The 288358-nt window shown below is 36.4% G+C and overlaps 1 protein-coding gene and 1 non-coding gene across 3 annotated transcripts; one reads left to right on the plus strand and one right to left on the minus strand.

The window, feature by feature from the left end:
• The first annotated feature begins 1405 nt into the window (after window positions 1-1405).
• Window positions 1406-144214, plus strand: SLC26A7 (solute carrier family 26 member 7). Of its 2 annotated transcripts, none has more exons than XM_063643423.1 (18): window positions 1406-1598; window positions 40890-41000; window positions 47277-47449; window positions 68916-69080; window positions 85101-85253; window positions 88951-89033; window positions 91181-91328; window positions 93747-93860; window positions 102176-102253; window positions 103258-103353; window positions 111821-111927; window positions 112934-113000; window positions 116050-116187; window positions 119293-119341; window positions 138727-138827; window positions 142634-142688; window positions 142773-142876; window positions 143897-144214. In XM_063643423.1, the coding sequence occupies exons 1-18, from the start codon at window positions 1406-1408 to the stop codon at window positions 143930-143932; spliced, it is 1971 nt and encodes a 656-aa protein (XP_063499493.1). In that variant the 3' UTR covers window positions 143933-144214. The 2 variants fall into 2 exon arrangements, with proteins under 2 accessions (XP_063499493.1, XP_055142707.1); XM_055286732.2 differs by lacking the exon at window positions 143897-144214 and adding an exon at window positions 143056-143500.
• Window positions 144215-214665: 70451 nt separating this feature from the next.
• Window positions 214666-214770, minus strand: LOC129487106 (small nucleolar RNA U13). Its single transcript, XR_008659228.1, has one exon. It is a non-coding gene; the product is annotated as a small nucleolar RNA U13 (small nucleolar RNA).
• Window positions 214771-288358: the final 73588 nt, after the last annotated feature.

A 288358-nucleotide genomic window follows, 5' to 3' on the forward strand; every position in this document is an offset into this window, starting at 1 on the left:
TTAAAAAGAAAGGTATTTTTGCACAGACACAAAGCTAGAGATGTCATCTTTAGAAGATGGAGAGCAACTCTTCACTTTAATTTAAAAACAATGGGAAAAAGTGCAGCAGGTGACCTTAGAAGTAGCTAAGGGATCCAAGTAGTTTGTTATTATAAAGGCTTCCAGAAATCAGATTTCTGTTCTCCAAACAAATGGGCATTAAAAAGGACTCAGCAAACTATATACATGGTATTCTTTTCCTTGGCTACACAATTTTAGTTAGTATATTGCCTTTTTGGTTTAATTCCAATGGCACAGTTCATAGATTTAAGTTTTTTTTTTTCTTTTGGAGGCTAAGCAAAATGATCATAAAATAAAAATCTTTGACAGTCTGTTCTATTATAAAATGTAACACCCCTTCTTAAAAAGAGAACACCTACCCCCAAAAGTTATACAAAAAGAAGGCAACACCATAAAAAAAGCTAAGGATACTTCAGACAATAGTTTGAATCATATGACATTCCTCAGTAAATTTCAGTTACAATAGAATGAATTATAGGACTTAGAGAAACCATCAGAGAAAACTGAATGAACAGTTTCAGAGACAGGGAAGATCTCCTGTCACAAATATGTGCTCATTGTGATACTTACTTTCTTAGCCTATGAGATGAAATTTCAGTTTGTTTATGAGAACTAGTTACTCCTTTCCCAGACTGGGCAGTAGCTATCCGAATGTTTCTGTATGAATGAAAACCTCATCTGCCAGAGAATAAAAATGGTAAGGACCTTTAGCAATGCCCTGTTATGTTTCTGAATTTTGTAGAACTGGCAGTCATCTGATAATGTTGAAAATATATAGCTCTCAAAGAAATAGGGCTGGATTCTCTGAATATATTTTGCACAACAGATCCCTCTGGCAGCTTTATGATTTTGCACAGCTTGTAGAGAGAGACTGGACTAGCTGGGTATTTCCTGGTTTCATTAGCATAGCCCAGCCCACTTCCAACACACGCCCAGAACTACCTCATTAACCATTGGGATTGCAGCCAAAAACATAAGACTACAGTGAATATAAGGGGAATTACTGGCGAGAGAGCTGTAGACCGACTTAACACTGAACCCATTACTTTTCCAAGACCAGAAAAAAATATTACATGAACAGGAACTACTTCTCCTTCAGATAAGAATTCAAGGTTTTAATCTATAGTTTTTAAATCTAGAATAATTAGCTGTATCATAAAAAGACAGCTGCATATATTGAAGTGCTTCTGTTAATCTCTCTCTCTCTCTTTTATTTACTTATTTTCTGGGCAGCTTTGACATTGTAAACCACAGACGAATTGGAGCTTGGCATTGAAAGGAGGTGTCTGCAATGATTTTTTTTCTTGTTTAGAGAAGTTTACTTCTACAAGAAGAAATCTGAAAAATGACAGGAGCAAAGAGGAAAAAGAAAAGCATGCTTTGGAGCAAGATGCATACCCCCCAGTGTGAAGACATTATACAGTGGTGTAGAAGGCGACTGCCCATTTTGGATTGGGCACCACATTACAATCTGAAAGAAAACTTGCTTCCAGATACTGTGTCTGGGATAATGTTGGCAGTTCAACAGGTGACCCAAGGTAATGTATTGCATTTGAGTTTCCTGTATTATGCAGAGTAGATGTCACTTTGCTTCCTTGGAATAATAGTATGACCTAGAATAAACAATTTAGCTAAATAAATGTATATTAGCTGTGGGGAAACAAGCATATTGGATATCTTTGGAGAAGAGTTTTCCTAATTGTCTTTTTTCCTCTGTATTTTGATAGCTATTAAGCATTGAATAAACTTTTGAATGACATTACATTTTTTCACTGTTAAAATTCACACTGTTTTAGAGTGAAAGATTAGTAATTATGGAGAATGAGTTTTTATAACATGATCTTATTGATACAGTTTCCTACTTTCACTGAATCAAGCTATAAAATACTCCTGGCTTGAACACATCATTTTGGAACCTAATTAGCAGCACACAATTACTTGTTGTAGCCTTGAGAGTTGCTATAAACAAGGAACAAAGCTTTCTGTACATAAAGAAGGCTCTTTGCCAAGATTGGTATTTGCAAAGAGAATCCTGTGTGTCCTGAGAGCTTATGTTTTACTGTGTATGCTGATTTACTTCTGTATCACATTACCTACTACTCTATTTCTCAGTAAGAAATTTAAACTGGTGAGAAGTCTGATTTTAACTTTCCCCAAAACAGACTAAATGATATTCTGGATTTAGATAGGTGTTTCTATTGGCAAAAGCTACCGACCTAGTGTGCATGTGTGTGTATTTGTTTGCCTTAAAGATATATCCATTGCAGTTCTTGGCTAATTCAAATAATTTTCTACCTGTAGCAAGGGAAGGAACTAATTTCTGAACCTTGAGAATTTAGAACAGTTTCCCTGGCATAGACACTGCAGGCTTATATTTCCTTGCAGTTTCACTACCTCCTTGGCTTTAACTATTATTTACACTGTTAAATTATAAGCGCTCTTTTAATTAAATTATTCTGTAGCTGGAACAAACTGGTTTGTGTATTTGTGTTTTTAGCATGATTAGGAACATCTGCACTAGTGACTTTAAGATCCATAATACTGTCATATTTTATGGGATTCCATTTTACTGAATAGTCATATTTTTAATGACCATTTTGCCAATAGAAATGCATAGTATTCTTTCAGAAAAATGCAAAGTAAATAACAGCTTTGGGCATTTTTGGACTTGTGTTTATTCAGTTTTAAATTCCAAATGAAACACTACCAATGTACTTTGAAAACTTAGGTGATGAATTTCTTTTTAACCAGATAGTTTCAGCATGTTATAAATTTATTTTGCTTTAATTTAATGTAAAATGAAAGAGAATTATGTTTTTAATAATAATTTCATTTTTTTACCTTTGGAAAATATCGAGTTAATAAGACAATTTGAGGATAAGATAAAGTTATCTATGGTGTAACATTAGCGATATTATTTATGTATAAGTTTCAGTAATTAATTATATAGCTTTTATTTGGGTATAGATTTTGAGGGATTTTGTTTTATGAGTCATGTATTTCACTGGTTATGAAGGGACACATTGGCCAGCCCCAAGACTGATGAGAAGCAGAACACATACTCAGCCCTTGTGTCTTGGGAAGTTATGAATCTGGCTGCTGGTTCTCTTGGAAGGCTACCAGTGATGGATAAGGCTACACTACAAAAACTTAAATGTTTTTGTTTGTGAAATTTAAGACTAACTATTTTTAACATGTCTATTCTTTTAAAAACAATTTTCTCAAACTTTTTCATGCTCATCTACTACGTATAGAGAGTTAAAAAGTGAAATGCCATAAGCATTTGTTGTAAGAGGCAATGCCCTAAACCTTACATACATTATCTCCCCCTATCCTAACAGAATCCCAAGACACAGCAGTCTCCTCTCCATTTTCCACAGGAGAAAATGGAGGCTTAGAAGAGTTAGAAATTTTCCCTGGACGTCATACCTGATAAGTAGTAGAGTCAGGACTTGATTCCAAAGCCAACACTCTTAACGTTTTCACTTTATAGTCTACACTGCCAAAATAACAAGACTTTTCCTAACACCAATGTTATTAGTAATAGAAGACATTTCTTTGGAAAGGTGTGACTATCCTTCCCTTCAAATTACTTTTGCATTCAGGTTTCATCCCTGCAGTTTTTAGATTCAAAGGCAAAGTGACAAGAAAAATAACTAGACTGGGATACAGAGTAAGGAAGGCATTTAGATATCATTACCTCTTGTTTGTCTGAGTACAATATTGGCAATTATTATCAGCTCGATTTTGTAAGGAAAATTAGAAGAGGGATAATTTTTGTTCTTGCATCATAACACAAACAATAGGATCAAGCACCTTTTTTTAGCTTTACCCATTTTTGAAGCAGCTTTTCAGTTACTCAGCATAGTTGAATTATATAAAATTGTCCAATTTAATGTTTCTTTACCTACAAAGATAGAATGTTTATGTTCCAATCTAGTAGTTGTTTTTCATTCTTCTTTCTCAAGGAGTGCATTTAAATTAAGGATAATGGAAATTCATTTGAGTGTTTTCTATATGTCAAATACCAAGAAGTTATTTTAAATTATTTTAATAAAGTAAATCTTTACTTTATTAAAGATTTCCTAATTGTTAAATACAGATACTTTTCTATTATCAGTAGCGTTTTCTGTGTTGACTACAGTCTTTCTGAAATCCCTTATTCTCTTGGTTTTTAGACACCACTCTTGTTTTTCTCCTGCTACCTGTCTGTGCTTCTCTTCTTATGATTCTCTGCAGATTTTTTGCCTCCCACCAAAGATTGGTGTCCTGGAGATTCAAACCCTGGCCTTCTCTAAAAGCATAAAAGATGCTAATCACCCCCTCCAATGCTAATGAAACTTTCTTCTCAACTTGAGATCGACATATTTATTTATTAATTTTTAAAAACCAGCCAGATTATCATTAAAATGTGATGTATACACTGCAAGACTACATTTTCCAGCTTTCTTTGAGGTTAGGTGTTGCCCTGTGATTATATTTTGGCCAAGGGAAAATGAGCAGAAGTATACTTCTTCCAGTCCTAGCCCGTAAAAGTCATGTATGATCCTCGTGTCCCCTATATGCTGGCAGGTATTAATGCCCAAGGCAAATTTAGAAGCTATGTATTGGAGGTAGCATTGACTCTATCAGCAGCCTTGGTTCCTGAGTGACCTTGGAGTTCTACATATTTAAGTATGCTAGCCTAGAATGTTCTAAATGTACTTCAAATGCAGTGTCTTCTAAAACAAACTGAATGAAACCTCCATTCGAACCAGAACTATAATAATAACAACAGTAATTTTTAGGCACAGATGCAAGCAGTATTGTAAGAACACTTGACATATATACAAAACTGAAGTTGGGAGAGGACAAACAACTTGCCTAAAGTCACACAGCAAATGAATGGAAGAGGTAGGATTTGAACTCAGGTAATCTGGCCCCTGAGACTATGCCCTCGCCTTTATACCAGACTTCTTCTCTTAGAAAGTCCTGCACATCATTCTCAACTCTTTCCTCTCTTTTGCCACACTGCCCACTAGCATACGATCAGCTGCCAGGTTCTTTTGTTTCTATCCCCTATCATTTTAACCAAGTAGTCTTGTTTCATGGGCCCTGCAGCCGCTGTAATTCTGTCTGAACTATTGAAATCATCATCTTGTGGGTCTTCATTCCTTACTCTGTCTCCGCCTGTAGGCCATATTCCATACTGCAGCCAGAATAATCACAAAAATTTGAATGTATCGATCCTGTTCAGAATTGTTTAATGAACCTATATTTTCTCTAGAGTAAAAGTCCATTTCTTCAGCATGTCCTATTAGATCATTAATAATCTGGGCCTCTTTATAGAAAGCTCTACTCAAAGAGATCTCTCCTCTAAGAATCCCTCCCAATCTCCTGGGAAGATGTTTTCTTCCCTCTTACTCCCTTTGTACTTTTTACATATGTCTTTGATAGGCCTTAACATATTGTATTATAATATCTTGCTACAACTCTTTCCACACTAGTCTGTAAGCTCTGGAAACAAGACAATGTCTTAATCTATATATTCTTACCAGCTTGTGTATTGCTTGGCACATAAATGTTTGTTGGAAGAATTAAAACATTCTAGAAGCCACCAATTGTTCCATTGCAGCATGCTATCACTCTAGAGAGGAAACTGAATTTAAACTAATTCTTATGTTTTGTTATATAAATAAATGTAATAAAGATACTGATAGTAAAGAAATACATTAAAATACAAGTAATTGATATTTTCCAACTTCTCTTACTTTCTTGAAGTTACAAATTTGCAGGCCTCCTGACACATCTGGTAAAAGATATGTTTTCTTTGTCCCAATGTTAATTTTTTCTTCAGCCAACAGTAACAAATATGAATAGTTTATATAAAAGTCCAGATGCCCAGCTTCTCTTGAAAAATCTAGGGAGACATGGCCATGCAGGGCCCACATCTCCATGTGGCAAAATCTGCAGGCCCTTAAGAGAGGCTCCTCGCTTTTGCCACAGCCCCCAACATTCACAGGTTCACTGCCACCCTTCCTGCTGGTATGCCCATTACCTACCTAGCTCTATGAATGGCTAAATTTGTTTCCCGTGCCAAGACACTTTCTAACATATTTTGTTGAAATGCCTCAAATTTGCCCTTGAATAAAACCTTTATAGGGAGATGACATAATATTAGCTTCTTCACCTAGAACCACAGAACCTTCAGGTCTGTGAACCTGGACTCATATGTTTCAATATACTTCACTTCTTTATAATCATATGCATTGTCTGTTACTGATTTTTACAATGTGTTCTGGGAAGGAGTCCAGCAACTTTACTAGACTGCCAAAGGGGTGGTTACCCCTCTTCAGAGTAAATAGATATAATATAGAGATGTATAAAATAACATGTAGAAGTATTAATTTCAAAGAAAGAAAGATAAAAGAAACTTCAGGTCCTTCTTTCACTAAGTTCAAATATTTCCTAGAAACTACTTGTATTTTTTAAAAATATTTTTAACATTTGGCAGTTCTCATTAGTAACATCAGGTAAGAGCCTTTATATTTAGTATCTGCCATGATGTTCTTGAACTGATATCTTGAAGACCTTCACTGTCAAATATGTTTTATAGATAACCAAACATTTGTAGAGAATGTCATTGACTTAAAACATGTTACCAACATGGATGGCAAGCTAAGCAGTATAAGACTGGTTTCTAAAGCATTTAGTGCACATTACAGCCTGAATGACCATTTGGGGGAAAGAGTTTCTCTGTTTCCAACATGAAAACTCAAGCATTGAGACAGAGTGGAGACCTGAAATGCATGACTTGCCATATAAGAACCTAATCCACTGGGGTGGAATATGAGAATGTTTGGCCTTGCATTCCAAGGTCTCACCTAGACTTTTTCTTCCCAAACCATGCAACTTTTAGCTGCCATTGGGTTGCCTGATGTTCAAACCACAAGGTTTTGGGCTGCAGACAAAAGATGGATGTTCCTTATAATTATGCAGAATGTGTGGCATTACTGGCAACAAAACTTGTGTGTGGAAGCTAAGCTTCATTGCACTCCTGAGGGCAGCTTAGTGACATGCAGAACAGTAAGTGGAAATTCCTGACGCATACTGCATTGCACAGATTAAAGACTTGTCTGGGAATGTTTCCCTGCATGGTCTCAGCTTTGGCGATATAGAATCCTAGCATTAGCCACCTATCTCTAACTTAGCTCCCTTAATCACTGTATCTTCCTGCTAGTAACTTTTCTCCAGGAGCAATGGCATCCAAATATTCCTAAATGAGTCTAAAGTATATTTTCCTTACCCCATGAAAATATAGAAGAGCTGTGACACATTCCTGTCTTTTCCTTCTCCATTTCCCCTCATCCCATGACCCAATTCCTCACTGTAGCTCCAAGCTTCATTCAGTACTTTTGACTCTCTTTTCATTTTTATTTAATGCAAAACAATGATGGTTTAGATATTAAAGGACCCTGGATTTATTTATGTGCTTAGCATAATGCTCCCTATAACATTTAGAGCTGTCCATATGGAAGAACCATGACCTTTAATTTTAGAGTGTTGAAAACCCGGCAAGGTTTGCAACAAAATACATTGGCAGTGAGTGTCAGGATGAGATATGTGGTCTATCTTCTGTTTTTACCTGCTATGAACCATCCCTGCTCTTTTCAGTAACTGTATCTCAGATTAGTTTGGGCAAACAACCCCTCTTCCATCTTTAGTACAAGTGATTTAGGTGAGTTTCTATTCCTGGCACAGCGGATGTTGTACAGGCTGATCAGGGGACTGAATGCCTCTAGACCAGGATTCTCAAACTGGAGGCCTATTGGAACCACCTTGGGGATTAAAAGAATGCCAATACAAGGGTTCCACATCTAGCAAGAAACCAGATTTTCTGGAAATTGTGCCCAGGCATTGAGGCATTGTCTCTCTTCTATTCTTTTAAAAAAATGTTGCGGTTTCTAATGTGAAACAGGTGAGAGCAGGATCTAGCCATAGTTATTGGACCAGGTGAAGGTTTGTGGGCCAAGATGTGATAATTAGCATAGTTCCATACACCTGGCCAGTGACTGATTCAAGAATAAGGTCTGACCTCTAGGCATAAGGATATGAGTTTACTATACAAGGGGCCAGCTATTTATTATTAAAATGGTAATGGCAATGTAAGTGATCTGAGTGGTCAGTCTGGGTCTCAGTACATGTATGAGACCTTTTAGGAAGCCAAAACTTCCTTTGTGCTGAAACTGATGACAGTAGAGATAATGTGCCTGTACAGTTTCCCAGGACCTCCACAGCCTGAAAATGAAGCCAATCCAGCAAAATGCATAGCAGAGAGAAACTGAGTCCTGATGACAACTACTATAGCCCTGACTCTTCATTTGCATGTGCAAACACTTTTTTGCTTTGTTTATGTAGATTTAAGTTGGGTTTCTTCTAGTCACCCTAATGACACATTTGAGTGCTATTATAGTGTAAATGTTTTACATAAATAATTTCGAATATTATGAAACCCAGAAAGATTGATATTATTCTACTGAAGGGCATCTCATGAAAGTATGAGCTCTGAACATTAGGTGAATTGGCCCACTTCTAGGACTGCTAAGACCTAAAACTGCCCTGCTCCATTCCTCATTCTTCACCAGTATCTGTTGCCCAGCTTGCTTCTAGCATGACAGACATAGCCTGGGTGGGACCGGGGCTGACTCTGAGCCTCCCTTCACATCTACCCCTCAGGCTGCCCCTTCCCATGATGACATGTTACCTGCCTTGATAAAATAAAACACTGGATTTCCCACCAGAAGAGAGCTTTGCTGGTGAGAAGCAATACAATGAGCTATTGCTCTTTTCCCTGAGGTTCTCTCACTGCCCCCTGCTACATAGAGTAGCTTAGGAGAGAGGGAGGGGAGACATGCTTTAATACTAGCCTGAGCATCCATGAATAATAGATTTTACCATGTAGCAGAGGTGACACACAGATGAAATGTTTGAATGAAATTTTACTAAAGGCTAGAGAGCAATGAAAAGTGAAAATAACCAGGCTTACTGCTGTCCACTTGGTTTGATCCCTCTTGTCTCAGCTCTGTTTCCTCTATCAGGACAGATGCCATGTCTAACACTTACCACCCCCCAGCTCAGAGCACCACTGTGGACATTTAACCTCTCCCATTCTGAGTCCAAGAGGAAGGACTGCTATGGGGTCTCCTAACCATTTTAACATTGGAGATATCTGCACAAAGGCAAGACTTGACTCCTATTTGTAGCCATGAGCCTCAGACAGCATAGTTTCTTCTCATTTAACACCATTTCTCAAAATAAAAAAATTAAAAAAAACACATTTTTTCCCCTTCATTCTTTGTGCTTGACTGTCTTTTCCTTCTATACAGTTTTTTTTTCGTGAGCTAATCTATTTTATTTTTTACTTTAGGTTTGGAGGTACATGTGAAGTTTTGTTCCATAGATAAACACATGTCATGGGGGTTTGTTGTACATATTACATCACCCAGTGTATTAGTCCATTCTCACGCTGCTGTGAAGAAATACCTGAGACTGGGTAATTTATTTAGAAAAGAGGTTTGATTGACTCAACAGTTCCACATGGCTGGGAGGCCTCAGGAAACTTACAATCATGGTGGAAGGTGCCTCTTCACAGGGTGGCAGGAGAGAGAATGAGTGCAAGCAGGGGGAATGCCAGACACTTATAAAACCATAAGATCTCATGAGACTCACTCATTATCATGAGAACAGCATGGGGGAACTGCCCCCATTATTTAATTACCTCCACTTGGTCCCCACTCCATATGGGGATTATGGGGATTACAATTAAGGTGAGATTTTGGGGGGTCCCAGAGCCAAGCCATATTACCCAGGTATTAAGCTAATCCATTTTCCTGGCTTTACTTGCCACTGTTCTATTGGTTAATTGTAGTAATATATTTCCATCTTAACTCTTCCTTCCTAGCTCTAGATATAAATCGCCAGCTGCCTATTGAGCACAATCTCAATGTCTCCCAGGGACAAATTTTATAACTGAACACATCATTTTTCCTACCAAAAGTAGTCCTTATCCTCCATTCTTTATTATAATGCAAGTCACCCCCCCATCTACACAGTTGTTCATGCCAGAAACCTGGGAGTGATCCTTCTTCCCCTGTCCCCTCAACAACTATATTCAATTAACCAAGTTCTGTAAATTCTTCCCTCTTAATGTCTGTCTAATACACCTGATGCCCATTGTCCTCATGGCCACTTCCCTGATAATAGTAGATATAACCAACAATTGCTAAATGTTTAAAGTGTGCCATAAACTGTGCTAAGGATTCATTGTCTATTATATCAATTAATCTTCATAACGACCCTAAGAGTTTGATACTGTTATCTGTATTTAACAGATGAAGGAAAGTAGATTAATTTGCTAAGGTAATTCCAGTTAGCATAAGGCAGAAGGAGTGTTTAAATGCAGATCTTTCTGACTCCTGAGCCTGTGCTTCTATCTTAAGAGCCACCAAAATTTACCCTGCTAGTTAGGATGTCTCTCACATACAGTTTTGTCCCTCTATTATCTATCTTAAACTGCAACAAAACTAAATTTTGAGTTAGGTAGTGAAAACCTTGTTCTTAAAATTCCTTCAGCAACACTGCAAATAACTTTTTACCTGCTCTTTCACTCTGAGGTGTTCCCTTGCTTCACATGATCTCCTTGGCCTCTCTCACTTTCCTTACTGTCTTTTTTTCTCATCCCTTTCTATTTCTAGCTCCTTCCTGAAACTCCAAATACTACCCCTGGGACTGAAACCACAGGCGTGCATTGATTGGCTTCTACAGCATTGGGAATCAATGTTTAAATACCAGAAGACTTAATTTTAAAATTGAAGGCTTTCCCTCCTTTCATTCAAATATAGTCATCTAACCACACAGGTTCCATATTCCCAAATGGCAACAATAGGCTGAAGTTGACTTTTGCCTGCACCCTTTATATGGACATGGACTTTCTAATTTGTCATACCCTTCCACACTCCTGTTCTTTTGTACATCATCACTACTTAACACCTGCTGTTTTATTCTGCTCAGCTCTAGAACAGATGTTCTCAAACTCAGCTCAAGGACAACGTGACTGGCCAAGGTCATCAAAGCATTTAGAATAACAAGGTATTTAATATAAAAGTAAACAACATCTAGAAGGCAGTTATGGCTATACATTGCCAACTTTACTCTCATTGCACAGGATTAGACTTCTGAAAATGCTTTGCAAGGCCCTTCAATATCTGAATCTCACCTTTCCAGCCACACCTTTTTTATGTTCCCTTCAGCATCATATGCTCTGCCTATATTGGACTGCACTTAGTATTCTAAAGGATCATGCTTCTTTGCCTCAGGACATTTGCACATGGTATTTCCTCTAAAATGAATAATATTCCCCTGCCTTGTCCCTTTCACCTGATTATAACCTACCATATTTCAGGAATGGGTTTAGTTCAGTAATTCTCAACCATGGCTACATATTAGGGTCTCTTGTGGCACTGAAAAAATACTCATGTCCAATCTCCACCTTAGATTAATTAAATCAGAATCTCTGGATAATTTAGGGCAAATAATTTTATGTTCTGTGCCTTGGCTTACTCAACTAACGAAAAAATAAATAAAAATGAGCAGCCAGGGTTGAGAACCATAGGCTTTCAGAAAGCACTGTTGATACCTCTATTTTGTTTTTCCATGGTACTTATATCCTTAACTAACTTTATAGCATTTATTTTTGATTTATATTTGATTGAGCACTGTATTAGTCCATTTTAACACTGCTGTAAAGAAATACCTGAGACTGGGTAATTTATAAAGGAAAGAGGTTTAATTGACTCAGAGTTCCATATGGCTGGGCAGGCCTCAGAAAAGTTATAGTCATGGCAGAAGGAAAAACAAGCACCTTCTTCACAAGGCAGCAGGAGAGAGAAGAGAGCAGGGGAAACTGCTATTTATAAAACCATCAGATCTTGTGAGAACTCACTCACTATCACAAGAACATCATGGGACAAACCACCACCATGATCTAATCACCTCCCACCATATCCCTCCTTTGACACATGGCGATTATGGAAGTTACAATTCGAGATGAGATTTAAGTGGGGACACAGAGCCAAACCATATCAATTGCCTAAGCCATATGTTCCTCGAGGGCAGAGATTATTTACAGTCTAGGAAAACCAATCACTTTGGCTTTAGCACTGAAAGTCCTGAGTTCCAGGAAACGCTTTCAGCTCCTATCCCCAGTATTTGGCACGGTGTAAGTACCAGAATATTTGTTGACAGTGAACAATCATAATTGAGATAGATGGATGGGGTTTTCCTAGGCCCATGCTCCTTCTGGTGGCTCCTCTCTTCATGGGAACTTTGTCTCTTTCTGTTTCTATTATTTAAGCTCTTAGGTCTGTTGGACTTGGGGTTTCTTAATCATAGTGATTCTTTGTGTTCATGCTTGTGAGACCTCACCTGTGTAGCAAGTCACAGGAGGAAGGTATGATGTGATTGGCCTCAACCTCTCTAATGATTAGAAATACTGACCTTGGAGTAATAATGGTTGTCTGTGGACCAAAAGAATGTGTGTTTATAGAAATTTGTCTTCACACAATTATGGTTGTTGAATATATGTAAATTTACCACAGGAGACTCACTTGTAATAACACTTAACCCTAATCCCGCTGATATTGTAAACTAGACAGATGGTTATACTGTGCTTTGCTAATAACTATTCTAAGACCACCACAAACCAGTTACCACAGGGAAATAACTTTCATCATTGCCCGCACAATTTGGGTTGGATTTTTTATGTGTAATTCTTGGAAGTGCTTACCACCACCTAATTATTTTGTTTTTGAGAATACTAATCCATCTTGCTAGGATTCTGTATTCATTTCTATTCAAAAAATATTTGAAAGAATACAGCCTTTTGCTATGTTCTTGGAAAGCAATAGAGGAGTATAAGACAACAATCCAGCCCACAAGAGGCTTATTATTTTTTCCGTCTTCAGAAATGCGTACAAAAGTATATGAGAATGTGATCTTGTTATTTTAACCTTGAATATATCATTCTGGTGTGGGTATTTAAGGGCGGGAACATTTTCTTAATGAAAGTTTGTAGAGTATTGGTTTCAGCCACTTTTTGCCTTGAGTAAATTGTATAACCCAGGGAGTCGCCAAAGAATTCTGTGTTTTTATTTAGGAACATGAAGATTAGTACAGTCCCATCTATATAACATAACATGAAATGACTATTTGGTGGTAAAAATTGGATCAACAAACTGGCAGTCTTAAAAAGCTATCAAAGTTTGATTCGCTACAGATCTATATTATATGATGTAGAATTTTAAGAAATCAGGTTCTGCTCATCACTCCTTCCCTGGAAAGGATCTCAAGGGAACTGTACACACAGGTAACATCTAGGGAAGGGCAACCATTGTCCCACTTAATCAGCTGAGTTAGTGTGCAAAGCATAGCTCTAGCAAAACTGGAGTGGAACAAAGCAGTTTCGACCTGATATCCAAGAGGAGTTTCTTTCTTTTAAAGCTAAGGTTTGGATGCACTTGTGGAGAAAAGAAAGAGAAACTTAGAGCTTACCTTGAGGCAGGCCCTGGTCCTTTTATTAGCCAGTAGCATGGATTAGGAAATAGTAGAAGAGAGTAAAACATACCACTGGACATGAACTCCTCCTACCAGGAAATGTATCCTCTTCAGAGTGTTCAGCTTTGACCCCTCCACTTAGCAGCATTCCTCTTGGAGGAGGTGGTAGACAGAAGAGGTCTGAGAATTTCTGCTCTACAGCTTGAGCTAAGGTTGTGGCCCTGTGCCTGGAGATGGCTGGATAGAATCAAGACATTGCCAAAGGTAGGATTTAGGTCTGGTTTGGGGAGTTTAGCTAAGACATATAAACTCAGCCTGGTGAGGGTAAAGTTTAGCACTTGAATGTCAACCAGTAGGACTGGTTGACGCAAAAAGTAAAACTGGGGAATCAAGTATCTGACGCTTAGGCAAAATGGAGAAACTAGTCAGGATTAGAACCTGGAGCCAAAGTTCTGGGTAGAAAGGAGTCTGAATTACAGTCTAGGAAGCCAACAGCAATGATAGATCTGTGTTTTCTAATTTTCTACCCAGTGTCTGAGCAGTCTTCAGATTTTGGTGGGTAAACCCGAGCCCATGGAAGACAGTGAGAAGATGCACCTGTCTGACAAGAGAAGTAAGGGAAGAAGGCATCAGCCAGCATCATGGAAGGTCATGTGTCGGTGTCCTCCGTCCTCGCATTAGAATATCAGGTTGGCCTCTTGGCCTCTTGTGGACTATTGTAGGCCCATAAGAATAGGAGTTATTTGACTTTTTTTTTTTTCTCCTGAATATGGAGGGTCAAGCAATTACCACAATCTCAGCTTTTTATGCTCTTTAGTTTTGAAGAGGGAGTTTTATTGATATTGACTCTCAGAATTACCTCATTATTAAAAATTTATGGACTATACAATGTTTAATATTTTGATAATGCACCCATAAATCTTGAAGGTTGTTGAATAAAGTGCTTAATTTCATAAATATTTTAACAATTATTAATATAAAACCAATATTTCAGCATTTAATAAGTAAACAAACCATTATCTAGGATAATTCTAAATAATTGTCAATAATGTAACCATGTACCACTATGCATAAATCTTACCTTGTGTGCTGTGAATCTCTTCAACTTACAAACATTATCTGTATTCAAACCAATTCTATCTCAAGTTTTTTCAATTGCAACAAAGTGATCGATAGTAATTTTAGGACTACAATTTAGAGAAAGGAAATTGGCTCTGAAAGGTAATTCTCTGGTCCCAATTAGATTCATAATATATGCATCTCAGCTAAAAGTTATTTCAGTTCTGCTAGTCTCTGAAGTAAAAACTGAACTATAAAGGGACAACCATCAGGCACATATGGATGATATTGGAAGGCAGATATTGGAAATCTGTTATAATGGTTTATTTTTTGTACTCATCATTTTTGCTGCTGTTTATGACCATGCTGCCTTGACTTTATAGCCTTGGTTCTTTATATTTATCATAGATACAAGCACTTGCAACATTGTATCATTTAATTTTAAAAAACTGAATAGGGGATTTCAGTTTATCTCTTATTTTAAAAGAAAATCCTTCTTGACTGAAAGCAACTGTAAGTGCAAATTTCTCCCTTTACTATGGCATTTAAATCTTGAAGATGCCATCTTAAGAGGATGATAATTATATCTAAACCTATACAAATGCTGACATTTATTTAACTCTTTCTTTGTGTCTGCCCTGTGTTGGGCCATAAGCTCCCTTTCTTCTGGGCTTTGCCTGGAATATTCTCTTAGTTCCCTTCTTTCCTTCCTATCACCTTTGCAAGGTTCCTCCTGTAAGACTTAAACAACACTACCCTAATCCTTCTGAAATGGGTTAAGTCTCTTATGTGATCCTGTAACTTTCAATACTTCTTTCTTTCTAAAAACTTCACATGTAAATATTTATTTATTCTGGGTTTTTCCTGTTAAACTCTGAGATCTGTAGGTGCAGGGATAATATCGTGTCTACTTCATTTATCACTTAATTTCTTGTAACTGGTTAAGTGATTAGTACAAAGGAGTTGTTCAATAAATATTAGTTGAATAAAAGAATCATATTGATAGGGATTATCATTCCATTTTTTTTAACAGTAGAAGACTGAAATTCAGAGAGCTTAAATAACTTGTATAAGGTCTCAGCCAAAAAGAGATGAAATTGAGATCCAAATCCATGTTGCTCTGCTTTCCTAAATGTTACTATCTCTAGGGCTGGTCCAGAGGACAGCTAGTTAGTGCCAGATGCATTGGGCTTTGCACTGCAAGACCAAGTAAAATAACATATGGGAATCCACATCACAGGAAATGTTCCTGCCTGCTGAGACTCATGCATCTACAGCTTTCCCTGGAATTGAAACACATGTCTCCAACAAGCTCAAGCAAACTAATTCTAACATTGTCCCCCAGAAACATTGGGAGAAAAATCAGAATCATTTAATTGAAGCACTCTTAAATGCTACATACAAGGAGGGAGGCTATGGTGTCAGCACAGATGTATGCCTAAATAGACGATGGCCTTGCCAGCCTGACACTTGAAAACAAAATAGGAACTTCATGGGAACATGCAGAATAGAAGCTAGGGAAAAAGAATAAACCTGGAAAACCAAAATGCTACTCAACCCACTCCTTATACCTGAGCCTCCTGGAAGGTCACCACACTAGATTTGCCTCCAATCTCTCCACAGTCCTCCCCATGATGTTGTTTCTATTGTTGATAGCTCTGTATTACAGGTCACTTAATCTCCCAGACTAGCCCACTCTTGGATTCAGACACTTCGAAATTGCTTCTTTGAGAGTGTTTACTTTCATGGTTTCCCAAACCTCATTAAGTACTGTATATCTGTTCAGGACGTTACTTGCCAAAAATTTTTTTTTGTTTATAACTGACACATAATTGTACATGTTTATGCAGTACAGTGTGATGTTTTAATATATATAAACATTGAATAATGATCAAATCAAGGTAGTTGTCATGTCTATCACTTCAGATCTTCATCATTTCTTTGTGGTAATAACTTTCAGAATCTTCTTTTCTAGCTATCTTGAAATATACAATACATTTTATTAGCTGCATGCTACTATGTAATTGAACACCAAAATTTATTCTCCTATCTAACTGTAACTTTGTGCCCATTGACTAATTTCTCCCCACTCCCTCTCCCCCATCCCCTTCACAGCCTCTACTAACCACTATTTTACTCTCTACTTCTATGCGATAAACCTTTTTAGATTCCGCATGTAAGTGAGATTATGTGGTATTTGTCTTTCTGTGTCTGGCTTATTTTACTTAACGTAATGTCCTCCAGGTTCATCCATGTTTGTACAAATGACAGGATTTTATTCTATTTTTATAGCTGAATAGAATTCCATGGTTTATACTGCAGTTTCTTTATTCATTTGTCTGTTGATAAATACTTAGATTGATTTCATCTCTTGGCTATTGTGGATAGTGCTACAATAAACATGGGAATGCAGAGCTCTCTTCAACATACTGCTTTCAATTCCTTTGGATGTATACCCAGTAGTGGAATTGGTGGATCATATGGTAGTTCTATTTTTAATTTTCTGAGGAAGCTCCATACAATTTTCCATAATGGCTATGCTAATTTACTTTCCCACCAACAGTATATAAGAATTCCGCTCTTTCTGCATCCCCACTGGCATTTGTTATTGATTTATTTTTTGTCATTTTGATGATAGACATTCTAATTCAGGTGAGGTGCATCATTGTGGTTTTGATTTACATTTCCCTGAAAATCGTTGATGTTGAGCATTTTGTCATATACCTGCTGGCCATTTGTATGTCTTTGAAAAAATGTTTATTTAGGCTTTTTGCCTATTTCTTGATTGGATTATTTGGATTTTCTTTGTGGGGTGTGTGTGTGTGTGCACCTTTCTAGTTTTTTTGGTTTTTGCTATTGTTTGAGTTCCTTTTATATTCCGAATATTAACTTCTAGTTAGATGCATACTTTGCAAATTCTCCCATTCTGTAAGTTGTCTCTTCACTCTGTTGGTTGTTTCCTTTGCTATGCAGAAGCTTTTTAGTTTGATATAATTCCACTAATCTATTTTTGCTCTTGTTGCCTGTGCTTTTGAGATCCTATCCAAAAAATCCTTGCTCAGACCAATGTCCTGAAGCATTTTATTTATGATTTTTTTTAGTGGTTACATAGTTTTGGGTATTACATTTAAGTCGTTAATTCATTTTGAGTTGTTTTTTGTATATCATGTTGTTTTGGTTAGTATGGCTCTGTAGTATATTTTGAAGTTAGGTAGTGTGATGCCTCCGGCTTTGTTCCTTTTGCTCAAGATTGCTTTGGCTATTCAAGGTCTTTTATGATTCCATCACATTTTAGGCTTTTTTTTCTATTTATGTGAAGAATGTCATTGATATTTTGATAGGGATTGCATTTAATCTGTAGATTTCTTTGGATAGTATGGACATTTTAATCATATTAATTATTCTAATTTATGAACATGGGATGCCTTTTATTTGGGTCTTCTTCAATTTATTTAATCTATGTTTTATAGTTTTTATTGTAGAGATCTTTGCCATCCTTGGTTATATTTATTCCTAGGTATTTTATTTTATTTTTGTAGCTATTGTAAATGAAATTGCCGTCTTGAATTCTTTTTTGTATAATTCATTTGTAGCATATAAAATGCTTTTGATTTTTTCGATTGATGTATATTGATTTTGTATTCTGAAACTTCACTGAATTCATTTATTAGTTCTAACAATTTTGTGTGGAGACTAGGATTTTCTAGATATATGATCATGTCATGTGCAAATAGGGGCAATTTGACTCCCTCCTTTCCAATTTGAATGCCCTTTATTTCTTTCTCTTGCCTCATTGCTCTAGGTAGGACTATCAGTACTGTGTTGAATAAAAGTGAAAATGGGCATCCTTGTCTTGTTCCAGATTTTTGAGGAAAAGTTTTCAACTTTTGCCCATTCAGTATGATGTTAGTTGTGGGCCTGTGCTATATGGCCTTCATTGTGTTGAGGTATATTTCTTCCATACCTAAATTGTTGAGAGTTTTTATCATGAAGCGACATTGAATTTTATCAAACACTTTTTCTGCATCTATTGAAATGATCACATGGATATTTTTCTTGATTCTCTTAATGTGATGTATTATGTCTACTGGTTGGTGTATCCTCAACCTTCCTTGCATCTCTGGGATGAATCCTAACTGATCATGGTGAATGATTTTTCTTTTTTTAGTGTGTTGTTGAATTCAGTTTGCTAATATTTTGTTGAGGATTTTTCGTACTTAACTCCATTAGGCATATTGGCATTATCCCCACCTCTTTTTGTTGTTGCTGTTGTGTCTTCATCTTATTTTGGTATCAGGGTAATGCTAGCCTCATAGAATGAGTTTGGCAGTATTCTCTCTCTTCAACTGTTTTGGAAGACTTTGAGAAGAATTGACATTAGTTTTTCTTTAAATGTTTGCTAGAATTCAGCAGTGAAGCCATCAGATTCTTGGCTTTTCTTTGATGAGAAGAGTCTTTATTATTGCTTTAATTCCATTACTAATTATTGGTCTGTTCAGGTTTTCTATTTCTTCATGATTCAATCTTGGTAGGTCCTATGTGTTTGAACATTTATCCATTTCTTCCAGATTTCCCAATTCATTGGTCAATAGTTGTTCACAACAGTCTTTTATGACCTTTTGTATTTCTGTGGTATCAATTGTAATATCTCCTTTTTAATATCTGATTTTATTTGAGTTGTTTCTCTTTTCTGCTTGGTTAGTCTCGTTAAACGTTTGTTAATTTTGTCCATCTTTAAGAAATACCCAATAATTTGTGTTCTTCATCTTTCATATTTTAAAAAATCTATTTTTAAAAAATATTTCTGTTCTGATCTTTGTTATTTCCTTTTACTAATTAGTGGGTTAGCTGTTTTTCTAGTTTGCTGAGGTAAAACATTAGGTTGTTTACTAGAGATCTTTTTACTTCTTGAATGTAGGGATTTATTGCTATAAACTTCTCTCTTAGAACTGCTTTTGCTGTATCCTATAGGTTTTGGTATATTGTGCTTCCATTTTCATTTGTGTCAAGGAATTTTTAATTACCTTTTAAATTTCTTCATTGATGCATTTTTATTCAGGAGAATATTGTTTAATTTCCATGTATTTCCACAGTTTCCAATATTCCTTCTGACACTGACTTCTGTTTTTATTTCATTTAGGTCAGAAAAGATACTTGATATGATTTCATTTTTAAAATTTTATGAAGACTTGTTTTCTGACCTAATATATGGTCTTTCCTGGAGAATGTTCCATTTTCTGTTGAGAAGATATGTCCATTGCTGAAAGTGAGGTGTTAAAGTCCCCTACTATTACTGTATTGCAACTCATCTCTCCCTTTAGATTTATTAATATTTGATTCATATATTTGGGTGCTCCAATATTGGGTGTATATATATTTGAAATGGTTATATCCTCTTGGTATATTGACCCATTTATCATTGTATAATGTCCTTATTTGTCTTTTTTAAACCATTCTTGACATAATGCCTATTTTATTTAAAATAAGTATAGCTACTCCTGCTTGGTTTTGGTTTCCATTTGCATAGAATCTTTTTCTATCTCTTCACTTTCAATCTATGTGTGCCTTTAGAGATGAAGTGAGTTTTTTGTAGGCAGGATATAGTTGGACCTTATTTTATTTTAATTCATTCAGCCATATTCAAAGTGTCACTGATAGTGCCACACTGTCTGTGTGTCTTTTCATTGAATAATTTAATCCATTTGCATTTAATGTTATTATTGATAGGTAAGGATTTACTACTGTCATTTTGTTTCTTGTTTCTGGTTGTTTTGTAATTTCTTTTTTCCCTTTTTCCTCTCTTACTGTCTTCATTTGTGGTTAAGTGACTTTCTCTAGTAATATGTTCTGCTTCTGTGCGATTTATTTTTAGTGTATCCATTACAGATTTTTTTTGTGGTTATTATGAGGCTTACAAAAATTTTTATAGTTATAACAGGCTATTTTAAACTGATACCAACTTAATCTTGATCACAAAACAAAACAAAAAAACTAACAGAAACAAACTTTGTACTTTTATACCAACTCCTCCCATTTTGACTTTTTGATGTTTCAGTTTACATATTTTATGTTGCCCATTTCTTAACCCATTGTTGTAGTCATTATTGTCTTTAATAGTTTTGTTTTTTAGTTTTCATACTAAAGATATAAGTGGTTTATACACCACAATTACAGTATTAGAGTATTCTAAAATTTTTTGCATGCTCACTTTTACCAGTGAGTTCTATACTTTTTGATGTTATTTTGTTACTTGTCAGCATACTTTTCTTTTAGCTTAAAGAACTTTCTTTAGCATTTTATGTAAGGCAGGTTTGGTACGGATGAATTTCCTCAGATCTTGTTTGTGTGGTAGTCTTGATCTCTCCTTCACATTGGAAGGTTAACTTTGCTTAGTACATATATTGATGTGGTATTCTTGGACGTAGTATTCTTGGATAACAGTTTTTTTGTTGTTATTGTTTTACCTTAGCACTTTGAATATACCATTCTACTGTCTCCTGCCTTGTAGGGTTTCTCCTAATAAATCTTTTGAAAGCCATATTGAGACTTTGTTCAATGTGATATATTTCTTTTGCTGCTCTGAGTATTCTTTATTTGTCTTTGGTTTTTGCTAATTTGACCATAATTCGCCTTGGGAATTTTCTCTTTGGGTTGAATTTTATTGGTTACTTCCGAGGTTCCCGTTCCTGGATGCTGCCATCTTTCTCCTGATTTGAGAAATTTTCAGCCATTAATTTCCTAAATATGCCTTCCAGTCCTTTTTCTCTCTTTTTTAAGTGTTCCTAGTAAGTGGAGATTAGTTCACTTAATGGTGTCCCATTTTTCTTTTTCTCTTTTGATTGGGTAATTTCATATGTTCTATGTTTGAGCTCGCTTATTCTTTCCTCTGTTTCATCAAATCTACTGTGGAAGCTTTGTACTGAGATTTTCAGCTTAGTTATTGTATTTTTTATTCCAGTGATTTCTTTTTTAATTGTTTACATTTATTTGTCAAATTTCTCATTTTCTTCCTGGATTGTTTTCTAAATTTAATTTTTTATACTTTTTTTGTGATTTTCTAAATTTTTAAAAAGTATTATTTTGAATTCTTTGTCAGCCATTTCATAGATTGTCAATTCTTCTTGGTCCATTATTGGAGCTCTGTTGGTTTCTTTTTGTGGTCTCATATTTCTGTGAATTTTCACAATCCTTGTATCTTTACATTGATTCCTGCACATTTGAGAAGATAACCACTCCTTCCAGCTTTTGGAGATACTCTTTGGTAGTACTAGACCTTTACTACTTAATATTGGAACTTAATCGCAGGCCTGCTATTCCTTTCCATTCTGGGGAGAACTTGTAGTGAGCACCAGAACTTAAATGCTGCACCCAAACTAAACCACTGCTTGCCATTGTTTCCTGGTCTGGGGAAAATTTACTGTGATCATTGGAACTTAAATACTGCACTAGAACCAAAACACAGAGCTGCAGTGCTTTCCAGGCCTGGGAAAGACTTAAATGAGCACGAGCACTTAATTGCCAAGGTTTTAATTGTTTCCAGGACAGGGGACAGCTTCACTTGAGCACCAGGGATTTGTGATAAATCTGGCCAGGGTTTCAGGCCTCAGGTGGTTATTTTTTAAAGCTCTCAATGAACACATACTCTTGCCACCCACCAATCTCTGGCAGCCATTGACCATGTGAAATAGGTAAACTGAGTGCTTCAGGTGTCTCTCTAAGGGATATCTCTTACAGAGGAAGTTACTAGGAACATTCTGAGAAATTCAAATTTCTATGAATTGAGTTCTTTTCCTTGGTCAAATAATTGTTCTTTTCGCTAGTTTTTAGGGCTTTTATGCTTAAGACCCCCCTGAATTTGCCAGCATCATCTTAACTTGGTAGTAGGTTAAAATAGGACTGTATTACTGGTTATCCAAGAGGTTTCCAAAGTACCAAGGATCTTGGTAAGGTTTCTGCTAACCAGCACCACTGTCTGCAAATACCATCAAGAAGCAAATCTGATAATGGCTCTTCTCTGTCAAGATCTGAACCACTCAAATCTGCTGTAGTCATAATGACTGTTTCCCCGGTCCACTATAACTAAGGTATTATAATTTCTCTTGCTTTGTACTACTAGCTTTACCTGTTCTTGCATGTGTACTTCTCATCTTTAAGATAATGCCCAAATATTATTTTCTCACTGGAGCTTACCCCAACCATTCCATTTCACATTTCCTCCCTTCCATGCTCTCCAAACTTTCCTCATGTCTTTTATTCTGCTCTGATTTTTCTTTTTTATAGCACTAAATAATTTATATATTTTATGTCGATTGTTTATTGTTGTATGCTGTATATTCTCTTGTATACACCATGAAAGCGGGATTGTAGCCTACTTTTTAAAAAAGATTTATCGTAAGTGGCTAGAGCAGTGCTGGAAAATAGTAGATAATTCTACTAATGCTTGTTAAATGAATAAATATTATTTTAGCTGCTTCTTACTAAGCTCAGACAACGTGGAGACCACCATTTTCTTACATACTTTCTTCATCTGAATGCAAAGTTAGAGATAAAGAACCGAAGTAAATGGGGAGGAAAATTCTTGTCCTCTGCTGCTTCCAGGCTCGGGAGTGGTCTAGAGAAATCTTTTTTTTTTTTTTTTTTTGAGACGGAGTCTCGCTCTGTTGCCCAGGCTGGAATGTGTGATCTCACCTCCCGGGTTCACCCCATTCTCCTTCCTCAGCCTCCCAAGTAGCTGGGACTACAGGTGCACGCCGCCACGCCCAGCTAATTTTTTGTATTTTTAGTAGAGATGGGGTTTCACCATATTAGCCAGGATGGTCTCGATCTCCTGACCTTGTGATCCGCCTGCCTCGGCCTCTCAAAGTGTAGGGATTACAGGAGTGAGCCACACACCCTGCCGAGAAATCTTATAGAAAGTTAGTCCTTCACAAAAACACTGAAACATGCCAGGGGATAATTCCTGTTTACCTTTACCTAGTTATAGGTGTTCATGGGGAAAGAGTGTCAGGATCTACGAGAAGCTTTTGTGCTTAGTATTTCCTAAAAAAACTAGCCTTTAACACTGTTGGGTTGTTACTGGCCTTTGTAATGAACTTCTTAGTTTCATTCTATGTCTCGTTCACAGTCCTCTTGATGATGACTGCTTGGCCTGATAGTCAGGACCTTCCTTTTGTCTTTGATCCTTTGCTTCTCTCTTCATATTATCTGTTACTCTAGGTGAATATATAATTTTCAGAATCCTTTCTGTGTTCACCTGGGCTTCATGGAAGAGACCCTGGTACTTTGCTTGATATACAATAGTTTACTGATAAATGGAAGTAATTCTGAGTATAATATTCCTTCATAATAGATGTTTGCAATCTAAATGGACCCCTGGACACAAAAGCAACCAATTAAAATCATTTTGGTAGATACTGAAAATGAAGAACATATAGCATGAGCTAACATCATTAAAAGCACAATCAACTCTTCCTGGAATGGGGATGAAGTCATTAGTCAGCAAAAGTTTCAAAAGAAAATTATGTTTTTACCTGATCTTGAAGGCTACATAAAAGTTTACTAGATACCACTGACGAAGGGCACTATAGACAAAGGAAAAACGTATGCAATGACAAGAAGAATGAACGTTTGTTTAAATACTTTCTAATAATATAACTTGATGAGAATTGAAACTGGAGAATTTAACATAGTCTAGGTCATAAAAGGCTTGTATGACACAGAAAAAGTGTTTGGGTTGATTTTAGAAGGCAATGGAGAGCCATTGGTGGATCTTAAGGAGGGCTAAGGAGGGACATGTCTTTTACAATAATTTCTGTGGCAGCAGCTTACATTACATGCCTGGAAGAGGCAAGAGGCTAGTTAGGAGAGACTAGTTAGGAAAAATTATCTCTGGAAAATAAAGCATTGCTATCTGAACAGAAAAAGACAGAAATAGTGGCAGTAGGAATAGAAAAGAGGGACAAATTCCATCCATATTAAGTGGAATAGATAAGTTTAGATCAGTGTTTTATGTAATATAAGGGTGAGAAAAAGAGACTATTTTGATGACTTCCAGGTTTCTTAATTGGGTGACTGCATGGGTGGTGATGCCATTTTCTGAGATAGAGTATAAATAAACAAAGCAACCAGTGTTTGTTTTTGTTTTGTTTTTAATGCATATTGTTTTGTTGTTATGGAGGGGTTGGTGGTGAGAGGGACCAAAATAAACAATTTCCATTTTGTATTTGTTATGTAAGTGCCTACAGGACCTCTTGTTATCCATTTGGGTCTAGACCTTAGGAAGGATATCATAAAGATGTATATATTGTGGTCATGGTATGGGATTGGATCAGATAATTAATGGATAGTTTGCAGAATAGAAAGAGAAATTAGGATGGAAGCAACCTTGGGAATGCTGACATTTAAGAGTGGTAAGAGCTAGAAGAGCGAGGTGAGAAGATATGGTCTATGAATATCAGGGTGCTCTGGGAGCCAAGTGCTGAAATAGTTTAAACAAAGGTATTGACAGGGCCAAATGTAGCAAACTTATAATGTATATATGAGACATACAGTTCTCAGGACAGAAAAAGTTAATGATTAGAAACTCAAAGAGCAAAATTTAATAAGAATATAAACTGGAAAATATGCTTAGTGACAAAATCAGATACAACCAAATAACTTTGTGACTTTTCAGGAAGGTAGGCAACTTGGAAAGGCCATTCATTTGTGAAAGTTTGTTCATCCTTCAACCCCCACTTCAAGTCTTATCTTCCGATAACACTTTTTTGTGATTATGTTTCTCATAATTTTTCTACTTTCTCTGAATTTTGGTTACATTAACTATCCTATAAATTGCACATATAATTGTTGAATGTTGGATGAAACTTTGTGTCAGTTGAGGACCTTGTAATTCATATCTTATGTCCGTTTGTATCTCTCATGGAATTTAATATGGATTTGGAGACACCGTAAGAGCTTTATAAGTAATTAAGAACTGTCAGGAAGACCTCAGTTTTGAACTTTGGATGCATCACTTGCACAACTTCTTCAGCTGCTCTAAGATTTAGTATTCCAGTGTGTAAAATAGGGACAATAACACCTAGTACACAGAGTTGCTTTGAAAAACAAATGAGAGAATATAAGGTGCTCAGGGCAGAATCTAGTACAAAGGAAATGTTCAATAAATGCTATTATTGTAACCTTATTATTATCATCTATTCCCCACTAGAACATAAACTAGGATATGACATTTATAAACATCAACTCCACAAAGACAAAGATTTTTATTTGGATTTGTCTTAATCTATTTTGTGCTGCTATAATAAAATGCTAAGACTGGATGAATTGTAATGGACAGAATTTTATTGGCTCATAGCTCTGGAGGCTGGGAAGTCCAAGTCTGAACAGCTGTCATCTGGCAAGGGCCTTCTTTCTGTCTTATAACATAGTGGTAGACAGAGAGAGAGAGCAAGAGAATGAGAAAGAGAGAGAGGAAGAAAGAGAGATAGAGAGCACCAAGGAATGCAAGAGTGTGTGCAAGAGAGGGTGACCTCACTCCCTCAATAATGGCATTAGTCCATTCACAAGAGTGGAGGCCTCATAACTTAATTCTTAAAGGTCTCCCCTCTTAATACTGTTATACTGACAACTAAATTTCAACATGAATTTGGAAGAAGCAAACTTTCAAGCCATAGCAGAGTTGTTAATTGATATATCTCCAGTGCCTGGCACATAGATAGGTGAATTAAGCATACAAAGTGCTTAATTCTAGACACTTCTAGAATTTTTTATACCTCTAGATTTTAGCTTTGCTACCTGAAGGTAAGAAGATAAGGAGGTGGAGAACATTAGCTTTGCAAGAAATCTTTCAAAAACAATTAGGTTAGACAAATTCTAGACATCTTTTTCAAGGGCAGTCTCTTACCTCATATTTGCCAAGGATGGGTACTTTGAAACTTACTTCCATATATCACTTATATCAATTATTGGATAGATACCATTTAACATCGGCACGTACTCTATGCATAAATGCGCATATATTCTGTCTCTCTTCCACTTCTCTTATCTCCCTCACCCTCATCTATCTGGTTAAAAAACAGAAACAAAAAAAGAAAACAAACAAATCCAAAACAGCATAGGAAAAGATACCATATAGCATAATTAACATTTTAGACTCACTGTCTATATGTATAATATATAGAGAATATATAATTGTAATATATAACAACATAGAATATAGAATTTTGGGCCTCTGGGCATGTAGCCAGCACTTACACGATAACTGTGTAAAAGATTATTATTTTTTTTTTTTTGAGACAGTGTCTTGCTTTGTTGCCCAGGTTGGAGTGCAGAGGCATGTTCATAGTTCACTGCAGCCTTGACCTCCTAGTCTCAAATGATCCTCCCACTTCTGTCTCCTGCATAGCTGGGACTACAGGCATGCATCTTTCACTGATTCTTTTCTTTAAAATTTTTTGTGGAGACAGGGTCTCATTGTATTGCTCAGGCTGGTCTTGAAACCCTGGGCTCAAGTGATCCACCCTCCTTGGTGTCTCAAGAGCTGGGACTATGGTTGTGAGCCACCATGCCTGGCCTAAAAGAATATTTTAATGACATTTTGTATCCTTACGTGATACATGTGGATCCATGATCATTCTCTTTTAGCTTATTGTGCATAAACTTTGGAGGAATTGCTGGGGAATGGCACTGTGCAAAGAGAAACATCATTACTGCTTTGGTATGATATCAGAGGTCCAAGCCACTTCCTCCTCTATGGGTAAATTGTGTGAGAAGGGAGTGCTGGCCTGCACCATGACTGTATGCACTGGTCTGACCAGACAATCGCCTCTCAGTCTTGCTTACAGTCAGGGATTAGTGTTGTGTGCCTTTTCCTTTGCTTGGTATTTCCTCATTTTCATGTGGGCCTTAATGTTTGCTATTGCACACTTATCCTCTTGAAGCCGGTGAGCTAACTAATCCTCTCTGAAAATAACTGGATTATCTTTAAGTAGTAAATTAACCCTTTCAGAGCATGATGGCCATATATAATCAATTTTTGAATTAATTAAACAATCACAATCTGAAAAGTGATATCATCCCACATGCATGGTGTGATGTTTACTTACATAATTCTGTCACTTTATGGCCAAGGGATTACTTCTTTTTTTTTCTAAAATTTTGAATATAGCTAAGTAACATCTCTTCTACTAAAATATCAAAAGATAGAAATCATAAAAAGAAAGACATGCCATTTTTTATTAGTGATCTTGAAAAAATAATTCATAGAATTTGAAAATCTAGTTTAAGAAAACAAATTCACTACTAACTTGCATTTGTATATTATTTTATTATTAGTATTATCTTGCATTCATTTGACATTTTTTTACTTTTCAAAGAAGTCATTGATTTTTAGTGTGGTGCTACGAGCCTCATTTTTGTTTATAAATCCTGGATTCCGTTAAATATAACTACAATGAAAATTCTAGCAGATACTAGGAGTAGGAGATGGTGTTCATCAAAATTCTTCTCTAAATCAAGCCCCCTTGTAGCCAAGATTATTTCTTCCTTCTGTGCTGAACTGGACCTGAACTGACCATTCTCATTTCCTTCCTCTAATAATTGGGCTTTATGGGGGTTAGAAGCTATGTTGGGACTCTCATCAGGATTCACACTTGACTGTCCCTCTTTCTACTTGGGTTAAAATTTGCTGAAGCAGAAAAAATTCCTTGGCCAATAATCTCAGACAAAGCCATAAATTGATGATTTTTAAAAATGCACTTCATCTTATCATCTGCTTCCTTCCATATCACAGAAACTTTTGGTTTTCTTCCATTTAACATTGAGACCCAGAAAACCAGAAACCACTGTTGCTGTCACTTTCTCTTCCTAACCTGGGGGTCTCAGAGTCTGAAGTAAAAATGGTAAGAAGAAACAAAGAAATGTATATTTCATGTATATTTGCGTTTCAACACACATGCATGCCTCTGGTTCCTGTCATCCTTAGATTTCTTGACATGGAATCAAGTCCTTTCTCAATGAGCCCTCTTTTCCCTTGCTTTCCTCCGAATATTGAGATGTGTGTCCTTCTCCCTGGCTTGAACTTCCAGTGATTTCTTCATTGACAGCCTTTACTAATGCACCCTCAGGAACCCCTCTTTCTTTGCGAATAAACTGCCCACTTTCAAAATGTTCACAAAATATTCTCTCTACCTGTTTGCCTTTCTTAAAACCTGTATATACATACAGGTATTATGTATGTATATATTATGTATGCCTCTCATACAAAGGCATTATCTCCTGAACATCTCTCTCAAGTGGAGGCTAATCATTCTCCCACTGCCTTTGGTAATTCATGCATAAAACTGCTATTTGCTTACTCATTATCTGCCCTGTTCAATACTGCATCCCCATTTGCATATGCTCCTTTCAAAGTCAATATTTTTTCATGCTCATATATTTTTGTAAAATTTTAAAAGTAAGATATTTTAACATAAATTGAGAACAATGTCTCTTCCCAACTCAACCTCATTTGGGTCACACATCTTACGTCCAGTGGCATCAAAGTGGCTGCAATATGTTTACAATCTGGGTAAGAAAAAGTTGCCACAAAATACATTGATGGACATAAAATAGAACTTATAATATGGCCCTATAACCAGAACATTGTCAATAAACTTGTTAATGTCTGCAACTCAAATATTTATGTTTCTGTATAAGAAAACTTAAAATTCCCTAAAACTTTACAGCTATCAAGAATTTTAATGGAGGCTTTTTCAATTTTATAGTTTAAACTTCGCATATTATTATTAACTTGGTACAAAGCTAAAATAAAATATTTTAATGTATCAATATTAAAAAACAAACTTAAATAAACAATGCTATCTTAGGCTTATTCCCCCCTAAATTAGTGACTGAGTCAGGATTTATGTGCTACTACCATGTATCATTAGGGAGTGTAAACCAAGAGGGCAGGAGCTAGAGACTAGAAGGGAGAGATGAGAGGATGCTTGTTATAGAGCTGACTACCTTCAAGAGTGTCTGACTGCCATATCACTGGGACCATGCCCCCTGCAAAGCTATCAATGTCACTTCTAGACCATCTTTCAGTGGCAAGAGGAGGGGGGAAGTGGAAACATTTATTCTCTAGCTCACTCTCTTATTGGTCAAAGTTTTATTCTTTGGGTGCTCCTCTGAGTTGGCATGTATGAGTCTGGGCATTAACAGAATCCCAGAGCAGGTGTCAACAGGGAAGCCCCACAGCTCTAGAAAAAAAAAAAACAAACCTGTCAGATTGCATCACAGGAAGTCAGACAGCTCTTGCAGAGCTACAAGAGACAGGTGAGGCCAAGAACATCTGAATTGATGCATAAGAGATGTCCGACATACAAGAGGAAAGCCAAAATTATCTTTCTATTCTCTCTATAGAAAATATTATACAAATCATTGTCATATGTAGCAGTGTTCAAAGACTATACAGCCTAAAATCATAATATATAGAAGTATATACTATATATGTATACAGAGGTATCATAGAGTAAAAGTATTATAGAAGTATATCATGAAATTAATGCAAAGATGTTATTTTTTTCTGGATGATGGAATTTGTCAGCTTCTTACAGTTTATAATTTGGTGTGATTTCTCATTCTAAATAAATATTTGCCTTTTTTAATTAACAAAAATTGTATATGCTTATGAAGTACAACATGATGTTTTGATATATGTATGCATTATGAAATGGCTAAATCAAGCTAATTAACATATGCATTACCTCACACTTTTTTTGTTGTAAGAACACTTAAAATCTATTCTCTTAGCAGTTTTCAAGTATGCAATATACTGTTATTACCTATAGTCACCATAGTGTACAATAGGCCTTTTGAACTTATTTCTCCTAACTGAAAATTTTTGCCTTTTGACCGACATGTTTCCAATTCTCCTCCAAATTTTGACCCCCTCCTCAGCTTCTGGTAACTACCATTTCACTCTTTCTATTAGTTAAGCTTCTTTAGATTCCCTATGTAAGTAAGATTAGGTAGTAATTATCTTTCTGTGCCTTGCTTATCTCATTTAATATGTCCTTCAAATTCATCTACAATGTCACAAATGATAGGATCCCCTTATTTTAAGGCTGAACAGTATTTCATAGTGTGTGTGTGTGTGTGTGTGTATATATATATATATATATATATATATATATATATATAAAATCACATTTAAAAAATCCAGTTATCCTTTGATGGACACTTAGGTTGATTTGCTATCTTGGCTATTGTGAATAGTGCTGCAATGAATGTGGGAGTGCAGGTATCTTTTCGATATACTGATTTCATTTTCTTTGGATATATGCCCAGCAGTGGAATTGCTGAATCATATGGAAGTTCTATTTTTAATTTTTTGAGGAACCTCCGTACTGTTTTCCATAATAACTATACTAATTTACATTACCACCAACAGTATACATGGCTTTCCTTTTCTTCATATCCTCATCAACACTTATCTTTTGTCTTTTTGGTAATAGTCATTCTAACTGAGGTGAGGATATATCACATTGTGGTTTTAATTTGTATTTCCCTAATGATTAGTGTTGTTGTGTATTTTATTTTATTTTTTTTGAGACGGAGTCTCACTGTTGCCCAGGCTGGACTGCAGTGGCGTGGTCTTGTCTCACTGCAAGCTCCGCCTCCCGGGTTCATGCCATTCTCTTTCTTCAGCCTCCCCAGTAGCTGGGACCATAGGCGTCCACCACCATACTCAGCTAATTTTTTGTATTTTTAGTAGAGATGGGGTTTCACCGTGTTAGCCAGGATGGTCTCAATCTCCTGACCTCGTGTCCACCCGCCTCGGCCTCCCAAGGTGCTGGAATCATAGGCGTGAGCCACCACACCCTATTGGTCCTTTGTATGTCTTCTTCTGAGAAACTTCTATTCATGTCCTTTGCCGATTTAAAAAAATCAGGTTACTTATTTTCTTGCTCTTGAGTTGTTTGAGTTCCTTACATATTTTGGATATTAACCTCTCATTGGATGTATGGTTGGCAAATATTTTATCCCCATTCTGTAGGTTGTCTCTTCACTCTTTTCCTTTGCTGTGCAGAAGCTTTTTAGTTTGATGTAATCCCATTAGTCTATTTTTTCTTTTGTTGCTTATGATTTTTGGCATCATATAAAAAATAAATCAGTGCCCAGACCAACGTCATAGAGCTTTTCCACAATATTTTCTTCCAGTTGTTTTATAGTTTCACCTTTTATGTGGAAGGTAACTAATTCTATGTGCAATTTTATCTTTCCTGTGGGAAGCCTCCCAACATATGTAAGATTTAGGACTTACAAAACCTGGATCTGCCCCTTGGCTTAAGTTTCTCGTACCTCAAAACTTGTAAGAAAACAAACTCAGCTTTTCTTGATCTCATGTCCCCATTTAGAACCAAGCCTTTCTCTCCTCTTCTGAACGGTACTTTTCAAAGATGAATTCATACTGTCTGCCTCTTCTTCCACCAAGATCCATTTGCTCCTCCTTGTTCCCCACATCATCTATTCCCCAGGAAGCACTCTTTCCAAGGCCACCAGTGGTCTCTCTCTTGTCAAAGTCAAAAGGACATTTCTATTATTTGCCAGGAGTGCCATTTCAGTGGAATTACCACAGATTGTTGGCCATGGCTTCCTTTATGCTCTTTTCCCCTACTTTTTTTTCTCTGCATCTGGCAATTCCCATTGGTTTATTTTTCCTTCTTTTCATCTGATCAGTCTCTTCACATGACTAATTCAGTACTTTGGATCCAGTCAGCCACCTTTGGCCCTGTGGTGTATTCCAAAAGAAAGTGTTCTGTGCTCAAGCCTCAGGCAGTGAAGCTGATTAGTTTTTAAAATATGTGTGTGTAACACCCGTTTATATATGATGAGCTATATTTCTTTGGGAAATGCTGTCCCTTTCTTCACTGCCACAACCTGGATATCTGTGGTAGTTTCCTAACTGCTCTTTCTGTCAATCTTGTTTTTCTTCTGTATAACTTCTGTGGTTATCACCTAAAAGTAAACCTCATCACAATTTCTCCCATTAGAAAAAAATTTCCTAATGGCTTCCTTAAAATTCAGGATAATGTTCAGATTGCTTTAAAAAGTCTTAATCAAAAATGTTTAAATTGCATAGGTTTTATGAACTCATGGTACAAAGTGATAAAGATTCAAAGATATATAAAAAAAACACCAGTAGCCCTCTTTTTGGATTTTTACATAAGAGTATCATACAAAACATAAGTCTTAGACTTGTTTTTCGTGTGTAATCACGTATAATGGACATGTCTCCCAGTTAATGGGTATAGTTCTTAGCCTCTTAAAGAGCTGTATAATATTCCATAGTACAATTGTGCAGAAGTGTGTCTAATGATCTTTATATTGATACAGGCATTGAAATTACAGTCGGCCCTCCGTATCCATAAGCATCGAAACCCTAGAATATGGAGGGCTGGCTATACTATGCCATTTTCTATAAATGACTTGAAAATCTGCAGATTTTGGTATCCTGGGGTGTCCTGGAACCAATTGCTGGCAAATACAAAAGTCTGCCTCTATTTTCATGTTCAACCAGTACATAAACTATTTTAAATTCACAATATTAGGTATGCATTCTTATAGGATGTGAAACAGATTCCCAAGCCACTGGATCAAGGTATGAATGTATGTGGAGGTGTTTCTTACCCACATCTTTTCTTTTTTCTTCTGGTACCTTGGAGAATCATCTCCCTCCCACTCTCGGGTCATTGGTTCCTATAAGCCAACATTATCTGCCATGAGGGATAGGAAGTGACTCTGGCCTAATTAGAGACTGCATCTCTCTGGCCACAATGATAGTATTTTGCTTTTCAGAATATTAAGCATACCTTTTCAGCTGTTTATTGATGTTTTACATTGGAAAGTTGTACATCTTTTGTTGGTATTCGCTAGCTGATATCTCTTTGGGAGTTCTTATTTTTTTAGTCACACTTACTGAGGTAAAATTTGCACATGATTACTTTTTTCAGCTTCTCAGCTATCTGAGGCCATCATTTTTCATTCAGGTGTACTCACTGTTAGATTCAGTTTGATCTCCTCCCTTTGGTTATTCTGAGACCCAAAATAGAACTAATCACTTAAGTTAGCTCTAATCAGGGTATGTGTTCTCTCAGCACCTACATCAACCTGGCCATTAGGCTCTCTCAAGCAGGAATGAACAAGAAGCTGTTCAAGGGAAGGCAGATTCTGTCTTTGTGGGCAGAGGCCAATCAGCTGAGGTTTGAGAAGACATTTCTAGGATTGAGTAGAAGGCTTCTCTGACTACAGAATTTCTACGTGTTGCTGCAGTTCTTCTCTAGAGCCACAGGATGGAACGACCCCTCCCAGGCGACAGCAGGCCGATGAGACAGCAGTTCTCTGAGGAAACTTCTATGCTTCTGCTGGCCAAAATCCTCCTCCTTTCTCCCTAATCAATGGCAAAATCCTAGTTTTTGCTCAGCTCTTGAGGAGGTGCAAGCTCTTTCCTCTGTCATTAGGTCTGTTGGATTTCCTCTGGCACCAAAGAGAATGCAGCTAAGCACTTGTGATTGTGGCATCAACTTTGACTTCAGATGCTCCTTCCTGGCCCTGCCAACTCTAACCTGATTGTTGTATTACAACACAGAGGAGGTTGAGGGAAACAAAAGGTCTCGTAGGTTCCAGGTCCTATCACCCTGAATCTCAGGTAAGTTCTTACCACTTAATCCTGAAGGCTCTTTACCATCTAATTTCATCACCTGGCACTTTGTCACATGCGTCCCTTTTGCTAAGCATACCAAATGGCTTTACATCCCAAGTGAGCTAAGCAAACATTTTCAGAACGCTGTGCCTTTGAACACATTTCTTCTACCTAAATTTGTCTCCTCCTCAGGCATCTACTCTTCATGCTTTTTTGTTCATCTGTTACTCCCCATTCAGCACTCAGTGTAAGCATTGCTCCTTTTCGTAAGACTAATTGGGATCCAGTCATTCATTCCCCCTTTATTGTTTAGTTATTTTTAGTAGCAAAAATTTAAAAAAACATTCATGCTTCCATGAAACCATAAATATGAGCTAAAAACATTCTAGAACTTTCGTGTAAGGAAAACTCAACTTTTAGAAGAAGGGTATCTGACTCAAGATTTTTATCTTTCCACTCTCCTAGTGTTAAGGAATTCAAGATATTTACACCACCTTTTTCAGAGCCAGAGAATATATGAGATAAACTTAAAAATACAGAAAGAGAAGGAGAGAAGTCCAGGAGGGGAGAGAGGGAGGAAGCGAAAGATGGGGAAGGGAGAGAGGGATAGGGAGAGGGAGAACAGAATTTGTACGACACCTTCACATTTCCTGAGGTAGCTATTCCTATTTTCTAATTGTTACCTAGAAAAGTGCCTCAGGTTCACCTTCTTTTCCATTCCTCTTGTTCATAAAAGATGCCCTTTCATTTTAATTGAAAAGGCTACTCATCAGGACCTTAACTGGGTGATCAAAGAATGTAGCACAGGATTGAATCTTTCATTTCTTTTCTTTCGGTCTTCTTGTTGGTATTTTCTCCAAATTCAAAACTCTTTCTCTTATGGAAATTATTGGTACTTAGCCTTTATTCTTTGGGATGAGAACTTTAAAGTGCTTCTCTCCTTAGCCATTCTAGGCTTAAGTTTTTAAATGCAAGCAAAAATAACTCTGAAGCTCAATATTCACGACATCACTCTGCCATCTCCACTCCCAACTCTCAGGTATTTATAAGAAATACTTAAGCTTTTGTCATTGGCTGGCTTTTATTCATGTGAAATATCTTTACTAAAGGTATTATTTGGATAGTACTATGAATTATCGAGTGGTAAGACTTATTAGGACAAGAATTTTGGCTTTGCTTTTAAAATAAATTTCTCAAATCCTAGAGTTCCTTTTCTACCATCGCCAAATGCAGTAATCCATCAGTGAACCCAATATTTAGAACTAACTGAAAAGCATTGCTTGGTTTTGGTTTGGCAACTTAAAAAAAATGAATACAGTACTTTAACATAATTTTGAGAAATATATGTATATATGTATATAGATAGATACATATAGATAGAAACTAGCCAAACTAAAAATTTTCCATTTTTGTAGAAGATATTTAGTTTTCTATTTTTGTAGAAGATAGTGGAAATTTATAATTGTTTTTCTGAGTGGTAGTTTCTCTGTCATTGGTCACAAATAAGGTGGGTTAGATCATCTGGGAAGAGGCACTGTGTTCTTATTCCCCAAAAATGTGGTGAATACCCTAACAGCAACTCTGGTTAGAAGCAGGCTGGGAGTAGAGGCCAGGAGCCTTTAGGGTTTTACATGAGCTAATCAGCCTAGTCAGTCATCTTGATATTTTGCAATTATTTTCTTTCTTGTGCACCAGAAATTGGAGAGACGAATGAGACAATTAAATTGTGTTTCTTTTTGTGGAAACTTAATTCTATAAAGCTTTAAAAGACTAACCACAGTTCCAAATATGATTGGCCTATCTTTATTCACATTTGTTTTTAGACATTAAACAGGCTTCATCTCCTTAAAGTTATAGATATTGAGTCCTGAGAATATTGCCTTGAGAACCCTGTGAACACAATTTCTAGTGTTGGTACCGTGTATAGCAGAGATTGGATGAAACTTTAACTCTTACATCTGAGTATTAAGCAAGCAGTTCCTTAAAAGACTATCTTTACATTTAGCAACATAACCTCATAACCTTCTTTAGAAACTAAATTTCATTGGTGCTACTTTTATGATTCCCAATACAAAATTTAAATGATATTATAGAGATTCAGGGATTATGAATTAGAAGTACAAAGGTTGTAATATTATTTAATATTTCTTAAGCACAAGTGATTCGATCCTGTGCAGAAAGTGAGATTGAACTCTCCAGCATCGAATGACCTCTTACTTTCTGTCTCCCTCTAAAAATCGTCACCTGAATTAGTTGTGTAGGGTGACCGTAATAAAGTACCACAAGCAGGGTGGCTTACACCACAGGAACTTATTCTTGAGGCTAGAAGCCCAAAATTAAGGTGTTGACAGGTTTGGTTTCTTCCGAAGGCCAGGAGGGGAAAATCTGTTCCATGCCTCTTCTCTAGCTTCTGGTGGTTTGCTGGCAAGCTTTGACATTCTTTTGCATCTGGAAACAGTACCTCAATCTTCACACGATGTTCACACACCTTCATTTTCACGTGGCATTCACACGACCTCCTTGTCATGTGGTGTTCACGTGCCTTCATCTTCATGTGGCATTCACACGCCTTCATCTTCACATGGCATTCACACGACTTCATTGTCACATGGTGCTCACATGCCTTCATCATCATGTGGCATTCACATGCCTTCATCATCACATGTGTTTTCACAGGACTTCATCTTCACATGGTGTTCACATGCCTTCATTGTCACATGATGTTCTTCCTGTGTGCTTGCATGTCTCTTCACATGGTCTTCTTTTATAAGGACACCAGTCATATTGCATTAGGGTCCTACCCTATTCCATGATGAGCTCATCTTAACTAATTATGTAAGATATGACCTTTTTCCAAATAAGATCACATGCTCAGGTACTGAGGGTAAGGGGTTCGACACATAAATTTTAGGGGAACACAATTCAACCCATAACATCACTCAGAAGTGCTTTATGAAGATGATAGACATTTCTGGGGCAGTAAATTCTACTGTAATAGCTGCTCCTTTGAGTTGTGTTAGCTCCAGTTTTCTGGGTCATATTTGAAGCTCCATAACCAATGGCTATAGTCTATAAAATATTGTTGGTCTTGTATTCATATCTGAGGGGAACAAAACTAGTGCTTCTAAGTCCTAGTTGTCTGATCTTACAATAAAAAGGTAAGACTGCTAGGCCAACAAAACATAGAGTATCTAACAGAGGGGTTTTCTATATGTAATTGTAGCACCAATTTCTAACTTCGGATACATTGCTCAATTTCTAAACTCCATATGTGTTTCTTTGGTTTTCTGAATACTTGCTATAAGGTCATGTAAATCTAAATAAACTAGTCTGAAACTGAAATAAAAATCTGAATCTTAATATATAAATCTTCTCTGTGATAAATAGTTCACTTTCTCATTACTAGTGATTGAGTCACTTTCTAGTGATCTCAGCCAAAAGATTATAATAGGAGCAGAGCCAGAGATTGAGCTACTTACCTCTTTCATGGCCCTTCTTGGTCTGGGGTCAGGCACTGTGCCTAGGGAGGCCAATCTCAGCACAGCGTGGGTTGGAGGGACAAGGCATACTGGTGGCAAATGTTCAGTTTCACACTAAGGGCTTCTCGAAAGGTTGGTAGTGTTCACAAACCCTGAGACTACTGGTGATTTTGATATGGGAATCTAGAATCTCTTCTCCTATAACCATTATCATATCTACAAAGCATGTTTTCTTAAAAATTACATCTTTCAAAGTCTTCTCGTGACCATTCTTTTGTGGCTGTATCAGCCTTACATTACCATTAAATAATTGTCCCTCTAAAAATAATCAGCCATCTAAAGATTTCATCCATCCCCTCAGCCATCCTCTTTTGAGACCCATTAGCCTAACACTGTGTCTATTCCTTGATACTTTTGTTTTTGTTGCTTTTGCTCTTATCTAAATTAGATTAAGTTACATAAGTATCTGTCAGCATTTGCAATATTTTTCCCCAAAATAATAGCATTAGAGAGTTGTAATTTTGCTCTTATTTGAATTGAAAGCCATGTTTTATTACAGAGAAAGTAGAGATAATTCTGCTAATTTGTTAGCGACTTATTAAGATATTCACCATTTTGGGGGGACTTGTCATATTTTAGCTTGTGTGAATGTGTGTGTATGTGTGTGCACATACGCATGTATGACAGAGACTATGTAACCAGTTTATATTATGAACCAGTATAATAAATGAATCAGAAAAAGGAAACTTTATCGAGCTGTCTCTCCTTTTTTTTGAGGTACGTGTGTGGGGGCTGGTCTTGGGCCTTGTAGTTCTTATTTGTGGAAAGGATACTTGATGTTTTACAGTACTGTATATCTGAATTAGTTCATTCCTCCTGTGTTTTGGCCATTGTTCATTGCCACATTAACAGAGAAATGGGTTTCCATTGAGGGCGAATGATATTGTTGTTTAAAGTAAAAGTTCAATATCAGTGTAATATGAGATAAAGGAAATGTCTACATGATTTCTGGTCTTGGAGGTTGTTCTAGTAGAATCTCCTAACATGATATTTTGTATTTAATTTACAGGTCTAGAGACTGTTGAAAAATTAAATATATTTTACTTGATTATTCCCACTTTAATTTGATAGGAACATGAAATCTGGGAAAATCCAGTTTTTAAACTAAGTTTGTTATAGATTTTATTTGGGATAAACACAGAGAGAGATGATTGTTATTGTAATAAGGCAGACAGATAAGCAGGAGGTAGCTATTCACGCTATTCACATGGTAAGATAAGAGGATACAGCTGCTTCCAGCTTTATGTTACATTTGCCTGTTGCAAGCAGAGCAGCCAAATGGGTCTACCTCTCAACAATTTTGATCCTGTCAGTATTGTCTGTATTTATCAGAATGTTGTGTCCATATGATTAATCCAGGAGCTTTTGCTAAATATGCCTTTCTTCCCCACTACTGATTTAGTCAATCTGTGTGATCTTATAAAGTGTGGGCTACATTTTTTTCTTACTCAGGAACACTCTGCATTTCTGTCTCTTGATAGATAACTTTTATCAGGTAACTTATTCGGAAAAGTGGATGAGAAAAAGTTGTTTTCTAGCTTTTCATATGGCTGATGTAAACAGTATATTTTACAAAGTTGCTTACACTAAAAATGCCAAAAGGCGCTTCTTGGTAGAGGTGGGGAAATATTTAGCCTGCCAATACTAACAAAGCTTCAAGACCTGCCCCTTAACACCATCCTTTCTACCTCTCACCATGCCTTTATGAAATTCTGGAACAGCCTCTGCCACTGACTCTTCTATAATCACTTTTATCGTATTTTCACTAGACTGTAGGGATACATTACCAGCAAACAAGCAACCCAGATGGTTTTTAAAAAGAAGAAAGGAGTGGTCATTGGTTAACTTTTCATGTATTTTAAATGCAGCAAAAGTGGCTTCTACTGCTTGAAAAATATCTGAAAGATAACTATGGAGCTTATTAAGAAGTGAATTTCATTTAATTTAAAAATGGTAAAAGCTCAACAGTAAAAATTATTGATATTAGAATCAGACAGCCAGGCTTTATAGTGTGACTAATTAATTACCTGGCCTCATATTCAGAGACTCCAGAATCTAATGCCTCCTCCATTCTCAAGTCTCTTTGTAACATGTAAAGTCCTTTATGTCCTATTTAATTGAAACATTTGAATGAATTTGTCGTTCCAAGGACCAGCCACAGTCAAGATAATTTTATGAACCCTTACTCGTAGATATTTTGGTCACGTTTAAACCACCAGTGGTCATTTAGACATGTCTAAGAAAATTTTCTATGTGCATGTATCATACCAACTATGTAGGCAATAGTCTTTACAAGGAATAAAAATTAACAGTCATGAATTATTTGTTACTCCTTGAAAAAGAAAAGTTGATTTCTTTTTCCAGTCTAAGACACTGTACCTGAAATATAAGCCAAGGTCCAGTTAGTTGGGAAGCACATGGGTTTATTCATCGGCCCTACCACTGTGACACACAGTCTCAGGCTGGCTGTGCAGCTGGCCAACCAGCCAATGTTAAGTATGCGTCCTTTTTGTCCAGCCCTAGTTCCCATTCCATTTTAGGCTTCTCATCTGTCAGGGGTAAAGCTTCTAGTCTCACCTATCTTACAGATGCTATTGTGCACATAAAATATACATGTGAAATACTTCTAAAATTTTAGTGTGCCTGGAGATATTTTATAATGTTACTGTCCAACCTACCATTCAACAGGAAGACTCTCTGAACAACTGTTTTTTTGTAGACATCTCTGCAATCAAAGGAAAAAGCATTAGTCCAAAAATAATGGTTTTTGGAATTATAAAAATGAACTAAAGAGAGAATTTTCTTTTATTTAGGGCAATAATGCTAGACTCTTGTTGAGAAAGTAGAATAAAGTATGATTCATTTTGTCTATGAGTAAACCAATACCTATTCTATTGTGTAACAGACTGTGTCTTGGGGTTATAAGGTGGTTTTAATTACCCTAGTCTTCTTCACAGGATTGGCTTTTGCTGTTCTCTCATCTGTGCACCCAGTGTTTGGTTTATATGGGTCTCTGTTTCCTGCCATAATTTACGCCATATTTGGAATGGGACGTCATGTTGCCACAGGTAATAATTCCTATGTTTATGCTTCTAATGTTACGCTCAAAAGAGGCTTAGTGATTATTACTGATTACATCTCCTTAGCAGTGTTAATGTCATTGCCGAAAACCACAGCAAATATTAGAGGAAGATATTTACTCTCCATGCATCAGATAGTCAATATACACTGTGGTTTATTGCTATATTACTGTATAGCCAAGGTAATTGCTAAGGATTCTTTGCATTTTTGAGTTGCAAAGATTCCACAAAAGAAGGGAAATGGGGCATGGTAGTACACGCCTGTAGTCCCAGCTACTCGGGAGGCTGAGGCAGGAGAATCGCTTGAACCCGGGAGGCGGAGGTTGCAGTGAGCTGAGATTGTGCCACTGCACTCCAGCCTGAGTGACAAAGCAAGACTCTGTCTGAAGAAAAAAAGAAAAAAAAGAAGGGAAATGTTCTGAATTTACAATGAAATTAGAGAAAGTAAGCACTTGGGAGATAAGACTACATAAAATATAGCCACTCAAAAAACAGTGAAAAATATTTTACATGTATTTGATATGTGGACTAAATGATGATCTTTTAGGTTTATTCTAGGCTAGTTTATACAATGCTCTTCACTTGGTGTAACTCTTACCTTACCTACCTCTATATTACCAAAGAAAATATGAGGGGTGATTTGGTATTAGATAAACCTGGGTACATACCTTATTTGTTGTTTGCTATTTACATGGTCTTAGGCAAAATTTTAAGCTCCATTGCTGCTTTCTTGATAGCAAAATTACCTTCCAAATTCTAATGATTATAGTGAGAACTAGATAATCGATATACAGTGCCTAATTTAGTACTTGCTACATAATAAGATTTAATGAAGTTAGCTATTATTATTACAAAAATGGTATCTTAGTCTTAATTATTAAGGAAATAATAAAATAATTTTAACTAAAAATATCTATAGAGACATTTCTATTTATTTGGGGATTATATGATCTCAGCCTCTAAGTAATAATATTTTGTGACTATTTCTTCAATGGCCACTTTGCATTATTGATTGTATCAGTTTTCTGTTGCCGCTGTAACAAATTACCATACGTTTGGTGCTTAAAACAAGATAAAGGTATTATTCTACAGTTCTGGAGCTCAGAAGTCTGAAATGATATTCACAGGGCTAAAACTAAGGTGTCAGCAGGGCTATGTTTCTTTCTTGGGGGCTCTAGAGGCAATCCATTTTCTTGACTTTTCTAGTTTCTAGAGGCTTCCTGCATTCTTTGGCTCATGGACCTTTCAACCATGCAATATGTAAACATGCAGTATCACATCTTCAAATTCTCTTTGACTCTGATCTTTTGCCTCCATTTTCCATGTTTAAAGGACACTTGTGATTACATTGGGCACACCTGGATAATCCAGGCTGCTCTTCTTAAGATCAGCTGCTTAGCAACTTTAATTTCATCTGCAATGTTAATTCTCTCTTACCATACAGCATAACATACTCACAGGTTCTGGGGATTAGGATGTGAACGTATTTGAGAGGTCATAATTCTGCCTACCACATTGATACATATATTTTCTGTTAACATAACATTTTATTTATGTAGATTTGGCTTTTTAAATCAATTAATTTTGTTATGAGGGAAGGAACAACACCTATCAATCACTTACAACGTTTCTGCCTAAAGTTTGGCTCATGAACCAGCAGGTTCAGCATTATGTAGGGGCTTGTTAAAAGTGCAAAGTCTTTATTTCCATCTCAGGCCTACTGAATTAGAGTCAGCATTTTCATAAGATCTCTGTTTTTATTTAATCTGTAGGTAATATAGTATATATATGTATTTATATATTTCTGCATATTTGTGTATTATATATATTTAAGTTTGAGAATCATGGATGTTCTATTTATTAGGTACTTTATTAAGAGCTTTACATACGTTATTTTATTTTGTTCTAGCATAAGCCTTTTAAATAGAAATTATTACCTATACATTGCAGGTGAAAAGAAAACACTAAAATTCAGAAAGTTTCTGTGAGATCACAGATTAAAAGTCACAGGTGCATGGATTGCAACCCAGGTGCAACCAAATCTAAAGCACAAGCTTTTAACTTTACAACTCACTGTTCAAGAATAAGCTTTTCTTTTGCATTGATGCAAAAAAGAGAAAAGCACAATAATTAATTATAAATTATTAAAGCCTATTTTTTCAGTTATCTTGCTTCCTAATTTCCTAACGATTTCTTTTCATTTTTCAAAACATTTAAATATATTCTTAGCAATAAAATGTTTTTTAATACTAACCTCTAAAAACATTTTCTCTGTTAAACCCAAGATAAAAGAAAAAGGCAAAACAAGTTTGTCCAATACACCGTAATTGCTTTAAGAAAACAAAAATACACAATTTGAACATGCTTAAATACATACTTACACAAAATGTTTGATGTCCTAAGGAATCACTGTAAACATTTTACGGATATTTAACTGAATTACTTTGAAATTACCATTTACATAAGACTCTATATTTAACAAATTATTAACAGCTATCAGAATCTTATAGTCTACTTGATAAATAATAGGCATTTCAAAATACACATAATTTACAGCCTTAACTGTAGTCATTCAACATTAAAGCCGGAGACTAATTCTGATTTCCCTTCTGTTAAGTCCAGTGGGCTACCACACAGTAAATGCTAGAGACATTTTATTTCTGCATTTGTACTTCACCAAAGGCAGCCAGCTGGGCCTTCCTATTTGTTTTTTATCTCAGTATTTAGGATTCTTTGGGTCAGTAAAAAATAAATGATAGGCTGGGTGTGGTGGCTTACACCTGTAATCCCAGCACTTTGGGAGGCCAAGGCAGATGGATCACAAGGTCAGGAGATCAAGACCATCCTGGCTAACACGGTGAAACCCCGTCTCTACTAAAAGTACAAAAAATTAGCTGGGCATGGTGGCGGGCGCCTGTAGTCCCAGCTACTCGGAGAGGCTGAGGCAGGAGAATGGCGTGAACCCGGGAGGCGGAGCTTGCAGTGAGCCGAGATCGCGCCACAGCACTCCAGCCTGGGCGACACAGCGAGACTCCGTCTCAAAAAAAAAAAAAAAAAAGATAATTTTCCCTTATTTTGCAACATATATATGTCAGGGAAAATAGACTAATTATGTTTTGACTTTGCTTTAATCTTGGACATAGGGACTGAGTGTCACCAATAAGTTCCTGCAAATTAATATACAGAACATACTTCTCTTTTAAATGATTCAATTTTGATGCATATGCATCCCACTTCCATAGTATTATTAAGATATTGATGTTACTTTCATGAAGAAAAATTATTTGGGATTTTGCCTTCAATTTAGGTGGCTGGAATGCAATGCTGACTTACTAAATACAATAATAAATTATGTTAGAGGCATCTTTAAAAGTAAACAATTCATAAAATCAGAGTATAAAGACATGAAACATGCTGTTTTGCTCAACAATGTAAACTTTCTTATTTTAATTTAAAATAGGTTTTTTTTTTTAAAAAAGGAATAAATCAGTTGATTACTTTTTGTGGCTGGCAAAGAACATATATTGGAATAAATACACAACAGTAAAAAACCTGGGTATTAATCCAATGGAAACAGCATTGTTGTAGAGAACCAATATGAGACAATTGGTCAGATAATCTTAATTTTTCTCAAAATTAGGGAAATTTCTTTAAAAAGCAAAGTTTCACAATTTAGAGAGGATATTGTGAAGACTATACAAGGCACTTTTCAGAAGAAAAAATAAATAATTATTTACTGATGGATTATAATATGATAGGACTTGAGATAGTGTTTTTTTAAAATATGAAATCTCATTTATTCTCTATCAAAATTTTGTAATAGATATTTTATCATCATTTTACAAATAAGGAAGCTGAGAGAGGTTAGGTAACTTGAGCAAGATCGGAGGTTCATATTAAGTAGAACTGGGATTCGAACTTGGGTCTATTTAACTCTAGGGCTCATATTCACTTCCTATGAGACCCTGTGACCCACAGTACTGTTGAGCTATCAGGTAGAAGTAGTGGTATATAAGGGTACCACTAATAGGCTGAAAGCCTAACCAGGCTAAAGCATTGAGCAAATGAGGCAAAGATAGAGAGTTAGTAGGGAGGAGACAAAGACAAAGAAGAGACCTATAAATAGATAATATAGAATGTCATCCACAACAGCCACACATATTCACGGGCAGTCCCACTTCCCTTGATTGGCCTTCACTATCTCAGAAACAGCAAAGCATTATCCTTACTAAAGGGGCAGTACTCCCATGTCCACATTGGTGTGGTGGATATGCCTGTACCCATTGCTGGCAAGTCCTCTCTCTGGAGGTGTTCTTGAAATATGACTCACACGCAGGTGAAGCTTCCTTTTGTTCCCCTAACAAAGCCTTTTAGATGGCTTTCTCTTTTACTGTTCGATTGCCTCCCATCTTCCTCCAAATCCCAGGAAAAACAGGCCTAAAATAAAAAATTAACTAGTCTATATGTTTTTAAAAAATTCTGTAGTCAATTTGTTCAGTGGCTTTTGTACAAAACATTTTGCTCTGTACTCTAAGAGATTTAAACACCAAAAGACAAACTCCTTTACTCTCAGAAGTATCTGATTTGATCTCCCGAGCATCGTGCTGTAATATACCCTCGGAAATATGTCCTATCAAGACCAGATTCTATGGTGAATATTCTCTACTTGGTATTTCCCATCCTGGGTGCTAGAATCTCATTTCTAATAATCAGTTATATTACATTAGTTTCTTGATGTACTCTTAATTTAGTACTTTATGATAAGGACAGTGGTCATGATTTATTGATGATTTATTGAGAATGACTTATCTCACTAAAAGAATGTTATTCAATCTGCTGTCTGTATTTATGTACCACCAACTCTATGGAACAGAGAAAAGCATACAATGATAGGCCGTAACAGAGCATTATAACTTTAGTCTTATTAATAATTATATGAATAGCTACCATTTATCAGGTGTTAACTACATGTCGTCTTCTATCATATGTGCTATATTACATTATTTAAGCCTCATAACAATCCCATTGGGTGAGGAATGCTGTTTATAGACAAAAATATTGAGGAGACAGTTCTGGGATTTTAGGCCAGGTTTTTTGGAGGCTATAATCGTCATGTTTTTCTGAATCCACAGCATGTACCGCCTCTCTTATCTAGTAAGACCAAGGATTGGCTGTGTTGAATTTCCACTGAGACCTGTTTCTGTTTGACTCATGTCTCTCTTGCCTTATGCTGCTTTGTGCATGGTTTGTGCTGGGTTGTCTACATGCTGAAAAGCCCCTTTTCGTGAAGTCTCATTTATCACCAGAAGCAAAGTAAGATCTTCAAGTAATGAGAGTAAATGTTTGCACAATGCTGCAGTTTGTTTCTATAACCCAAATTTGCCAACCCCTCTTTGAGAGAATCAGCATTTCCATGTTCACCAGGCTGCATTCTCAGGCACACTGTGCCAAGATGAGAGGCTTCAGAACTCTTGACAGGAAGAGGGGAAGACACTGAAAATGGTCCCACAAATGTGCAAGGCCATGGCAATTCTTGAAAAATAACAACGAGCCTTATCTAACAACCGCAGACAGAAATGGTATGTTTAATTATTTTATGGGCCACAATATGTTGTTACACAATAATAAAAATATACTCTGCTATGAGACCACAGAGGGTGGAAAGATTAAGCCTAGTTGGGAGGATCTGGGATGGATCCTTATTAGATATGGGATTTGAGCCAGACCTTGAAAAACAAATAGGATTTGCACATGTAGAATGAAGAAGCAAGCATTTCAGGGAAAAAGCTGTATTTACTGAGGTCTTCATACCTATCATCTCATTTATACTCCCCTTAAATCCTGAAATGTAGGCATTATTACTCCCATTTTATGGATAAGACCATTTATATCCAGTGTAATCTGCTTTAGGTCACATTATTGGTAAATTGAGTGGTTGAATATAAATCCAGGCCGTAATCTTATTTCCTGTACCAGGACATTCTTTATGCCAATCTGCAGAGAGGTGGGAAAATGTCTGACCCAGGAGGGAATAGCAAATAGATGAGTGGCTGTACGTTGAATGAATAAGCATATATGGAGGTAAGTTTCCATTTCATCCATGGAGCGAGATGAAGAGTGGAGAAGCAAGGGCACAGAGGAGGGGACAGTATGTCTAACAGATCTGTTTGGTTTCACAATGTAGTTTCGACAGAATCCCACAATTTTTATTGAGCCTTTAAATCGAATTACTAATAGAAGATTCCCCACACCACTTGGTTTCAGGCACCTTTGCCTTGACATCCTTAATATCAGCCAACGCCGTGGAACGGATTGTCCCTCAGAACATGCAGAACCTCACCACACAGAGTAACACAAGCGTGCTGGGCTTATCCGACTTTGAAATGCAAAGGATCCGCGTTGCTGCAGCAGTTTCCTTCTTGGGAGGTGTGATTCAGGTAAGTGATACTGACACTTGAGCACAAAGAGAGGGACACAGCAGCACAGGGAAGGCAGCTGGTGTTTTATTATTATTCTTGTTCATGAATTTGTCTTTACAGGTGGATAAAGGCCTGATGTGTTTTATCATTACGGAAATGCTGTTTAGAGTCATTACTCTATAAATGCTGGTTGAATGAATGAATAGAATCAATAAATTGAAGTTATACAGAAACAGTTTTTAGTCTTTAAAGAATGAACTTCCTAAAAAATGTTTCAGAAAATGGAATGAGCTTCCTTGTAAGGTAATGAGGCAATCCCTGTGTCCACACAGTGACTAGGTCGTCACTGTAAGGGAATGTTATAGGAAAAATTCCTGCAATCGGAAGGAGATGTGACCAGATCTCTAGTGTCCTTCCCAGTTTTCAGATTTTATGATGTTATTGCCTGCATCAGTAACAAATAGTGCTTGGTTTATGCCATAGGTTTGCTGATCTGAGGTCACTGGACTCAGATCAGTACCATTAGCATCGTGTTGCTGCCAAGATTGCTACAGTCTATTTCTTCAAAATACCAGAATATGTAATTTGATGTTTCTAATCAGTCATCAGAATTAGAAAGCTCAGAGGTGACTATAAAATAAATGTAGACAGACACTGAATATTAGACATGGAATTGCCTTTTTGATAGCCATTTTCGCTTACTCTCTCATGGTGAACTGAATTATGTGTGCATAAACTTCTTGGGTGGCTGTGTTTTGGGTTGGGAGGCTCTATTTTACACTGTAACATTATTTACAAGGTCAAAGATCTTGTAAACACCAGGAAGGGCGAAAAATAGTTGATGATTGGCTGGAATTAGATGGTAAGAGAAAACAGGTGACCTAAAAGAAAGGAAGCATTAAAATTCTTAGAGTTACATTGCCCTCTAGCTATGTGAAAAGGCTGAAAGAATTAAGGATGTAAAATGAAATGAGAGTAAGAACTCATGTCTTCATAGTGCTTGAGAGAAATAGACCATTTGAGTGGCAGCTCATTTGCTTAGGAGACTGACCAGACTGGTGGACCAATCAGTATTTTCTATGGCTTGTATCTGAGCTATCATAAAATAAAAATTAGTTGCCTGGGTACCCTGTAACTTTCGGTTGATTTTTCCAACCATGGATGATGTCAGCCTATTCTGAGGCTTGCACAGGTAGGCTTAGTGGCTTTTCCTCCTTGCCTGGCCTGTGTGAGGCTCTCTCAGATCTGTCATCTATCTCCATCTCAGAAATAATCAGCCCTGTGAACTGGTAGATCAAACATGGATATGTTGCCTTGGATTTGGCACAAGTTTTCCTTAATTTCTATTCATTTAAAATAAAAAATCTTTGTATTAACATTGCAAAGATAATATTGTGTCTGTTTTCTGTCCCATTATTTTCTCATTCATATTTCTTTTTGAATTTATGGTTTTTACTAGAGTTGGATATTCTCTTACTCTACAAAGCATGAAACAAGTAGTTTTAGGTTATTTAACAGTGTAGTATTAGTTTTAGGTACATATTAATATAGTAAAAATCTAAGAGTATACATAATTAGCAGTAAGACCCGGCAACCTTCTGCTTAGTCTCATTTTAACCATCTTCTGAAAGTTTGAAACAATCATCAGGTATTCTGTTATTATCTAGTATATTTGGATTATGACTTAAAATGATAACATATAAAAGTCAAAGCCAGGATTCTAACAACATTAAAAATATATGTCTCATTTCCCCGAATGAAACTCCCTAGAATTATAAGAGCAAAGCAGAATGTTATTAAAGATAATAAAAATAATTTTGTTTTCATGGCCTTTTATTACATGTAAAATCTGATTCAGAGAGTTGCATATTTTCTCTTATAACTTCATCAAACATCTGCTTTTCTTCCTCTTTAGTTCTGATCTTGGATATGTGACTTACGTTTTAGCCAATTTTTAAGCAGATGACTGGACTTTATTTGACCTCCAAACTCTTCTTTCCATTGTCAACTAGAAACTTCAAGAGTTCTGCACCTTTGGGATTTAGCTGCTCAGTCATTTTTCCTTTTATTCCTTTAGATTTGAAATCCACTGAATCAAAGTATCCAGTTTCTACAAACACATGAAGTATGTGTTTGGCTTGTTTTATTTATTTATTTGTGTATTGTTTTGCTCTGGCTTGCATATTATTTAGTTTTGGGTTGATTTTTTTCCCTCTGAAGATCCAGCTGACAGAATTATTTAGGTTAATAAGATTGTATTGTTAAAGTGTCTGAAACAATCGTGTCTGATCTGATTCACAGTTAGAAATGCTCTCACCTGCAAGGAACAGAGAACCCTCCTATTGGAGACTTACACCATAAAGATATTTATTGCTTCTTGTGTTACAGGAAGTTATAGAAGTAAGTTCTGAAGGGGCTTTGGTGTTTGGCAACACATTCAATTGATGAACTAATCAGCTTTCTGTTATTACATAATAAGGGCTCCATGACTTTTTCTTTTTGCCTTCTCTTCTTGTAACTGATAAGTAAGTTTCTCCCACTAAAGTGTAGCTTGTATTTGTCTAAATGTTCCCTACACACAACTCTTTCTCCACTTCTTTACTTGACTTATATTTTTAACATTATTTTAATGATTCTAGTATGTCTATCTCTTCAATTTTAACTTAATGCATTTTTTAGAAGAAAGTATAGCATAGAACAATAAATTTCTGATTTTAGTTTGCTCTTTGCCTTTTTTTGCTTTTCCTCCAATATTTTGTATGTCTATAATATTTTAGTTTGTTTGCTATGTAAGACATTACTTAGAGAACAAAGTTCTTGTGGGTATTAATACAACCTTAAAGCATGTTAAAGTCATCATTGTACCTAGCAAAGAACTCTACATGGTAGATTCTCAGAAAACTTGTTGAATTAAAAAATGAATTATCTATTCAGGAATTTGAAAACCAAGAAACATAATGCTAGGTAATAATGATTTTAAAATATACACCGAGTCTGATGTTTGTTAATTTTAATTATTGTTATAGCAAGATGGGACTGTAAAAAAAAGGCACACTCAGAACTGTCACTTCCCTTCCCTAATGCTGGTATGTATGTATATATCTGGATTTTCATTTTGTTAGGAACATCTCTTCAAGATGAATTCCTAGAATGAGGTTACTGGGTCAAAAGGTAAATTCAAAACAAAAACAAATGTAGTTTTGTTAGACATTGTTAAATTCCCTTCCGAAGGGGTTGTGTCAGTTTACATTCCCACAGCAGTGTATGAGAGTGCCTCAGCCTTACCAACAGAATGTGTTCTCAGCCTTTTGAACTTTGGCCAAGCAGGTGAAAAGTAGTATTCAATGTAATTTGAGTTTCTTTAATTACGAGTGAGGTTCAACATCTTTTCATATGTTTAAGATCATTTTGTGCTAATTTTTTGAATTGTCTATTTATATTTGTCTCATTTTTCCATCAGAGTTGTAGATTTTTTTCTCTTCAAATTTTAAGAGTTCTTTATATATTATGGATATTAGCCCTTTTTCTGTGATAGATGTTGCAAGTACTTCCTTCTAATTTGGCAGTTGTACTTTGACTTTATTTTACTATGCAAATTAAAAAAATTATGTTGTCAAGTTTATCAGTCGTTTCTTTTACTGCCCATTATTTTGAGTGAGTGTTAGCTTTTTTCAACACTGAGTTTATGGAGGAAATCATCCATATATTTTTTTCTAGACTTCCATGATTTAAGTTCTTGTTTTTCTTTTTATATCTAGATTCCTGATCATTGTGGAGTTTATGCTTGTGAATGGTGTGTGATACGGATGTAATTTTATTTTTTTCTAAGTTGCTGCCTACTTGTGCCAACAACATTTATTAAAACGCCCATCTTTACCTCTATAACTTAAGATGCCAGCATTATCATTTCCATATGTACTTATATTAATTTTGGGACTTTCTTTACCATTCTACTGCCTTTAACTCTATTCTTGTGAAAGTAGCACCCTGTTTTACGGAGACTTTATAGAATGGTTTAATGTAGGGTAGGACTAGTCAACCTTTGTATTTTTAATTTTTGTGTGTCTTCTTGGCTATTCTTGCATGTTTGTTTTCCTTATGAATTTCAGCACCAACTTGCATTGGAGGAAAAGCAAAAAAAGGCAAATAGCAAACTAAAATCAGAAATTTATTGTTCTATGCTATACTTTCTTCTAAAAAATGCGTAAGTTAAAATTAAAGAGATAGACATAACAGAATCATTAAAATAATGGTAAAAATATAAGTCAAGTAAAGAAGTGGAGAAAGAGTTGTGTGTGGGGAACATTAGACAAATACAAGCTACACTTTAGGGGGAAAAACTTACTTGTATAAAAAGAAACTTGCTGATACTTTTATTGGGATTGTGTTAAACTGACGTCTTTATGATGTTGATTTGTCCTATCCAAGAACAGAGGATGCCTTTCATTTTGTTCAAATCTAATTTTGTGTTTTTCAGAGTGTTTTAAAATTTTCCTCCTACAAGTTTTGCACATTTTTGTCAAGTTTATTCCCAAGGATTTAATCTTCTTTGTTGCTATTATAAGTGGAGTTTTCTTTACCATTATGTCCTCTGGCTGGCTATTGTTTGTGTCTTTGAAAGCTATTGATTTTTATATGTTAATTTTGTATCCTGATGTCTTACTGAATTCTTTTAGTATTTGAATTAGTTTTATTGTTCATTAATTTGCTAGAATTTTTAAGAGATATTTTTACTTCTTTACAAAATCATATGACTGGTGAGTTCTCTAATCAAATTGCTTTGAGTTTTGCAACCTCTATTATAACATTAGGTAATTGTGAAAATAGTGGGCATTCTTGCCCTTTCATGAGCTTACTTATAATGCCATTAACATCTCCACAAATTACAATGCAGTCCTCACAAATAAAGTTTATATGTTTTGTCATGTTAAGAAATTATAAATTGTGTCCTATTTTTGTGTTTTTAATAGAAACTAGAAAAAATGTTGAATATTGCTGAAGCTTTTTCAGCATCTATAGAAATAATCTTACTTTTATTCTCTCAAAACTATCATTTATCATGTTAATAGATTCCCTAATATTGAATCAACTTTAAATTGCAAGAATAAATTCCAGTTGGTCACGGTCTATTTTATTCTTAATGTGGTGCTGGATTCTGTTGATTACTTTTCTTCTTTAGTATTTTGCATCATTTTTCTTTAGTGGTACTGGACTGTAGTTTTCTTTCTTGCGCTGTCTTTATCAGGTCTAAGTCTCAATGTTATACTTTCTTCTTAACGTCCTTTCTCAATGCTTTTCAGCATGTATAGCACTTTTGGAGCATCTAGTACTGGAGGTTTTGTAGAATCCCTCTTTAAAATAATGTTACCTGGTGCTCTTTTGTAAGATAATTTCTTGATGATCCTCTCCAGTTTCTTCTACAAAAATTGGTCAGTTTAAGCAGCCTAGCTCTAAAACCACCAGAATTGGAAATCTTTATTTTCTTGGAAAATTATATTTTTATCTATCTTTTCAAACGTATTTACATGTAGGTCTTTAAAGTAGTCTGTTGTAATTTTAAAAAAATTTATTGTTTCAATGTTTTACCCTTTGATATTTTCTATTTTTATATTTGTGCTTTTTCCTTTGTTCTTGATCCAGGCAGCTAGTGGTTTTTCTATTTTGTTACTTTTTTAAGAAAACCAAAATTTTGAAAAATAGGTCTACTTTTTTCCTATTTCTATCTCTGCTTTTATCTTTATTATTTCCTTCAATTTACCATTATTTTATTGTTTGGTTGTTGCTCTTCTTCTATTTTTTCCATCTAGGAATTCAATTTACTTGTTTTTTTTCATTTTTATTGATAAAAACACTTAGTGCTGTGAATTTTCCTATGCTAATTGTTTGAAATGTATTCTGTTGATTTTTATATATACTGTATTTTGCTTCAATATTTTTTAGGAATAAAAATTCTGTGATTTCAGTTTGTATTTCCTCCTTTACCCGAAAATTAAGACAAGAGTTTTTTATTTTAGTTGGGTGAGTCTTTTTGCTTTTCAGTTTTGTCAATAATTTCTAGTGTTATTTCATTGCAGTCAGGGAGTATTGTTTATAATAGTTTATGTTACCTAATTTACTAACATTTTCCTTCTAACCTAATCTATAATCATTTTTTTGTGAGTGTTTCATGAGCACTTGAGAAAAAATATATAGCCCTGATTATCAGAGTGTAAAGATCAGTATATAGCTATTAGGTTCTTCCTTGTTGATTATGATTATTCACTTTTTTACCTTTTTGATTTTTCTTGCACTGACTGAGAAAGGTGTGTTCATTACTGTAGGCTGCCTTAACTAGAATAATGGTATTGCAGTGGTTTAATTATCTTTTAGGTAAGCTATATATGTTTGTGTCATAAACATAAGACCATCCAATGTCTCTCACTCATTGGCCTTCAGACAAAATGAATAATTTCTGTCTGTCTTCTCTGTTGCCATTTGATTTATATTGCTAGTATAAACAAAGTGCACTTATACAACCACAATAATGTAATGTGATAGTTTCTGTGTTGTACATTAGAATATAGGCCTTTTAAAAACAGCATTATTGAGATATAATTGCCATGCAGTAAATTCTACATATTTAGAATGTACAATTTGATCTTTTGACAGATGTATATGTCATGAACCCATCATCAAGACAATAAAAATATCTATAATTTCACAAAATTTTTTCTTGACCATTGTAATCCCACTCCGTTAGCTCCCCTCCTCACCCACTGATCTGCTTTTTGTCACTGTGAGTTAGTTTGCATTTTCTAGAATTTTATAAAAATGAATGTACTGTCCCTTCCCTTTCTGTCTTTTTATTTTTTTTTTGGTCTGATTTCTTTCACTCAGCAAAACTTTATTGCTGTTTATATTGTAGATTTATTGCCATGGTTTTATAACAGTAGGAACTCTTGTGATTAGAACTCATGCAATTTCTGACAGTTGATAATGCAGTGACTAAATTGACTGGTGTGATAATCTTATTGTCTCCAGTTCTACTATCTATTTCTAAGGCACGTCGTCTCATAAGAAAGTCTTTTAGTGGAATTGATGCAGTTTTGTACTATTAGTATTACTTGACACAAAGAAAAGAAATTTTTTCTAGCTAAAAACAGTAAAAACAGTAGCAGCTGAGAAAGGAGTTGCTTGCACACTCACAGTAATGAAATGTTAATTTCAAGGCAATGTGGAAACTTTTAAAATGCCAGTATCAATAAGCATTTCTACTGGGGACACAAACACATAATAAAAGCCAATGCACTTTAAAAACCATTGTTATCTTCTCCCTGTAGCTTTTATTATTCCCTGTCATGGACAATTTGCGTATTTGTTTTTCCAAGAGCTGAGAGGGGTCTGGGATTGTCCCTTGCCCATTCACCTTTGGAAATTTTCCCAAGCTCTACTTTTCTGAAGGAGCCATAGGACAAGATTTCTGCCATGGGGAAATCTAGTTTGTCTTTTTGATCTTTCTTGCACTGAGAAAGGTGTGTTCATTACTGTAGGCTGCCTTCACTAGAATAATGCCATTGTAGTAGTTTGAGTGCCTTTTAGTTAAGTTATATATGTTTGTGTCATAAACATATATTCAACAATTATAAAAGTGTGGGGTGACACAAGGTGTGGTGTTTAGTGACAAAGCCTTGTATTATGATACTAGTGCATTCTGGAGACACGTGGTCTTATGTCTTCAAGGATGATAAAAAGACAACTGTAACCTAAATAGGAGATTCTTCAATTACTTTTGGTGTTGTGCTAAACATTTTCTTGCATGTTTTAAATAAGAGGATCAGGAGTATAGAAGGGACACAAGATATAAAACTAGTTTATACTGCCTATTCAACACATCGTACTTAACTCTTCTCAGGAACATCATCAACTTCATATTGATGATGTAATTGTCATCAGAATTGTAATGTAATGTTTCTCAAAAACATTACAACTTCTTTTGTGATTCAGGAGGAGGACAATCTGAAATCTCTTTTGATAATGTTTCACTGTTTTACAACCATTACAGCAGAAAGTCATTACTCTGTTTAATCTAAATCTTTCCATCTGTGTTTGTACCTGGCGAAGCTAAGAAGTAATAAACTTAATCAAGTTAGAATTATAACACTCTTAAAATTATAAAAAACTTTCCTCACGTACAAAAATAATTATATTTATTAGCCTAGTATTTGACAAGCTCTGTTCTAAGCTTACTACATGTATTCATATATTCAATCCTCATTGACATTTTAGGAAAAATTATTTAGGAATAATTCCGTATTATACAGATAAAGATACTGAAGATAAACTGACTGATATAGTTTGGCTCTGTGTTGCCACCCAAATCTCATGTTGGATTATTATAATCTCCAATGTTAGGAGAGGAACCTGGTGGGAAGTGATTGGGTCACGGGGGTGGATTATTCCCTTGCTATTCCTGTGATAGTGAGTTCCCATGAGATTTGGTTGTTTAAAAGTGTGTGGCACTTCCTCCTTCTTTCTCTCTCTCTCCTGCCACCATGTGAAGACATGCTTGCTTCCCCTTTGCCCTTTTGCCATGATTGTCAGTTTCCTGAGGCATCCTCAGCCATACTACCTATACAGACTAATAGAGTGACTTATTTAGAATCTTTTTTTTTTTTTTTTTTTTTTTTGAGACACAGTCTCGCGCTCTCACCCAGGCTGTGCAGTGGCGCTATCTCGGCTCCCTGCAAGCTCTGCCTCCCGGGCTCACGCCATTCTCCTGCCTCAGCCTCTCCGAGTAGCTGGGACTACAGGCGCCCGCCACCACGCCCGGCTAATTTTTTGTATTTTTAGTAGAGACGGGGTTTCACCGTGGTCTTGATCTCCTGACCTCGTGATCCGCCCGCCTCTGCCTCCCAAAGTGCTGGGATTACAAGCGTGAGCCACCGCGCCCACAGTAGGAGTCAGACTCCAGTATCCACTTTCTTAACTGCTGCTATGCAGCTTTCTAAACTAGTGTTGACAAAGGAAGCAAGGAAACTTAATCCATCTACTTCTAGGGCCAGGCATTGTTCTAGCTCTTTCCCATATTTTACCTCATTAATAATAGTGGCAGTCTGTGTACCGGGCATGTGTCATGTGGCAGGACAATGTTCTTGGCTCCACAACAGTGTGCCTGTCATTCTCTAGGCATGCCAGGCCCTTTCTCATGCCTCTTGTATGGCTCCTCTGTGTCTTTCAAGGTTCAGCTCAAATATGATCATCTCAGAGAAGCCTTCCCTGGATCTCTGGACATGCTTATATGTGATTCCTCTTAGTGTTCCTGTAAGACATTGCTCATGTCCTACCTCATAGGGCTTCTCAATCTACCAGGAAATATTTTTTACACATTTGCCTCCTTTTCTAGACTGTGAGTCTCTATAGAACAGAGACTATTTGTCTCTATAATTCCAACAGCTGGTACTTAATAAATGTGAGTTGATTAAATTGAAGAGGAAAAAGGTCAGTTAAATGTTAGTGGCATCACTATGTTAAATAACCAAAATTAAATTGAGTTTTTTTTTCATCCTTCACCAGAAGATAGGGAATGTGTCTGTATCTGTTTAAATTGTAAAACAGTTCTTGATAAACAAATAGTAATAAACTTATACTTCTCTAATTTGCTTATGGTTATTTTGTTAGATCCATCTAGCTTAAGTGTGGAGACCTAGTCAATAAAATCTCCCATCTTTTCTTACGAATACTCCCACACCTGATGAAAAACAAAAACACAACTACTCTACAACTCCTTACACTTGTGTCTTTTAATAATATCATGCTTCCAATCATCCGAATTTATGACTATTGTTTTATTGAGCTCATATTTCTTAGACAAATATGAAATCGGAGGAGTCAAATTGTCCATCCCTAGCAGTTCTGACTTTCGTAATATCTAGCATCAGAGGCTAGTTTTTTCTTGAAGTGTCTGAGAACTGAAAAGATTATGGTGCCCCCTTCAACCATGTAATTCCAAATACAGATGATTCTAAATTCCAGTGAATTTCTGATATATTACACAAAATTTAGATAGACATTTCCTGAACATATGATTAGTTTGTCTGTGGAGTAATGTGTACTTGGCTCATCTCTCTGCTCTCCATTCTTGCTCTGTCTAGTTTAGGTGACTTTTTCCTTTTTCCTTTACTATTCCCGTTATACCAACACTTTAAATGGCCATTCTATCATGAGATCAATCCTACCAAAGCACAGCTCTCATGTTTGAGCCAGTGTGCAGCATAGTCCTTGGCAAGATCAGATGTTTAATGAATGTATGGAAAAGTGATGTCACTCACTCCTGCAAAACTCCCTTTTCACTACTTTTACTGTGGACTATATTCTGACTTCAAAATGTCTTGCTTTATTTTCTGTTACTCACTTGTGGCTAGTTTTGTTACTTCCAGACTTGCTCTGAACATATCCCATGCTGTCCTGTTTGATCCTCATACTCTTCCCTCTTTTTTGAATGCTTTCTAATGGTTTTCCTCCTTCAGTGTCAAGTTAACAATTTTAACCCTATCCAGCAATACTCCCCTCTCCCTCTGAAATCCAGTGACACGTGTTCTATTTCTCTCCTTTATATGTGTGGTTTATATCTCTGTCTTGGTGTGGTTATTTGCACACATGCCATACTTCTAAAACCCAGCTGTTTGGTGCTTTTCTTAGAGTCCTTCTTTTTCCCTGTGCTGATGTATGCAGGATTCGGGAACTCTTCATGAATAGCACACACTTTGGAGAGAAATTTAGACTTACCTGAAGATTCTGTGGAACAGGTGGAGGGGATTTTCTTTTCTTTTTTGCATTTTTAATAACTTTCACTTTAGGATGATTTTAGATTTGCAGAAAAGCACAAAAATAGTACCCAGAGTTGACATGTATGCCACACAGTTTCCCCTGTTACTAATATCTTACATTAGGATGGTATATTTGTCACAATTAATGAGCCAGATTGATATTTTGTTATTAAGTAAAGTCTATATGTTGTATCCAGATTTCCTTGTTTTTTTTTTTTTTTTTGAGACAGAGTCTCACTTTGTTGCTCAGGCTGGAGTATAGTGATGCAATCATAACTCACAGTAACCTGAACTCCAGGGCTCAAGTTATCCTTTCACCTCAGCCTCATGAGCAGCTAAGACTATAGGTACCTGCCACGCTAATTTTTAAAGTGCTAGGCCAATTTTTAATTTTTTTTTTTTTTTGTAGAAATGGGGTCTCACTATGTTGCCTAGGCTGTTCTCAAACTCCTGACCTCAAGCCATCCTTTCATCTTGGCCTTCTAAAGCACTGGGATTATAAGCATGAGCCACCATGCCTGGCTGTTAATTATTACCTAATGTCCTTTTTTTGTGTTCCAGGATCCCATCCAGGATACCACATTACATTTAGTTGTCCTGTCTTTCTTCAGTTTCCTAATTACTGAACATTGCCGAGACTTTTTAAATTTTTAATGATCTTGACACTTTTGAGGAGTACTGGTCAGGTAGTTTGAAGAATGCCCCTCAATCGGGATATGTTTGATGTTTTTACCATGATTAGATTGGCGTTATGTGTTTTTAGGAGGAAGAGGTGTGTGTGTGTGTGTGTGTGTGTCTACATATAATTGTGATAAAACACACATAACATAAAATTTACCATCTTAACCATTTTTAAGTGTGTAGTTCGGTAGCATTGAATACATTCATAATGCTGAGCAGCCATCACCATCATCCATCTATACAACTCTTTTCATCTTGTAAAACTGAAACTCTATACTCATTAAACCAGTGACAGTCTCACCACATCATAAACTATAACAACACTTATCATCGTTGATGTTAACTTGATCACCTGGCTGAGGTAGTACTTGTCAGTTATTCTATTTTCTCCCTTTCCATACTGTATTCTGTGGAAATAAGTCATTATGAATAGCCCACACTTAAGGAGTGGAGGTTATGTCAAGTGGGGAGTTAATGAGTGGATATTGTCTGCATAAATTACTGGAATTCTGAACATATTTGCCTATTCTTCCCTATTTATTTATTTAGTCAATCATTTATATTAGTCTGGACTCTAAGATATTTGTTCTATTCTTTGGTTATAATCCAATACTACTTTATTTATTTTGCTCTTCAAATTGTCCTGGCTTTGGACATCGGGAGCTCTTTCAGTTGGCTCTGTGTCTGTGTTTGACACGCTTATTTGTTTATTTACTTGTTTAACACTTCCTTCCTTTCTGGCACTACAAGGTAATCGAGGTTCATATTATATATGCCCTGCTCAGTCCTAGAATCAGCCATTTCTCTAAGGATCTCTGATTTGTTTTATTAGAGAAAGTTGTTAGACTTTAGGATTTAGATGGTAGGTATGCTTATTGCTACTGGGGTGTTGTTGCTTCTAAGGCTTTTTATCTGACGGAGCAAGGGAATATTTTTATGTATGTTAAACATAATATAATTATGTTTAATTATACAGCAAATCTTATAAGGCAAATCTGTGCAGAATTCCAGAATTTTGCCTCTTAATACACATGCTTGAGCCCACTCGCCCAACTTTTGAGATCACAATAAAATATACGTTATGTATATTAATTATATTATGTATAATTTATATGTATGTAATGATATCTATATGTATTTATATATCCATCTATGCCTATATTAAGTTAAACATGAGCATATACTTGGGTCTTCAACCCTAATGCATTACCACAATGATCATTCTAGCTTTCTGGCCTGTTTGTCTGAAACCTCCCCCTCTGGCAGTGAGAACCTGGCTCCTACCACTCACCATCCATTTGCTTAAGTTAGCAATTCCAGTATATATAATATATAATAATATATTGCAATATAATATATATTGCAATTCCAGTATATTTGCCAGCGGTGGATCTGTGTGGGTACAGGTCTGCAGCAACCTCAATTCTTGCCTTCTCAGAAGAAGGAATTCAACTGAGGTGCATAAGGCAGAAGGAGAGACCAAGGCAAGTTTTAGAGCACGAACAAAAAGAAAATTAAGTACACTTGGGAGGGGGTCAAGCAGGCCAGTTGAGAGACCAAGTGCACTATTTGACCTTTTAACTTGGGGTTTTATAAGTTGGCATGCTTCTGGGGTCTTGCGTTCCCTCTCCCCTGATTTTTCCCTTGAGGTGGGCTGTCTGCATGCACGGTGGCCTGCTAGCACTTGGTTAGGAGGGGAGCATGTGCAGTGTGTTTACTGGAGTCATATGCATGCTCACTCGAGGTGTTTTTCCCTACCCACTTGAATGTCCCTGGGAGGTCATAAGCCGGTTAAACTTTGCCATTTTGCCTCTGAATATGCATGGTTCGGCCCACTTGCCCAACTCTTAAGATATTAGCGAGAAGCTGCTGATCACCAGTGTCAGGTGCTTCTATCTATTGGGAGACTTCCTTTCCCTGGTTCTGGCTAGGACCAATTATTATTTTAGAGAAACAGTTTAACAACTGCCTGACCATCACTTGATGGTCACCTGACATTCTAGGTTGGGGCGGAGGATGGCCCTCTACTGCCCTGCTCATGTCTGACTAGCTACCTACTATAACATTTCCCCCAACAAATGTCAAAGACTCAATTTTTTTGGAGAAAATGGAGAAAAGTCCGGTGGTTCTGTGGGTCGTGGCCTTTTGCTAGCTGTCAAGACAGGGTTGGCTCCATTGGTTGGTAAAAGTGGTATCCTGCCAAGTCCAAGGGGGACAGGGACAGGACTTTTCCTCTGTTGTGTCCCACTGATGGGCAGTTTATGGGTCCCCTGCAGAAGGGTGATTTGGCAGGATGGTATCCCTCACTGAGGATCTGGAGCTTGATGGCCTGAAAGCAAGAGGAGACAAATCAGGTTACTAGATTTAGAAGAATGTTAAAACGAAATAAGGGGGTGAGGACAGCTTCCCAATAAGATCTCAAGAGTTGAGCGAGTGGGCTCAAGAACACGTATTAAGGGGCAAAATGGCAGAGTTTTACTGGTATATGACCTTCCAGGGAAATTCAACTGGGAAGGGAAGAACGCCTCAAGTGAGCATGCATATGACTCCAGTAAACACACTGCACATGCTCCCCTCCCAAGTGCTAGCAGGCCAGCGTGCATGCAGACAGCCCACTCCAAGGGAAGAATCATGGGAGGGGGAACACAAGACCCCAGAAGCATGCCGACATATGAAACCCCAAGTCAAAAGGTCAAACAGTGCACTTGGTCTCTCAAGTTGCCTGCTTGGCCCCTTCTAAGTGTACTTTACTTTTTTTTTTCCATTCCTGCTCTAAAGCTTTCTAATAAACTTTCAATCCTGCTCTAAAACTTGTCTCAGTCTCTCCTTCTGCCTTATGCCCCTCAGCTGAATTCTTTCTTCTGACGAGGCAAGAGTTGAGGTTGCTGCAGAGCTATACCCGTATGGATTTGCTGCAACAGTGGTTTCAGAATTATTAACCCCATCCCCATGGGAAACAACCTCAGCAGTTAGAGTCTAGTGTTTCTTTTTGCCTTTAGTCTTCCAGACTCTAGTCATTTTCAAAATTATTTATGTTAGCACATTCTTTTGCCACCCACTTCAGTGAGGTTGTTGCATCCATTTAGCCCGTCTGAAAAGACTACATATTATATGATTCCATTTAAATAACCTTCTGTAAAAGGCAGAACTTATAAAGTCTATAGAGACAGTAAAAAGCACAATCATTGCCAATTAGATTCTTTATCATATTCTGCATTCCATTCTGAGAACTCCTGACCTCCTAAATGATTAGTTATATATATATTTATATATATATATATACACACACACATATATGTATAATGTGGAAAAATAAACAGGCACACAATTTACCATCTTAGCCATTTTTAAGTATATAATTCAGCAGTATTAAATACATTTACAATGTTGTGTAACCACCAACCACCTCCACCATTTGTAAACCAAGTAGTATCTAAGACAGTTCTCAATCAATTTAGAAGTTTATTTTGCCAAGGTTAAGGACATGCCAAGCGGAAACGAACATAGCATCACAAAAAAATTGTCTATGGTCTGTGCTTTTCTCCAAAGGATTCTGTGGGCTTCAATATTTAAAGGGGAAAAGCAGGCTGGAGGAGGAGGAGGGAGGATGTGGTAATCCACATGTAGCAAGGGAATAGGAGCAGGTAGGGGAATTATTAACTATGTTTTCCTCTTGCCCTCAGTATATCAGCACTTTACATAAGATAAGGTAAACATAGAGTGGCTACCTGTGGAGATATTTCACCTTTATCTGTGGCTGTCTACTTAGTAACCAAAGGCAAGGCAGTTTCTTGCATGACTCAGTTTTCAGCTTATTTCTTTTCCTTTTGGCTTATTGTATTGAGGTCCCAAGTTTTTATTTTTCTTTCACACATATGTCTCCATAACTTTTTTCAACTTGTAAAACTGAAACTCTATACTCATTAGATAATAACTCCCGTTCCTCACTTCCTGTAGCCCTTGGAAACCATCATTCTACTTTATGTCTCTGTGATTTTGATTACTCTAAGTATTTCATGTCAGTGGAATCATACAGTATTTGCCATTTTGAGACTGGCTTATTTCATTTAGCATAATGTCCTCAAGGTTCATTCATGTTGTTACATTTTTGGAATTTCCTTCCTTTATAAGGTTCAATAATATTTTATTGTATTTATATACTACATTTTGTTTATCCGTTCATCCATTGATGGACACTTGGGTATCCATTGTAGCTACTCTGAATAATGCTGCTATAAATATCAGTGTAAACATATGTCTTTGAGATCTTGTTTTCAACGTTTATTTGCATGTATACCCCAAAATGGAATTGTTGGACCATATGGTAATTCTATTTTTAATATTTTGAGGAAACATCATACTGCTTTTTGTAGTGGCTATACCATTTTACATTCCCAGCAACAGAGCACAAGTGTTGCAATTCCTACATATGCTTGCCAAAACTTACTTTCTGTGTGTGTGTGTGTGTGTCTGTGTGTGTGTGTGTGATAGTAGACATCCTAACGGATGTGAGGTGCTCTCTCATTGTAGTTTTGATTTGCATTTTCTTAATGATAAGTGATGTTGAACATCTTGTCATGTGCTTATTGGACATTTGTATACCTTCTTTGGAGAGATGTCTATACACATCCTTTGCCCGTTGTTGAATCAGATATTTGTTTTTGTTGAGTTTTAGGAGTTCTCTATATATTCTGGATATTAACACTTATCAGATATATGATTTGCAAATGTTTTCTCCCATTTTGTGGGTTTCTTTTTTATTCTGTTGATAGTGTCTTTAGATGCACAGATTTTTAAAGTTTTCATGAAGCCCAAATTTGTTTAGTTTTTGGTGCCCATGCTTTTCGTGTCATATTAAAAATAGCGCTGCCTAATCCAATGTTATGATGCTTTTGCTCCAGATTTTCTTCTAAGAGTTTTATAGTTTCAGGTCTCATATGTAGATCTCTGAACCATTTTGATTAACTTTTGTATATGGTGTTAGGTAAGGGTCCAACTTCGTTCATTTGCATGTGGATATACAATTTTCCCTGCACCATTCATTGAAAAGACTGTCCTTTCCTTCATTGAATGGTCTTGTACACTTGTCAAAAATCATGTGACCATGTATGCATGGGTTTATTTCTGGGCTATTTTATCTATTGGTCTATATATCTTTTTATGCCAGTACCACACTGCTTTGATTACTATAGCTTTTTAATAAGTTTTGAAATCAGGAAGTCTGAATCCTTCTGCTTTGTTCTTCTCAAGACCTCTGGTCACACAGAGGTTTTTTTCTCCCATATCTCTGAACAGCACTAAATTGTTTTCCTAATGTTATTAGCAGTTTCACTCTTTCCCCCAAATCTGAATATATTACTCAGCATACAACACAGGGCTCTTTAACATTTCAGGCCCCACCCAAACAGCTTTTCAGACTTTACCATCCGGTCACCTATATCATTCTTCTTCATGGTCCTGGTTAACAGTCCCCTTTCCCAACATCATCATTTCACATCTCTTTACACAGTCTTTTAGGGTGTGAACTGTATCTTTAGCTGCATAATCTGCAACAGTGTTGTGCCTAACTCTTAGTAGATATTCAATAAATATTAATTGAATGGACCAATAAGTGATTTGGTATAATGTAAAAGCCAGATAGCAGACTAACCAACATAACCTAAAATATGTTCTATATTCTATCCACCGGGCTAATATAATTGTTTCCTATGTACTATTTGTTATTTTAAAATATTTGAAGGCTACTTGCAAAAAAAAAAAAGGCCTGAAATCTAGATACATTCAATTAATGTGGAACACATGGTGTTTATAGAAGCATTATCAAATAATATCATGCTAGTGAATCTTGATCATGTATGTCAGAGGATTTCAGTATTAGCCCAGAACATCAGCATTACTACAAACAGCTGAACTATATTGTATGAAATTGATTTCCTCATGAAATACTGCATGGACAGGATTTTGGGAGTTGGCCTTCTAGATTAGAAATATTATCATCCATATTATTGGTAAAAGGAGATGATGTGGCTGTTTATTAAGTAATTAGCTTTAAAAATCCTTGACATTGATATCAAATTTAAATACTGGGTCTCCAAGCACAATATTCTAGGAGAGCCCCATTTCACATACTTCAGTTTGAAGATAAACATGGTTCAATCTGTGGGCCCCTCTTGCAAAGCCTGTGTTGCTTGTGTACTACCTTTGAGCTGTGTACACCAGCATCTGTATGCCAGATTCCTAATGTCAGTGTGAATTAGCTACTAAAATTTGAGTGGTGGGAAAAGAGGGGGTTCTTAAATCTCCCCTCCCCATCCTCCACTAGTTCCCCTTCCTTTCCTACTTCTCTTCTTCCTCTTCCCTCTTAACACGTCTGCCATTGTGTTGGGTTTTGAAGAAGTTTGTCATTCAGAAGACAGAAATTTTTCCTCGGTTAAACCTCATATGTTTTTAATCATCCTTCATATGCCCAGTGGTTTGTATCAGAAATTAGGTCTTTAAGGAACTTGACCTTTCAGAGTCGAGAACTCTCCATGTTAAAGATTTATCTTTTGGTAGGAGGATTTTTTAAAAAAGTATAATAATGTATACAAGTAGAATGTTACAATAATATTTTGAGTCTTTAGATATTTTAAAAGAGGATAATTCATCTTTTCTCATTTGTGTTGCAAGGTAGGTTCCCATGTTTTTTAATACTTGAAATGGTTGAATTCTTTTTATGTCTTGAACTTCTTCTGGACTCTTTTGTTTGTAACTTTTAAATTGTGGAAATGACAAAGAAGCTGCTACTAGAAGTTGGTGGTTTAGCTTGAAGTGGTATGGTAGGTGACCACTTAAGGTTAGGTAGCCTTTCTTTCCCAGGCAGGGCAAATCATTTAACCCTCTCAGCAGGCACTGGAATTTAGGAAACAAGTGGAAAACAGAAGGTAAAATGATGATGGTCTATACAAGGCCTCAAGATTACTTGGCATACTGATGCAAACTTTCCAACATTCCAAGTATGCATAAATTTCATGTGTGCACACTGGTTTTGCCACTTCAAAGATTTGGATTACTTGTATTCTACATTTAGCCGAAATGAAAATTCAACTCTGGTTTTCATCGTACCTCAGTAATATGCTAATTTCATCCTCATGGCCTGTAAGAGTTAATGTCATAAGTTGGAACTAACTTACTAGTAGAGAAATACATGGGAATAATTGTTTCAATGTTTTTCATAGCTGATTGTGTTTTCAGAATGAAAACCAACTGACCACAAATCAAGAGCTGCCCCCCACAAAAAAAATCACCATGTTCCACTTGTGCCCACACAATTGATTGCTTGGGTATTTCTCTCAGAACATCTCTCTTTGACAAATATAGTCACTAAAAAATGTTAGTAGCAGAAGCTGCTGCTTTGGCATCCTGAGTTGGCTGTAACAGATTGCCTGATTTCCACATTGGCACCCCATATTCTTTTCTTTATTATGTATTGAATAAAAAGTGGCTGCTAAACTGCAAACAATTTAAATACATTTCCTTCTTCATTACATTCTTTTAAGTTTTACAGAGTTAGAAAATGTAGTGTGGCCCTTTCTACATTTTCGAAACTGGTGACTGTTTTTCCATACTAGGTAGATATGTATGACACCCCCTGTTGTTCCTGCTACATCATAGGTTAAACATTTTACAGGTTTCGAAGCCCTTGCATGTATTATTTCACACTCATCTTACACAACTCAACAAAATAAGGCAAATATCACTTTAATAATTTATAGATGATAATGAGGCTTGGAGAATTTCAGTAGGTTTTCTATCATCACAAACCTAGGATGTGGTAGAACCTGGGTCAGAATATAGGTTCAAATTTTCACATTTGAGCCCATGAAAATCCACTGTAATTCAGGCTCAGAGCATTATTGCTTTTGGCCAAGGGGTTATTGTATTATGATCAGAATAAAGAAATAATATATTTTGCAATTTTTGCTCTAGTGGTACCAGATATCACTTTATATTTCTCATTTTCATCACTGTGACCTCTTGATAAAGGAGATCTTGTTGTTATCCTTCCCTCTGATTTCTTTAAGAGTTAATCTCATTTGCCAACAAGAATTTTTTATTTATTTATTTTTTGAGACAGGGTCTCACTCTGTTGCCCAGGCTGGCATGCAGTAGCATGACCACAACTTACTGCAACTTCTACTTCCTGGGTTCAGGCCATCTTTCCACCTCAGCCTCCTGAGTAACTGGGACTATAGGAACTCGCTGCCACACTCAATACTATTTTTTTTTTTTTAGGAGACATGGTTTCACATGTTGCCTAGGCTTCTCTCAAATTCCTGGCCTCAAGTGATCCTCCTGCCTAGACCTCCCAAAGTGCTGGGATTACAGAAATGAGCCACTGTGCTTGGCTTGCCAACAAGAATTTTAAGACTTGGCCTACATATTATAATTAACACATTAAGAAGTCATATCAGCATGACCTCTTTTGTTTCCATTTTCTAGTGCTTATACTTTTGAATGTAATTTAGCATTACTTTCAAAATAGCAAATTTTACTTTTTGCAGTTTCTGCGACTGAGTTTACACAGTTGCATTATGCCAAAGTGTGGGCCATCTTCTGAAAGCTCTCTTGCAAAGGAAGAACACTAGTCATTGAGGTATCAGGAGTTAGAAGAGGCCAGGTGTGGTGGCTCACGCCTGTAATCCCAGCACTTTGGGAAGCCAGAGCAGGAGGATTGTTTGAGCCCAAGATTTTGAAACTAGCTTGGGCAACACAGTGAGACCCTGTCTCTAAAAAAAAAAAAAAAAAAAAAAAAAAAAAAAAAAAAAAAAGCCAGGCATTTGTCTGTAGTCACAGCTATTTAGGAGGCTAAAATGGGAGGATCACTTGAGCCTGGGGAGTGGAGGTTGCAGTGAGACATGGTCATGCCACTGTACTCCAGCCTGGGTGACAGAGTGAGACCTTATCTAAAAAAAAAAGAAAAAAAAAGAAAAAGGAAAAAAGAGAAGAGTTTTGTTGCTTCCTGTCATTCCTGTCACCTTTTGCCCAGTGGAGTTCAATGCACAGCTTCTACATAGAGGTGATGATTCTGCCTGGTCATGAAATGGTTTTGAGATGGAGGATGATGCTATGAAAAGTAAGGAATGTTGAAGGACAATGATTTTTATACTGATTTATGGGCTTCTCAAGACATATGTCTTTACCCTATCTGTCTTTTGCAGTGCCACATATACAAATAAGTCCTAATGTATTCTTATTAAATATTAGCCCTTAATAATTATGCCTAGTGTTCCACTATTGGAATGCTAAGCTTGTGGGAATTATTTATATCCTACTGCTGAAGGTCATCGCCAAGGTCTGATTTTTCACAAAATAAATTTACAACCTCTGGCATAAATGGGTTACTACTTGACCGAGTATCTGGTCAAAGAGTATGTTCCCATTTCTCAGAACCTGGGAGAATCTTGAGGAATGGCTTTCTTTCTTCAATGGTTTTGAGGTTTTATACCTACTGGGTATAAAGTAGTGAATCATGTCTTTTCCTTTTTAAAATTTTAAATTACAGATATAGCAATGCAAATTCAATTTTTCTTCCATGTAGACCCATATATTAAACTGATTTGAGTGTATTTCCCTTTTTTGAAACATGTAGGATTAGGAAAAGAGAAAAGTCTAAATTTAGAAAAAATATTGTGTTAATTTTAGTTGAGATACTCATGTTGTACCTAATAATGTTTTCTAGAACTTTAAGTGTAATAAAAATATATATATAAAATAAAAATAAAAAAATAAAGTTAAATTAAATTAAAAAAAAAAAGAAACCTTTGAAACCTCTTAGAACCTAACAATGTGCTCAGGGAAACCCAAGATATTGTATATATACAATGTAAGAAGCTTGTTACACGTCAGTTCTCTATAATTCTATCAAATGAAAATGAGAATATGTCAAATATTAACCCCTCTGGGAACTTTGGGGAGTTTCATCTGAAGTTCATCTCACTTCTCCCTTCTCCTCTTAGGTGGCCATGTTTGTGCTGCAACTGGGCAGTGCCACATTTGTGGTCACAGAGCCTGTGATCAGTGCAATGACAACTGGGGCTGCCACCCATGTGGTGACTTCACAAGTCAAATATCTCTTGGGAATGAAAATGCCATATATATCCGGACCACTTGGATTCTTTTATGTGAGTTTTTCATATGCTTTCATACATATCTTTTGAATGTGCAAGTTTCACAAAGTAGAATTTGATTAATTACAGTACTGAGATTTTTCTGTATTAAAGCAACTTGGGTTTAAATAAAATCTTATAGGATTTTTGAGTGTGACTTAAGGTATGAAACTAATTTAGTGAGTAATTTCTACTAATTTTGGAAATGATTCCTTGTAATGAACAATGGAATATGAGCTAATTTGGGAGCATAATTAGAAAAAAAAAAAACCTGAATTTTTTGTGAGCCAGGTATTGTTGCCAGCTTCTAATGGGAATCATCCACTGGGATTATGGCCCAGTTTAACAACAGTGCACTCCCCCACATTCTTTCAGTATTGCAAATCCCGGTATGGATTAAATCAGAGACCTGGTGGAAATTGGTGGCTGAAGCCTCAGTAGCAGACAATCAGCTATTAAAAACCACCTGAACCCGAGAAAGGAGCAGCACTGGCCATTTGCAACATATTTTTCTAACAACACTCCTTTGTTCTTGGGTTTGTTTTTGAAGTGGACCTAAAATCTGTAATTGCTCAAGAACTCACATCCTATTAGAGGTTTATTTTTTAAAAAGCCTTGTTAATGAATTTGCTGACAACCAAACTTTGTTTTGTTTAACTTTATGCATTGCTGTATGCTAAATAACATTAATTTTTTGTTCCATAATGAGAGTATTGTCATTCTTAATTTTCTTAAATATTAATGGCTGGAAGTAGCTCAATGAATGGAGTATTGTAATTTATCTATCTGTTATTGAGGTGGTTTCTGGCATTTCTGTATTATACATGGCCCCGTGAGGATCCTCTTTATTTGCATATTATTCTCTGCACCAAACAAACATTGATTGTTTCAGAAGGATAAATTCCTATAATAGAATTATTAGATCAAAGGGGTATAAATTTCAATCTGAAAAGATGTATCCATTAATATTTTGCTCTGACCTTATCATTGTCAACTCTGGTTATGGCTATTTTTTAAATGACCATTTGATATGTGAAAAAAATGGTATCACTTGTCTAAGTGTGTTTCTCTGATTAGTTGGCAAAGTAGTTAATAAAAAGCAATTGGCAACACGGAGCTGGAAGCTGGATCTGAATTTCTATTTCTTAGATAATTTCCTGCTCAATGATTCATTCATTGTAAGAATGATTAACACTAAAGCAAGAACACTGGAACTGGGCCTGGAAGCAACATAATTCCAAGCTCCAGCTCAAACAAAGCAGACCAAAGTAGCTGTAAGCTGTCAGGTGACTAGTTGAAAGTTTAAGACTTTCAGTGACAGCAGATCTACACAACAGAACCAAAGCAGTGATAGTTTCTGTCTTGACCTCTCACCTGGAAATGTCCTGGCCTGCTTGTCCGCACATGTGCAGTTTAAGGAAATGACTGTCCATTACCACTTGGCCTCTTGAATTATATCTGCATACACAAATGATCATCTTTCTTTTTTCTAGTTGTGTTAAAGAAGCAGGGTAGCCTGCTGTGAGAATGACATTGGTCTTTCAGCTTGTTTCTCTGGTGGCAATGTGAATAAACTTCTATTAAACACTTCTGTTAAAGGGTTTTGTGTGTGATTTTGTTTTTCATTTTGTTTTTTTTGAGGGAAACTGCAAGCTACTTTACCCTAGTCTTGTAGATCAACACTGTGGGACTTTTTGGAGGTGTTTCTTTTTTTTCTTGAGACAGAGTCTCACTTGTCACCAGTCTGGAGTGCAGTGGCACGATCTTGGCTCACTGCAACCACCGCCTCCTGGGTTCAAGCGATTCTCCTGCCTCAGCCTCCTGAGTAGCTGGGACTACCGGTGCGTGCCACCATGCCCAGCTAATTTTTGTATTTTTAGTAGAGATGAGGTTTCACCAAGTTGGCCAGGTGGAAGTCTTTCTTAAAAACTTTACACTGAAACGGAATCAGATTTGGGAATGTTTTTAGACTGCTGGCTTTAATTTCACATTACTCAGTTGATGGAAATTGCTATGCTTTGTGTTGATGGAAAATGAAAAAAAAAGTTGCTCTTGATTTTCAATTATCACAGAGTCCTGTACTGTGAGGCTGTTAGGTGGGAATGGTGCTTTGGTTCTTTGCCATGGTTTCAAATGGATGTTGATATTGCAATGCCAAAAATTCTGGTGATCTGAGTGTTAGATTAAGAAATAAATCTTACATCATGCACAAGTTGCAGTGGGATATTGGGAAGTGTGCTTTGGGGTACTTAGGCTGAGAGAATCTGATGATGGATTTAAGTGTTACATAAAGAAGCAGAGCTGAACTCAGCAAGGATGTAGAGAAGAAGACATCATACAGGCCTTGGCTAGCATGTCAAAGAACCTACAGCAGAATGAATTGACACATTTGAGGGACTTTTCACTCTTTGACATGCATCCTGCCTCTGAGTTTTCACAACTGTTATATCATTTTAGAAAGCAATTCAGGCTGATGAGAGATAAAGCACATGTTACTGATATTCTTGGAACATAAATTGGATATCTAGAATATTTAAGACTCTTGCACAATGAGCCAGTCATGATTCCTAACAGTCTCAGGTGGGCTACTCATTTTTGTCAAAAGAATCCAGTTTTAGCCAATCAAAATGTCCATTGATTAATTAATTATTCTTAGGTTGAGGTCTGTAGATTGGGGTCTCTTTATTCTGCCACTGTGTGGTTTTTACGGTGTCTTCCTTGCAGGGGATGTCCGATTCTGTGCTATTCAGAGAATCTCATTCCCTAGTTGAGTTGGATGAGTATGAACAGCTAATATTTCCATCTCTTTGGTTGCTCTGGGGTGGCAGGTGTCCTTGCCACAATGAAATATTTTTAGGGAGCAATTTGAATCAGATACACATAGGGGTCTGTGCTCAGTTCTGCCCTCTTAGATGATAGATAACAGACTTCTCATAGGCTTGAAGGATAGACATGGCATAATGCCTTCCCCTTATCTACATCTGGCATGAGGAAAACACGCCCCGACTCCAGCGAAGCTCAGGTGGTTGGGCCGCTCTTTCTCTTCTAGCTGAAAGTTGTTAAAGAGTTTCCTCAGGGGAGGAGTTCTTCCCGAGTGTGACACATGACTAAGGCTTTCCCCTTTGAATGCCCTTCGAGAACTTCTAGGGTCCACATATTCAAAGGGAGCCTCCAGAATAACTGTCATGACCCTACTATATTGCTAAGAAGAGTGGGTATAATTAGGCCTAACTTATCCTTTTATTTAGCCTTCCTAAATTCCTTCACAGATAACTCTTTACATTTTAAATTTGTTCTTAAAGTTTTATATCTAGATTCATATACTTCTGATTAAACTATCTTTCTTTTAGTATTACGGCTAGTTCTTAGTAAACTTTAAAGATTACATCAACGTGTTCTTTTTCAGATACATATTGGGAAAAAATTATTATTTTTTCTCTGAAGTAACTTTCAGCTCTTGTTAGTTACCATAACTTGAGCTAATGACCTAGTGTCTTTGATTTCCAATTGTATTGTCTGTTTTGTGCACTGATGATAATTATACTTTTTGGAATTCATTTCCAAAATGAAAAGCATCGAACATAGGTGTTCATTAAGTGGAAGCCATTATCTTTCTTACTAGTTGTGAATAGTTCAATGTAACAAATTATGGGTTTTTTAAAGTGTCACTTAACTAATAGATACTAATGCTTTTCCTCTATAGAGGACTCTTACTCAGATTTTAAAGAAGACTAAATAACAAAACAAACTTATGTGTATTTTAATGACTTAAAAATGGCTTGAAAATTTATAAAACCTTTACAAACAAATATATCTTCTGTTAGTGGGGGTTGATCATTACAATTAAAAAAACTATGTTTTTTAGTTTATTTTTATTTATAAATGTTTTCAACAGTTCAGCTCAAATCTCCCTCGGCAGTTATAAACGCATTTAATAAATTATAAACAGTGTTGCAATATATTTTAAAATAAGCAGAAACAATAATGTTATAAGGGTCACTTCTGTCTTGGGATCCTGGCTCAGAAGTTAAATTGTTCTATTCTTGGCTTCCTTTAAATTCAAATATTTGACCAGTAAGTTGGTTCCTTGCACAGATAAGAAGAAAAAGTTTAATTGTTATTTACAAAAAATTTTTTAAATTGAGGAATGATGAAGTATCTTTTTATCAGAAAGGATGTTTTCCCCCAAAAGGCACAATAAAAATTACAAAAATTCCTAGTTTGTATTAGCACATGTGGGTTTCTTTGAGATGGTGCCAGTGTCTCAGCCTGCAGCAGCCTATGATAAATTTGGCAAGGATACTTTCATTGGCATGGCTTTATATGAGCACTGCTCTAAATAATTATGTACAGTTATATATATTAAACCCAAGAGCAAAAGGTGAGCTTGGCAATATATTCAACCATCCTTCTTGGAAGTTTTTATTTTCTGCCCTAAAAATGGGTAGTTTCAGAACTGGAAAACAGTTTAATTCCCACCCCCCACTCCTGAAGTACAAGCAAAGTACTTTTCTAGTTTGGACTGCAAAGACTGCAAAAGGGAACCAAGAATGTTAATAAAATGGGATAGAAATGTCAGAAGGAAGTCAGAGCCAATGAAACATTTTCTTTTATAGAGAGTGAGATCACAATTAAATATGTATAAATGGGGTTTATACGTGGAGAACAAATCTACTTTGTAGACCTAGGCCCTGTGGGATTTCTGAATCAAGAACATGCTTTGATGGTTTATGAAAGCTCACAGTTTCTCTGCAGATATTTTGACATCTCTATTGTGAATTGCAGGAACGTTCAGTATACCCTGAAAAATGGACAGAATAAATTAAAGGGGAGAGAAAAAGAATGTTCATCTGTAACTTGATTCAATCAGTGATGCAGGGGATAGAAGATGTGGGAGGTTTAATTTGGATATGAAACAAGTATATGGAAATTTGTAGCCAAGGTTACTTTAGGATTCTAAATCAGAGAGCAAATATTTTTGCAGCTCAACCATCGTAGGCCAAACTCTCTCCATCCCTCACAATTCACTGAAAAATGCATCAACACAAAATCCAGTGCTCAAGTAATTCAAATTAAACTAATTTACCAAACAAGAGATGGCTGGATGCCACCTGGACCTTGGAATGCTTGGTTGTATGCTTGCTCCAAGTGAGTTTTGTATACTCATGATGTCTTTAGCTATTTAACATACCATACTTCCCTTAGACCACATTTGTTCTGAGACTTATTTTATCCCTTGAAGTAATAGCAAATGGATTTATTCCAAGTGTATCATATAGTTATTGATTAGAAATTGGGGTATAATGATGTAAAAAACTACCAGAATGTTGGTTTTCCTTCTTTCTTTTGGGATTTTGTTTGTACTGATAAAAGTACAGCCTGTGGTTAATATCCAACTTAATCTTTCTCTTTCTCTTTTTTCTTTTCTTTCTTCTTTTTTTTTTTTTTTTGAGACATAGTCTCACTCTGCCACTGAGGCTGGAGTGCAGTGGTGCCATCTTGGCTCACTGCAACCTCCACCTCCCAGGTTTAAGGGTTCAAGCAATTCTCGTGCCTCAGCCTCTGGAATAGCTGGGATTGCAGAAGTGCACAAACACTCCTGGGTAATTTTTGTATTTTTAGTAGAGCTGGTGTTTTGCTTTATCAACCAGGCTGGCCTTGAACTCCTGTCATCATGTGATCTGCCCGCCTTGGCCTCCCAAAGTGATGGGATTACAGGCATGAGCCACTGCACCCAGCCTATATTTTTCTTGCTTTTGTATTTATGTTCACTACTTTAGAGGGAGGTGGGATTTGAGGGGCTTGATCTTATCAATACCTATTCTAAAATGTTTAATGATGTATAATGATATAGGCAAAGTTGACAATAGACATCAAATTCTTATGAATAGAGAGAACTTGTGCTGACATCAAGTTCTAAAGGATCAGAGTCGGCTTTAGTTATCCCTGAGCAGGAATTTAGATCTGCTTGGAGTCAGGATTCAAATGTAATGAGCTTGAAAGCAAGTTGGGGTGGGGAGAGGGCATGCCTCGACAATCATGACTCATGTTTAAAGGTTCCAAGGATGTGAAAGCTGCCTTAATTGTCCAACAGAATAATCAGAATAATCTGGGGGGATTTTACAAGCTACACATGAGTAGGAAGAGATCAACATGCATCCTTGATTAAAGAACCACTAGAACAGATTTACTGAATAAATTGACCACCTCACAGGCATTGAGGATACAGTTGAACAATAACATTTTTGTTCCCATGGAATTTTATTGAAACACTGAGGAGGGATGCAAAATATGGAGAGAGGAGACAAACAAATTGGCAAATAAAGTAATCTCAGATAGTGTTAATGAAGGAAACAAGGCGGTGTGATTGAAGGTGGGTAACGTGGTCAAGTGACAGGGGTGGGTCTGCTTAGATAAGATGGCCTGGGAAACCTTTTCTGAGGACATGGCTTTTGAATGGAGGCTAGAAAGATGAGAGAGACCCAGCCATAGAATGGTTTGAGTTAAGAGTATTCTATGAAGAAAGAGAAGAAAGAGCAGCAAATGCTAATTCCCTAAGGTAGATACAAGCTTGGCATGTTGGAAAGACAGAATGAGTTTGCTTCTAAGATTCTTTTCAGTGGAATTTCAGAAATTTTGTGATTCTATTTCATTAATTCCTGAGGTTTGGCTATAAGACCAGACCCTACTCTTGTTTTATATGTGTAGCTGGCAGAATATACGTTTAATAGGGAGACAAGAACAAGAACTACATGCCAGCTCCATTGTTCAATTTCTGTGTGGCCTTAAGCAATTTAGCTAACCTCTCCAAGTCTTATTTTCCTCATGTGTTAAATGGAAATAATAATGCTCACCTTGAATTAATTAAGACATTAAATGAATCACTGTGTATAAGATGGCCAGCATAGAGCCTGAAAGTGTTAATTCCCCTACTCTTCTAGGAAGTGACTAAGTTTAAACAGTTTCCCCATTCTTTCTTCTTGAGTCCCCCCTGCACCACCCCCCATCTGCCTGTGATAGGGAAAATATGAAAATGCCTCTCCCTTCAGGAACGGAGGGTGAAGGCACTGTATAGATACAGGTAGGCTTTCACCAAATATGTTTATGTTAAGAAAAGGCCATGATCTGTGTACTAACAGCTTTCAGAATCAAGTTGGAAGGCTTTTTGCTTCCCTTGTACTAAAGTGACTCTGCTGCTGATGTTGAAGGTGCAAGACTGGAGGGTGAGAAGAGCTCGTATGCCCGAGAAGCAGCCAGGTGCCATTGAATACCACCACTAAAACTCCAAATCTAAGACTTCATGCTCCATAATAGTCTCCTCTTCAAAGAGGTAGCATCTTCCCTCCATAACCCAAGGGAAAAGGAACCAGCAGGGAGATTTGGAAAAATTCTTTGCTGGACTGAAAAAATCATGAGAGAGTCATTGGTAAAATGTGCACGTGTTTGTCTAGGGTTGAGGGGACCTGTGTCAAAATCCTGATTTTGTCATTCACAAGCCAAGTCACCTGGGGCAGGACACTAGTCTTTGGAACCTTGGTTTCTATTTCTACAGAATAAGTGTGTGGAACTGGTTGATTCCTAAGGTTTTTTTCTGGTGCTGACAAGTGTCTTCTGAACATTTCCTTTGATAGGCACTTTAGTTGTAATCCTCACTGCAGATATTAACTATGCCTGATTGATCTTTGGTAGATGCTCATTCAGTTGGCCGTCTCTCTTAATTGTACTGATCACTTGGTAGTTATTATTGAAAACTTTGTTCGGTTTCTTTTTGTGTTTTAGAATACTTCTATCTCAGCTAACATGACAAGAGGGGAATTTACTAGGGTCTATCTGTGATTCTGAGAACAAAAGCTTGGCATCCCCTCTGCCCTCTCTATTAGCTTCCTACGGCTGCCACAATAAACTATCACAGACGAGGTGGCTTAAACAACATAAATTTAATTTCTCCCAGTTCTGGAGGCTGGAGATTCACAATCCATGTGCTGACAGGACTCCCCGCTTGGCTTGCAATCGGCCTCCCTCTTGCTGCTTCCTCACTTGGTGGAACCTCTGTGCATGCACAGCCCCTGTATCTCTGTGTCCTGATTCTTAGGAGGACGCTAATCATATTGGATTAGGGCCCACCCTAATGGCTTCCTTTTAACTTAATTACTTCTTTAGAGACCCTGTCTCCAAATACAGTCACATTCTGAAGTTCTGGGGGTTAGGATTTGAACATATGAATATTGAGGGAGCACAAGTCATCCCATAATACTTTCTCTGAGTTGTCTCAGAAGTGAGCAGCATTAGATTTGGTGCTGGCATCTTGTGGCTCCTGTAACTTGTTACCACAAATCTGGTGGTTTAACAAAACAAATTTATTCCCCCATTTCTGGAAGACAGTTCAAAATCAAAGTCTCTTCTGGTCCATGCTCCCGCTGCAGGTTCTAGGGGAGAAACCATCCTTGCCTTTTCAGGTTCTGCTGGCTCCTGGCATTCTTTGGCTTGTGGCTGCGTCATGCCAACTTCTGCCTCTGTCTTCACATGGCCTTCCCCGCTGTTTGTTCTTCTCTCCTGTCTCTTACAAGAATACTGATCATGGGATTTAGGTGATCTCATTTTGTGATCGATCCTTTACTTAATTACATCTGCAAAGACCTTATTTTTCCATATAAGGTCACAGTCACAGGCACTGGAGTTTAGAATGTAGACTTTTTTTGGTGGGGGGGAGCGGTAGGGGACTACAATTCACTCACTACAGTAACCCAACCATGTATGGTGAGGAGGTTTTATGTTTTTGCTTGTTTTTTGTTTGTTTGTTTGTTTTAAAATTAGAATGTGACTGAAGTTATCCATGTGATGCTATCAGTAAATATAATTAACATAGTTTCAAAGCTATTTCAGGGCCGTGACTACCACTGAGTGCTCTGTGTTGTGAGATGAGACTTCTGATAGAAGTACCATCTAAATGGATAGATTATTAATAAATTTTATTCAACATAGGACTTTACAGTAGATACAATGAGTAAAATAGTTTATTCAGTGGTGCTACTGTTGTCTTATTTTAATATATACTCTTTGAGACATAGAAAACAGTCCATATTTTTAGACACCTATCTTTATACTGATTATGCCAAATGCACTTTCAAACCAAAGTTTGCACATGTGGTAGCTGGCATATATGGATGTTACCATTGTTTCTGGAGATAGTTCTGGTTTTGTGGTTGATGACTGACTCAAAATAATATATTGGGAATTAAGAATTGTAGATTGCAGATTAGTAGTTTATACCTACTATTAAAATAGTGTGCTGATAGATTTATTACAGTGTGCTAATTTTACTAATGCTCTGTTGTTTCTCTAGTCAAACACTAACTTATTTATCACAGATCTTTAGTGCTAAGATAGTGCCGGAATGATAATGCTACTAAAGGGTTATGTGTTGTTTTTAGCATAGAAATATTTATTCAAATAATCTTTGTGGTCCTTTTATGGATAATTCAAAAATGTATTCATCATTACTAGTGAAGAATTATTATCAATAATATCATTATGCTCTAAAAATGTTTAAAACATTTTTTCTCATGTATATTTTATTACAGCAAAACCTAAACCAACCAGAATGCAGAGGAAAGTAATGTTTTGATTAATAGAATTTTCTGGTTAATAAAGTATTGAGCAGAAAGTTTATTTAATTTTTAATACTTGTTAATATTTTCTAAACATATAAGATCTATTTGTATTATGAAATTTAACAGAGTGGATAAACTTTGTATTTTTCTTCCTGCATAGGTATTTCTTTACAGTGCCTTGTTTAGAAATTCATGACAGTTGTGCAATGAGAATTCAATAGCTATGGTCCCAGGGAGACCTTTGTTTATCTTTTCTTAACTAAATGCTAAATATAAACTTTTTCAGCCTTGATGTTGCTTCATTTTTCTAAAATTAAAATTTGACTATATCAAAGATGGATTACTTAAAATTATTGCAATGGTAGTTTAATATTTGGCTCAATACCTTGCACGTAATATAACCTCAATAAACAAGTTGAATAAACGAATACTTGATAACTGCAAATCCCCCTAATATAATATAGCCCAAGTATTGGTAGTGAGAAGAGTCTGGATCCTTTCTCTTCTTGTTATTCTACTTATTCAAGGTAAAATCTATGCCTACTTACAGACTTATTGTTACTAGTACTATGCTAGACCCAAGTACTCATTCATTCAACAAAATTTGAGTATCTACATTTTTCCCAGACACCATTCTAGAAGTTGAGAATCCATCAGTGAAAATAAAAGCTTATAAAGAAAGGCAAATTAGACAAAAACACTTTATATAAATATATTGTATATGTGTGTGTATGTGTGTGTGTAAATGTCTATGAAGTGCTTTAGAAAAAAGCCTCACCTCTAAAGAAAATAATGAGAAGCAATACATGTGCTGTGGATAGGTGATTTACCTCAAGATGGATTGTTTATGCATATTGATATTTTTCATTTTATATCATTATAATAAATGGTAAATTTAAACAACCAATATTACAGTCTCAAAATTAGCTGAACTCTCAATATGTAATGAACTAATATTACAGTTTTATTAAACTGACTAGGCAGTTCTGGTTAGATAGCTTACTTATTTATCCATACAGATATAAATATTATCTTTGCTTCTCTGAGATCTGGGGAGAAAATGCTGATCCTCAGTAGGAATTTTTATCTACTGGAGCTTAACACATGATAGTGTATTCAGATGACTGGATTTATACCAGAAATTAGAAATTTAATGTGTGCTTAGGATGCCTGGAACTCTATTAAATGAGCATATGTAAATATGTGTGTGTGAGTGTGTGCATGTCTATCCTTAGCCCCATTCCTATCTCTTTTTCCATATGCCACCCATCTATCATGAGCCTGTTTTAGCTTGTGATTCTGTCTGTGGGTCCACATGACAGTCATTAGAATGACACTCCTCACCAGCCTCCTTTCCTATTGTGTTCTTCATGCTGGTTGTAATGAGCTATCCACCCCCGTGTTCTTCTGGAGCATCTTGTGAGATGTGCTTTGCTCGATGAGCTGTAGTTTAATCCAGACAGACAATAAAAACCCTGGGAGTTTTCTCATTCCATTCATTCTGGGGTGGTCATTTTTATTACTGCAAACACATGTTCTCAAAATGCACACTACAGCAAATTTGGTATGGCTTGGAAGTTTTGCATATTTCCACTCTTTCTTATACAGACATTGTCATGGCATACTTTTAATACCATATAAAACAGCAGAAAAGATATTCTCTAAATGCTTTAAAATATTTGGATGTTTGTCTTCTTCCTGAAAAATCATCTAAATAATATTCTCAATTTTATCCTCAGATCATGAAAAATCATCAGAAAGCATTTGGACAATTTGTTTTTTTACATCATCTCTATCCCCATTCCCTATAGACTATTTCTCCCTGAGTATCATTTTGGATTTTTATCCTGGGATTGATTGAATAGTGGGCAACTTTAAGAAATGAACCCTGTTCCTTCTGTAGAAACCCTGTGAACAGTTATCATCCACAACATAGAGACAGAGAGGAAAAATGTCATCTGCATCTAACATAATGATGACATTGTAGTACCTACTTTTCAAGTAGCATGGAATAAAATAGAATTATGTGAAAAAGATAGTAAGTAAAGCTACCTGACCCCTAATATGTTTATTAATGTATCTGATTACATAACTAGTGGGTTTTTTGTTATTGTCATTTTAACTGTATGGATAAAAGGGGGTCTGGATAGCCTACATTATGCTAATTCTTTTCACCCAGTGAGGCTCCACTTAATTGAGTACATTTGCTTTATCCTAATTCTATTATCCGAATTATTTTCACTCAGTGAGGCTCCACTTAATTGAGTACATTTTCTTCGCTCAAAAGATTTAACATGTTAATGATAAAATTCAATATGCAGAATTCAGGCTTAACCTGATGCACTGCTTTTATACCAGGTGCATTTGATCCCTGGGCCAGATGGGCTGAGTCCTTTGATGAGGAAACCTACTAAGCAGAATTTTATGACATTCTAAGAAATATAGTCCATATAAATTCTTTTGATCCATTGTCTATATAATGTTTTGACTCAATATTTTGAGTTGTGGTCAAATTATATTTAAGATGCTAAATAGAAAAGACAAAGAACACAAGAAGTTAGGCTACTATAAGAATAGCCTGTGTGCCAGAATAAAACTAATCTTTATCACCTGAAACTAGACTTGAGCAATCTGCTGTGGACAAATAGAAATGAAGTTATAAAAACTGGATTCAGCATGTTCAAGAGAAGGAGAAGTTAAGAGACATTTTGGAAATAAACATATAAGGACAATTCAAAACCCTAAAGTTATCAAAGTGATATATTTTCATAAGAGAAAACATGGAAGATACAAATAAGCTCTTATGCAGAGCTGTTAACTTTCCAGATACATTCATACATATTTAGAAGCATGAAATTTTATTTCATCAAAAGTAATATCTATATTAGCTTTCTAGGGCTTTCAAAACAAATATCACAGACTGGGTGGTTTAAACAACAGAACTTCATTTCTTACAGTCCTGGAGACTGTGATCAAGAAGTCTAGATCAAGGTGATGGCAGTTTTGATCTTTTTTTTTTTTTTTTTGAGACGTAGTCTTCGCTCTGTCACCCAGGCTGGAGTGCAGTGGCGCAATCTCGGCTCACTGCAAGCTCCGCCTTCCGGGTTCTCGCCATTCTCCTGCCTCAGCCTCTCCGAGTAGCTGGGACTACAGGCGTCCGCCATCACGCCCGGCTAATTTTTTGTATTTTTAGTAGAGACGGGGTTTCATCGTGGTCTCGATCTCCTGACCTCGTGATCCGCCCGCCTCGGCCTCCCAAAGTGCTGGGATTACAAGCGTGAGCCACCGCGCCCGGCCTTGATCTCTTTTTAAGGCCTCTCTCCTTGGCTTGCAGATGGTGGCCTTCTCCTTGTGTGCTGACATGGTATTTCTTCTGTACAAGGTGCATGTCTGTGTTCTAACCTCTTTTCAGTCATTTTGGATTAGGGCCCACCCATATGACCTCATTTTATCTTAATCACCTCTTTAAAGGCCCTATCTCCAGTATAGTGACATTCTGAGGCACTGGGGGTTACGACTTCAACATATGAACTCGGAGGGGGGCCACACAACTGAGCCCATAACAATGTCAAACCATACACATTTATTTGCAACTTTTCTTTTCAGACTTAGCATTATAACAGGAAGGTCTTTCCATGTCAATAAATATACATTTTGTCTAAAATAATGAATTTAATGGATGTAGACTATTGTATGTATACATGTAACCTAGAGAATTCAACCAGTTCTCTTTTATTTTACTCTTTAAATGGATTCCATTTTCAATGCTGTTTTAAACAATGTTTCAGTGAATATCTTTGTAACAAGGTCTTTTCACACGAGCTTATGTTCTAGCTTAATGTTTTGAAGTAGAATTGCTAAGGCAAACAATAGAGCAGTTCAAAAGTGTTTATTTTATTTTTTCAGCTTTACTGAGATATAATTGCCACATAAAATTGTGTATATTCAAAATGTACAATGTGATGTTTTGATATATATATACATTGTGAAATGATTTCCAAACTCAAGCTAATTAACATATCTATTGCCTTCAAAGGTTTTCCATACATTTTATCAGATCACCAAAGGATTGCAACAATTTATACTCACAAGGGCATGTGAAAGAGTTCCCATTTCTTCCCCCAGATTACACTATTTAAATTATTATTTAAGCATCATTAATAATTTGATAAAAGAAAGAATGCTTTCTTATAGTTTGAATTTACATTTCTTTGATTACTAGTGTGGTTGAGCTCTTTGTTCACACGTTTATTGACCATTTGTTTTCTTTTGTTATCTGTTTATGTCCTCTGCTAATTTTAAAATATTTATTTTCTATGACTTCAGGTTTTATATTTAACCTCATTTAATCTAGAATTTATTTTATTCTGCTTAGTTTTTGTTCAAATATGATATGTTGGATAATCTTTAATATTGGATAATGCAACTGTTATGTTTCTGGGTTTTTACTGTTTTAAAATTTTTCATATATCTATATATACACACACACATATATATATATATTATATGTTTTTAAGTTAGAGACCCTATCTCTTTCTATATATATTTAATATATATTTAATTAATATATATTTTATATATATTTAATACATATTTAAGTAATATATGTTTTATATATATATTTAATACACACACACACACACACACACACACACATGCACACACATATTTAAGCTAGAGACAGGATCTCCTTCCGCTGCCCAGGCTGGAGTGCAGTGGTGCAATCATAGCTCACTGTAACCTAGAACTCCTGGGCTTAAGGGATTCCCCCCCGCCCGCAGTCTCTTGGGTAGCTAGGACTACAGGTGCATGCCACCATACCCAGCTAATTTTTAAAATTTTTCATAGGGAAAGAGTCTTGCTATATTGCCCAGGCTGGTTTCAAACTGCTGGCTTCAAGCGATCCTTCTGCCCCAGCTTCCCACAGTTCTGGCTGGTGAGCCACCGCAGCCCGCTTTTTCTTGTATATTTTTAGTATCATGTTTTGACTTATTATAAATATACTTTTATGTTTGTTAGTATAAACCCATAAATATTTTCTTTCAACATTTTCTAATATATTCTGTGCATTTAATATTCTGTATGAATTTGAGAACCACTGTGTTAAATTTCCAGACAACAAAATTCCAGGTGAGTTTCCTTATATCAAACATTCATGTAGAGGATGGATTGCATTTGGCTGGTTATTATTTTTCAGCACCTAATTTAGGGTTCTTTAAAATCTCACCCTATCTTTTTGTGCTAGTAGATTTAGATGCTTACGTATCTATCAACAACATTCTAAGTTGTTGAACAAAGTGTTATTGGCACTTGATTGAAACATAGCCTTTGATTTTAAAAAGGGCTTTAATGTTGTTCTTTTGGTTGACTTTACTCTTACATTGATCCTACCTTTTCTGCCACATCAGATTATCCCAAATTACCAAGATTGAGTGTCTGATATTAATGTATTATACTTTCTTCCTAGTTTCAGGCAAATTCTTTGATGTAGATATAACTTCAAGCAGGGCTGCACACTTTTAAAGACAAATGGTTGTATTGATTTCTTGACCATACTTTTCAGGAAGTCATGCACCCCTCCCCTCCCATTTTACGCTCTAAGTTTTACAAATATGCCCTTTAGGCAGAATATTTTCCATCAGGTTTCTTCCTCTTACCCCCTCTATCATCTATAACCTGGCCAATTCCCATTTATCTTCTTTGAGAAGGACCCATCCCACCACCACTCAAAACTCTAAGTCATATACTTCAGGTGCCCTTTCCATGTCCATAGCACTGTATGCATTAATTTATTGTTTTACTTAGCAATTCCTACACTAGACCATGAGCTCTGTGAATACTGAAGCAACGTCTAAATTTTTTACTATGTAGACCTCGCAATGGGCATGGTGCTTGGTATAAAGTAAGTGACAATAAACAAGTAAGTTAATGCTGAATGACTGAGAACACGTTAATATTTTACATGAAGCCAAATATCTGATGTCAGTTAAATGTCAGCTCTTAACTCTTTTGTGTGTGATCTGTGTGCTTGTTTGCTTCTGGGGTTTGAGGAGGGCCCTGAAGTTGGGGAACCCATGGTCCCCTGACTGCTGTTGATGATGAATCTGCATATAAATAATGAGTTAAGCATCTCTGCCCCTCAGAGTGTCAGGGATGAAGCCAGAAGAGTCATTCTCTTTAGCAGTGTTCTTATGTAGGAAGGTTCAAACCCTGAGTTTGATGAAAGAATCAAGGGTACAGAAATTTTGTAGATGCAAATAAATACATAGCATTAGCACTGACTACCTTCCTACCTATATCTTTCCTCTCCCTAGCCATTAAGATAGTTTTATAAAACATCATTGAGTTTATTGGGGCCATATTTTCATATTGGTATATTATAGGTGACCCTGAATTTTGTTTGTATTTTTTCTCATTACTGTAGATTTATGCACATGTTTTTGAAAACATCAAGTCTGTGCGACTGGAAGCATTGCTTTTATCCTTGCTGAGCATTGTGGTCCTTGTTCTTGTTAAAGAGCTGAATGAACAGTTTAAAAGGAAAATTAAAGTTGTTCTTCCTGTCGATTTGGTTTTGGTAAGTATAAAATCAACATTTAGCTTTTTGCCATGCAAAGCTTTCCAGTTCTTGGGGAGATCTGCAGATGCCTACTATATTGTCTGTAGTAACCTCAGCTACTCCTGTCTCTCATTAAAGCAGGGCTAATTTGCGTGGCTATACATTAATGTAAGAACAGGAAACATTTTGAGTCAATAATTTAAAAAAGAAGGCACACATGTTTTCAATTTATACAACAGTTCTCATATGCTTATAATTGTTTATATAAATAAGAGAACACATAGCTTAAGATCTTAAATAAGGAGGTACTTATAAGGGTGAGACTCAAAATGTCTCTGGCATGATCTTCTGTAAATTAATAAAATATGGTATCATTTCCTATTCATATGGCACCTATAAGATATATATAGAAATTTTATCAATTGATAAATGTTCATTCATGATTGAAAGGTTTTGTTACTTACCTAATTTTGCTTCATTGAAAGGATGCTCATGATTTTCATTGACCAAAGTTGATTCTCTAAAATATTTTTTTGTTGTACCTGGAAAAGCAATACATTACATTTTGCTCCTAAGGCTTGTGGCATTAGAAAATATGTTTTGAAATTTCAAGAACCTCTAATGGGAACTCTTAACTATACAAAGCATTAAGTTGAAAATAAAATCTTAACATATAACCACAGTCTACTAATTTACTATCAATTGGCTTTAGTCTTTCAATGATCTTTGAGTTATACATGTATATGACAAATGTTGTCTAAATAACTCCATCTATTAAAATATTCCTTCTAATTGTTGAAATTATGTAGGTTTATGTACAATTATAAGGCTAGCACATTGGAAATTGACTATGAAGGCTATGACTCATTTCTATGCAACTAATACGAAAGGCTTCTCTCCATAACTAGGCCATGTATGATCCTATACTCTTGATAATTTGAGATCTATATAACATATGTGATTTATATAATATATATGTGTGTATATTTCAAATAAGCCATAAAAATACAGAGTACTATGATTATTAGATTTCACAGCAACAACCGTGAAACATACCATCTTATCTCGAAGTCCTGTAGATATTAAGAAATGCTTATTATATCTTGGGAAGCTATATTGCATGTTTCATAAAACCAAAAATTGAAAATAGCCTTAGGGATGAAGGCTGTTGAGCTGGTAGTAAACCAGTTTCTTATGCTCTGCAAAACCAGTTACGATTATTCTTACAATAAGATTAAAAGTATTCTTTATACGTGTTATCCCTAACATTTCTAAGACCCAAGGCAAAAGTACCAATGCAAGCCCCAATACTTATAAGTTATAGATCAAAATGTTAAATATAACAGATTCTGTTTTCTTATGTTGACAAATATCCCTTAGTGTTGACTTTGAAAGCCGGGTTAGAACAGAGAATTTTCCTAGTCGTTTATGTTCTGCCAGTATGGGGCAGCGTGGGGAGACCTAGCCTCTTGCTCTGCTCCCTCTCTTCACTTTCCAGCTCTATCCTACCTGCCAGGGGATTCATATGTATATGTGTGGACACCTCTGTTCTCACGTCCAGGCTCCAAACACATCTCCACTCCATCACCGCTATGACTGTCTCTTTGCCAACTTTCTTGAGCCACCCTGGGAGGATGGACTTCCAGAAGATGCCCTGCAAGCAGGCAGAAGGACATTTGGGCAGGAAATGATAGATTCTTAAGTATCCAGAGTGTGGTTCAGAAAGAAGGGTACAGGTTTGAGTTGGGCACAAAACCCCTACTCCCACAGAGCTCCCTTCTCGTGGGGAAGTCTACAGTTGGAAGAAGCCAGATTAGAACTCTCTGAAGCAGGAGTCCTCAACCTCTGGGCCATGGACTGGTACCAGTTCATGGTCTGTTAGGAAACTGGCCACACAGCAGAAGGTGAGCATTATTGCCTGAGCTCTGCCTCCTGTCAGATCAGTGGCAGCATTAGATTCTCATAGGAACACGAACACTGTTGTGAACTGCGCATGTGAGAAATCTAGGTTGCGTGCTCCTTATGATAATCTAGTGCCTGATAGTCTGAGGTGGAACAGCTTCATCATCCCCAAACCATCTCACCCCTCCTCCCCCAACCCTGTTCGTGAAAAAATTGTCTTCCACAAAACCGGATCCCTGGTGCCAAAAAGGTTGGGGACTGCTGCTTTAAAGCACTAGTCACACCTGGGGTGCAATCCCCTCTTGCCCAGGTCTAAGGGCAGTACTGGCCTTAAACACGCATATTGAATTAATATTGAAGAAGGACCAATTACTCAACTGATAAGGAAAGTTTAATTTTGGTAAAGAAATACAGCGAGGAGGTACAACACTGAAAGGCTAATTCAGTGAGTTAGAGCACTTATTTTAATATTAACTGTGTATCAAATACCCTGTATACTTCCATTTTCAATAAGAATCCAGTATCTAGTAACTATGGCATATTTTCTTTATAGCTCTCAATATTTTCTGACCTAGTATAGATGTTTCATGATGATTATGAACAATTATAATTTATTAATTGGTGTAGGAATTTTTAAGTATGTTAGTATGTCTGATTCTAACTTAATAGCCTGAATCTTTAGCTACTACTAGCTTCTTTAGAAAATGCTACTATCGTATTACAATATTTATAAATGTTAACAATATCACCTTTATGGTTTTGTTCCTTTTTATCTTTTTCTTCAAGTCTTCAGGTGTTTTGCTTTTTAAGCCTATTTGATGTTTTAAAAAACCTCTGCAAATTCAGCTAAATATCATCACAGAGAACAGAACAACAGGAATAGGGGAAAAAACCTACAAAATTATATTATTGGGCATTGATTATTAGATATTCCTTATTTTGCTAGTGTGAATTTGTTATACTTTTGTTCTGGCCATGTATATTGTAAATTTGTACTTTAAGTGGATAACTGATGTGTCTCTTTTACAAGACGAATTACTCCAAACTGATCCCATAATCATGTGAAATTTTTAATATCTATTAAAATTATCAGAAAAATGAAAATCGATGGAAAACAGTAGAATGCAGTGGCTGGTGAACTGGGCTCTTATATGCATGTTAAAGATGATTATGGGTATAGGCAGGGAACATGTAACCTTGTTTAACATATGTCAGTAACAGAAGGATGGGGTATCTGAAACTCCATAGGGGTCATTTTAAAAGCATTGAGCCCAGCAGGCTGTGAAGCAGCATGTTTCACTACAAGAAATAGTAAAAGCTGAAAATTTAAAAATATTCAAGGAGACTGTAAATCATCATTGATTACTAACATGGATTAGGAATGTTGATGCAATATCTTAAACTTGTGAAAGGCTGCTGTCATGGAGAGAAAATGTGCTGTCTTATGAAGCATCCCTTCGTATCATGGGAGGCAAGTATTTAGGTTGGATTGTGCTGTCTTCATGCACACACACACTCCTGTATCCTGTAGTTTTTCCCCTTCAAAATTGGACATAATTGGGTTGACAACGGTAGGATATTAGAAAAGCCATATGATTGGGATGTCATCTAATCTGGAGACTGTCAGTGCTCTCAAAACTGAGTGACTTTTTGACTTTTAATATTTTATTTATTTTTGAAAATCTGTGCAACTGCTATATTATTCTTGATGTTTATGGGACATGAGAACAATGTTTACTTTTAAAAATTGTTTTAAGGTGTTTGAGAGGTCGGTAATGTATATTTTTTTCTTTTTTCAAATGGAACCACACAGATTATTGCTGCATCATTTGCTTGTTATTGCACCAATATGGAAAACACATATGGATTAGAAGTAGTTGGTCATATTCCACAAGGGTAATGTAGTCCTTTTTAACAAAATATTATTTGTTTGTTTATTTTTGATGGAGAAAGGGACAGGGAGTGAGTGGGTATGGATATTTCATTTCTTAATTCTAATTAATTTCTATTGCAAAATGATAGAAGTACACACTTCATGTGTAGAGAAAGAGTAACTTCCTAGACTTCACCTTTTACTAAGGATGTTGTAATTGCTTTATACAGCATTGCTTCAGGTAAAAGGTTTGGGAAATATTTGCAAATATATTATTAACAAAATAGAGGGCATTGACTTTGCAAATGAGAGTTACGGTCTGGGATTTAGTCAGCCCTATGTCTTCCCCACCACACATATTCTATAACTATTTTCATTTCACTTAAATCATAGTAAAAGTAGACAAGCATAATCTGAAATAGCAAGCCCTAGGCCTGGGTAGTATATAATAATGAGAGAGTGGAAGTGGAGAAGAAGGCATGGTTCCCTAACTGGCCTGTAGCCTTCCTCTAGCCACCAAGAAGGAGTTTAACAAAAGAGATGTTCATCCTAAAATGAGCAAAAGGTCGTACCACATATGGGCTGAAAGAAAATAAAAATATATGAGGGAAAGAGGACAATGTCTTAGGGGTTATTCACTTTGAATGGGCTGCATTACATGTACACTGATAATTATAAATTTGGGGCAAAGTTACAATTGTTGAATCCTATAAATTTTTATCTTCCAATCCCAAATTTTTGTTTCTAATTACATGAAAATGGAGAAACAGTAGAAGAATTCTCAGGAATTAAAAAGGGAATGTTAAAAATCCTATCTCTAGCACATATAGATATAGGCTAATGCTGATTATATGAATCAAATTGAATTTTCTCAAAGATTCCTGCTTTTCTACCTTTGAAAGTCAGCTTATTATTCCTTTTATGCCAATTTGTTGTTATTAGTAATTAGGCTCACTCAGCCTTCATGAAACAAAGTTCTTTTACTTTGAAATGGTTTTGTATAGCATAATAACCTGTAATGATACAAATCAATTTGTCTTAATGGTAAACTTAAGTAGGTGGGTTAAAAAAAAAAAAGTCATGCCTCTCCTCTATCACCTCTAATTCTCCTTTATTTTGAGTGACCTTTCCAGACCCATCCACTAAAGGAATTATAACAAGAACATGGCTTTGAACAGAAGTGGAGCTGAGATTGCATTCCAGCTCTGCCATTCACCTTGTGATGTTAGACAAATTACCTAACCTTTCTCAAAATGTTTTCTCCTCTATACAGTGGGTATAATGATGCTTAGTTTGGAGGTTGTTGGGAGAATTAAATAAAATAGCTATTATGAAAGGGCGAAGCATTCTACTTACATACTGGGTTTTAAAAATCAACATGAATTCTCTTCCCATTTTCTTCTACTGCCTGAGGGATTTATTTATTTATTTTTTAATTTTTTGTGTAAGTCTCCCAAATAATAATCAGGGATAAATAAATAATGATACTTTGGCTCAAGTGGTTTTCAAAAGACAATTAGACAAAGGCTGGGTATTATTTGAGAGAAATATTTTGAACAGTTCTTTGAGATGGAAAAACAACTATGGTCCTGTATTTTGAAGCAGAGGGTTAGTTAGATGGAGCCGTTATACATATTTTTCTTAATGGATGTAAGGCACAGTTAAGTGTACTGTGAAAGGATTGAGTTAAAAACATAATTAAGATAATGAACTCAATGGCAAATTTAGGGATTAACTCAAGAATTGTAGCTCAGAGTAAACCAGTGTTTGCATACAGCACTATAGTATTCAAAGGAGGAAATACAGTCTTCAACACCAGCCTAATAAATATTTGGAAAGGTTCGAATGAAAGAATGCTCCAGATTTGCTTTTGTTATGATACAGGAAATTTCTCTTGAGTCAGACTTTCTGTGGTATAATCTGAATTCCCTGGGCGTAAATGCCAGTTAAATGCATGGAGCTGTCCCTGTGGTGTTCCTTGTAATTTTGCTTTTCTGCTAAATAATGTTGAAAATGAAGGGCTTCTAAGGGCAAGGCTGCTTGGTTTTCTCATGGGTATTTCACTTAGTCTATGTAAACTTCAGAGTCATTGCCACAGTTAAATTCATTGCAAGTTGTTACAGTAATTACATGAAGTTTGATGACTTCAATATGGTCCTTCTTTCCACAGAATTCCCTCACCTAGAGCTCCCCCGATGAACATCCTCTCTGCGGTAATCACTGAAGCTTTCGGAGTGGCACTTGTAGGCTATGTGGCCTCACTGGCTCTTGCTCAAGGATCTGCCAAAAAATTCAAATATTCAATTGAGGACAACCAGGTGGAGTGTGCCCCCAGTCCCTCTCCACTCCAGTTGTATCATTGCACTGTGCACTCCCAGATCCTAAAAATGTTGAACTTATGAAAAATAAAACTTTCCTAACTGTATAGCAAGAGTGGGTTGAACAAAACAAAAGAAAAATATTGAAATCATTCATAGGAAGCTAAAAACCTGACATTGATGGTTCATAATACCTTTTATTTTGGTTAAAATAAAAGGCATCATGATGTTCTTTTTGATTTGTTTTTAGGAGAGAATCCAAACAGATTTATTACTGCATGCTAATGTTTAATAATTATGGATTTCTAAGTACAAATAACACTAGTATTACTCTTAGTAAAAAAAACTAAAGAATGTGAGGGTCTATTCTTAGAATACCAAGGGATGTAGATTACACTGATCATATTTCTGAAAATACTTTTGCATATGTCCTGCTTCAAGTCCTGTCATGGTCCTACAGAGCTGTGCTGTTCTGCAGAGAAGTTGCAGTGTGGTGGTTTATGAATGTTGAACTACCTGTGTGCAAATCTCATTCTCACACTATGTGACCTTAATCTTCTCTGTGCACCAATTTTGTCATCTTCACAAAAGTAGATTTATTCATCCCACAGATATATGTTGAACTCTAATACATAGCAGGCACTGGTCTAGGTACAAGGGATACAATGGTGAGCAATGCAGACCATGTCTTTCTTTTACTCGAAACTTCCCAGTTGCTTCTGGTCACACTCAGAGTAAGAGCCTCTCTCATGGCTTACAAGGCTCTACATAACCTGCTAATACCCTTTTCCTCTTTGGTCTCATACCCTTTTACACTCTGTGCTAACACCACCACCTTGCTTCTTCTTGAACCCATTAGTCATGCCTCTGGCTACGGATATTTGCACTTGCTGTTCCCTTTTCTGGGAATTCTGTTCCCTCCAATACCTGCTTAGCTCCTCCATTTATTTATTTATTTATTTATTTATTTATTTATTTATTTATTTATTTTAATTTTTGTTTTCTAGAGACAAGGCTCACTCTGTTGACCAGGCTGGAGTGAGTAGCATGATCATGGCTCACTGAGGCCTCAACCTCCTGGGCTCAAGCCATCTTCCTGCCCTAGCCTCCCCAGTAGCTGAGACTTCAGGCATGCACCACCATGCCTGGCTACTTTTTTTTTTTTCATTTTTTAAAAGTAGGGGTCTTGCTGTGTTGCTCAGGCTGGTCTCAAACTCCTGGCTTCAAGAGATCCCCTGCCTCGGCCTCCCAAAGTGCTGGGATTGCAGGCATGAGCCACCGTGCTCAGCCAGCTTCTTTATTCAAATGCTCCTTTCTCAGGGAGGCCTTCTTTGGTAATCTAAAATCTTAAACTCAAGATTTGCCCATGCTTTCCTCTGTTTTGCTTTCTGTATTTATCTTGTTTCTTGCCAGCATTCGCTTTCCACCACCACAGCTCTATAAGGGCAGGGATATTTGTTGTGCTTACTAGCAACAGCAGATGCAAAAATACTGTTAAGGGGAATTAGCAATAATCCAAGTGAGATTTGATGACTTGGACCATGATGTAGTGATGGATGAGATGGAAGTATATGGATTCTGGATTGAATATGGGTGCCATTTGGGAAAAGAAGGAGCAGAAAAATCAAGAATAACCCTAAAGCTTTCAATCTAAGCAATTGGAACTTCGAATAGGGAAGAACATGGGAGAACCAGGTTGGGTGGTAGACAGCCGTAGCCCAATTTAGGAAGTTGGAGATATCCGTTAGCCATCCAAAGGGAGATGCTTAGTAGCAGATTGGGTATACAGTCTGACATTCAGAAGAATGGTCCAAGTCGCAGATAAAAATTTTAGAGTTGTCAATGTGTATTTGAGTAGCTTATATGTAGATAGAGAAGAGAAGCAGTCCTCCAATATTTGCAATTCGTTAGATGGGAAGGAACCACAAAAGGCATTAAAATGTGATGGCCAGGGAGGTAGGAGGAAATCAGGGACATCCTAGAAGCCAAGTGAAGGAGACTTTAGGGAGGAAGAAATGAGCAACTATGCCAAATGCCTCTTTTAGGCAAGGGAAGCCAAGAATGAATCATTGGTTTAGCATTGTGAAGGTCATTTGTGTAGTGATGAGAAGAAAAACCTGACTGAGGTGACTTAAAGATGGTGGAGAAATTGATGACAGAGAGCATTAAAAAAATATAGTATTTCCCTATAAGGTTGTTCTGAGGATTAAATGAGTAAAGTGCTTGAGAACAATTTCTTGCTCATTGTAAGCACCCAATAAATGTTAGCTATTTGTATTGTAATTGTTAAATCCCAACTGGTGGGGAGAACAAAATCTGAATACAAACAAGCCTCATTATGTGACAAATTGTACCTGCAGTCTCTAAAAGTCGATTGTGATTAAGATATTATATATTCTCTCATTATGAATCTTGCAGGAATTTTTGGCCCATGGCCTCAGCAATATAGTTTCTTCATTTTTCTTCTGCATACCAAGTGCTGCTGCCATGGGAAGGACGGCCGGCCTGTACAGCACAGGAGCGAAAACACAGGTAACTGAATTGTTTCTCAGGGACAAAGCACTGCTGGGCCTTCACTCCCCTTCTAGGAGAGTGGGAAGAGCTAGCTTCTCTTTAAAGCCCTGAAACTATTTTCACTTATTTAATTTTTTTTCTAAGTTGTTTTAAGAAAGTCTTTCTCTCTCTCATCTCTTTCCTATAAATGACACTTCCGAAAGCTAAGGATTCAACAAGGAAACTAAAAAATTCTGTACAAATTGAAGCTTTATGGTTAGCAACCTTTGAGGCCAAAGCTCCCTCTAGTGGTGCCTCTCTCCTTCTTTCTTTCTAATCTAAATGGTCAACATGACGTTTTCCCATTTTTGTTAACTGTCTTTAAATAAATAAAATCGATTATATGAAAAAGAAATCAATCTTTGACACTGAAATTTCTATCTATAGATATGTACAAGTATATAAATGTATAATAAGATATCTGCACGTATTTTAGGTTAAACAATTATTATAATTTTTAGGAACTCAAATCAATTTGACATGTATTGAGGGTCTGTGATATACCAGGCATTCTGCTGGGTACTGGTAAGATGATGATGATGATCATGATGTTGATGATGACAATCACAGTGATGAAGATGTTGCTATTGATGATGATGGTGGTTGAGATATTGAGTTGTGTGCCAGGCATTGGCTGTCATACTTTTGTTATAAATGAACTTGTTTAATCCTATGAAAAATTAAACCTTTGATGGTCTAGGCAACCTTAAGAAGGAGGTGTAATTATTATCCTCAGTTTCTACATGAGAAAGTTGAGGAAAAGAAGGTTAAAGTAACTTACCCAGGTCATAGAGGTAGTAAAGGGCAGAGCTGGGATTGGAACCCAGATAGATCTACTTCAAAACTTGGATACACAAGAAAAATCATGTGTATCTTAGCATAAAAAATTAACATGAACAGGTAACCATTATTAAAACAATTTATGTTTAAGATAGGAATCAAATGAGAACTTTTAAAACATTCATTGGGACTCTTCCTTATTAAATACTATTTTAGGTTGTAGAATAATTAAGTTTGAAAAGTATGTGGTTCTTGACCTTGTGGGCAAGTGATCAATAGATATTAAAATTTAACATAAAACTAACTAATCAAATTCATATCAATGTATCATAGAGTACATGAAAACAAGCAGTAACCAATTCTGAATGTATTGTAATTTGACAAATAATTGCCACAGCTCATCAGCTAAGAAGTAAAATCCTCATCCAACCTTGGTTTATATGACACAAGCAATCTGATGGATTTTTAAACAGCTTGGATTTTCAAGTGTAGGGTCATCTTCTGTGGTGGTGTAAATATTTTTGCAAACTGTACTCTCAAATCTTTGTGATCTAAATTTGAAGGTTTAATATGCGGTGAACTTAAATATTATTCCCTACTCTGATGACTCTTCTATCTGTAAAATCCTAGGATCCTATAGCAGTTTTTTTTTTTTTTTTGGCAGAGTCTTACTCTGTTGCCCAGGCTGGAGTGCAGTGGCACCACCATAGCTCACTGTAGCCTCAAACTTGTGGGCTGAAGTATCCTTTCACCTCAGTATACAGAGGAGCTGGAATAACAGGCATGCACCACCACACCTGGCTTTTTTTTTTTTTTTTTTTCAAATTTTGTACAGATAAGGGTCTTGCTTTGTTGACCAGGTTTATTTTGAACTCCTGGCTTTGAGAAATCCTCCAACCTCTGACTCCCAGTGTTGGGATTACAGGTGTGAGCTATTGTGCCAGCTGGATTCTATAGTAGTTTCTTCCTGGTTTCTTACCAGAGTGAATGTATTAGGTTTCTCTCTTCATTGTCAGGCTCAATAAACATAGTGAGTGGTTCGGCGTTGGGCTCCAGAGCCTGGGCTTGTACCCTGGCTTCACCACTAGTGAAGTGGCTTTGCACAAGTAACTTGACCTCTCTGGCGTAAGTAGACTTGCCTATTAAAGTAGAATTATTACAACAACTAAAGGAGTTAATAATGCTTATTTAGCACAGTGCTTGAGCACTAAATGTCCTTAAAATGTTAACAATGATCATCGATTTTATTATTACTATTGTTATTTAGAAAATAATTAAATATGTTTAGAACCTTTTTTTAACATTTAATGTTAAAACATCCTGGTATGGTCAAGATGCAATGAGGCAGTTTTCTAGTCCAAGTTGCCCACTGTGCGGCAGGATCTTGAGCAAGTTAACATACTCATTTATCACATGGGCAGAAAATGTTGAAATAGAATCTTTGAAGTGTTTCCACTTTCAATGTGTTCCATAACTGGGGTTTCCTTAGGCATTTCCCTGCTTTTCTAATTACTATTTTAGTAATAATCATTCTATCTGATTCATCTTTGTAACCTTTAATACTGAGTGTCTGAAAGAGAATAATTTGTGAAAGCTTATACTTATTTTAAATTTGGGATTTTTTTTCACTTGAGTTGGGTATACAGATGTTTGATTAATATGGTTGGGATAAATCAGCGCCCCTTCTCTTCTCTGTTCTGGAGGCCACACATTTGAATGACTAGAACAGCAGAACGTTTCTAAGGACTTTTTATTTAATAGGAATTTTTTTTTCTGCATGGTATTCTATTCATCAGCCTTCAAAAGAAATGAAAGAAATCTGTCAAAACACTATTCCAGGAAAACAAAGCTCAGTGGTAGGATATTTTCATGCTCCTCTGCTTGTTGAGATGATCACTAATCTTTTCAACAACTCCCATTAAATTGCACAGGGAAAGAATCTGATTTAATGTGCATACTCAAATTGAGGATGCTTTCCCATGGTAGTCATTTCAGACCTTTAGCATTGCAAGTGTTTATGTGGGTAAAACTGATAACTGACATGGTTCCGAGAAAGCACTACGTAAGCCAGGCCTTAAAAATTTTGCTCTAAATAGGCTATTTGTGAAAGCAACTTCCTATGTGACATGACTTCACAAAACAACCCCTTAAATGGCTCTGATTCTCTTAGGGACTAGATTCATATCCCATAAATTGATGTAGATGACAAACAATCTTCATTTTTTAGGCTAATGACAACCAATCAAAGGATCAGTGATAATCATCTTACACTTGTTAATGAATTCACCAACTGACTTTTATTCAGAAACATTTCTGGTATTTCTGTAGAAATGGTATTTCTGTGGAAAGCTATCTTTACAAAATGCAAATGTGGTCATGTTGTTTTTGCTTAAAGCCCTTAAAAGGCTTTGCATGGGTCTTAGAATTCAAACATTTCTGCTGTCTACCAGGCGCTGAGTGCCTCCTGGCACAGCCTCCTCTTGGCCTGTTCTCCACCTCATTCTCAGACCTAGTCCTTCTCCAGCCCTTGTGGGTTCCAGTGTCTGTTCCCTTTGTCTTTGAGGCTGCCTTTCCCTTCCTCTCTATGTGAATTCCTCCCATCCTTGGTATCTCACTGCCATTTCTGGGTCTGTCATGTTCCTCTTTGTCAGCGTCCTTAGTGTTATTTGACATTAAATGTTCATTAGTGTGATTATATGATTGATATCACCCTTCTATCCTTGACTTAAAGCTACCGGAGAACACAAAACCTTGTCTGGTTTTGCTCACTGTATCCTCAGTGGCTAGCCCAGGACCTGGCATGTGGTAGGTGTTAGGTAACTACTACAGAAAATAATGAATGAGAAATGAGAGCTTCCAATAACTATAAAAGAAAACTACCAGTTTTGCTGACATTAGAAGAGACTGGTTAGGCTGGACAGTTTTTTTTTTAATTACTGCTTAATATCGCACATTTACAGAAAATCCCATTTAAAACCAGGCTTAGGATCATGCACTTTAGAGAAGCACAATTGAACAGAAACATAATATGAGCTACACAGATAATTTAAATTTTCTGGTAGCCACATTTTTAGAAGTAGAAGAAATTGATAATTTTAATTTTATATTTTAATTTACCTAATGGAGTCAAAATGTTATCATTTTAACATTAATATTTCAAAGTTAATAATTTAAAAGTTATTAATGATATTTTAACATTATTTTCTTCTTGGTACAAGGCTTCAAAATCTGGTATTTTAGATTTCAGCATACCTTAATATGAACTAGCCACATTTCAAGTCCTCAAGAGCCATATGTGGCTGTTATGACAGTGAATTTGGGACAATTTTATATAGAAGTGAGTTGATGGTAAAGACTTTCGGTGCTTTAGAAAATGAAACCAAATGTTTGGATTGGAACAACAAGAGTTACTGATCATTTAACACCAAGTGCCATGGTCATCAGACACATTTCTATCTTCCATATGAAGAAACCCTTTTTACAGTGACTCCCTTTAGATGTGACACCCAAAGCATGCATATCTAAGAAAGGCCTTCAGGAGAATAAGAAATTTGTGGCACAGCTTAGACAAATAGCACAAAAAAATTACATTTCTTCCTTTTCTCCTTCCCTGTAAAGAACGGTAACTATGGAAGGGAGGCTCAGTGTCCCCTGGCTTTCTTCCCTGCATGCTTCTCTTCACTTCCAACAGAGGAGATCTGCTGGTGCTCTGCAGGGAGCTCGGGAGGTATAACCAGGAGGGATGAGAGACTGAGTCTGCTGCACAGGCAGCTCAGCCACAACTGAAAACAACAGCTGGCATGTTTTTCTGCAACACTGAGATTGTCTCTGCATTCTAATTTGCCAAACTGTATTCCTTTATTCTTTCAAAATTTGGCTAATTGCTTTCATCTCCTTTAAAACCTTCTTAATCTAGCTTTAGGTATCCAATGTCATCTCTCTCTTTTTTTCTTTCTGCTCTTGCCCATCTCTTTTGCCATTTCACTACTTTCCACAAGACTGCGCATGCAGTGAGTTCAAGAACTACTTATGCCTTCTTTGACAACTACTTAGGAAGTAAATGACTGGTTTCTCCCTCTACTCCCAACCAAATATATAGGTATGGATAATAAAAATGCATGCATGGTCATCTTTGTAACTAACATACAGCATATAAAATAATTGAGAACATAACAAGAATAAAATATAGATTATTTCATTATCTTTTATGCAGAATTAACTCTTAAATATCAGTAGTTATGATTTTGAAGCAAAAATATATTTGGACATTTAGTTAGTATGATATGGAAAGAAGGAGTTAAAGAGTAAAATCCTAGCCAGTGTTTGCCCAGTGGGTAATTGTGTGAACGCTTTACTAATTGCAATAGAAGCCAACCTGAAACTTATTAAGAAGGAGCTAGTTTTGTTTTGTTTTCTGAGATTAAAAAAGGAGCAAGCTCATCTCTTTTGTTCTGGTTTTAACTTGTTTTTCAAATTTTTCTCAAGGTAGGTCAGAGAAAGGCAAGAAAATAATACCTCATATGCAAAGTAAAATATACGAAGAAAGTAGATGACACTTGAAATATAGCTTAAGTGGGTTATTACAGAATCCTGAAGTTAGAGAATTCTATTTTATACGCTGCAAATATTTTATCTTAATTTGAGCTCTTTTTGAATTTACTGAGTTGGTCAATTATGGAATGATGGCTTTCATTGCATAATCGCAAAGACTTTTTACAAATCCAAATTTCAGTGTCCTGGCTTCTTCTTTATGAAGAGAATGAATAGCAGTATTTTGAGAGCTTTGAGGGCAGACACTATAATATTATTAATTTCCATGACTGGGGAGTATATACACTGGACAGAGCTGCTAAGAGTTTCTTGTCTGATTAGATGAACTTATCTTTTGACCAAGGGCATCAACAATGATGAGGCAAGTGCATTAAGGGAGCTAACATAACCCATTTACTTATGGTCTATTTCATTACATGACTTACCATTTAAGGTAAAAAAATAGTCTTTTTCACCCATAGTTTGTCACCCTTTACCAAATGAGATCCATTTAACTCTTGACTTATTTTGACTACAAGACTGAAATTGTAGTTCAGTTGTTGTTGATGAATATACAAAGCACCATGTAAATAAAAGATAAATTTAATATTATTTAGAGAAAAGCCCAAATGTAGTTGTGATTTACTGTTTTTAAATAGAATTATTTAGTTAGGCTGTAATTTCTATAACAGCTTTAGTGTACTATAATAAATTTGGGAACCTTAAAATATATTTGGCGTTTTTGGATCCCAACTCAGTACATATTTTGTATTACCTTCATGCTTTCTACTCCCTGGCTCTATGACCTTGGCATAGTCACTTTGCCTCTCTGTGTCTCAGATCCTTCCAAGTAATTGCAACTGCATGTGTCCAAAGTTCATTCCAGCTCCTAAGATTTAGGGTTTTGGTTTCAGGTACATTGTAAAGATATGAGTGAAGAGTCCCACAAAAAGGGTACATGCCATTGTCTTTTGTCTTAAAATAAACTTTAGCTGTTGGTATTTTTTTCTTTTCATGTAAACATGGATTTACTGAATCACTGACTGAGCTCTCTGACTGGATCCTGTGAGCTGCACTCTGACACCTACCTCTTTGCAGTCTAGTAGAATGTCAGGCATCATATTTTATTGTTTAAAAATTCTTATGTAAAATCACCAATTACTCCAAAATGATCAGGGTAGTGACAATTTGGTGTACTATAACTTTTTTTATGGGCAATTATTAGTTCTCCTACTGATTTAATTCCCAAGTAAGAATTGTTTTTCCCCTTTGTATGCTGAAGACTGTTTGTGATGAGTTACACAAACTATGGAGGGGAGAACAGACTCCCTCAGCCTCTGCCAACAGGGAAAGGCCTTGAATGACTGCTTGCTTAGCAGAATAATTATAGCTACTGCCACTCCACTCTCCCTCTTCCCATATACACACCTTTTAATAGTACAAAGTTAGGACAAGCGCTGTTGCTGGACTTACCTGGGTGTGGACATATGCATGTAAGCAATTGTTAGAGATCTCCTCCCAGGTTTCTTTTTTTTTAATTAAAAATAAGGTTTATGGAGGTATAATTTAGATATAGTACAATTTATTCTTTTAAGGTATACAGTTCACTTTTTTTGAAAAAAAATTGTTGTATAACAAGTAAAATCAAAATATAGAATATTTCTATCACCCTAAAAAGTTTTCTCATACTCTTTTGTAGTCAATTCTTTGCCTCCACCTCCAGCCTCTAGCATCCTATAATTTATCTTTTTTTCGGAAAGTCATAAATATGAAATCTTATAGTATGTAGCCTTTTGTGTTTAGGTTCTCTCATTAGTTTAATGATTTTGAATTTCATCCATTTTTTTAAATTGCTGAGTTGTATTTTATTGTATGGATGTACCACAATTTATTCACCAATTGTTTGATATTTTAGTTATTTATGATTTTGGTGTTTATGAATAAAGTTCTATAAATACATATTTAGGTTTCACGTGGACATACGTTTCATTTCTCTTAGCCAGTCCTGAGTCATAAGGTAAGTGTATGTGTAACTTTGTAAGACACTGCCAAACTGTTTCAGAGTAGCTGTACCATATTGCATTCCCACCATCAATGCCTGAGAATTCCAGTTGCTCTGAGTTTTTGCCAGCCTTTGATATTGATTGTTTGTTCATATATTTATTTTTAATTTAAGCCATTCTACTATGTCCAAATTCCCTTTGATATCTCCATAATGATGTTCTAGGCATCTTCATGACCCTGTGAAAGCCTTCTTTTCTCTTGTTAGGAAGGCAGCTGGCCAAATGTTTTATTAGGTCCTGAACATTTGCTTCTGTGAAATCAAGTTCTCCATCAAGTGGAACACGGCTATAGGAGTCAGGTGAATTGAACTGCCTTTTGTCAGCAGGCTGGTTGGTTAGAACATGATACTAATGGCTTTTCAGGTTTAGTAAAATTAAGTCTGTTCCACTGCCAGAGATCACTCCCATATCCCATATAACTACTTCACAACTTGAGCATTTACTAACAAAGAAATCCAAAGGAGAAGGTAAATGCTTCAGTGGAAGTTATCGGCAGAGAAAAATCCTAAGCCACATATTCAGTTATTGCTCGAACAACCTCCTACAAAATAAGGAGGGGAGTCAGGCTAAACAACAACAGGCTAAAGAACTTTTAATTGAAATGTCACTTTCACTATTAAACAAAAAAGCCATCACTGTGATGTGTGATAAAAGTTGATGGTGTCCTATTTCTTTGTGTGAAATTGCTTTTCTCTCATCACTGACTTAATTTGATTGCACCAGTTTGTCAGCTGTCACATTTGGCTTCCCTCAGTTGCAAAATATAGATAATGACAGTCTAAGCAATTTAACAGTTATGTGTCAACATTTTGTTTCTTCTAATCAAGATAAACTAAGAATTATCCCCCCACCCCATAACTTTGACATAATAAAAAAGTTCAAGGCTTTCTTTTTCCTTTTTGTCTGTCTTGTATTTTACAGGTGGCTTGTCTAATATCTTGCATTTTCGTCCTTATAGTCATCTATGCAATAGGACCTTTGCTTTACTGGCTGCCCATGGTATGGTAGTGCTTTTTCACTATCTACTTTTTAATTTAACTTTTCATGAGAATCATTGTTTATAAAATTTCTTGGAAGTATAACCTCAACAATCCTAAATCTAGAAACCATGTTACAGAAGTAAAGTTTGAATGGAGGAGGTGTGGAAAACTACCACATTTGAGGCAGGTGTGGGAGGGGGTACCGAGGCTGTTTTTTTACGTTTTTGGCTCTCACATAAGAATAGTATTGTAGAACTAGATTTATTCTGTGCTCATCTGGAGGGTGGAACTAGGCATATTCTGTTATAAGAAGTATAAATTTTACTAAAACTTTGACTGTTAGAGAAACATATGTGCTGGGGCAAGGAATTAGGAAACAAAATACAGCTTCCCGCTTGTTGATATATCTGTTACACAAAGTGATTCAGAACATTAGTGCCAGTGCTTCACCTTCTTCTTCATAAGCCTGAGGCATCAAAGGAATGCAAAACACTGGGCTTATGAGAGCCAGTCTCCATCCTTTGTTATTCTAATTTTTCATCTGTATAGTGAGAATAAACCATTTCCATGGTAGGATCTTCCAATAATCAAGTTTGCTTTTCAAGAGAGTTATAAATATCTTCAGGTGAAATCAGATAATTGACATTTAAGGCAGTTATAAGAAAATATATGATATACATATTTAATTTCATGCAACAAATACATTTCAAACAAATGACCGTGAATACGTATAAAGAGGGCATTTAGCTTCATGATGTTCACCCTTACCATTTACTTATTTTCTTTTTGCTCTTCTTGTTTAGAATTGTACAAATATTACCTTATGAATTTCTAGAATATATATGATATTCCTGAAGTACAATAATAGGTTAGTTTTAAACAAAATTGCTTTTGTCTTCTAATTGGTTATTGCTTTTCTCTATTAAGTACTTTAAAAACAAAACAATAAAAATACCTTAGCCCTTTTAAATTTAAGTTAAAATTTTTACGTTGCTTCTTCTTCAACTTACGTTTTATTTCTAGTGTGTCCTTGCAAGCATTATTGTTGTGGGACTGAAGGGAATGCTAATACAGTTCCGAGATTTAAAAAAATATTGGAATGTGGATAAAATCGATTGGGTAAGTAGAAATTTGACCTAAAACAATCCCTTTTTAGCTTAAGCTTATGTTACCAAATATGCACTAATACTTTTATTTGCAGAAAATAGATATAGTCATTTGAGACTTGTACACTTTACAAACTACCATTTATTTTTTCCAAAATCTTAATAAAAGCATTAAAATATAAATTGTCTTCATATGAAACAGAAATAGAGTTTGGTCAAATTTTGATGAATGTGTAGTTTGAGAACTTTTAAAGAAATGCTAATAATTTCAGTGGATTTGGGATGCCTAATTTACAATATAATTTTGGAAGTAAGACTTACCAGGGAAATAGACACTAATAGAAATATGACAATTTATAACCTATATGAAAAACTATCCTTAATCACTAAGAATGCATGCTGCGTGCATATAGGGTGAACCTCTTAATGGTGACCACTGTCATTCTAAATACAAAAGGTCTCATGAATTGCGTTTTAAATGGGTTACATTAAGAGGACCATGCTTGAAAGAGATTAAAATATACTGAACCATGATAAAGTGTGATTTCTACTAACATAAATAGCACACTGATTCTAGAGAAACCTATCTATGCAAGAGCAATCCAGAAATCGCTCCCTCTCCAATATGGGAGAAGTACTTCATGAGTACCCTCTGTTTAGCTCTGTCATGACAGTCACCATATTGGAATATAATTATTGATATGAAATACACATTTTCTCTTCTTCAGATCATTTTCTCTGAGAGGTTTTGGGGTATTATTTATTTTAGGAGTCAGGTGAATTGAACTGCCTTTTCTCAGCAGGCTGGTTGGTTAGAACATGATACTAATGGCTTTTCAGGTTTAGTAAAATTGAGTCTGTTCCACTGCCAGAGATCACTCCCATATCCCATATAACTACTTCACAACTTGAGCCTTTACTAACAAAGAAATCCAAAGAAGAAGGTAATATTCCTCCTGGGGCTCAATATTACTGAGCTCCTACCAAAGTATAATGCTGGGCACCATGAGGAATGTGCAGATGAAAAAAGAACTATCCATCTCTCCAGACAGTTATTTGTGGAGGAAGTGGACACAGAAACACTAAATCATTATGCAAGACAGGATACAACATGACCTGGAAGGAAAAGTGAGAGCTTAGTTTTGGGGAAAATAGAGGCAGGAGCATTTAATTTGGACTGATTAACATGAAAGAATCTCACAGAAGAGCTGAAATATGAACTGAGACTTGAAGGAACAGTATTTTGTAGGAAGAACAAAAGGCCAAAATTAACCATGACCTTTTAAAGGTGATATATGTTAGGTGGCTCATGAAAACAAAGAAATGAGAAGATGCAAACTTACTCAACAAGCTACTTGATAACCCTATGGTTAAGTTATTTCTAAGGAACTCATTGATCATATAGGAGGCAGCATGTTACCATATTGGAAACGGTAGAGAAGATGTCAAGTAAGGTTTCTACTAGGAAGTGATTTCTAAGTTGAGAATTGAAGAATGAATAGGCATTACCTGGAGAAGAAAGAAAGAGAACCTCATATGCAAAGATACAGGGATGAGTGTGAACATGTCTGTCTCTGAAAAAATCAAGGTATTTGGCATGGGTAGAACATATAATGTGAGGATGGGAGTAGTGACAGATGATTTTGGAAAAGTTAAGAATGGGTTGGATTGGGAAAGGCAGCTCATGTTTTACAAAGATGATTTGATTTCATTAGGAAGGCAGTGAAACATCACTGAAAGGTGAAATAAGAATAAAATATATGTATTAGAAAGGTCACTTGAGTAGTTTGAGGAAGATGGATCAAACTGGTGAAGTATACAGCAACTGGAGCACTGCTTTAGCCCTTCAGGCATATAAATGAGGAAGGCCTAGACCAAGGCTGAGACCATGAAGTGCAAGAAACAATCAGATGAAAAATATTAAAGAGATTGCATTTGTTAGTCCTCACCACCAGTTCATTATATAATGTGGATGAGTTGGAGTGACTTCTGAGCTTCTATTTAGGAGCATCAGTGGAGGAGGATTATATCATTCACTGAGTTACAGGATATAGAAAATTCTATTGTTTAGATGCATTTAGTGGTTACCTTTAGTCTCTTTGAAAAAAAAAAAAAAAAGGATTCTCATACCCGAGTTATTTATTTCATCTCTTTGTTTTCTGTACCTCACCAAGTAGTTTTCCAAGAACTCATGTGTTTTATATTCCTTGAGCTATTTCATGGTGACAATATCTGCTTGTTTTCATACTAGAAGGAAGTTTTTGACTGAGTATAAAATGCTTTCTCTCAGGTCTTTTTAAATCTAACATTACCTTTAGGCATTGAGGGATAAAGTAGAGAAATCACAGGTCAACATAATTTTTTTGTTGTTTTTTTAAGTAAGCTTGTTTTTCTAAATGGATGTTCAATGAAGTTCTTTCTTCTTACCCATGAAGTCTGGTACTATTATCAGAATATCACTGTGGTTGAGCACTCAGTCCCAAAGTTCTGAGCATGACATAATCTTTTGATCTCATAATCAGAATTATTTACAATTTTTTTCTTCTAATATATCTTTGAATATTTTTTCAAATCTGTGTTCTGCTCTCTTCTTAGTGAATTTTCTGTTTGTTTTTACTTTGTTTTTCTTCATATCTATATATTTTCCCATGACTATTTTGTTTTTCTGTGTAAGTGATTTCTTTGGACTAGACACATATCTCTGAATATGTATTTCTAGTTGTGATTATCTTACTTTTTAAATTTTAAACATGGCTTTTATTTTCATTCATTTTCTTTCCTGAATTATTCTAGCCTGCTTGCTTTTTATGTCCTTCTGTTTTTCTGTTTTTCATTGATCATTCCTTCTTTGAATTTTTTATTTAAGGTTTTTTTTTCCTGAGATTATATTGCCTATTACATATCTGAATCTATCTTTTGCCACTTATTCATTATTTTCTTTCTTTATTTTCCTCATTTCCATGAATAGGGCCCTTGATGATTTATTTAGAATTGTAATGCATTTTTTAGGGGACCTATTTGCTGGAAAACAACATAGGGAGAGCAGGAGGTTGGAAATGAGGTAGAGCAGCCCGCAGTTCTTACTTAGATCATGGAAGCAAAGCCTCAGAAATCATAGATTCACTGGTGATCTCACGCTGTTGTCATCTCTCCATTCTTCATCTTGTTTTACTTCCTGCAGTTACCTTTACTTAGGAAGTCAGATTGCAAGTGATACAAATGGCCTTTCATTCTCCAGTCCTCTGGTATCAAATAAATCTCTATGAGTACATTTCCTTTTTCTCTGATAGCCCATCTTTGACCTTAGAACTTAGAAGCTGTTGCCCCAAAAGCTCTTACCAGATTATTGTATAGAATTTTCAGGATTCTGGCATTTATGCAAAAATCTATACTTGATTGAGCTCTGAGGATAAGTTTGTTGGCTTCTAGTGTCCTCCTCGATTATTATCCAAATTTCACAGTATTTGGCAAGTCTGTATAATATTTCGTAGTTAGAAGTTTTGATCATTGTTCTGGCTTCGTTGATGCTGATTTTTTCCCTTCTGTGTTCACATTTTATATTGTTTTGGGTGGATTTTAATAGAGGAGGGTTGTGTAAAAATACCTTTAATATACTCTCTAAATCTGATATCCAAATCTATACTTAGAACATTAATTCTACTATTTAACAAATGGTGCTGGGAAAACTGGCTAGCCATATGTAGAAAGCTGAAACTGGATCCCTTCCTTACACCTTATACAAAAATTAATTCAAGATGGATTAAAGACTTAAATGTTAGACCTAAAACCATAAAAACCCTAGAAGAAAACGTAGGCAATACCATTCAGGACATAGGTATGGGCAAGGACTTCATGTCTAAAACACCAATAGCAATGGCAACAAAAGCCAAAATTGACAAATGGGATCTAACTAAACTAAAGAGCTTCTGCACGGCAAAAGAAACTACCATCAGAGTGAACAGGCAACCTATAAAATGGGAGAAAATTTTTGCAATCTACTCATCTGACAAAGGGCTAATATCCAGAACCTACAAAGAACTCAAGCAAATTTACAAGAAAAAAACAACCCCATCAAAAAGTGGGCAAAGGATATGAACAGACACTTCTCAAAAGAAGACATTTATGCAGCCAACAGATATATGAAAAAATGCTCATCATCACTGGCCATCAGAGAAATGCAAATCAAAACCACAATGAGATATCATCTCACACCAGTTAGAATGGCCATCATCAAAAAGTCAGGAAACAACAGGTGCTGGAGAGGATGTGGAGAAATAGGAACACTTTTACACTGTTGGTGGGACTGTAAACTAGTTCAACCATTGTCTGGAAGACAATGTGGCGATTCCTCAGGGATCTAGAACTAGAAATACCATTTGACCCAGCCATCCCATTACTGGGTATATACCCAAAGGAATATAAATCATGCTGCTATAAAGATACACGTACACGTATGTTTTTTCTTTTTTTTCTTTTTTTGAGGTGTAGTCTCTCTCCGTCCCCCAGGCTGGAGTGCAGTGGCGTGATCTCGGCTCACTGCATGCTCCACCTCCTGGGTTCATGCCATTTTCCTGCCTCAGCCTCCCAAGTAGCTGGGACTGCAGGCGCCTGCCTGCCACCACACCTGGCTAATTTTTTTTTTGTATTTTTAGTAGAGACAGGGTTTCACCGTGTTAGCCAGGATGGTCTCGATCTCCTGACATCGTGATCTGCCCGTCTCGGCCTCCCAAAGTGCTGGAATTACAGGCGTGAGCCACCGCACCTGGCCACACACGTATGTTTACTGTGGCACTATTCACAATAGCAAAGACTTGGAACCAACCCAAATGTCCAACAATGACAGACTGGATTAAGCAAATGTGGCACATACACACCATGGAATACTATGCAGCCATAAAAAATGAGTTCATGTCCTTTGTAGGGACATGGATGAAGCTGGAAACCATCATTCTCAGCAAACTATCACAAGGACAAAAAAACCAAACACCACATGTTCTCACTCATAGGTGGGAATTGAACAACAAGAACACTCGGACACAGGAAGGGGAACATCAACACTGGGGCCTGTTGTGGGGTGGGGGGAGGGGGGAGGGATAGTATTAGGAGATATACCTAATGTAAATGACGAGTTAATGGGTGCCGCACATGTTTACATATGTAACAAACCTGCACGTTGTGCACATGTACCCTAGAACTCAAAGTATAATAAAAAAAAGTATATAAACAAAGAACATTAATTCTAGCAGCAGTATGGCAAATGGTTTACAATGCAGATGACAAAAGCAGACAGTTAAGTAGGACACTATCAAAAGAGTTGAGGAAAGGAACAGTGTGAACTAAGATATCATTAATAATTCAAGAAACGGATATGGCTTGAGATTTTTTTCTTAACAATTTAAAGAACTTGTGAAATGATTGGACAAGTAGATTAAAGAGGAGAAAAAGTAAAATATGATTCCATAGCTTCCGATTATAGTGTATTGAAGGATATTAGTGTTATAACTGAAGGAGAACGTTGGAGGAAGGACAGATTCTGGGGTGAAGTTAATGAGTTTGCATTTGGACATGTTAAGTTTGAAGGTGTTTGATAGCTGAAAAATTGCTTAAGAGCTTAGAATTTGTAGTCTCCTACTTAGACGTGATAGTTGAATACTTGGAGTAAGGCAATATGGTGTGTGCAAAGATATGGTGTGAGAAAGGTGACATGGATATAGCAGGCGCATGATGATTCAGTGGGACATTGGGTTTAGCTTGAAAATAGCCTTCTGTGGTTGGAGTGGATAGATATCTCCTAGCTGCTAAGGGATTCAACAGTGAAAAGCCATGGATTATTGGGTTATTGGGCACAGCTTTCAAAGGATTATTGGACTATTAGGCACAGCATTCAAAGTATGAATATTGCACAGACTTTTGTGGATATAGGCTATATACCCAATACGTATAATGTCTAGATTTCTAAATAGATGGACTGTGCCTAGAATATCATGGAAGTAAAATTATCCAAGATATGGGTGTGTGTGTGTATGTGTGTGTGTAAACTAATTTGAAGGTTTAAAGTTTAAAATATCATGTACATAGTCATCACATGGAAAATTAGAAACTGTTGCACCTCTTTACATCTATTAACAGTTTAATACTGATTCTATTTTTAGTTGTTGGTCAAAACCCTCTTTGAAGTAATGAGAAAATAGGGGTCCAAATGGAGTCTCAACTCATTGGCTCAGAACCGAGTTTGAATAGCTGAACATTGGATACAGAATTCAGATGTATAAAAATTTAATAATAGGGATCTGCCACAAAAACAGATAGTACAACAGATAGGCTAGGGGGAAATGAGGTAATGTAGTAGCTGTTAAACTGTGCTTTATGCTGATGTATTTTCTACAAGGACAAAGGATTGTGTCCCCTACTTAAGGTTAACACTGGGGTTAGTTTGTGTTTGGGGACTGTGAGTGCCAAATAGGGAAGAGAGCAAGTAGGAACACATAACAAAAAATAAAAAATAGGGGCCCAAAAGCCAACTAATTCTTGATAACTGTGACAACTAGCATTTGGGTCTTTAACAGGAATTATTACAGAATGCTGTTGGGATTTGTTCTAACCAATGGAATTATTTATTGGTCTATGTTATTAATTTCCATTTGATATTTTTTCAAAGCTATAAATGTAGCCCCAGCAAATAAGTAAGCATTTGGAAAGCCCAACTTATAATAGATGATGTTGTGGGAGAGTAAATATGCTTTAAAAATAGAACCAGATGGTACCAAAATTTCTGGTTGCTCTGATGAATTCTGGCCTCCAGGCTCTGTGGTTTTTTAAGTGGCAGGGACCAGGATCCTTAGTTCCCTATGCCATATTGAATCATGGAGGATGGCCCAGAGGAATTAGATTTATAAAGCTTTTGGTGAGGTATTATTCTGCCACATTCAGGCAGATTCAGTTAGGATTTGAGAATGAGTGAGATTCAGAGTCATCATGGGAAGCTAAAATAATAGTCAAAAACTTGCAGCCTTGTTTTGTATACGATTAAGTATAGCATAATACACCAGGAAGAAAAAAACACACACTATATAAACAGAAGACTCAGATGACTGACTGTGTGTTCACCTGAATAAAGAAAAACCATTTCAGCTGGGAATGATCTCATAGTAAGTAATAACCTAGCATTACATTTGTAGATGATGGATCTTAACATGAGATTCTTTTAAATTGTATTCTCTCTTTTACTCCGGAATGTGTGTTTGTCCTACATCAAAAGGAATTTTAAGGATAAAATTCCCTCCATTTGCTTCCAAGGGCTCAGCTTTTCAAAACAGTCTGTTAAGAATCACTCAAACTCAGTGTAGATAAATAGTCCAGACAAAGGAGAAGTATTTCAAAAACAACAACAACAACAAAAAAGAGCCCTTTAGAAATATTTATTTCAGACTTGTCTGAAAAACAGTTGCACTCCTTCCCTCCCCAAGATTCTAGGCTATTTTTAGAATACAGAAACGTTTCTAACTTTCTCATTTGTATATGGAATTGAAATATGTTTTCAAAGATATTTTAAAGTGATAATATAGCTATTGGGACAGAAATAAATAAATGTAGAATTGCAGTCAGAGGCAAAGTGCTGCAAGTTTTGGGAGGACGAGAGAGGTTAAAAACGTTGTTCGTTTACTGTTCGATAAATGCAGGATTTAGTGTTAAAAAAATATAACCTGGATTTCACAAATTATTTTGCTTTTGAAGATAGTTTTTCAGCACTAAGCTTGGAAATGCCAACTATAATACAATATCTTGTTGCAAATTATAATTTTAAGTGGTGAACAAAACTGCAATAACTTTGGTATTCCAACTAAAAGACAATTAGTTTCATGTAATCTTTTGAAATGTTCCCCAAAACTAAGTTGGCCCTGATATTTTAACTTTCATAATGAATGGCCCCTTAAAAATAAAATTATAATGATCTTCATAGTGATTGATCTAAAAGTGGCATTGGCAGTGTTGTTTGACTCAGTCATTTTAAAATTAGGCTTCCTGAGCCTTACGTATTAATAAACAACCTTAGTTATTTTTATAGCAATGCTAGAAGACAGAATATTGTTGGGAATGACCAAAAATCTGTACACAATTGCTTGTAATAATATTACATTAGATGAGAAAGGAGTGGGAAATCATGGCATGCTTTTGAACCATACACATCAACCAACTATTTACAGATCTTAAATATAGCGTTTGTTGGGGATTGAACTAAGGGTTGGCAGTGTCTGGAAATAAAAGAAGGAACTTTTCCCCACCTTTGCTGCTGAGAGTCTGATGGAGCAGGATTTGTTTCTGTATTTCTGAGCTTCTGTTTACCACTTGTTAAATAATATTTCCTTGCTGAGAGATTTGGTCACAAGAGTGTTAAGAATACAATTGCGAGGAACTTAGCAATAATGAGAAGAAGTGAATTTCAAAGGATTCACAACTTCTGTTTCTTGTTTCTCTTTCAGGGCATATGGGTCAGTACATATGTATTTACAATATGCTTTGCTGCCAATGTGGGACTGCTGTTTGGTGTTGTTTGTACCATAGCTATAGTGATAGGACGCTTCCCAAGGTAGGATCCTATCTAAATGCTCTGTTTATTCTGACACTGCAGCAAAATATATGGTTACTTGCCATATGGTACTTGCTAGTTACTTTTATTTCTCTGTAACATATAGTACTACAATCTCATGTTTTTCTTGCTGTCAGAGAACTAGGGACAAATAGATAAGAAAATGTTTTATCTGCATATGATATTTAACAATGTTGATCTTAATGAAGATAAATAGCTTATCAACATTATAAAATAGAATATATAAACTCTTTTAAAATAAATAAACCCCTTAGCCTTATACTGCATCATAGAGAGATTTCTTTAAGTGAAGAGAGTTAGTAGCTAATGATCACAAACCATTTCACAATATAATTATTTAGAAAATTAACTTCAGAAAATTTTATTTTTCAGAAGTTAGATTAATCTATTTTCTAGATAATTTATTGAGAAACACACTGTCTCTTTTTGTCATTTTACTGAAAATTTATAAATCATTTCCCTAGTCTGACCAATTCTTTTTCTGCTTTACAAAGTATTCTTGTGGGAATAATGTTTCTATTTACTTCACATCCATCTTTCCCTTAAAGCTATTTGTGAAATAATGTATTCTAAAAAATGTTGTTTTATCTCCATAGAGTCTTTCTTTATAGAATTTATATATTCAGATTCAATACTATTCAGTCCATCTTGTCATTGATTCTTTCTTTCTTGCTTTTCATTAAAACAGTATTTTATCAATACTGCATAATCTCTTGCCTTTTCTCTTTTAAAATTCTTCTTTACTAATCCACATCTAGTAGCTTGGAGAGATAGGGCTCTATTTATATGCCTCTGTTGTTAACTTCCATCCAGGAATATCCCAGAGATATATAGATTTACCAATGTCCTCTTATGAACAAATGAGTTATAGGATATAAATTATTTCAGACACATTCTAGTTATTAAATAACTACTTTTGGTTTCTTCATTGTTTATATAATGATTAGGAAATGACTTTTTTATTTTCTATCTGCTTTAATTTTAGAGCAATGACTGTAAGTATAAAAAACATGAAAGAAATGGAATTTAAAGTGAAGACAGAAATGGACAGTGTAAGTTTAGTTTTATTTTTCCTTTATGCGATTGTTAATCATTTTGTGGGTGAGATAATTTTAAGATATCACAAAAATTAGATAAATTATGATAGTTAAAAATATAACTGCTTTTAATTAGTATAAACTTCCAATGGTACATATGTGATCACAATATATGTGGCAAACGACATGCAACGAATCAACAGAACAAAAGAAAATCTCTTTGAATTCAGCATTCAGACAAAAGCATAGCATGGTACCTAGAACTACAGTTCACTGTAGAATCATGGCATTTGGACACCTCTTTTCCATTACTGAGGTGCATAAAGTAATCAAACTAAATTGATAGTCTATTCTGAATTAAATCATGGAGGAAGATAGGAAATAGGAGAGGGAATGAAGCAAATTTGGTTCATGGTATTGCTTTTTTTTTTTTTTAACTCAGTCAATGAGACTGTATGTTAGCAGAGGGTAATTCAGTCCAATGGCTACAGAATGCCAATAGAATTGGTTTCTTACACAGTGGGTAGCTTTTTAAGGACACAACTTGTATAAACAGTCTTGCTCTGCTCATGCTTAGGAAAGCCAATTGATTATGTCTGAATTGTAGTTTGTTGTTCTAAGGGATGATTATAACAGTTTAAAGTGAGGGGAAAAATGTTGACTTGAAATATTTTTACCAATTAAAGAAAATTGCCCTCATTTTGAACCTGCTTTGTAAATGTTTGGCTAACCTTTTTCCGTTTATTTTCCACATACCCTTGTTTCAGTATCTCATAATTCCCCTAAGGACAGAGTAAACTGGCCTCCCACCAGAAGGACCAGAGTCAGGGTATTTCCAAATAGACTGGAAGTAGGAAGTAGCATCAGGAACCCTCTGCGGCACCCAAGGGAATGGCTTATGTTTTTAATACTATGGAAAGATTTGTTTCACAGAATGCTATTTGGGTTCAGAGCCTTCCAGGGTGTTCTAGGCTCAAGTTTTCCACCAACTTTGCCTTTCTTTTCTTTCCTTATTTTTTCCATGGGAATTTAGTGCTTGTGCAAAGCCCTAGACTGACTTTTGGGTCCCTGAAGTCCCCTGTGTATCCACACCACAAGTACGCATGTATTAGCCCTGACCTCCTTAGCTTTGAGACTGAATTTGGCTTCGGATTTGACTATTTTCAGCTTAAAAATCACTGTTTAATAAATTCTGTCTAATCCTTAACTTCTTCTTGGGCTAAACATGTAGAGAAGTGAATGAGGGGATTTGCAGGAAGATAACAATGCTAGAAATTTCTCCACATCTTTAAGTCTTGATTGGTTTCTGTCTATTCACTGACTTGAATAATAACTGTTTCACTAGAGATTTTAATTTTGCTATAATATTACATCTCTCTAATTATTCAATGTTTTGTATAAAAAATAAGAGGGAAAAAACTAAGATAAAGCAAGATTTGAATATAAGTTCTTAGGTGGAATTTTCAGCTAAATTAAAATAATCTGTCATTTATCTTTTCCATTTATGCACTCTTCCACCTCTTCTTCATGTGAAATGACTCTTTCTGATTTGAGAGATCTCTTCCCACTCAGTGAATTCAACCCCACTGATAATTTCTTTTCTAGAACAATTTGAATCTCTATTCTTTCACAAATACATTTTTTTTCCATATTAACTTAAAACAACACATTGGCACAATTATGTAGTGCAGGGTTGTCCAATCTTTTGGCTTCCCTGGGCCACACTGGAAGAAGAATTGTCTTGGGCCACACATAAAATACACTAACACTAATGATAGTTGATAAGCTAAACAAAAATTGCAAAAAAGTCTCATAAAGCTTTAAGAAAGTTTATGTATTTGTGTTGGGCTGCATTCAAAGCCATCCTAGGTGGCATGTGGCTCACGGGCCATGGGTTGGACAAGTTTGACATAGTGTGATTAGAGGGTCAGGCTAAGCTTTGGTGCTTTGGGATGACTAATATGACAGGCTTAAGAGTTCATTATTATTTTTTTTTCTAAGAGGTTTACTCTTGTCCGAACGTTAGTTTGGCAACTTAAGGTTTGTTTGTTTTCTTGAGTTATTTGTTGCAAATCTCCTCACTTTGCAAAGTTCAATCAGTTTTGTAACTATAGGAACTTTTTGAGATTTTCTAGTTTAAACATTTATCTCATTTTTGGAAATGAGGGAACTGAGAAAAGTTAAATGAATTGTCCAAATTAGCATACTTAATATTTTCTTTCTTTCATACTTCTATCCTCTGTCTGTATGAATCGCTATTCTTTGCATCTCCTCTTCTATGGAAGTAAAGCCTGAAAGAATATTGCTTTACTTAGTTGGTAAGGAGTTGTCATTTTGTAGAATTTACCCTCCTCTATGTTTCTAGGTAAGCCACTTGCCCCAAAGGTCATAGAGAAGACTGTTTTAGTTGCACATCACCAAGTGACGCGAAAATAGCCAAAGCAGACACGTTTTGTGTCAAAACTTTTCCTTCTTCCTTTCTACATCACTCACTACATCCTGGCAACCAGTTCCTAGGCCTGCCCAAAGTGAAATTATATTCCTAATACTACCTCTAGGTCTCTGTCTTCAAATTAGGTCTGTTAATCACTTGTAAAGTTACATTTCAGCTGAAGGAAAGCTATGTCATTATGAGGTAAATGACTCATAGTTGACCCTTCAGAACACATTTTCATTAAAAAAATACTGATGGTTAAGTAAATTAATTTTTAATTGATAGATTGAATGAAAGAGATACTTTTGAAAGGACAGGACTTCCTGGAACTCTTTAGATAGTCTAGGCTACTACCTCCTGAAAAACCAGCTAGGAGGAATAAGGGCCACTTTCTGAAAAGCTGCCAACCTTTCTTGCCATTATTAATGTTTCTTAGTAAGCAGGAAGTATATATTTCCCCTAAGGAAGTGTGATAGTACATTAAGGCCTCTAAATACATTTTAGTATGAAAATGTTAATTGAGAGATTGCTTATAAAATTGAGTGACATTTAGATCTGATTGTTTATTGGCTATAATTCTCTATTATTTAATTCAGAATTCTGAATCTGTTTCTTTTTCTCCTCCAAAAGGAAACCCTGCAGCAGGTGAAAATTATCTCAATAAACAACCCGCTTGTTTTCCTGAATGCAAAAAAATTTTATACTGATTTAATGAACATAATCCAAAAGGAAAATGCCTGTAATCAGCCACTTGATGATATCAGCAAGGTAGGATCAATGGTTTGATTAGAATGTCATACTACATGTAGCCTTATATCATGACAATAAAACATGTATCAAGTAAATAATAATACATCACACAAGTATTTTGATACCTCTCCCTTCAGCAAAACCTATGATTATTTGATTCTTTTAGTTAATTTTTAGGTAATCACTCTCTTGTTCATTCATCATTTATTCAGCACATATTTAATGGACATCTGTCGCAGCTACTATAGCACTAAAAAGAATAAATAAGACAAATGATCTAATTTAATGGATCTCTTAACCAACCTCTAAAGGATTTTTTTTTTTTTTTTTTTTTTTTGAGATAGAGTCTCACTCGGTCACTCAGGCTGGAGTGCAGTGGCGCCATCTCAGCTCACTGCAAGCTCTGCCTCCTGGGTTCACACCATTCTTCTGCCTCAGCCTCCTGAGTAGCTGGGACCACAGGTACCCGCCACCACGCTCGGCTAATTTTTTTGTATTTTTAATGGAGACGGGGTTTCATGGTGTTAGCCAGGATGGTCTCAGTCTCCTGACCTCGTGATCCACCCGCCTCGGCCTTCCAAAGTGCTGGGATTACAATATGCATGAGCCACTGCGCCCGGCCGAAAGGATCTTTTTTTTAAACCAAAAAAAGGCATTAGATCTAACTCTAAACGTGATAGAATATGATAAATGACTTCAGAGATGCATAAACTGTTGCAATCATTTTAATAATATTATTATAACATTCCAGAATTCTTTATCTCCATTTATACTGTCAATTAACAGTGATATTGAATCAAATGTGCATCAATATGATTTAATATAAATAAGCTATCTATTATCATTTGAATCCTTAAGCCCTCTGTAATGTTAGGAGTGTGAACTTTGAGGCCAAGCTGCCTGGGTATGCCACTTACTAGCTGTGGAACTTTGAGTTGTTGAATCTTTGTTCTTCAGTTTTCTCACATGTAACTGAGAGGATTAAATGAGTTAATAAAGGCAAAGCACTTAGAATAGTGTTTGGCCTACTCAACACTATAACATCTTAGTTAGCATTATTAGTTTGATTGACTACTGTCTCCATGAAGCTTTCCTTGACTCCTCTAGATCACAAGGATCTCTTCTTTTTCTTGTGTCCTTGAGCTACTTATCCCCCAGTCATTTAGGTACATAGAAGATCTTGACCCTCCCATTTCTGATGTCTTAGGAGCTGTCCTGAACCACATTCCTGTCTCTTATAGCTTCACACTTCTGCCTTTGGGCCTTACCCTAACTTGTACCATAGAAGCCTTATATACAGGATCAGATACGTAATTTACAGGGGCCCAGTGCAAAATGAAAATGTGAGGTCTCCTGTTCAACAATTATTAAGGATTTCAAGATGGTGACAGAATATCATTAAACCAGATGGGAGACCCTTCTAAGAGTGGGCCCCTTTTGTGAGGAAAACTAAAGAGGTAAAGTGCCCTTCTCATCACACTGTATCAAGGGTACCCACAATCAACATGATTTATCAACTTGTTTAACTCTACCTTGATCACCTGGGTAAGGGAGTGTTTGCCAGGTTTCTACACTGTGAAGTGATTCCATTCTCTCTATTCTGTGCTCTCTGGAAGAAAGTCACTGTGTGCAGCCCATACTTAAGCAGCGTGGAATTACGATCCACCACCTTAAGGGTCGAATATCTACATAAATTATTTTGAAATTCTTTTGCACGGGAGATTTCAGTTGAGGTATTTATTTATTAATTTTTATTTATTTATTTATTTTTGAGACAGAGTCTCTTACTGTTGCCCAGGCTGGAGTGCAGTGGCCCGATCTTGGCTCACTGCAAGCTCTGCCTCCTGGGTTCACGCCATTCTCCTGCCTCAGCCTCCCGAGTAGCTGGGACTACAGGCGCATGCCACCACGCCTGGCTAATTTTTTTTTTGTATTTTTAGTAGAGACAGGGTTTCACCATTTTAGCCAGGATGGTCTCGATCTCCTGACCTCGTGATCCGCCCACCTCGGCCTCCCAAAGTGCTGGGATTACAGGCGTGAGCCACAGCACCCGGCCTAGATGAGGTATTTTTAAGAGGAGGGAAAGGAAACTCAAGTTCACTGAATATCTCTCAGGGGCCAGTCCCTTTAATCAGGCTAACTTAATCATCACCAGCCCTGAGATGTAAGTGGCATTACCTGAATGTTACATAAAAAGGGAGGTAGAAATAGAGAGAGATAAAATAACCAGATGGAAATTGTGTAGCTGATAACTCTAAGAGTCAGGCTTAAAATACATAAGCTGTAGCACTGGCCATAAAGAAGAGAAAACACAGGTTCTCTAGTCAGCCTTTAAGATAAAAACTGATCTCGCGAGAGAAGCAGTGTGATGTAGTGGTTGGGAACAAGAGGCTTGGAATTGGAAGGGCATGAACTTTGGTTTTAACCCATGCTCTTACTAGTTTTGTGACTTTGGTGAAGTTGTTTAACCTTTCTAATCTTTGACTCTCTCATATAAAAAATAAAATTTGTAACTTCATATGCTTGTTCTGATGATTAAATGATTAGTGTGAAGTCCTTGGCATATAGTGAGGAGTGAAGAAATATCAACTGCTATTATCATGATTAACAAAAATAGCAATAATACATTATTTGAGAAGTAGACAGCAGATGATCTCCTTAGAGGCATCAATTATTGTCAGACAAGATTAACTGTAGGATACAGAGCTGTTTTTTTTTTTTAATCCAGCATTTTCATGTAGTGGTAGTATATATGATAAGTGGTTCTCCCTCTTAAAATGCAATGTTAATAAAGATGATTTCTGATTGAATATGCTACTTAAAAAATGTGCAAATGTTTAACTTCTAATCCAAAATCAAAACAAACTTAGTCTTGCAGAAAATATTCTAAAGAAGACAGTCTGACTGATAACATAAATTATTTACTGAATTGCTATATACTTAGAATTAATTATTTTATTATTTCATTGTTTTATACATTATTCTGAAAAATATGCTAGTGAAAAACAATTTTGGAGATGAGTTTTTTTGTTATTCTTTATAAATAAAAGAATTATGTGATTTTTTTCAGACAGAAGTAAAATTTTATAACATTTTTCTTCTTTACGTTTGTTTTTATTTTAGTGTGAACAAAACACGTTGCTCAATTCCCTATCCAATGGCAACTGCAATGGTGAGTTAGCTTTAAGGAAAAAGAAAATCTAAGTGTTTACCTTGAATATAGACCAGAGAATAAAATCTTCTTCCCCTTCTCCTCCTCATCTGCCTCCCTCCTCTGTTCTTCTTCCTCTTTTCTCCTAATTTTCCTCTTCCCTCTACTCTCCTCCTCCCTTCTACTGGCTTTAGCTTAAGCTTATGTTACCAAATAAGCACTAATACTTTTATCTGCAGAAAATAGATTTAGCCATTTGGCTCCTTCTCCCTTCCCTTTCTTCCACCTCCTCTCCTGTCTTCTCCCTCTCCTCTTCACTTCTAGTCTTCTTTCTCTTCCTCCTCTCTCTTCTTTCCTCCTTTTTTTTCCTATTTTCTCCTCCTTTCTCTCTTCATTCTTTTCTTCCTTTTTCTCTGTCCTTCTTCCTCTTCCCTGTTCTCTCTTCAATCTCCTCCTCCCATTTTCTTTCTTTTCTTCTTCCCTCCTCTCTCCTTTTCTCTCTCCTTCTTCCTCCTCTCCCACCGCTTTTCCTTTTCTCTCCCCTTTCCTCTCCTTCTTTTCATTTACTTAAACATTTGAACCACAAATTGAAATTCATGGCATTAGTGTAGTTTTAATATGGATGAGGATTTATCATGAAATATATCTTTGAATACATTTTGGATCTCCACCCAAAACAAACCAGCAGTTTAAAGCTATTACATGTTCAGATTTACCTGAAAAATCAGGTGACAAGAACAAATGTTTTGATGGTGGATGCTTGTTAAATTACCAGGTCAATGTTCTCTAGAAGTTTAATTATCTTTCTTTGCAAACTCGTAAATTGATGTGATCGTTGTCTCAGTATAGAGAAAATTAAAAGATATACAAGAAAATATGAATGAGAAGCATTGTGATATTATAACTAAATGATAACAAGAGTTGAATTGAAACAAATTTGTATATTTATCTTTTAATTTGATATTTACTAAGATTAAAGCATCAATGTAGTTAAATTATTCATAATTGTGACTTATTTAATATAAAAGGTTATACAAAAGTCTTTTATTTTTTGTGTCATGCAATATTTGCTTAGCCAATTTCTTCTAAGTAGGTGGAGATAAAAGTGATTTTTATTGGAAATCTTTGACAAATATCTAGTTGTATTACTTTTTATTTTGAATTTTTGGAAATAATTTTAGTTACAAATGTGTTAGATTTTTTAAAAAGTTACTAATGGAATGACATCTATTACTTTAAACATATGCCTCAAAATAACTATGCTCTTTTTAGCATGGAGCTAAAGAAATAACATGATTTTTGAAAGAATGAAATAGCATTATACATTTTTCTGTTATTAGATCACAAGTTTGAAGAAATAGGTCGATGCTGAAAATTCAGGGTGAAAACTGGATTTTTTAACTTCCCTTTTTCTTATTAATAAGGGGAAGTCAATTATGGATCTTTTTAAAATTTACTTTAAATAATTTTTATTTTATTATAGATTCAGGGGAGACGTGCAGGTTGATTACATTGGTATATTGAAAATAGTACCCAATAGGTAGTTTTTCAACTTTCTCCTCATCTCCTATCCTCCCTACTTTTGGAGTTCCCAGTGTCTATTATTTCCATTTATATGTCCATGTGTACTTATTGCTTAGCTCCCACTTACAGGTGAGAACATGTGGTATTTGGTTTTCTATTTCTGAATTAATTCACTTAAAATAATGACCTCCAGCTCCATCCATGTTGCTGCAAAAGACATAATTTCATTCTTTTCTATGGCTATGTAATATTCCATGGTGTATATATAGTACATTTTCTTTATCCAGTCCACTTAGGTTGATTCTATGACTTCTATTGTGAATAGTACTGTGATAAACATAAGACTGCAGGAGTTTCTTTGATAAAATGATTTCTTTTCCTTTGGGTAGATACCCAGTAATGGGATTGCTAGGTTGAATGGTAGTTCTATTTTTAGTTCTTTGAGAAATCTCCATACTGTTCTCCATGGTGGAGGGCAGAGTTTGAACTAATTTACATTCCCACCCACAGTATGTAAGCATTTCCTTTTCTCCATATACTTACCAACCTCTATTAGTTTTTGACTTTCTAATAATAGCCTTTCTGACTGGTGTGAGATGGTATCTCATTTGATTTTGATTTGCATTTCTCTGATGATTAAGGATGTTGACCATTTTTTCATGTTTGTTGGTCGCATGTATGTCTTCTTTTGAGGAGTGTCTGTTCATGTCCTTTGCTCACTTTTTAGTGGGGTTATTTTCTTTTTCTCATTGGAATTCAAATTCCTTATAGATTCTAAATGTTAGTCCTTTGTTGGATGCGTGGTTTGTACATATCTTTTCCCATTCTCTAGGTTGTCTGTTTAATCTGTTGGTTGTTTCTTTTGCTGTGCAGAAGGCCTCTAGTTTAACTAAGCCCCATTTGTCTACTTTTGTTTTTGTTGCATTTGCTTTGAGATCATAGTCATAAATCTTTTGCTTACACCAATGTCCAGAAGAGTTTTTCCTAGGTTTTCTTCTAGAATTTTTATAGTTTCAGGTCTTATATTTAAGTCGTTAATCCATCTTGAGTTAATTTTTGTATATGATGGAAGTAAGGGTGTAGTTTCATTTGCCTGCATGTGGCTAGCCAGTTTTCCCAGCACCATTTTTGAATAAGCAGTCCTTTCTTCATTTTTAATATTTGTTAATATCATTGAGGATCAATTGGTTATAGGTAGGTGGATTTATTTCTGGATTCTCTATTCTGTTCCATTGATCTATGTATCTGTTTTTGTACCAGTACCATGCTTTTTTGGTTACTATAGCCTTGTAGTATAGTTTGAAGTTGGATAATGTGAAGCTTCCAGCTTTATTCTTTTTCCTTTAGGATTGCTTTGCCTATTTTAGCTCTATTTTGGTTCCATATGAAGTTTTGAATTATTTTTTCTATTTCTGTAAAAAATGATATAATGTGTTAGGAATTGTATTGGATCTGTAGATTGTTTTGAGTGGTAGTAATTTTAATGACATGGATTCTTCATTTCCATGACCATGGGATGTTTCTCCATTTGCTTGTGTCATTTGCAATTTCTTTCATCAGTGTTTTGTAGTTCTACTCATAGAGGCCTTTCACGTCCTTGTGTAAATGTATTCGTAGGTATTTTATTTTTTTGTGGCAGTTGTAAATAGGATTGAGTTCTTGATTTGGTCTTTCAGCTTCAGCTTTGTTGGTGTACATAAATGCAACAGATTTTGTGCATTAATTTTGTATCCTGAAACTTTACTGAGTCATTCATTAGTTCTAGAAACCTTTTGGTAGAGTCTTTAGAGTTTTCTAGGTATAGAATTGTATCATTTGTGAAGACAGATGGTTTGACTTCTTCTCTTCCTATTTGGATATTTTTTATTTCTTTCTCATGCCTGATTTCTCTGGCTAGCACTTCCAGTACTATGTTGAATAGGAGTGGTGAGAGTGGGCATCCTTGTCTTGTTCCAGTTCTTAAGGGGAATACTATCAGTCTTTGCCCATTCAATATGATTTTGGAGATGGGTTTGTTGTAGATTGCTTTTATTATTTTGATGTATGTTCCTTTGATACCTAATTTGTTGAGGGTTTGTGTCATGAAGGGATGTTGGATTTTATTGAATACTTTTTCTGAATTTATTAAGATAATCACATGGCTTTTGTTTTTAATTCTGTTTACGTGGTGAACCACATTTATTGATTTACAAATGTTGAACCATCCTTGTGTCCCTGGAATAAAACCCACTTGACCATAATGAATTTTTGTTTTTGATGTGCTGCTGCATTCACTTTGCTAGTATTTTGTTGAAAATTTTTGTGTCTTTGTTCATCAGGGATATTGGCCTTTAGTACTACTTTTTTATTGTGTCCTTACCAGATTTTGGCATCAGGATGACACTGGTTTCAAAGAATGAGTTAGAGAGGACTCTCTCTTCCTCAATTTTTGGTGATAGTTTCAATGAGCTTGGCACCAGCTCTTCATTGTATGTCTGGTAGAATTCGCCTGTGAATCCATCTGGTCCTGGACTTCTTTTTGGTTGGTAGATTTTTTTTTTATTACTGAATAAATCTCATAATTCTTTATTGGTCTGATTAGGATTTCAATGTCTTCCTGGTTCAAACTTGGGAGGTTGTATGTTTCCAGGAATTTATCCATTTCCTCTTTGTTTTCTAGTTTGTGTGCATAGAGATAGTCACAGTAGTCTCTGAAGATCTTTTGGATTTCTGTGCTATCAGTTGTGATGTCACCTTTACCATTTCTCATTGTGCTTATTTGAATCTTCTCTCTTTTTTTCTGTTGGTTTATCTAGCTAATAGTCTATCAATTTCGTTTAGCCTTTCAAAGAACCATTGTTTCATTTCTCCTTGGTATTTTTTTTGTCTCAATTTCATTTAGTTGTACTCTCATTTTTGTTATTTATTTTCATCTGCTAGCTTTGGGTTTGATTTGTTCTTATTTGTCTAGGTCCTTTGGGTGTGATGTTAGGCTGTTAACTTGAGATCTTCCTATCTTTCTGATGTAGATACTTAATGCTGTAAACTTACCTCTTAACACTTTTTTTTTTTTTTTTGCTGTATCTTTGAGGTTTGTTATGTTGTATCTCTATACTGATTTGTTTCAAAAATAATTTTGATTTATACCTCAATTTCATTGTTTACTCAAAAGCCATTCAGGAGCCAGCTGCTTAATTTCCATGTACTTGTGTGATTTTGAGAGTTCCTCTTAGTATTGATTTACACTTTTATCCCACTGTGTTCCAAAAAGATGCTTGATATGATTTGATTTTTTTGGAATTTATTTAGATTTTCTTTATGATCAAGCATGTGGTCAATTTTACAGAATGTTCCATTTGCAGATGAGAAAAATGTATATTCTGTGCTTGTTGTGTGAAATGTTCTGTAGCTGTCTATTAGGTCTATCCAGTCAAGAATCCAATTTAAATCCAGAATTCCTTTGTTAGTTTTCTGCCTCAGTGATCTTTCTAGTGCTGCCAGTGGGATATTGAAGTCCCCCACTATTATCATTTGGCCACTGTCTCTTTTTTTAGGTCTAGTAGTATTCATTTTATAAATCTGGGTGCTTCAGTGTTTGATGCATATATATTTAGGGGTAGTTAAATCTTGCTGAATTGAAACCTTTATCATTACATAAGGCCCTTCTTTGTCTTTCTTTCTTTTTTCTTTTGCCATTGTTGGTTTAAAGTCTGTTTTATTTGGTACAAGAATAGAAACTCCTGTTCTTTTATGTTTTTCAGTTGTGAGATAGATCTTTCTCCACCCTCTTGCTTTGAGCCTGTGAGTGTCATTACACAAAAAATGAGGCTATGGAGGCAGCAGATGGCTGGGTCTTTAAAAATAAATCCATTTTGCCAAGCCATATCTTTTAAGTGGAGCATTTATGCCTTTTATATTCAAGGTTAATACTGATATGTGAGGTTTTGTTCCTGTCATAGTGTTGTTATGTAGTTGCTTTGTAGTCTCAAATGTGTAATTGCTTTATAAAATCTGTGAACTTTGTACATAATATGCTTTCATGGTAGCAAGTATTGTCCTTTCATTTTCATGTTTAGAACTCTTTTGAACATTTCTTGTAGGGCTGGTCTGGTTGTCCTTAGCATTTCCTTGTCTGAGAAAGACTATTTCTCCTTCTTTTATGAAACTTAGTTTGATAGAATATAAAATTCTTGGCTGGCATTTTTTTTTTTCTTCAAGAAGGCTAAAAACAGAGCGCAAACTCTTCTGGCTTGTAATATTTCTTCTGAGAAGTCTACTGTTAGTGTAGTGGGATTTCCTTTATAGGTAATTTAGCCCTTTTCTCTAGCTGCCTTTAAGTTTTGTTTTTTTTTTTCAATGTTGGCCTTGGATAGTCTGATGACTCTGCTTCAGTGAAGTCTTCTTCTACAGTATCTCACATGTGTTTTCTTAATTTCTTGTATCTGGATAATTACCTCACCTGCAAGATAAAAGACATTTCTCTGAATTATTCGCTAAAATATGTTTTTCAAATTGCTTACTTTTTCTTCTCTCTCAGGTATGCCTGTAAGTTATAGGTTTAGTTGTATTACATAATTTCAAATTTCTTAAAGGCTTTGTTTGATTTTTAAAATATCTTTTTCTTTATTTTTCTGTCTGGGTTAATTTGAAAGACTAGTCTTCAAAGTCTAAAATTATTTATTCTTTTTTTCTGGTATATTATTAAAGCTTTCAAATGTGTTTTGAAATTCCTCTAGTGAGTTGTTTAATTCTAGGTGTTCTATTTGGCTTTTATAAAAATATAGCTATCTTTCAAATCCTGAATTGTTTTCTGGTTTCTTTGTGCAGATTTTTAACTTTCTTCTGGATCTCACTGAGTTTCTTTGGAATCTGCATTTTGAATTCCTTATCTGCCATTTCCAACTTTTCCTTTTGGTTAGAATCAATTGCTAGAAAGCTAGTTTGATCCTTTGGAGGTGTTAAGACACTCTGTCTCTTTGTACTGCAGTAGTTCTTTCACTAATTCCTTCTCATCTGAAGGAGCTCTTGCTTATTTTTGAATTTTATATAATTTGGATGGGACTTTTACATTTTTCACTCTTTTATCCCTTGAGGGTATACTGCAGTATATGTTTTTTACAATCCTTTGGCTTCATTTCTGGCTGCTTTCAGGGAAAGGTTCTGCATGAGTTCCTTGGTTGTGGACAGCTTCTGTGCACTGGCTTTCTCAGATGCTGCCTGTTGTAGTGATATATCGAATGTAAGAGCCAAAACAGTATCTTCTGCAGGGCTGAGGGTGCAGAGATCTCAGGTAGCTTTTCTCCTGCACTATCACTATGTCCTTCTGGCAGCAAGTTTTTATTTTGTGGGGCAGTTCAGGCTCCAGTCCAGTAGGTGATATTTAAGAGTAAGAGCTGGCTCACTGCCCAGGAGGCTGATGAGTGGAAGCACTCAGTCTCAGGGGAGGATGGCAAGGGGAGATCATGTTGGGCTGTGAGTAGGTCTCCAGGGAAGGGGCAGTGGGGCGAGCACCAGATTCTCATGCTGAGCTGGCAGGAATGCAGTTTACCTCCCTATAGCACCCCTTCCTCAGGACTCATGACCTTCAGTTTATATAGACTTTGTCCTTTGGCTCATGGCTGCAAAATGGCTGCAGACTGTGGATGAAGCCCTCTGTCCACTCCCACTAAAACCAACTCAGGGCAGAACCACCTTCCCCAGTCCAGAGCAGACAACTCTGTAGCTTATGTCCTCCATTGCAGGGCTGCTGCTGTTCTGTATAGGAAGGAGAAGTTGGTCCCTGCTCATTGTGCAATCCCAAACAGGGAGGGTTCACTTTCAATGGTGGTGGAACTGCCATGAAAAGCACTTTCTCCAAGTGCTTTCCTTCATACATACCAGCCCCCAGCAGGGAGAACCTCTTCTGAGTCTGCAATAGTGGATGAGGGGAGTGGAACATGATCACCTCTCCATGTCTGTTCCTGGCTGCTGGTGCTGCCCCCCTTCAGTGATTCGTACCACATCTGTTTCCTTTGTCCCAAGGGGGGCTTTGGTGAGCTGAGTGCCCACCCATAGAAGTGGCTGAAAGTTAGATCTCCAGAGGTCTGAAAGCTCCCCTGGGACCCATTGGTCCTCTGCACCTGCCAAAGTCAGAGCGGGTTGTAGGAGATGTTTGCGGGCAGTCTGGTGGTGCAGGGACTCAAGGACAGAGAATCTTCTGGCAGGGCAGAAGTCCACCTTAGGTGCAGAATTAGTATGGTGCCATCTTAGCTTAGGTCTGAGGAGAGTGAGGGCACACATGTGTGAGCTGGTCACCTGGTTCTTTGACCCTGAGAAGTTCTCAAGTTGCCACCAACAGCATTGCACAGTCACAAGAGCAGAGGGACTCCCTAAGAGTTTGGTAGTCTGCAGATTGTCGCAGGGGTGAGGGGAATAGAGAATCACCCCCACCTATGTTTTCCGTGAACTCTGAGTTCCTCGGCTGCCAATCTCTCAGACTTTGCTGCTTTTTTTGTGTGTGCAACCCTGCTTCTTCCATTGGGATTTCTGACAGGTCCTGGCTCTCTTCCCTCAATATTCCATTTAGGACATGCCCATTCACCAACAACTTTGACCTAGTTTTTGAAAAGAACTGGTATCTGATGTCCCTAGTCAGCCATCTTGAAAAAAACGAAATACAAATATTTTTAGAAAGCAAGAATGGCATGGTTACTGCCTTATTTCTCAAGTCTTCACTATTTTTCTTTTCCCATTGACTGTCTCTTTCATTTAACATTATTTCCCAAAGAATTTGGTATTTGTTACTATTATGGCTTTATCACTAGGCACAAAAACTTAATAGATGGTCAATTAATGAATAAATGGAAAAAAGGGAGCAAACAAGGGAGAGAGAGCAGGAAAAATGAAGGCAGAATCACTGAGGTCCAAATCATTACCTAAACCCTTGTTAGGATTATATAGGGTCATATGGTATATAATATTAGCATCACTCCTTGGTAAGAGAGAAAAAGAGACAAGAAAGAAATGAAATCTATAATTATATTATAATGTATAATTATATATTTATATAAATAATATATAATATAATATAAAGTATATATAAATATATCATAATTTTATATGTATTTATATATTAAATTGATATATTTATTAGGTATATATATGTGTAATAAATGTGAGAATGATTCAGAAGCATCTTGCTAAAGGTCTGGGAAAAGGGGAAACTATTCTGAAGAACTTAATTAGGATTATCATCTTTGGCTGAAGATCTGGTTGGACACTAAACTTGGGCTGTTGTGTTCTCTCTCAGATACCAGCTAGGAGAGCCCTGAGTCTTACTGTCTGTCTCATGACCATACACTGGGTCATTATACAAGTTTCAACACATTTCAAATAATGAAAATTATACAGGCAGGTTTCTGTCCAAAATTCAGTTAAGTTGGAAATATTTAACAGAAAGAAATTTACAACAAAAATATAACCCCAAAACTACCATATATTTGGAAACATGTAACAATTAAAAGGAAAAGAGGAAAACTCATATCATTCACACATGAAATAATTGTATATTTAAAATATAAAAACAATACACTGTATTTGAATTAATGAGAAGTTAAAAGTTTCCTGTAATTCATAATCAATATAAAATCAATTTGTTTCAATATACTAGCATCAAAGAGAAAATACATAAAAGTTACCATTTACAGTATCTTTAAAAAATTATCAAATCTTAGAAGTGAATTTAAATAAAAATGTATAGACCTACACAGGATGAAGATGTACAACTTTATTATGAGACATTAAAAATACCTGTAGCAAGTAAATATTTATAAATAAATGGTGGGAAACACAATGCCCATTGATTAGAATACTTGATATCAAAAAGCACAATTTCTAAAACTGATTTATAGATTTATATTTAATATCAAGTAAAGTTACCATAGAATATTTTAATATCTTTTTACAAGCTTATTTAATTTTTTAAATAAAAATGCAGATGGCCAAGAATAGTCAAGACACTTGAAAAATATGAACAAATGAAGGGTATGTCCTCTTAGCATCAAGATGTATCATAAAGCTCTAATAATTACTGCAGTATAGTATTAGATCAGAAATAAATAGGTCAATATGACAGAATAGAGAGCTCAGAGGTGGAAAACCCTCACATGTATTGCTGTTTTATTTATGACAAAAATGGCACTATAGAGCAATGGGAAAGGACAGTCTTGATGATAAATAATGCAGAGACAATTATGTATCTATATGAATGAAATTAGGCCACTAATCCACACCATACCACACATATGTATGAGGTAGATCAATTTCAATATAGTAGACAAAATGTAAACTTAGAAGAGCATATAGGAAAATATCTTAAAAGACCTTGGAATAAGTAAATTTTCTTAAAACAAGAAATATAAAGCATTAAGCATAAAGAAAATGATTATTAAACTTCACTATATTATTTTTAAGAACTTTTGTTTGCCAGAAGGCACTATATAAACATGAAAAAATAAGTCAGAGTGGAAGAAGATAGATGTAACTTACAAAATGCAGAAAGGACTGCTTTCTACTACAAATCAACGAGTGAAAAAAGGCAGACAACTCAATAGAAAAATAAGCAAAAAACATGAACAGGCATTTCACATAAAGGGACATTTTCTAAGTTACTAAAATATATACATATAGGAATATGCTTGACTTCACTATTATTATTCACAGCTATTATTGGGGAAATGCAAATTAAATAACTCTATATGTATGATATTGGTCAAAATGGAAAAATCTGACAATACCAAGGATTGGTGAGGATATAGGGCAACAAAAAGTCTCCTTCAATGTTGGTGGTAGTATAAACTCTTACAAGTTGAGTATCACTCATCTCAAATGTTTATGACCGGAAGTGTTTTATATTTTGAATTTCTTTGGATTTTGGAATATTTATGCATTATAAGGTATTTTGGGAATGCGACCCAACTCTAAACACGAAATTAATTTATGTTTTATATGTTTTATATACACCCTATACACATAGTCTGAAGGTAATTTTATACAATATTTTAAATAATTTTGGGCATAAAACAAAGTTTATGTGCATTTAACCATCAGAAAGCAAATGATGTGGACAATCATCTCTGGTTGTTTGGCATTACCATCACTCCTGATTGAATTTATATGCTACCAATAAGCAATCATTTTCTTACATTTATCCACATGTAAGTACTGAACAGTAACAATTATGACATACCATTAAGATAGTAAAATGATGTGTTCAAGGTAACTTATGATGTCATGTTGACATTCAGAAAGTTTTGGATTTTGGAGCATTTCGGATTTTGCATTTTCTGATTACCATCTGTGCTTCCACCTTGGAAAACGGCTTGGCAATGTCTTATAAAGTTGAAGATACACATATCCTGTGATCAGCAATTCTGCTCTTAGTTGTACATCCTGAAGAAATGATAATTTATGTGCAGCAAAATACACAAACAAGAATATTCACAACAACATTGTTTGTAACTGTCCAAACCTGGAAATATCTCACGTGTCCAACTAAAGCAGCAGGTACATATAAATTGTGACATATTTACACAATTGAGTTTTTACTTAATATATTTGTTATATGTTATACTCACATAATAGTGAAAATTATATACATCATATAAACAATGTTGGGGAAAAAAGCAAGACAAATAAAAACATATAGTAAGGTTCTAATTTCATTCATATAAACTTAGATGAATTAAAAACCTGAATTATATTAATTTTTGCACTTCTAAGACAATTAAAAAAGAATCTCTTAATATTTGTATCTGGAGGAGTTACAAGATTTTTCATAAAATTGCTTATTAATCCCCCAAAACTGGAAATACACAAAACACCCATTAGCAGTACAATGGACAAATAATACGTACAATGTTTTGTAAGAGGATAAAATACATATTATAATATCAATTGAATTACAGCATATAATATGTTGTAAATCAATATATGACATAATAAAATAGAATATAAATATATGAATGAACTGCATGGACCCACATTAATATGGATGCATCTCAGATGTCAGCTTTTCTGGTCTTTTCTAGTTTATTGTGGCAAATTTACTTTTACCTGCCCTGTGCTCTCAGAGAACACTTATGTAGTACTAGAATAATACTTATTTAACTTCTTGAGTGCCTTGCTCTCTTTCTGAACTGAAAAAATTTTAAGGGAGTTTCTTACTTCTGCATCCTGACCAGGCCCACTTTGCACAGAACAGTAGCTGATGGGCATGATCACCTTTGCTGGGTCCTCATGAAACTCTTTGGTACCCAGTGGCCCTTCGATACTTGTCAGACATACTTTATCAGAACACTTCTGACATCCTCCTTCTCTCCCCTCCAAAGTTTCCTCGGTCCTCTTATCTCTCTCTCTTGTTCAAGTAATGCCCTGCTGTACTCTCCTATGCTTTAAATGCTGAAGTTATGTGTACTGTGCTTATTTTTTATTTTACATCTTAATTTAATCCCTGAAACCTATAACTTGGTTTCATTACCTTTACAGTTTTACTTCTGTGACTCTGATTCTGTCCTTAATTATGTTCGAAATGAATTAGTATTATCTTCATATTGTTTTTTATCTTATGCTATGAGATAGCCTTTGTTGTATTCTATAGATAGAAAATACCCAGTATGTATGTGCATACCAGACACAATAATAGATCAGGGCATTTTTTCCTATGAGCCAAAGTAGCCTCAGAATCCTCTCAACATATTGTTGTAAGAAGCTACTACAAGTGGAGTTGACATGCAGCTGAGATCTAATTGCCATTCCAGCTTTATTTCATTCTGTGACATAATGACAGATTAATGTTAAATCACTTCTACTTTAAAAAATCCCTCTGTTCTTAATAAATTATAGTGGTTTCCTTCTGAGGATCAAGTACTACTCCCTAGCATGGCACCTAAAAGGCTTCCTAATCCTTTCAAATTGCTTTCCTTCTTACCACACATTATTCAAGCTCACCGTCCCAGCCAGACAAATCCATTTATGGCTCCAACTTCTAACTTAATCATTTCTGAGTCTAAGCCTCTATTTGGATTCTCATAACTAGAACCATCTCCCTTTTCTTCCAATCCAAATTTTATAGTTTTTCTGAAGTTTAATAGAGAAGTATAATATATTGAAGAGACACACTTCTTTTCAATCTTGTTAGGGGGAAAAAAGTCAACTAGATCCATATAGAAGAATTCTCAGTCAAGTGCAGACTGGGATTCAGTATCTTCACCTGTAAAATTGAATTCATAGTAATAGTGAAACAGAGAAATTGCCACATGCTTTCATCAATCACATGTTGCCTATATGGTTATAGAGTCATTTTATTTATGCATATTTTACTCCTAACTAGATTTTAAGGTAAATAATGCATTTTTAATTTCCATTGTATTATCCTTCATTGTCCAATGAACAAAATATTTGTATAGCAATTCACAGGGCATTATTCTCAATAACTAAAACAGGTAATAGGCAAATGCTCTGCTCTTCATTATAAAATAATTAAAATAATTACCAGAACACTCTTCATTTTACTGATGAAGTTGAGGCCCATATGGGAGACTTAACTTGCTCTGGATCATGCAGCTAGTTAGGGGTAGTAGAGGCAGGACTTAAGTCCCTGTTGAAAGTAGGCTGTATACATGAAAGGGGATACTTAAAATTGAGATTCAAGAGGATTGGTCTAAATGCAGCCTGCATGGAAGGAAGCAAGAATGATAGGGTGATAATAATCTAGAGAAGAGGAGTGAAGTTTCTATCTTCCTCTTCTTTGGTCACAAGGTTATGAAAATGGAGACGAAGGACTCAAAAGAGATTTCAGCAGTGTAATGAACACCAGCTGGAACTGTTTGGGAGTTGGAGTAAGGGAGAGAACGATACAAGTGATGATTCTGAAACTTTGAAACTCTCAAACTGGGAATAATGGGGAAGCCAGGAAAACAGCTAAAAGGAAAAGTGAGTTTAGGTAGGACAATGGTAAACTTAAGCTAAATGAAGTCATCCAGGAGACATCAAGTGGGTTTTGGGGACTACAGAATAGATCTAGAAGTGATTAAAGGAAGAAAAGACATAAACTGAGTAAGGGAATGGGCAAGAAGGAAGAGATTTAAAAATAGCCCTCTCCCTTAAAAATCATTTCAGAAGGAAAAGATTTATAGTTGAGCACATGATAGAATAATCAAAATATATGAAGCAGGGTTACATAAATTATGAAATGGAAATCATGCGATTTCTCTTAGTAAAAATAAAAATTTCTCAATTTTTAGAGACATCTTCCATTACCACTTTTAGTAGTTTGAGTCTCCAAAACACTTCAGTCAGTTTATGTCAATACCAAGAGGCACTCTGTTGAGGTCTTTCTTAGCATTATGACTTGCTGGGTCTACCTCCACCGCCTAGTCATCTACTTAACTTCCAATCATTATCAAGTCTCAGCTAACACATCACATTCTTCCATTCACTCCTGCATTAATTCATGCTCTTGTTCACTCAGTTAATCTTTCTTGTACATATTGAACATCTAATAAATCCTGGGCACAACAATGAATGCTGGATATTCAAGGATGAGGAAAGTAGACATGAATTCTGCCATCACAGACCTTGAAATCTAAACAAGTTCCCATCCTTATTACTCATTTCCCAAATAAATAATGCAGGTATATTAGTTTCCTGTTGCTGCTGTAATAAATTGCCACAAGTTTAGTGGCTTAAAATAGCACAGATTTGTTATTTTACAGTTCTAGATGACAGAAGTCACTGAAATGAGTCTGGAGATAAAATCAAGTTTTGGCAGGGCTGCATTCCTTCTAGAGGGTCTAAAGGAGAACTCATTTCCTTGCCCTTTCCAACTTCCAGAGGCCATCTGTATTCCTTGGGTCATAGCCCTGTCCTCCATTCGCAAGCTGCCAGTGTGACATTGTCAAATCTCTCCTCTCTCATCTTCAAATCTCAGAAGAGATGTGGTCTCTTCTGTCACCACATCTTCTCTGACCTCCAACCTCCTGTCTCCTTGTATGACACTGGGCCTACCTGAAAAATCTAGGATAACCTGCCCATCTCAACATCCTTAAATTAATCAAATCTGTAAAGTCCCTTTTGCCATGTAAAGCAACATATTCGCAGTTTCTGGAGATTAAAATGTGTGCATCTTTAAGGGGCATTATTCTGTCCACCACACAAGGTCTCCTTCATCTCCATAGCATTTTCTGCACATCTCCAGCCCTCATCACACTTTAATTTACTAGCTCAACTGACTAGTTTCCCTACCTGACTGTGAGTCTGTTGAGGGCAGTGATCACTGTTTTCCTTGTTCATCATTGTACTTACATTTTCTAGGACAGTGCTTAGAGTAGGCACTCAATACATCTATATTAGCTGTCTGCTGGGAGGAAGGAAGGAAGGAAGGAAGGAGGGAAGGAAGGAAGGAAGGAAGGAAGGAAGGAAGGAAGGAAGGGAGAGAAAGAAGGAAAGAAATGTTCAATAATATGTGCACATGTTTTCCAAAGGCAATGTTGTGGTTTGTCTTAAATATGTATCTTCTTATTTTCTTGAGAAATTTGAGATATAAATCTACTTTTCAATAGTTAATTGATATCAACAGAAAATACTTCCTTTTAAAAAATTATGAGTTACTCACAGACTGTCAAGAATCTTTGAAGTATATAAAAAGCACTCTTAAATTATGCAACTATGAATATTTTTTAATTAAAGAAGTTAATGAATATTCCACAGGAGAGAGCTGGCTTCCACAGTCTGGAGTTAATTGCTTACCCACACCTGATGGTTAATTTCTTTCTGAAATGTTTTTTTGTAGATAAAGCCCATCATTTGCCACATTCCACATGGGTATAGATTAGTTGTCTCCTTTGCACATGCTCCTAGCTTACCTCATTTTGCTTAAGGCAGGATATTAGCTGTGCATTCACTTTACTCTTTTCTAGGATTATGTGATTTTTATTGCTCTGGTTGATTTACTTAGGAGTTTAGAACACAAGGTTATAGCCATAAAATTAGTGCAACGGCAGAACTGAAAGGATACTGTGTAAAAGAAAACTTCGCTTATTTTTGGAAAAATGTTAGAAATGTCCATTGTATTTAAATTTTCATTTGGGTGAATTGGTAACTTTACCATTAAGACTGTGTTTTTTCATTTAGAAGAAAATTATGAATTGCCTTTCTTAAAATAGCTTACTTAAATTATTATCCACAACTACAAGGCATGAGCCTGTTGTTTTGCTTTACTTTATTTTTATTTTTGGATGGCCTGAAAATATACAAATATTTCAATTAAAGGGATAGCACAGAGGAAGTTGGATAAAAAAATAAAGACGAAGCAAACAATGGCGTGAACTCACTCTCAGACAATGGAAGGGACATTTTTAAATCACTATTGATAAAGCCCCAAACACTTTCAGAGTTAATAATCTATCATCATGTACATTATGAGATAATTACAAGAAAATAAAGAAAATTGCAAGTACAATTTAGAAGTGAAATATGGTAGGATAGAAAAGGAACAAAAACTTGTTTAAGAATTTTCAATACCTTTTAATTACCATGTTCTAGTCAATTAAATGCAGTTATCAATTTCTCTAAGTAACATATACACAGATTGTTTTTCACTGTATTTTTTTTTAAGTTCAGAATGACAAATAAGTTTTTGATCAGCTAGTAGTGGCTTCCTGAAGCACCGAATTGATGGAAATTGTAAGGTCTTGTTTGACCTCAGTGGAAAAAAATATCAAAATTCATTAGCCGTGTTTGCCATGGCTGTGGATAGGGATGATTGAACTCATGTCAGACAGTTACAGATAATAATTTACGAAGCATCTTCCAGGAAAAGCAATGCATTGAAATATTTTCCAAATAAAACAACTGCTAATATTCTTTCAGATTACAGTTTCTTTCTAGCAAGCCTGTCTTATAGACATTGCTATTATGTTTGGTAGTAAATAAATAATAAGGCTTAAATATCTTAGAAAAATTCATAATTTATTAAATCAATATTTAAGTTAAATATGAATGCTAACTTTTTCTGTGGAAATTTTGAACAAATAATTTTAGACTGCAGATTATTTTAAAATATGTACTATTTTATAAAAGAGGTATCATTTGGTAAGAACAAGGTTGTATAAGTGGATAAAAAAGGACAAAATTTGATATCAATCTGTGTCATCATTGTTATTTTAAGATGTATTGTCAAATATGTCAGTGGTTTAAGTCTTTCATTTAATCAAAGCCATTGGATTTTTAAAACTTACTGATGATTTTCTTTATATTTAATAAGAGTACCCACCTTTAAGCAGTGATATGCTGGTGAATAACAAACGATTCTTGGAGTGGGGATATAAGGTCGGATGGTGGAGAAGTTCTGATCTGTAGCATTTGCCAATTTCCATGGTGTAAACATTTCCACTATCACTGATTTTAAGCTACCAACATGCTGTCATTAAGCAAGGAAGATATATACACGACTGACTTTCAAGAACTGGCATCATCTGGCCCCAACTCATTACTGACTTTAAAGAAACCATATAAATTTTATTTTCTAAAAAAAGTTTGAAAAAGTCAGCATAAGAAATTTTCAAATATTAAGCTCCAATATACATTGTAAACATGATTAGTCTTACTAATTTTTAAATCTTACTTTGTAAGAAAACGTCTAACTCCCTTATATATATTTTACCTATGTATATTATATAAATTTTTTGTTTTCTCAGAAAGTTTACCTAATATTTAATTGTTAGAGACTTTTATACTGTGAAAATTTAATAGAACATTTCCAAAAGTGTATTTATGACCAGTCAACATCCCACTGTTGATTTGAACAGGTACTCTCTGCTTAGGGTACTTTTCTATTTCCTGCAATCTTAATACTTTCCTATTTCTGATAATAAGCCAGGGCATATTATACTGAAAATATAAATAAAAGCCTCTGCATTAGTAGAGGTAAATTTTATGTTTAATCAGGCTAATAATGAATGATAATGATTACAGTTGAGTGGTTAGTAGATGAGCTATGTTGTGGCTATTTGCAATTTTGCTTGAGGTTCTAGTTTACCATTTCAGGCCTATGGAAACATAGCCTGAATGTCCACTAACCAGTTAGCCCCTCTTGCCCTGGGAGAAACAGCAGAACAGAAGGCACTACTGGAGTACCTGGCATATAGTTGGTCCTCATTAAATGGTTGAATGGGAGCAGAGGGAGTTTGAGATCTTAAGCTGTCATTAGTGTTTGATTAAGGCTGTCCACATGGTTAGAATGCGTACATGTCTACATTACTTCTCCTTTTGGGAATCTGATACATCCTGCAAGGCTGCTTTTTGCATTAAGCCTTCCCTGATTACTCCAAAGAGACTACTCTGTTTTGTAAATTCACATTTTTACTCATTTTATCATTTTAATCATGTCATTTATATACCATTGCTATCCTTGACACTCAAAAGTATTATAAGCTCCTAAAGTAAAGAATAAGACCTCACTCATATTTGTTATCACCCATTCCTTAAAAAAATTACTCCTTAAAAGTTACTGATTATTTAGTGTTATTATCCACTCCTTCTTGAACATAGTACAAACATAACATAGTTATTATTCAGTTAATAGCATGTTCTTGGATTAATAAATATAAATATAGATCTAAAGATGAAACTGAAAACCAAGTCTTATACCTATCACTTTTCAAATACATAGAAATTACTTTGTAGCATTTCTCCTTTTCCTAACAGTTACTGTCATATATAAATTTTCAGTGTTCATTTTTTATTTCACTGCTTTTTTTAATCTGTAAGCAGTATTTTATTTATTTATTTATTTTTGAGACGGAGTCTCACTCTGTTGCCCAGGCTGGAGTGCAGAGGCGCGATCTCGGCTCACTGCAAGCTCCACCTCCCGGGTTCACGCCATTTTCCTGCCTCAGCCTCCCGAGCGGGATTTTTTTTTTAGTTGCACTATTTCCCTCATATTTTCTCCCAACTTGAGAAACAACCACAGTCCCACTTTTATGTAGCCACTATACAGAAAAACCTTGAATATTTTAAATGGCAACGCTATTTAAATTAAGAATTTATTTTTTCAGGGAATTTCATAATAATTAATGAATTTGAATTTAAGTGATAGACTTTGCCTACAGTGGTGGGGGAATCAGCATATGTGATCTGCTCTGAGAGCCACATCACTCCTCGGAGGGACCCCAAATGTGGCCTGTCACTGTTAAGAAATCGGTCATAACATGTAAGGAAATCGTGGCCCTAAGAATATCAATCAAAAAGAGGTCATGAACTCCTAAGTAAAATCTTGTTGTTTTCATCAGGTAGATTCAGAGGCCGATTTACTATGAACTGAATGAAGCTTAATTTTCAGGGCCTGTCATATAGATCCCTTCCAAGGCTGTGGGACAACCCCTAGCAATGGAGGTTTTTTTTTAGTGTGATTCCAAAATTGTATACGCTTCAGGCACCACAAAGCAGGGCTCTACTCTGGGCATACCTATTAAGGAAACATTGTGATATTGTGGAAAAGGTACTATTCAGAATGTCTAGAGACTTTGCTTTTGTCTGTGTTTAGCACTAACTTGCCAGATATCCTTTAAAAATTATTTAAACTTTTAAACAACCTCAGTTTGTCCATGTATGAAATGATATTGGTAATTAACCTATTTTGTCTTCTTCTTTGAGTCATGTCATAATCACCTGAAATTGCATTCCAGTAATACAAAATCAGAGAGTTCAGGAATAATTAATAATTTACTGAAAAATGTAAAAATTAGAAGTGTTTAGAATTACTGTTGTTAAACATGAGGCCACTGTTACTCTCCCACAAGTCAACAAAGCCAGCAGCAGAAATCTCTTAAAATTCTCCCTAACTCAAGTCTCTGTTTCTCGTACAGAAGAAGCTTCACAGTCCTGCCCTAATGAGAAGTGTTCTTTAATCCTGGATTGCAGTGGATTTACCTTTTTTGACTATTCTGGAGTCTCCATGCTTGTTGAGGTATTTATGGAACTTGTGTTTAAAACTGTTTCTTCCCTTTTGTTCAGTAACAGGGGTTTTCACCACCTTCTCTCCATAGTCTTGAGCCTGCTTGTTGCAATACTCACCCCATTATTTGCAAAGGACGTAGAACTTTGCCTCCCATCACTGTAGATTTGTTTTCAGGAGATCCTATTCAGCTTCTAGTTGTTTGTATGTGTGAGGGTCAGGGATAAGAATATTTGCATGGGGTAGTCAGAGAGAACAGTACATAGACTTGAGATACAGTGGGCATAGGATCTCCTAGGCAGTCAATTTACAAGGATTCTAGGAAGGAGAAAAGCCCATTCTAGAGCACAGGCTGCATAAGCAAGTGCCTTGATGATGTCAGGAGGTTTTCTCTCACATCATGGTTGGGTACAGTTTGACCTCGTACCATTTCTGGTCTCACAAGCAGTGCCCAATGCAGGGGCTTTTCTCTGTTCTCTCAGGCAATGGTGCCTCTTTCTCTACCCTATGATCGCCATGTGGTTTCCATGATCCAGGTATGCAAAAAATAAAACTCCACTTATGGCTTTAAAACTGACATAGCTTCCAAACCCCATTTCCATAGATGGAAGAACACCTAATTTTGCCAATTCACGGAAAACTCAGACACTTCTAAGATTTTTTTACCTCCTTTTTTTTTTTTTTTTTCTGAGACGGAGTCTCGCTCTGTCGCCCAGGCTGGAGTGCAGTGGCGCGATCTCGGCTCACTGCAAACTCTGCCTCCCGGGTTCACGCCATTCTCCTGCCTCAACCTCCCGAGTAGCTGGGACTACAGGCGCCTGGGACTACAGGGCCCAGAAACTGCTTTGCGGCAGAGAGCTGCCATGATCGGAGGGCTCACCCCATTTGTCCACCTTTCTCAGGAAACTCAGCCACCCTGTGCTGCCCTGCCTGGTGCCGATTGTCTAAACACGGTTATTGTATATTTTTGTCCAGTTGTGTACTTCTTTGTGGAGGAGGGGATAGTCTTGTATTAGTTACACATCATGGTCAGAAAGTGGAAACCAGACATTGACTTTTAAAGGGTTCAGATCAGTATCCTTGAAAAGGTCGCATGTTGTGGACTGGGATTGTTTTCTTGCGGCGTAACATACCTTGTGTCTGTATTCATTTATATCTTAAATTTACTTGGAAATGTCCAGCCTTTCAAACTCAGGATAGTACAAAGGTCAACATTAGTGTTGCTTTCCTATGAAGATATGAGTGGGAGTGTGTGGAGGGGAACTGCTTAGTATGTGGAAGCCACAGCATAGTCCTAGCTGCATTACACTAGCTAAGGTGTGGGGGAAATCATCTCACTTGTCTAGATCTCAGTTTATTCATTTTCAAAAAATGAGGCGGCGATTTTGTTTCAGAATTGGCAGATATTTCGAAAATAAATAAATTGTTTAAAACAATTGAAGTTTAAGTGTCAGAGGCCTGAAATCTAGTGGCTATTTTTAGCAAGTTGCCCTTTCTCCCCACTTAGTATGTTTTTATTTTCTTGTGGTTCACTATAAAACCTTTGCACAGTTGGACTTAGGATTCAACCTGAATACTTCGTGTTTTCTTCTAGCTGAACCTAAATTGTAAACACATGGTTCCTCTTCACAGGAGGGCCTCTTGTATTCGGCATTTTTATTTACTCTGTGTTTCTAAAGTCTACAAGAGTCTCTTATAATTGTGTGTTTAAGGCTCTTCTGGGGTGCTCATTGAAAATGCAGTCTTCTGGGTTCTGGTTCTGATCTAGGAGCTTCATTTTAAACACCCATAGGTGATTCTGATGCAGAGGGCTCAAGGATCCTGTTTTGAGAAACACTAGACTAGGATTTTTTTTTTTTTTAACTGGGAAAGGCCAGTATGTTTTTTTTTTATTCAATTCCATTTTAAATTGGTTTCTGAAATTATTAGCTTCTTTCTCTAGATATGACAAACAGGACTTAGGGTTAATAAAGAAAGAAGGAGAAACGGTTACCTACTCCCACTGAGTTTAGGATCCACGGCTGACAATTCAGAGAAATTCAAACAATCTTGGCACTGGGCATGTTGAAAAAAGACTTATTTTTCGTCATTCATCTTAGTGGTTTTAAAGATCTGTACACTGGAATGACAGGATCAATCAACTGATGCAATTTATTTTTAAATTGGCATAAAATGACATTCCCTTAGCCAGGTGTGTTTTATCTATATCTACAAAACCAGCAGTTTTGTATCAGTTTGCCCTTTTAAATTTCCTTATTATTCCTATTTTCTTTATTTCATTATGGTTATAGTAACAGCGTGATCTATGTTAAGAACATAGACTTTAAAGATAGACTAAGCCTGGTTCCAAATATCATCCATATACTAGTTCTGTGATCTGGACTTAAGTGTTTACTTGCTTTTCTGTAAACTGGAAGTGGAAATACCCCCTTCATCAAGTTGTTGTGAGGCTTAAAAATGATGTATTGCATATACAGCACCTAAAAAAGTGTCTAGCAGTTAGGAAGAACTCAATAATGCTAGTTTCTGTTATTTTTTCTCATTTTAAAAATGTCATTTCTTAAAGTGTAAATAATATCATTGCATATTATTTCTTAGTTCCAGCCACCCTGGAAGAAGGTTCAGAGTAAACAGCCACAAGGACTCTTCAGTCCTGCATGGCTTCATGCTTTCTAACAACACTCCTTGCACTGTTTTCTTAGTTGCTTTGGCATAAGAAACGTTCTCTTGGGAGTTGTAGGTTGAAGGAAGTAGGCTGACTTCTCTTTATTCTTTTACTTGGGACATTGAGGAGGTCAGTGAACTGGAGATTATATTTATCAGCATCAACAAACCACCCATAGCAATGTGTTTATGTTTCACTGAGCTTAAGAAAAATCAAACACTGGGAGGTCACCTTGAATTAATCATTTTAACTTACAAAAATGGGAGCCATTTATTCAATGGCAAAGATGCAGTCCATGTTTTTTGCTGTTTTCTCATTTATGCTCCATAATATATCTCCTATTATTTCACAATTCTTCTCACATAGAAAGAACTTCTTACTGCTGGAAGAATATGAATGAAATTTTGAATGTACAATGTGCACCATTAGAATATATTGTAAATGCACCTTTCTATATTTTATGTGTAAGATACATCACTATTATATAACGAAATCCATCCTCTGGTAACTAAAACGCCTAAATTTACTTTTACAGAAGTTCATAGACTGACTTTAATTTGGGTGAATTTAAGATCAGAGCCTTTAATAAGTTGTTTCTGCTTGAGATTTTCTAGGACTTAAAAGAGGCCAAACAAATGAGTTAGGATCTCTCATCTTGCATTCCTTTTAAAATGGAAGTTGGGTAATCAAACTTGGCTTGGATTATAGTGAGGTTCTCAATTTAACATTCACGCACCGGGTTTGTAGAGCCCGTGAATATGTCCAAATTATTGTAAAATATTAAAGCAAGCAGTAGGTCAGCAGCTTTCTTCACTTTCACAAATGGGTCCTTGTCTTCTATTAAAAGAGGTTGAGAACAATTTTATATCATTCTTATAGGGCAGCAAAGGCACTGTTTTTACTTTTATTAAATGATGTGGAAAAGGTAAGCAGTCAAATTTAGTTGCAATAAAGGTAGATGCCCTGCTGTATTAATCTTAGTCTTTTAGACGCTTGCCAGATTATGCCTGACTGTGTAACAATGCCTCCCTCTGGTGGTTTGACTTCATAAACATCGGCTTTAAAGAAAGTTTGATTTCTTCTGAAGCCCATCGTATTTCCTCCTGCTGGCTATTCTGAATTAATTGTGGGTATCCTATTTTAATTCTTCCAGGTTTACATGGACTGTAAAGGCAGGAGTGTGGATGTATTGTTAGCCCATTGTACAGGTAAGAGAATGTCCCTGACTAACGTTGAATGTGATTTTTCTGCACTTCCACATGTATTCTTCTATCACTTGTGCTTTCTTGTAGCTTCCTTGATAAAAGCAATGACGTATTATGGAAACCTAGACTCAGAGAAACCAATTTTTTTTGAATCAGTATCTGCTGCAATAAGTCATATCCATTCAAATAAGGTGAGTTGATTAAGTTGGCCTGAAGGAGTTATAAGAATATTCAGAATATAGAATCGAAGCTTTGCATCTTGTATATTAGCTTATTACTCCATTGGCATCTAAAATCTGTTAGCCCCCCCACCCCACCCCACCTCAGACTTTCTATTACAAGTAAAAGAATTTTTCCATTCTTTTTTTAGGCCAGTTATAAACTGTTGTTTGATAACTTGGATCTTCCAACAATGCCACTGCTCTGAAGATTGGGCGGTTGCCTATCAATTGCAAATGGCTTACTTGTACAACAAATGTTTCTTCCAGGATCTACTGTCCTGGGGATTTGAATCCACCTTTCTCAAATATAAAAACTCTAAATATGGCCTTATAAGTTTTTTCTGCTCTGATATCTTGCCTCTAAGCTTATGTTGCCATCTTTGGAAATATTATTTGCAGAGTCTAGTGCTCACATGATCTGAAGTGTCAAAGTTATCCTACAAATGCTGGGCTTATGGTTTAGTTTTACAGTTGTTCTTAGAGCTTTGATTTCCTACAATTTTTCCTTGAGTTTTGAATTGTTTTTCCTTTCCTCATCCCTAGAATAACATTTGGTGCCTCGCAGAGTCATCCCTATTGTATACAATCAGAACAGTATGTATTTACAAAATAATAACAACACTATTATTATTATATCTAAATATTGAGTGCTCTCATTATATTCCAGGAATATTCTAAAAGCTTTACTATGTTGTTTAACTGAATTTGCCATGACCTTATGAGGTAGATACGATAATTTAACCCATTTTTAGAAACAAGGAAACTGACCAGGGAAATTACACCATCTGTAAGTGGTACAGCTGGTTGCAGAGTCAGCAGTTTGACTTTGGACCTGGAGCTTTGAACTGCTCTACTCTGATGCTTCAAAAAAGGTTCATTTTTTTTGGCTTAGCTGGACAGCTTGCTTCAGTTACTACTGTTCTTTTACTTTGGTACCAATTTGAGAGTTGAGTAAATAGCACATACTTATTTCTTCCTCTTGTATTTCAGAATTTGAGCAAACTCAGTGACCACAGTGAAGTCTGAGACCCTTTTGTCGCAGTACAGCTCTTGTCTTTACCAACTGCCTGAAGAGTCCATATGCTGGCATTTTGCACAACTTTTTTGTTTTTTAGATCCTGCAGATGACCTCTGCTACAATAAGTGTGATGTAACTTAGTAACTGCATAGCAGTTGGAAAGAACTGCCAACTTTTTTTCTCATTTTTGTTAGTAAGAAGATTCACTTAGTTATTTTATATAAAAATCAATATGTGTTTAGTTTTAGTGTACTGAAGGATAAACAAGGTTTTATTTTATTTTACCTTAATATTTTGTGTTGTTTTATTTCTATTGTGCTGTAAGTTGATATTTAAAATTGAGAAATACTTTTGTCATAGGCAATTTGGAACATTTACAAGCCATTTGTAAAATTTTAAGATAATCTGTAACTAATACATAAAAACAACTTAGCAAATGTGCGATTTTCACACAACTTCTCTCTGTATAGGCCTCTGAAATATCAGTAAGGCTAAATATTACTTTACACAGTAAGATGTGAAATTCACAAAAAGGAAACCAAACAAAACAAATGAAAAACTGGAAATAATTTGTTTCCATATCTTTCCATACATCCATTCCTGAAGTATTCAGGAATGTTTTCATAATAGAAAGAAATGGGTATCCCAATAAAACCATTGACGTTGGTCTGTTTTGCTGTGAATATTGGAAATGCTTAGGATCTTCAGACCCAATAGCTCTAATTTGAACATTTCTACCCAATAAGAGGCTCTGTTTTCCACTGAAGTTTTGTTGGAGAAAGAGAATATGGGAATTACACATTTTATAACTTTTACATGAGAAAATACCACTAACAGAATAGCTTTGTGCTATTCCAGTATAAGATGAACTGTAATAATTTTTGACTTTCCTATTTCAGAGATGGTCAATATAATATGCTTATCTATATCTATATGGATGGATAGGTAGGTAGATCTTCATAGATTTTTTTTTTCTTTTGTTAGAGGAGAGCTTGATGTGATTATCTGCAAACCCACCAAACCAACAGAATATTTGACAAATAAACGCCATAGGCTAGGCTGAACTGTATGTTATTGTTTTCATGCTTATACATATATTTTTAATCACATATAAGTACATAGAATTTCACATTTTAATTTAGCAAATTGATTTACCTAGGAAAAAATTATCACCTTCAAAGATAGGCATAGACACATAATTATGCTTAAGCTTTTAACAGCATTTTAACCACTCTAAAAATTACCAGAGTAAGAAAAAGCTAGGTATTTTAAAGTGAGTTTGAGAAACAAGTTGAAACTAAAATTAAAATACCAGCCATTTAGGTGCTTTCTCTGGCATCTATAAAAGTAAATTCTAGTGCCTGCCAAGTGATGGATTATAATGGTCTCTAGCAAATGTGTGGTAAACGTTCATATGGCCCTTGATTTTAACATTAAATCGTAGGTAGGGCAATGTAGTAAAATGAAAGAGAATTAAGAAGGGTTTCGGCCGGGCGCAGTGGCTCACGCTTGTAATCCCAGCACTTTGGGAGGCCGAGGCGGGTGGATCACGAGGTCAGGAGAGCGAGACCACGGTGAAACCCCGTCTCTACTAAAAAAAATACAAAAAATTAGCCGGGCGTGGTGGCGGGCGCCTGTAGTCCCAGCTACTCGGAGAGGCTGAGGCAGGAGAATGGCGTGAACCCGGGAGGCGGAGTTTGCAGTGAGCCGAGATTGCGCCACTGCACTCCAGCCTGGGCCACAGAGCGAGACTCCATCTCAAAAAAAAAAAAAAAAAAAAAGAAAGGTTTCAAATTCTTATAACATATCCAGCCATTTCAATTTTGATTGAAATGAACTACAAAGAATAGTGTTTGTCCCTATGGTAGCCTCAATCTCTTTATCACTAACTTGGATTGAAATGAGTGAGGCCAACTCACATTCCCATCAAACACTCTTCCAAGTAAAAGCAGAAGTAATAATTGGAGGTAAAGTTTCCTTAGAGAAAATAATTTTATTCTGCTTTGTCCAATTAAATTATTCCAATGGTGGATGGTAATATTCACCATCTCTAATTCATTGGTCACTGGCAGGTAAGCATGAGTTAAGGAAAGTCAAAAAAGAAAATATATTTTGCTATGTATAAATTGATATTTTGCTATGCAACTCCTATAATTGAATTTGTATAATGCAGGCACTTTCTAATTCATTAGAGATTATGGATCAGGTCTGACATTAAAATCGTAGTTAATTGATGGATGGTTTTTATAGTTTGTTGATAAAATGAACACAGTATTGTCTGAGCAGTTATATTTTAATGCATTTCAGTGTTTCTAGTAGAAGTTTAGTGGATAAAACCAAGTCCAATAACTTGGGTGTCAAATGCTAATGTTGTATTGAATGTAAAGGAAGACCAAACCATGTACCTTATGAAAACCTTTGTTTTAAGACTTCCACACACCAAGGCTACAATGACTGTTAACCTGTAGGAAGTCTCTGGTATTGAGTTCTGAGAGCTTAAGAGCTAAACATGTTAGACACGCAAGATTCTAAAATGCAAATGTTTATTTCGAAGCAGGCATTGACAACACAAAAACTGTGTAGTGGTCTTGATGTTCGATTGTTTCTAGAGTCACACTGAATTATTTTTATGAGATTACCTTATTTTTATATATGACAAACTACTTCTATAATACTTATTATGGTAAAATAAAATTGGAAAATATTAAAACTGACCTATAAGAGTGTTAAGGACCTAATAGAGTGACATATATAAATTAAGCATAAAATATGTAACCAGGAAAAGACTGTTAACATTACATTTATGCAAATTAAACGCCCTTAAATTTCACCATTTGTCTTTCATTTTAAAGGTTATTTGCCCCTGCTTATATGATTCAAGTGTTATAAGATTTAGCTTGAACTACTTTGCAGTAATTTATTTGACAGATCTCTATTCTATAAATGTGTAGTGTGATGAAGAAAGAGATCTTTCTTTTTTAATGAAAACATTAATGTGTTAATACCCTGTATGGATAATGCTTGACATTTAGTGGTTGCCAAAATATATTAGTATATTGTTGAACATATATTATGGCTTAGAAATGCACATTCTGTATTTTGTGGGATGATAATCTAATTCAATATAGAATATGCTATTTGGCAATGAGTTTGTGGCCAGATTTCAAATAGGAAGTTAAGTGGTACTTTCACAATCCAAATATTTTTAGTTAAAAATCATGTAGTCTAATATGCTGCAGTTATTTTTTTATGTTTTTCAATGCATTTAATTATCTTTTTTATAATTCTTTGTACTAACTCAGCATGTAACAACCAATTTACATGGAAATAAATCGAAATATGATAACTATTATGCTTAAATGGATTTGTGTCTATTATTTCATAGTATTTACTCTCCTGCAAAGCAAATAATACATAATGTTTCTTGGAATGACCACAGAATATTATGTGTTGAATATTCCTGGAAGTATCCATTATTCTTGGTAATTTATTCTTACAAAATTTCAACCTAGGACCGTAAGATACTGTGCCTTAATTTATGGACTGCTGATAAGAATACTTTTTGCTACAAAACTACATTTAGACATACTCTTTTACCAGATTTACATCCTTTTCATTACAATTTTAATTAATATATACATTTTAATTTTTTATTTGCTTTGGCTCTTCATTATATGCTGTTGTTTGTCTTTCCTGACTTCCTAGGCTGAATTCAATATTCTTCAGTCTATTAAAGGGTACTTTTCCAAAGACAAGAAGCAAAGGAAATCTTCTAGATGTTAGAGATATGGCAGATAATGAAACAGAAAAAGCATAAAAGCCCTTATGAACTTTGTTCTAACAAGGGAAGACAAAATAGAATACATTTAAAATGCATTTATTGTAAGTTAGATGATAATATGTGCCAAAATGAAAATACATTAAGAAAGATGACAGGAAGTATGGCAGAGGATAAAGTGTTGCCTTCCTACATAGGGTGGCAGTAAGGTGATTAATGGTAGTGTCTTAGTTCTGGCTGCTATAACAGAATACCAGACTAGAGCACTTAAACAATCAAAAGTTACTTCTCAGTTCTGGAGTCTGAGGAGTCCAAGCTGAAGGTTCTAGTCAATTTGGTTTTTGGTGGGGGATCTCTTCTTGGGTTGTAGATGGCCACCTTCAAACTATGTCCTCATATGGGGGAAAGAGAAAGAGTGAGAGAGAGAGCAGTCTTCTTTTAAGGACACTAATCTTATTGGATCAGAACCCATCCTTATGATGTTGTTTAACCTTAATTACCTTCTTATAGGTCCTGTGTTCAAATGTAGTCACTTTGAGGGTGAGGGATTAAATTTTGGGGAAACACAATTCAGTCCACAACATTCTAGCCTTCACCAAATTCTTGTCCTTATCATATGCAAAATACTTTCATTACATCCTAAGAGCCCCAAAGGTCCTGACTCATTCCAGCATCCACCCACAAGTCTAAAGTTCAAAGTTTCATAAAAAAATCATCTAAATCATACATAGATGAGAATAGAAACAAGATTAACTCTTATGCAAAATTCCTCTCCAATTGTGAACCTATGAAGCCAGACAAGCTATAGGCTTCCAAAATACAATGGTGGCATTGTCATAGAAATGATATCCCCATTCCAAACAGGAGAAGTAAGAAAGAAGGAAGTAGTGACAGGTCCCAAGCAAGTCCAAAACCTACCAAGGAAAATTCCATCAGACCCAGAAACAAAAATAATTCCTTTTGCTTTGATCCGCCACCTCTTTGACCCCCTGGGGTAGCAGTCCTGCCTCCAGAGTTCCACAGGGTGGTTCCACCCTATCGCTTTGCAGGGTCTTCCCACCTCTAGAACTTCAATTTGGGGCTGTCTACCCTATTATAATTGAGGCAATGTCCCCACCCTTTGAAACCAAGGAGGCAGCATGGATTATCTCTGAGTTGCTTGTGTTGTCATTCTTTCTTTTCTTGAAGAACAGCACATGTTACAGCCGATTAGCTCTATGGTGTTGTGCTGTAGAACCTAAAAAATCTGATCGCTCTCCTTCATTTTGTCCCATCTCTGTTCCCTTCAGTTCAAACTGGCAGTGGTTTGCTGACATAATTTTATCTCTATTTCTGGCTCCTGCTGAGGTGGCTAATCAGATTCATGGTTCATAACCACATTAATCTACTTATTAAATGGTTGTTTAGCCACACTCTTAGTGTTCTCTTCAGAACAAGATTTCTCATTTTATACAATATGAACAGACTGATAATTTACCACATCTTCAACTTCTTGTTACTTTCTGCTTAACAACTCCTTGTTCAATTCCCCTTTCCCCTCATATTTTACTAAAAGCAGTCAGGAGTAACCAAGTCACTCCTTCAATGCTTTGGCTAGAAATATCCTCAGCTAAACATCCAGTTTTATCACTTGTGTTCCTACTTTCCAAAAAAAAACACTAGAACACGGTTCAGCCAAGTTCTTGACCACTTTACAACAAGAGTCGCCTTTCCTCCAGTTTCCAATAACATGTTCCTCATTTCTATCTGAGACGTCAGCAGAATGGCCTGTTATGACCATATTTCTACTAACCTTCCACTTAGGATTACTTATTTATTCTCCAAGAAGATGGAGGCTTTCTCTTTCCTTTTCTTTTTGAGCCCTCACTACAATCGCCTTTAAATTCATGACAGTCCTTTCACAGCAATCCAGGCTTTTTCTAGCATGCACCTCAAAACACTTCTTCCACTTTTTTAGTTATTTGTTACAGTGGTACCTCATTTCTCAGTACCAAAATCTGTATTAGTCTATTTGGGCTGTTACAACGAAATACCATAGACTGAAGGCTTACACAACAGGAGTGTACTTCTCTCAATTTCAGAGGCTACAAGTCCAAGACCAATGTGCTGGCCAATTTGGTTTCTAATGAGGGTTCTCTTCCTGGCTAGTAGAAGGATGCCTTCACTCTGGGTCCTCAGGGAGGAGAGAGAAAGAAAGAGCAAGCTCTCTGCTGTCTCTTCTTATACGAACACTAATTCTATGAGATCGGAGCCTGACACTTATGGCCTCATTTACCTTTAATTACCTCCTTATAAGTCCTATCTCCAAATATAGTCACATTGGAGATCAGGGCTTCAATATATGAATTGTGCAGGGACACAATTCAGGCAATAGCAGGGAGTTATGCATTTCCTAGACTTTTAACAATTTTCTTTTTTTTTTTCAATCTGAAAACCAGCCTTACTAGAATTGTATTTTCATTTACTGTATGTCATGCTTTTGTATTAAAAACATAATAATTGATCATGGTCTGGTTAAAACATTCTGCTGCTAAAGACAGTAAGTTAGCATAGACATAACTAGCAATACCTGGCTACTCAGATGAGGCTGTGGCCATGAAACAGCGATGTGTTCAGGAATGGGTTTGCAGCATGCCAATGGTGATTCAGAAACTGAGGCATATGATATTCTGGTGATGGTTCCTAATGATTAGCTATCTCATTAAAGAAGATAGAATTGAATTAGCTAGGCTAATTTTTTCTAAGTTATCATACTGTTTTAATGAAAATAACAGCACAGACTTGCTTAATTTCACCAGTTGTCTCAGAGATAGGCACGGAACACAGTCTTGTTGATAACTTTCCACTTTGAGTTTTTGCTTTCTTTTGTTTTGTTTTGCTTTTTTTTTTTTTTTAAAGAAGAATGCTCAGTTACTCCAAATTGATGAAGTTGTCAGAAACAATCTCTTTTAAAGTACTTACTATTCAAAAATCCTTACTTTCTTTTTAATTGATTCAGCAACAGGATTTTATTTTTATTTTATTTTATTTTTTTTAGACAGGATCTTTCTCTGTTACCCAGGCTGGAGTGCATGCAGTGGTGTGATCTCAGCTCACTACAACCTCCGCCTCCTGAGTTCAAACAATTCTCCCACCTCAGCCTCCCATGTAGCTGGGACTACAGGCAGGCACCACCACACTTGGCTAATTTTTGTATTTTTTAGTAGAGATGAGGTTTCCCCATGTTGGCCAGGCTGGTCTTGAGCTCCTGACTTCAGATGATAAGCCTGCCTTGACTTCTCAGAGTCCTGGGATTTCAGACGTGAGCTACTACACTTGGCTGGAAATTCGTTTTGATCAAACTTATCTCCTTTCTCTTCTATATAATAAAGACTATTCCCTATAGTAAGTGTAGGAAGATTTTCAGTATTTTTTTTATTTGGAGCCCCTTGTTTTAAAGAGTCATTTAGAAATTGGCTCATTCTGATGGTAGTTTCTTTTGCTGTGCAGAAGCTCATTAGTTTAATTAGATCCCATTTGTCTATTTTGGCTTTTGTTGCCATTGCTTTTGGTGTTTTAGACATGAAGTCCTTGCCCATGCCTATGTCCTGAATAGTATTGCCTAGGTTTTCTTCTAGGGTTTTTATGGTTTTAGGTCTAACATTTAAGTCTTTAATCCATCTTGAATTAATTTTTGTATAAGGTGTAAGGAAGGGATCCAGTTTCAGCTTTCTACATATGGCTAGCCAGTTTTCCCAGCACCATTTGTTAAATAGGGAATCCTTTCCCCATTTCTTGTTTTTGTCAGGTTTGTTAACGATCAGATAGTTGTAGATGTGTGGTATTATTTCTGAGGGCTCTGTTCCGTTCCATTGGTCTATATCTCTGTTTCGGTACCAGTACCATGCTGGCAGAGTGAACAAGCAACCTACAGAATGGGAGAAAATTTTGGCAATCTACTCATCTGACAAAGGGCTAATATCCAGAATCTACAAGGAATTCAAACAAATTTACAAGAAAAAAACCCCATCAAAAAGTGGGCAAAGGATATGAACAGACACTTCTCAAAAGAAGACATTTATGCAGCCAACAGACACATGAAAAAATGCTCATCATCACTGGCCATCAGAGAAATGCAAATCAAAATCACGAGATATCATCTCACACCAGTTATATTGGTGATCATTAAAAAGTCAGGAAACAACAGGTGCTGGAGAGGATGTGGCGAAATAGGAACACTTTTACACTGTTGGTGGGACTGTAAACTAGTTCAACCATTGTGGAAGACAGTGTGGTGAATCCTCAAGGATCTAGAACTAGAAATACCATTTGACCCAGCCATCCCATTACTGGGTATATGCCCAAAGGATTATAAATCATGCTGCTAGAAAGACACACGCACACATATGTTATTGTGGCACTATTCACAATAGCAAACAAAGACTTGGAACCAATCCAAATGTCCATCAATGATAGACTGGATTAAGAAAATGTGGCACATATACACCATGGAATACTATGCAGCCATAAAAAATGATGAATTTATGTCCTTTGTAGGGACATGGATGAAGCTGGAAACCATCATTCTCAGCAAACTATCACAAGGACAAAAAACCAAACACCGCGTGTTCTCACTCATAGGTGGGAATTGAACAATGAGAACACATGGACACAGGAAGGGGAACATCACACACCGGGGCCTGTTGTGGGGTGGGGGGAGGGGGGGAGGGATAGCATTAGGAGATATACCTAATGTAAATGACGAGTTAATGGGTGCAGCCCACCAACATGGCACATGTATACATATGTAACAATCCTGCACGTTGTGCACATGTACCCTAGAATGTAAGTATAATAAAAAAATATATATATATATAAAGAAATTGGCTAATTAATAAGTCCTATAAGTATCCATAAATTACAAGAACAGTTGTTACATTAAAAAATAAAATACTTTGATAATGAAGTAAATAAAATAAAACTGGAAATCTATCTTTATTTCCTTTATTGCTAGAGCTACTTTTTAAAATCTTCTTGGTTTTGAAGCAATTTATGGACTCATAAGTCTAGAAAAGTGAGGAAATACAGAACCTCTTTTGGACTAGCATGTGTCTTCCAGATCAACTTTCATATTTAATGCCTCTCTTTCTATACTTCCTTTCACCTTGATTTATATCTTACAGGCTTCTCAAGCTTCCATTCTCCCTATTTTCTTAAATTTGTAGTTAGGGACCTATTGTTTAAATAAGGGTGCCTTTATTTATGGTAACAAAGCCTGAGAGAGAGCAGGAAAGGGAGTGAAATGAACACAATTTCTGGGCACTGAATGGATTTTGTGGGGAGAAATAAAGACTGAAGATAAGGCCAGGTTTACAAAAGATATTTCAGGAGAAAGTTGGTCGGCATGATTGACCCTGTGGTGGTATGATTTCAGGAGTATCTTAATGTCCCTTAAGTCCAAATATCTACTTCACAGTCTTCCAAGAGGCTTGAAGTTCTCATCATTAGTCATTCACTTGGGCTGCAGTAAATAGTATATGAAAGGAAAAACACATGGAAGCCACTGTAACACATTGTGTTAGCCTTATGAAGAACTAGTTCATCTAAAGAGCTTATAAGACATTGTCCCCAAAGACCTGAAAGAACAAAGCATACAATAAATTTTGATGAAGAAGGACGGTTAAGAATATTTTGGGTGCTGCAGAGGACAGGGTTTAGGGTGGTAGCATGATGCTGGGAGGCAAGATGGGTGGTGAGGGGGAATGGGTGGAGGGGGGTAGGCAGGCTGAGTGACAGACCTCAGGCATTTTTGGATGACCGGTTCTTCCCTGGCCCCCAACCCCGGTGACACAGACATGGCAGAACTGGGTTTCATAAAGCCAAACACAATTCTTCCCACATTACAACTCTTTCTGCAGCTCGAATCTATGCCTTTTGCTTTGGCTGGGGAATTCAAATTTGAGAATAACAGTGTGATTGCCCCAAATGGGATTGACATCTAATTTCTGTCTCATGGAAACCTTTTGTTTTTCCAGTTGTCTCTCTTCACCTAGCCAATGAAAACATTGAAGTAGTAAGAGTCTAGCTTAAGAGAGTAGAGGTTTAATCAATTAAAATCAATCAAATGATGTTGCTAGAGTCCTCTTGAATCTTGTTTGAAATGCGAACCTTATAATATCTACACCAGAATTGTCATGAGTGTTTGTTTGCTAAATGCAAACAGATTCTAATGGCCTATACAAGTACTAGTGAATCAGGATTTATTTGGGGTGGGCTTGGGAATATGTATCTTAAAATGATAATCCCTTTAGTTTTAGACCCTAAAGTTTAGGATCACAGTCACAAAGACTTTCTTTAGTCTGGTATTTAAAAGAAGCCCTGTACTATAATTCTTAGGTACTTATGTTTTCATCACTTCATCTGTTTCAGCTTGTGCATTAGTCATAACGTATTGTGGCTATATAGTATCTCTATAGTGTTATTCTTAGATAACAAAAACTGGGTACATAGTTATGTCACATTGCAAAGGGCAATGTCAAATTAACCAAAGCCTTTGCTCAAAATGATTATGTCAAGCCAGAAAGTACCTGAAACATATTATCCCTATTCATATAGTCTTGGGTGACTTGCAATAGTTTTCCTAAGACTGGAAGTTGGGAGGTAATATCCCTTATCATGGAAAATTTAAATCTTATCCTTGTTTCACAGATTTGTACTTTTCCACCACATATTGATGTAGTCATATAAGAAAATGATCCCATCCTCCAAGTTGCCTCTCATACACATCCACTAAAAATACATCGTAAAAGAAAAGGAGATATTTCCCTTCCAGCCTAAGGCTATATGGGTAATTATTTTCTTTCAACACCTTCATTGAAATTCCATGTAATGCTACCAGAGTGAATTATAGTTAAACCTTTTATTCTGCACATATGGAGCTGGAATAAAGAGATGGTGCCAGCAATATTACTCAGCTACTTTCAGTTTGGAGATTGAGACTGATGTAAACTATCATAACTAGAGAGAAAATGATATTCAATTATGAATCACTGCCAGATGTGTGAATGTACGTCTTCAAGTTTCATCTTCTGGAATATGCTTACTGTAGTTTATTTCTTATCCACTTTTAAAGTGATTCTCATTCTATGGATAATAGATTTAGTGGCATTAAATGTTCAGAACATCCAAAAATTAATAAAATATATATTTGGACTCCATCTCACAATCCAAAACAGAAATCAAAAACTGATCTAAAGTGTATGTTAGGTAACAAAGTTCTGTAGCCCGAGTTGCAGAGGAGCTGTGTGGGGCACTTCACTGTGCATCTCATACCACACTTGCCCAGAGCACCAGCAACGTGAAGGAAAGAGAGAGAATAAAGGAAAATAGGACACGACAATTGTTAGAAAAATTAGTAGCAGCCTGAGTAAAATTGGGGGAGAATTTGATATTTCTGTTCTTGAGACTCAGGATTCCAACTCTTGTGGTATACACAGACTCAATTTTTGGTATTCAGATGAGGTGGCTGGGAGGTAATCCCATTTCTGCAGTTTGGTGTTCCTGAAAATTCCTTCTCTCTATCCTAGAGTGAACCTTTAGTGCTGTCAATGCTTTCACTTCTCTGTGCTTAGTAACTTTACCATTTCCACTTTCCAGTATTCCAAGCTGCAACTACATCTTTAATCCCCCTTCTAAATCCTGTTCCTAAGGGCCTCACACAGATAACCTTGCCTCTATCTTCAGGAAGCCGTTATGCATTTTCTTCCTCAACTTTCTCTTAATTGCCTGGTAACCTAAAGATATATACATCAAAATCCATATGTACTTGTATTTTTTGAAACAACTGGTGGAATTGTCCTTTTTTTCTAATCAAGGTCAAATCTGCTACTCTGAGTTTCCCTTAACCTTGTTTGTTAATTTAGTTTCACTTGTGTTAAAAAAAAAAAACAAAAAACAAACTTCCACTGTATTTTCCCAGGCACATCTCTATCAGTTAATTTTCCAAGTGTCTTTGATCTCTTTTACTAGACTGGATGTAACTATAGTATATTAAAAAATAAGTTATTTATCCTCTCTCTTAAAACAAAAATCTTCATTTGGCCATGCTTCCTTTTCTGCCCTTTATCTCTCATTTTCTTCAGTCCCCTCTGAATAATTTCAATTCCAATGTGCTGAAAGAGTAGACATTTGCTGTCTCTACTTGCTCATCTGTGGCTTTTGCAGTCTAAACTTTGCCTCTACTACACTTTTAAAGGGTTCTGCACAGATAGCCATTCACTTCAAATTTCCAAAGTCAGTGGCTACTCTTTTCAATCCTCTTCTTATTAATTTTGTTTGCTTTTATACTCTTGACCACTCTTTTTCATAAAATCATACTCCTTTGGCTTCTAGAAATCACTTATGTATCAAAAAAAATTGAACATCTATTATGAGCCAGGCACCATGCTAGTTGATACAGGCACAAGATTGAATAATTATTTGCCCTTAAGGATTTTAGATACCTGTGGGCAAAACAGGAAAAAAAAAAAAAAGAAGAATTATAATCCCACATATTATGTGCTCACAGTTTAAGATGCCATTCAAGCTAGTGTCTATGATCACCTATTTTGTGGTCACTTTTTAGAGATGAGACAGGTACCTCCACCCAAAATTTGGTTTGAGACTGATGATGCCACAAAGGCACGAAGAGGGTATGGAAATGTTCATTAACTTACAGAATTTGGCCTTCTGATAAGAGCAGGGCAGGCTGCTTAAGCTAGTCTAAAAGTTACTTGAAAAACAAGGAAAAGAGACTCGCTTAAACTTCTTATGGTGGTTAAGGGATGAAGCTTGAAGGAAAGTCCCTGAAGTGTTTTGAACTTTCTTGCACCAAAGGAAAAAGCACCCCAGCTTTCTTATCAGCTTGCTCAAATGTGGGGCAGAAAGGAAAGAGAGAGGTGTGAAGCTTAAATGTTGTCAGGAGTAGTCAAACTTCAAAAAATGGAGTCATATTCTGTATTAAAATTGATTCTGTTAATGTTAGATGCACACCTATGTTTTGCTAACATGTTATTCTTTCTTCTAATGTTATATATTCACCGTATTTTATCATAATTATTCACTTGTATACTTCTAAACGTACTGGCAATCTAGTAATCATTGGTGTGTTCCTGGCCCTTTAAATGTTACATTTATTATGTATTTGTTGAAGGGATGAATGAAGTGATCAATCAATCAAAATAAAAAATATTTAACGATATTAAAAACCTAGAAATCAACTAAAGAAAAGAGGTTAGCATTTTCAAGAGACCCAGAAGGTGAGTGTGATTGGAACAGCAGGGAACAGTCAAAGGCTTGAGGCAAATCTAAAGCGGTAAATAGAACTTGACTATGAAAAACCTGCTGCCCCTATTGATCACTTTAAACCACCAGTTTTAAATCACAATTACACTGCAGTTACCTAACTTGACTCCTAGAGAATTAATCTCTACTTTCAGATAAAGTAAGCAGGCATTTCTAAGATGCCATCTGAAGGGTAATGAGAAGTTTTGATTCTCCAAATCCGTTGTCAATTTGTGACAGCTCTCAAAATTTCTACTGATAAAACTCTCTTTCATAGTTAAAGCATTAATTCAATATGTTATCAGTAAGGACACTATAATACGATAAAGGAAAATAAAGCTATTAACTCATCATCGCAATTTACCATACATTATTGCTTATCAAGAACCCAGACTTAGGTAAATGGGACTTATGGAAAAGTAGACTTGGATTAATAGAACAGTGGCCTTTATTACAGTCAATTAATATACTGTGTTAATTATCCATTTCTTCTTAACAAACTACTCTAAAACTTATTCATCATTTCTCATGATTTTGAGGTTTACTGGATTCTGCTGGTCTTCCTGGGCTCACTCACGTTGCTGCACTCAGCTGCTGAGTTAGCTGGGATCTGGGCTTATCTGGGACAGCAGAGATGATTGAGTCCCCTTTGTCTATGTGGTCTTTTTTGGGGGGGCTTCTTCAAAAGCCTGGAAGCCACAGAATTGTGAGAGAATGAAGGTGAAGTTGCAAGGCCTCTTGAGGCCTAAGCTCAGAAACTTAAGGATGTCACTTTCACCACATTTCCTCCACCACAGGCCAGCGCAGTTTCAGGGGGGTAGAGAATTAGATTCCACCTTTGTGTGGGAGAAGCAGCAAAGCCACTTTGCAAAGGCACAGACATAAGCTTCCATTAAACGACCTTCTAGAGTTCTCTACTTTTGGTTACACAAATTATTAACATTCCTTCGATATGTAAAGCATCCTTATCCCATCCAGGAACTTCAAAGTTTCATCCCCATTACAGCACCAGGCTTTAAGTCTAGGACCTCATGATCAGCATCTGGTTGGGTATGGATGAGGCTCCTCAGATGTAGCTTCTCTTGATGATGAGATATGTGAACTAGAAACAGGTATTAGTTAATTCTCCCATTGTTGTAAAGAACTACCTGAACTACCTGTTGAACTACCTTCAACATACATTGGTGAGACAAGGACAGAATCACCACAGAAGACACTCCCTTTAAAATATTAAGAATAGAGCAATGAGCACACCCAGCTCCTGGATTTTGGTTTCTAACACTATAACGCAAGAGAAGGAAGCAGGACTCCTTGGAGAAAAAGATGATTCTAGGGCTGGAGCAGTCTAACCATAAAAAGAAAAAAAAAATCAAGAAAACCCAGGCTGAGAGACAAATACCTTTAATGTGTCCCAAATGCCTGGCAGATACACTTCAAACCATCAAGGTTATCAAATGCAAAAAAAATTTAAAAAGACTAAAATATTGTCACAGACTGGAGGAGGCTAAGAGACATGATGACTAAAGGTATTGTGGTATTCTACAGGGCATCCTGAAACAGAAAAAAAAAAAAAAAATAGAGAAAATGTGGTGAAATTGAAATAAACTGTAGAGTTTGGTTTATTGTAAGGTATCAACATTAGTTCCTTAGTTGTGACAAATGCTTCATGATTATGTAAAATGTTAATAGAGAAACTAGATGAAGAGTCTACGTACAGGAACTCTCTGTATTATCTTTGCAGCTTTTCTGTAAATATAAAACTACCCTAAAATAATAATAAATTTAAAAAAAGAATAAAAAGAGAAGCAGTCTCAATTTTGTAGCAATTCTGAAAAACAGTAGGGCACATGTCACCCATTTCCCCTTTTCTGTGGGCAAGAGAAGTTATTTGGTTAAAGCCCAGTTCTACAACCTGGGAGTGACTGTTGAATTGACTGTTACTGGATCTTGTAACAAATAACAGATCTTGGATCTGGCTACACTGTCTGGTCTTTTGGTTCTGTTCTCTAAAGACGTCTTCACTTTTTGATCAGAAATAGCTGGTCTTTGCAGCTGTGCCTCAGCCTACTTCTTTTTCATAGAAAGTTCAGACTCAGAGGCCTTTTTTTTTCCCCGTTTATATTTTTTTGACCCAAAGAGGCAGTGCCTATCAGAACCATTCTCTGAAAATTGTTGCAAATTTTACTGAAGTTGATGCCATGCCCTAAAGTGGCATCCATAATTCTTTTTAGGACTGTTCTGTGTCTACTTTGGGCATATAAAACTGCTGTGCTAACACACTTTTGATTCTTAGAAGTTTTTTTGACTCTAAGAGTGGTGAGATCAAAAGCCTACTAACCAGACACCACTTTTAAGTCTTTCTCAGATTTTAAAGGGGTTTATAACAACATAGTTAAATAGGTACTTATGATAAATGATCTCTCCTAAGATCATTTCTTACACTGGGAATATTCTACAGGACAGACATGTGAATGAATTTTATCTTTCAGCACAGCAATTTCTAGCTCTTCTATATTTCTTCTAAATTCTGCTTTCAAACTTAACAGTCCTCTCTTCAGCTCATCTCTCTCCTCTCAACTTATCAGATGCAGCTTCAAAAGCACTTTCAACACTGCCTGGCACTCTCCTTACAGATCCACACATTTCATTTTCTGTATTTCAAATTGCTGCAGGCTATATTTTCTCTGTTGTTCTGCTACTACATAACTGAGTTGCTTTTCTCTTCTTTTTTTTTTTTTTTTTTTTTTTTTTTCTTGAGATGGAGTCTTGCTCTGTCTCCCAGGCTGGAGTGTTGCGATCTTGGCTCACTGCAAGCTCTGCCTCCCAGGTTCACGCCTTTATCCTGCCTCAGCCTCTCGAGTAGCTGGGACTACAGGCGTCCACCACCACGCCCAGCTAATTTTTTGTGTTTTTTTTAGTAGAGACGGGCTTTCATCGTGTTAGCCAGGATGGTCTCGATCTCCTGACCTGGTGATCCGCCTGCCGCGGCCTCCCAAAGTGCTGGGATTACAGGCGTGAGCCACTATGCCCGGCTATAACTGAGTTGCTTTTCTAGTTGTCTCCAATAGCACTTCTTCACTGCTCTTGCAGCCTCTGCCTGCTGCCCAGTAGCAAAACTAATGCCACATTGTTTCTAGTTTTTATGTCAGCTCCCACACCAATACCAGTTTCTGTATCACTTATCTATGGCTATGTAATAAACCACCCCAAAACTTAGTAGCTTTAAAATTGGCAATGTATTATCTTTCAGAATTCTGTAGTTTGGCTGACTTGATCTTCAGTAATCTCACTTGTGCACATTCTTGTAGCTACATGCAGCTGAAGGATTGGCTAGAGATGGGCTCAGCTGTGATGGTGAAGGTTGCTGGAACATTCTCTCCAGGTGACCTTTTGTCTTAGGTTTTTCACCATAAGAGAGAAATGGAGAAGCTGGAAAGCATTTTGAGGCCCACTCTCTGGCACTCATGAATGTCATTTCTGCCACATTCTATTGATCAAACCAAGTTACACACCAGCCCAATTATTTAAGGGGACACAGGGATGGACTTCTCTGGATGGAAAGAATCGCAAAGTTGCAGTTAAAGGAACATGCTTATTAGAATGGGAGGAGTTTGTGGCTATTAACCTACTACATACCCGCGGTTAGGAGGAAACATTCTTTTAGTTAGGAGCAGGTTTAGCTCTAAGTAAAAGTCCCTCTCTCTACTGCCCCAGAAAAAAAAAAAAAAAAAAAAAAAAACCACTTAAATAAGATGGATCTTTATTTCTCCTTCATGAAAGTATCTGGTCCAGAGCAGCAGCTCTTCCCCGAGAAAGTCACATGGCTTGCTCCCAAACTTCAGTTAGATTTCTTCTGTCACTCTGCTAGAGAACACTTAATAGACAATCTTATATCCAGAATCATATTCAGACTCTCTTTATCCATTTTCCTGATGCTTTCATAATGGTTATTCAATGTGATATTATTAATGACATAATCATTCTATATGTCTCTATCTAATCTATCTACCTACCCTACCTCTCCATTCATTATCTATCTATCACCTCTGTATCTTTATCATTTATCTTTCCTATCAAAACGCAAGTTCTATGAAGGCAGATCAGCTGTGTGCAATGCTTTATTGTCAGTTCCTAAAACAGCCGTTCCTGGAACATAGCAATTTGTCCTTCATGCCTGTTGAATGGATGAAAGCTATAAATATAGATAAAGTCCTCATATACAGCTATATCTCAGCAACCCAAACATCAACTTATTTCAGCCATTTGCAGCCCCTGACTTCAATTCAGAGTTGGGAGAAGCAGGTGCTGACACAAAACTGGAAGGAGGAAAGTGTAAGTGAAGGAGCTTGCTCACTGCCCAGAAGTGTCTTTTTCTGCCTTCTTTCTCTACCTGGTAACTTCCACTTCCCAATCTATGATCTAAACAATTAGTTGTCTCTGCCCTATCTCACAGATTTCTTAGCAAAATTATTTGTCCAGGATATCTATACTGCACCCCACTCCTTTTATGATACTTAATTAAAAGATATATTAAGGAAAAACAATTTTAAAAAGGGAAATAGCTTATGCAAGGCATTGTTAAATTAGCAATTTAATTTGACCAGAGACAATTATCTTCTTCACCTTAACCAACTCCAAGAGAAGGCAAAACAAATATTGAAAGTCATAATTGAAAATATAACAAAATGAACATATTTCTAGGTTATTTGGTAATGTGATTGATACATTTTATAGCAAAATATGTAAAATATTTTAAAGTAAAATATAATAAATTATCATTCTTGGTTATTTACTGTGTGTCAGCACTATTTTAAGTGCTTTACAAGTTGTATAATTTTATGCTTAAAGCCACTAAATAGGTAGAAAGTATAACTCTTAGTTTGTCTTAAACATTGCTTAAGATGTCCAAGCATCTAGGCACACTTTTTTTAACACTGCAGGAAAATCCACATTTTCTTTTCTATATGTTTCTCTATATATACCTACCTATGGGCAAAATTGTTGAATGTATAAACAATTTTACTAAAGCAAAATAATGTGTGCTTTTTCCCATCCATATAACTGGTTTATATCTGAGGCCAATTACTAAAAGTCATGATTCGTAAGGCTAGAAATAATTGGTTGTCAAAGCATAATGGCAAATACAGAGAGAAAAATCTTGGATCATCAGAGGAGACAATAATCTGTTTAAGAATTTCTTCTTCACACTTTTCCCATAGCAACGAAGTTAGAACAGGGTGAGATTTTTATTCCCTAAGCTTGTGTACAGTGAGAGCTCTATATCCAGGGGGAGGGCTTTGCCTTTTCTTTTCTTAATCTACTTGGCTGTAAATTGCAGAGCTGCTAAACTGAAGGTAGCTGATAGATGCTTGAGAAAAACAGTACTGAAGCTGCACAAAAGGATGTGCATTGGCCAAGATCATGATGGATTCCTAAAAAACTAGTCCCAAGAAGTATATATCAAACTGATATTAAGAACCTATTAAGGGCCAGGCACGTTGGCTCATGCATATAATCCCAGCACTTTGGGAGGGCGAGGCTGGCAGATCTCTTGAGGTCAGGAGTTTGAGACCAGCCTGGCCAACATGGTGAAACTTCGTCTCTACTAAAAATACAAAAATTAGCCAGGAGTGATGGCACAGGCCTGTAGTCCCAGCTACTCAGGAGACTGAGGCAGAAGAATCACTTTAACCCAGGAGGCAGAGGTTGCAGTGAGCCGGTATTGAGCCATTGCACTCCAGCCTGGGCAACAGAGTGAGACTCTGTCTCAAAAAAAAATTAAATAAATAAATAAATAAATATCGGATCTGTAAAGTGGGAGTATAATGGTTATAATCACAGCTGTGAAGTCCTACTGAAATGGTTTTGGATCTTACCTTAGGTATTTCCTACCTGTATGGCTAAGAGCCCATTGACCTCAGAAAACTCATGGGAGGATTATTTGTTAAATAAGAGAATTGACGCAAGGCACTTAGCACATTCTTTTGTTTAATAAATATTTATTGAGTACCTACTACTTTTCTATGTGCTTAGTATAGATAACTGAATGAAAAGGAACTGGAAACTGACATTTGATGTTTTAATATAGAGATGGAGAGACAAAACAAGGTAAATAGAAATGCAAATAAATGCTTACAAATTGAGAAAGTGCCCTGAAGAAATAAGCAAGGTACCACCATGGTAGAGAATAACGTAGCCAATAGGAGGGTAAAGGAGGGATTGGGTGAGACAGTTGGGAACTTACTCTGGGTAAGCTGCTCAGGAAGGCTTCTTTGAGCAGGAAGTTTAAAAGTGAGACACTATGGATAAGTGGAAGACACCCAAACAAAAAAGCCATGTTAGGGTAGAGGAAGCAGGCATGAGAGGACTCCAAGAGAGGAAATTTCATGCACAAAATTTCAGAAGCAGGAAAGAACTCAGGTGTTCAAATGCTGAAAAGACCACAGCATGGCTTGGGGACAGTGAGTACTACAGGGGAACAGAAGGGTGAGAACAGGGCTTGGTACAGAGGAAACATTTACAAAAGGCAGCGGCTTTTATTCTTGTTATTTATATGAGGAAGAGATGAGATGAGGTAATATGTAAAAAAATTTAATATAGTGCTTGAAACATAGTAGATGCCAATCAATACTATCTCCTATTATTTTTGTTGTTATTTTAGCAGTACTAGTGGCACTGATATTTTTTGAAAAGCAGATCACACTTCAGGTGCCTCCTGTTAGTGCTCTGTTCCATCTTCATGCTCTGTCACAGTCTTCATGACTCTCCCTGTTGCTTTTATTCTTACTTTCAGAGCACAAATATTCAGCTGTTGTATTCTCTAGAAATTCCACCCATGACTAGTGGTTCATCTGGAATACTTGTATCTTGAATATATTTACTTCATTTACTTCAAAGCTTTTTGATCCTTTTATTTACTAAAACATTTTTTAAAAGAGAAATGTTTAAACAAAATAATTTAAAAATTGGGTCAGTTCACTAAAATACTCCACATTTGGTATCAAGAGCAATAATTTTTACTGCGATTATCTGAAAAAACATCAGAGTCTTGCCCTAGTGAGTGGGGTCTGGGAAGCACCCCCACAAACATGTCTGCCCCTCTCCAGCCACTGGGAGGCGTTACTCTCCCCAAATGATCATGAATGATTGATTTGAGATTCTGGACTCTTCAGAGCTTCTTCAGAAGTGAACAAAAGACAGTCATGCTCTGAGCCTTGGTGGCATTTAGTCAGCTCTTTAATGTGATTCTAATGGTTTGTGTGTGAGAGAGAATTAACAGTAAATTCATTATGAAAACCCATTTACCACAGGGTTGACACCAGCAAAACCCTGAGGCAGCTCAGGGAATTCTGGGACACAACATCTGTTTCAGTGAACATAACTCAGACATTCCAAATCGGTGCTCGCTCATTGGTGCTTAATAGCTTCTTGCACAGTTCCTTTTCTCCTCGGGACATACACATTCAGACACAGAAAACCATAAAGGCCAAATGTCTTCTTTAATCCTCCCAGGCTTAGCTAGCTAAAAGGAAACTGTCAAAAGCCATAGTAACTGCCTCTGTGAAAAGAAAACAGAAATAATAATAATAATAAGAGCGGGAACGAATAGAAATAAAGCTAATTTGCTGATTTAATTCATTCAAAGGTCTCTTTTTCTCTCTTTTACTGCTTTTGTGTGAGATTTTCATATATATTTCAAATAGTATGTATAATTCTAACATACCTACTTTGTTATGATTTACTGTTAATAACTTAGCTGAAGTGCAAATGGCCTCACATGCTAATTGGGTGTGCTTCCTGTGACATATGCTAACTGATTTAGAAACTAACATATGCTGTTATTACTCATAATAGATCAGCTTTGTCTGAAATATTTGTGCCCGAAATTACCATTTGGCATCTCTTCAAATTCAAATCCACCTTCTGCCCTGAGATGGAATTCAAGGATTTGTTTTCTGTTTTATATATTTTGGAGAGGCTGCTTTCACTGCTACAATAAGGAGTGTTCAGTGTTTACATTATAATGACTATTTATGGGGGTTTAATATGTTGCTTGTTGCAAATCACATCCGACGGAAACTTGGCAAAGTGGCACAGAGATGTGGGACCACATTCAAGTATATTTAACATTGTATCAAGCAGTTGATCTTTTGAAAATCTATGGTGTTAAATGGTATTTAGCATAATCCTACAAACTCTTTTTAATTTTTTGCTTTGTAGAAGTTTAAAATGATGTTATCTTGTACCTTTGCAGAAACAAATAAACAAACAAACAAAACTATATTTTCTGGTTGTCAACAACTTACTAAGTCTCAGGCGATGGGAGAACCTAAAATCAACCTACTCATTTTAGAACTGCTAATACTTTGTAGGTTGTTACTAGATTTTCGTATTTTTGTGTTATCTCTTAGCATGTCCTCCTGTGGCTGAGTAGAAGATGGAGGTGGGAATATCTGGAAAAAATATATGTAGATGCTAAAGAGTAACATGACACCCCAAATGAAATGCTTGGTTTGTATCACATAATTTTATTCCAGTTTGAAATATTGCACTAAATTGTAAAAGCTTATTAGCTAGATAATTCTGATAGGTGGGAAGGGAAGAGGTAGTTTCTTCACCATTTTGGAAACTTCAATTTGTAAAGTGGAATGTTGTAGATTTTGGAGATAATTCAGGTCATTGAATCAGAATCAGAGTATGTGAATAACAGCATCTTCAGTTACTGTTTAACTTCAAAGGAAGATTATTTTTCTTCATTGACATTAACCTTGTTAGGGGAAGCAGTTGGACATGGCCCCTGAGCATCCCTGCATGTTCTTGCCATGTGTGTAAACTGCAAGCTGTATTCATCTCCTGATAGTGTGCAATCTTCATAGTCACAAAGACTCCTAAGCAAGTCAGGGTTACCTCAGCGTCACTGCAATGTAACTGCTCACTGCCTAGTGAAGAGGGACTGGTTGGTTTGCTGTTAATTCAGTAACTACTGGAACCCTGGCTCTGGGTTCCTCAGCTGCAGTACAACCCACTGTATGTGTGGCATCCATCTGGGCCCATGGGGTTTGGAGACAGGAATCTGGACCACTGTGCTGATGTCCCTGCTGTTGGCTGTGCTGTGAGTAATAAACTGTCTTGTCTACTTTGGGCATTTATGGAACGGTTGTAACTTATTTCTTCTCTTCTTCTATGAGGTTGAAGTTGTTCTCTGACAAATATATTTGGAAAGATCTTCCAAAAAGTTAACTTTTATCCGAATTATTTAAAAACTGTATATTGGCAAACAAAATATAATACACAATAGAAGGTATTTTACATAGATAACAGTACAGACACTACCTTTATTTGTAAAAAATCATTTTCTAAATCTTATTTGAGCAAGTTAAAAATATCTTCCAGTTACTGGCAAGTATTAAATACATTTTTTTCATTTATTGTCTCAATAGCCTTATGAGGTCAGTATTATTATGCCATTTTTACACATGAAGAAAGTTACACTGAGCTGGTTCCATAATCTGTCCATGTCAGATGGCTTTTGAACTGAGGTCTATCTGATTCCCAGTCCAGTGCTTCCAATGTCTGAATTCAGCCACCTTAAGACCAATGACTGCTTCAAATATCTTATGATTGACTTTATTTCCTGATATAAATTTTGTGTACTAAAACATTTATTCTTGGAAGTATAGTCTTCTCTCCTGAGGTATGACTCCTCTACCCTTTTCATTCCACCACATTATCTTTCTGAAGTCATCAGTCATACATTTGGGATAAAAATCAGGATTTTAAGTCATAACTTGAACATAGCTTGAATGTTGTGAGACTTGTGCTCTATCTAATAAATAAGATGCTTCAAGTGAACTTGATTGTTCCTACCAGTGAATAACCAGATTACTACAGAAAAGGTTGAAATTATTTCAGATAAACTGATTCATGGTGTCTTTGATTTGCTTCACTTTTTTATACAACAGAATGTAGTTTGTCACAATCCTTGACACTGTAGATAAATGAGTAGAATCTAGGCTAAATGAAGAACGAGATGTCCTGAGGTGGATGAAATGCAGTAGCCCTGTTGAGCCTATTTGATATGTTATGTTTAGGGTTTTTGAGTGCTAATGCTGCTGGCTGGCTCGACAACAATAAAATCACTACAATAAATAAAGCAAAACCAGGTGGTTCTACAAAATCATTCTGATTAAATTCATGAAACTTACCATCAAATCTTCTAAATATATGCAAATGATTAATATGTGATTGAACATCTACTGGGGCTTTGTTATATTTAGGCTACAAATTTACAGAAAAAAACTAGATACTAAGATGTACTGTGGGAAAAAGCAGTGGTGGATTCCTCTGAACCAATAAGGATATTTTCAGATTGGCTTTGGAGAATCTCTAATTTCTGTGCTGAAAACAGGAAAGTACTGAGCATTTCAATTACAAGTTACTGCCTAAAATAGGAAGTAGGAGTTTTAATGATATGAGATAAATTCTGACTGTGCATACAATGGTACCCCAGGCCAGCCTGGTTGATTGAATTTACTGAGCTCAGTAAGTGAATACTTTCCCTTACAATTTGAGTAAGGGAAAAGCAGGTCTAGGCTCTTTGAGATCTAGAGGTTAGACTATTGAGAATACTCTCTTTAAGTCATAAAGAGATTATGAGATTATGTAGCAAAATAAGTATTTAGAATGAAGAAAAAAGTTAAATAAATTATATTTCAAAAAGCTGACACGTATCACAAACGTCCCCAAATTCAGAAAAATAATTATTTTTAATTAATTAACTTCTGGATTCACTTCCATATTATTTTTAGAAACATGTTTTTTTCCCTGCATACTCTTTGTTCACGTCTTCATATAACAATTATATAACATTTTTTAAAAGGAAAATAAAAAAATAACTATTTCCTTTAGCATGGCTGTATACATTTGTATTTTTTATTGGTAATTTTGAAAATCTTTTAGATTCCTAATTTGGCATTTGTAATATCATATGAACACTTAAGATGCTTGTCAAAATTGTGAAAACTTCCATTAAAATTTCTTCCATGTATTAGCTTGGCTATTTCAGAGCATTTCAAGTTTTCTTATGCAATGACTGCTCTTCAACGGTCTTTGAATTGACAAATGGCATTAACCAGTTTGTCAATGTCTTTGGTGTAGTAACTCAGTATTTTATCATCATTGTCTCTATTCATGTTTGTCAAATTAACAGGTAATTTAAATCTTTTTTTCCAGTATTTTAATGTGACTTGCTCTTTTTCATAAATGGGATTCTCAAACAAACCAAATACCTACTCATGATTTCCATTTTGAAATAATCTTTTTGTATAAGGAATCACTGCTTTTGATAGTATGTAAGTTTTTGTTTTGCTACAATTTATTTCTCACTGCAGAATAATTTCTTCTTGATTTCCTTGCTTATATTTTTGACTCCATTAACTTTTATCTGTTTTAAAAATTTGATTAATACGTAAATCTTGAAAGAGATGAACTATAAAGCCAAATAAGCTATCTATAATTTCTATTTCTTTTATTGAAACTTTCCAAAACACCCTTCCAAATTTTACATAATATGGCACATTTTCAACTTAGCCTCCTTTGCCAGATCCCACAAGATAGCCAGACCTTTGCTAAAGCCAAGCACTGAAGATGAAGCATGATGGAAGAGTAGTAGGTCTAGAAAGAGACACCAGTCTTAATCGACTGAGGTTAAAATGTCTTACTTTTATAAATCTTAAACAAAGAAATGTCCTGTCATGTGAACACATTGTTGAAATCTTTCTCTGGGACTTTGAAAAGACTCAGGTAGGTGAGGGACTCTGAGGCTTAAGCTTTCATTCTTTTCTGGAAAAAGCTCTGCTGCCAACCAGATGACACATCGATCCCTGAACACTACCAGGAGCAGGTGAGCTCTGAAGCTGTAGATGGCATCCAAGGCAAAGCATTCCAGAAAACTTTCTTTGCAGGGTGCAAAACAAGGGGCTAGGAAAGGTAAGGTGGGCCATTTCATCAAGAACTGGTTCAGATGTGAAGGCTGACAAGAGTGACAACTAGCGCTCCTCTGAATATTGCATTCTCTTCTGTTCATTACTGAAGAAACAAATCAAAAGTGCAAAGAAATAAAAAAGGAAGTAAATGGACCTTGCTTCCCAATACTTCTCTATTTTCTTACCGAGGCAGCCTAAAGTTCATTTCTGAAAGTAGTCTCAAAATTGTATAACTCTTGAGATTGGAGGGCTAGAAGCCTCTAATCTTTCCTAGGTTATACCAGGGAGGGCCATTGCTACATTGGGACTGCTCCACTTCTGGCCATGTTGTACCACAAAGAGAGAAGGGGCCAGAGATAAGGCTTCTGACATGGAAAAGAGTGGCCAACACTCCCGGTTTTTGTGAGAATAAGAGGTTTCCCAGGAAGCATGTCTCAGTTAAAAACTGTCAGAGACCCAGGAGAACTGGGTTGAGAGTTTACCCTAAATCAGAAAGGCCAATTCCCTAAATGGAGACCAATATCACAATATTTCCTATAGGTGAGAATATAGACTTTGGGTAAGCTAAACTGAGTTTCTAGTCATAGACCATGAGCAAATGGCTCAGCCTTTCTGAGTCTCATTTTCCTCATTTGTAAACTAGAGATGACAATGCTCATATCATATAATTTCTGTAAGGAATAAATTACCTGCTAAATTTAAAGATCCAAGTATGTAGTCTGATATGTAACAGGAGTTCAAAACTGATGGATCTCATCAATATTATTCACATCATCATCCTTCAAGGAGTTAGAGCTGTTGGGTGGAGTCATCAGTGGTTTCCAGGTGATAGTGATATTTTCAGCCAGGTAAACTACAGCAACAGGGCTCATAGAGTCTGTCCTAATAAAAGTAGGGTCTTTGAGAATGTCTTGGAATACTGCGGAACAGTATTCAGTCTTGAACTAGGGAACTGGTAAGAACCAGGAAGATTAGACAAGAACCAGGCAGATTAGACAAGTCCCAGCCAAATGAGTTGGTTTCAGCATAGCAGATCTGGCCCATTAGGGAATTAGAGCCACAATCAGAAAGCTGAAGCAGGTTAGAATCTTAGATTCATTTCCTTGGGCAACAAAAGCTTTTCTATACCTGTCCTGTAGAGAAATTTGTCTACGGAAATTAGTACTAATGTTGAATTCTTAGCACTGAGCCTGGCTCCTGGTAGACACTGAATAAGTAATTACTTCAGACTTGCTGTTGGTAGAAGGGTGATACAGACGACCTACCCTCAGCCTAGTGTGCCACTCCTAAAACCCCTGACAAGTGAGTCAATAACCCAAATGTCTTAATATGAGACCCGCAGGGATCACCGTCAGCCAGTTGCACGTGAGTTCATCTATTCTCTATTGCCAATCTGACTGCTAAAATTTCTGAGTTCAGATATGTTCCTAAAGTAGAAACTTGGGATAAAGAGTCTAAATTCCAGTAATCAGTTGAACTATAAGATCCTAGTGGGAGTGGCAGCTAGAGCATTCATAAGCTCTAGACCTCAGTATGTGAGAGGGCATAAAGCAAGAACAATGGTAGGTGACACTGCAGGGACAGCTCAGCTATAAGCTGCTCTAGGAGAGAATTGATGGTTTCTGTTTCTATATCCCATCAGTGACAATTCCATCACAAGTGGCCAATAGCTGTTTGCTGCTGCTGCTGCTGCTGCTGCTGCTGCTGCTATAAGCTGAAAGGTTAGCAAGAATCTTTAAGAAGCTGGGGAAAGAAAAGACCTAACATCTTTTGGACTATTGGCTTCATGTAATAGTTGGGGATAGTAAATACCCAGGGCTCCACAAGATTTATTTAGAGAAGAGGTAAAGTCTTTGTTTCAATTGTGGAAACTATTCTGGGATCTGGAAGAGCGTCATGTGCCATAGTTGTTTGCTGCACCTATCAACCCATCACCTAGGTATTAAGTCCCACATGGATTAGCTACTTATCCTGATGCTCTACCTTCCCCTGTCCCCCAACAGGCCCCAGTGTGTGTTGTTCCCCTCCTGTGTCTATGTCTTTCTCTCATTGTTAACCTGTTAATTTATAAGCTTCAAGAGGATAGGAACAATTTCTGGCTTGTTTTCTGTATCCATAGCCCTACCTCAAATATCTAGCACAGTGACTAGCTTGAAGAAGGGGTCAATAAATTTTGGTTCAATGGTTGAACAAATAAACTAATGAACAAGTGAGAACCCTGGGCCTCACATGCCCTAGGAGACCTTAAGTATTTTATCTCCATCCCGGAATCTGCTAAATAACTGGAATATCAGAAAATTGAGTAAAAACACCAAATTTTAGAAATTAGAAGGATATCAATCACATCCCAGTTCAAGAAGCAGACAGTATTTCTTATTTGCCACACTTAATTATTTGATCCAGTGAAACACATCGTCTAAAGCTATTGCACAGATTTGGAGCTAAGGAGTGCCTTCACTTGAAATCCTTTTGTCTGATCCTATGAAGCCTTGTGTTCCTTGCAAGAAAAAAGAAATAACTGGTGTTTTGATGTATGTAAGAGAGGAGGATGGGTCCTATATTGTGCTTTAAGTGGTTTAAGTTTAAAATATAACAAACTCACCCACTGTCTTGCAACTTTTTTCCAAAATGGTTACATTCTTAAATGTTAAGAGTGAATAAGAGCTCTATACAACTTACTCTGCTGTCTTTTATGAAGGCTACTAAAAGAATATAACAGTTATCCCATAGAGAAACACAAAAACGTTGTATATTAATTTAAGCTTTATGCTTTATTGTGGACCACCTTTGGCACATTATGTAGCAAATCTCTTGCCAAAAATTCTCATGGAGAGAATTAGTATAATTCACAAAATTCTTTTGGAGGAAATGAACAAGCAAACAAACAAACAAAAAAACCCAAAACAAAAACAACCAGTAAAGAAACATCCTAAGGCATAACATGCAAAAGCACTTTTCACTAATCAAAGAATCATTGCAGAGTTGGCTGACAATGCTGTGATAAATGACCTTCATTGCTGCTCAGAAACAATATGCTTTGTGAATACAGCACATTCTACATTATCTAAAACTCAGAATTGAGGATTGAGGTTGTTTTTAGTTCAGCAAGGGAATGAAGGATGACTTTTCACTTAATTCCCATGCCCTGGAACATGCCCCTAGCGAAATTGTTGACCTTTCTCTGTTTACATTCATAAAACAGAAACTCTAGCCTGTTTAATAAGGATACAAAAAGAATTAGCTTGAACTTGTGATTAATTCAGCTGCATCAACTTAGTTTGCATACACTAACTAAAACAGGGAAATTTAGGTAGTCTAATATATATACTTCATTCAATCCAAGTTGACCAAGGTTTCTAAAACGTGTGCATTTGAAATTTTTTCTAAAGAGTTGGAAAATGCATTCATAATCCTAGTTAACACTAGTTTTGTATTAAAAATGTAAAAATTGAGTATATTAAATAGATTTTATCACCATAAAGCCACTGTTTTCTATTGTTACTTTTAAGTTAAATTAAAAATTTCTCTTGCCTATGGTCATGATACCTAAGGAAGCTCACTCAATAAGTGTGTTATTATTTTAGCTACTCAAAAATGTAACTTGATATTACTCTGAAATATATTGAAAATTCAAGGTAGTATTTGGGAGGACATATTTTGAACAAACAATTAGTAATCAATATTATTTGTGATGGAGGAAAATGATAAGAGTGAGCTATTTTATTTTCTAGAAATCAATCAAATCCCCACAATATTCAATCTTAGGTAAACATCTTTTCCTCCTATGCCTAACCCATCAATTCATCACTCTCTCCAACAACCTATGGGGGATTAGAGTCAATAGCACTTCAAGAGCGTGTCATCATAGCCTACAGTAATAGCTAAAACTGAGAGGTGACAGCATACTGGCAGTCCTCACAGCCCTCACTTGCTCTCGGTGCCTCCTCTGCCTGGGCTTCCACTTTGGTGGCACTTGAGGAGCCCTTCGGCCCACCGCTGCACTGTGGGAGCCCCTTTCTGGGCTGGCCAAGGCGGGAGCTGGCTCCCTCAGCTTGCAGGGAGTGTGGAGAGAGAGGCGTGAGCGGGAACCGGGGCTGCGCGTGGCGCTTGCGGGTCAGCTGGAGTTCCTGGTGGGCGTGGGCTTGGTGGGCCCCTGCACTAGGAGCAGCTGGCAGGCCCTGCCGGCTCCGGGCAATGAGGGGCTTGGCACCCGGGCCAGCGGCTGCGGAGGGTGTACTGGGTCCCCCAGCAGTGCCAGCCCACCAGCGCTGCGCTCAATTTCTCACCGGGCCTTAGCTGCCTTCCCACGGGGCAGGGCTCGGGACCTGCAGCTCGCCATGCCTGAGCCTCCCACCCCCTCCATGGGCTCCTGTGCGGCCCGAGCCTCCCCGATGAGCGCCACCCCTGCTCCGCGGTGCCCAGTCCCATCCACTACCCAAGGGCTGAGGAGTGCGAGCGCGCCGCGCGGGGCTGGCAGGCAGCTCCACCTGCAGCCCTGGTGCAGGATCCACTGGGTGAAGCCAGCTGGGCTCCTGAGTCTGGTGGAGATGTGGAGAACCTTTATGTCTAGCTCAGGGATTGTAAATACACCAATCAGCACCCTGTGTCTAGCTCAGGGTCTGTGAATGCACCAATCGACACTCTGTATCTAGCTGCTCTGGTGGGGCCTTGGAGAACCCTTACGTCTAGCTCAAGGATTGTAAATACACCAATCAGCACTCTGTATCTAGCTCAAGGTTTGCAGACACACCAATTAGCACCCTGTGTCTAGCTCAGGGTTTGTGAGTGCACCAATCGACACTCTGTATCTAGCTGCTCTGGTGGGGCCTTGGAGAACCTTTGTGTGGATACTCTGTATCTAACTGATCTGATGGGGACTTGGAGAACCTTTATGTCTAGCTCAGGGATGGTAAACGCACCAATGAGCGCCCTGTCAGAACAGACCACTCAGCTCTATCAATCAGCAGGATGTGGGTGGGGCCAGATAAGAGAATAAAAGCAGGCTGTCCGAGCCAGCAGTGGCAACCCTCTCGGGTCCCCTTCCACACTGTGGAAGCTTTGTTCTTTCGCTCTTTGCAATAAATCTTGCTACTGCTCTTTGGGTCCATGCTGCTTTTATGAGCTGTAACACTCACCGCGAAGGTCTGCAGCTTCACTCCTGAAGCCAGCGAGACCACGAGCCCACCGGGAGGAACAAACAACTCCAGATGTGCCACCTTAAGAGCTGTAACACTCACTGCGAAGGTCTGCAGCTTCACTCCTGAGCCAGCGAGACCACGAACCCGCCAGAAGGAAGAAACTCCGAACACATCCGAACATCAGAAGGAACAAACTCCGGACACGCTGCCTTTAGAACTGTAACACCGTGAGGGTCCGTGGCTTCATTCTTGAAGTCAGTGAGACCAAGAACCCACCAATTCCGGACACAAAACCATCTTGTGCTTCAGTGCCTTCCTTCTCAGATTAATGTAGCAAGGCAACAGTATCTATATTAGTCTATTTTCACGCTGCTATGAAGAAATACCGGAGACTGGGTAACACATAAAGGAAAGAGGTTTCATTGACTCACAGTAGTGCACAGCTAGCGAGGTCTCAGGAAACTATCAATTTTGGTGGAAGACACTTCTTTTCAGGGCGGCAGGACAAAGAATGAAAATCAAGCTAAGGGGGAAGCCCTTTATAAAACCATCAGATCTCATGAGAACTTACTATCACGAAAACAGCATGGGGGGAACTGCCCCCGTGATTCAATTACCTCCCACCGGGTTCCTCCCATGGGGATTGTGGGAACCACAATTCAAGATGAGATTGGGTGGGGACACAGCCAAATCATACCAATATCAAAGCCTAAGTTATTGTGAGAATTGTCTTCATAGAGTAAGCAAGATGCTAGGAAAATGTTTCAAGACAATAAAAAGATTAATATTATTTATACCTCATTTCATTATACTCTTTCGGCTCAAATAATTCCTCCGTCAAAGAAGTTCCAAATCTTCCAAACATAATTCATGTTGTCTAATTGGACTATAGGATGATCATTTAAAGGTGATGACTAACCACTCATTCACTCATTCGTTCATTTAATAAACATTGAGAAGTAACTAAATTAGCCAAAAGAAAGACAGACACTCTCAAGGAGCTCACAGGTCACTGCAAAGAAAGAGTTTCCCAAAGCAGTAAATTGATAAGGAAACTATTCTCTGGATTTTGGGTTTGTAAATCTAGGAGTTCCATTTGTCAGTGTATCCCAAGATAATGTGATGCAGGAAGACAAACTCATGAGATAATACATTAACCAGAATGCTAATATAGGCCTGTCACAGTTGCTCATGCCTGTAATCTCAGCAGTTTGGGAGGCCGAGGCTGGTGGATCACCTGAGGTTGGGAGTTTGAGACTAGCCTGGCCCACATGGTGAAACCCTGTCTTTACTAAAAATACAAAATTAGCAAGGCATGGTGGCAGGCACCTGTAATCCCAGCTATTAGGGAGGCTGAGGCAGGAGAATCGCTTGAACCTGGGAGGTGGAGGTTGCAGTGAGCTGAGATCGTGACACTGCACTCCAGCCTGGGTGACAGAGTGAGACTCTCCCTCAAAAAAAAAAAAAATGCTAACATACTGTATTAGTTAATTTATAATGAGAAAGCTAACAAACAGGGAGATTAGGAGTTTCACCTTTTGGTTAGTGTATTCTCTTTTATAATAGCATAACCTATATGTAATGTGAAGTTATATTCAGAATGGTGCACGGGGGAGCAAAGAATCTGAAGAAGTGGAAGCCAGTATTTTTGAGGACTGTTTTGACCTTTTTGTCTTATACTATAAAATTCTATACAGAGACCTATAATTTTTAGTTTCATAAAAGCAGGTCTCATTCTCCTGGACAATGTTAGGAGACTACAAAGTTCTTATTCTGCCACTATCATTTCTATAGGTTATGTTATTGTACTACAATGATACAATCAAAACAGTGTGGTACTGGCATAAAATCAGATATATAGACCAATGAAATAAAATAAATAGTCCAGAAATAAACCCTTGTATATATGGTCAAATGATTGTTGAAAAAAGATTGTAAGGCTACACAATGGGGAAAAAATGATCTCATCCATAAATGGTGTTGGGCAAAGTAGATAGCCTCATGCAAAAGAATGGATTCAAATCCCTATCTACCCCACATACAAAAATTAACTGAAAATGAATTAAATACCTAAATATAGGACTTGAAACTATACAACTCCTAGAAAAATACATAAAGGAAATACTTTTACGATATTGCTCTAGGAAATAATTTCTTACAGATGACATCAAAAGCAGAGGATAAAGTAAAAAATAGATAAACTGACCTATATCAAATTTTAAAACTTCTGCACAGCAAAGGAAATAACCAACACAGTGAAATGGCAACCTATGAAATGAGAGAAAATATTTGCAAACTATGTATCTAATAAGCGGTTAACAACCAGAGTATATAAAGAACTCCCACAACTCAACAATAAACAGAAAGTCTGATTGAAAAATGGACAAATGGCCGGGCGTGGTGGCTCATGCCTGTAATCCCAGCACTTTGGGAGGCCGAGGTGGGTGGATCACAAGGTCAGGAGATCGAGACCATCCTGGCTAACATGGTGAAACCCCGTCTGTACTAAAAATATAAAAATTAGCTGGGCGTGGTGGCGGGCACCTGTAGTCCCAGCTACTCGGAAGGTTGAGACAGGAGAATAGCATGAACCAGGAGGTGGAGCTTGCAGTGAACCGAGATCGCACCACTGTACTCCAGCCTGAGCGACAGAGCAAGACTCCATCTCAAAAAAAAAAAAAAAGAAGGAAATCCTTTATATGCTACAACATGGATAAACCTTGAAGACATTATGCTAAATGCAATAAGCCAGTAACAAAAAGACAAATACTACATAATTCCACTTATATGAGGGACTGCAACCCGAGTCCATTCTTGTTTCCTCTGACCTTGATGACAAAGGTATTATGCAGAAGCTGGAGTCCTTCATTATGGAGCAAAATATCCATGCTTGGTCCAAAAGTCAGAATTTAACACTATTTTACCATACTTGAAAATGATAAATATATGTGTATAAGTCTAGCCAACTAGATTGGGATCAAATAATTGTAAATGGTGCGTTTTAATTCCAATAACAATATTCTTGTATTTTTAGCACATCTGAAGATATTTTTTGGCATAATAATACAATACAGTGCTAAATTTGATGGAATTATAATAGAAGATCTTCTTCATTGACTGCAGGAAAACTTGGACTCAAACAGCACTTGATCTCATCAGTAGTCAACCACCACATCGCTTCTCTAATCTTTTGAGGTTTTCAACCAAGAAAAAGGACTAAGTCCATCTGATTTTAATCCTATAGGCAAAGATGTTTATCTGAGTCAGTGATCTCTGATTCTTTCCTGTATGAAAGCTGAAAATCTTTGGGGGAAATCCTTTACAAAACATAATGTTGAATGGAGATATTTTGATTTTCCTTATCTCCAACTGCAATTTCTCAAAGAAGAGCTATAACAGAGCTGACTCTTTTAAACTAGACACCACTGCTCAGAGGAGGTAGCCTTTTTCTTTCTCTCTTATTGCCTTTCCCTCTTCCTCCTCCCTCTTCTAATGTATGTAAAATGCTAATAAACTAAAAAGAGTTAACTGAGCACAACTTCTTCCTAACTTGATATTCTTGCCTTTGGCCAACCATTTCTATTTTTCACTTTCAGTAAGCTCAAAAGGGGTAGATGAGGAATAGTGAGACAAATTTAAGAACATTCATGGAGAAACTTAGAACAGATTTCTTTTTGTCTTTAATATTTTTCAGCAGTGATAGAACCATAAGAAGGAAAGAAATAGCAGTAGTAATTTGGTTTTGGTGCTGGTTATGGGGCACTGGAGGGAACAAAAAACCCTCTCAAAATATTACGCTTGCAAGTTATGCAAATTAGATTTAAGTTTTATGAGAGAAAAAAAGTTCCAAATAATCTGCAAACAATAAAGAAGTCTTATTTTGGTATTAACCCTTCTAAAGCTATTGTTTGATGCACTAACTTTTCCTCAGAGGTGCTAACTGAGATTTGCACATTGTAGGCATTCAACAATTATGGGTTAAATTATTTTTGATTCAGGACAGGAACTGCATCAATTTTATATGAACAAATCATTTTTACTTGAATATTAATCACAAAACAATAAATGATGCAGCAATATAATAATTATTTTATGATTATTATTATCTATTGAGCACCTTCAATTTGCCTACCATTGAAATACACATATATTACTAGGTATTTCTCTGAGATAAGAGAACTTTCCAGACAGCTCAATTAATTTCTTAGAAACCAAATAAATCAGCTATTTGATCAGCAGACATCTGTTATCAATACTCTAAAATTTGATAAAAAAAGGTGTTTTACTTGTGGTTGTATTTATCTTTGTAAAATATACACATATAAAATAAGATAAACACATGAAAAGATTCTCAAATTTTCACTAAAATCTTCACCATTTAGACAGAAATATCTTGTTTGCTGCAGTAGTGAGAAGGAAATTAGACAATGTAGTATTTTCTATATTGTGTTTCTTCCTATAAGTAAATTCAGAAACTTTGCTTTCTTAATATAAATTATTAACCTCAACTGGCAAATCCTCTTTTTAGGATATTATAATGATGGATAAGATATATATGAGTTTAGGGTTTTAAAATATTTAAAATGAACTGAGCCAGATGCGGTGACTCACACCTGTAATCCCAGTACTTTGGGAGGCCGAGGGTGGATGGATCACCTGAGTTCAGGAGTTCAAGACCAACCTGGCCAACAGGGTGAAACCCCGTCTCTACTAAAAATACAAAAGTTAGCCAGGCATGGTGGCACACACCTGTAGTCTCGGGAGGGTGAGGCCAATCACTTGAATCCAGGAGGTGAATGTTGCAGTGAACCGAGATCATGCCATTACACTCCAGGCTGGGTAACAAAGTGAGACTCTGTCTCAAAACATAAATAAATAAAAAGTAAAATAAAATAAAATGAACTGAAAAAACTGGACAGATCCTAAGTGACAAGAGCAAGTCAGTTGCTATTAATCTCAGATCTAGGTGGTTCAGATGAGGCACAATATGACCAGGAAGCTAGCAACCTACCACTTTTTGAAAGTTGGACAATTTAATACTGGCAAAGACTCAAAAAATGCTTAAAGTATGTAGTCTACGGGTTTGCTTTTGTTTTGTCTATCTAATCAAACCTTCTTAAACTTTAATTAAGAGAGAATATGAGAGGGATAGAATGTGGATCACACATAATGTTATTGCATTGTAAGTTGGAATCATAGGAGCAGCCAAGACATTTATTGAAATTTAGTTTCAAAGCAGTCTACATTGATGTTCTATTATAACAATTTCATTTCAATGTATCAAATGATGGATGAAGATGCAGTTATCTGGTCTGATGGATGTGATACTAGGTAAAGGTGTAGTGCTCTGTGCTTCCTTATTTAATAATTGAGCTTACAATAACAACAATATACTACATTTTCAAATAATTTACTATCTTTAAAATTTCCATTCAGTTTGCAAGACAATCATTATTGCTTTATTATCAAATAAGAATATCATAAGATTGATCATAAAAGAATTGTTAGAATTTGGTCAGCAATTTGCCTTTGATGATAGTGCTGTGGAGTGGTCTGGAAAAGTACATAGGGATCTGTTATAGACCGAGTTGTATTCTTCTGCCCAAATTCATGTGCTGAAGCCCTAACTCTCAATGTATTTGGAGATAGGGCCTTTAAGGAGGTAAGGTTAAATGAGGGTATAAGGCAAGGATGCTATTCAATAGGACAGACATCTCTACAAGAAGAGGAGCAACAGCAGGAGTGTGCATGCATAGAGGACAGGTCATGTGAGCAAACAACAAAAAGGCAGCTCTCTGCAAGCCAGAAGAAAGTCCTCACCGGAAACCAAGTCTCCTGACATCTTGATCTTGGACTTCCAGCCTCCAGAACTATGAAAAAATACATTTCTGTTGTTGAAGGTTCCCAGTATGTGGTATTCTGTTATGGTAGCCTTAACAGATGAATACAGGATCTTGTAGGATATCAACTTCTGAGTGTTACCTAAAGCTTCAACTCTTCTTAGTTCCCCTAAGTGACTAGTTATGGACCTATCACAAGCTTGTTTATCAAGATGCTTCTTGAACTTAGGGTTTTACATATTTAAAATGGATAGTTTAAATATTCTCAGTGCTGTCTTTGAGTTAGCAAGTTCTATGCTTTGTTACCCACTTTAAAATGTGTGTGTGATTTTTTCTGAGATGGAGTCTCACTCCGTTGCCCAGGCTGGAGTGCAGTGGCGCAATCTCGGCTTACTGCAAGCTCTGCCTCCCGGGTTCATGCCATTCTCCTGTCTCAGCCTCCCAAGTAGCTGGGACAACAGGTGTCCGCCACCATGCCTGGCTAATTTTTTTGTATTTTTAGTAGAGATGGGGTTTCACCATGTTAGCCAGCATGGTCTCGATCTCCTGACCTCATGATCCGCCTGCCTCAGCCTCCCAAAGTGCTGGTATTACAGGCGTGAGCCACCGCACCCGGTCTAAAATGTGTTTTATTGTAATAAAATATACATAACATAGAATTTACAATTTTAATCATTTTTAAGTGTACAGTTCTGTGGTATTAAATACATTGACAATATTGTGCAATTAGCACCACCAGACATCTCCAGAATGTTTTCATTTTCCTTAAGTGAAACTCTATACTCATTAAGTAACTCCTCATTCTCTGTTCACTCAAACACTGGTGACCCCCTGATATGGTCTGGCTCTATGTCTCCATCCAAATCTCATGTCGAATTGTAATCTTCAGTATTAGAGAGGGGACTGGTGAGAGATGATTAAATCATGAAGGCAGACTTCCCGCTGTTCTTGTGGTAGAGTTTTCATGATATCTTGTTGTTTGAAAGTGTGTAGCACCTCTCTCTTTGCTCCCTGTCTCTCCTACTGGCCATGTGAATATGTGCCTGCTTCTCTTATGCCCTTTGCCATGATTGTAAGTTTCCTGAGGCCTCTCTAGTCATGCCTCCTGTAGAGCCTAAAGAATTGTGAGTCAATTACACCTCTTTTCTTCATAAATTACTCAGTCTCAGGTAGTTCTTTATAGCAATACGAGAATGAACTAATACATCACGCTTCTGTGTTCTGCCTCTATGAATCTGACTACTGTGGATACCTGATACAAGTGGAATTATACAATATTTATCCTTTTGTGACTGGCTTATTTCACTTAGCTTAATGTCTTCAGGTTCCATCTATCAGGGCTTTATTTAGAATACTTACAATTGACATTATGTGGACACCATATTTTGAATCCTATAGTTACTTTATACAGAGGTCTAGGGTTGGGGTCTCAAGGTAAGTTCCAGGTCCACAAGACGAGAAGGCACTAAGAGGCTAGAGGAAAAGGCTATTTACCAGGTACTTATAGACAATTTTATTACTTTTAAAACTAGTATGGTCATACTAGTGATACCACCTAAATATCAATTCCCTTCTTGTGCATCATGACTTTTTCAAGAGTCACACAAAATTTTATGTGTGCCCGTTTGAAATATACTTACCTATAGGAAAAAAAACAATGAATTTTTGGATGGAGTGAATTTCTCTTCATTTACCATGAAAGGCTGGTCATGTTTAATGAATATAATAATAATATTTTTAAATTGCTTACTAGAATGACCATCAAATTTCAGCTAGATTTGCAATCATTTGCCATGACAGCTTATTTGGTCACATGATATTTTCTCTTTTGAAAAGCAGTTATCTATCCTTAAAAGTTAATAACCTCTAGACTAGATATGCATCACAATTGTCTTTATTTATTTATTTATTTGAGAAGTAGTTTTGCTCTTGTTGCCCTAATCTTATTTGTCATATGTCTCTAGCCAATGGTTTTCTCTTGATGATGTACTTTGTTCTCATAAATTCACCAATTTGTAATATTAGTCTACATGTGACCATTATATATTTTAATAATAGCTTTATTCAGATGAAATTCATATGCCATAAAATTGTCTTTTTAAAGTATACAATACAGAGGTCTTTGATATATTCATAGTTATGCAATCATCATCACTATTTAATTTTAGGTGGTTTTATCACCCCCAGTACCCAACAGCAATCACTCTCTATTGCCTAGTGCCTAGAATCACTCTTACTTTCTGTCAGTATGGATTTGCCTAAACTAGATATTTTATATAGATAGAAACATATAGTATGTCTTTTCAAACTAGCTTCTTCACTTATCTGAAAGTTTTTATGGTTCATTTATATTGTGGCATGTATTAAGACTTAATTATGTTTTATTGGCAAGTAATATTCTATTGTAGGAACATACTATATTTCATTTATTCTTTCCTGTTGATATACAGTTGGATTATTTCCACTTTTGGGCTATTAAGCACAATGTTGCTATGAACACACATGCAATTTTGTGTGGCATACGTTTTTATTTCTTTAGGTACATAGCTAGAAGTGAAATTATTGGGTTATGGGAAGGATTTTTTTATTTCTTCAAATTTACCCAACTTTGTGTATGATTAATATAAATGTCAGTTGTTTTCAGAGTGTGTATGTGTGCCTTTACACTTATCTATGTATAGATATATAATCTATGAGTGTGTATTTATATATACAATTTCACATTTTTATGAAAGTGAATACTTAAATTACTGAAATAAATATTTAGACATCCCCTGTACCCACAACAACAATGTCATCTATGGAATATCCTAGAATCTTGGATCCTGAAAGACTAACTTGAACATTTATGGATTTAACCTACCTTTATGCTTTATCATGGTAACTTCATGAGCCTATTGGCTACCATAGTTAAAGTCCTCAGCTTTAAAGGGCTGTTAATAGGATAGAGTCAATTAAACAAATACTGAATGTAAAGAATCCAGGATGTGCCTAGGAAAACTTAAGCTTTGAATACATGGCATATACCCTTATTCTTCAGTATATTTCAGCCTAATTCCTGAGTTTCTTCCTTTGCTACGAAATTTTGTATAAATTGGAAAACCAGCAGTTGGTATTCAGTTTAAATGGAATAATCATCAAAGGCATTTTGTTGAATTAGCTTTTAAAGCACTTAATTGTAATTCATATTATGCCTGATGTGTAAAGAGGCAATAAAGACAAAAAATAACTTTACGTCAGTTGTAAACTTTATTCCAAAGATAAATTGCTGTCATTATCACTAATAACATCTCTCTATATAAATTTGATTCCTTAAATTTTGAGAATATCAGAATGTCCTTCTGTGTGCATAAATTAGACCACCCCTCAAAATGCAGCTCTAATAGTACTCTTCAAAATTGAAACAATCTTTTAAAATGTATTTCAGAGCAAAGCTAAAAAGCACCCATCTTTCTTAAAAATATCTAAATCCTATCTGACTTTTGAACCATTCTCAAAATTCACATTAAAAACCTCTCTTCCTTGCAATGAGTTATTCCTGTTACCGTTCCTCTTCAGAGAATCATGATAAAACAAACAAAAACCTTTAAATATTCATCTAACCTTTCCAGTGGTTCCTGTGCAGTTTAATCAAATACCACTATTTTGTAGTTAGTGTGTCTCTCCCCATCCATGCTCGGATGGGGGTTCTGAAGTGGTTTAAGTAACTTCCAAATATACCATGATTCACAGTTGATATTCTTTTGGGGCTTACAAGTAAAGCCAACAAACAGTGCAAATGAAATGTCAAATAGCAGGATGGGGCCACTGGTCAACACTCGTAACTCCTACAGTATAGGGAGATAAACTTTATGAAAACACGGAAAGTACCTGTAGAATGCTAAAAAAAGTCATTGCCATTAGCTAAGGCTTGGAGAAGCTGAGCTCAACCAGAAAGTTATTTTGGCTACATTTATCCTGTAACTTCTTTTGCTAATTTCCCAGTGGCATTGCCAAGAAAGAAAAGGCTGTACTCTGCAAGCCACTGAAGGATGCAACTTCTGAGAATGAGCATGGGGGTTCCGGTATTGCAGAAATCAGTGGGAGATGTTAAATTCTTCTGCAGAAGACTCTATCCTTAAAACTTAAAAATTGTGAAAAATTTCAGGTATATACTGAAATGCATCCCTAGTTTCTGCAGATACAACAAATAATGGGGGGTGGCAAAAGAGGGAGGAGGGCTTGAAATAGAGTTGACTCAAGAGTTATTCAGTGACTAGTATAGAATTTGATGAATTCAGAAGGAGACCAAGGCAAGCTCAGGATAGATGAATTATATCAGCCACTCCTACTGGAGGGTTTCATCACTGCCAGAGTGAGTTGGGACTAGAATTCTGGCACTAAATCCAGAACCACTCTGTTAGATTGGTATATGATTTTAAAGCAGTGGAGTTCACATTATGTCTCTACTACAATAGCAAAGTATAAGCTACTAAATTTCATGGTGCCTTAGCATTCTTTAATTTTGTGTAAAATGGAGATGATGACATTACTTCATCCGAAAAGTTATGTCATCAAGGTATTTGATTCCATCAGTTTCTACACATATCCCCGCAATGATAGAATTATTATAATCATCCTTAAAAATTGCTTGCTCCAACTATTGCAAATGACAGGGCATAGTATTTTCTCTCTGAGCAGCATCATTGAGGGGTTAGGAAAAGAAATTATATAGGATATCCTGGCACTTAGTTGAAAGAAAACAAGACAATAATAACACTTCATGGTGTCAGAATTACCTTAGGCTTTATATAAAGCACATAGAACCATATTGACACAAAGTAAGCATTTACTAAATGTTAGTGATCATGTTTACCCTTTCCTGTTTTTTTAAGTTTTATTTTTAATTAAAACATAATTGTGTATATTTGTGGATACAGTGTAGTATTTCGATAAATGTATACATTGTGTATTGATCAAATCAGAATATTCAGCAGATTATATTTGTTCGCGTCTAATTTTAATTACTATTTAAGAAACAACATAAATTTACTAAATGTAAGTTCATTCTTAACAAATGCAAATCATGCTGTCTTTGTGAAGTTCTGATACCAAAGTCCACTTCAGGTATTATCAAGGGGCATTATTTCAGTTGCTGGCTTTAAGCAGATGATTGTCCTGGACATTATTGTGCTTCCAGCGCTGGCCAGGTGAGCAGTGTCCCTTACAGATCATAGCAGCATTAAATACATTCTCTTCCTGGTTGAGTTGCACTTTATGTCAGCAAAGCCACTGGGATTGGGATTCGAGTTCATTGCCTTGGCATGGCGGTTTTGCCATGCATGTTTCTCTTTATGGCCCTCAATTTAACGTTCAATCTCCATATAACATTCGTGTTGAAAAATTCTTTTTATGACTTCTAGAATATTGTAAGATTATGGGCTTTGCATTCTCCAGCAAGCAACATTTCACTCACCCATACTAGGCTTTCATTTCTTCTAGGATTGACTATTTTAATTTGTTCCTGATGGCATTCCAGATTGTTTGCTAAACTGGCTGCAGATGGTTTTGAATGTGGCTGCTGCCAGCATTGTTACTAAGACGTGGTCTGTAGATCATATTTCTCCTATCTTACAGTCTTTATGTTGGCTGCCTGTTGGTCAGCATAGGGCTTTTAAGAATCCTTTTAATGACCTATAGAGTTATCAATAGCCCTAATTCTGTTTATTTTTCTGACTTTTAAACATTTTTAAACTTTAACACAGACTCTTCACTTATCCAATATGATGTTGTCATGTAGAGCATAACTGGTAGAGTGGATTGGTAATTGAGTTACCATTCAGACTGGCTTCAGCCTGTCCCAGGCGCCAAAAACCAGAATGATTTGAAGAGTGCACAGAGAGCAGAAATTTTGTGCTGAATAATTTTAGATGTATTTAAGGATTAATAATTTTACTTAATTATCACCTTACCTTCTTGAGATGCCTTTGGTTGTTTTTAAAGTGGTTTTTTCTTATCTTCTTTACAAAAAAGGTAAAAATAAAAAAAGAATGCAATGGCGCCTCAAATGTGTATTTAACTTGTGAGGTTTAGAGCAATCACTGAATAAAAGTGCTAGAAGGAGATACTGCTGTATGTAATGACCTTAGTTGTTTTGAGAAATTTTTAAAAAAGTAACCTACTTATCTTGAGGACGTACAAACTGTAAAGCCACAAACTGCAGCGAGTCATTTTTGGTGCACTATATGACTTTGTAGTTGGGATCATCAAGCTTTTTTCTGGATACGAGAGGAGGAAGAGGATGTAACTAACCCTCTGTCCCACCTAAATTATCACATCTAGGAGGCAGGATTTGTTTGTGTTTTCTTGTGTTGTTTCTTTCCTATCTCTTCATAATTTCTCATATAAAATTAGCTGGAAATTAAATGGAAAAATATTTTTTTACATATATATAGTTGTGTTTTTCTTCTGAGGGGTAGGGTTTTGTAGATAAATAGCTATTTTTTTCCAAGTTTGGGAAGCAGTTGAGAAATAAGATGTAGGAAATAGAGAACTGGAGGTCAAGTATAAGCTTTATTATAGAAACATGTGATTGAAGAATATGGCTATAGGTCTGCAATCAAATAAACCTGATAATGCTTTCTCTCTCTCTAAACCTAGACTTTAGAACAGCCCACATGAAGGAGGGTTTCGTCTTCAGAGCAGTCACACCTAGAATACCACTTCACATTGGATCAAAGTCAAGAAGAAAGAAAACAATCCTCTCATCGTCTATGATTTCAGCTTTTTAGAAAATTAGTTTGAAAGAGTTTTTGTAGGAATGGTGTGTTAGATTATTTGGCTTACTGCCTCTTGCTAAAAATGGTAAGATATAGTGGAATGAGCACATATATATGGGAGACTGCCATAACAAATATTAAATATTTTGGAAAAGTTAAAACCTAAAGAAATAAGCAGAATAAATAGACTATCAGAGCACTAAAATTGTTTTTTTGTTAGTTTATTTCATGCTGAGGGTAAACATGACACACTCTTGGACCTCTTGGAACAAGAAAAACAGAAGTTAAAACCCAAGATTTTGTGTTTCATAAAAGATTTTCTTGGCCGGGCGTGGTGGCTCACGCCTGTAATCCCAGCAGTTTGGGAGACCAAGGTGGGTGGATCACGAGGTCAGGAGATCAAGACCATCCTGGCCAACATGGTGAAACCCCGTCTCTATTAAAAATACAAACAAATTAGCTGGGCGTGGCAGCGTGCACCTGTAGTCCCAGCTACTCAGGAGGCTGAGGCAGGAGAATTGCTTGAATCCGGGAGGCAAAGGCTGCAGTGAGCCAAGATCATGCCACTGCACTCCAGCCTGGCAACAGAGCAAGACTCTGTCAAAAAAAGAAATTGTCTATAGTTTAAAGACTTCCTCTCACATTCAAGTAGGACCTAAAAAGTCTCACTCTGAGGAGGTGAGGGTAACCTATAACTAAAGCTATCGTTGTATATCTCCCCAAACATGAAAAATATCCCTTAGGGGGGCAGTGAAGTAGGAAAATAGAAAGAAAAAAGAGAAAATATCTAAAAACGTGTGACAGGAGACCAATATTCCCCTTTAGTTTTGTCCCCAGGTTTGAGATGTTTCCCAGCTGGTAGTGCCATCAGATGTCTCTGGTATAGAGCATATTTGTCCTGGGCTTTAGGAAGTTTCTATGCAATAAAAAAAAAAAATACAATGTCTACCATTCTGCCAAATGTAAAAAGGCATAAACAAGGCACTATGAGTGAGAAGCAGAAGAGGTAATAGCAGCAGAAACAGATTTCACATATTAGAATTATTTAAATATTATAAAACATCTGTGATTTCTATGTTGAAAGAAAAGAAGATGTCTGCTTCTGCTTATGAAAGGTTAACCTCTACAGGACTTCCCCTACCCTTGTAAATAACTAGAAAACTAGAAAAAAGTACAAAATAACTTTTCTTAGATGTTGAAAAAACATCAGTGCAAGCTGATGTGCTCTGAGTGAATGGAAACAAAGATAGTAAGCCATGCGATCACAACAGCTGTATGTCTTGTGGCAGTTTTTGAATTGGTACAGAGTTTGGAAGCCCAAACAGAGCTCAGAAATTTTACCAACATGAAGAGTCAAATAATTTTCAGGCAAATTCTGCAAGAGAACTTCTGCATGGAAGAAAGAGCTATGCAAGAGAGAGCTGTGGAAATCTACATAATGATTTCCTTGAAGCTTTGTCTTAATATCCATCTTTACAAGCATAGGGTAAAACCCAAAGACTGCCCAAATAACAATGATCATAAAAAGAACAATTACTAGGGAAGAGTAAATTGACCAATATTAAGAGTTTACAAAGGCTAGAAATCATTTGTGTTTCCAGTAGATGCAAGAGACCATGTTGAGTATATTAAGTGGAGACTGTGAAAGGATCACATGTTAGTAGCAGGACTAAACTTAGGTTAGAGTAAAAGCCAATCTACTCAGGTCCTACAAAATCCTAAAACAAGCCCTATAAAAGATCAAGCTGATTCACAAGTGCTCTAATTGCCTGCCAGAATAGCTCACAACTCTAAAGTAATACAGTAAAATCCAGTTTCAATTATGTAAAATTTATGCTGTTTAGAATGTAATAAAAGTTACTAAACATGCAAGGAAGCAGGAAATAATAACTCCTACTAACTAGGAGTAAAAGCAGTTAATAGAAACAGACCCTGAAATGACAGAAATGATGAAATTAGCAGACAAGGATTTTAAAAGAGCTCTTGTAAATATGCTCAATGTGCTCCAGAATTTGAAGGAAAGTAGTAAGAAGGTACCAAAGCCAAAGATATTTACAAGACAATTGGAAATCTAATTCTGAATAGTTGGTGATAGTAAATAGTTTTATAATTTAATTCGTGATAATATTATTGTAATGATTTTTGAAGAAATTATTTCTTTCAGAAAATTACATTAAAATATTTATAGATAAAAATGATACATAATAGGAATTGCTTCTACTTTTATGGGTATGGGAGATGTTAGATGAGATACAAATGAAGCAAGATTGGCTATGAGGAGATAATTATTTCAGCTGTGTGAGTTTTGAGTGTATTCAATTACTCTATCTGCTTGTGTGTAAATAGTTAAAGAAAACTCAATGGAAATGTTTTTCAGCAGAAAGGATGAAGAAAATGAGAATGAATAAACTGGTAAATTGGCCATAATTTAAACAACACCTGGAGAGACAAGTAGATGAAAAACAGAGTGAGAAAGGTGAGAGGACACTATAGGACTTTAGCAATATTTGATTAGAGTCCCAGTAGGAGGGGCAGAGGTAATATTCAAAAACATAATGGCTGAGAAACTTCCAGAAGTGAGAAATTCTTCAATTTACAGAATCAAATTACCCAGAAGATTCCAACTATAATAAAATTTAAAAATCCATACCTAGTCATAATATAACAAAATTATTGCAAACCAAAAAGAGGAAATACCTTTAAAACTTGAAGAGACCAAACCCAAATTCTGCTTTAAGTACTGAAAACTGTAAGTTTTACTCAACTGTAAAAGTGGGAGAAGTTTCTGTAAGTAGAATGATATTTTAATTTTCCAGGGAGAAATTGTCCACCTAGAATTTCACACCCATCAAAAATATTTTTCAAAGGTAAGAGTAATATAAAGGTATTTTCAAAGCAATGAATCTGAAAAAAGTTATTATTAGAAGTCTCTCACTGAAGGATATTTTAAAGGTGCTTAAGAAGAATGATAGTGATCCCAGATGGAAGTCGTGAAATGCAAAAGGGAATTAAGGGGGAAAAAGGGTAATAGTGTGAGCAAATGTAAACAAACATTGATTATATAAGATACTTATAATAATATCAAATAGAGTCAAAAATTATTGAATCAAGATATATGAAAAATATCAAAAATATCAATCAAGAAGGATAGAGTTAAATATTCTCAGGCCCTTGTGTTATCTGAGAGGACAGTAAATGTTTTGATTAATTTAGTTTTATATGAATGTTGCAATTGCTAGGATAACCACTAAAAGAACACAGCCAGATGGAACAGAGGAAAATGCTGAAAATATCAAGCAATACAAAAGTAAGCAATAAAGAAGAGAAACAATATTGGCCGAGAAGTACAAATGGACGATAGATTTAAACCTGAACATAACAGTATTTACACAAATAATAATAGCATAAAGGTTAAATTAAAATATAAATATTTTCTCAATGAATTTTAAAAATTCCAATCACACTATTTAAAAGAGAAACATTTAAAACCTAAGGATATGGAAAAGTTGAAAAAGTGGAAATAGGAAATATATAGTAGGAAATTATTAACCAACTGAAATATTTTGTAGGTATAACAATAGACAAATTAGATTTTAGGCAGAGACATTAAGGGAGGTAAAAAGTATTACTTCATATGAATAAGGAAAATATACTAATTTAAATCTTAAATTGCACTTAACATTGCTTCAAATACATAAAACAAAAATTGCCCATTCACTAAACCATAAAAGCTCAAAAATTTTAAAGAATTGCCATCATACAGGGACTATTATCTGTTAAAAGGCAAATAAAAGCTAAAAGTCAATATAAAAAGCAGAGCTAGAAAATTGTTAAGTATTTGGACATTAACTGTTGTGAGTTGAAAAGAAATGAAAATGAATAACATTTTTGACTGAATGATAGCAAAATATTACATATAGAAAATGCACGATAGAACTACAGTTGTACTTACAGAGCAGTTTATAGACTTAAATACCTATATTAGAAAATAAGAAAGGTTAAAAATAATAAAATAAACATCTATCTTAGCAGTTAGAAAAGGGCAACAAAAGAAATCCAAGCAAAGTAGAAGAAAGGATGCAGTATTCATATTTATATCACCAGAGATTAGTGATATAGAAATGTACAATGGTAAAGATGAACAAAACCAAGAGTTGGTTCTTTGTAAAAACTTACACAAATTATGAATATCTGGCCATTCTAAAATACTTATAAGTCATTATTCCATCAGGGGACAGAAGCTATATTGCTAATTTTAAGAGATTATTAGCTAGTAGCAGGGAATAGTCTACCAAGGGAGGTAAACTGTAACCAACCTGGAAACAGCAGATATAGGGGCAGCTTTGAGCTGAGAGAAAGTACCGAAGGAAGGACGAACCTTGGAAGAGCGACCCTGGCAAGGATGAGCTTCACATCTCATGGAGAGGGTGTGTGGCTGTGGCCCGCTGCCTATGAAGAGAATTTGCTAAATGCCACAGGCCAGACCTGGGGAACAGGAAACCATCTTCTGGGGGTGCCACCAAAACTCACTAGGAAGCTGCCTGCTGGGTGCATTGAAACACCCTGGAAAACCATCCACCGAGGTGCTGCTGAAATCACTGAAGGGTGTGTCACTGGGAGTTTCTGATTCTGTTGGCTGCTGTGAACCACAGGAGTGAGAAGAAAACTCACTGTGCTATTTCCATTACCCTGTGATGTTTTACCTATTGCATAGCTTCAAAGAATGCGTCACAACATCAAATGGAGTCTAAATGGGGTAAACATGTTGACCTTATATAGTCCTATATATAATTTATGTCCTAAAGAGGCCCATTTTAACTTGCTACAGAGAAGCAGGCTACTTTAATCACTTTTGAAGAGTGTAGTCAAGCAACAAGAAACATGTATATATTAATTTCATCTAACTAAGCTAGCTTAGTGAAGTGAAGGTTGCTTTCTACTCATTTGATCCTTCCCTCTTTAGTAACTGACGTGATATAGTATCTGTAGGAGTTTCCTATCTATAGAGAAGCATAGATGTAGTGTGTAAGACCTAATGAGTACATTTCTACAAGGCCTTTCATTTTCTTCAACCTGAGAACTGGTTCCACTCTTTAGATAAGTAGTTTTGCTCAAAATGATACTATATATTCTTTCACCAACCCCCTGAACCACATTTTACTCAATTTAGTTCTGACTTGGCTTAAGATTTTATATCTCCTTTATCTCTACGAAACAGTTTATGGCTGCCTATTCAAATGGGTTCTTTTGCTTGAGGGTATCAAAAAAATTCACAGCCAATTTGAACTAAGTATTAGTTATCGTCTCATGAAACTTAGAACTCCAGGAAGGAAGCCAACTTCAGGTGTAGTTCATCCTGGAATCAGACATTATTATTAGGGTGCTGGCTCACTGTTCTACTTGTCCCTATTTCACCTCATTCTGCAGGTGAACTCTCACGATGTGCCAGTCAAGATGGCTTCTCTCAGCCCAGACACATATTTTTTGGAGTCCCTGTTAGCTCCAGTGAAAAGCTTTAGAAAATACTCTAATTGGCTTTAGCAGAATCATGTGACCATATTGGAAATGGCAGGCCTTGGGTAATATTCTCTATCTCTTGTGTGTAGAGGAAGTTATGGTAGTTTGAATGAAAGCCTGTTGGGATTATAAGGAATCAGAGACCTTATTCTCCAAAGGAAAAACAGAGTGCTTTAAAAGCAAAGAAGGGGAATCAAGGAACATATTGCTATGACTAAAATCATAGCTTTCATAGTCCATTTATAAGGTCAAAATTACTGTCCTGGAAATCATTTTTCTTATTGTAGGGCAGCTCGTATATCATATATTCTATACATGCACAAAGAATAATGTCAAAAACGTCATTTGGAAGGAAGCATGCTTAGAAAACCTATATAATCTTTGACTTACAAGATGTTTTAGTATTTCATTTAAATATAAAAAAACTTGGTCTCCATAGGTGTTCTTAAACATTTCTGATGAAAATATAAACTGATATAACATTTCTAGAAAATATTTTTCCATTGTGTAACCAAAAGACTTAAAAGTCTTCTTGAGATTTGACCTAAGGCATTTAACTGCTTCAAGGTAATTATCCTAAAGAAATAATAAAGAATGAAGATAAAGATCATGTAGAAGAATGTAAGCTATAGGGGTATTCAAACTAATGAAAGTTAGAGGCTGGGCACGGTGGCTCATGCCTGTAATCCCAGCACTTTAGGAGGCCGAGGCAGGTGGATCACCTGAAGTCAGGAGTTTGAGACCAGCCTGGACAACATGGAAACCCGTTCTCTACTAAAAATACAAACATTAGCCAGGCTTGGTGGCATGCTCCTGTAGTCCCAGCTGCTCAGGAGGCTGAGGCAGGAGAATTGCTTGGACATGGGAGGTGGAGGTTGCAGTGAGCCAAGATGGTGCCACTGCACTCCAGCCTCGGTGACAGAGCGAGACTCTGTCTCACAAAAACTAAAACAAAAACAAAAACAAAGAAACAGAAAAGAAAATTAGGAACAGATTAAATGTCCTAATCTAGGAGAATGGTTAAAAAAATGATGGCATGTCCAAATAATGGTATATTATACAACAATATAAAATGGTTTTGAATCTAGTTTCTTTTTTCTGAGAAAATGGTTTTGAATCTAGTTTCTTTTTTCTCAGAAAAAAAGAAACTGTATTCAAAAGCATATACTTATGATAGTTCATATTTCACATTTGTAAATGGTTATATTTATACAGTTACACAAAAGTATAATGCTTTTCTGGGGAAAGAGATTATATGTGGTTCTGCATTATGTTTATATTGCTCTAATCTGAATTGATGATCTATTGTTATAAAATTTTTAGAAAAGTCTTAGTCTACTGAAAAGTATATCCTAGTTAACTTTAGTGATTGTATTCGTCATGATCAATTAAGAGGTCCAGGTGCCTTGCCAATAGCTGTGCTGCTGTGACAATATAATTCCTTCCCATAGAGCTCAGTGCAAAGTAGAGCTGCTTAGAAAAGCTCCGTCACCTCTGAATACTTAAGTGTGTTTGTCAACAAGCATGGTGTAAGCTGCTTTGATACCTGGAAGGAGAGGGTAGAATCAAAGTGACTAAAAAAGGAGTCTGCCTTTATTATTCCCAAAGGGTACTAAAAAATATAAGCTTCTTGAGGGCAGGGTTGGTGTCTGCTGTGCCCATCAGATTGTCTGTTCCATAGGGGATGTTCACTAAGTAGGCATCAAATGCATCATTTTCTCACAGAAAGTAACAACTCAAGTAACAATAACAGATAGCTGTGAAAACATCTCTTCACTCACTACCTCTATCTCTGAAATATGTAAATGTTGGCACCTCTGAAGAGATGCTTGTCAGTTGGCATTTATGGAGGCAAGTGTCATGCAATACGAAGTCTACAGCTTCTCCAGGTTACTCTCCCCTTTCTGACGGGATATGCTATGAGAAGATTGTTATTCAAACAGCCCAGAAACAAGAACTGAACAGCACTAACATCAAACAAAAGCAGCCCCTGGATTTTCTGACAAACCAGAAATAATTTTCCAGATGCAGGCAGGATACTTCAGTTGGCATTTGTAAGTTCTTACATTTAGCAATAAATATTGGGAGGGAACCATGTCTGCAGTCTTGGGGGTGGCTGAACCTTAGTTATTTGATTTACAGTGTTCCAAATCAGAACCGAAATCCCTTCCTTGCTTCAAGTACATGCTGGATTCTTGGCAATATGTATAGACCAAATGGAGCTTACCTAAACCTGCTTTCCATTGACTTTTACCCTCATATTTTCTTCTATGAAGCAATTGAAAATGACTAAAGGCAGCAAATAAAACCTGTGGCCAGGACATAGCTCTGCAGTTGTTTGGCAAAGGTTAGGCACACTGAGTGAATAACAAAAGGAAAACTACCTAGGAATCCACAGATCGAAAAGATTTAAATACATTTGTTACAACAAGTACCCAAATACCTACTAAAGAAATTACCGTGCAGGGGTGCATGCCATAGGGATACTTTGTGTATATGACAAATAGGGAAAATGTCCCTAAATCCTTCTTGGACTAAAGCCCAATACCCATTCTCTGTATTTAACAGGTTCTCAGAAGGCATGGCAGAGTTGAGCTGTCTCAGCCATTGTGTGCCAGGGAAGCATCACCTAGAGGTTTGGAACAAAATTGAGAGTGGGATCATTTGAAATCAACAGGGTACAAAGTAAGCAGAGTAGCATAGCTCCCAGCGGCACACTACTCGTTGCATGACCCACATTTAAACAGCAGCTTCCTGCTGAAGTCAGGCCATAAAGGGATGTCTGAAGGAATCCTGAACAGGATGGGGAGGAAACGCGGGAAAGAGATGAATGCACAGTGTCTGGAGTTAATAAAATTCATTCCCTCCTAAGGCTCATGGCCATGGGGTAGAGAGAAGAAGGCTGAAGGCAAAGGTAAGTGTTCCTGGGTAAGAATCATGGGTGAGGGCGAATGCATCATGCTTCTCCTGTAGGAATGCTGATTCCTGAAAGGAACTCCTGAGGACATCTGATGGACACTGGAGTCCTTGTGGCATTGTTCATGCAGGGGATGCTAACACGATGACAGACAAGCAGGCAGAATGGGGAAAAGTGAGAAAGTTAGTATGCTCACCAGTGTTAACGAGTTGTTTTTGCTTTGCTTTGAAACTCAAATTATCTTTGGAAGGTTCCCACCTTCAAAAAGCTGAGTAGTTTCTTTACAGCAGTGGTTCTCAAACTTATCTGTCCATGACAATCACCTGGAAGGCTTAGTGAAGCACAAACTTCCAGGGCTCTGTATTTAAAGTTTCTGATTAAATATTTCTGGGGTAGGACTTGAAAATCTGCATTTCTATTAGGTTCAAAGGTGATGCTAATGGTGCTGATTTGGGCAATGAAATTGAAAACCACTGCTTCTAGCACACAGGGACCTGGGGAGTGTTTATAAATAACTTTGATTCAATAAAGATCTTTCTGTCTCAGCTTCCTAAAGTATCAATTTCATTAAAATACTAATAGAAAAAAATAAGTAGAAAGTAAGCATATTAATGTTTAGTAATTCCTTGGAGTATGACAACTGGCAGGTTTGCCTGTCACATGTTTTGCTCTTTGGTTTCATTTGCCCATGGGGAATATGAACTTAGATATTCTGCTTGTCTCCCCTTTCTATTGTAACCGTCTCCCTACTCCTAACTCAAATAGCAGCACCAGGTTTTAGAAGCCTATGGCTGTTATGTCAAGACCCCAACCCTCCCTGTAGCACCACTGCTATGCCACTTGGGCAGCAAGGCAAATTCAAAGCGAACGACTGGCAAAGATCATAAATTTCTCTGGAGACCCTAATGCATTTTTTTTGCACAACGAGCTTAATTAAGAATCCGTGGCAATATATTAACCACAAGTTTATGGATCTCAATATGCCAATCAAACATAATGAGATAAATGCAAATGTCAAAGCACAGACTCTTTACCTAGGAATATCAGAAGGCTTAAAGCTGTACCCTCAGTCAGTTGTCAGAAAGCAATGGGAATGGCTGGGCCTGAGGAGGGCAGGGTTTGCCCACTGCAATTTAAAAATCCATGGCGTGACCTCCAGGACTGAGCTCTCACATATCCAGGGTATGAAAATAAGACTAAAGGCCAGGTGCTGTGGCTCACGCCCATAATCTCAGCATTTTGGGAGGCTGAGGTGGGCAGATCGCCAGAGGTCAGGAGTTCTAGACCAGCCTGGCCAACATGGTGAAACCTCGTCTCTACTAAAAACACAAAAATTAGCTGCGCATAGTGGCGGGTGCCTGTAATAACAGCTACCTGGGAGGCTGAGGCAGGAGAATCGCTTGAATCCAGAAGGTGGAGGTTGCAGTGAGCAGAGATCGCGCCATTGGCCTTTAGCCTGGGCGACAAGAGTGACTCTGTCTCAAAAAAAAAAAAAAAGAAAAAAAGAAAGAAAGGAAAAGAAGGCTAAAAATGGTTAGTTTACAGCCTCACATTAAGATGATGATGATGATGATAAATCTCAAGATGCTGACCTACTTCTGAAGAATGAAGAATAGGGCTAGAAGTCAGGAGCCAAAATCCACATTTGCATCCCAGGTCTGTCACTATAAGACAAGCCAAATGACATCCCTTTGAATATCTAGTGAAGCAGGAAGGCTGATAACTGCTTGTTTTTTAATAATGCATATCAGTAAAGAAAGTAATGGATTTAATTATATTATTTTATCTTCTGAATGACTAGGTTAAAAAATGGTTAAAATAGAGGACTGTCATCTGTTTGGTGTATCTGGCTCAGGGTCAGATTTGATGAACTTATAACGGTTGAACAACCTGCAACATAAAGCTGGCTAACAGTTGGTTGTTAACTTGAAACGTGTGTTCTGGTGGCTGAAGGGCTCGGCCTTGCTAGGATTGGTGTTTTTCGCTATTTTTATTCAATAACAAATTGAAAGCATAGTTATCAAATTTGTGAGTGACACAAATTTGGAGGAGACAGCTAATATCTTCTGTGAATACATTAAGAGTGAAATACATTTTCTTTTCAACTTGGTAATAAAGTGACTTTAATAAAACATACTTTAACAGAGAAAAATGTAAGGTCCTTCACCAAGACAAAAAATGACCCAGAAAGCAAATCCTACCAATAGGATAGGTGACTTAAACGTTATATGCATGGAAAAGGCTTGCTTTTAATATTAAGCGTTTATGAGATTTAGCTTCTAAGAAAGTCAATGTGATTTTTTTGTTGCCTTTAATGAATTATACAGAATGATTGAAGTGATAGTTTGCTGTAAATTAGCCAGATTATATCCTGAGCATCATCCTCATTTCTGGACAACACTCTTTTGAGTACAGAAAAAAGCAACCAGGTGGGAGAAGGGAAGGATTTCACATGAAGCATGGTTGAATGAACTGAAAGATTTTAGCACTTATACATGAAAACTAAAAGGACAATTAGAGCTCTGATTTAAATTACTTAAAACTATAGTCATGGTGAAGAGAAACTATTATTTATTTTTGTATGTAGAGCCCTGGAGAATATAATTAGGACCAGAACTTAGGGAGGCAAATTTTAGGTCAGCATAAGAAAGAAATTCTTTCTTTTAAAAAATGCTTATCAAAATGATACATTGGTTACAGAGGCAAAAAATGCTGCCAAACATGTAATTAAAGACTACAGTTGTCTTCTCCCTCTCCACCCTAATCCTTGCTCCCTGCAGGCAACCTCTAGGGAGTTATTTTACTTACTTTCCTGGTACTCCCTCTATTTTCCAAATGTCATGCATATTCTACTTTAAAAAGTTAAATCTAATGACTTCTATAGAAAATGAGATTTTGGTTCTCTATTATTCTCTCTTCTCCTTCTTCATTCTCTCAATTTAGTTAAATAACTGTTTCTGCTTAAATCAATAACCAGGATGTACTTTATGTAAATAGTTTATGATTGAGACCTATGAAGTATTATGAGTATATTTTCTTTTTTTTTTATTTTTTTATTTTTTTATTATTTATTTATTTATTTATTTTATTATACTTTAGGGTTTTAGGGTACATGTGCACAATGTGCAGGTTTGTTACATATGTATCCATGTGCCATGTTGATTTCCTGCACCCATTAACTCGTCATTTAGCATTAGGTGTATCTTCTAATGCTGTCCCTCCCCCCTGCCCCCACCCCACAACAGTCCCTGGAGTGTGATGTTCCCCTTCCTATGTCCATGAGTTCTCATTGCTCAATTCCCACCTATGAGTGAGAACATGCGGTGTTTGGTTTTTTGTCCTTGCGATAGTTTACTGAGAATGATGTTTTCCAGTTTCATCCATGTCCCTACAAAGGACACGAACTCATCATTTTTTATGGCTGCATACTATTCCATGGTGTATATGTGCCACATTTTCTTAATCCAGTCTATTGTTGTTGGACATTTGGATTGGTTCCAACTCTTTGCTATTGTGAATAGTGCCGCAATAAACATACGTGTGCATGTGTCTTTATAGCAGCATGATTTATAGTCCTTTGGGTATATACCCAGTAATGGGATGGCTGGGTCAAATGGTATTTCTAGTTCGAGATCCCTGAGGAATCGCCACACTGACTTCCACAATGGTTGAACTAGAGTATTATGAGTATATTTTCTTTCTTTCTTTTCTTTTTTTTTTTTTTTGAGATGGAATCTTGCTCTGTCGCCCAGGCTGGAGTGCAGTGGCATGATCTTGGCTCACTGCAAGCTCCGTCTCACATCATGCCATTCTCCTGCCTCAACCTCCCGAGTAGCTGGGACTACAGGCACCTGCCACCACGCCCGGCTAATTTTTTAAATATTTTTAGTAGAGACGGGGTTTCACCATGGTAGCCAAGATGGTCTAGATCTTCTGACCTTGTGATCCACCTGCCTTGGCCTTCCGAAGTGCTAGGATTACAGGCGTGAGCCACAGCGCCTGGCCGACTATATTTTCTTGTATAATGATTTGTCTTCCTTACAATTAATAACTGTTTTTTGTTTGTTTTTTCCCTTACGTAATTTGTGTTATTTTCATCCCCAAACTCTCTAGGAGAGCTGCATAACTTAAATCAATACAATAAAATGCACTGGTCCATCTCTTAGCACTATTTTTTTTCCCAGCAAAATTGTCTCTGAAGTCCTCAGCTCAGTGGCTTCCATCTTGATGTAGCTGTGGTCCGTCTGATTCCCTTTTACTTCTTTTTTGACTTTTATAGTATCCTCCTTCTTGTTTTATTCCTCTATTTGGTGGAACATTTTTTCTGCAGTAGTTTCTTCAGAATAAATGTATGACAACTAAATTTTTGAAATGGGCATCTATTCTTCTTTAAGTTTGATTCATAATATTCCTGGGCTTAGAATTCTAGATTTGAAATTACATTACTTCTAAATTTTGAAGACATTGATTTATGCCATTGTTTTCCAACTTTCAGGATCTTTGTTAAGAAGCCTAAGCCCTTACATTCGTGCTGCTTTTTTTCCCCCTTCTGGGAAGATTTCAGTAACTTCTCTTTTTTTCTTGTTAGTCTGAAATTTCTCAATGATTTCCATTGGTGTAGAACTTTTTCATTTATTTTGCAAGGCACTTGGGAAACTCTTGGTTTTCAGTTCTTAGAAGGTCTTTCATGTTCTTTTTTTTTTTTTTTTTTTTTTTGAGACGGAGTCTCGCTCTGTCGCCCAGGCTGGAGTGCAATGGCATGATCTTGGCTCACTGCAAGCTCCGCCTCCCAGGTTCACGCGATTCTCCTGCCTCAGCCTCCTGAGTAGCTGGGATTACAGGTGCCCGCCACCACACCTGGCTAATTTTTTGTACTTTTAGTAGACGAGGTTTCACTATGTTGGCCAGGGTGGTCTCGAACTCCTAACCTCATGATCCACCCACCTCAGCCTCCCAAAGTCCTGGGATTACAGGCGTGAGCCACCATGTCCGGCCCTTTCATCTTCTTTATTAATTTTTTTGAAAGCAAATTTTGCCCTTCTGTTTTGTTTTTTGTTCTCTTTCTAGAATTCCTATTACTCAAATATTGTACCTTCTCAATCTTCTAATTTTCTCATATTGTCTTTCATATTCTCTTTCTTTTTATTTTGTTCTATGTTTTGGAGAGTGCCACAAATGTGTCCTTTAATCAGTCTATCAGAGTTTTCATTTTCAGTACTGTATGAATTCCAAGGGCTTCTTTTTTGTTTTCTGAAAGTTCTGTTCTTATAACATCCTGCTCTTTATTTTATGAATACAGAATTTTTACCTCTTTAAACAATTAATGTTAATATTCTCTACACTATGTGTCTCTTTCAAGTTCCTTTTATTCTCCGTGCATTGATTTGGACTGTCTTTCATGTTAGAGAGTTTCTTATAAGAAATGCTGGAATATCCTTTCATATTCTTGAGTGAGTGTGTTAGATTTGGTTTTCTGGGAAATAGAGTTTGTGCAGAAGTTTACTGGGAATTCCCTTGAAATCAACACCTAAGGGGGAAAGTGTTGAGAAACTGAATGGGAATATGGTTGCGACCAGTTCACAGACAATCACATGGAAAGCACTGGGGTTTGGATGTCTCCTCACAGATGTACAAATTAAGCAAGTGGGCTAGACTTATTTATCCCATACCTATAAGTCATTAGATTTCGGCTATTTCCAGGGAAGGGGTGCGATCTTATGAGAGCCATCTCTCTTCACCTGCGAGCAATTCTCTAAGAGGAAATCAGCAATAATCCATAAGCCACTAACACTCACACAGTTGACAATAACACCTCAGTCCTGAAGAGGACTCAGGGTGACACACTACAGTATCTTCTATAGCAAGGCACTAAAATGCTATCATGCAGATGAGGTTAGGCAAATGGTAGATCTCACTACAAAGTTATTTCAGGAGAGGGAATACTATGAGACAGCCTCAAATATCAGCATCAGAGGTACTTCTCTTGGGCTGGTAAATTTCCACAGATGAAATTGGGGAAGAAGGTAGATAGTGGCCAGTGTACTAGAAGGACATTCAAGGAGCTCAGTATTCACTGTACAGACCTTGGCTTAGTCACCTTGTTTTTCCAAAGGTGCTTCACCTCCACCATCCACTGTGTCTTGTGTCTGAGTGTCCACAATCTTCATGACTTAATATCTTTAGTAAGTAAACCAATGTGCTTCTGCCTGTGTGGGAAGAACAGCTTCCTGGCTTTGTGGGGTGAGGGAGGGAATCTGTGTGTCAGACTCTTCTTATATATCCCTTAATAAATTCTCCCATGTTCAGACTGACATTACAGATGTACTTGAGCTTTTCCATGGTTAGTCTTTCCCCTGGCAGGGTTAAATTTCAAGTTTTCTCTATTCCTCCAAATCAGCTTCCAAAGTTTCATTGACATTCTTGGTAGATGTTTAGCAATTTTTACTCATTTTACCTGGATTTTGGAAATGAAGAGAGGAGATAAATGAATTGTTTAATCTTCCATGTTTGATTTTCAGTTCCAGTAATTACCTTCTAAAAAGCAAAATGCGCTGTCTGCGCTATCTCAATAGGTGATGAATTCTCAATCACTGGAGGTGTTTGAGCAGAGAACAAACGATCACTCAAGAGGTATGTAGACAAGATTCCTGTGTCACATTGGAATTAGGAGCTAACTCTATCCAATCTTGAGTGTCAATGGTTCCATATGTTGTAGGAGAAAGGCTTTATGTCCATGAGAGAAAAATGTTCCATGGAAGTCAGAACAGAAGTCCATGTAGTACAACTTCCTCATTTTGCAGATGGGCTTAATACTCAAGGCCTTTTTTGACTTAGCTTCCATTTACTACTTTCGTTCCAAACTCACGACATTACTCCAACACACCCTTGGATTCAGCTATACAGAATTTCTGGCAGTTTCCCAAATATATGATGGTATTTCATGCCTCTTTGTATTTCCACATGCTGCTCACACCTAGAGAGCTCTTTTCCTTTTTTTTTGTCAAAACAACTCCTACTTGTCCTTCAAAAACTTAACCCAAGCATATCATCCTACACAAAAACTTCCCTCAGTGCCTGCTCCATGTCTTATTTAGTTGCTTCATTTCCATGTGTTCTCCACTACAATGTATAAGTGCCTTGAATAGAGGAAATATTCATATGCACTTCTAGGGCTAGCACAGAACTTAGTGAATAATAACAGCTCAATAAATCATGGTTGAATGAATCCATGAGTGATGAATGAATAAGAAAATTGAGTCTGAGAAATTTTAAGTGACTTAACCAACGATACAGAGTTGATCATTGACAGAGTTAGTTGGAAACGTAAGAAGGGCTTTCAAATTTCCTCTAACATGTTCTTTTAACCAGAAAACCTCACATAATTTTCATTTCTTTTTTTTAATTATACTTTAAGTTCTGGGATACATGTGCAAAACGTGCAGTTTTGCTACATAGGTATACACGTGACATGGTGGTTTGCTGCACCCATCAACTCGTCATCTACATTAGGTATTTCTCCTAATGTTATCCCTCCCCTAGGCTCCCAACCCCTGACAGGCCCCAGTGTGTGATGTTCCCCTCCCTATTTCCATGTGTTTTCATTGTTCAACTTCCATTTCTGAGAGAGAACATGTGATGTTTAGCTTTCTGTTCTTGTGATAGTTTGCTGAGAATGATGGTTTCCAGCTTCATCCATGTCCCTGCAAAGGACATGAACTCATTCTTTTTTTATGGCTGCACAGTATTCCGTGGTGTATATGTGCCACATTTTCTTTATCCAGTCTATTACTGATGGACATTTGGGTTGGTTCCAAGTCTTTGCTATTGTGAATAGTGCTTCAATAAACATACATGTGCATGTGTCTTTATAGTAGAATGATTTATAATCCTTTGGGTATATACCCGGTAATGGGATTGCTGGGTCAAATGGTATTTCTAGTTCTAGATCCTTGAGGAATCGCCACACAGTCTTCCACAATGGTTGAACTAATTTACCCTCCCACCAACAGCAGAAAAGCTATTTCTCCACATCCTCTCCAGCATCTGTTGTTTCCTGACTTTTTAATGATCTTCATTCTAACTGGCGTGAGATGGTATCTCATTGTGGTTTTGATTTGCACATCTTTAATGACCAGTGATGATGAGCATTTTTTCATGTGTCTGTTGGCTGCATAAATATCTTCTTCTGAGAAATATCTGTTCATATCCTTTACTCATTTTTTGATGGGGTTGTTTTTTTCTTGTACATTTATTTAAGTTCTTTGTAGATTCTGGATATTAGCTCTTTGTCAGGTGGATAGATTGCAAACATTTTCTCCCATTCTGTAAAAACCTCACATAATTTTCTACCCACATATTCAGATATGAGATGACCTGTCTCTTTTCTTCTTCGTTTTCCTTTTTTTCTCTGTTTTAATCTACTTCATTCAAAATGTATTAAGTATCCTCTTTTTGGTAAGTTTGGAAAATGCAAACACAAATTTCATTTCTCTGGCTCTAACTCCATTTCTCTGTTACAGATCTCCAGTCTTTCTCAAAGCTGTATCTATTATTTCTAGAGTGTCTCACATTTACTCAAGATTAAGTCCTTTTCATTACTACTTTTTATCTCCCATTTATGTCATCTCATCTCTTCCCTCCTTCAGGAAGACCCCATGCTTGGGCCTCTCTTGCCTTTAAAGCCATTCTGTCACTTGTTACTGTCCTGATGATAACGGTTCGCATGAGAATCCTGATGTCTGTGACAAGCCTGTTGTTCCTTATTGTTTCTCCTTGCTTTTTGTTACATATCATCATATTAGTTATAAAATAAAGATTTCTTTGAACCCCATTATCTTGTGGAGTTTTAAAATATGACTGATCATGCACCCTCCTTATCAGGATTCACATAAGTCATATAAGTCTATATGAGTTGAACTAGGGGTAAACTCAAGTGGGAGAGACCTACCCGCCTCAGGCTTTGCTACTGGGCAAATTTGTCTGTGAAATTTTCTTTTTCTCTTAGATGGGTTATTTCCTAAGAAACTTTTCAATCCCTTACACAAATAAGCTCAAGCTGGGCCTGTTCTTCCAGTCGGCTAGAAATACCCAACCATGTTTGAATCCCAGCAGTGAACATAATTTAGACTCAAGCTGTGATCATATCTATATCAGAAGAAAAAATGAATTACATATTCCAGTTGAGTGTATGTATTCATAAATGGATAAGCAAGACAAATTGATCAGGGGCCATGGAATAAGCAAATGCTCTGATAATCTGTTCTGAGTTATTCATAATTTAGGAGTCAAACTTAGATCAACTTTCCCACCTACACCCCTTAAGAGTATTTGGATGAGTAGGTCAAAAGTGCTGTTTGTTTTTATGTTATTTTATTTAAAATAACACAATAGTAAGAGTTAACATTTATATGATTTTACCTTGTGCCAGACAGTGCTCTAAGAGCTTTACATGCATTAATACATTTAATCCTTATAATAAAATCACATGAAGTAAGAGAAAATTTTGACCCCATTTTATAAATGATGAAACTGACTTACAGAGAAATTAAATCACTTGCCCAAGATCAGTTAGTGAGTGACTGAGCCAGGATTTGACCCACATTATCAACTGACTCTAGACCCCAAGCTCTCAACTGCTGTGTGGTTCTGACCTTTCTTACTAATATAAAACAATGCCCTCCAAGAAACTGTGACACAGCAATAAAGTTCACAATATGTGACACAGAGAGGAAGTAACACAACCATATCTAAAACAAATAAGTGATATATTTTAGCCACTCTGCTAAAATGCTTTACCTATGTTTTTCAATTAATACAACAACTCTATTTCAATTCTGTCCCTGAGATGAAACTAAGTTACTTGTCCTGTTTTACCCAGCTGGTGAAACCAGGATTCTAGCTCAGATCTGTGAGAATCCAAACCTAAGATTAGAACTGCTTCTCAAGACTGCCTTCCATGTAATCTAGGAGAGACCCTTGGCTTTATTTGATTTAGCATTTGCAGTTCACATTAATTTCACATAATCCACATTCCAGGATATATAGTACAATTAGTAATCTTAGAACATTAATACTGGCTGCTGTGCAGGCTCCAGGCCGGCCCACCATTCAGCACTGTAATTTATGCCCACTTTGTGAGTCGCTATTCATATTTGTATATAATTTAACTTAAAAAATAATATGCTATACAGGTATTTGAAAATTTGAAATTCATGAGGATCTGGGGCAAGTCTTGAACATTATAAAATGAAGTTGTACTTTCCTCCATGATGTCTGACCCCACAGGTTTATATACACCTATGTATAAACATATCTATGTTTACTTCTGTGTATAGCATATGGCTTGCTACATTCAGGTTGCATTGTTTAAATGGCTAGAATGGTAAAAAGACTGAAATCCTGTTATCAGTTTTTGCTTCATTTTGTTTTGCGTTTTTTCTAGATTTAATGCTCTGGACATTCACTGAAAAATCTCAATTAAATATTTTCTTTTGTAGATTTAGGGGGTAAAAATGCAGTTTTGGTACATGGATATATTGTGTACTGCAGAAATCTGGGCTTTTAGTGTAACCATCACCCAAATAGTGTACATTGTACTCATGAGGTAATTTCTCATCCATCACTCATTAGTCTAAAAAGAGAATAAAATATTAGTATTAGTACCAGAAAGTAACATCGTGATATATAACATATGCTAGTTTTACAAAAGTTCATTTGTTCTCTAAGGAGAGAATATGTATTTCACTTATTTTGAGGAATAAAAATATTAATTAGACTTTAGGACAAAATTAGATGATTCCACAAGATGTCACTATTTCCCTTTCAGTGGAAATGGTTTGCCATCAAATTGTATCTAAGATATTTTAAATAAATAGAAATAAAGTAAATAATTTCCTTTTGTATGGGTCAGTCAACCAGTATAACATATTATCTATAAAGAGACATTCAAATATACAACCCAATCTTACATGTCAATTTAGATACTGGTGCAGTGTAGCCATCTTAGCAAAAAGCCTGATGTGTACAGTATTGATGATAATAAAGAGCAGGACCCAAGTACAGTTCAATGGTCTGTTTAGCTCCAAAGAAAAATGTGGGTAAAAGTAATTTTCCTATTAAAAAGTAAGGGTTTCAATTATAGTCTACAAAGCCTCACAACTACCTTATTACTTGCTTCTTTATTCCTAGAGTCATTGAACCTTCACAGCTTTATTGACCCAAGTATAGAAGATTAAGTTCTAAAAACACCGGAGAATGGACTTAGAGGAATTTACTGTTCCCCCTCCATTTCAATAACTAGATCAAACATGGAAGGATCAATTTGATTTTGCATAGAATAAGTATGAGGGCTAGTTTTACCTCAAACCACTTTCATTCTCATGTCGCGTTCTATTTTCCTGTCTTAATCTATTCAGGCTGTGTACAAGGTCCCACAGACTGGGTGGCTTAAACAACAGAAATTTATTTCTCACAGTTCTGGAGGCTGGGAAGTCCAAGATCAGGGTGCTCGCAGATTTGGCATCTGGTGGGAGCCCTCTTTTGGCTTGCAGGTGGCCATGTTCTCAGTGTATGGCAGGGAGCAGACAGAGAGAGAGAACCTATTCAGAGGCTCCACCTTCAAGATCTCTCAAAGGCCCCATCTCCAAACACTATCATATTAGGAATCAGGCTTCAACATATAAAGTTTGGAGCAGCACAAATATTCAGTCCACAGCGCTGTCTAGACTACCTTAGCCATAAATCCTTGAGAGAAAATAAACAGAATGGTATAATAGAACACAAAATAGAACATTTAGAATAACTTTACATTTTTCAGAAGCCCATATTCTTTCTACCAGACATGTTTGAAGACTTCTGTTAACTCAATAAAAATCCAATTTGGTAACCTGATGTGAAAGGATGACATAGATTAATTCATCCAGCAAAAACTTGTTGAGCTTTGTTATAATTCCATTGTTTTGATAGGCAGTGAAGACGTGAACACATGAAAGATAAGGTACCAGTCCTCAAGGAGCTTCCAGTCTAATGAGGAAGAAAGACAAACAAGGAAGTGTAATATACTCTCAGGGCAATGGCAGGTGTATTCATTGGCTATAAGTGCAATAGGCTAACAGTGAAAGTGAGGGTCTGCAGCTCATGTTCAAGAAGCCCTTGTTGCTCATTGAGTTAGCAGTTTTACTCATGACAGTTCACCTAACATTAGAATAAACCACCCAATGAAGGACATACTTTAAATAGATAGACTATAAGGCATATACATATACATTTGCACATCTGAGATATTTATTTCAAAATAATGTTTTATTCAAGCAGAAATGAGAATATCATTCTTTTTATAGTTTTCTCTAATAAATTCTTAGGCTTAAACCTTCCATCTCAGATTGAGATTGGAAACACATGACTTTATGTTCTCTACTCTAAGTAATCTGTTTATTTCAATAACATAAATATGAATGTTTCATTAGAGAAACAAATTGTGAGCAAAGACAGTATGTGGAGGCTTCTTGTTCTTTGTAGATGCCTAATAGGTCTTAATATAGAGTGTTTTATAAAATAGAATTATTGGTCATCTCACTGAACTTGCATCTCTACTGGATAATTGCATAGATTGATTAGCATTTTAATAAAAAAAATGACAATTTTTCTCTTCAGAAAGTAAAAAGTGTTTTAATTTTTGGCTAAGGAGAGGACTTTGTTGTTGTTGTTGTTGTTTTTGAGACAGAGTCTTGCTCTGTCCCCCAGGCTGGAGTACAGTGGTGTGAGCTCAGCTCACTGCAACCTCCACCTCCCAGGTTCAAATGATTCTCTCGCTTCAGCCTCCCAAGTAGCTGGGGCCACAGGCATGCGCCACCATGCCCAGCTAGTTTTTGTATTTTTAGTAGAGATGGGGTTTCACCACATTGGTCAGGCTGGTCTGGAACTGCTGACCTCGTGATCCACTCGCCATGGCCTCCCAAAGTGCTGGGATTACAGATGCCCGACCAGAGAGGACGGTTTTTATTTTAAAGTTTGGCATAGTTGATAAACACAGATTAGCGTTCCCCTTTAAATCTTTGGTAGTTTCAAAAACTGATGGAAAATATCAGAAGTCTTCTGGCTTAGTTATATTTATTTATTTATTTATTTTTTGAGATGGAGCCTCGCTCTGTCGCCCAGGCTGGAGTGCAGTGGTGCAATCTTGGCTCACTGCAAGCTCTGCCTCCCGGGTTCACGCCATTCTCCTGCCTCAGCCTCCCGAGTAGCTGGGACTACAGGCGCCCGCCACCGTGCCTGGCTAATTTTTTGTGTTTTTAGTAGAGACGGGGTTTCACCATGGTCTCGATCTCCTGACCTCGTGATCCACCCGCCTCGGCCTCCCAAAGTGCTGGGATTACAGGCGTGAGCCACCGCGCCCGGCTGGGCTTAGTTATAAAAAGAATAAAGAGGAGCAGGAAGCAAGAGGAAGCCAAATTTTCAACTCTAGATACTGGTAATATTAATTATGGGATGTACATAGAACGGAGTAGTATGCTATTGTTAAAAATTATTTTGTGTAAGATTAGTTAATAAAATAAGTATATTTATGGTATGCTTTAAATGAAAAATCACATTATAAAGCTAATTATTATATGATTCAAATTTGTGTTTTAGAAACCCTATGTACTGTTTTGCTAATCTGTACTTCTTTAATTTTGTAGAAGTAATTTATCATATATTTGAAATAAGGAAAATGTAGTAGAACTGGTGTTTGTGTGTCTTCTCTTTTTTCTTTTTAAGATATAACTGCTCTTTAGTCTGCTTTATTTTTCATTCTGTCATTATTTCAAAGGGAGACACTCTATCCTAGAGCCTTTGTATATAGTTATCTCGTGAGTACCGTAAAAATATTTAGTAGTCATTTTATTTCAGTGATAACAATTGTTAATTATGTTCCTAAGGGAAGGAAAAATGCCTGAGGCCTCAAGTCACTGAATTATCAAGTACTTACATTTTCGAGGAATAAATGCCGGGATTGCATGCACGTTTTATTTTTCATACTAATGTTTGTCCCAAAACCTCCAGCACAGTAAAAGCCATTCCCTGTAGATGCTTCTCAAAAGCTTCTAATGCTACTTAAACTCTAAACTGCCTCCTCCTGGCCTTCTTTTCTCTAGGTCTCTGTCACTTATTCTTACTAAAACTACACTCTCTATGACTGTGACTTTGATATTAATTGAAGTCCATTGTGTCTCCTTCTGGAGGGTATAGGACCTCCTGTAAGGTATTTGAGTCTACCTTGTCAACAGTGGTGGCTGTCGCACTTCTCTGATAAGTTTAATCTCACATCTCACGATTATAGAATAGTAGCAGAGTACAAAGGCAGCCAAAATATATGGTATATGATTAATAAGAAAAATATTACCAGCAATGCAACTTCCATGTGAAAAACTCACATGATCACACACCACTCAACTAAGAAACACAGTTCATTTGATGCAATACTGGTGAAGATTGTACAATGTCCCAAATTAATCCATATTTTGTTTCCTGGCTCTCATTCTTCAAATTTCAGGAGGCAGTTACAATTTTCTTTGAACGATTTTTAAGATTTTATTATTTTGACTGTAACTCAAATTATCTGCCCTCGTATAGTGAACATCACTTTGGGTCTGTATGTATCGGCCCAGCCATTGTTTTATGAACTGTGATTGTGAAGGGGCAATCTATTTCCTGACATGACCCCAGTATACACTCTCTCCACTGAATATCACCTGAGGCCACAGCCCTGGGTACCCTGTGGGTCACCAATTCTACCATGATTGATTTCAAATATGAATATACAACAGTCATGACTTTTATAATATGAAATTAATTTATAAAAGCTTTAAATGTGATTTCAGTCTTCCAAATCTATAGCTAATTTTTATCATGTTTGAACACGATGGAAATTGTCCTTACTCAGTGTGATCACATTTGCTTTCCACCATTTTTCTTGCTTTGTGGCTTTCTACATACATTCTTGTTTCCTGTTCATGTGTTTTTGTTCTGTTTTCTTATTTTGTTTTATATTGGAACATCTAAATATTTGGGCATGGATTCAGAACTATTTCACATGGAATGAATACTTCAGGTTTGGAACGTCCTTTCCTCCAGCAAAGGTTTTCTGAATTGCTCTTCTCCTTTTCGGTGTGTTTTTCACACATGAATTGAGATCTTTCCCAATCTAATCACACAGAACTTTTTATCAGTTTCTGGAATGTGATATGGTCTCCTCATTTCTTGCCAACCTGTTCCCTCAGCCTGAAAATTTTTCCCTACTTCTCACTTGGCCTAACTCCTACTCTTAAGTTTTAATGTTGGTTCCTTTGTTAAAGCTGTCTCTCCCCATTCCTCTCTCTCTCCAAGTCCCTCCAAAAATACATAACATAGACTTAGAAACTTCCAGAAAGAGTTTCTCTATATCTGGGCCAGTTTGGCTGATCCTGTTTAGGAATCTATACTCTTTCTCCTCTGGCTGGTGGGGCTGGAGGTGACCTCCCAAAGGAGGAGATGGGTGCAGGAAGGAGGTCTTTCCAGCATCCTTCCTCCTCCTCCGTGCAGTACCCACAAGGAGGCCCCTTCTCAGCCAGAAAAAAAGGCGACTACAAGAAAGATACTTTGAAGGTGGACTGGTCAGAAAATCAGAGTAAAATGAAGGCATATTAGTAAAGAAACAAAAGTAAAAGGAGATATTTTAAGCCAGTGGCTTGGAGAACAGAAAAGAAGGGGTGTTTCAGAAAGAGGAATGAATGATTTGATGATGAGTGCACTGGGGAAGGAATCCAAAAGTAATTTTGAAACAGCTGTAATTGCCAGTTAAGAGACGTTCTTGTTGTATTTCTTCTTTGTTTTTTTTTTTTTTTTGAGACGGAGTCTCACTCTGTCATCCAGGCTGGAGTGCAGTGGCGTTATCTCAGCTCACTGCAAGCTCCCCCTCCCAGGTTCACGCCATTCTCCTGCCTCAGCCTCCCAAGTAGCTGGGATTACAGGCATGCAACACCACAGTTAAATTGTTTCTTTACAAATATGCCTTCATTTAAAAATATTCTAATGAATTACTGTTCTCCTTAGTGAACTTCCTCCCGAAGCTCTTTGTTATCCTTGCTCCAAGTCCTGGCTGAGTGTTCCGCAGGCCTGTGGCAAGGACATCCCTGCAATATCATCCAAGAATGCCCTGTTGGTGCTCTCAGTTGTTGCAGTTATTATTTCCTTAATCCTGTGCCTTCCTCTCTCTGGGTTTAATCAGTAACAACAAAACGTTGTTGCAGTTCACCCTCAAGTAGCTTCCTAAGAAAGAATACATAGGTAAAATATCAGAGACAGCGCTTGTCTGTAAATGCTTTTCGTGTGTGTGTGTGTGTGTGTGTGTGTGTGTGTGTGTGTGAGAGAGAGAGAGAGAGAGAGTCTCACTCTGTCGCCCAGGCTGGAGTGCAGTGGCACAATCTCAGTTCACTGCTACCTCTGGCTCCTGGGTTCAAGCAATTACCCTGCCTCAGCCTCCCAAGTAGCTGGAATTACAGGCATGCACCACCACAGCCAGCTAATTTTTTTTTTGTAGTTTTAGTAGAGACAGGGTTTCGCCATGTTGGCCAGGCTGGTCTCAAACTCCTGACCTCAGATGATCTGCCTCGGCCTCCCAAAGTGCTAGAATTACAGGCGTGAGCCACTGCGCCCTGTCTATAAATGCTTTTAATCCTGCTGTCTGCTGATTAATGGTCTGGCTAGGCATATAAGTCTAGGTTAAAATTTACTTTCTCTCCAAAATTTGAGAATGTTCTTTATGAGCTTCTAGCATTGAAACTTGCTGTTAAAATGCGATATGTCATATGCCTCTCCATTCCTTTGTAAGGTGATGTTCATTTTCTCTGAAATTTTAGTTACTCCTCCTTACCCTCTTGTGAAATTTCACAAAAAAATATGCCTTGGCGAGATTCCCTTTCTATGGGTTGCACTGGGCACTTGCTGAGCCATTTCAATCAGTAGCATAATGTACATGCACTCTGGGAAATGTTCTTGTATGAGTGCTTTTATGGTGAATTACATTTAATATTTAAGAGTGAGGGTTCTAGAGTTCTGAAGCATTTACATTAGGTAGTTTAAAAATCTTTTTCTGCTACTCAACTTCTTATCTAAAAATTAGTTTAATAATATAACCTACTTCATAGAGGTTCTCTGGATTAAATAAAAGAGGATGTGTAAAGCCCTTAGAATAATGATAGTCATCAATTTTTTATTTTAGACTTGAGTTTGAACATAGTGGATTGTGTTTTGTATGGAAGATATTATAGTTCACCAAAGAGAGATTAAGCATGACAAATCAAAGAGAAATATAATATATAATAGGGAATTTGGCTAAGGAAATGAGGAAACTGTTGCAGTTTTTAATTTCCTGGGCTTTGTTTCAAAGCACAATGGATGAGTTAACCAATATTCACTGGGTGGAGGAAGCCTAGACTTCCAAATCCAGGCTCTTTTAGCAAACAATTTTATATGGTAAGGAAAAAAGAGGCTTCATGTACTTCTGTTTATATGAAGTCACATTTATCTAGCTGCCATTTACCACCTTGCCTTTCATGCTCATTGTAGCTGGATAGGAACATTTCCAGGTAGTCTCATGAAACTTTTCTATGAAAGTCTCTTTTGATGCTTGGCCAAAGGGGAACCCTCACTTTACATAAGGATTTCACACATCTTTTAGCAATGCCTGAGAAAGAGAACATAAAATCCATCACTCAGGGACATCATTTGGATTTGTGACTCTCTCTGGAGGCCAGTGTGCCCGTAAAACAATGAATGGATCAGATCCATTCAAACGTGGAGTTTTTCATTTATGACAGATGTAATATTGATAATATCCTTCATTTAATAAGTCATCCAAGTATAATTCAATGCAAGTTCCTAGTATAAATTACCAGCCATATTCATCTTGCTTGACTGTTTTATAACACCAAAGGGGAGCGAGCACAACTGCATAAAAATTCCATGTTGAAATTCGAAAAGAGAGCTGCTTCTGCAGCAGGCCCAGTTATTCTCCCTTTGAGAAGGGGCACAAATCTGGACTCTGCCAGAAAGCCAGCTCATGTAAGCTCAGTTCAGTCTGACTGTGAGTGATTGTGGCCAGACAGGTAACAGTGAGGAAAGGAAGGAATTCCTTTAAAAAACTCTATTGACTCTGTCCTCTTTCCTTTATCGCTACACAGCTCTTTCCCACTGTTTTCCCTGGTAATGGATTTCTGCCTAAGTCACTGTGATTTAGAACATAGACAGCAATGTCTGGCCTTTTTAGAGCATGCAGATGCCTGTGGACTAACATGACCTAAGAACAGCAAGAGGAACTTCGCAAGAAATCAAACGCTAAATGAAGTGAATATTTTGATGAGAGTGTCAAATGTAGCCATACATATTGTATGCAGTTATTAGATGACATAGAAGTAGGTAGAAGAAATCCACGTGAAATGCAGGGTTAGACCCAGTGTCCTTGTTTCCATTTCTCTTTCTACTTAGCCATCACAAACTGGCTCCATGTTACTAGTAGAACTGCCTCCTCCATATAGTAATGACCAAATTATTTTTTTCACCCTTCTAGCTTGATCTTTCTGTTGCATTTGACCTGAGCCATCAAATCCATCTTCTTTAAATTTGTGTTTCTAAGATACAGTATATTTTAAAACCTGCTATGTCTGAATCCTCTATTTCTGAGTTTCTTTGTTCTGCCCGATTAGCCCCTTTTTTTCTAATTATGGATATGGGTGCTCAGGACCTTGTTTTTGCCTCATACTCTTTTCCACCACATTGTTGCAATGTGAGAAATGATCAATGTCTTTTTCAAACCATCCATGATCACTTCTGTATGAGTGATTTAAAAATTCATATGTCTACCCCTACTTTGGAAGTATTTGACTCTTCTGCTTTCTTTAGGCCTCATATGAAGTTACCCACTGAATCATGTTTGTTACGCCTCCAAAATATCTTCAGGAAGGCAGAATGATGGGAGACATCATTGTTGAGAGAATGAGCTTGGTAGTTACCTGAACCTTGGCTTGACCCCCAGACCTGGCCCTTGGTAGTTGTGAGTCTCAAGGCAAAGCTGCCAAACCAGCCTGTTAAGCCCTCCGAGAGCTGTTGTGAGGATTAAATTTGATGATATCTGTAAATCACTTATTATAATTCTTAGCCCAGAATATATCCTCTATAACTTGTTCTCCTGGGTGATATACAATATGAAAGTTATCCTGTGTGATATGCTATATTCAGAAACTCAACATACTCTAAATGTATACATCTAAAATAGAATGTATGATATTTCCCTAGAACTGGCACCCTCACTCAAGTCTCTGTTTTAGTTAGTGGTATCACCTCCCTCCATTTCCTCACCTGAAATCTCAGTGCATGTGGCTTTCCCTCACGTCAGTACTCCATATGGAATGCTTTTCATAGCCACCTCCTTTTCTTCAGGGCTGCTTTCCAAGCCCACTCTGACATCACCTGAACTATTCCTTTTTTTTTTTTTCATGTCAGATAGGTAAAGTGCCGATGTCGTAACAAGGTTTGAGGAAGGCACAACTCATACATGTGCGTGACAACCCATTCATCACGCTTATTAACTAGAAAAAAGATCACTACTCCATTTTTTGCTTTTTCATTTTCCCACAAGGGTGCCAGGTTACCCTCCAGCTACCCAATGTTGACCTCTGAACTTGGAATTAATTTTCCAGAGAATAAAGGTGTTTAACAAAATAAACTTTTTAAATTTCATTTTTAAAAAGTTTTAATTTCCATAGGTTTTGGGGGAACAGGTGGTAGTTGGTTATATGAGTAGGTTCTTGAGTGGTGATCTGTAACATCTTGGTGCACCCGTCACCCAAGCAGTATACAATGAACCCGATTTATAGCCTTTTATCCCTCATCCCCTTCCCACCATTTCCGCCCTCCAAGTCTTCAAAGTCCATTGTATCATTCTTATGCCTTTGCATCCTTTTAGCTTAGCTCCCACCTATGAGTGAGAACATATGATATTTGGTTGTCCATTCCTGAGTTACTTCACTTAGAATAATAGTCTCTAATCCCATCCAGGTTGCCCTGAATGCTGTTAATTATTTCCTTTTTATGGCTGAGTAGTATTTCATTATATATATATAATTATATATACATACATATATCTGTGTGTGTATATATATACATACATATATATACACACATATATATATACACACCATAGCTATATAGCTACATATATACCACAGTTTCTTTATGCACTCATTGATTGATGGACATTTGGGTGATAAAATGATCTCTATGTGACATTTTAACTCAAAAATTTTATGATTCTTATTTGTTTTAGGAGTCCACATTACTACTTTTGCCAAAAATCTTAAAGTCCAGCTTTAAAGACATTTCCTAATTTAACTACATTTTTTTGAGCAATTGTGCCTTCCCTCCCTTGGTCCTCCCTGTCGCCCAGCCATGCCAATGTCTTCTGTCACATGCTTGCATTGGTCATGCACTTTCCTCATTGTTAATTAGCTCCTTTCTCTTTTGCTGCCCATTCTTTAGGAATCTGACAGGGGAAATTATAAGTAAGAATGAGTGTGATAGATGAAGATGAGAAAATAAAATAAGGTAACATTGGGCTAGGTCAATGTGTGATAGATGAAGATGAGAAAATAAAATAAAGTAACATTGAGCTAGGTCTTTTCCTGTGGTCCTGAGGCTTCCTTTCTAATGAATGAGGCCTTCTTGTTCTTATGAAAGGCATTATGACTGCTGGCAGCCCTCTGTTTACATCCTTCAAGGTGTTAAACCCCATGGAGAACCCTAATTGACTCCGATTGGTTCATGAGACTATTGTTGCTGTTGGAAGAATGGTCCAGTCCACTCTGAATGACTAGGCCTGGTCAATGTGTTTTCCAGTTGGTGGTAGGCAGTGGGTTTTGTGGCTATAACCAAAGTGAAAACAGTGTGTTACCAGAAGTGGGAAGGGCTGCTGCACTAACCAAAACAATTGATATTCACTGTAGTCTCTATAGGTTCAGTTGACATAATATGTCCCCCCAGTATATGAACATTCACATGAATATACTCATTCATTGATTCAATGACTATAATATGGTCTTGTCTACCTGAGGCAAATGTCCAGCTATTCAGGATTACAGCAGACACAGGTGGATGTCTAGTAAATATCTACACCCCCACCCACCTTTCATAAAGCAGAGTATCTGCTAAGATGCTGCTGCTCAGCCACTACAATTCCCAGCATGAGATTAGCTCCTGTAAAGGGAATATGAATAGAGGCGTTCCACTCCCAAGCCACGTTGATTAAGAAGCAGATGTGCCTTCTCTATTTTTGCTTTTCCCCTCCCTCAGTTGGAAGCAAAAGTCATGGAACCTTTAGGTGCTGGCAGCACTACACCCTGAGTCATCATGTGGAATGTTATGTGCCAAACATCCCCACTGAATTGTTGTGTAAAGAAAAAATTATGCTTTATTATTAAGTCACCAATGTATGGGTATTCATCTGCTGACAGCAGCTAGTGTTAACCTAATGAAACTGAAAAAAGCCACATAACGGATATCACTCAGAGAGAAGAAAAAAGTGATTGTATTAAATTGACAATAGCATTGATCTTCTTCCTCAACGCATAATAGAAACTTCCTGAAGGCGGAAACTTTCCCTGTTCTTTTCAATGTTGTATCCCAAATATTAGAACGGCTACTGGCACATAGTAGGTGCTCAGTAAATATTTGTTGATTATTGATGTAGTAGTTTTTTTTAATTGCTGCATGACAAATTACTACAATCATCGTGGCTTAAGCAATACACATTAATTATTTCACAGTTTCCATGGGTGAGGAGTCTGAGAATGGCTGCTATAGCTTGGTGCTTTGCTCAGGATCTCACAAAGCTGCAATCAAGGTATCAGCTGCAGCTAGTGTCTCATCTGAGGCTCAATGACCTCTTCCAAACTCATGCTGGCAGTATTAATTTTCTCAGAGCAGTAGAATCTGTGGTAGCTTACTTCTTCAAAGCCTGTGGGAAAGAGACTCCCTTACCTCTAGACCCTCTTTTCAGTGGGATTTTTACTAGATGAGCTGGCTTAGGTTAGGCTCACCAAGTAAACATCTCCTTTTTAATTAACTTACAGAAAACTGATTATGGACCTTAATTACATCTGAAAAGCCATTGTATTCTTGTCATAAAATGTAAGCTAATCAAAGTAGTGACTATTCTAACATCTTTTCCATGTTTTAGAATATGGAACTTAGAAGCAAGTTCTAGGTTCTGCCCATATTTAAACGAGGTTATTATACAAGGGTTTTACTCATTGTGAGTTATTTTAGAATTCTGCCTACCTCAAAGGACAAAATATTTTGAAAATATGCTTATACTTTAAAATATGGATATAGAACATTATTTTATTTATTTATTTTTGAGACAGAATCTTGCTCTGTTACCCAGGCTGGAGTGCAGTGGCATTATCTCGGCTCACTGCAAACTCTGCCTCCTGGGTTCAAGGGATTCTCCTGTCTCAGCCTCCCGAGTAGCTGGGATTACAGGCATGCAACACCACAGCTAATTTCTTGTATTTTTAGTAGAGATGGAGTTTCACCATGTTGGCCAGGCTGGTCTTGAACTCTTGACCTCAAGTTGATTCACTCACTGTAGCCTCCCAAAGTGCTGAGATTACAGGCGTGAGCCACTGCACCCAGCCTAGAACATTATTATAAAATAGAGATGATGACTACTTGTAAGCTTGGTATAATAAAAATCCGGTATTTTTAAAGGTTTAAATTTAGCAAATGATTTTAAGAAATTAGTAAAATTATGAACAAGTGATATTCAACTGTCTTACATTTTTATGAACCTAGAGTAAACATTATAACATATTTACATGGAAACATTCATACTACTGTAAGAATATTCTAATAAGATACATTTTTACTAAATTATAACTAAAAATTCATGTTCAGAGATAGTCTTCTATAGATACTAGTATCCCAAGTATTTCTAATAGTAGTAGTAGTAGTAATAAAAAGAATAATGGAAACAAAGTATTCTGTTGATGTTTGATATTAATATAGCAGATATAGTAATTATTAAGTTATATTTGCTGTGTTGCTGTTAAAACTGGAGAATCTGCCATTTAAAAATTTGCTGGAACTTCATTTCTGATTTCTAGGGTGGAATTTTCTCTTCTCCTCTTTGTGGTGATCCCCCTCTATACTCTGGGAATGTCTGGGTTTGTGGGCTTTTATTCAGACTTAGAGAAAAGCACCTACATTTTCTTCTTGAGAAAGTGTTAAACTCCAGAAAGTAACCCACATGCAGACACTTGAGATGGAGATAATAAATGTTGTCCTTGGTCATTTTGTTTTGATTAAGATTGCCTTTGTTAGCATTATTGTTTCTTCATTTGTGCTTAGGGAATGTCTATGTTTGTGAGTTTTTCTATGCAAGCAGGTACTCATAAAATTCTGAAAACAGAAACGAAACTTTGTTGCCTATCTTGGTTCCTTGACAACATGGAAGCTTTCCAATGCTTAACATGCTACACTATGGGAAAAACACAGGTAATTTTGTATTTTGGGATCGTCCTGAAAGGAGCCTAGGGTGAGACCAATGCCTGTGGGTAGGGGGTGGAGTTCTCCCGAAGAAGAATGCATGATCCCCATGAAGCAAGCTGGGGAGAGGTCAATCAAGGGCAGAAACTTGATTGGAAATCAGTCAAGAGATTGGGGACTCCTGGGGGAGTCAGGAGGAAGGAAAAGTTGTTTCTTTTCTTTCTGACCTCAGGGAGTTGGTGTCTAGACTGCAGGAGAAGATGTATACTGTACTTAGGAAGCTCTCCTTGCCTCTTTGCCAGAAGGTAAGCTGGACTCTGTAAAATGGAGGAGACAAGGAATGGCAGGAAGGTTGATTTTCACCACAGTGAGGCAGGTCAAGATCTAAACAAGAAAAGGTGTCAGGAGATGACTGCCATGTGGCTTGGGACTTTGGATTCTAAACGCAACCACAACCAATTTCAAGTTTTCTTTGTGATATTTTTCCCGTCTCTGGTTTCTTTCAGTAAAGTCTTACTAAGCATTACACAGTGCAGTCGTGCTTTAGAGAATTGACAGATGAGGTTACCATTACACTTGCAGTAAAGCTTCTATAGGGGAGAACCACCCGCACCCTGAGACATACATGAAATGAAGCTCAACTCAGAATTGGGGGGCATGGTCCAGCAATAGATGTGGGGTATTCCAAGTGACCAGTGAGTTCCAAAATATAATTTGAGAGCATGTAACAAATGGAGTCAGGATTCCCAGAGGTACTGGGAGAAGGAAACCTCATAAAAGAGTGCCTGTACCAAAGTACATTCGTAACAAAAAAAGTAAAAAGGAAGTGCTACTTTATTTCAAAGTCTTCTGAGGCCTGGAGCATATGCATTAAAATAGTTTTCCTTTGTTCAGCTTTTCTTGTTCTTTATCCAGTTCCTGACAAAGCAAATGTGTTAAATTTCCTACCTGTAGATAGAAACATTTACAGTTTTATCTTTCCAGTGAAGGCCTTGATTACACTTGAGTAAAAGGCAATCGAACAAGAGGAAGAATAGTGATGTTACAGCATACAAAGAATAATAATAACTTAAAATTGGAAATACTTATTTTTATAAATTAATTTCTCAACATATGTTAATACATTACGTGTGTTAATTTTATGTATAAAACAAATCCAGCTGTCCTTACGAATACCTATCAGAATCCTAAACAGTTTGAAAATACCTAATATAGTAAAACTATCACAATATCAACTAAAAATTTCTATTTAATTAAAAATTATTATGAAGATACACATATGTTCACAAGCATAAATTTATTTGATTTGGGATTGTGTACATCTACCTTAGATTGAGATAACTTTTAAAAATATTTAATATGAGAAAAGTAATCTAAATAGCAGGCAGAAGAGGTTTATTTCATACCATCTATTCCTTTCTTCCTTCCCTAAAAGATTCTTTGATATCTCCTCCAAGAAAAAAATCAGAAGGAACCTATAAAAACTTGTCATGCAGTTTAAGGAATGGCTGTGAGGCCAGCCAAAACAGAGTGGAGAAGAAAATGCTTGAATGTAGGGATGTAATGAAAATGATCTGGCTGGTCATAGAAATTGCAGGAGGGATTCTCTCATGAGATGGGAGGTGAAGGATTTCATTTCTAAGCTTCCTTTCAGCACTTAAGATTCTATGAATTTGACACTCTTGTCCACCATTAGTTGCTGAATTACATTGGAGTAGGTTTGCTTGTTTAGTTATTAATGTGACTGCCATCTTTGCTTAGCACCCTTCATTCCGTGTGCATTTTTAAACCTTTTTTTTACTTGACCAAATGCAAATACGTGTACTTAGATTCTGCCTACACATCAGTAACACTCAAAAGAAAATACATACTTAATCATGCAGGTGCTTTATCCAACACGACACTAAACATTTGCAAAAAGGTGGGATTCTAAACATTCATATTTTAGGGGACACTGATTGAGTTGTAGCTATGCCGAATACGTGAAAGCACATGGCAGGCCTGTGATTCATTTAATCTTTGAGGATATGAATAACAACAACAAAGAAGTCGGTGATCTGGGCTGCCAATTTCTTGTTTAGTTTTTACTTTCTATGGCTTACAAAAATATTTCTTTTGTTTCATTTGACCTCATCATTGAAGGGCAAAATTGGTATTAATAATCTCATTTTATAGACAGGAGAATTGAGGCTTAGGTGATTAAAGCAGCTAGCCTAAGGTGACCTAAGTAGTTAATGATGAAGGAGAACTGGTTAATGAGGAAGCAGAGACTTGAATTCAAGTCTTCTGACTTCAGGATTTATTTTTCTTTAGCATCAGATACTGGTTTTACCTTTCTGGAAAATAGATTTTAGAGTTTATACCTTAATTATTTTATTTTATTTATTATTTTGTTTTATCTTGAGATGGAGTCTCACTCTGTTGCCAAGCTGGAGTTCAGTGGCACGATCTTGGCTCACTGCAACCTCTGACCCCCTGGTTCAAGTGATTCTCCTGCCTCAGGCTTTCGAGTAGCTGGGATTACAGACACGTGCCACCACATCCAGCCAATTTTTGTATTTTTAGTAGAGATGGGGTTTCACCATGTTGACCAAGATGGTCTCTGTCTCCTGACCTCGTGATCCGCCCACCTCGGCCTCCCAAAGTGCTGGGATTACAGGTGTGAGCCACTGCGCCCAGCCTATGCCTTAATGTTTTTACACCTCATTGGAAATGGTTTGAATCAGAATTATCAAATGCAAGGAAAACAGTTATGGTATAACTAGAACATAGCAGGATATAATGTATGATTGCTTTGTTTTACATTATTTCTATAGCTTTAAATAAAGGAAAAATGCTTAATGGTGTCCTTTTCTGATTAAAAAAAAGTTTTCTGTTTCCTTCTCTGAATCAATTTACCATGCTTTCAGTATCACAATAGTTTTCAGGTGAGCTTTTATTTATAAAGGTAGAAGCTTCTTGAGTCAATTTCTTTTTGTGGTGGATAAAGCATTTTCCCCTCCTCCTCAACAGACTACCACTGGACCTGACAGTGGTAAAAACTGTCTGCCTATGCCAGAGAGTCCTCTGTAGCTTCTATGAAGAGGCAAGGTGCCTTTTGGCAGAGACAAAGTATATGTCATCTTCCTCCCCATCTTTTGTTAGGCTAAATTTGAGGTACTAGAATATAAATGTTTTCCAAAATATTGATTAATATGGTTGTTTCTATGTTAAAAAATAAATTGAATCAGTTGTTTAGCATCAAGTGTACAAAAGAAATTATGTTGATTTTTTCCCCCACATGTCAGTTGGCTGTTATGGTAAATATTTTGGCACTGTATAGACACTAACATTGTCTACATGATGCCAAAATGATGTGTTGACAAAAGAAAAATGCAAAAAAACTAGTTATATAATGTTTTATAGCTACAACTGTATTTTTCCTGATGTTATATATTTTTTAAAGCAATATAATTATATGATGTTTTATAATTTCTTATGGATATAAAATTTGGGATATTTTTCTTGATTTTAGAAGGAGTAAGAATTATTAAGAGCCTGTTTACTCATTTAGGTAGCTAATCTAAAAATTGACTTCATATTAAAGACTGACTTAAAATACAAATTTTCTATAAAATTATGCTGGCCATAGTGAATTAAATAAAAATTAAGACAATAAGTAAAATATACATATATAAAACATATCTATGATCATAGAATGAATTAATAGTAGAATTTTGGCTCAGACTATTTTTATTCATGAATAAAATAAGAAATATAGTTAAATAATAGGGAAAAATATAATTAGATATTTCTTTAGGAGTCACTAGAATATATAAACACAAAGATGAATCACTTAGCATACTTGGTGCAGTTATAGGGGCTGTGAGGGACACCCTGCTTTGGTTGAGGAAAACTTAATATTTATTAAATAATGTTGAGAATATACAACAGAATTCAAGTGCTAAAATACATTCTATAATTGCTTTAGGGGTACCAAGGAATAAAAGATTGATGAAGGCTGTGTTGAAGAAGTGGTGTTCCAGCTGAGCCTGAAAGCAAAGGTCAAGTTTAAATTGATAGAGGTGAGAAAGGAAGACATTCCAGATGAGAAGGGCAACGTGAGGAAAATCCTAAGGTTGAAAGTAAGCAGGGTGAGCATTTCCACATTGTATGTGAAAATACAATACTGAGTGCCTTTATTTTAGACATGGTTCTAGAAAATATCTTGAATTTTCCATCTCCTTTCTGATTTTGCAGACCTTGGCTTTATTGAAGTGTTGGAACAGTACTAGTAATAATGTTTATTAGACAATAATGAAAAGAAGAATGATATCTCAGTAATCCCCCTGTCATATTATTTGTGTAATCTGCACTTATAGTCCTCACTGTCAACATATATTAATAAACAACCAGCCTTAAATGCTGTTAGCCAAATCCATTACTTAAATAGTGCTTTACAAGTAATATGTTGAAGAGACTATGGTCTTGAGATTCAAAATAATGATGTAATTCAGCTAGATTTTGAGGCAGAGGTGGACAAGAAGGGCTGTGCCAAATAGCATGATGAACTCTGGTCTTCCTATGGGGTACTTTTAAGCTTTTCTCTAGGTTTCTTAAGACAAAGCCTTTTTTTTTTTTTTTTTCTTACAACTAATGGACAACTCCATACCCCTGTATATTTATGAAACAACTAATGAGCAACCCCAAACCCATATATATTAATGCTGTATGTGTGGGTATGGCAAGAGACATTTTATCTGCATGCAGATAAAATGATATGGTTAGGCTTTGTAGCCCCCACCTAAATCTCATCTTGAATTGTAATCCCCAGGTGTTGAGGGACAGACCAGGTGGGAAATGATAGGATCATGGAGGCAGCTTTCCCTTTACTGTTCTCATGATAGTGAGTTCTCACGAGATCTGATGGTTTTATAAGCATCTGGCATTTCCCCTTGCTTGCACTTCTCTCTTGCCTGCTGCCGTGTTAGTACGTACCTGCTTCCTTTTCCGCCATGACTATAAGTTTCGTGAGGCCTCCCCAGCTATGTGGAACTGTGAGTCAATTGTACCCCTTTCCTTTATAAATTACCCAGCCTCGGGCAGTTCTTTATAGCAGTGGGAAAACAAACTAATACATAACATTACAGGCATTCAGAGCTTTATAATCAAAGGAAAAAAGTAGGGAAGAAATAGAAATAACTAAATAGAGAATGATTTATCAGGAGAATAGAGTGAGATCTGCTAGAAAATTCCTTCAAAAACAGTGCAATAGGTGAGAATATTTTTTGGTAGTTCACAAAGCAACCTTTCACTTTTAATAGTTATATATTGAATATACATTAGTATACTACAAAGTGAGTGGTGTATGTGTGTGTGTGTGTGTGTGTGTGTGTGTAATAAGCACAAGAAAACCACAAAATAGTGTGTAGTTTTTACAGTGTGGTTCCCAAACAGTAACAGTATCACCTGGGAGCTTAGAAATGCAAATCGTCAAGCACTACCGCAGATAGACTGAATCAGAAACTTTGCAGGTGAAGCCCAGCAAGCCCTCCAGGTGATTCTACTGTGTACTAAAGTTTGAGAACCACTAATTTGATGAATATATAATTGCTTAGGGTAAGGCTAAATTAAAAATCTATTTAAATTTAATTTAAAAATAAATTTTGGTATATAAGTCGTAGTTTAAGAAGATAAATATAATGAAAGTAGTATTTGAGTTACTGAAGTTAAAAATAGTGCTCTCCTTTGTAGTATTGTAAAAACTGTGGCTTGGCAGAAATTACAGTGAAGAACAAATAAGAAAATAAGGAAAAATAATGAAAGAAGGAAGGAAATGGGGTTTAATGTCAACTAACATGTATCAGTAAGAAGCATGTGGAAGATCCTTTATCAAAATATTCAGTAAGTCATTTGTTGGGACTATCTTGTCTAATGTTGAATATCTGAACCTTATTATTACAAATAGTCCAGTTAAAGATAGCAGGGCAGAAAAATCCTTGACTTTATGTCCCAAGCACAGAAGCACTTCCCAGATGGCCTGAATTAATGGACATTTTGTTTGTTAAAACACCAAATGTCTAAAAGCAAATTAGAGTCATTTGGGTCAAAAAAAAAAAAAAAAGCCATCCTTAATTTTCTATTTGGCAGTAATCCAGTTTGAATTTTTCTTGTGCCACTATCTATAATAAAGGAATTTGTGTAAACTTCAGGGGATTATATTCTCTTTCACAGAGAATGCCCAAGATAGATTATTTCAGCCTCCAATGTGAAGCAAATGTGAAATTCTGGGTTTTTTTCTAGACTTAGATTTAATAATCTAATACCTGAATTGATTTTATCATGCAAGTGCCTATTGGTAAATTTAATAAATCATAATCTTTAATGATGTAATTTCTGGACATAGAGCATATTAACTCTAAAGAAATAAATGTCTATCAGGCATTAAAAAAAGAATCTTAGTTTAGGCTTTGTCTCTAGTTTATAATAGTTCTGGGTTTAATTATATATTTTAAATATTCAGCATCTACTTTAAATTCCAGTAGCTAATCATATTATTCAGTAGCTATAAAATCCACTTTTGTTGGATCTTTATTATTCAAGTATTCTACTACATGCAATAAGAAATAAGCAATATACATACTAGAAATATCAGAAGAGAGTAGCAAGCATTAGCAATCCTTCACTTGGGAAGAGGCAAGAGTTCAGAAAGAGATTTTATGTCGTGAGTAGGGCTTGAGAAAAGCTGAAGATGGAGCAGGAACATCAAATCACCAAATAAAACCTTCAGTACTCCACATGTCACACTAGGCACAAGGAAGCTGTGGTCCATCATTGGAGAAATTTGAGGTTGGTAGTGCACTGAGATAACTACAGCAACTACAAAACTCTCATCCATTTCAATTACTGGTGAGACTGACTCAACTACTAACACTAACAGTCTTAGATAAGAAAAGATATATCAATTTCAGGGTACAAATAATAGTTATCTCAGTCTCTACTGTTTCTTGACACACAATATTTGATGTTTATTCGTATCTACTTTCATTCCTGTTTTTGTTTTTTTCCTGGTGTGTGTGTGTGTGTCAGACAAAAAAGAAAAATGACCCATTGGCAAGAAAACAAAATAGTAGAAATGGAAATAGAGATATCCCAGACGTTGAAAATTTTCAGCAGTCTTTGAAATAAGTATGATTAGTATTTTAAAAATCCAGCAAAAATGTAGACAAAATATTAACAGAATTTGAGTGGAAGTCTGGGAAGTATAAAAAAGTAGTAAATTGAAAATGCTTAACAGAAACAAATAATTCCTTTGATGCACTTATCTGTAAACTAGACAGAGAAGAGGAAGGAGTCAATGAACTTGAAGATAAGTCATTTGAAATAATTCAACTCGAAAGGTAAATAGGAAAAAGGAGAATAAAACAGAATTAAATATCCAGGAATGTGGGACACTATCAAACTCTACAAAATACCTAGACTTGGCATCCCAGAATGAGAACAGGGAATAGTGAGAACCCAACAATTCATGTAGAGTTACAGGCCAAGGATTCACCAAAATTTACTGAAGTCAACAAGCAACAGTTCCAAAAATCTCAAAGAACCCCTAGCAGGCTAAATATACCTAGGCACATCATAATCAAACTGCTTAGAAACAAAAATAAAGAAAAAATCTTGAAAATACCCAAAGAAAAAAGAAAAATATAGAGAAGAACAAAGTTAATAATGGCAGTAGACTTTTCATCAGAAAGCTAGTAAGAAAAACAAAAAGAAGAAAAGAGAAAAACAATGAAGTGACATGTCAACTGGGTAAAGAAACAAAACAAAACAACTTGTCAACCAATAATTCTATACCCAACTAAGTCCCTTTTAAAAATAAATAAAAAATATGTATTTTTTCGCATTAAAAACAAAAATAGAGAATTTATCACCAGCTTACCTGCACCACAAGCTATGTTATGTAAAATAAGTCTTATAGACAGAAATAATATGAGGTCAGTTGGAAATCTGTGTCTTCAGAAAGGAATGGATATGCCCCAGAAATGGTAAAAATGTAGATAAATATATAAACGATTATTTTCCCTTACTTTTGACCATTTTAAAAGATAAATGACACTTTATAACAAGAAGAATAGTAAAATATTGCGAGGTTAATAACCTATGTAAAAGCAAAATATATGACAGTAGTACAAATGACAGGAAGGAAGAAATAGAAGTATACTGTTGTAAGGGTCTTGTGTTGTGCAAAAAGTGGCATATTATGTGATGGTAAGCTATGATAAGTTAACAAAGCATATTGTAAAATGCAGAGCAACAATTGAAAAAATAAAACAAAGATATATAGCTAATAAGCTGATAGTGGAGATAAAATGAAATTATTAAAGTGCTCAATTCAAAATATGGCAGAAAAAGAGCACGAATGAAACGAAGAATAGATGGAATATTAGATAAGAAATGGCAAAATTTAATCCCAACCATATTATAGATTTAAGCCAACCCTATCAAAAAGTATATTTGATATAAATGGCCTAAATACTACAATTTACATGTAGAAATGGCCAAATTGGATTTAAAAAGGCTCAAATATATACTATTTATGAGAAAATTATTTTAATATAATGAAATAGGTCAAAAGTAAAAGGATGGAAAATATATACCATGAAACACTAATCCAAATAAAAATGGATATTAACAGAGATAAAGAAAGAAATTGCATGGTGGAAAAAAGGTCCATTAATTGGGAAAACATAACAACCCTAACAATCCTAAAGGTAAAATTTGAATCACCTAATAATGGTACTTCAAAATACATAAAGCAGAAAAATGATAGAACTGCAAGGACAAACGGACAAATCCACAATTATAGTTTGAGATTTTCAACACTCTTCTCTCAATAATAGATAGAATAAATAGGCAAAAAATATTTAAACCTACAGTTAATATTGTACTTTTACTTAATAGCAAAAACCTATACGACCATATCTAGTCAACACTGCTAGAGGTCATAGTCACTTCAGTAAGTCAAGAGAATGCAAACTGATTGTAAAGAAATACTGTGAGCTCTTCACTCACTGATGATATGATTGTTAATATAAAAAAATCCGAAGTGTAAATTTATAAAAACCTAACACTAAAAAGTAGTAAGCTACCAAGGCCATAAAATTTAAAGTTAATATTTTAATACTCAATCGATGTATTTATATGCTAATGATAAATAATTTAAAATGGAAATTTAAAAAGAATACTTTTTCCAACAGCATCAAAAAATATGAAATTCTTCTCCACTTCAATGAAATATATGCAAGACATGCACTTTGAAAATTATTAAACATTTCTGAAATTAAAGAATATCTAAAGTAATAGAACTATATAATATATTTATTGGTTGACTCAATATTGTTAAAATATTACCTCCCAAATTGATCTGCAGATCTAATGCAATTTCATTCAAATTCAAATCAGGACTACTTTGGGGAATTGACAAGTTTATTCTTAAATTTGTATGAAAACATCAAGAATTTAGAATAGCCTATACAATTTAGAAAAAGAGAAAAAATATCTGGGCACTTACACTGCCTGAGTTACCAGTGAGTTAGCAGTTAGTTTTACTTAGCACAAATCTACGTTAATAAAGACAATGTGGTATTGACGTAAGAACAATCATATAGATCAATGGAACAGAATAGACTGCAGAAATAGACTCACATGTGTTAATTACGTTCAAATTAACTTGATAAAATAATTCAATGGGAAAAGAATAGTCTTCAACAGTGTTGGCATAGTTTGATATCTATATAAAAATAAACTTTGACAATTAAAAAAATTAACATTATGAACAATAGACCTAAACATAAGAACCAACGCTGTAAAACTTCTAGGGGAAGACAAGAGAAGCTCATTGTGACTCTGTTAGCCAATGATTTCTTGGTATCAAGGACCATTTGTCACATCTTTGTAGGATAGAACCCTGTAGAGTGACTGATATATAGTAATATTGAAGAGAAACATACTCAGTATATAAACACATTTTCAGAAAGTTTTGAAAGCTGATTCCAGTAGTATGAACCCTCAATTACGCTGGCCTCTTGCCTAGAACCTTCATAAACTTTTGCATGTTGGAAGCATAGGCCCCTAATTTGATTCTGGAAATTCAGAATTTCTATATTCATTTGACAATTGGGACACTCTCTAACAAAATATTACTCTATTTGAATGACATGTATTTCTATGGCTCCTTGAGCTCTCCAAATTTCCAGGAATGTTTTTCTAAGTCATCCTTGACTTCATGATGGAAAATACTGGCATATCACCTAGGTCCATATGGATGTGGACATGGACTTGTGTATGAGAGTCATTAGGTGGGTTCCAGGCCTTCTGTGGGAATCATGCGATTTATAGATCCTGCTCTTGCTCCTTTTTCTTTCTTTTATTCTCCCATTCATTTACTTGCTTCTACCTTGTTTTGATCACCTTCCTATTTTATAAGGATAAGAAGAAAGACAAGGTGTGAAATATGAGAAGGGAAATGAAAGAGAAGAGAATAATTAAATGCAAGAGAATAAAACATGTAGATACATAGAATTCTGGAAACAGAATGATAAATCTTTCAAGGAAGAGTGAAATCCAAATAAAATTGTTAAAAGCTCCATCTGTGAACATACAAGCTAGCCAGAGGGTGGGGTTGAAGTTGGAAGTATTCGGGTTTTTAAAGTCTTCCTATCCGTGAAATAATGTACAAAGTAAACTAAAATATTTTATTAGACATTGTTAAATGTCATTGAAAATCATTTTCTAGGAAAATGTTTTTTCCTCCAAACAACTTTGTAGGTAATAAAATTTCAATCTAAAATCTAGAAAAGACTTCACAAGTTCTAAAGATTTTCATAGAACCTCAGCCATCTTTAGTTCTCCCTATTGAGGATGTTGCACATTTTTGGAATTGATTCAGGGAACAGTTAAGCACCATCTGTGTGCCATTTACAGTAGGAAAAAAAGTATCTTTAAACTATTTATATTCTGAGATGTTTTTATTCTTGTTGGACAAAGTAGAATCAGTGCTGGTTTCAGGAAGCAACTTGGCATAATTCAACTTGAAAGAATGAAAAACTGATATAAAAGCCTTGCTGAAGATGATATCATAATAAACACATGTGCTTATTATAAAAAGTTAATGCATAAAATTGCAGGTTATCTGGTGAAGTTGTAGGAATCTTATTAATAGACTTGGAGTGATCGTTAACCTATGGCTGATCAACAGAAACTAATTCATAGGCTTCTTCTATATGACATGAAATATTTGTTTTCAAATGGTTATAATGATTCAAAGACATGACATGTCAGGCAGTAATCACATAATCACATAATCCATTAAGCAAAATAGTTCAAAGTTGGCATACAGTCTCAACTATAAATTATAGTTATTCAAATATTTTACAGTTACATTTTAATATGAGAGATACTTTTTTTTAATTAAAAATATTAGAAACAACTTACTTTTTTTTTTCCTTTTCTTTTTGAGAAAGAGTCTCACTCTGTTGCCCAGGCTGGAGTGCAGTGGCAATCTCAACTTACTGCAACCTCCACCTCCCGGGTTAAGTGATTCTCCTGCCTCAGCCTCCCAAGTAGCTGGGATTACAGGCTCCTGCTACCATGCCTGGCTAATTTTTGTATTCTTAGTAGAGACAGGGTTTCACCATGTTGGACAGGCTGGTCTCAAATTCCTGACCTCAGGTGATCCACCCTCCTCGGCCTCCCAGAGTGCTGGGATTACAGGCGTGAGCCACTGCGCCTGGCCTAAAAGCAACTTACTTTTTAAATGAGACACAAACTATGATAACTATACACAGACACAGGTGGACTCTTTAATCAAGAAACATGTATAAAAAGAAAATTTGATATATTTAATATCTATAACATTATTCAGTAGTAAATAGAAATATAGCAATTCAATTACTTGTTTCAATTATTTTTATTTATACACAGCTCATGTAAAACCTAAAAATTTCCCTTTCAGTTTTCTAGTTCTCCAGTGACTTGCATTTAATGGATGGCTTGCATTTCATGAATGGATACATAAATGGCTATATTTTTTCTGTTTTAGCATTTATTTATTCTCACTATTATATTACCATCATCCTTGACAATTCAAGAATATATGCAGTGCATAATACCATACACTTTCATCGAATCCCAGAGCCTTGTCAATGGTTAGGATTCTATAACACAAACGCTGTGTCTGTCACTTTGTGCTGAGTGTTGGATGCACAATCTAAACCTTAGAAGAAGCTCAAGCTTTTTCATTCCTTGAAGCAATGTGCTGACTGGGTCATGGCTAAGGAAACCTAGGATCTAGACCCAGGCCTAGTTCTGGAGTTGCATCTTTTAGTGCTAAGAACAAGAAGCCTTTGTCTCCATATGAAATGGAATTTTGGTATTCTTAACTCCTTGATTTTATTTTTATATTTGGAGTATTTTATCTTTAATATATCTGATGCAGCATAATGGGCTTTAGTAAAAAACAGAAAAAAAAACCAAGGGGAAGAAGAAATTGTCTTGGGCAAGGTACATTTTTCTTGTTTGGAAAAAATATGTCCTTATATATCATATAAAGTCCTGCCTACTTTCTAATGGCCAAGTATTCCATATATAAATTTGCAATACAATGTATTAATAGTAGTGATAAATATATGACATTTTCTTAGACTTTTCCTTTGTACCCATCTGTTCAGGACCTAGTTTGTGTGAACTGGTCAAGTATTCAGGTTGTCAGGACTTTGAATCTTACTCTACCTTGAAGACATATCTGATCCTGAGATTTCTTTTGGTCTCCTCATATGGTTCCTTTCACTAGGGCTGCAAGTTCCTTGAACAATTTCATGTTTCTCATAGGCTATGTGTAGTAGGTGCTAGAACACTTAAGACAGCAGAAACTGATCCTAAAGCTATGCATTATGTGTCTAAGATAATGACTTCATGGTCATCTTTATCATATCAATAAATCCAATTTCACCAGTTGTGTTTAAGTGAAGATACAACATTAAGAAAAAAAGAGGATCTTAAATCCTGTTATCTCAATGCTTTAAAGTAGACTTGGGAGCAAGCAAACGTTAGGTAAAAGGAAGAGAATAGAGAAGGGAAGGGAAAGACAGGCATTTAAGAGCAGTCCTGAAATATCTTAAATGTAATAAAAATGATTTTCCTGTAAATATGTTTGAGTTCATTGTAGATTCTGGATATTAGCCCTTTGTCAGATGAGTAGGTTGCAAAAATTTTCTCCCATTCTGTAGGTTGCCTGTTCACTCTGATGGTAGTTTCTTTTGCTGTGCAGAAGCTCTTTAGTTTAATTAGATCCCATTTGTCAATTTTGGCTTTTGTTGCCATTGCTTTTGGTGTTTTAGACATGAAGTCCTTGCCCACGCCTATGGCCTGAATGGTATTGCCTAGGTTTTCTTGTAGGATTTTAATGGTTTTAGGTCTAACATTTAAGTCTTTAATCCATCTTGAATTAATTTTTGTATAAGGTGTAAGGAAGGGATCCAGTTTCAGCTTTCTACATATGGCTAGCCAGTTTTCCCAGCACCATTTATTAAATAGGGAATCCTTTCCCCATTTCTTGTTTTTGTCAGGTTTGTCAAAGATCAGATAGTTGTAGATATGCAGCATCATTTCTGAGGGCTCTGTTCTGTTCCATTGATCTATATCTCTGTTGTGGTACCAGTACCATGCTGTTTTGGTTACTGTAGCCTTGTAGTATAGTTTGAAGTCAGGTAGCGTGATGCCTCCAGCTTTGTTCTTTTGGCTTAGGACTGACTTGGCGATGCGGGCTCTTTTTTGGTTCCATATGAACTTTAAAGTAGTTTTTTCCAATTCTGTGAAGAAAGTCATTGGTAGCTTGATGGGGATGGCATTGAATCTACAAATTACTTTGGGCAGTATGGCCATTTTCACGATATTGATTCTTCCAACCCATGAGCATGGAAAAAGTGGGCAAAGGACATGAACAGACACTTCTCAAAAGAAGACATTTATGCAGCCAAAAAACACATGAAGAAATGCTCATCATCACTGGCCATCAGAGAAATGCAAATCAAAACCACAGTGAGATACCATCTCACACCAGTTAGAATGCCATCATTAAAAAATCAGGAAACAACAGGTGCTGGAGAGGATGTGGAGAAATAGGAACACTTTTACACTGTTGGTGGGACTGTAAACTAGTTCAACCATTGTGGAAGTCAGTGTGGCGATTCCTCAGGGATCTAGAACTAGAAATACCATTTGAGCCAGCCATCCCATTACTGGGTATATACCCAAAGGTCTATAAATCATGCTGCTATAAAGACACATGCACACGTATGTTTATTGCGGCACTATTCACAATAGCAAAGAGTTGGAACCAACCCAAACGTCCAACAACGATAGACTGGATTAAGAAAATGTGGCACATATACACCATGGAATACTATGCAGCCATAAAAAATGATGAGTTCGTGTCCTTTGTAGGGACATGGATGAAACTGGAAAACATCATTCTCAGTAAACTATCTCAAGGACAAAAAACCAAACACCGCATGTTCTCACTCATAGGTGGGAATTGAACAATGAGAACTCATGGACACAGGAAGGGGAACATCACATTCCGGGGACTGTTGTGGGGTGGGGGGAGGGGGGAGGGACAGCATTAGGAGATATACCTGATGCTAAATGATGAGTTAATGGGTGCAGGAAATCAACATGGCACATGGATACATATGTAACAAACCTGCACATTGTGCACATGTACCCTAAAACCTAAAGTATAATAAATAAATAAATAAATAAATAAATAAAAGATTTTCCTTAATGGTATTCTTAGGATATAATATTTTTCTGGAGCAGGGAGAAATACCTGTACCTTTTCTTTCTCCTCATCTGATAGAAATCCTACTCTACGATTGTAGTTTCCTCCAGTTAGAAATTCTTCACTCATTCTTATTGATTTTTTTTTAATTCTTAAAGATCATAATCTAGGGCTGATATGATACATTCAAACAAATTTTCCCTTATCTTCCTTTGGACATTTAAGGTATTTGTTTATAATTATTATTAATTATAAAATAGTTTTGTATTCTCATGGTTCATGTTCATGAATTAATCTATATTCTTTTTTACACTTTGGAAATGATCTTATTTATATTCCCAACTTGCTTAGTGTCTAGGACTAGTAAGTGCTCAATAAAGTCTGATTACTGGATTTATGAATAAATGGAGAAATGAATGACTGAATGAACCTCAACATATACTTTGGTGTAAATAAGTTCGTATCAAAGTGTAAATGATACTTGATCACTTTGTGTTATGTCTTGAAAGCTGTAGTTTGGGAGGGTAGATAAAAAACAAGCCATTGGAGTATCTGAAGATCAAAGAGGATGAATCTAAGCATAAAAACATACCCTAAAAGGGAGTCTTTAAGCAAATGTATAGAAAGCTGCTGAAGATGGCGTATGTTAATCCTTGCTTTAGAGTCAAGAACTGATTCTTATTTATCTTATTATTTCCAGTATTTGACACAGTGCTTTGCATAGATAATTAAAGAATGTTTGGTGATTAATTACAGCTGATATGTATTGAGTTCTTAGTATATGCCCAAATCTGTGCCAAGTGCTTTATACAGTCTCTGCTTTATACCTTATGTTGATAATATAAGGTTTTATTATGAATATTATATTTATAATAAAATAATAGTGTATTTATTTTATGAATGTGGAAACAGAGACTTAGAGAGTTTTTAATATTATTAATATTCATAATAAAATCATATTATTGTCTTTATTTTATGAATGAGGAATCAGAGGCTTAGAAAATTTTGGAAATTATACTGAGGCCACAAAGCAAGTTTTGAGACCAAAATTTAAATCCAGAGGTCTTATCTGTCGTAAGAATCTAAACTCATAACTTTGAGGATTTCATAATGTATCTTTCAGTTTATCTTTATTTAGGTAAGTAAAAACTCCAAATATAAAACAGTACTTAGATCCTACAGAGTCATGTTATATTATCCTAGTCTATAAGTGGGCAATAGATGATGAAGACATGCTTAAATGTTCTAGAGAAATCAGAGGTCATTCATTAGGACAGAATGCACATTTTGTTCAATTACGGTCATGCTATTCTATCTACATAACCTGTTTCTCTCAGGAGGATGAAGATTTAGGACACATTGGAAATTTGCTTTTTAAATGGCTTCTGAGAGCTTTTATATCAAATACAAACATATATGTATGTCCATTCTCTATAGCAATTCTCTAAGTGTTGTCCGGAGACAGAGAGGGTCCCTGAAATTATTTCTTTAAATTCAAAGTAAAAATAATAATATTGGAATGCCAAGATAATTCCAATAGGGAAAAAAATTTTTTTTTAAACAAATGGTACTGGGACAACTGGATATTCACATACTAAATAAGGAAAGTATACCTCTACCTCATGCTATATACAAAGTTAATGCAAAATGGATTAAATACCTAAATTTATTTATTTTAGCTGAAAGCTAAAACTCTATACTTCTTAGATAAAGCCAGGTATAAATTTTTATAACCTGTAATTAGGTAATGGTTTTTTAGATATGACACTAAAGTGACAAAAAATAAATAGGTAAGTTCGACATCATCATAGTTAAAACCTTCTGGGCTTCAAAAGACATCATAAAGAAAGTGAAAAGATAATCCACGGTATGGGAGAAAATTTTTTACAAATCTTATATCTGAAAAGGGACTGGTATCTAGAATATACAGCTGACCCTTCAACAACACAGATTTAAACTGTGCGAGTCTACTTATGTGTGGATTTTTTCAATAAACGTTACACTGAGTGTGCCTGCCTCTTCTGCCTCCCCTTCTTTCTCCTCCACTTCTTTCACCTCTGCCACTCCTGAGACAGCCAGACCAACCCATCTTTTTCCCCCTCCTCAGCCTACTCAATGTGAAGATGACAAGGATGAAGACCTTTATGATAATCCACTTTCACCTAATGAATAGTAAGTATATTTTCTTTTTCTTATTTTTAAATATTTTTGCTTCTCTAGTTTATATTAAGCTGTATGTGTACAATATATAATACATATAACATGCAAAATGTGTGTTAACTGTTTATGTAATTAGTAAGGCCTCCAGTCAATAATAGGCTATTAGTAGTTAAGTTTTTGAAGAGTTAAAAGCTATATGAGAATTGTTGACTGTGCAGGGAGTCGGCACCACAACCTCTGTTCTTCAGGAGTCAACTATATAAAGAACTAATAAAACTCAATAATAAAATTATAAATAACCGATTTAACAAAGGGGCAAAGGATCTGAATAGAGAGTTCTCCAAAGATACACAAATAACCAGTAAGTACATAAAAAAGATGTTCATCATTAAACATCAGGAAAATACAAGTCAAAATCACAATGGGTTGTAATTTCACATCTACTAGGATAGCTATGATTAAAAAAAAAAAGCAATAATAACAAGTGTTGTCAAAGTTGTGGAGAAGTCAGTACTTTCATACACTGCTCGTTGGAATGTAAAATGGTGTCACTGCTGTGGTAAATAGTGTGGTAATTTCTAAAGTAGTTATATGACCCAGAAATGCCACTCTTAGGTATATGCCCAAGAGAAAAACATATGTCCACACAAAACTTATGTAAGAATGTTTATATTAACATTATTTATGGAAAGAAAATGTGGAAACAGTCCAGATGTCCTTGAAATGATGAATAGGTAAATAAAATGCAGCATAGCCATACAATGGAATATGAGTCATCAAAAGAAATGAATGACTGATATATGCTGCGCCTGGCCAACATAGCTGTTTTTCAAGAAAATGCATTATTCAAACTGACAAGAGAGTGGTTTATTATTGTAGAGTATGGGTGAATAAAAGCTGTATCAACAATGAGCCACATACAAAATTGGTATGCATATGTTGAGCAAAGTCTGTGGTTGCATTCTACACTGGTGCCAATGAGGTTGGGCAAAAAACAACTAGTAGTAAAAGAAGAACTATGTAGAATGTAAATTTAAAAACAGTCAGATATTAGAGTGGGTTGGGAGACATTCACAATTTGATGATCTGAAATAGACCTCCTTGAGTAATTGGGACATACAGGAGAGACCTCAGAAAGCCACATCTTAGGAGCAGAACGGAACTAAGTCTAGAATAAAAGTTACTGTAAACCTGCCCTAGCAATCCTCAGAATGATCATTTAAAAAACTGTCTTCTAGAATAAAACATTCTTTTATAAAAGACAACAAAATTTATACAACCAACAATGCCATATTACAATTCTCATCATCCAATCAAAAATTACATGTAAAGAAGTAGGGCAGGGCAGGCGTGGTGACTCACGCCTGTAATCCCAGCACTTTGGGAGGCCAAGGCAGGTGGATCACGAGGTCAGGAGATCGAGACCATCCTGGCCAACACGGTGAAACCCCATCTCTACTAAAAATATAAAAAATTAGCCAGGCATGGTGGCATGTGCCTGCAGTGCCCAGCTACTCGGGAGGCTGAGGCAGGAGAATCGCTTGAACCCGGGAGGTGGAGGTTGCAGTGAGCCGAGCTTGTGCCACTGCACTCCAGCCTGGGCAACAGAGCGAGACTCTGTCTCAAAAAGACGAAAAAAAAAGTAGGGCAATAAACTCATAGATACATCAGTCAGCAGAATTGAACTCAGAAATGGTATAAATTAAGGGCCAACAATATTTTGTTATATAAAAGGCCATAATGTAAATATTTTAGGCTTTGAAGGCTGCCTGTGGTCTTTATCGTATGTTTTTCTCTGTTTTGTTTTGCTGTGCATTTGTATGTGTGTGTGCATTTAACACTACTTTAAAATATGCAAACCATTCTTAACTCATGGATTGTACCAAAAAAATTCCATGGATGATAGTTTCTGAGCTGTTACATACTGATAGAATGAAAAGGAATTTAAATTAGTATAAATATGTTTAAGAATTTAAAAGACAATATGAACATAATTAGAAGAAAAAAATAAAACCTATTTATAAAAGAAGCAAATGGAACTTCTTGAGGTGAAAAATAGAATATCTGAAACAAAAAAGGCACTAAATGAGTTTTAAGTGCGTGATAGATACCACAAAAGAAAATGTTTAGTGACAATGAATCAGAGCACTAGAACCTAAAAAAAAAGTGATTTAAAAAATGAACAGAGATTCAGTGACTTGTTGGACATTAATAAACTCTCTAGCACACATGTAATTGAAGTCCTTAATGGTGAGGAAGGTAGGGCATAACATAATATTGAATAAATAGGTTGAAAATTTCTTAAATTTGGTGATATACATACATCTACAGGTTCAAAAAAGCTCAGTGAAACCTAAACTGAATATAAATAAATGAAATCACATCTAGATGTATCATAGTCTAACTACTAAAACCCAGTAATGAAGTGAAAGTCTTCAGAGGAAAATGATATATTACATACAAGGTAACAAATTTAATTGACTTCTCATTATATATAATGCAAACCAAAAGGCGATGGGATGATATTCTTAGAGTTGAGAAAAAAGTTAATCTAGAATCTATATCTAGCAAAAGTATCCTTCAAAAATGAAAGTTAAATGAGACCATTTTAGAATAACAAAAGCTGAGAGAATTTGTCACTGAGAACTTGCACTAAAAGACATGTTCAAGAAAGTTCTTCAGTCTTAAGGAAAAGGATGTTGGATAGAAATATTTGCACAAGGGAAAGAAGAATTTCTTTAATAGTAAATATGTGAATAAATATAAAAACTTATTTCTCATTAAAATTATATTAAACTATATTTGATTAAAGAAAAAATAGTAACAATGTATAATGGGGTATATAATATTGGAAGTAAAATTACTATTTATTTTTTCAGTGGAATTAAGTAATCTAGGTTTTAAAGAGAATATACGCTTTCTTCTTCTTCTACTTTTATTTTAGGTTCCAGGGATACATGTGCAGGTTTCTTACATGGGATACATTGCGTGTCGCTAAGGGTTGGTGTACAATGATCCCGTCACCCAGGTAATGAGCATGATACCTAATAGGTAATCTTCTGACCTACACCCCCTTTCAAGCCATTTCCAGTGTCTGTTGTTCCCATCTTTGTGTCTATGTGTATTCAGTGTTTAGCTCCCATGTATAAGTGAGAACAGGCAATATTTGGTTTTCTATTACTCTGTTACTTCACTTAGGATAATGGCCCCCAGCTGCATCCATGTTGCTGCAAAAGACATAATTTCATTTTTAATGGCTGTGTAGTATTCCATGGTATATATGTACTACATTTTCTTTATCCAGTCCTCCATCAATGGGCATTGAGGTTGATTCCATGTATTTGCTATTGTGAATAGTGCTACAGTGAACATACAAGTGCATGTGCCTTTTTGATGAAATGATTTGTTTTCCTTTGGGTGTGTACCCAATAGTGGGATTGCAGAGTCAAATGGTAGTTCTGTTTTAAGTTCTTTGAGAAATTTCCACACTGTCCTTCATAGCAGCTGAACTAATATGAATTCCCACCAGCAGTGCATAAGTCTTCCCTTTTCACTGCAACCTTGCCAGCATCTGTTGTTTTACTTTTTAATAATAGCCATTCTGACTGGAGTTCGATTATATTTCATTGTGGTTTTGATTTGCATTTCTCTAATGATTAATGATGATGAGCATTTTTCATATATTTGTTGGCTGCATGTATGTAGAAGTAAAATTATTGACAAGAATAGCACAAAGGACAGGAAGGCAGAAATTGAAGTATAATGTTTTAATGTTTGTACATTGTACATAAGTCTGTGGCATGCCAAAGAAATGATTCCAGAAAAGGATATCTAAATAAAAATGTCTAAAGGATATTATTATTTGGAAGTATTCTATATGAAGATTTTCTTAGTTCCTCTACTGTCAGAAGTAGGTACTGTAAAAAAAAATCTGGATCATATACCACTCACTATTTGCCAAAGATGAATTAAGTTTGATTCTGAAATATATATATGGGGGAAAAACCCAAGTGTATTATTCTTCTTGTGATGGATAACACTAAGAAGATATACTGTGTTTGATTAAAACATACCTGGGGAATAATTGGTGCTAAATATGAATACTTGACAAACAGTAATATAATATTTGAATCCTGAAAAGGAAGTCAAAGTTTGCTTTTTCCCACACATAACAAGAAAAGAGAATAAAATTTTATCAAGGGGATGAATGCCAGGAAGGTGTCATCAACAAGTGAGAAGAATATCTGTAACAAAGAATATCGAGTGGAAGGAGACATCTAGGAGAGTTTCCTTGAATTTCTGCACCAGAAAATCCCAAATGTGTTATGGAATCTTTTTTTCTGTGTGTGTAATAATATAGGATTCTTCACGTACTTTTATCCCTTTGACCTTCTGGATGAATTTGGGAAATTCTTGCAAGCAAGTCAAAGTGGGATTTCACAGAATGCATATTCCGCAAGGACATGTCTATGTATTTGCCTTATTCGCTTGTAATAAGTGATACAATTTGCCTTAAGTGAAGTGCACACATGTATGTTGAAGCTTTTAATTCAAGAACCATAACATTGGATGAGAATCAATGTCTGTTCAGTCTTAATGAATGCTCACACAAATAAGATATTTCTTAAAAATTACAGGAGCAAGATATTTATTTAATATATAGAAGGCTGAAGCTTAAATAGTGCTACTAAATAATCTGGGTAGTTAATGAAGATTTAAGAGTTATTATAATATTATTCAAAGGCAAGTAGTAATATGTATATATGGCTATATTCGTAGACCAGAAAATTAAACATATTTTCTGAGAGGCATTCTGTGAGAATAATCTTACCAGCAAAGGAGTTAATAGTTTGAAGAAATGAAATTCAGCACCAGCAAATAAATGGCAAGAGACTCCATGGTTGTCTTTGCCAAAGTAGCAGGCTTGTTTTGAAGCTTATATAACCATTTATATTTTAAGCAGGTTTCTGAGAAATTGAAAGACAGCTTGGAAAGCTGGTGCTTTTTTCTTCAAAACAGACAAACTTTTAAAATTACTTTTTAACATGAAGCCAGTAGAACAGATTCCCTAGTTGAAGTATAACAAATTCATTGACTCTGAAATGTTGTTAAAGGACCTAGTATTTACTGCCCTAGTCATTGAAGATTCTCAGAGAATACAAGTCTGTGTTGCCAAGGGGAATACATGATGGTGGCTGGAGAGAGACAATAAACAAAAAAGGCTCTGTCATGTTAGTGCTCTGAAGTACTAATAGGTTAAATAATCAAAGTAAAAGAGATATGGACAGAGAATGGATGGGGTGAGCTATTTAGTTAGAGTGGTCAAGGAAGTTCTCTCTTTTAAGGTTGTATTTGAACATAAACTTGAATGAAGTGATGCAGAGATGCAATGATATTTATCTTACAGATGCATAGATACATAGATTTAGGTATAGATAATTCTCCAGGTAGAAGATACAGCAATTGCAAAGGCCCTAGAGTGGAAGAGTACCTGGTGCATTCAAAAAACAGCAAGAAAGACAACACAGCAATGCCCCAGGGCAGGGTGTAATCGGGTGGTAGGAGATAGGTCCAGAGAAAGGAAAAGGAGCCAGAACACGTAGGCAGCTGTAAGCAATAATAAAAACTTTGGAATTTGTTCTGAGTAAGATGGAATGATCTGGGAAATATTTGAGCTGAAAAGTGATAATCTGAGCTTTGTTGTAGGAAATAGACAGTAGTAGGTAAGCAAGAAGGATAATTGCAGATAACTTCAATATCCAGGCAAAAACCAATTTCAGCTTGGACTAGGGGCTGATATTGGTGAAAAGTGTTTAGATTCTCAAAGTATTTTGAAGTAAAAACCAATGTGATTTGTTAATAGATCAAATCTGGGGTGTGAAAGAAGGGGAGGTAACAAGGAAGACTTAGACTTTTGGCCTAAACTGTTGGAAGAATGGAATTCTATTTATTGATACAGGGCAAATAAGGGAAAAACAAGTATAAGGGGAGAAGAATCAAGAGTTTAGTTTTTCAAAGTTAATTTTGAGATGTCTTTTAGGCATTCAAGAATTGGTGTCAAAAACAGAATTGGATATGAGTAGACAGTGGATATATTTCAAGGAGAAGTAACAGTGGATTTTGAACCTGAAAGTTATTAGCATAAAGATGACATTTAAAACCATGGGAAGACTTTGTTGGTATATAGACAAAAGAAATGATCCCATAACTGAGTTCTAAAATGTCCTGTTGTTTACAGATTGGAAATCTGAGATGGAGATAGGAAAGAATGCTGTGAATAAGTGAGCAAAGGATGAGAACCTAGAGTTAGGATCAAGAGAAAGGTGTAGTTGAAGCAGAATGGAGTGACAAGCTATGCCAAATGCTGCCGATTATTAACTATTCATTGGCAGATGGTTAATCGGATACAGTCGCTATTCATTGCCTCTTTTCTTTGCTGATTCGTCATGAGGGCCTCTTGCCTATATATCAGGACTTCCCTCCTGGGTGGCAATACCAATTGGTCAAAAGAGTCAGTTATCCAACATTTAAAGGTCCCAGGAGGTGAAATCTGATTTACATAACAAGTTCTACTTCTATACACAAAACAGTGTATTTTGTGATACTTCCTCCTTTTTTACAACAAACTCCTATCCTCTCAAAGAATGAGTCATTAGAGAAGAAAAAAAGGAACATTGTGTAAAATTAAAGTTTTATGTTAAATATGTTAAAAATTCCACTTGGGAAGACTTTGCTGCTTTATCATTAGTCCAGTGCTCTTCAAAAATTAACCCAGAGGAGATTTCAGTTACTCTACTCATGAACTTGAATATGACATTCAGACATTCTACTCATGAACTTGAACTTAGATTTTAGGGAAGTAAGTGTTATTGAATTAAAAGTGTGCCTTTAAATATATAGACACTCCTTGTCTATGATGTGTATCTACTTTTTCTGCTAATAATCAAGAAATTGTGTATTTGAGTAAACATAATCCATGGTTGACCTGGTCTAGTCATAATTTTAACTTGTGTTCATAAATATAATAGATAAATGCTGTCTTTTAAAGTAACATCAAATTCATTTACTTCAATATAATGTATTTGAACATTATAACACGATCATTAAAACATGGCTTTCTATAATGACATAGAACCTGTTTTAACACACTGTAGTTAAATTTCTATATCATTGCTATAAAGCTTACAAAATAACATAAAAAGTTTTGATGACAGAAAATATCTAATATTAAACTAAACCCAAGTGCTGTCAGCTCTCCATATCTTTGGGTGCCACATCTGTAGATTCAATCAACCTCAGATAAAAATATTTAGACAAAAAATTGCATCTGTACTGAACATGTGCAACTTTTTTCTTGACATTATTCCCTAAACAATACAGTATAACTATTCACATAGCATTTACATTGTATTAGTGATTATAAGTAAGTTAGAGATGATTTAAAGTATGCAGAAAGATCTGTGTCAATTGTATGCAAATACTATGCCACTTTAGCTCAGAGACTTGATATCTGTGGATTTTGGTATACTTGGAGAGTCCTGGAACCAATCCCTATGGACACTAAGGGACGACTGTAATTGAGATTCTTTATAAGCTTAAAATAAAATTTACAATGAAAAATCAAGAAAGAAAGCTCAGATGAAAAGAATGTCTTTGCTCACAGACAAACTACAAAGCAAGAAAGGCTGTTTCCATTGAGTCTTCTTTTCTTCAGAAAGTATACAGATGGTAACTGGTATATGAGTTGGATTTGGGGCTACAGTAGCATACATGAGACTCAGCCAGGGACAGCCCTTTTAAAACCTCAGGCAAAGAAAAATCACAGGCTACTGTTTTCCTAAGGCAAAGAAAAATTATAGGCTAGTGTGACTCTGGGTCCCACTAATGGATTCTCTACGGGGTCTTAACAATGTGTGTATGGGAAGGTGGAGCATGAACTGGTTTCCCACAGTAATTTGATGCCACAAGCAATTCTGTTCTAATGGAGTTATAATAGACTCTTTACTTCAAACAAACATTGATGTTAGTGGACATTAATTTTCATGGTGTTTTCCTCTGAGAAAGGAGGGATTTTGTTCAGGACAATAAGACACTTTCAATTTGTGAGATGAAAGTTTTCAAAGAGAGAAAAAAAGAAGAGTCTATGCTTTTATGCTTTATCCGAGATTTGTCTCAACTCTTTTCTGCTTTGTCCTCTGGCCATATCTACGTTACGATTTATTGCAGAGTAATTGATGGCTTTGCCAAATGGTGGTACACTGTAGTCTTTACAATGCATTGTGGTCTTTATGATGTTTGCAATGAGATAAAAAAGAATGCAAACCACTATTTTTTAGTATATCTCCTGAAATTCCATATCCCTTCAAAAGTGTACTATGTAAAGTACAAATCAGTCTGTACTTTGCTGTGCCTTAAAAATCTTTAGTAGCTTTCCTTTATCAACATAGTAGGATCCAAATCCTTTAGTATGGCAGAGAAGTCCTTTCTTCATCTGGCCTTTCTATGTGAAACGTCTCGCAGTTTAACTGATCTCTGTGTTATTTCTTGCCTGTGTGTTTTTGTTCATTCTGTATCCTGTGCCTAGAATTACTTTCCCTTTTCCTCTTCCTCCAGTTGCCTGTCTTACCTATAGAAACAGCCTTTACTCCTCTAGGAAGCCTTCCTGCCATCATCCAGGTTATGCAATGTGTGTCTCCTGTGTTCTCACTATGGCATATATCTGTTAGTGTACTTGCTACATTAAATTATCACTAATTCTATTTTTTCTCTGTCCCCCAAAATACTGTGGTCTCCTTAAAAGCAGGAAATGTTAACCATTAATTCTTTGTCAAGAGCAATGGCTAGCTAAAAAGTGAGCAATCACAAAATAAATGTCAGGTGAATGAATGAATGAACCAATGGTTAGTATTAGACACTACCAGTTCTAATAGTTTTAATGCTCTTTTTTTTTTCATCCAGCCTCTCCCAAACACCTTAAAACAAATACATCTTGAAGGATGTACCATGCATTCCATTATGATTTAGTTTGGAAGGAGTTTGGTTTACTGTAACAACTGAAGGTATTAGTGTGCCCAGAGAGAAAGCATATTTGAAGCAGAGTTGTAATTATAACAAAGGAAGATTCCTAGCTGGTGATTTATTGCCTGAAAGTTTCCAGTGCGAGTACAATTAGTGCACACTTAGAAGGGCCCCAAATGATGAAGGATTTGATTACATAAGGAGCTCTACCTCCAGTGCTAGAGATATAGATATAAATTTGTGTTTCTATCTAATTTACTTGAAAGAGTTTTGACTTTAGCCACAAATTTGAATTTAAATGAATATAACTGGAAGCTATAGTTAAAGTCCATTATTCCTGAGAATTCGATGATTTGAGATAAAAATGTTTACATTTGTTCAATTCAAAGGAATAGCCTAGTTCTCATACTGAACAGCAAACCCACTTTTTCTTTCTCTTCAGGCAGCTGTCTCAGAGGGATTTTCATACAACCTTCCAATCCATTTCTTTACTTTTAATGAGTAAAATATCCTAGGTGTTGTAAAATCGGGAAGAATTATATTATTTGTTTTACTTACAGAAATTTGTATACATTCATTATTTATTATAATTTAATGTGTTTTAATTCTGACAAATAAGAACTTGTAAATATTGAGATAGTTTATTTGTTTAAATTTTGTTGAGAAAAAATTCATAGAAATTTACCATTTTAATCATTTTAAATGTACAATTCAGTGACTTTTTTGTATATTTGCAATGTTGTGCAATCAACACCACTATCTAATTTCAGAACATTTTCATCACCCTAGAAGACACCTCATATTCATTGAGCAGTTATACTCCAGTCTCCTTTCTTTCAAGGCCCTGGCAACAAGATACTATTTGTCTCAATGAATTTGAGTATTATGGCATTTTATATAAAAGGTATCATATAATTTGTGACTTTTTCACTCCGTGACTGGCTTCTTTCACTTAGTGTAATTGGCTATTATGAATAATTGTGATAAGACCATTCATCTACACGATTTTATATGGCCATATCTTTTATTTCTCCTTGATATATACCTAGAAGAAAAATCACATAGTAACTCAATGTTTAACTTTTAAGTAACTACCAAATGTTTTTCTACAGTGGCTTCAACATTTTACATTCCTACCAGCAATGTACGAGGCTTCCAGTTTCTTGATATCCTTGCCAACACCTGTTATTTTCTGATTTTAAAAAAATTATAGCCATCCTAGTGGGTAAGAAGTGGTATCCCATTATGTTTATAATTTCAATTTTGCTGACTAATGTTCTTGACCAGTGTTGTTGAGCATCTTTTTTTATTATTATGATTTAAGTTCTGGGATACATGTGTAGAATGTGCAGGTTACATAGGTATACATGTGCCATGGTGGTTTGCTGCACCCATCAACCCGTCATATACGTTTTTAGCCCCACATGCATTAGGTATTTGTCCTAATGATCTCCCTCCCCTTGCTCCCAAAACCCGATGGGCCACAGTGTGTGATGTTCCCCTCTGTGTGTCCATGTGTTCTCATTGTTCAACTCCCACTTATGAGTGAGAACATGTGGTGTTTAGTTCTCTTTTCCTGTGTTAGTTTGCTGAGAATGATGGTTTCCAGCTTCATCCGTGTCCCTGCAAAGGACATTAACTCATTCTTTTTATGGCTGTGTAGTATTCCATGGTGTATATGTGCCACATTTTCTTTATCCAGTCTATCTTTGATAGGCATTTGGGTTGGTTCCAAGTCTTTGCTATTGTAAATAGTGCTGCAATAAACATATGTGTGCATGTGTCTTTATAGTAGAATGATTTATAATCCTTTGGGTATGTCCCCAGTAATGGGATTGCTGAGTCAAATGGTATTTCTGGTTTTAGATCCTTGAGGAATAACCACACTGTCTTCCACAATGGTTGAACAAATATATATTCCCACCAACCGTGTAAAAGAGTTCCTATTTCTCCATATCCTCTCAGGCATCTGTTGTTTCCTGACTTTTTTTTTTTTTTTTTTTTTTTTTTGAGATGAGTCTCGCTCTGTCACCCAGGCTGGAGTGCAGTGGTGTGATCTCAGCTTACTGCAAGTTCTGCCTTTTGGGTTCACGCCATTCTCCTGCCTCAGCCTCCTGAGTAGCTGGGACTACAGGCACCTGCCACCATGCCAGGCTAATTTTTTGTATTTTTAGTAGAGACTGGGTTTCACTGTGTTAGCCAGGATGGTCTCAATCTCCTGACCTCGTGATCTACTAACCTCGGCCTCCCAGAGTGTTGGGATTACAGCCATAAGCCACCACGCCCGGCCATTTCCTGACTTTTTAATGATCGCCATTCTAATTGGCACGAGATGGTATCTCATTGTAGTTTTGATTTGCATTTCTCTACTGCTCAGAGATGATGAGCTTTTTTTCATACTTTTGTTGGCCACATAAATGGCTTCTTTTGAGAAGTGTCTGTTCATATCATTCACCCACATTTTGATGGGGTTGTTTGGTTTTATCTTGTAAATTTGTTTAAGTACCTTGTAGATTCTGGATATTAGACCTTTGCAAAAATTTTCTCCCATTCTGTAGGTTGCCTGTTCACTCTGATGATGGTTTCTTTTGCTGTGCAGAAGCTCTTTAGTTGAATTAGATCCCATTTGTCAGTTTTGGCAAAATTGCTTTTGGTGTTTTAGTCATGAAGTCTTTGCCCATGCCTATGTCCTGAATGGTATTACCTAGGTTTTCTCCTAGGGTTTTTAATAATTTTAGATTTTACATTTAAGTCTTTAATCCATCTTGAGTTAATTTTTGTATAAGGTTTAGGAAAGGGGTCCAGTTTCAGTTTTCTGCATATGGGAAGCCAGTTTTACCAGCACCATTTATTAAATAGGGAATCCTTTCCCCATTGATTGTTTTTGTCAGGTTTGTCAAAGATCAGATGGCTGTGGATGTGTGGTGTTATTTCTGAGGCTTCTGTTCTGTTCCATTGGTCTATATATCTGTTTTGGTACCAGTACCATGCTGTTTTGGTTACTGTAGCCTTGTACTATAGTTTGAAGTCAGGTAGCGTGATGCCTCTAGCTTTGTTCTTTTTGCTTAGGATTGTCTTGGCTATACGGGCTCTTTTTTGGTTCCCTATGAAATTTAAAGTAGTTTTTTCTAATTCTGTGAAGAAAGTCAGTGGTAGCTTGATGGCAATAGCATTGAATCTATAAATTACTTTGGGCAGTATGGCCATTTTCATGATATTGATTCTTCCTATCCATGAACATGGAATGTTTTTCCATTTGTTGGTGTCCTCTTTTATTTTGTAGAGCAGTGGTTTGTAGTTCTCCTTGAAGAGGTCCTTCATTTTCCTTGTAAGTTGCATTCCTAGGTATTTTATTCCTTTGTAGCAATTGTGAATAGGAGTTCACTCATTATTTGGCTTGCTGTTAGTCTATTATTGGTGTATAAGAATGCTTGTGATTTTTGCACGTTGATTTTGTATCCTGAGACTTCGCTGAAGTTGCTTAACAGTTTAAGGAATTTTTGGGCTGAGACGATGGGGTTTTCTAAATATACAATCATGTCATCTGCAAACAGGGACAATCTGACTTCCTCTGTTCCTATTTGAAGACCCTTTATTTCATTCTCTTGCATGATTTCGTTGGCCAGAACTTGCAATACTATGTTGAATAAGAGTGGTGAGAGAGGGCATCCTTGTCTTGTGCTGGTTTTCCAGCTTTTGCACATTCAGTATGTCATTGGCTATGAGTTTGTCATAAATAGCTCTTATTATTTTGAGATATATTCCATCAATACCTAGTTTTTGAGTGTTTTTAGCATGAAGAGGTGTTGAATTTTATCAAAGGCCTTTTCTGCATCTATTGAGATAATCATTTGCTTTTTATTCGTTCTGTATATGTGATAGATTACCTTTATTGACTTTTGAATGTCGACCCAGCCTTGCATCCCATGGATGAAGCCTACTTGATTGTGGTGGATAAGCTTTTTGATGTGCTGCTGGATTCAGTTTGCCAGTATTTTATTAAGGATTTTTGTGCTGGTGTTCATCAGGGATGTTGGCCTGAAATTTTTTTGTTGTCGTGTCTCTGCCAGGTTTTGGTATCAGGATGATGCTGACCTCATAAAATGAGTTAAGGAGGAGTCCCTCTTTTTCTATTGTTTGGATTAGTTTCAGTAGGAATGGTACCAGCTCCTCTTTGTACCTCTGGTAGAATTTGGCTGTGAATCCATTTGGTCTTGGGCTTTTTTTGTTTGTTTGTTTGGTAGGCTATTAATTACTGCCTCAATTTCAGAACTTGTTATCAGTCTATTCAGGGATTTAACTTCTTTCTGGTTTATTCTTGGGAGGGTGTATGTGTCCAGGAATTTATCCACTTCCTGTAGACTTTCTAGTTTATTTGCTTAGATGTGTTTATAGTATTATCTGATAGTAGTTTGTATTTCTGTGGGATCAGTGGTGATATCCTCTTTATCATTTTTTATCGTGTCTATTTGATTCTCTGACTTTTCTTCTTTATTGGTCTGGCTAGCAGTCTACCTATTTTGTTACTCTTTTCAAAAAACCAGCTCCTGGATTCATTGATTTTTTGAAGAGTTTTTTGTGTGTCTACCTCCTTTAGTTCTGCTCTGATCTTAGTTATTTCCCGTCTTCTGCTAGCTTTTGATTTTGTTTGCTCTTGCTTCTCTAGTTCTTTTAATTGTGATGTTAAGCTGTAGACTTTAGATCTTTCCCACTTTATGAAGTGGGCATTTAGTAGTATAAATTTCCCTCTAAACACTGCTTTAGCTGTGTATCAGAGTTTCTGGTATGTTGTCTCTTTGTTCTCTTTGGTTTCAAAGAACTTATTTATTTCTGCCTTAATTTCGTATTTACCCAGTAGTCATTCTGGAGCAGGTTGTTCAATTTCCATGTAGGTGTGTGGTTTTGAGTGAGTTTCTTAATCTTGAGATCTAATTTGATTGAACTGTGGTCTGAGAGACTGTTTGTTGTGATTATCTTTCTTTTGCATTTGCTGAGGAATGTTTTACTTCCAATTATGTGGTCGATTTTAGAATAAGTGTTATGTGGTGCTGAGAAGAATGTATATTCTGTTGATTTTGGGTGGGGAGTTCTGTACATGTGTATTAGGTCCTCTTGGTCTAGAGCTGAATTCAAGTCCTGAATATCCTTGTTAATTTTCTGTCTTGTTGATCTTTCTAATATTGACAGTGGGGTGTTAAAGTCTCCCACTATTATTGTGTGGGAGTCTAAGTCTCTTTGTAGGTCTCTAAGAACTTGCTTTATGAATCTAGGTGCTCCTGTATTGGGTGCATATATATTTAGGATAGTTAGCTCTTTTGTTGCATTGCCCCTTTACCATTATGTAATGCCCTTCTTTGTCTTTTTTGATCCTTGTTGGTTTCAAGTCTGTTTTATCAGAGACTAGAATTACAACTCCTGCTTTTCTTTGCTGTCCATTTGCTTGGTAAATATTCCTCCATCCCTTTATTTTGAGTCTATGTGTGTCTTTGCACATGAGATGGGTCTCCTGAATACAGCACGCACACTGATGGGTCTCGACTCTTTTTTTTTGAGACAGAGTCTCACCGTGTCGCCCAGGCTGGAGTGCAGTGGCATGATCTGGGCTCACTGCAAACTCCGCCTCCCAGGTTCATGCCATTCTCCTGCCTCAGCCTCCTGAGTAGCTGGGACTACAGGCACCCACCACCACGCCTGGCTATTGTATTTTTTAGTAGAGACAGGGTTTCACTGTGTTAGCCAGGATGGTCTCAATCTCCTGACCTCGTGATCCACCCGCCTCAGCCTCCCAAAGTGCTGGGATTGCAGGCGTGAGCCACTGCACCCGGCCTGGGTCTTGACTCTATCCAATTTGCCAGTCTGTGTCTTTTGATTGGGGCATTTAGCCTATTTACATTTATATTGTTATGTGTGAATTTGATCCCGTCATTGTGATGCTACGTGGCTATTTTGCACATTAATTAATGTAGTTTCTTTATAGTGTAGTTGGTCTTTATTTTTTGATATGTTTTTGCAGTGGCTGGTACCAGTTTTTCTTTTCCATAATTAGTGCATCTTCAGGAGTTCTTGTAAGACAGGCCTGGTGGTGACAAAATCCCTCAGCATTTGCTTGTCTGGAAAGGATTTTATTTCTCCTTCACTTACGAAGCTAACTTTGGCTGGATACGAAGTTCTGGGTTGAAAATTATTTTCTTTAAAATGTTGAATATTGGCCCCCACACTCTTCTGGCTTGTAGGGTTTCTGCAGAGAGATCCACTGTTGGTCTGATGAGCTTTCCTTCGTAGGTGACCTGACCTTTCTCTCTGGCTGCCCTTAACATTTTTTCCTTCATTTCAACTTTGGAGAATCTGACGATTATGTGTCTTTGAGTTGCTCTTCTCATGGAATATCTGAGTGGTGTTCTCTGTATTTCCTGAGTTTGAATGTTGGCCTGTCTTGCTAGGTTGGGCAAGTTCTCCTGGATGATATCTTGAAGTGTGTTTTCCAACTTGCTTCCATTCTCCCCATCACTTTCAGGTACACCAATCAATCATAGGCCTGGTCTTTTCACATAGCCCCATATTTTTTTGGAGGCTTTGTTTGTTCCTTTTCATTCTGATCCTGTCTTCACAGTTTATTAAGTTGATCTTCAATCTCTGATATCCTTTCTTCCACTTGATCAATTCTGCTATTGATACCTGTGTATGCTTCATGAAGTTCTCTTGCTTTGTTTTTCAGCTCCATCAGGTCATTTTTGTTCTTCTTTAAACTGGTTATTCTAGTGAGCAGATCCTGTAACCTTTTATCAAGGTTTTTGGCTTCTTTGCATTGGGTTGCAACATGTTCCTTTAGCTCAGAGGAGTTTGTTATTACCCACTTTCTGAAGCCTACTTCTGTCAATTCATCAAAGTCATTCTCTATCCAGTTTTTTGCCCTTGCTGGAGAGGAGTGGTGATAATTTGGATGAGGAGAGGCATTCTGGTTTTTAGAATTTTCAGCATTTTTGTGCTGGTTTTTCCTCATCTTCGTGGATTTATCTACCTTTGATATTTGATGCTGATGACCTTTGGATGGGGTTTTTGTGTGGGCATCCTTTTTGTTCATGTTGGTGTTATTGCTTTCTGTTTGCTAGTTTTCCTTCTAACAGTCAGGCCCCTCTTCTGCAGGTCTGCTGGAGTTTGCTAGAGGTCCACTCCAGACCCTGTTTGTCTAGGTGTCACTAGTGGAGGCTGCAGAACAGCAAAGATTCCTGCCTGCTCTTTCCTTTGGAAGCTTTGTCCCAGAGGGGCACCCACCTGATGCCTGCTGGAGCTCTCCTGTGTGAGGTGTCTGTCGACCCATGTTGGGAGGTGTCTCCCAGTCAAGAGGCATGGGGGTCAGGGACTCACTTGAGGAGGCAGTCTGTCCCTTAGCAGAGCTTGAGCACTGTGCTGGGAGATCTGCTGGTGTCTTTAGAGCTGGCAGGCTGGGACGTTTAAGTCTACTGAAGTTGTGCCCACTGCCATCCATGTCCCCAGGTGCTCTGTCCCAGGTGCAAAAACTGTGGGAAAAGCATAATTATCTGGGCCAGATAGCCCAGTTCCTCACAGCTTTCCTTGGCTAGGGGAGGGATATCTCTGGCCCTTTGCACTTCCTGGGTGAGGCAAAACCCTGCCCTGCTTCTGCTTGCCTTCCATGGGCTGCACCCACTCTAACCAGTCCCGATGAGATGAACAGGTTACCTCAGTTGGAAATGCAGAAATCACCCACCTTCTGTGTTGATCTCATTTGGAGCTGCAGACTAGATCTGTTCCTATATGACCGTCTTGCCAGATCCATTGAGCATCTTTTCATGTGCTTACTCACCATTTGTGTAGCTTCTTTGAAGAAATGGCTATTCAACTCTTGTCCATTTTGAACTGTATTCTTTTTTGCTGCTCTTGTTGAGTTGTTAATTTTTTCTGAACAGGTGTTGTAAAATTGAAAAGAATTTTATTATATTATTTGTTTTATTATAGGAATATTTTATCAGATACATGACTGATAAATTATCAGTTGGATAATTTGAGATATATGATTTGCAAATATTTTTTTCCCATTTTGGTGGCTGTATTTTTACTTTTTTTTTTTTTTTTTTTTTTTTTTGAGACGGAGTCTTGCTCTGTCACCCAGGCTGGAGTGCAGTAGCGCAATCTCGGCTCACTGCAAGCTCCGCCTCCCGGGTTCACACCATTCTCCTGCCTCAGCCTCTCCGAGTAGCTGGGACTACAGGTGCCCGCCACCACGCCCGGCTAATTTTTTGTATTTTTTAGTAGAGACGGGGTTTCACCATGGTCTCGATCTCCTGACCTCGTGATCCGCCCGCCTTGGCCTCCCAAAGTGCTGGGATTACAAGCGTGAGCCACTGCGCCCAGCCTACTTTTTTTTTTTTTAAAAGTAAAGTGAATGCAAGTTTATTTAGAAAGTAAATGAATAAAAAAAATGCCTACTCCATAGACAGAGCAACCCCAAGGGCTGCTGGCTGTCCCTTTTTATGATTATTTCTTGATTATACACTAAACAAGGGGTGGATTGTTCATGTCTCCCCTTTTTAGCCCACATAGGGTAACTTCCTGACATTGTCATGGCATTTGTAAACTGTCATGGCACTGGCAGAAGTGTAGTAGTGAGGACGACCAGAGGTTACTCTCATCGCCATCTTGGTTTTGGTGGGTTTTAGCTGGCTTCTATACTGCAACCTGTATTATCAGCAAGGTCTGTATGACCTTTATTTTGTGCCTACCTTCTCTTTCTTCCTGTGACTTGGAATGCCTAACCATCTGGGAATGCAGCTGAGTAGGTCTCAGCCTTATTTTACCCAGCCTCTATTCGAGGTGGAGCTGCTCTGGTTCAGATGCTTCTGACATATCCCCCCCTCCGTTTTATAAGGAATCCTTAACCTTACGGGTTATAGAGGGATGAAGATTCATCTTCTGTAACTTATTCATGTTGGATAAATGAGATGATATTCCTAACTATTAGGGTTTCTTGTATTCAGGGGAGAGAGGAGCTCAGTCAGAAAACGTCAGTACACTGAGAGCCATTCATAACTCCAAGTTCCACAAAAGGTGATACCTGGAAGATTAATAAGTGTTCAATTTAAGAAAACATTTAGTAAGCTTATTCTGCATTCCTTCACAAAGTACAACAGCAATATATTCCACAAGAGTAAAGCAAAATAAGTAAAATTATCCCAAGTAAACTACATAAGAAGGCTTTCCATGAACTGGGTAACTGCTGGAACCAAGCCAATATGGGGTTGCTAGTTGGTTCCAGCATGTGCCCAGAATTAGGATATTGATCCCAATTTTTACATTACCCATTCCTCTTGATTCTTCTGAGCAGCAGTCAGAGATCGGTCATTCGTTCACAGGAATAAAAAAGGTTAGCCTAAATGCAGAAAAAAAACTTAAAAACAGCTGATGAGACTAGCATCTAATAACAAGTGTACCATAGTTCTTGAAACATAATTTTTCTGTCTCCAGTTTCTCATTTTTACCAAAAACAAATCATGGTAGGACCAATTTGCTTTATTATATCTGGCCTAGTTATTTGTCTAAAGTGCAGTAAGAATCATTATTTTTCACATAAGCTCTTTTTAAATTGGCTTTGATGGAACTCTGTTCCATAGAAAGAATCTCAGATAAGACTTTTTTTAAAAAAAGCAAAGCCCAGCCATTAGTTTGTACCCTCAAATACCTATCAGTTGGGTAAATTCCTCTCATCTTGAGGTCCCAAGATAGCTTGGGGCTCCTGGGCCTGTCAGAATGTAACATTCTCTATTTACCACAGATCAAGAACCCTGTACAAGGACCGTGTACACAAGGTATGAGGCCAGTTTTCCCAAAGGGCTTTTATTGGCTTTGTAAGTCAAATTTGATTCCTTAGGGGAAGGCATGTCATTCTAGTCAAAGCCTTGGTAAAATAACCAGTTTCTCCAATTGTGTCCTGTTGCAAAAGAAAACAGATTCTTTTTTTTTTCGGGGGTGGGGGGTTGGGTAGGAACAGAGTCTTACTCTGTCACCCGGGCTGGAGTGCCCCATGATCTTGGCTCACTGCAACCTCCACCACCTGGGTTCAAGTGATTCTCCTGCCTCAGCCTCCTGAGTAGCTGGGATTACAGGCATGCACCACCACACCCAGCTAATTTTTGTGTTTTTCGTGGAGATGGGGTTTCACTATGTTGGTTGGCCTGGTATCAAACTGCTGACCTGGTGATCCACCTTCCTTGGCCTGCCAAAGTGCTAGGATTACAGGCATGAGCCACCATATTGGCCAGAAAACAGATTCTAATTGCACTTATGCAAATAACTATATTGCCACAAGACTCACAAACAGTTTCCAAATTCTGGAGAAACCTTTTAAAACCCTTTACAATTTTTGTTAAAGAGTTTCATTCCAATTTTTTATTCCAGTGTTCAATTTACAGAAAACTGAATAATACCCCTTTTACTTTAGCCAATATGTTCACAGACAGAATTTCTTCTACAATTATTTTTTCACAAACCTTCCACAACTTGCTTAAACTTAACTTCAGCTTTTTTCTAACTTAAAACAATCCTTTAACCTTTTGATCTAGGCAAAAAAAAAAAAAAAACCCAAAAAACAAAAACACATTTCCATGCTTTCTTATAATCTTTCACCAAAAACACATTTCACTATCTTTATATACCTTGCATGTAAAATGATTTCTTCAGTAGTCTCAATTATATGTTACACTGTTAACTTTTAGTGACTTTTACTTTTGGTTAAAACCTTGGTAAGTAAGAGATTTTAATTATGTACTAGATGTGGCTCCTAGGACCCAGACAGAAGTTCTGATAAAGTCTGATTCTTTCCAGTGTAGCTAGGGGTTATAGCTAACTCCAGGTGTCATAGGCCTTACCTAGCTGTAAAGCGAGGCAAGTTGTACAGTTAATTCATAGTGGCATTTTATGAAACATTTAGGAGGCCTATTAACTTTTACATTGTGATATATTTTGCAGCTCCCTAGTAGATAGATATGTTTCTTGAGATCTAGGAGCTCCTTAGAGTCATCTTTGCATAGTGAAATTACATACACATATTTACCTTAGAAAAATCCAACTAAAAGGGATAAATGTTTACCACTTAAAACAGTGCCAGTTATTCTATTCAATAGGCAGATGTGCCCCAGAATGAACTTGAGAAGGGAGACGTGGAGATCCTGTTCTCTCAATGCCAATTCCCACAAATGCCTCCCTAGGTGCAAAAATTTCACCATCCTAGGTGTGATTCCAATAAATACTCGCTATAAACCCAAACCAACTTACCTCCCCTTGGGGTTCACTGTTGGAAAAGCAATCTGATCTAGTCCTGAAGGAAGACCTGTCTTGGTCAGGTATAGAGATGCCACAGTATTACATGTTATAGGCACTTCAAAAGATTTTCAATGGTAACTTTGATTGTACACATTTTCCACCTTCCACAAGAATTTTAGAATTTCAGCCTCTGCATTAACTACAGCTCCTCTGTGTGCCCCCACCCCAATCCTAGGCCAAAAGGTGCCTGATAAATGTCCACAGAGCTCCCTAGTATGCTGGTCCCTGTACCATGTAAGGCATTACTCTACGGAAGCTGTAGCCAAATGACTTCAACTCATTCATGATGAAAAACACACCAATGACACCCTAGCTCCATGTGTGTACAATGACAATTCAACAGCTGAAAAATGGCCAGCACCATGCATTTTGGTACTGCAGTTACATCTATAACCATAAAACAACCTAGAATTAAACCCATACTCATGAAACATCAGAAGTGACGTTTTAATAACTGACTTCTCTTAGCCATCAAGTTTCAAGATCTTTAGCAACTCATCCTAAGGAAAACTGCTTGAAAAAAATGAAGGATCACTTAACTATACTTAGAATTCGGAGTGAGTGCAACTATACTATCTATTAACAATCACTAAGTGTTCCAAAGAAAGAGTTGAGAAAATGAAGTACAAACTCTCTTTCTACTTATTCACTAAGTATTTCATATTCAGCTATTCATTCTTGAGTCAAAGTAACTTGAGTCAAAGTAACTGACTTGACTAAATTCAATACACTTAGAATTAAGAACAGTTTACAGTTAGATATGTGGCTAGGCCTGCCATGGTAAAATGAAATGGCAGTTATTAGAATTTTTCAGAAGAAAAGATCAGGTAATTTTTCATGGATGTAAGTGAAATCTGTCAAAATTGCAGTGAGCTCAGAGGAATGTTACTGCACTTGAGAACTACTTTTGGAATGACTCATTAATAATTTAGTGAGACTGTCAACGATGCTCTCCAATTACTCAAACACTACTAGAAAACATTTCATTAGGAGATTTAAATAAACTCTTCCTGCCTCATGCTTATTACTCCTCGTGTTTGCCCAAAAGAAATCAGGCCCAAGTTAAAAGCTGCCCCTCCAGAAACATTTCCTTGGTTTCCCTTCCAGTGAGAGGTGGCATCTCCTTCTCTCAAACTCCCGTGGCATGAGACACATATCTCATTTACTTAATTAGACTGCCAGTGCCTGGAAGGCAGGCTCCACGTTCAACTGAGCCTGGCACTTGCACCCTCTAACTTCCCACCACATAGAGCTCCTAGCACAATACCCTGAAAAGAGTACACACTCAGCAAGTGTTAGTGAATGAGTGAGGGGATAAATGCAGGCTTGAGGGGTTCCGTTTGGTGGTTCTGGCATATTCCAAAGCCCAGTTATTTGTTAAAAATTTTATGTGAACCCTTCAAACACATTAGGTTGGTATTGAAGTTTCACAGAGTCATCTCATGGTGATTCTTGGTAATGAAGTTCATTTGGGCCAACAATAATCTAGAACGTGTATCTACATCTCTTTCAATGTGCTCCACTTGAAAAACATTAACCAAGTATTTCTTTCTCTTTTAAAAGCTAACTCATTTCATTTAATAGCATCTACAGCTGTCAGAACTTTGGCAGAGTTTGTGAAAAGTATCACTTTAACTGTCTGAATTAAAAATTAATCACAAAAGTCAAAAAAAAAAAACTTTTACATTGTGCAACATTTCCTGCATAAATTCCCTTTCATGAATTCTTTAATGACTTACACAGACCATCTATGACACACTTGGACTTTCTGACTTGTCCTAAACATCCCTCTTTTTAAATAACCAGTTGTTTTACTTTAGGACAAGAATTTATCATACAGGATCCTTTCTTATATAAAATCTCTTTTCTTTATAACCTTCTTTGCATAGCTGGGGGCATGGCTAATTCCACATGTCTCCAGGCCTTATCTAGAATCTAATGCTAACAATTTTTAAAAGCCAAAGAAGCAGTTTATGATGATCTTAAAGTATTAAGCAAACCTATTCGCTGACCTGTATAATTAGATGAAATGTTTATATTTTTGAAGATATTTTTATTTTACCAATAATTTTGAAAACTATCTTTATTTCCCAAAGTTTACTAAAGTCACATGAACTAAAAGGCATTACACTTCTTACTTTTCTGACAAAATATTTGATTTAACCTCTTATTTTTTAAGCCAATTAATTAGAGCACTTTCATGTTATACACACAACACGTAAGTACACAGAAAGACAGATGATAAAGGACTTATTCCCTAAGCCAGAATTGAACCCTAAATGTGGATCACCATTGTGATGGCAGAGGCCAAGAGAAAGTACTGCCATGTGGTTACAAGGTCAAGCTCTGAAGGACATGAATGACCAGTTTGCTGGGCTATCCTCAACAGTGGGCTTATGGGGTCCTAGGCCCATGTTCAATCCTAAGATACCCCTCTTTATAAGAGAACATTACAGAAAGATACAAAACACAACAGATTCACTACAATTTAAGGTTAGCCTCACAAACCCTTTTTCCAATTAATCAAAACTTTATAGAGGAGATAAACATTGATTTCTGCCATTTATTCAACCGACTTACACAAAGAGGGAGAGAGCGAGAGGGGCCAGAAGTCTGACTGGTAAGAAATTCTTAGCCTTTTGCGGGCATGCCAGGCTTCTGGGTTCCCTTTCCCTGAGCAGCTGTAGTGACCCAGCTGGCTGCACTACAGCCCTGGGGGCCAAGCCACAACACAAAGGAAAATTATCATTTTCTGTTCAGGCCAGAGCAAAACATGTGTGAAAAAACCTAGACATTAGCCACTCTGCTTAGCACCCAATATCAAATTGGCAAGGCTCATACTTGCCCCCAGTTGGGCCTCATCATTGTTAATCCAGACTCTGACCAGGAATTTCACCTTGTGGTTTCTGGGAAAGATGCTCACCCTGAATAACAGAAAAGGTAGAAAAAAGAAAGGGAGAAAAGTATTGCCTGTGGCAGGGTGGAGAAGGAAAGGAGCTGCAGGGAGGCCAGAGAAAGGCCCGCCCATCACAGTGACACTGAATCAAAAGTTCAGGTGGCTGCTTGCCAGTTAGGAAAGGATCTTTTCCAGCAGTCTCATTAGCTCTTAAGTGTTCTCTTTTGGGGAGGAAAAAGCTCCACATGTCCCATGGTCCTCTACATGCCTAATTCTGTCATCCATACCCATCAGCAAAGAGTGCAAGACAAATTAATCCAAAGAGAATAGCAGTTAACATCCCACAGTGGCAAATCCATTCTTAGGCAAGAGGGACTTTACTGAAAGGACCTCTAACCCCCTAAATCTTAGGAAGAACTCTAACCTTCCTAAGTTGGGCCTCAGGGAGCCTTTAACCAACTCTGTCTGAGGAGAGACTCTAACTCCCCTAAGTTGGGCCTATAGCCCAATCCCATCCTTTACCCAGGTATATGCACCCCTCTTACCCAGTCAGCCCAGTCAGATAATTTTCCTTTGGGTTGGGGGTCTCTTTAGCATCATCTCTTCAGTGGTGTGCCAGAAAGACGTTACTGGACCCCACCACATACCCAAAATTAGGCTTTGGGTTGGGGTTTTCCTCAGCATTGTTCTTCTGTGGTCACCAGAAAGATGTTAGTATAGTCCCTTGGTGGTTCAGCAGAAGGATGTTACCAGAAAGGGGTCTCAGTCCAGCCCCCAAGAGAGTGTTCTTGGCTCTCACACAAGAAAGAATCTGAGGTGAATCCATACAGTAAAGTGAAAGCAAGTATATTAAAGTAAAGAAATCAAAGAATGGCTACTCCATAGACAAAGCAGCCATATTTTCCCTTTATTAATAATGACACTTTGATGCACAAAAGTGTTTACTTTTGATGAAGTTCAAGTTTGTCTATTTTTGGTTTCTTTATAATCATGTTTATGAAACCATTATTTAATCCAACCTCAAAAATATGTATACTACATTTTCTTCTAAGAGTTTTATGGTGTAAGCTCTTAAGTGGTCTCTGATCCATATTAAATTAATTTTTATACATTGTGTGAAGGAGGGATCCAAATTTATTCTTTTGAATGTGGGTTTGTTGTTGTCACAGCACCATTTGTTGAAGAGTCTATCCTTTACCTCATTGAATGGTCTTGGAAATCTTGTCAAAAATCAATTTACCACAGCTATATGAATGGGTTTATTTCTAGACCCTGAATCCTATTCCACTGATCTATCCTTTTGCCAGTATCACATTGTTTCGATTACTATAGCTTTGTACTAAGTTTTGAAATTTCAAAGAGTGAGTCCTGCTTTTTCTCTTTCAAGATTGTTTTGGTTACATGTGGTTTCTTGCATTCCAAACAAATTTTAGAATAGGGTGTCCATTTCTTAAAGCAACAAAGGACGTGGAATTTTGATAGGAATCACATTAAATCTGTAGATTGCTTTGGAAGGTATTAATATCCTAATATTAAGTATTACAGTATACAAACACAGGATGTCTTTACACTTATTTGTGTCTTCTTCAATCTCTTTTAGCAATGTTTTGTAGTTTTCAGTGTACAAGTCTTTTACCTCTTTTGTTAAGTTTATTTCTAGGTATTTTATTCTTTAGGATGCTATTGTAAATTGATTCTTAACCTCATTTTTTTAGATTGTTCATTGCAAGTGAATGGAAATACAATTGATTTTTGTATATTGATGTTGTATTCTGCAAATTTGCTGAACTCATTTATTAGCTCTCATGTTTTTTTGTGAATTCTTTAGGGTTTTCTATACATAAGTTCATGTTATCTGTGAGTATAGTTTTCTTCTTTATTCCCAATCCAAATGCATTTTGTTTATTTCTTCTACCTAATTGCTCTGGCTAGAATTTTCAGTACAATGTTGAAAGGAAGTGGCAAGAGCAGACGTTTTCTTGATCTTAGGGAGGTAAGATTTTTAGTCTTTCACTAGTTAAGTGTGTTATTAATGTTGGGTTTTTCACAGGGGCCCTTTATCAGGTTGAGAAAATATCCTTCTATTCCTAGTTTGCTGAGGGCTTCTTATCGTGAGAGAATGTTGGATTTTTTTCAAATGCATTTTCTGCGTCTATTGAGATGATCGTATCTTCTTTACCTTTATTATTAATATAATTTATTATTTATTAATAATAAATACCTTTATTGATATAATTTATTGCATTGATGGATTTTCATATGTTGAACACTTCATGTGTGAGATAAATCCCACATATAGTATATAATTATTTTAATATGCTGCTGGATTCAGTTTGCTACTATTTTATTGAGGATATTTGAATCTGTATTCGTAAAGAATATTGGTCTAGAGTTTTCTTCTCCATTTTTCTCCTCATCTTCCTCCTCTTTCTCCTTCTTCTCTTCTCTCTCCCTGTCTCTTTTTGCCTTCTTCCTCCTCTTTTTTGTGATTTTTTTCTTTCCTGCTTTTGCTTTGGTTTGGTTTTGGTCTGGCTTTATAACCAGTGTAATACTAATCATTAAAGAATAACTTAGGGGTATCCCCTTCTCCATCTTTTGAAAGAGTTTGAGAAGAATTTGTGTTAATCCTTCTTTATTTGTTTTGTAGAATTCACTAATGAGACTGTCTGATTCTCAGGTTTTTGTTGGGAGGTTTCTTTTTTAACAGTGTAATCTGCTTACCTGTTATAGATCTATTGATATTTTCAATTTGTTCATTATTCAGTTTTGGTAGATTGTGCATTTCTAGGAATTTGTTCATTTCATTGAGGTTATATAATTGTTGACATACCATTATCCATAGTATTCTCTTAGAAACCTCTTTATATCAGTAAGATCTGTGGTAATGTCACCACTTTATTCTTGGTTTTAGTAATTCAATTCCTCTATCTTATTTATTTATTTATTTATTTTTGGCCAGTCTGCCCAAAAGTTTGTCAATTTTGTTGATCTTTTCAAAGAACATACTTTTGGTTTCCTTCATGTTCTCCATTGTTTTTCTATTATCTATTTTGTTTATCTTTTCACTAATCATTTCTACAGTTGAACCTTGAAAACCATTGGTTTGAACTTATACATAGATTTTTCTCAACTAACATAGATTGAAAGTACAGCATTTGCAGGATTAAAAACACGTTTCCAAGGGCTAACTTTTTGCATACGTGGGTTACACAGGGCCAACTGCCAAACTTGAGTATGTGCAGACTTTTGTATATGCAGAATTCTTGAAATGAATCCCTCATGTATCCTGAGGGACAATTATATTTTCCTCTTCTCCTTGTTTTGGGTTTTGTTTGTTCTTTTCCTACTTTTTTTTAAAAGGTATTTAGGTTTGGCTATTAGTTTGACATCTTTCTATAGCTATAAAATTTCTTCAAAAAACTGTTTTTTTTATTTTGATGTCCCATAATTTTGGTATTTTTTTAATTTTTGTTTTCATTCACTTCAAAGTATTTTCTAATTTTTCTTATGATTTCCTTAGCCTACTTTTATTTAGAAATGTATTGTTTAATTACCACATAGTTGGAAACTTTCCATATTTCTGTTTGTTATTGATTTCTAATTTCATTCCATTGTTGTCAGAGAACATATTTTGTATAATTTTAATCTTTTAAATAAATTGAGCCTTGTTGTTGTATAACAGATGGTCTGTCTTAGAAAATGTTCCATGTGAACTTGAGAAGAAAGTATATTTTACTATCTGGAGGTGGAGTGTGCTATATATATTTGTTAGGTCTAGTTGGCTTATAATATTATTCAAGTCCAATATTTCTAATATCCTTTCTAGTTGTCTATTTTTGAAAATGAGGTACTGAAATCTCTGACAATTATTGTTGAATCTTATTTTCTTCCTTTAGTAATCTCTCTATTAGTATTTGCTTCATGTATGTTGGGCCTTGACTTTTAGGTCATATACATTTATAATTGTTATATCTTGGTGGATTGACCCTTTTGTCATTAAATAAAGTTTTCTTTGTGTCTCCTAATAATAATTGTCTTAAGATATCTTTTTTTTCTGATATTAGTTTCACTATTTGGCTCTCTTGACTATTTGCATAAAATATTTTTTCCCAACCTTTTACTTTCAACCTGTGTGTGTTTTTGAATCTACAGTGTGTCTCTTGTAGACATCACATAGTTGGATCATATTTTTAATATCTATTCTGCCAATCTCTGCCTCTAATTTGGACAGTTTAATCTATTTATATTTAATATAATTATAAAGAATCACTTGCTTTTGCCATTTTGCTATTCTTTTCTATATGTCTTATCTTTTGTGTCCTGAAATTCATCTATTACTGCCTTCTTTTGTGTTAAAGAGATCTTTTTTACTGTACAATTTTAATTCTCTTGTTCTTCTTTTGCTATGTATTTTTTAGTTATTTTCTTAATAATTGCCCTGGAGATGATACTTAACATCTTAATTTATAACATTCTAGTGTGAATGAATGCCAACTAAGTTTTAATAATATACAAAATCTTTGCTCCCATATAGTTCCATCCTCCTCTTTATATTTTTCACAAATCATGCCTCTAGTCATTGTGTGCCCATCAACTTAGCTTCTAATTATTGTTTTATAAAGTTTAATTTTAAATGAGATTTTATTTAAATTACAAGCAAAAAATAAATGAATACTGAATTTCATATTTACCTATATAGTAACTTTTACTGGTGTTCTTTTTTCATATGGATTTGAGTTATCATCTAGTAAACTTTCATTTAATCTGAAGAGCTCCATTTATCATTTCTTGCAGGAAAGAGCTGGTAACAACAAACAACACAGTGTTTGCTTATCTGGGAAGGGCTTAATTTCTCCTTTATTTTTGAAGGATAGTTTTGTCAGATATGGAATTTTCTATTGATTTTTTTTTCCTTTCAGCACTTTGAGTACATCATTTTGCTGCTTTCTGACCTCCATGGTTTCTGATGAGAAATCAGCTATCATCATATAGAATATCTCTTTTAAGTGATAAGCTGCTTTTCTCTTACTACTTTCAAAGTATTGTTTTTGTCTATTTTTTTCTACAATTTGATTCTAATGTATCTTAGTTTAGATCTCTTTTAGTTTATTAAGGTCTATGAATGTGTAGATTATTGCTGTTTTTCAAATTCAGGAACTTTTTGACCATTATTTTTTCAAATATTTTTCCATCCCTTTCAATCTTTCCTCTCCTTCTAGGAATCCCATTATGCATATGTTAACACACTTGATAATATCACACAGGGTCTTGTAGGTTCTTTTAATTTTTAAAATTATTTTTCTGTTTCTCAGATTGAATAATCTCAGTTGACCCAAGTTATTGTCCACTGGTGCTTCTTTCTGCTTGAATTTGCTGTAGAGTCTGTCTAGTAAATTTTCAATTTTAGTTATCATGATTTTCAACTCCAGAATTTTAATGATTCCTTTTTTTTTTGATAAAAATAGAAATATTTGTTTATTTTAAATGGCCATTTAGTTTTTAAACAGCAAAAATGTCCTGGGAAATATGCTTGACTACATGTGGGAAACAAGTTAGATTTTTCTTCTTTTTTTTTTATTATTATACTTTAGGTTTTAGGGTACATGTGCACAATGTGCAGGTTTGTTACATATGTATCCGTGTGCCATGTTGTTTTGCTGCACCCATTAACTCGTCATTTAGCATTAGGTATATCTCCTAATGCTGTCCCTCCCCCCTCCCCCCACCCCACAACAGGCCCTGGAGTGTGATGTTCTCCTTCCTGTGTCCATGAGTTCTCATTGTTCAGTTCCCACCTATGAGTGAGAACAGGTGGTGTTTGTTTTTTTGTCCTTGTGATAGTTTACTGAGAATGATGGTTTCCAGCTTCATCCATGTCCCTACAAAGGACATGAACTCATCATTTTTTATGGCTGCATAGTATTCCATGGTGTATATGTGCCACATTTTCTTAATCCAGTCTATCGTTGTTGGACATTTGGGTTGGTTCCAACTCTTTGCTATTGTGAATAGTGCCGCAATAAACATACGTGTGCATGTGTCTTTATAGCAGCATGATTTATAGTCCTTTGGGCATATACCCAGCAATGGGATGGCTGGGTCAAATGGTATTTCTAGTTCTAGATCCCTGAGGAATCACCACACTGACTTCCACAATGGTTGAACTAGTTTACAGTCCCACCAACAGTGTAAAAGTGTTCCTATTTCTCCACATCCTCTCCAGCACCTGTTGTTTCCTGACTTTTTAATGATGGCCATTCTAACTGGTGTGAGATGGTATCTCACTGTGGTTTTGATTTGATTTCTCTGATGGTCAGTGATGATGAGCATTTTTTCATGTTTTTTGGCTGTATAGATGTCTTCTTTTGAGAAGTGTCTGTTCATGTCCTTCGCCCACTTTTTGATGGGGTTATTTGTTTTTTTCTTGTAAATTTGTTTGAGTTCATTGTAGATTCTGGATATTAGCCCTTTGTCAGATGAGTAGGTTGCAAAAATTTTCTTCCATTCTGTAGGTTGTCTGTTCACTCTGATGGTAGTTTCTTTTGCTGTGCAGAAGCTCTTTAGTTTAATTAGATCCCATTTGTCCATTTTGGCTTTTGTTGCCATTGCTTTTGGTGTTTTAGACATGAAGTCCTTGCCCACGCCTATGTCCTGAATGGTATTGCCTAGGTTTTCTTGTCGGATTTTAATGGTTTTAGGTCTACCATTTAAGTCTTTAATCCATCTTGAATTAATTTTTGTATAAGGTGTAAGGAAGGGATCCAGTTTCAGCTTTCTACATATGGCTAGCCAGTTTTCCCAGCACCATTTATTAAATAGGGAATCCTTTCCCCATTTCTTGTTTTTGTCAGGTTTGTCAAAGATCAGATACTTGTAGATAAGCGGCATTATTTCTGAGGGCTCTGTTCTGTTCCATTGATCTATGTCTCTGTTGTGGTACCAGCACCATGCTGTTTTGGTTACTGTAGCCTTGTAGTATAGTTTGAAGTCAGGTAGCATGATGCCTCCAGCTTTGTTCTTTTGGCTTAGGATTGACTTGGCGATGCAGGCTCTTTTTTGGTTCCATATAAGCTTTAAAGTAGTTTTTTTCTAATTCTGTGAAGAAAGTCATTGGTAGCTTGATGGGGATGGCATTGAATCTATAAATTACCTTGGGCAGTATGGCCATTTTCACGCTATTGATTCTTCCAACCCATGAGCATGGAATGTTCTTCCATTTGTTTGTATCCTCTTTTATTTCATTCAGCAGTGGTTTGTAGTTCTCCTTGAAGAGGTCCTTCACGTCCCTTGTAAGTTGGATTCCTAGGTATTTTATTCTCTTTGAAGCAATTGTGAATGGGAGTTAATGATTCCTTTTTATAATTTCTATCTATTTATTGACTATCTCTTTTTAAAGGTACATTTTTCTTGTGGTTCCTTTAGTTATTTTGGCATGATTTTCTTTAGTTCTTTGAACATATTTAAAATATGTGATTTAAAGTCATTATCTAGTAAGTCCAGTGTATGGGCTCCTTCAGAGACAGTTTCTTCCTTTTTTTTGTGTGTGTGTGACAGTTTCCTCCTGCCCTATCTTTTTCTGTGTATGAGCCATTATAAGCCATACTTTTTAATTTCTTTGCATGTCTCATATTTCTTTTTTTTTTTGGAAACTGGACATTTTGAATATTCTTAGGGGCAGCTTTGGAAAACAGATTTCTGACCCTTTTGGATTTGTTTTTGCTGCTTGTTGTAGTTGTTATTGAATGTTTACTGAATTTTCTGAAATAACTTGGTGAGGTCTCTATTATTTGTTGTGAGGGGTGACGGAAATCTCTATTTGTTAGTATAGTGGTTAGCTAGTAGTTGAACAGAGATTACCTTAAACATCTGGAAAAAACATTTTTCGTATTCTCCAGTCTTTACATATGGAGAGTGTGTGTGTGTGTGTGTGTGTGTGTGTGTGTGTTGTGACACACCTTCCACATACAGCAAGGTAGTTGATGATTCTGCCCTAGACTTCACTTTCTACATGAACATAGCTTAGCGGTCATCCAGAGGTGAGAGCTTAAGGCTTTCTTTTTTTCTTTTCTTTTCTTTTCTTTTTTTTCTTTCTTTCTTTTTTTTTTTTTTTCTGAGCATGCACACAACCCTGGACATGCACATGGACTTCTAGATTCCCAGGAATATGTCAAACTGTTTCAAATCTTTATTTTCCAACATATCTAATTTCCCAAACTTTCCTTTCAAGTTTCAATTAGTCTATTCTTTGTCCCAACTATGATCTATAACTAAAAACCACAGTAACTAATACATCTGTCCATAAATAATTTTTTTGAAAAATGAGTTAGGTGAGATAAAGGAAATTCCTTTAAGCTGTTCCTCCATACAGCCACAAGACAGGTCAAACAATCGCAACTCTTTATAAATGAGATCCATTCTGTTCCCTCTTGTACCAGTACCTGTAACACAAATGCAGGCTGTTTCTCTCACGGCCACCACTGAGCTGGAGAGTGGGGGCTGGGACCATGGTAAGCTACAATGCCACAAATCTTGCTATTCTAACTAAGAGTCAGCTGGCTTTGCCTGAGATACTTTCATCCTGGTTGCTGAAAGGTTTTACTTAGTTTTCATAGTTCTAAAAAAGTTGTTCCTGGCATTCTTTTTGCCAGACTTTTCATTGTTTTTATGAAGGGATGGACTTATAGATGTTCTTACTCTATCATTTTCACTGATATAACTCTTTTATAACTTTTCATAAGCTAATAGTGAAATGTGAAGTCAAAATTTCAAAGAAATTGTTTTCCTCTTGGGATAACTGTGCTTAAGAAAGTCATCTCTTCTTAAACAATTTTTAGAGAAGAACTTAAAAGCAGTGAACTAGATTTTCTTTACAAATAAAAACAAAAGATATATAGAATTAAAAAGTAAAATTTTGCCATAATAAAAATGGATTTACTCCATCTTAAACATTTTAAACAATCTGATTTACAAATACAATAAAAATATAGAATAACAAGGCACTGTCCACCATTTTTCGCTTCTTATTCAAGTAATGATTTAAAAATTAATGAATAAAAAAATAAAGAACTCACTGTAAATTCACAATGTTCTTATACAAAAATCTTAAGCCATGCTATTTTGAATGTGACTCACAGATCCAAACTTAAAGACTATAGTCAGAGTGGAAACAATATAAAAGCAATGTGTATGATAAAATAATATGAGAAGAAAAGATGCTGTGATGCAGTCAGACTGTTAAAAGCCATTTAGTGTGGATGTCCTTTCTGTTTGTTAGTTTTCCTTCTACCAGACAGGACCCTCAGCTGCAGGTCTGTTGGAGTTTACTAGAGGTCCACTCCAGACCCTGTTTGGCTGGGTGTCAGCAGCGGTGGCTGCAGAACAGCGGATTTTCGTGAGACCACAAATTCAGCTGTCTGATAGTTCCTCTGAAAGTTTTGTCTCAGAGGAGTACCCAGTTGAATGAGGTGTCAGTCTGACCCTACTGGGGGGGTGCCTCCCAGTTAGGCTGCTCAGGGGTGAGGGACCCACTTTAGGAGGCAGTCTGTCTGTTCTCAGATCTCCAGCTGCGTGCTGGGAGAACCACTACTCTCTTCAAAGCTGTCAGTCAGACAGGGACATTTAAGTCTGTGGAGGTTCTTGCTGAGTTTTTGTTTTTCTGTGCCCTGCCCCCAGAGGTGGAGCCTACAAAGGCAGGCAGGCCTCCTTGAGCTGTGGTGGGCTCCACCCAGTTCGAGCTTCCTGGCTGCTTTGTTTACCTAAGCAAGCCTGGGCAATGGCGGGCGCCCCTCCCCCAGCCTCGCTGCCGCCTTGCAGCTTGATCTCAGACTGCTGTGCTAGCAATCAGGGAGACTCCCTGGGCATAGGACCCTCCGAGCCAGGTGCGGGACACAATCTCCTAGTGTGCCGTTTTCCAGGCCCGTTGGAAAAGCGCAGTATTAGGATTCCAGGTGCCGTCTGTTTCCCCTTTCTTTGACTAGGAAAGGGAACTCCCTGACCCCTTGCGCTTCCCGAGTGAGGCAATGCCTCGCCCTGCTTCGGCCGGCTCGCGCACAGTGTGCTTCACCGACTGTCCTGCACCCACTGTTAGGCACTCCCTAGTGAGATGAAACCGGTACCTCAAGCAGAAGTGCAGAAATCACCCGTCTTCTGTGTCGCTGGGGCTGGGAGCTGGAGACCGGAGCTGTTCCTATTTGGCCCTACGAGAGGAAATTCAAAACAATAGCAAAGAAGTTAAAAACTTTGAAAAAAAATTAGAAGAATGGATAACTAGAATAACCAATGGAGAGAAGGGCTTAAAGGAGCTGATGGAGCTGAAAGCCAAGTTTCGAGAACTACGCGAAGATTGCAGAAGCCTCAGTAGCAGATGCGATCAACTGGAAGAAAGGGTATCACTGTTGGAAGATGAAATGAATGAAATGAAGAGAGAAGGGAAGTTTAGAGAAAAAAGAATAAAAAGAAATGAACAAAGCCTCCAAGAAATTTGGGACTATATGAAAAGACCAAACCTACGTCTGATTGGTGTACTTGAAAATGATGGGGAAAATGGAACCAAGTTGGAAAACACTCTGCAAGATATTATCCAGGAGAACTTCCCCAATCTAGCAAGGCAGGCCAGCATTCAGATTCAGGAAATACAGAGAACGCCACAAAGATACTCCTCGAGAAGGGCAACTCCAAGACACATAATTGTCAGATTCACCAAAGTTGAAATGAAGGAAAAAATGTTAAGGGCAGCCAGAGAGAAAGGTCGGGTTACCCACAAAGGGAAGCCCATCAGACTAACAGCTGATCTCTCAGCAGAAACTCTACAAGCCAGAAGAGAGTGGGGGCCGATATTCAACATTCTTAAAGAAAAGAATTTTCAACCCAGAATTTCCTATCCCGCCAAACTAAGCTTCATAAGTGAAGGAGAAATAAAATACTTTACAGACAAGCAAACGCTGAGTGATTTTGTCACCACCAGGCCTGCCCTAAAAGAGCTCCTGAAGGAAGCACTAAACATGGAAAGGAACAACCGGTACCAGCCACTGCAAAAACATGCCAAATTGTAAAGACCATCGAGGCTAGGAAGAAACTGTAGCAACTAACGAGCAAAATAACCAACTAACATCATAATGACAGGATCAGATTCATACATAACAATATTAACGTTAAATGTAAATGGGCTAAATGCTCCAATCAAAAGACACAGACTGGCAAACTGGATAAGGAGTCAGGACCCATCAGTGTGCTGTATTCAGGAAACCCATCTCACGTGCAGAGACACACACAGACTCAAAATAAAGGGATGGAGGAAGATCTATCAAGCAACTGGAAAACAAAAAAAGGCAGGGGTTGCAATCCTAGTCTCTGATAAAATAGACTTTAAACCAACAAAGATCAAAAGAGACAAAGAAGGCCATTACATAATGGTAAAGGGATCAATTCAACAAGAAGAGCTAACTATCCTAAATATATATGCACCCAACACAGGAGCACCCAGATTAATAAAGCAAGTCCTCAGTGACCTACAAAGGGACTTAAACTCCCACACAATAATAATGGGAGATTTTAACACCCCACCGTCAGCATTAGACAGATCAACGAGACAGAAAGTTAACAAGGATATCCAGGAATTGAACTCAGCTCTACATAAAGTGGACCTAATAGACATCTACAGAACTCTCCACCCCAAGTCAACAGAATATACATTTTTTTCAGCACCACACCACACCTATTCCAAAATTGACCACATAGTTGGAAGTAAAGCTCTCCTCAGCAAATGTAAAAGAACAGAAATTATAACAAACTGTCTCTCAGACCACAGTGCAATCAAACTAGAACTCAGGATTAAGAAACTCAGTCAAAACCGCTCAACTACATGGAAACTGAACAACCTGCTCCTGAATGACTATTGGGTACATAATGAAATGAAGGCAGAAATAAAGATGTTCTTTGAAACTAACGAGAACAAAGACACAACATACCAGAATCTCTGGGACACATTCAAAGCAGTGTGTAGAGGGAAATTTATAGCACTAAATGCCCACAAGAGAAAGCAGGAAAGATCAAAAATTGACACCCTAACATCACAATTAAAAGAACTAGAAAAGCAAGAGTAAACACATTCAAAAGCTAGCAGAAGGCTAGAAATAACTAAAATCAGAGCAGAACTGAAGGAAATAGAGACACAAAAAACCCTTCAAAAAATTAATGAATCCAGGAGTTGGTTTTTTGAAAAGATCAACAAAATTGATGGACCGCTAGCAAGACTAATAAAGAAGAAAAGAGAGAAGAATCAATTAGATGCAATAAAAAACGAAAAAGGGGATATCACCACCGATCCCACAGAAATACAATCTACCATCAGAGAATACTACAAACACCTCTATGCAAATAAACTAGAAAATCTAGAAGAAATGGATAAATTCCTCAACAAATACACCCTCCCAAGATTAAACCAGGAAGAAGTTGAATCTCTGAATAGACCAATAACAGGTTCTGAAATTGTGGCAATAATCAATAGCTTACCAACCAAAAAGAGTCCAGGACCTGATGGATTCACAGCTGAATTCTACCAGAGGTACAAGGAGGAACTGGTACCATTCCTTCTGAAACTATTCCAATCGATAGAAAAAGAGGGAATTCTCCCTAACACATTTTATGAAGCCAGCATCGTCCTGATACCAAAGCCTGGCAGAGACATAACCAAAAAAGAGAATTTCAGACCAATATCCTTGATGAACATTGATGCAAAGATCCTCAATAAAATACTGGCAAACCGAATCCAGCAGCACATCAAAAAGCTTATCCACCATGATCAAGTGGGCTTCATCCCTGGGATGCAAGGCTGGTTCAGCATACGCAAATCAATAAATGTAATCCAGCATATAAACAGAACCAAAGACAAAAACCACATGATTATCTCAATAGATGCAGAAAAGGCCTTTGACAAAATTCAACAACCCTTCATGCTAAAAACTCTCAATAAATTAGGTATTGATGGGACGTATCTCAAAATAATAAGAGCTATCTACGACAAACCCACAGCCAATATCATACTGAATGGGCAAAAACTGGAAGCATTCCCTCTGAAAACTGGCACAAGACAGGGATGCCATCTCTCACCGCTCCTATTCAACATAGTGCTGGAAGTTCTGGCCAGAGCAATCAGGGAGGAGAAGGAAATAAAGGGTATTCAATTAGGAAAAGAGGAAGTCAAATTGTCCCTGTTTGCAGATGACATGATTGTATATCTAGAAAACCCCATTGTCTCAGCCCAAAATCTCCTTAAGTTGATTAGCAACTTCAGCAAAGTCTCAGGATACAAAATTAATGTACAAAAATCACAAGCATTCTTGTACACCAATAACAGACAAACAGAGAGCCAAATCATGAGTGAACTCCCATTCACAATTGCTTCAAAGAGAATAAAATACCTAGGAATCCAACTTACAAGGGATGTGAAGGACCTCTTCAAGGAGAACTACAAACCACTGCTCAATGAAATAAAAGAGGATACAAACAAATGGAAGAACATTCCATGCTCATGGGTTGGAAGAATCAATATCGTGAAAATGGCCATACTGCCCAAGGTAATTTATAGATTCAATGCCATCCCCATCAAGCTACCAATGACTTTCTTCACAGAATTGGAAAAAACTACTTTAAAGTTCATATGGAACCATAAAAGAGCCCGCATCGCCAAGTCAATCCTAAGCCAAAAGAACAAAGCTGGAGGCATCACGCTACCTGTCTTTAAACTATACTACAAGGCTACAGTAACCAAAACAGCATGGTACTGGTACCACAACAGAGACATAGATCAATGGAACAGAACAGAGCCCTCAGAAATGATGCCGCATAGCTACAACTATCTGATCTTTGACAAACCTGACAAAAACAAGAAATGGGGAAAGGATTCCCTATTTAATAAATGGTGCTGGGAAAACTGGCTAGCCATATGTAGAAAGCTGCAACTGGATCCCTTCCTTACACCTTATACAAAAATTAATTCAAGATGGATTAAAGACTTATATGTTAGACCTAAAACCATTAAAATCCTACAAGAAAACCTAGGCAATACCATTCAGGACATAGGTGTGGGCAAGTACTTCATGTCTAAAACACCAAAAGCAATGGCAACAAATGCCAAAATCGACAAATGGGATCTCATTAAAATAAAGAGCTTCTGCACAGCAAAAGAAACTATCATCAGAGTGAACAGGCAACCTACAGAATGGGAGAAAATTTTTGCAACCTACTCATCTGACAAAGGGCTAATATCCAGAATCTACAATGAACTCAAACAAATTTACAAGAAAAAAACAAACAACCCCATCAAAAAGTGGGCAGAGGACATGAACAGACACTTCTCAAAAGAAGACATTTATGCAGCCAAAAAACACAGGAAGAAATGCTCATCATCACTGGCCATCAGAGAAATGCAAATCAAAACCACAGTGAGATACCATCTCACACCAGTTAGAATGCCATCATTAAAAAATCAGGAAACAACAGGTGCTGGAGAGGATGTGGAGAAATAGGAACACTTTTACACTGTTGGTGGGACTGTAAACTAGTTCAACTATTGTGAAAGTCAGTGTGGCGATTCCTCAGGGATCTCGAACTAGAAATACCATTTGACCCAGCCATCCCATTACTGGGTATATACCCAAAGGACTATAAATCATGCTGCTATAAAGACACATGCACACGTATGTTTATTGCGGCACTATTCACAATAGCAAGGAGTTGGAACCAACCCAAATGTCCAACAACGATAGACTGGATTAAGAAAATGTGGCACATATACACCATGGAATACTATGCAGCCATAAAAAATGATGAGTTTGTGTCCTTTGTAGGGACATGGATGAAACTGGAAAACATCATTCTCAGTAAACTATTGCAAGGACAAAAAACCAAACACCGCATGTTCTCACTCATCGGTGGGAATTGAACAATGAGAACTCATGGACACAGGAAGGAGGACATCACACTCCGGGGACTGTTGTGGGGTGGGGGGAGTGGGGAGGGACAGCATTAGGAGATACACCTAATGCTAAATGACGAGTTAATGGATGCAGGAAATCAACATGGCACATGGATACATATGTAACAAACCTGCACATTGTGCACATGTACCCTAAAACCCTAAAGTATAATAATAAAAAAAAAACAAAAAAAAACACAATATAGAAACTTTAAAAAAAAAAAAAAAACCATTTAGAAAACTTTCATCTTTTCCAATCCTCTCCCTCAGTCCTTCACTCTAAAGTTTTTTCTTCTTCCTCTACCATCATACTGATTTGATATCAGTCACTAATACTCTAGCAAGAGTGATTCCCGAGCATAGCCTGGTCTGGATGAGACTGTTTGTAGCTGTTTCCCAGGAATTACTAGATTCCACATAGCATCTTCAGCTTAAACAATGTACTATAGAGGTATAATTGTATTTTCCAACACCACTTTTCATTGTAATAAATATTTCTATCTACATGGGTTAAAAGGGCCTCTGTGGATTACCCTGAGAATTCTTTTACATATGTCTATGTAGGCAGAGGGCTATAGAGATTTAGATCGTTCACATGAGGAATAAAACATCCATATAACAGACTCACAAATGAACATTTGGAACCTAACTTATTTATAAAACATGAAGCCCCCACATTTCAGACACCTTTTATGTGCCATCACAGATTCTTATAGAGCCAGAGCAGTAACTGGTTCTGCTGTGGCTCCAGCCAGTTTCGTGCAGGTATATTCTGATAACACTTTGCCTCATGCCCTCCATGAAGGTCTCTGCTGACATGACTGCTGAAGTAGGGCAACCTTCTGAATGCTCACCCAAATACAGCTTAGAAGCACTCCAACGAACGGACCTTTGATGGATTGGACACAAAAGCTCTCATGGATAGATGCTTCCTTCCTTCCTACCCTATAAAGTCCTGAAATGTGCTTCATAAGGTTCTTCAAAATGTCTCATGGGATTTACCAAGCAGTTGCACCATAGTAACAGCCAACTCAAGGAGGTATCTTTCTATTGATTTTTCCCTTCTTTCTTGCCTTGCCCCACCCCCCTACCCCCATCTCTCTCCTTTATGTTTCCTGGATCACATTTTCCAGGAAAGCACATCCACTTAAGACTTTGTTTCAGGTTCTGATTTCTGGGGAATTCAATTTTAGGAACCCTGACTTTAAAGTCATCCATGAATAATATACTAAAGAATTATATTGGTACAAATTAGAGGTTTAGAATAAGATGCAAATCAAAAAATAAACAAAAACATAGATACTACCCACATTTGTCTAGCTCAGTATGTATGAATAAATGTATTGTAGCATACATACACGTACACACAATCACCTCTTTATTTCATGTGAAAAGAAATTTTAATTCAAGAATGTGGTGTTGCTGTGTTTCTCAGGTCCAGTGCTTTTGACTGGACAATAGAAAGTAAATGTTCTCTATGGAAATTATAATATTAGCGGGGGGATTTCACAAGCTGAGATTTTTTTAGCTTGAAGGTAAGAACAAATGAATCTTCAATCCTGGAGGTGCAGAGTACACTAACAAGTATATGGTGCTTCCTTTAAGTCTTTCCTTATGGGAGCTTTGGTTATAAAATTCCAGAACAAGCTATCATAAAACAATTGTGAACACAATCCTATCATCAGTAGGCCCAGAACTGAAAGCTTTGCTTAATGTGTCAAGTAAGAATATGATGTAGGCTCATTCTGATAGGCACTATCACATTTTATTCACACGGCACCACATGTTCACACTGACTTATCTAAAATCCATGCACTTTAACGCTTTGGCCAGCTCTCCCTGAAGATCACACATGCTTCATTCATAGACTGAATGCTCCATATGCGTCTTATAGGAGTCCAATGAAAGAACTAGCTAAACTGTCTCTTGTGCAATGAAAGCTCTGTCACTCCATATCATCATTGGTCCTACTTTGGCTAAGCTTAGACACTTTGTTTTTTGTTGCTGGAGGAGAATCCTGAGAAAGCTATTGAGTGACAGCTATGGTATCAGCAGATACCACTTGGCATCCTTAATTTGTCCAAATCATGCTCTAGTCTTGAATTTTAAATGTTGATTTCCTGTGGGGTGTTTTTTTTTTCTTCTCCTGGTTTAATGCTCTCTGAATGACAAACAGCAGACTTAAAGTACAAAGTGAACATTATCAGAAAGGTTATATGTCTCTGGTAATATAACCAGTGCTGGTTAAATATGAAGGTAAAATAAATAACTGTCTTTATGTCTAATATTTCAAGAACTGTAAAAGCTTCCAAATAGCTTTCTTAGAACAGAATGGGCACCTAAAATTTCACCATTGCTTATGTGTTTATCAATGAATTTAGAGTCAGAAAACATACTGTTTTAGTACTAGCAATGACACTTGCTTACTGTGTCACTCTGATAAGTGACATAATTTTTTACCCTTATTTCACCATCAATAAAATATAGATAACACCTTCATAACTACTTTAAAAAGCTATTGCAAGGAGCAAATCAGAAAATAATAGCAAACTATAAAATATATACAAAGATAATGAGTTTCTCTTATCACCATTAGTAATTTCTCTTTATTACTAATAGCATAAATTTATGTAATATCAATAATTCACATCTTTATGTGAATTTGAAGATCTAAAAGTATATTTCAATAGGATATGCCCCAGGATTTCTGAGGCAAGTTGGTAGATATGAGTGTGCTAAATAAGAGTGGTAAATATCCCAAAAGAATAGTGTGAAGTTCTGAAGATAAATTTACCAACTCTTTAACAAAGCTAAGATTCAGTTTTGATAATAATTTTGCCTATCTGTCCTCAATCTGTAGGAATAACTGGCAGCGTGCTAAGTGGGCTAACAAGGGTGTTGCTATCAAAAGGCAGTGCAATTGGATCAGTAGGGAGAGGCTATCTAGAGCCACTCAGGTCCTACCCTCAGGGACCTGAGGAGAAAAATACAGGCAGCTATGATTTTTGCACCTCATTCTTCTGTGGAGGAAAGGTAATTTCCTTACCTTATAAAACAAACCTGGTTGTACCTGAGTACTTATGCATCTTGAAGGAATTTTGTTCACTATAGTCATGAAGGATGGTAGAGCTGATGATTAAATAAATAAATATAGAGACTTCCTGTGTCCATCTACTCTGGTGAAATGACTTTACTGGTTCTCAGAACCTGCATAGCACTTTGTATGTCTCTTGTGATATTAATCACATTCTGATGTCATTGTTCAATTTTCCACCTCTTTCACACCATTTAAATTTCAAATTATTTTGTGGCTAGAAACAATGTCTTACTCCTGTTTATATTGTTTATAAGCAACTATAGCACAGTGCCTTGAGAGAGTTGATGATTACTGAAGAAAAAAAAAAGAATGAAAAATACAGACAAAATCATTGGTGTAAATTACTCTGATATGGTAATACCTGTCTGCTAAGAAATTGAGGCCATGTGCATTAGTGATTTGAATAAAAATTTGAAAATGGGATTCTACCTTATAGTCAAGCCAGTCTGTTAATTGCTTTTATAAAATTATTTTCTTTCTATAATTTCAGGATAAAAATATTGACTTAGACTTGATTCCAAACATGAATAAGTCTAAATATAAAGCCATGTATAAATTAGGAAAACTATAGAATTCTTATTTTTTAATTAAAAGGAATTTAAAGGAATAAAATATGACATTTTCATGTCAAAATAGAAAAAAATGATGGGGAATTCCCAACACATAAAAGATGAACATACCTTAAGGCTTTTCCTACAAAGAAAGGACACTACTCCAATAATAGTGCAGGGTTTGTTTGTTGTTTTATCCATGTATTTCCCTGCAGAGGAAAGGACTGTGGCTTAGGTAAAGGGAAGAAGAAAAAGTCTAATAGTAAAAGTGTGGTATTTCCGCATGAGGAAGAAAATCTGAAGTGAAACCATTAGTCTACAGATGAAATTTCTATGAGAAAGCTATTTTGCAGAAATGGAGAGGCCTCATGCTGTGTTCAGCACAATGGCACTACTAGTTGGGGAGCCTGTGGATGAATGTGAAGTACACAATGGCCTGCTGTGTAATTAAAGAGGATGTTAGAAAGATTGAGAAACCCCATACTGTGTCCACAAAGAATACAGATACTTTTAGGGAGATGTGATTGAGTTATACAACTAGTCACCAGGTTTTCAAAATAAATTAAAGGGTACCTGTTAATCTTTAGAGGTTGATGACACTTATTTTTCTTTTCAGACTAAAAGTGCTGATTGATTGATTGCTGCTTGATCTGTTTTTTTTTTTTTTTTGAGACGGAGTCTCGCTCTGTCGCCCAGGCTGGAGTGCAGTGGTGCAATCTTGGCTCACTGCAAGCTCCGCCTCCCGGGTTCACGCCATTCTCCTGCCTCAGCCTCTCCGAATAGCTGGGACTACAGGTGGCCTGCCACCATGCCTGGCTAATTTTTTTTTGTATTTTTAGTAGAGATGGGGTTTCACCGTGGTCTCGATATCCTGACCTCGTGATCCGCCCACCTTGGCCTCCCAAAGTGCTGGGATTACAAGCGTGAGCCACCGTGCCCGGCCGCTTGATCTGTTTTTGATATTACCTTGTTTTCTTTTTTCTTTCCAAAAGCCATATAAGTTTGTGAAGAATAACAATTTTTGATGGAACAGCCATGGTTATAGTTTTGAAGAATAAAGTATCTTTAAAATAATTCAATCAAAATATGTCATTAAATTTTAAAAGCCTGTGGGCAAAATACATGGCAAAAGGAAACTGTGAGGCATTAATCCAAGCTGTGGTCACCTTGAAAAATCAGTGTCCTTTGGTTGAGTTTCTTTTCCTTCTCTTCTCTATTAAGGACAATGGAATTAATTTTATGAGCTTCCTGTATGCGCTGAAGAGAAGAAAGTGTAGACCATATTAAGGTTTCCAGTGAATTTCAAAAGTTACTGAAGATGGGGTTTCTTTCCACCTTCATATGTTCTTTTATGACTGCTTTTAAACCCTCATCCTGCATGAAACTTACCTGGCAAGCTTTTTAAAAACTGGATGTTCACCTTCCATGCATCCCCCCAACCCTGAGTTTCTAATTCAGTTGCTCTAAGTGGTACCAAAGAATCCTATTTTCAAACCCCTCCCCTGCACCTGCTACCACCAGCTGATTCTGACATATAACCCAACTTGAGATCTACTTCTTACGAGCCTGAGTTTTCTAAGCATTCAATGTATACCTATTAGTTATGATTTACCTAACTGATCTCCTGCATAAATGACTTGTAGAAAATGGATTTATTGCTCAGATTCATCAAAACTTATTTCCTGAAGTATAAGAGTAAATAGATATGAATGGAATTCTCCTTTTTTAACTAGTAAACTAGAATTACCAAAAGGATAATTCTTTGAAGAGCAAAAACCTATTCAAGGAAACCTGGAACAGAGAGTCAGGGAGCACCATAAAGACCAAAGGTATAAGGGAAATCTAAGAGTAAAATGATGAGACAGTCACATGTAAATAGCAGGCTCAAATGGCCAGAGATTGAATCAGGTTTGCAGGGAGGAGGATATCAGGTCAAGTAGAGAACATCCATGAAAGACCAGGATACAAACAAATGAAGAGGTCCAGAGAAATTCCTAAATGGCCTTGGGCTATCCCTAGTCCCTTTTCATGGTCCATAGGTAGAAAGGAGTTGTGTGTTTTGGGTTTCCTTCAAAGACACAAGATGATAAGTTGCTTGTGATTTTGCTTTTTGCTCATATCCTTGGTACTGTACTTGGTATGAGTTGGCATTCAATAAATGTTTATTGAATGAATTAATATAATGAACGATAATTTTCAATGACTAGTAACTTAACTATCTCATCTCTATTTCGTATTTCATACTTAAACATTTAATTAACGACTTGTCTCAATTTTCCCTAAAATGCTGAACTTGACTTCAGACTGGTAGAATTCAAACAGTGGTTCTTAAATTTGCCTATGCATTTAAATCACCTAGAAAGCTTTGAAATACACATTAGTGTTTGAGACTAACCTCCAGATATTCTAAATTGGTTTGAGTGGAGCCCAGGGATTGGAATATTTAAAAACCAAATGAAAACCAACCAACAAACAACAACAATAATAAGAAAACCCCACCTCTCTAGGTAAATCTAATGTGCATCAGGGAATTGAATTTTCATAGGTGTCCTTAAAATCCATCATCTATTTTTTGCTGCTTGTTTCATATTAATCTAAACTAAGCTAGAATAGTTCAAGAATTCTTACATTTCTATTTTCTAAGTATATTGGTGATGGATAAAAAAACAACTTAATCATTTGGGAGAAATAATAGCTACAATTTACACTGCTAAGAAATGTCAGGAGTATCAGTGTATGCCCAAAGATGTGTTTACTTTGTTTTAACAATTTTGGCCTCCCTGGCACACTCACCTTTTACCTCTACCTACATCCCTGTTAGTGTCAATTGCCTTGGGAACTTTCTTATTTATTCCCATTTTATTCATGATATGAGCCCCTGTGCTCCCAATATAAACTGCTGGTTCAATGACAAAAAACTGAATTTTCTACTTTGACCCCTGTGTCTGCTAGCATTTGGACTTGGTGATGTTGAGGTTCCAATGTTGACACTTCCCAGTGGCTTTTGCCTATGACTGAATCTTAGCAACTCATATTGTCTGCAGTACGAATCCTCCATTCCAATGCCAGTCAATTATGACTGCAAACCCGTGGTTAGTAACCCACTTCCCACCCCACCCTCATAAACCAGGAGATGATTAGAATACCACATGCAAGAGATGGACCAGGCCAGTGTAAATAAAAAAACGGCAAAAACTTACCTAGCCAGAAAGACCATCATGATCGTGAAAACAGCATAGAATGATGAATAATTATTACTTACTAAGCTCAATGTAAAGCCTTAAAATTCAAGCTAGAGTCAAGTCTACTGATATATATTAATAAAATACAAACCAAACACAAATCTACATTCAGCTTTTAGAAACATTTTCTGTGTAGACACTTTTCTTAAGCCCCCAAATTCTGCAGAAAATAAACATCCACTGTAAATATTTACTTCTGTGATTAAAAACAGAAGACACATGTAAATAGCACTAACACCTGCCTCGGGAAGTTGTGAGATGGGAGAAGATGGAATTTCTCTGGGTTTTACATTCTGGTACTCCTGTCAACTGTAGTTAGGACAAAATGGGTTTTTTCTCTCTTTTTTTTCCTCTCTTTTTTCCTTTTCTTATGGCTTACTTGTGATGAGTTGTGTGTTCCTGGACAAACTGATTTTTTTTTTTTTAATTGAGGTAAAATATGTACTACTCTTTCCAATACATCATATTGACTTGTGGAAATGCATGCATAGTGCATTTAGTATATCTAAAAGATTGCTGCTATCATCAAATCTGTTACTTTCCTTACCATTTATGGTAGGCAGTTAATTCATCTATAGAAAATAGACTTTGTATCAACTTCTGTGGAAGCCTGTATTTTCTGTATGAGCCTTTCACCATTTAGTTATTTTTTTGCAAAAAGCAAAATGTAACAGACATTTTGGTGTAACTGCCCATGTATTTGTCAAATCACAGAGAAAGTGGGATGAATGGAAACTTGCAATCTTGCACTTAGGTCCAAATTTGGGTATGTTTAAGTAAGCCCTAGTAGACACTGTTGCTAAAAAGGATAAAGGCTCGATAACTGTAGGCATCAAAAGAAATGGAAAGCAGGTTAGAGAATCAAGAGGCACTCGACCAACAAGTAGTCACATTTTTAAAGATTCATGTATGAGATAAAAAATGTTCTGCTTAACAGCAGTGGTGCTATCCTTGCCATGAGAGTGTCACCAACTCCCTATGACCCTGCCTCAGGCAGGGACAGAAGATGGCTCATAAAAGGACAATGCATGAAAGCTAGAGGGGTTGAAAGGAATTAGTTCTCAGAAAAAGTGGATTTCCATGCCTTTTCCATGCTTTTGTAGATATGCACATAATGTTTTATTAAACCCAGATTTCATCTCTGCTATTTATTAATATTGTAGGGGAAAGTGAAATCCATAAAATGAGTAAATTTCCAAGATGTGTTTTTAACACAATAACATTCAGATGAATCATGAGTAATCTTTTTTAACTAATTCATGCCCCTTTTTAAAATAAGAATTGGCAACTCATTGCCACTGATTTGGAAAAGATTTAACATTTAAGTTAAGTGGTACTTCAACCCATATTTCTAGCTTGTAGGATGCCAACCATCTCAGTGATACTCACAACAAATTGCAGCAACATTGCATGCATTTAACCAAGTGTAAATGAAAATAATTCTCCATAGTGTCCAAGCTCAAATACCCACTTAATGGTTTGTAATTACAGTTTTGAGCACCAAATTTTTATTTAATTCTCCCTTTATTAAAAGTTTTGTTTTACCCTATTTTCACTGCAGTATAATTGCTATATACCAAAACATAATAAAGACATGAAAACAGACTTTTACAGCTTGAAGTCTCTAGCCAATCCTTATTTTAATGCAGCAATTCGCAGTGTATTCTGTAATATGAAACATTAAACCTGGCATTTCATTGGAGCTATAAAATTTAAAAACTCACCTATAAACGGTTATTTACGAAAAGTAAGTGACATCTGAAATTCTTTCTCAATAAGAGTTTTGGGAGGCCTAGAGCCTCTCCTCTTTCTTCTTTCTCAGTTCCAGTTTTTTTTTTTTTTTTAATCAACTTTTCCACTTATTCTCAAATCTTTATGCTCACACTTGCTGCTTTCTTTTCATACCACATGCCAGGGTTATGACAGTGCTAGCCAGGCCACAGGCTTAGCAGGCCAAGCTGTGTGCAAAGGCAGCACCATGTTTGATTCATGTCATTACTCCATGCCCCAGCACAGTGCCTGAAATGTAGAAGGAATTCAACCAGAGAAAGAACCTAAACTGTATTTGTTGAATTTCTCAATTCAAGAAATTTTTTGGAAGAAATTTTTATTGTGCTCCAGAATAATGATTTCCAGCGTAGATTTTAAAATCAAATCAGATTATGCTTCATGACACTTTACTGTGATTTACTTATTCACATAGATAAATTTGAAGGAAAGAGATGATAAAGATAGGGTAAGTAAAAAGATGAGCCTCTTGTAGTTCTATGCTAGCATATTTGATTTTGTAATATTATCTAGCAAAATATATACCTTATACAAATAGAAGTAAAATGAGTCTACGCAATGAATTTAAATGTATGTTATTTCCTGTTAGGTACTAATGGAGCATACTTTTTTTCTTCCCCTGAGGGAAGGACTCTGATGTCTTACTGAGGTCAAACTCATTAAATCTCATCCATGTAGAATGTGGAATTTAAAATATTTAAATCTATGTAGAATTTAAAATATTTCAGAAACTCTGCTCATTCATTGTAAAACCCACGTTTTGTCAGTATTTTTTTAGCTTACAGTATAATAATAATAGTTAACTCTATTTTATCATTTCATGGACCACAGATATATTCTGGATAAAAGTAACTAAAGTGATCTGCAAGTATTTAAGCATGGTTGGCTCTTGAGGCTCTGTCTTCTGCCCTGAGATTATCTAATAATGCTAATGTTGACATTTTACTCCAGGTATTTATTTATAAAGGAAAAATAAATTTACTATTCTTAAGATCCACATTTACTAGTTAAGAAAAATCAAAAGTAAATTTAAATTGAATATCTAATTAAATAGTATCTTACTTTGTTCATCTCAGCTAGAGAGTAATAAGTATATGTAAAGTGTGTGTTTTTTTTTTTTTGAGATGGAGTCTTGCTGTGTTGCCCAGGCTGGAGTGTGGTGGTATGATCTCGGTTTACTGCAAGCTCTGCCTCCCAGGTTCAAGCCATTCTCCTGCCTCAGCCTCCCGAGTAGCTGGGACTACAGGCGCCCACCACCACGCCCAGCTAATTTTTTGTATTTTTTGGTAGAGACGGGGTTTCACCATGTTAGCCAGGATGGTCTCGATCTCCTGACCTCATGATCCGCCCACCTCGGCCTCCCAAAGTGCTGGGATTACAGGCATGAGCCACTGTGCCCAGCCTAAGTATATGTAAAGTGTTTTAAAATTTACTCTTTATTACATTATCCCATGTAATTCTTACAATAGCTACTTGAAGTAAAAAGGACAGAGCTCTCTTTTATAGATTGGTGAGTGATAGAATCCGAATTTACATGTAAGTCTACAGGCTCTATACCTGGTATTCTGAGTAGAGGTAGAAAAAGTACCTGTTGAAGGAAGAGTCTGCTAGGCTACCCTGCATATCTCCCTAGAGTCTCCCAGACTAATTTGAGACTTCTCTCATGTCTTCCTTTGGATGTGATCTCTGGTAGGCTAGCATGGCTTTCATAGAGACTTAGGGTTTAAAACTTCATCATGTTGCAAGGCACTGACTGTTTTGCCTTTTTGAGGACTGTCTCACATAATTGAATGGGTCCTTTCTCCACTGGCAGGGGAATAATTTGGAAACTCTTTAAGGTCCTTTACGTGTGTTAAAGCTGTGGATGTGAATTGAGAGTAGCCTTTGCTCTCAAAGTTTAGGGATTAAACACAGAGAGAAAAGCTGCTCTTCTCTCTAGTATTCTTGTGAACAGTCAGCTCTATCACTGCTTCTCTTTCCATATAGGGTTATCAGTCATCTATGTACCCACCTTACTGTGAGTGTTTTAATAATAATGATTACAACAAAGGTGTATGGAGTGCCTAATATGCACCAGACCCCACACAATAGCATTTTTACATGCATTATCTCATCAGTCCTTAGAACAAATGAGGTTGATATTTTTAAATACTCATTTATGGGTAAAGAACTTAAGTGTCAAATTAATTAAGTAAGTAGCCCAAGTTCACTGAGTTACTAAGTAGCCCAGCTGGGATTCAAATCTAGCTCTTCTTGGCCACAAGGCTCTATTATTTTCCTGTTGCCTTTGCATTTGACCTATTCTGAGATTAATTTTGCAGTTCTTCTATTGATCCCAAATTATTCCCATTTAGAGATCAAAAGTTGCTGCTATCAGTTATGCTTAGTCTGGAATATATAGCTCTGTTTTACAAGACGATACCAAATAATGTTTGTTTAAGTAAATGATCTTTGAAAGACTCATGCAGGCAGGAAGAATTGGGATGAATTAGGGCAAGAGAAAATATGTAAAATTGTTGGTGTTTTGCAGTCATTGTACAGCAGAGGGAAGAGGGAGAAAAATACAGAAAAAAATATGATTAAATTTATCTGGTTGATAAACACTCCATTTTAAATGTTTATGCTCAAATGTAAACAACGTGAATAACATTGTAACCTGTAGAGCAGCCATGGTGAATGGAAGATGGAGCTCTACTGTGCAATAGTTCTGAAGCCCCACATCCAGATTATGGGACAAACTGCACTCGGCAAGTAGCTGGTTGTCTGCAAGAGCTTCTCATTGAAAAACTGCATCAGTCAAAGCAAGCTTCCTGAGCCCAAAGTGCTGAAGATATCACAATCATTAAACAGTTATGCAAATGTAAAAGCAATATCTCACCTCATTAGTACTAAATATGTTGTTTATTCTTTCCCCAATAAAATGTTTAGAAGCCTGCATAATGAGGGTCTCGTTGACAGAGGTGTGGAATTATGAAACTGCTAAATCCAGCGCGAAGACAGAGTGATAAAATAGATTGGATTTCGCAATAGCTGTGCTTAGAGCAAACTTGGGTGGCTGGATTCCACATTACCACATTGTTTTGACATTCATGCACTCAGAGATTTGATTTCATGGATTGGGGGAGGTGGTTATGACATTTGGGTGGAGAAAAGAATGTGCAGGCTGAAGTCAAAAGCTATAGGCTATGGGCAGAGAAGAAAACTGGATGAGTTCTTAAAGCAATATCCTATTTTCTAATAAGGGTACTTGCATGACAAATACCATGTAAATGGTCTGGAGGCGTAATTAAAGCTGATGGTGAGAGAAGGAAACAAATTAAACTTGGACATGTTTACCTGTCTGGAGTAGTCTTTGTACAAATGTGTGATAAAGATAAACGTCTGACCTTTGAACTCTATCCTCCAGTGTACACCAGCATCTAGAAGGCAGCTTAAGGTTTGTAGTGAAATGTGCTATTGGCTACTAGTGTGTGATTCTTAATATGTCAATGGGCTGGAATTTATTTTCCATGAGTTCATGAGTCTTCTGTGTCGTAGTTGGAATTGCCATGCTGCCATATATTTCATACAATTAGCTACCTTAGTTCATAATGCTGATCCCAGGTTGGAAGTGCTAGTCCAACCTCAACCATGGGAATGTCAATAAGAAAATGAGCATAACAGACTATTAGACTGTAGGCTCCCTGAGTGCAGCAGCCTTGACTGATTCTTCCCTGACTTGGCACAAGGAATAGCACCTAGCCTGTGCTCTACAAATAAGTGCTAAGTGTCTGGAAGAAAGGGGATTTTTTCAGTTCTTCTTCATGTCCACTAACCTTCAAGATGCTGATTGGACTTATGGGCATTGCCTGAGAAGATTCCTTAGGAGGCTGTGTGAAAGCAAGCAAGGGTGGGAAGCACTCGTTCTGCTCAGCCAGGTTTCACCTTGTGACCTCTACCCTAGATTCTAAGGCCATCCACATAGTTGTGTGTGTCATACTCAAAGAAAGAAAAAGAAAGAAATGGTAGGTGCAATAACATCATTGACAATTTATGTTTTGAAATATAATTTTCATCTTTAAGTTACTGCTATGTTTTACTGATGATCACCCCTTCTTACTTGATGGCTCTTTGGAGATCAGTTAAGGAGATGATTGAGGAAGAATTTGTCTTCATGGACTATCGGATTTTGAAAGTTTTTTTGATGGAAAATTCCCTTCGTCTGGGTGCTAACTTTCTAGTCACTAGGGCAACGGATGGCCTATTTGTCCAAATGCCTTTGATGTGCACTAGAGAACATGAGTACAAGGGACCTAACAAACATCTGGACAAGTGCATCAAAGGGCATCAGTAAAGTTGTTGTAGTAAAAAGTGGATCTGAAACAAAAAAAAAAAAAGGAAAGTGAGTTTAAAAAAGCTGAACTTACTTTTCTTTGGATGGTGAAGTAGGTAACATGTTATAGTGGGGGAAAGGGTTTAGAATGAGACAAAATTGTGTTCAAATTTTGGTCTACCATTTAATTGTTATGTAAAAAGTTTCATTAATCAAACTGAGTCTCAGTTTCTGCCTCTTTAAAATGATAATCCTTATATTAGTCATCAGGTTGTTTTGAGAATTCAATGAACATCAAAGTCCTTAGCAAAATAACAATGATTGCCGTAATTTAGTTCATTGTTGTATCAGAGTTTTAACTGAACATTCAAACTGCTTCAGTATGCATATTTGGGTGTCTCATTTATTTACTTATTTTCAATTTTATTAGGTGGTTCCACTGTCAAGGCCTCTGAACATGTGTCTGTGGCAAATACTATTCTAAAAATAGAAAAAAATAGTAGGCTGTTTCATGCATTTTAATACACTGTCATTCCATGCTTTTTGCCTAATGAAGCAAATATTCATAAATGGGTTTGGGAGAAGAGAGAGAGAGAAAGAGAGAGGAAGAACACACTCTATTCTTCATGTATGTGTGTGTGTGCATGTATATCTGTGTGTGTGTATAAAGATGTGTGTATAAATATATGAATATATATGGTCAATCTTGATTATATTACAAACACATTCCCTATTATTGTCAGTGATTCTTTTTCTCATAATATGCATTTCTTTGTGGTTGTTTCTCATTCTGTAGAAAAAGAATAACCTTAGGCAAGTGTTTTACCTTTGTAGGTCTCAGTTTCATTATCTGAGAAGTGCAGAGAGTGCATGAAGCAATCCCTTCCACTTCTAGAAGAAAAACATGTATCCCGCTTTCATAATGTCAATGATGTTTAAGTTCCTGTTAAACATGCAGATATTTGAATAATCCTTAGAACTGATATTAAATTAATTTCCTATTTCCAAAGTTAAAGAAAGACTTTAGTTGACATAACAAGCAGAACAATCCAATACGATGCTCAGTACTCCCTAATAAATATTTAACAGTACTCATTTCCTTATAAAGAATAATCTGGAAGTACAGGTACCCCTGGTTATAAAAAAATTTTACAATTTAAACTAAAAAATTTAAGTGACTATTACTATTTAAACTGAATTTTTGCTATCTCAGCTGAACGCTTCTACTGAGTGATAGTAATCACATTTGTATTAGCCTAGCCCTACAAGTTGCCACAGCCAGGGTTCTCTGCATCTCTGCATATGATTTCAACCCCCTGTATCCATCATCAGAGCCTTTTCCTTTGCCTACTAAAAACGTATAAAAGGTAATCTTTCCATATATGTCTGCAACTATCATGGATGACCTTCTATAACTCCAGAGATTTGGCCTAGAATTTGGATTAGGGATATAGAT

This window comes from Symphalangus syndactylus, chromosome 7 (assembly GCF_028878055.3).
Source record: "Symphalangus syndactylus isolate Jambi chromosome 7, NHGRI_mSymSyn1-v2.1_pri, whole genome shotgun sequence".
Lineage (NCBI taxonomy): Eukaryota > Metazoa > Chordata > Mammalia > Primates > Hylobatidae > Symphalangus > Symphalangus syndactylus.

Excerpts from the sequence above, each read along its gene's own strand:
- SLC26A7 (XM_055286732.2), top strand. The coding sequence starts at position 1,406 with ATGACAGGAGCAAAGAGGAAAAAGAAAAGCATGCTTTGGAGCAAGATG. Across the intron at positions 93,861-102,175 it reads GCACAGGAGCGAAAACACAG|GTGGCTTGTCTAATATCTTG; the intron begins GTAACTGAATTG and ends TGTATTTTACAG. Across the intron at positions 142,689-142,772 it reads ATTGTTAGCCCATTGTACAG|CTTCCTTGATAAAAGCAATG; the intron begins GTAAGAGAATGT and ends GCTTTCTTGTAG.